This window comes from Cheilinus undulatus, linkage group 10, assembly GCF_018320785.1.
Source record: "Cheilinus undulatus linkage group 10, ASM1832078v1, whole genome shotgun sequence".
NCBI classification, from domain to species: Eukaryota; Metazoa; Chordata; class Actinopteri; order Labriformes; family Labridae; genus Cheilinus; species Cheilinus undulatus.
In genome coordinates, this window is record NC_054874.1 from 20,057,312 (window position 1) to 20,302,077 (window position 244,766).

A 244,766-nucleotide genomic window follows, 5' to 3' on the forward strand; every position below is an offset into this window, starting at 1 on the left:
CTATTGTTGGAGTAAAATGTAGTGAAATCAAAGAGGGAAAGACATTCAAAGTAACCCTCACAGGGCCTGTGACTGAGGGCTCAGCCTAAGCACATTTGCTTCGCTTTTCATCCGAGCAGCAGCACAATGACTTTGAGAAGCAGATAATTCCAAACTGGAATAGTTAGGCACATGCATCTTTTATGATTTCCACCCATTTTTTTTTTAAGATATTTGAGGTGGGCTTTTTCCAGGAGCTGCTTCGGGGTATTTACTTCATTTAATTAGATTTTAAATGACTTATAATTCTTCATTTGTGTAGGAAAAGGAGGTCAGCCATCCCTGAGGTAGAGGTCAAACCAAGACAAGTTGTCCTGACAATTAAAAACCATTCTGTCGTGACTGTTTTTCTGGCATCAAAAAGAGGAGGAATAATTCTTTTAACATCCCTGGGGCATCAGTGCAGCGTACATAAATGCTGTGCCACTCTATCCTCTCTGAGCTTATAACAAGATTTAGAGGCTTTCCCTGCCAGATGATGGAGTTTTGCACAGGCACTCTTCTATTTCACCATGGAGGAGCTGGGTGGTGGGCTGAGGCTCGTGACTTCAACGACGAGCTGTTGGATGAAGACGATGATGGCCGGTCTCCACTGAAGAGGTGCCATCTGCAAATTTCTCCTCCCTTCTGCTGGTAAAAAAAGGAGCACAAATTAAGATTGACTTTGAATAGCCATTAGGAAGAATCACATATGAGCTAAAGTGATTCATCGCTAATAGAGTAATAGCATTACACAAAATTGTTTCAGACCTCTCTAGCACATTACTTTCCCGGGAGTCATTGTTTCTGCACGTTGGATTGCGGAGGTGTAACCTTGGCTAATTGATATGCTGTGGCATTTGATTTCCTACCTATAAATCTTCTGTAAATTGGACCACATCTCTCATTTCCCTGAACAATGATTAATTCACTCTGGATGTGGGTGTCTGTCTTAAGAGTCCTTATCTTTTCTTTTCCCTGCTTTTCTTCTTATACTGTGCTGTTTGTTGCCCTTCAATGCTGTTTATGCCTCCATCTGTTTGCTGTGTGGAAATCTGTGGCTAAACTTAATTGATTTTCTTATTCCACAAAGAACTGGTGCAGTAAAGTGGCCTTTTTAGCATGCAAAGGGTGTTCCTTTTGTTTGTTTGTGCTGTCTCAAGGCAACCACGTTCAAGGAAATCGGTGAACAATGCCATTTTTAGACCTTCATCATTGACTGTTTTTGTTTCTACCTAATTTGACAGCATAGGGGCAGAGTGGATAAAGGAAGGAAACAGGGAGAAACAGGAACAAGCAAAATTAACCTCTGAGAGGAATTCAAACTCCTGCAAGGTGCTTTGACAAGGTTATGAAACTCTGTAAAATTAATTTTGAAGCCTCTTTGTGACCTGCAGAGCAAATAAAACCATCAGTATGGAGATGAATTATCCTTATTGAGTAATGATTTAGTTCTGGAACTGCTGCAGAGGGTTAAGTTGGAGATAACGAGTTGTTTTTCATGGCAAAGCTTTTCAATTAGTGACCATCTAAAGGAGGCAGGATGAGTTTTTCTTGTTTAACATACACCCTAGGGTGCTGGATATATTGGTTTGCCCAGGTACAGAGGATGTAGAGGGCCTGGGTTAAAATCTGGCCAGTGGCTTCTTTCCAGCATGCTGTTCACCTCCCCCAGATTAAAACAAAAGGCCTAAAAGCCCCTAAATCTACGGGACAAAGTCAGCAAAGAGATTTGTTTCACTACTTTGTCCACAGGGGGCATCAAAATCACCAAAAGCTGACAGGAGCTCTTCATAGGAGATTTTAACAGAAAATTGCACTAAGCATTTGCACAAAGAGGCAATCCAAGAATGTTTAGAGCAGTGGTTCTCAACAAGTGGGTGGGGACCCAAAAGTGGGTCACCCTTTTCAGTGGGGCGTTAATGTGTGCCTTGAAAAAAACTGTGCCAAAAACTCAATGAAACTTTTTCAAAAGATGCATTTAGAAAAAAAAAATATTTCTCACATCTTTTGTACTATCTTAGGCCCAAACTGTGCTACAGGCATTTTAAGAATTATCTTTGATTATTGGTATTTGTTAGCAAAGAACTACAGACACAATTGGCTTTAATTGTTGCTGTAAAAAATGCATTGTTTCCATTTGATGGACATGATGTGACATCCATGGAAATCAATGCACAGCCTTGCAGTTTAGCTACATAGCTAACAGAGTTAGGGCTAAGTTCACAAAGAAGCTACTTAAGCTACAAAGCCATGCAGCCAAATTCTAGAAATTAAAATAAAATATGGCCCATATGAGATGATGAAGCTTTTGCTCAACTGTATTATATTTTCTTAGTTTCAGTGCTACCATGTTGATTCTGTAAACAAACATTTTGACAAGAAGATATCTTGATAAATAATGTCTTGATAGAATATTTCAGCAAATAGCAGCACCACAGCATTTCAGAGCCAGTGGTAGACAGAGCTTAACAGGGCCCCCTGAAATCTGATTGGCTCCCCCAAATCCTGAAAATGACTGTCTATTTGCCTTGTAAGCCATTAACATGCCATTTAGGTGTATTCAATCGCTAAGCGTTGGTTTGGTTATACCCTCAAGGCGAGAAACATGAAAGTGGCCCCACCATTCTTTTATATTTCTGTATGCGGCCCTCGGTGGAAAAAGTTTGGACACCCCTGGCTTATGTAGTAACATTAATTATGTAGCAAGCATAGCTTTGTTAGCTTAAGCTTAAGCTAACAAAGCTAAGTGAGCCACCATTTCCTAACTTCTGAAACAGGTCTGTACATGATTTCATCCTGGATTAGACCTTTGACCTTTCTCTCTGGTTTATCTCTGAGACCACACTTCATGTAAAAAGCCATGCCAGTGTCATATTACAACATAATGTTGTATGCAGTAGAGGCACCATGCTCAAGGCCTGGTTTGGTCTGGTGATCCTAGGTGACCTCATATGAATGCACCCTTAACTTTATTTTCTGTTTTGTGCTTTTGCAACTCCTGAGAATGAGATAAGTATGTCGAGGTCTCAAGAAAAAATAGGAAATTGCTGGTTATCAAGGGTTACTAGGGTATATAAATTTTAAGACTGATGGTATTCTTTAGGCTCCTAGGGTTTTGGTTGAACTGATGAATATTAACGTAAGTTATATGTTTCTTCCAGTTTTATTTTTGCTATTGCTTACTTCTTTTTTTTTACTCTCCAAACTGACACTTTGTATATTGCTGCGAGCTAGGTTAGGTAAGGTTACCAAAGCTTTTAATCACTTAAAGACTCCAGATACCTGCTATAGCTAGAAGCTATGATAATGAGAGTGTTGAATGTGAGTCAAATTGGTAAAGCTGTGGGCCTCAAACCAAAACAATACGCTGACATGACCTGAAAGATGCTGAAGTAATTGGAAGGAAACTATATTTTCAAGAAGCTATTATCTGGTGTTAATCCTCTCCAGCTTTTCCTTTCACATCACACAGTCGCTCAAAGTATTTTTAATATAAAAATATTGATCAGTGCAGCTTTAAGAGCATTACTTCATTAAATGTGCTTTGGGTAGCCAAGAAATCTTCTATAGATAACCAGTGCAGTGTTTTAGAGTGAAACTCCATGCATTTAACACTTGAACTTTGTTTTGGAACTTGAAGTTTGAGTACACTTGAAGTTTTTTACCCTGAGAGCATTTTCCTGTGCCAAGCTTTCACTGTTTAAGGCACTTTGTTAAACAGGGATGTTTTGCTGTAATGGCTGTAATTTTTTTGCCTTGCCTCCAGCTCAGCAGCAGTCCTCTGTGAGTAAGCTCCGCTGTTACACTGCAGCACCATCAGCAAAGACAGGAGCAAGATTCTCTAATTGTAATTTATTAATTAAAAGCAAGGGACACCATATCCCAGAACACAGGAATACAACTGTGCCATCGATCAGCCGCATAGCAAAGCAGATATTGTTGATTAATTCTGAAAAGAAAGACATTGCATGAATTAACAACATTTTCTTATTAGAAACTGATTTTATGTGCCAAGCAAACATAGTTTTAATTATAATGTAAGAAAGAAGGAGGCAAAAAGTAAAAAATATTCATCAGCATTAGACTTATTTATTTGCATACGTTGTTTTACTAATGGTGTGCTGTACTTTAAGTTGACATCAATGTATCTTTAATACACAGATTTAATGACTAGTTGTTAAACATAATGGAGCATTAAACAAAGCATTTTAAACTTAAAACTGCTAGTTTCATCTGCAGACAGTGAAGACAAAACAGACTTAACTAGATAGAGAATAATGGAGTTTTTTTTAAATCTGGTTGCTGGGAACAAGACGGATGGATGGATGGATGGATGGATGGATGGATGAAGGGAGGGAGTATAAAGACACCTGTGTCTGGGAGGTCTGGTTAATCAGTATTCATAGCTACCATTACACATTGAAGACAAAAGAACACTCCAAGCAACTCAGAGAAAAGGTTATTGAGAAGTAAAAGTCAGGGGATGGATACAATTTCTTTTTTCCATGGCACTGAACATCCCCCAGAGTTCAGTTTAATCTTACTCAGTTTGCAAGAGAACTACCGCATGGGAGGAGATTACTTTTCCAGCAAGACAATAAGAAGCCTTCCATTTCCCAGTAAAGTTCCCCAAGTTCGCCTTGGGAATACCTAAAAATTTCAAAGCAAATTTCCCTCAAAAATTTTAATTAAAGTCTGAAAATTTACAAATATATTTACTACTTTATTCATAAATTTCACGGCGAAATTTTCAAATAAAACTAAAAAATACAAAAAAAAAAAAAAAAAAAAAAAAAAATTCAGTATCTCATTGAAAATACTTGAACATTTCCAAGATACTGTATATCCTCCCAAAAATCCATGAAAATTCCTGAAAATTTCATAGCAAATTCTCCCAGTATTTCAAGTGAACCACTTAAACTTTAGTGGACATTCCAGACAATTATCTCAAAAATTCTAATAGTAGAAATTGACTGACTTGCAGACCATGAGACCCGTTTCAAGGGTTGTGGCACGGCACACAACCCTCCCTGGCAACAGTTTAAAATTCTGAATATAGAAATACTATCCGAACAAATTAAGCCTACTTTTGTGTTGGTAATTAACAAAGTAGACAGGGATGTTTTCTTTTCTAAATTCTTAAGATTAACTTTAATTGTCTAAACATTTTTAATGTATACATCATATTTGAAGCACACCTATTCTGCCTATACCTTGAAGCCTTTTGCTGTACAAGGCCCCAGTCTACCTCTGCCTGACAATAAAACCGTCTATGAATGCAGATAGAAAAACGCTTCTTGTGAATGTGAACCTGGACATGGAGAGAGTTTATCTAGCTTTTTTATTATGTTTATTAAAAATGACGGTGGAAAGAATGTCACCGGAAATAATTCATAAGATATGAATCTGAAAACTTCGAGCCATTATCCCCCTGAGATTTTTCATGCTCTGCTGCCAGCTCCATCATTGCAGGAATGTTTATACTCTGAGATTTTAGGCATCAAATTGCTTGGTAACCCAGAGCAGGTACGGCGATAGAGAGATAAATTAGACTATCTTCTTGTAGACACTTGTAAACCTTGGATGCGCTGCGAGTCTCTGTCTAACAAGAGGGTGAAATGTGAGCAAGATTCATGTTTATGTGAGCCTTTATATGTGCCAGGATGATGCTTTACGGCTTTTCTGTTCCTCTGGATGTTTTCAATGCTCGATTCAGAGGCTCATGTGAGGCTGCCACCTCTGCCAGCTTCAATAAACAGTCACTACCTATATCAAAAGCTCTAAGGCAGACCAACAGCATGATCAAGAGGCACACCTCAGGTGAGCCTAGAGGTAATCTACTCTCCTTCCTCCCTCTCTTTGTTTATTTCCCTTTGCTTTTGTGATTTACTTGCTTATATTCCCTGCTGGTATGCAATAGGAACAATATCTTGCAGTGTCAGCTCCTTGATTTGACTTCACAGAATCCTCCACAACGTCGTGTCATGATAATCTAAGACTCTCATATACCAAGGATTTTTTCCATTTCCTACTCAGGACCCAGTGACCTGAGTCCATCTTCCATACAGCCAACCGTGCACTTTGCCACACATTCCTCTCCTCTGTCTCCCTCAATCTCACTCTTATTTTCAACTTAGCGCCCCACTTCCCAGAGCAGTCATAGCTGAGAAGACAAATATCCGTTTGCCCGGGTCAGTGTTCATATTTTCCACCTTATGGGCTGAATTCACCTGTACTCTACAAGATGAATGGTTGGAGTGCTCTCACTGGGAAATGGATGTAGTTAAACAATCTGACTGCCCCTCCTTCTTCCCTCCATACAGCTGAAATGACGGACTCGAGAAAAAAAAATTGTGAATGGGAGGTGTGAAAAGGCCAACCACTGAAAGTAATTGCTGTTGTGTTCACCAGAGAGAAAGAAAACAACTTACAAGGAAGTTGTTTGCAGCGCACCAGGAGAGCTGCATATCAAATTGCTCAGGCAGACGTGGCAAAGGTTCAGTCAAGCAAAATGAGCTAATTCATTTTAAAGCATGAATTCTCTGTGATTCTGATTCTTACCCTGACAGACAGGCTCAGCACAAACACCAGTATTAACGGTGCTGCACCAGCCACCTTCACACATTGGTGATTTTAATGGGAAGGAAGAGACAAGTGTTTGAAAAATGTGCACTCTGATTTACAGTATCATGTAATACGCTGTCAGTAAATTATACACAGCGCTTTCATATCTAAAAACTTGGGACGGTTTGCACTGAAAACTGAAGGAAAAAGATCCAAGAGCGCTTTGTCCAGCTATTTCCAGGCAAAGGCGCTTGTCAAGGGCTTTATTTATTTATTTTAAAATCTGATTTATTTCTAACAACAGGCTAACACACAATCACACAATAACCATATTATTATAAGACACATGTAGAAGAAAAAAATGATAATCACAGAATAAAAAAAAATATTACCCTTTTGTTGTTTTATAAATAGGCACTGGTTAATCAGTATTCCTCACTACCATTACACCATGAAGACAAAGGAACACTCCAAGCAACTCAGAGAACAGGTTATTGAAAAGTATAAGTCAGGGGAAGGAAAAAAAAATCTGAATATCCCCCCAAGATTTCAGTTAAATCCATCATCAAGAAATGAAAGGAATATGGCACATGTGCAAATCACCTATCAGGTTGTCCTCACAGACTGAGTGGCCGTGCAAGAAGGAGACTAGTGAGAGAGGCCACCAAGACACCTATGACTACTCTGAAGGAGTTCTCAGCTTCATCAGCTGAGATGGGAGAGATTTGCTTACAACCACAGTTGGCCTTATTCTTCACAGGTCAAAGCTTTATGGGAGAGTGGCAAAGAGAAAGTTATTGTTAAAGAAAACTCATGCAGTCTCGACTATAGTTCCACAAAAGTTACTGTATGTGGGAGACTCCATGGCCAAGTGGTAGAAAGTTCTTTTATCTGAGACCAAATGGTGCTTTCTGGCCATCAGACAAGAAGCTATGTTTGGCAGACACCAAACACTGCACATCACCACAGAGACACCAGCCACACTGTGAAGCATGGGGGTTGTAGCATCATGCTGTACAGACTCAGCAATAAAGATGAGCTTAATGCTGTCATCAGTAATTCCCAAGCAGTGCCACAGACTGATTGGCTCCATGCCACTTCACTTAGATGCAGTAATTTGTGCAAAAATAGCTCAAACCAGACACTAAGTACATAGGTGGTCATCATTTCTGTATTACAATCATAATATGCTAATATTTGGGGTTAGTGGATTTTTTGATTTGTTTGAGCTGCAGGTCGAACTCATCAACATTTAAAGAAAACAAAGTAGAGAAATATTTCCCCTTTATGAGATGAATCCAGAATATGCAGTTTGACTTGCTGAATTACATCATAACTTTTTCTTGATATTGATATTTTTGCGAAGCACCTTCTATTACTGCCACTTGCCCTACTACTACTACAATAAACAAATAAATTTAACTTTAAATTTGATTTAAAAATATTACATTTAAATTCATAAAAAATGTCTTTGCTTGTGATTTTGTGGTTAGTTTGCTCACTTTAGGTGTGTTTGCATTGCAGGATAACATCAACTTAATAAAATAAGACTTACAACTTCCAGTGTTTTTGTATGAGTTAGCTGAATGGTTAAAGCGTCCGAGCTGGTTAAAGGGGACGCATTTTACACTTTTAAGACAAGTTTATATTGTTCTCAGAAGTCCCCAAAACATGCCTGAGAAGTTGCTGAAAAAATACTCCAGTATTGGATTTTGGCACGTCTAAAAACCCCTCTGAGAAACCCCCCTTCTCAGTATGAGCTATTTCTGTGACTGTGGCTTTAAATAGTAATTAGCTGTCTGACTCCGCCCCTGAACACACCCCTCTCAGGAAATTGATGCAGCACTCATGATATTACAGACGCTGATTCTTGGGGGGACTGTGGACAGGCCAGGGGCACATATTTTTGTTAGGAAAGCCTGAAAAGGGATTTTTGCATAATATGTGACCTTTAACATCTTGGGAGATATGTTGGTGGAGTTCCCCATCATGCTCTTGAGCAGAGTGTTTAGATGTTTTTTACATGTGTTTAGTTGTGTTTGGGTGCTTGGGTGATCCCTGCCGAGATTCCTTTGGTCATACTTCTTGTTGATTGTTGTTTCTGATGTGAGACACATTTGCACCATGAGTGAAGTTATCCACTGAGTTAGGGTTCCTGTCTGTGACTTTAAGTGCTCCCTAAGGACGCATGTCGCACGTGTACATGTAACCATTTGAGTTTAATTAACACTGTCAATTTCACTGTGTATTAAACTTATAGAGGTGTGTCTTTACCTGAACAACCTGTATGGAGATCTATTCTCTTGTTTTCTTGCCAATAAAGAAAGATCATATTTCACTTTATAACTCCTCAGTAGCTACTCAGTACTCAAAATACTCAAAGTTAACTTTAAATAAAATACTTTATACTTTTTCATGAGTAGATTTATATACCAGTACTTTAACTTTTATTTAAATACATTTTAATCAGAGTAACTGTACCTTTTCTTGAGTTTCTTTTTCCACCTCTGGATGCTGATGACAGGTTGCTGACATTCTTACACTGACATTGCTTACATGTTAATGTTTTCACAAAGGAAATATTTGCCATGTTCACCAAACTAGTTTAGCCCAATTTGGCAGTTAACTGAACAAACTTTGAAATATTTAAACAAATAAATGAAAACTTCTTGATAGCAGTGCTGCAGACAAAGACATGAGATCACAGAAATTAGTAGGATTCATCCTCTAAGGATATTAAATGTCCACAAAAATGTACATTAGAGAATAGATGAAGATAGTTTTCACATCAAATATAAGCAAAAACCAAAATAATCATAGCCTCACAATGCAACAAGAGGATGCAATATCCCCTGCTCATACTTTTTTTAAAACTCAAAATTTAAGTGTCTGAGGAGAGATAGTGTCAAGAAATGCATGGAGTGTAGCGCTAAATCACTGCTTGGATGACTTACTGACAGTTCATCCTGTGAAGAAGTTGGGTCATGCTAGAATGACGAGATGGTTCTGTGAGCCAGTGTGAGGGCAAAGGCTTAAAAATAAGGGAGATTTAAATCAAGAGATAGACTATTATTCTTATTAACAGGTTTTATACACTGTGAAGTCATAACTTAGTAAGTTCCTAAAATACCTCTTTTGGGAAGGAAGGCATGTTCAAGCCTGGGTTATAACTGTTGTCGTTAAAAATGCAAAAATGTCCTATAATGATTTCAGACTTTATAAAATGTGAAATGCGTCAAGGCTTCCTCCAGAACTACATTTAAAACTACAGGCACCAGTTTCTAGCGCTGTTTCTGTTTTTAAAGCTTTTGCTTTTCAGCGCTGGCTATTTTTTTGGTTGGCAATCGAGCCAGGGGGCAATAACGACTCAAGTTCCTCAGTCCTGAGCCGAAGTGGACATGCTGCACAAAGGTGAGATCATGCTTCACAGGAAGTTAGCTTGAGTAGATGTGTGTCTTTTTAATTTTCACACCTTCGATTAGGAGCAGCACACAGACGCTTTCCTGAGCTTTTTTTGGGACTCGTGGGCCTGCAGGGCAGCACGACTTTTAGGCTGCAGCTACCCTGTGAAGTGTCAGACACTTTGTATGTTATCAGACCATTAGATGTCTGTTATCAGCTGTCAGAAGGAGCATAGCTGTGAGGTCCTGGCCTTATTCTACCTTCTTGGTTGAGCTGGCTGTTTTCCTGTTTAGGAAAGGGGAAATCCTCCTATGACAGTAAAGCAGCAGCTTTGTATTGCTGTATTAAGTATTTTCTTTGACTACATTTGTAAATCTAACTGAATACTTTAAAGAGGTTAAACCTGTCCTTAAAATAGCTGTTGAAGTAGTCAATCCTTGGTTTTAAATGTTTTTTCAACACCAAAGGGCACACAAATTGAGGAAAATGTGTTATTACAGCTGCTAAAATCCCCTTTTTTCTACATTGCATCATGTTACATCACAAGTGGAACTCATGTTCTCCAGCTCTGTGAAACTCAACATGCAGTACTAGCTGGTAGAGAGTCTGAGCAGTCAAGTCACATTCCTAAATATAAATGATACATTGGCTATAAACTCTGCCATTATCAGCTGTAAATATTAACTTATATTAACAAATAAGTTAGTGGAGTTTTAGGCTGGACTGACAGAATCATCTAAGGTCTTTTATTCTTTCATCATCATTCCTTACACTTTAAAGTGTGTTTTAAAGACTGAAATTTGTTAATTTTTTCATCCGTAAACTTAAAATCATGTTTTCAAGACTGAAGTCTTATGACTGAACTAAATTTAAATACCAGTGTCGATATCCCTATCAGCTAAAATTGATTTGTGAATATCGGCACATTGTATATCAGCAAAAATCCTTTATCATGCATCCCTAAATAAAAGGCTCATTCTAAATTAATAAAAATGAAACATTTTTATAAAATAAACACTTATTTAGATAGATATACTTATAAATAGTATGTTTATTTCGATATTGTTTGTTCTGCTGAATGCTACTAGACAAGATCTACACACTACACCTTTAAACTCCCTGTAGTCTCATTGATAAACTGGTAACTGTAGCTCTGCTAAAGCTTGGGTAGCATAACAAACACATTTCAGCTTTACTGCAGTGTTAATTTTGACTGCTGTTTTTATTTCTAGTCTTAGTTTTAGTCTTTCGATTACATGTCTTTTAGTTTAAGTCATATTTTAGTCATTTCTACCCTTTTTAGTTTTAGTCTAGTTTTAGTCGACGAAAACTCAAAATATTTTGGTCTAGTTTTAGTCCATAAAAAATCCTCACATTTTAGTCTTTACTTTTAATCCAAGCATTTATTATCTTGCCTAAATCTGGTACACAAGTCATGGTAGTGTTTTCTATGCTCCCTGCCAAACCTTGAGTCCCTGCTTTCTACTGCTAAGAGACATAAGAGATATAGATGCATTGTTTTTTTTGACAGATTTACCCACAGTGGAGAAATATCATGGATTCTGAATGTCCGACAAAAATGAATTTACATTTTAGTCTAGTTTCAGTCATCTTGACGAAAACTAAACTTACTTTTAGTCAGTTTTAGTCATCACAGATCTCTTTTGCTAGTCTTAGTCCAGTTTTTATTGTTGAAATAAAGACTGTTGACAAACAATCCTCCAAACGTTAATGTACAAACATTTTCTTTCTCTTTATTAACAAGACCAGCATTTAGGTCCTGATGTTTAATGACACCTAATTTTATGCCACATCCAATGATCTTTTTTTATGTGTTTAGGTCATTAAGTCATTACATTTGTTGCAAATTACTTTCATACAAATTTATTCAATTGGGTCTCCTAAGAGACCCTCAGCTCCTTAGTTTTATATAATTTACCACATGTCTGGGGAAGTTCTGCTGTATACACCATGGGAAACTTTCTGAGTCTATGGCTAGAGCCTCTACAGAAGATTATTTCACCATAAATCTCCTTAGAGAAATGTATGTGGTTAATCCATGAATAGATTAGTCACTAAAATTCCATTAAGTTATGAAAAATGCACATCAGAATTAAGAACCCAATATGGGCTTTTTTTGTAGATTAGCCAGATTAATCTTTGTAAAAACTACTACTGTTGTAGCTCAAGAACAAAAAATCAAAGTGAAATTTACTTAGATTTTCAAGTAGATTCAGCAAGACTTAATCTTTGTTTAACTCAATTTTTTCTTTGAAATACCTGTAATTTCAATGAAGCTCAGCAATAATATGAAAAGCATAATTTGTGATTCTCTCCCACTTTCTTGATTTTCCCTCATCAATGAAATTAACAAAGAATGGTTAAATTTTTGACTACAAAAGTAAGTCAGGCAGTCAAACTCATTTTCAGGAAGTACTCTTTACACTCCTGGTGCAAAAGTGTTCATCCATCCATTCATATTCTATACCGCTTATCCCATTCACTGTCAAGGGGGGTGGAAGCCTATCCCAGCTGTCATTGGGTGAGAGGCGGTCACCAGTCAATCACAGGGCTGACATATAGTTGGTCAAACGTGTTGACCATCAAAATCAACAATAATCCATCAGAAAGATGAACAAAGGAATCCCAGCAGTGATCTCTGTACAACATTCAACATCTAAACTCACCTGACCACATTCAAACATACCTAAACACATATAAACACTCTGCCCCAGGGCATCATGGGGAAATTCTGCCTACACATCCCCAGATTTGAACCCCACCAATCTGATCCATCATCACTGCCATGTCTTCAGTTAGCAGTTCATCTATTCCTGATTGTTAGAAAAGCCATTTATCACTAATTCGAAATACCCACAATCACAGGGGGCATTTATTCATGGATAATGTTGTATTTTGTAGTTTTGAAACACTGAATGAAACTGAGTTAAGGTAACAAAATCAGGCTTAGTTATGTGGATAAACTTTAGAAGATTGGCTCACATTACCTAAATTATTCTTGTTTAGGAAAAAAAATCAGTGTTTTGCATTTTTAACAACAGAAACTGACAACAAAATTACATTTACTTATGTCAAGGTAGAAACTTGGATTTTTATTGTTGATATTGAAAATTAAGTTAAATTTACGTTTGCCCAGATTCATTTTCCTCAGTGCACTGAGTAAGAGTGTGATCCCGTTACCTGCCCCTGCTGTATAATATGCAGTCATGCACCCTTTACAGATGAAACAAAATCAAAAGGTCAGGGCATAGGCCATATTCATGAATAGGATTTTAAACTTACATGAAGTTCTAATGACTAACATTCAACATGAATTAAACACACTCCCTCTGTAGATGAGACCACATCTACATTCTGCTTTAATACCATTGACTTGTTTGAAACAGGTGTTCTATTAAAGCTCACCTCGCAGAGACAGTGATTACTTATAGATGACTGCAGGCATCAAAGGATGTATTAGCAGCTAAATTATCAATCCAATAAAATGGAATAAAAGAAAGCCTTTGTTAGGGATTTATTACAGGAGCCATGATACATGAAGCCTAAGGCTATCAATATTGTAGTTTTCAAACTATGAAGATTTAATGCTGCCTAGCCCTGAAAGCCTGTTTGTGAACCGCAATGACCATAATTCATTGCACCTATATGGCACAGAGCATCTGTTCATCAGAGCATTGGTGCTTCTCTGATTTGCAGTTAGTCTGAGGCAACAAAGGCTGAAAGGAGAGTAGATTTTGTAAATGTGGCACATGCTGTAGAGGAAGAGAAACAATCAAATCATGCTTCAATACCATAAGATTGCACACATGACCTTTTGCAATGCCACTATGTATTGCCAAAAAAAATCTAATCTTTTCATTCTTAATTCTTTAAGGATCAGGTTTGGTACAAATCTGTTCAAATTAGATTAAGGGCTCATTTACACTCCATTAACGTAGAAAATTAGACCCATACATTTGACTTAATATGACTGTCGTACATTGTAAACGTGTCTGATACATTTGGGTGGATGTTAAAAATATCATCCTCTAGAAGTTGTTGTCTCACACATAGACAGACCCTTTTTCCTTCACTGCAAAACTTTGCACAGACATTCAACTGCTGTACATCCCTGTGCCCATGCGAGCTAAAATATGTTTATCATTTCTAACAATTCACACAGTATTTCCTCCAAAAATTCTTCCATTTTCTTTTTTATTCTTAAGTGTTTTACTTGTCTGGCTTGAACTGTTGGCTTTACTGGTCAACACTGTCTCCATGATTACAGGCGGCATTGCAGTGTTTGGTTCGTATTCAAAAGCTTTGACAGAATACGCAAAAACATGGACAAAATGAACGCAGGGGTCTGTATCTGTATGACCAATGTAGAGCATATGTGAGCTGTAAATCCCAGTTCAGACCAAAGTTTCGCGGCCAGGCAGTACTGGAGACAGTCGCAGCAGTCTGAACTGAACTGCTGCAGCTGAAATCAAGCTGTCTGATGCTGTTGCCTGTGATTGAGCTTGTCACATCACAGACAGGTGGTTGTAGGATGTTGAAAGCAGATAAATGTGATAAAGAGAAATTTAAATCTTGTTTTGAAAGGCTGTAAATGCTAATTTTGTTAGAAAAAGTGATGCTTTATTTATCTTTTTGAATTTTGTAAAGGATTACAGTTTTCACTCCGAAACTTCAGCCCATAAATAATCCTTTCCTCTCCACTGGCTGCACATCATGCTTCAATGGACAGATAATGCAGAGGACAGCAGTGTTTATGGGTGGAAATTTCCAAGTGAAAACTTAAAGAAAAATAGATGTAATCATTTCCAAGAAGCAGATAAATGTGGAAAAGGGGAACAGATATAGTTTTTGTAGGGGTCATGATTTTCCAGCTGTGCACATAAGCAGGCTGTGCGGCAGTATATGAGATATTAGATGAGATACTAAAGACTATAGGAGCCAAATTTGTCAATGGGAGATTGATCATTCTCAGCAGGTATCTACATTATAACAAGACTGAGCAAGCAAAGCATTTCTGTGTTTATATATTCTGTGAAACTGAGCTAGCACCCTACGATGGTGGTGACAAGACAGATGAATTACTCTTGTGCACTCAAATATGATATAAATCAGTGGTCCCCAGCATTTTTTTCTTGTTTCTTAGAAAAGTTGAGCCCCCCAGGACCAAAATGAATAAAAGCTGTGTGAACTGGTCAGCTTCAGAACCTTGCGGAGCGGCCAGTTGAAAGTAATTGAAAGTTTAGGTCTGCCTCGTAGTGAATCCTTGGCCTAAACAGGGCTTAAAAGGGTTAAAGAAATGTGGAAACAAGTCACTGAATCCTACAACCTTAATTCCAGGAATCTATTAAAATCTGAGGATGCCTATTTAACATAAAGTCCAGTCTTGATCCAGCGGGTTTGACTTAAATTTAAAAGTCAGAGTCCTTATTCTTTCAAATGTCAAATGATGCTTAAAGAGTGGAAGTTTTTAGCTCTGATTATCTCCATTTGACCTTGGAAAAGTGCCTCAAACCTCCAGCTGTCACTTTGTGTTAGGACTTTTTTGCTGATGAGCTCAGCTCCTTCTCGTCCTCTATCTCCTTCCTCTCTATCTCATTATCTCTCCAAATATCATAACTTATTCAGAAGCCCTTAAAAGGCAGACTATACCCTGACACAGCAATATGCACCAGGAGTCCGCCAGTTCATTAAAAACCCTCATCAAACATGCACAACGCAAACACACATAGACACACACTGACACACAAGGAAGCTAATTCAGCTCTCTGAGAAGGTGTATTAACAAGTTCCTCTTGTTTCTTGTTTGTAGTTGTTTAAGATCTGGATGCCGACCCCTCTCAAGCGACTGATTTTTTTTTTAGATATATTGCTCATAATATGAAATGTTAGATTTAATGAACAATAGAACATTTTTGCAGTCTCTATTCTGCGCTACAGCTAAGCACATTATCATTTTTAAAATTCTTTCTAGGTCCACATCTGTTAAATGTTGTGTCCAAAGCTTTGCTCATATTAGAAGTCTTAAAATCTTTGCAGATGTTGCAAATGTAAGTTACCCAACACATGATAAAAATTTACAATCATAAATTTTCTTTCTGAAGTTCTGTATAGCTAGTGTGTGGATAGTAATGATATGACCAAATCAGCACACCAAATACAAAAAGAAAATAGATCAAACTGTCTACAATGATTCTCTAAAAACTGAAAATCTCATCACCTTCAGCTGTAGAGTAACGCTGCTTGCTAGTGTTTATCTTTTTCATTCTGTTAAGATTGTCCTGTGACGACCACCATAAAGGCAGAAACGGTGTTGCCAGAGCTAATATATAATATAGTACATGCAGACTGTGCTGTCCTCTTATTGGTCAGCATCACTTCCTTGATGGAACACATTATAGAGGGCAGGAAAAAAAATCTCTTTATGTCCGGAGGAGGTGAGATGTCACTATGACACACTACATGAGATAAAATGATCAATTTTAGGGCCGATGAGTCCTGATGCCCTACATCTTTGTAATCAGGATATAATTTTGCTTAAAACATGTGTTCATACCTCAGCATTTACAAACATGAAGGACAACAGGCAAAAAGAACTTCTTCAGTCATTTAGCTTCTGCATTGGTCATTGTTAATTTCCCATTTCAACCTACAGAGCACATGCTCAGTTGTCCTTGGGGTTCCCCACACACAACAGGATTTTGAATTGTAAATGGTTAATTTAACATTTCCAATTTGACAAAGGTGTGACCCTGATGTTCATCCACTAAGACTGCATCACTCCTGTTATGCCTCACACTGCAGTGTGACCCAGCACTGTGGCATCTTGTAATATGGAGCAGTTATACTGTACATAGGCAACACCATGGTAACTGGCATATAACCACTTGACTGAAACAATGTGTAGCAGCACAGGAATGTGGACGCTAACTTACTTGTGGTGCTAGTAATGCTAAAAATAGCTACATTGGCCAGATTCCATGTTTGTCATCAGAAAAAGGTGAAAGCTGAAAGGCTTGTTCTTGGTCAGAGAAGACCAAACCAATCAGCATCATTTTTCATAATTGGTTAAATTGAGAGCTGAACTGCAGCTTTTCTGGTGAAAATATATTTTTGCTTCATTCCCAGCTGGCTTTGGCAAGAATCTAATTCACTCACATTTTCCACCAATAGTGCACAGTTGTAACAGCTGCCCGTCCACACAAGTTACACATTTTTCTCTGGGGTGGCACACGCTTACTGTCCTATGTTTTGATGCTACATGATGATTCGGCACAACATTTTTTTTTTTTTTTAAGATATACTTTTGGGCTTTTAATGTCTTTATTGACAGAGGAGGAAAGTGGACAGAATCGGAAACAGGGATGGGGAGAGACATACTGGAAAGCGCCACAGGCCGGACACGAACCCGGGCCTATTGCGCACATGGGGTACATCCTAAACCATTAGTCCATCTGCGCCCTACATGTTAGGTTTTTGTAGAAAATCTTTACATTTTCATGATTTTTTTCATGACACCAGTTTCGAACCAGTACTCCCTTCTTCTGAGAGGTTTCAAGGACAATTGGAGCAACAGAGTGTAGACACAGACAGACAGACACACTCCCAATTATAGTAGTATGATAGGCTAAAAAGCTAGTTCAATAACTCTCAGAGATTTTTTTAAGGTTCTGCCCCACCCAAAAACTGTGTAAGGGGTGTTGCCCAGACCAATGTAAACACATCACATTCCATGCATATGTGAAATGGGTTATCTGGCATGTCGGGCTAACACATTACAGCAACATTAAAAATAGCCATCTGTTATGTTATTATAGAATGGGATCAAAAAATTCAAATACTGTAGGCAACAAACAAAGTGTGGGTGGAAAATAGCCTTTTCAAGACTGCTTTCTTGAGCCAAGGTGTGTTTTAATCCATATTTCACTCGTCTTTAGTCTTGGATGATTAAAAGAAGTAGACTGTGGCTTTGTCTCTCTCAAAGCGGCAACAATTCAATCCATTATGTCTGTTAGCTTCGCAATGCTAAGGATCAGTAAAGTACCCAACATTAGACGCGTTCTGTTCCTGGCAAGTTTGTCACAGTAAAAGCCTCCAATCTAATCACCACTGAAGACTTTTATTTTGAAGCACAACATCGGGAAATTAACTGATTTTAACAGAAAGTTAACAACAGAGACATGCCATGAAGGAGAGAGAGCAACATAACTTCATATCACTCATAAATTTAGATTTTAGGAATAACTGAAGTGTTAGATGCAGGATGAGAAAATAAAACTTCCTTTTTATTTCTAATTTGCCTGCCTGTCATGACATGAATGTGATTGTTTTTTTCTGGTTGCTTAAAAAAAAGAGTTGCAACATAGTTTCATAAAAGTCAGATGATTCCTCTGTCTACACTGTGGGTGTGGCTTTTAACTGACACACCCTCAGCATCCTAGAGCAGATGTTACTGCCTCATTTTTGAATTTTTGATTTTGAAGTGGAATTTTTTTTACCTTAGAGATCTTTGTCATGACTGAAATTTGGCCTGCTGGTTCATAACACAGTGGCCTGTTATATGACAAACTCCAAATACAGATTTCTTCAAAGCACTTTTCAGGGACTTTAACTGACTCAAGCAGGTCAGTGGAAGGTGCAGTTAGCTGGTCTGGAGTCTTTCAATCTTGTTTCCAGGAAGGAAGGTCAGTTATAAAGTCAAGCTTTGCTACAATGGTGCTTAAATTTCAGCTGTAAATTGAAACATTTACTAAACACCGGGAGAAAAGATTGCTGTCCACAGCCTTTTACCCACATGTGAAGGCTTGGTCCATTACAAGCAGAGTGTCTAACCTGCAAACTTTAACATTATGTCATCAGCTGTCACATACTCTTGATAATTTCCCCCTCAGGCATCCATACTTTAAATTACCTGCACATGGCTGCCATGCTAGTTGCATGTTCTTGATGAAAATCACTCGCCAAGAAGGAATGCCTTTCACTAGTCTCTCGGTAGAATAGCTCGGGGCTTTATTAGCGACCATACGCTTGTCTGACAACAAACTCCTGATGTTGTGTTAAATCCCATATGCAGCTGTGTGTTTCACAGAGCGTCTTAAGGTATGTGTGTGTACGCTGTGAGGTAAACGGCCCTCTTCAGCTTTATTACCTGGCCATGAATCATGAACCTTCATTACAGCCAGCTCATTGTGCTCTGAAGGTTAAGCAAACCAATTAGAGTTCCCCACACGCCGTTGGGGTTCTCGGCAACAACTGCATCCCCGCGTCTTGCATTTTAAACAGACAGAGGAGAGCCGGGATTAAAGACGGAGAGGAAAAGAGGATGTTGAGGAATCTTGGAAGTGTTCAGGTTTGGCAATATACGAGAGAGGAGAAAGACACTGAAGAGAAGGAGAAAACAGAAGATGAGAGAATGAAAAAGAAAAAGACTGGAGCCCTATTAAAAGAAATGACACCGTCATGGTTCACTGGGTGCCTTCACTGGGCTGCAGTAGCCCTGTGCTTAATGCTCTCTGGCTGTCAGCGCCACAGTCAGCACCACTGCCTGGCTGTTCCCAGGGGGGAGCTGTGTTGGTCTATGCTCTCGATTAACTCTGCTGCTTATTAGAATAGATACTGGGCGGAAAAGGACTCAGCCAAGCAAAGAGCAGATCCGATAGAGTGCAGACGTGGCACACTGTAATCATAACGTGGATTTTTTTTGAGAGAGTTTCCCGGCAACTCCGATGTGCGGTTAAGATATCAGATTCTTTGATTACAACCCCGTTTGAACTCCACATGAATTCGTTTTGACTGAGGCCTTTATAATTGTCATCACGTTCATTTTCCCTGGATGAATGAGCACTTAGATGTGCCTGTCATGAGGATGTTGAAGCCTGTGTGTCTCTGCATCACGAAGAATTTAGCTCCATGTGTTCAGACTGTGAAAGCACCAGTCGCTCTCATATTCTGGTAAGCACCCCAGGGACTCAGGTACACTGAACTGTCAAAGGAAGTTTGGAGAAACAGCTGAAATTACAGCTTTCATCCACATGTAAAGCGGATAAAGGTTTCTGGAAATTGGTTTTCTTTTCAGCACAGAACAAAGAAAGGCCATTGCGTTAGTGAATTGTGACTAGGGAAGGTGTTTAATAGTATCTGCCTGTTTTTCTCCCCTCTGAGTCTTGCAGGATACAAAATTTTACATGACCGCTGACCTTCTCATAAGTTTGAATATAATTTAAATAAGCCCCAAACTCGCTTTTGTCAGGTAGAGGAGGACACAGAGGGACAGAACAAGAAAGGAGAGAGGGAGTGATCTCATCTAAGAGATACAAGCATGTGAGGCGAAGGCTGGGAAAGGCTGACGTTGGCGCACTAAGTTGCCATATTAGCATTTCAGAGGGAATAGTAGAGGAATCAGCTAGGAGACAAAAAGGCTGGATCAGCACTGACTGACAGAACCAAGGACTAATGTTCAGAGGGGGAAAAAAATCCCCCTCTCTTTCCTCTTCCTCCTGCTCCTCCTCCTCTTCCTTTTCCTCCTTTTGCCTTTTCTCCCAGCTCCACTCAGCCAAATGACTGTCACATTTTGAATGATCCTTTCTTTTTTTGTAGGGTTCTTGGTCTTGACTCTTGTTGGTTGGAGGGTAGTTTTATTATTCTAAGACATGGATGCCATGTTATGTTTTAGTAATTGTATGTTCTTATAGGAAAGAGGTTAGGAACAATCATCAGCGGTGTAAAGTGAAACCACTTCAATGCAGTGTTAAATCCAAGTTCTTTCATGGTTTAACAGCATGCAAGCATCAAACATCACGTTGCATTGCCCAGCATCATACGCTTGCTGTCCACACTTCATCTATGGGAATGTAATACAGCCTCCCTGTGTTAATAATATGTTATCTAGCGCTCTTATTTTGAATGCATGGGAGATGTGAAAGTCTAGTGCTTTGTACTTTGACAGCTGCGAACCAAAGGGTTTTGCCTCCTTGTTAGCTGAGGTCAGCATAACATGTCAAACATATATTCAGTTAATTTCAAATCAATTCCAAAAACTAAATTTGGTCATCAGGGCTACTCTCTGACTATTGAGTCATGATAGGGTAACTCCATGATTGTTGAGTGGTCACCAGGGTGACTCTGTGACTGTTGAGTGGTCATCAGAGTGAATCTGTGACTGATGAGTGGTCATCAGAGTGACTCTGTGACTGTTGGGTGGTCACCAGAGTGACTCTGTGACTGTTGAGTGGTCACCAGAGCGACTCTGTGATTGCTGAGTGGTCATCAGAGTGAATCTGTGACTGATGAGTGGTCATCAGAGTGACTCTGTGACTGTTGGGTGGTCACCAGAGTGACTCTGAGACTGTTGAGTGGTCATCAGAGTGAATCTGTGACTGTTGAGTGGTCATCAGAGTGACTCTGTGACTGTTGAGTGGTCATCAGAGTGAATCTGTGACTGTTGAGTGGTCATCAGAGTGACTCTGTGACTGTTGGGTGGTCACCAGAGTGACTCTGAGACTGTTGAGTGGTCATCAGAGTGAATCTGTGACTGCTGAGTGGTCATCAGGGTAAGAGGAGCAAGATGTCTTATCCTATGTGTTGATTGAAAATATACTGACATATTTTAAAAAGCCAGAATATTGGCAAGCACTACTCTAACTTCACTAGCCTGCTCAAATAATGAGTGGCTAGGATAATGCTGTAAAATGTTGTGTTCAACACAGTATAGGCAATATGTGATAAGTACGAGAGTTCTTTGACTTGGTATCTTCACTTCTATCAGTGCATCCATCACACCTGATCTTTTTGATGATCTCTTTCTGTACATGTGCAGGTCTTATTTTATGACATAAATCTCATCCCTCTTCATTTTAAATATCTAACATGCAACTACTAATGAATCTTTGATATGCACAAGCAAAAGTCTGTGTAGACAGCTTTCTATTAATGTTCACATTTGACATCTACTCCCAGCAGTCGTTTTAGGAACTCAAAATAGCCGCGGGAAAATTAATCAGTCCTTTTCTAATAGTCTGGTTTACTTTTGTAGTTCATGTAAATGCATTGCTTTTAATTTTGGCCTTATTCATAGCCTGCTAAAATCCATTCACAGGAGCTGTAAAGGATAAATCCTCAGTACGTTAAATTTGGATCTGATGATTCTGATCACTTTGCAGGAAATATTAAAGATTAATATTGATAATTATAGGATATAAAACCAGATAAAAAATCTTTGCAACATCAAATGCTGCTCAGTAGGGCACAGAGAAAGAGAAGGGTGGACAGGTAACAGGCTGTAAGTAATAGCCTAATGAAATTTTCATTGAATGTAGTTTTTGATGGGTGGTTAAAAATGTCTTCAGATGTCAGGGTGAGTGCAGCTAAAGATGGGGAAGAATTAAACTTGTTAGATTTTTTAATGACTTACACGAAAAAGAAGGTGACTGCTGGTATGCACCATCATTAAAGTCGCTGGTAAAACATGTATGAAATGCGCCTCTCTGATGTTCTCTTAACAGACATTCATAATGTCTCTCCTCTATCTGCCTGAATAGTGAAATCATTATGAGTCAAACTCTGACCAGACTCCACCCCCCCAGACCCCTGCCAATCATAACTCATGTTACTCTCATTTGCTCTAGTCCTATCTGGTAGCATGTGGCTGCCTGCGTGAGCATAATATTACTATGAGATATTGCACCATTATGCCCATTGTGTCGTAACTGACTCGGCCACCGTTTGTAGCTTGTTAAGCCACAGCTAAGCTAGGTTATCCAAACTTTAGCTTGCTAACATAAACATGATCGACACAAGGCACGTCATGACTCATGGATGAGCGAATTGAATCAAATCTAAATCAGGAAACTTATGGAGTTGTGTTTAATTCACAAACTAGTTATAAACTTACCATTTAGACAAACTTCTCTTCAACAAACCTGATGCTCAACCAAGCTCTGAGCTCCAGCTCACTCTGCTATAAGAAGCTAAATATGAAGTATATGACATGAGAAGAGTTGGAGCATCCTCTACTGGATAAATAGCAGAACACAGACAACATGTCTAAGTAATACCAAGTAATATTCCCTGCACTATATCGGTAAAAATACAAATGTTAACATTGTTGCTAACTTTTTACCGGTTAACAATCAATTAAAGCAGTGTTTCCCAACCCAGGGTCGAGGACCCCCTAGGGGGTCTCCAGGGATCTCAGGGAGGGTGTGAGGCTTTGTCTGCTCTAAGGTTGTCAAAATTAGAGGTGCACATATTTAGTAAAATCATGATGAAGCACTTAAGAAACGTTTTCTACACAGTGGTCTTTTGGTAAGGAAAAACCTGTGAAGAGCCACTTTATCAGTGAAACACTTAAATCTATATTTATTTTTGGCAACAATATGATGATATAATATTTTGTTCAGGTCTCGGGGAGGTTCAGCTTGTCTTCGAAACGAGTACGGGGGGGCTCTGATGAAAATGGTTGGGAACCACTGAATTAGAGTGTAGGTAAACCCCCAGCTCAGAGCTAACTCCGCCCATTTCAGAAATTTTAGGGAGGGGAAAAGGACGGGGTTTTCCAGATGAGGCAGGGGTGATAGCGGCACCTCCTTGCCAGAAAGTGACAGAGTCCTGCAGCACTGCTACCTCATCCCCTCCAGAGTCCCCTGAAGCAGGCTGTGGTGTGGTGGCAGACCGTGGTGGTCCTGAGCACTACTTGTTTGGGCCGTTGGCTCCAGCACCGGTGTAACTAAAGCCGGAGCTCTCAGAGCCGAGGCAGTGCAGGTGCAGGAGAGGATGGGAGTGGTCTCTGAACGGTAAAGTTGGTTAGAGGCGGTAACATTCTACCTTTTATGTACAGTGACATACTTTATACATCCCATAAGCCACGCCTTTTGGGAAGAGATTTTTCAAAGCAGATGTCTGTTTGAGCTAATTAAAAGCCATAAATGCAGATTTTTATCAGTGTGGTGCAAAACACTAGCATTGATGTGTTTTATCATCGTTCAGTCAGATACTTAAGAGTACAACTGAAACAAAATGTTCGAGTGTTCACTACCTCTTTAAATAGGTCGGCTGATTACTCCATTGGGCCCTATAACCAATATTTTAGCTATAAAAATCTGTCCATGTCAGCTGTCGACATTGGCTGTAAGAACAAATAACAGTGGAGTTTTGGCTGAACCATCAGACCTAGATCAGCTGAAGTCTTTTTCTTTTTCTATCATCATTCCTAAAACTTTTAAGTGTTTTTTAAGGACTGAAATTTGATCATTTGTTCATCCTCAAACTTAAAATTGTGTTTTAAGGACAGAAGGTTTAAGTCTGAAATACATTTAAAAATTGGTATTGGCTAGACTTAATTTGTAAATATCCACATATTGGCTGTTGGCAAAAATCCAATATTGTTCATCCCTACTGATGAGCATTTAAAAGCATTATATGAATCCATGTATTAGTAGACAAACCATCTGTTTTGTGCTCCCTGTACTAGGATGTTGGTTGGTATGGTAGGTTAGTATTTATTGATTTATTCCTCCCATCTAATGGAGTAAAGATTATTTGGGGTTTTCCTGCAAGATAAAACACTACTTGGATAGTTTTGTCCTACTGCCACTTACTATCTTTACTTCTTCTCATCTTTAATAGGCCAGTGATATTAATCAAATTTTATTAACATTAATAATCTACTCCTGTGCTGACTAATTCTGCATGATTATTATTATTATTTTAACTTTGGGGTCACTGAGTACAGATTGTTATAATTAATTCTGTAATTCTGTTTTCTGAGGTAGGAGTAATAACATTTTCTGTAAACATACTCAACATGGTGGCACTATTTCTACTTAAAGATATTTAAGAACATTTTCCCCACATCTCCAGTTATGAAATGTTACTGGACAGAGTGTTCCTGAAAGCTGTGTGCATGAAAACACCATTTTCATTTTATGCCATAATTGTGCTGCATATCAAACGTTTTGATGTGCATATCCTCTATTTCAGCCATAATTACTCTTTGCTCACCATAAATATGTGCCAGAAAGAGCCTGTCTCTGTTTGTCTGCACAGCTATTTACCGTAGGTGTTTACATCCCTGCACAGTTTACACTTGATGTACATGTTTGCATATCGCTGGCTGAACAGGCTGTTCTGTTTCTCGATGTGTGTGTAATGTTGCTCCAGGAACTGCCCTGCCGGGGTGAAACGGTCCAGCCTTGCCCTCCTTCAGTCAGATTTCCAAGGGTCCCGGCTGCTGCCCTGTCAGCTTGACCTGCTTTAAAATGCCGCCATCATCAGAGGGAAAAAAAAGCTCTGAAATGCCTGTTAGTGCTGAGCATCAGCTTCCCATTCACAGCCCTCTGAAAGCCTCGCTTACCGCAACCTGATAACAGCTCCAGGTGTCTGGATGGCGTCCAAATAGCCGTCTATAGTCTTCACTCTGTTTGAATGGCTCAGTCCTGGCACCCATGTTTTCACTCCCTCCTTCCTCTACTTTCTCCCCTCTCTGCTCTTTCATTCCCGCTTCCACACATTTACTGGTTTCCCTCTGCCTTTTCCCTGGTGCCTGGGAAATCTTTGTTAAAACCTTCTTTAAATGACGATTCTGTTGATAAATGCATCTACTGACTTCTTTGACAAAGTCTCTTCAGTCTGTATGGTCTTTTCACTACCTGTTAAACTGTATTCTAGGATGGTAATCATATTTACTGCAGTCAGCAGCTTTATTATAGCTTATATTGCGTTGGAAGCTGCTGTTTCCATATGATTTTTGTAATGTCACATCTCTTGGGATAGTTTGCATAAGACTAGGTAAAACCATAACAGTTCTTTTCCTGCAGTTTTACAGCCTCTGTACATTATTCATGTGCTACAGAGAGGGTCATTCTGGGTAAATTACTTTGGGGCATCCCTGTTCTCATATTAAACCTGCAGGATGTGTATAGCCCTCTTATTTTTGTGCTTTGTTGAGCACAGCACAAAGTTTCCCTTGCAATTGTGCGATTGTGGGTTTGATAACCTGTCCTTGAGGCAGTGTTTCTTGGTGCAGAAGTAATTTTTACTAGTTTCCCCCTTGCTTATATTCCCACAGCACAGTTGTGTAAGTGGTCAGACAAAAACTCTTTTTCGTGTCCTGCTAGAAAACAGCAGTCACCAAAGTTCATCTACTACTTAAAAAAACTTGCTCTCTCCTCTCCTGCTCTGCAAAGCACAATGCGAATGCTCAAAAGTTCTCTCTCCATTGAAGTTATGTGCCTGGAATGTGAGAGTGCTAGTTTGACCCACTTTCTCTTATTATCATGAAATGTTGAACATGCAAAAAATGGGAAGATGAGCCTTAAAATGAGAAGACCCAGAATATGTCCTGGAGGCAGAAGGCTGGAATGAAATCCACCCAACCTAGGCAATCTGTTTGCCAGGAAACGAGACATTCAAGCCCTTTTTTCTGATATTTTCACGTTGCACTCGTCCGTCGAGCACCTGCCTTCATAACGTCCCTGCCTTCACTTGCTTCTTGGCGTCTTGTGCGGATGGCTCCTGTCCCATGGGCCCTCTGGCAGTTCCAGGTAATAGAATCACGTGGCAGGTATCTGTTAGACAGAGAGGATGTAAGCGTCTCTTCTCTGTGTGACTAAAGAGTATGATGAGACGTGTCCTCAGCTTCCTGTCAAATTATAACCCCCACAGTGCCATCATCCCTGACCAGGACACCATCAGCTGCTGGATGAACTGATAAGCTAATGTCATTAGCCATGAATATGATCATTTTAGATAAAAGTAACCCATTTTACCAGTTTGAAAACAGCTGGCAGCTCTTTAATCCTGGAACTTTAGTTCACATTCCCTGCAGTACAATAAGGGCAGATTTAATGGTGCAATGAAAATGCTGTCAAAGGTTTTCACTTGCCTTTAAATTGTAATATTGGTTGCCTAAAAATCATTAGTAAATGAATTTTTGCAAAGCTGGAAGAAAATGACATTACATTGAAATGTTTGCACTTAACCATTGACTTAACCTCTCCCTGAACTGAGGTTGTCACTTTTGATGTCACATGTTACAATGGTGTGCAAAAATGCCCCCTTCCTGATTTCTTTTGTTCTTTCTTTCTTATTTGTTTTTTTTGGACATTTGCAATTTAAAAATGATTACCTCTTTAAAGGAAAATGCTATCCTAACCTACCTGGCCCTAACCTTGCAAGTAGATAGATACACCCGTTTCCGTGTTTCTCACTGGTGAATCCATCTTGCAAAGCTCCCATCTGAACTGTTTGGGCCCGGTTAGAAAATGACAGGACCAATCAGCATCGAGGGGCAGTACTTTAGGGCGCGGCAGAGTCGTGACGTAAGCAAGGAGCAACAAGAGGCTGGTGCAATAATGGCGGAACAGCATAGCGTGGATGCTGCTAAGCATATGTTTTATCAGAACATTTCTTTGTTAAATGAAGAATAAAGAGCGGCAGTAAGTTGTTTTCTTTTGATAAAAGTTGTGTACTGACATGTCTACAGTTGCCATGGTTGGCGTTATGTAGTTCTCTATGGAGTTGACTCCTTCCGTAGGGGCGCAGCTCGGTAACATGTTATGTTGCTCTTACTGGCTCGTAAAGATGTAACAGACATGACGCTCATCCAGTCACCATCCTAGTGTTTTTTTCAAAGGCTCTGCCCTTTCCCAAACGCTGTGTATGAGTGGTTTACCAGATGGATGTGTGAAACAAATCCATCTGGCATGCCAGGTTAACCTGGCCCTATGTGAAAAGTAATTTCCCACTAAACCTAATAACTGGTTGTGCAACCTTTTGCGGCAACAACTGCATGCGTTTGCAATGACTGTCTTTCACATCACTGTGGAGGAATTTTTGCCCACTCTTCTTTCAAGAATTGTTTCATTAAGCCACATTAGAGGTTTCCAAGACAAGACATTGTCCTGCTGCATCACCCAATTGCACTTGAGCTTGAGGTTGCAAACTGATGGCCAGATGTTCTCTTTCAGGATTGTCTATTAAGAGAGCAGAATTAATAAAGGGACAATTATCCTAATGTTTCGAGTAACACGAGGAGAACCTTGGGTCACTGGTTGTTGGCTGAGTAAGCAGCATTATTATTTCATTTTCTGAATCAATTAATCAAATCATAACATAAATTACACACAGAAATTCAGTGAGAACTGTGAAGACAGACATGCTCAAAATAGGTAATCAGAGTAACTCTTTGACCATTAAACATTCATCAGAGTGAACGTGGATGAGATGAAGGTAAATGAAATGTCACAATTACCTGCATGTATTTTGTTGGTAACAGAAAGCTCTGCAGGCATTGCAGTGTAACTGAGGGAGACAGGGCCAAGATTTTGTTAATTCATTCAATATACAAAAGCATGTCATGCAGCTTATTCAAAGTGACAAAGGGAAGACAAGTTCTGCTTGAGAAGTGAGTTTTACTTTGGTGAAATTTCTAGTTATTAGCTGGAAATCCAACATTTATGCTGAAGTAATGGACAGAGATTAAGTTGTCAGCGGTAGATGGAAAGTCAATGCAGGATAATAAAGATGTGCAAAAAACCTAGAAATAACAAAAATCTTCCTACACACACGTACAAATACCCTCACACTCACACTGTGTACTTCCTGCAGCTGTAAGTTTCAGTGTATGTCTCTGCTTCTGTTTAGTCCCTCATCCCTCTCACTTATCTCGCGCCTTTCACTGCAGATGGTGCAACAAACAAACTGCAACCATTTGAGTCATGTTCCGTAAAGGCGGGCTAATTATCGAAAACATATTCTTTCACCCATTTGCTTTGAATAACTTCAATGAAAGCGTTTTTGGAGCCTAATTCACTTTGCGTCATTTCTGGGTCCAATTTACAACAGGGAGTGCCGATGGAAGCTTTAGGCTTGCATGCCGCAGTAGGAGGGTGGTATCATGATTAATTTAGACTTGTTTTGTCAGCGCAGGAAGCTGCAAAAAAAAATTCTCATTACAATCAGCTGGGTTTTGTCACAGTCCGGGCTCCCTCTAATCTCCCATAGAGAAGCCGAGTGACACCGCCTCCCTGAATATGCATTAATGATAATTGCATGATTTATGCATGAGCGTCATGGCACCTCAAGACTTCCCCGCCCATTGAAAAGTCCTTGAATTTCTGAAATGTGAGCTTTTGTCGCTCTTCTGAAAATGTTTGTTTAATGCATTCATCTGGGCCATTCTGTGTCAGAACGTAAACGTGTTTAACATGGAAGTGTAAGATAATAGCAGCTTGTTTGTTATAATATTTACCAAATGCTTGTACAAAGCCATTAGGAAACATGTTGTAAGCTGTCATGTTGCTTTTAGTCTCGTTCAGTATGCAGTTTGTTGCGTGACTCTGTTTGACTTTGGGCTTTCACTGACATTACCTGCAATTAGGCGGGCGTAATTGCCCAACTTGCCAGCAACAGACTGGAATTAGGACGGTGATTGATGGTTATGTGAGAGTCACTGCTGTGATGTGTTCACTGACCTTCCAGTGAGCTCATCTGACGAGGGCGCTGACCCTTCTATAAACACAGACAAGGCCTCCCAGACAGACCCAGTGTGTGTGGCAGCTGTGATGTGCCCCAGAGTTTTCCTGTTAGCTCTGATAGATGACGATGCACTTTTCCACTCACTCCTCCCACAAAGTTGGGGTCTTTTACAAACAACAACCTAACTTTGGTTTTTGCAGTGTCTGCAGAACTTTGATTGTTTTAGATAATTAAAGCAGTGCTAACAGCAACATTATGTATGTATTAGAAGTAAAAGTACTTATATACAGGTGAGACAGAAGCTGGACCAGGACTAAGGTGATTCGGTTCAGAGGAGGAGACTGAGGTATGCAGGATGAGATGACCAGAAGACTTGTAAAGGATCTGGACTAGATGCTGATGAACTGAACGGAGGTGGCTGGGGTGGGAGAGGGTTGTAGCGTGCACACTGGAACAACAGGCTGACTGTGAAAGAGAGGACAACAGATCCAAAATATGACAGGTGCATGCATGATGATTGAACAAACGAGGTTGTGGCAGGATCTGATTAGCTTAGCGCTTTACAGAGTGAACACCATAATCAGCTGATCACCAGAACAGGAAGAGAGAATTGAAAGGAAAAAGGGAGAGATATGACGGAGTGGTAAGAAATAAATAAGTAAGAAACAGTCTTCCTTCTTGAACATTCACTGAGCTCCATGACTAGAAATGTTCATTGACTACTTTCAACGAGAAAGACAAAACTAAGGCTAGCTAAAAACCAGGGGAACTTGAAAAAAATCGATTCACGTCAGATATATTGTCTTTCTAAACTGATATTTTAAATTTACTTTACTACATCCTGAGTGTACTTTTAACCGCAGACCCGCTGCAAGTATTTTTGTCCGTGTGCTGTTTCAGACACTGATGCTGGTGTATGGCTCCTTAGCTGTTCTGTTAGCATTAGCAATGCTGTTAGCATTAGTATTACATTGGTAATGTTTACAGTGCTGTGTCTGTCTAACATATTTACCTATTGTCTGCACTGTTTTTGGAGCATTTTTTGAGCACATTTTATTAGGGCTTGAAACATCAAATAACAAAATTCCCCTTAATGCACAGTAGACTGGAGCATATGCTGAAATTATCACCTTTGTATAAGAAATGGGGAATTTTTTTGTGAAAAGGGAATTTGTTTGAATTAAATCGTGACCCCCAGAATCAGAAATGAATTGAATCATTAGATACTAAAAGATTCACTTCTCTACGAACGAGTCCAATCATGTGAATGAACACAGGGTAACAGGGAGATTGCAGAAAAAATAAGTGCTTACTCTGAGCAAACCTCTCTGATGGACTGAGGTTTTCCTGACACCTTTTTTGAATATTCTGCCTCTAAGGTAGTGTCCCCCCATAAGGAGGATCCTGTGTCACTCTGTAAGCAGCAAAAAGTACAAACCAATCTGTCGCCTTTGATGTCAGTTTGCATACCCACCCTCTATCTCTCTCTGGCTGTAGACTTGTATTTTCCCTGCTGCCTATTCATTCCTTCCTTCTCTCACTCTGCTCTCAAACTTTCTTCTCTCATCTCCCTCTGCTGAGCCAGATCTCTTCCATATTCCTCTTTCGCCCAAGTTTCGCCGGCTGAGACAGACTTATTTAACAAGTGCCTGGCAGGCTGGGCGCTGGGATGTGGCAGCTGTGGAGAAGAGGTTGATGCGGCCCCTCTCTGCCACAGGAGAGTGAATCCCTGGGAGGGAGTCTCCAGATGGGCTCGGTTTGAAGCCGTTCACCCCTGGTTCCCCTAGATGAGCTCCATACGGGATAACAGTGCATATCTGAATACTAAATGCAGATTGAGTGTAATTAATTACCTGACTGCATTTAGATCTTATTTACATACTGCACCTGATACTTTTTTTCAGAGTATCTTCTTCGGAATTTATACTGCACTTCTCAATTGCGCACAGATCCAATTAACCATGTTTTTTACAATAATACACACATGAAAATGCCCTCTGTCATCATGCATTCAGTGTGTGACATAAGCTTTGATCTGTTCCTGCTTCAGTGCTCTTCTCTCTCTCCTCTGACTTGTACAGGCTGCTGGTATTCTCCCTGCGTGCCTCTGTGCTGACACTGCCTTCCTCTGCATCCCATTGATTCAGGAGCCATGAGTGATAGATGGCTTTAATAAAGCAAGGTGCAGTCCCCCCAAATAAATGAGCAAACGCAGGATTTATTACCAACATCTGCATTTTAAGGGGCGTAAACAGGGCCTAAGCTGGGAAACACAGTTTCATGATACTCCCACAAGCTCGAGTCTGAGCCAGAAACTGTCGGGCATGCACGCACTCAAAGACACACAAACACCCTTCCAATCACTGCCTCTTCCTGTTCCTTGTCCTTCATTCTCTCTGTCATTTAATACTCTCATCTTATGCCATTCATCTTTCTCCTTCAATAAAAGAAGTCCTTGGTTTTCAGTGATTTTTTTGGCATCTCTCTACTTCTCAGTTACTTACATTCCTTGCTCTTTTCTTTTTTTTTCTTTCATCTCTCTGCTTCACTCTGACAGACATTCGCCCTTTCTGAAGCTGCAGAGCTGTTTCCTCTTTGAACCAAAGGGCTCATCACTAGTTTGTCATCACACATAATGGTCTTTTTTGTGAGGCACATTTTATTTGCCCTCTCCCTTCTCTTTTTTTCTTACCGTGGCAGTGCTACAGGCTGCTTAGCTGTGGTGATTTATCCGTGCATGGTGCCAGTGGAGCTAAATCTCTACTCCCCTTGGCACTGGAACAGTAGTGTGCATGGTTTAATTTCAGCTCTGAAAAGACTGTCGTGCTGCAGTGATAACGCAGGGCCTGTTTGCCAGCGATTGGGCTAATTAATAGGCTCGCAGATGATTCGCGGCTGTCTCACCCAGTCACAGTGGAGGAGGGCGAGGAAATTAGAGAGAAAAGGAGAGAGGGCAAAAAAATAAAGCGGCTTGACCCGTGAACTTCAGAGCGTCTTTAGAAAACAATGGGTTCACTCATTAACTTTCATGTGCATGAAAAGAAAAGAGACAGGAGCCATAAAATGCCAGAAAATGGCGCTCACAGGTGACTGCAATTTTTCCAAGCATGTTTGTTTATTAGTGACAGCCTTTTGACAAGTCAGTGGATAATTACAAACACATTTAGCCGCTCCTCCACACACTGTTTCATTTTGCTCTCTGTACTCCCCGCTGCTGCTGCGGATCTCATACCCTGAAAGCTTTATACAGTTAGACCCCGCCTCCCTCCCCTCCTCTGCCTTTTCTTTCTCACTGCAGATGACCCACTAATGCTTTATACGAGTGATGCTCTGATAGCCATCCCTCTGTGTAATTACAGACCAAGCTGTGATTAAATAAAAGAAATAGCTTGTTTACCACAAATGCATTAGTTAACTACACTGTATGTTGCACAAAGGGAGTGTGTGCAGACCTGACTGCTGACAGTGATGAATGAATATGGTGTACAACAGTTGGGCCATTTGTCTCTAAATCTCAAATCCTGAATTGGAGTATCAACCTTAAATCGTGTTTGTGCTCACACTTACACTTTGCAACCTTTGCCAAATTCGATAGACCCGTGCTTCTTCATCACACACACATGCTCCCTGCCTGCTCTTGAAGCACTAGTGCATAATAAAAAAGAAATGTATTCACTTCAAAGAATGTCTATTTAAACAAAGCCAGCAGCGGGGTGACACTGTGTAACAGAGGGCGCCATATAGCAGCAAGAGTTTATGCTTCACACACATTTCATTAGTTTATCCAGCGTGCAGACACAGCATGAAGTCAATGTGAAACACTGCGAGTGCAGATGTATTCAATTTAACGTTGCTTGTGACACCCATGTGTATCTCTGCAGCAGTAAGTGATGGTAGCGAGCTAATGTGTATGTTTGTAGATAGTTGTGGTTCTTCACTAGTGCAGGGCTTTGCCACATGGCACTAATTTAAAGAGGTCCTTGTTGATGTCTCCTCATGGAGAGCCACTGGACTATTAATGCAGTCGATCATAAATCATTCCTGACCCGGCTGCCTCAGATTCATGCTCTACTGTTATCTGTATTATAGAGAGCCATCAATGTTTTAAAACCTTGTCATTGCTGCCAGATCTTAAAATCCTCTCTATGTTCACAACCTCCATAAATATCTTAAATTGAACCACCACATTTTTTTAGTGGTGTGGAGGAGCCATTTTTTCCCCTCTGCAAATGGCCAAAAGTTAACTTTAGAAACAGAGGGCCTTATGTATGTTTAGTCTCTGTGAAGAAACAAAATTTAACAACTAGGGGTGTAATGATCCATTGATGTGGACTGATACATTGATTAGGAAATCAAAAAGCACATCAAAAATTAGAGAAGTGATCATCAACTGGAGGCCCGGGGACCATATCAGTCCCCCCAGTGCTCCTCACCTGGCCCCCAAAATTTGGTTACGTAATGGAACTGAGATGTTTATTTAAACTTCTACTGAAATTCAAAATTAGAAAAATTGCCATAAAATGTAAAAAATATTAGTTTTTGTATCACATTTGATATATGGGGCAGTTTTTGCAACTGATAATCCACTGCAGGGTATTATTATGATTTATCTGATTAAGTACAAAAGGTTTTTAAGGAAATCATTGATCGTGTTGATTAGACAGAGGTCTCACAATATTGCGTATCAAATATGACATAACTGTCTTAAAGGGTTAATCATTACAGCTATTAAATTAGCCCCAAAATGATTGTTTACTACCTTTTTATCAGGAATGGCTTAATGTTTAATCCATTTCTTTTACTTTACATTGTTAGTATTAGGATGTACGATAAAAACACTATTTCAGTCAGAAACACTCGTCATACCATTTTATTGTAAAAGGGATATACAGTTTAACTTGATGGATAAGGCTCTGCTAAAAAGATGCTCCTTGGGTTAGTTGAGCAGCATGCTTTGGCTCTCCAGGGGGCGCATAGCTAGAAACCCCCATATGGATACATACATTTATGACAATGCATATTGAATACTATAAAATTAGTTCAAAAGCAATCAATACATAGTAGCATGAATCTGATTATGAGGATGTAACAAAGCTTTATGCTATAAAGGAGGAGGCCAGGATGGAGGAGGTTAAGCTTTGCCAGCAGTAGCCAGGTGGTGCTTCAGTATTAGGGTCAATGACGTGACGCCTACTTTTTCTGTCCAACTACATTTTTTCCGTTGAAAAAAAGTTAAGATACATAAAAAGATAGCATGTATGTCTTATACCTTCCCCATATACAGACCCACTCTAACTTCTCCAAACATTTAAGTTATTGGTCATTTTTCTTTTATCTGAAGTGTCAAAACATCATGTGGGGCGACCGTCAAGCATTGACCTCTATTTGGACAACCGGTTTAAAATCACTTGAAATCAATTTAAATATATCCCTCGCCCTATTTGGCATCATTTCTAACATGTTTTGCATTCACTGACAAAACTATGAAGCATTTGCATCTATATTTCCATCATAATATACAAACAAGTGTCCGAATATGTTCATTTTATGAAATATCATCTGGACTGACCATCATGAAAACACAATTTTAGGACTTTTATTTTGAAACCACCTCAAGGACAGGATATTGCATCAGCCAGACACATCTGAGGGACCCAGCAAAATATCTGGGAGATTAGTAAGTCTCTCTCATAATTGCAAATAAATATCTTTTAACTGCTGCTTGGACATCATGTGGGGCAATCGCCCCAAAACTGTGAGTAGTTTAGTAGAATAGTAAATTTTATCTGCAAATCTATATTTTGATGATAAATTTGATAGTGACATGTCATAAGAAGTAGCTCGCTTGATTTCTGTAGCTAACCGTTAACCTGTTTATATGAACTTGAAAACATCATGTGGGGTGACCACTGCTGAGTGTTTACATGATAGATATATGTCCTGTATTTGTAGTTTCTGTATGTTTATATTTTATACATGATTTATATTCATAAACTTCATTGTTTAAGCATAACTCTTTGTGTACTTCAACATATATTTTTCTAAATTCAGTCATTTTCCATTCCTATTTAGGAATAAACATTTATTTTTGATTATTGTATTGTATCTTATGAGAGAAATGTAAAAACTCTATAGCATGACATTCCATTTAGGTAATTGTACATGTATTAGTCATGTTTAACTAGTTTAACCTATTTTCTAGACGGCACCATTAACAAGCAAAGAGAAGATGGCTCGCTATAGGCAGCGGGTCAACTCAGACCCTGCAGCAAAGGCAGAATATCTTGCCAGGAAGAGAAAGATAAAAAAAAAAAAAAAAAAACACAAACAAAACAAACAAACCAAAAAAACCTCTTGGTAACATGCGGTGTATCTTATATGGTTATACTTCAAACTGTCATGTTAGTAGGACTAAGAATGACCTTTTTAGTAATATTTTGAAATCAAAGGAGTAGTCCACTATTTAGCATGTTTAGCTGGACCTGCTTATCTCCAAGTGTCTGAACATATACAAGGCTGTTGTAAGTGATGTGGCACTGTCTGATCACTGCTGTGTTTTCTTTAAGAGCATGATCTCTGTGCACACAAGTAGTGAGAGAGAAGTCCTCATGAAACGATGCATTACTGGAAACACCAGTGAAATGTTTAACCAGCTTTTTTCTTCCACAGCCACCCTGCCCTGTAGTTCAGTCAGCGAGCTGGAAGATAACTTTTATTCTAAAATGTTAAATGTTATAGGCTCCCGTTAAATTGAAGGTTGTCTGTAGCATGGAAAGATCTCCATGGAGAAATGCCATGGTGGTGAAAAATGATAAAAGAGAGTGTTGGAAAGCTGAACTCAGGTGGCGAAAAAAAAAATATCTCCAGATTAATTTTGACATCTTTAAAGAGAAACTTCACACTTACAATCTACAGCTGAGGAATGCAAGGCAGTCTTTCTTTTCAGACATAATCACCAGAAACAAAAATAATTCTCGAGCATTGTTTTCTACTGTTGAGAGATTAACAAACCCCCTTGTGTCAATAGCACCTGAACGTCATTCTGCCAGGGCCTGCAATGAATTTGCTTCTTTCTTTAGAGAGAAAATTGAGAATGTAAGACAGGCAGGCAGTCAGTACCTCCACACCAGGTTCAGGATCTGTGTTATGTCCATTTAAAAACCGTATAAACACCATGACACAGTTTAATCCAATCAATGACAAAAATCTAGAGGACATTTTACACCAACTGAACTCTTCCTACTGCTGTTTGGATGTTATACCCACAGATTTTTTCTAAAAGGTTTCACATGTCATGGCATCTGATCTGTTACAGATCGTAAACATGTCTCTAATCTCAGGTGTTTTCCCACAGACCCTGAAAACAGCTGTTATTAAGCCGCTCTTAATAAAGAACGATCTAGAAAAGACCTTGATGAAAAATTACAGACCCATGTCAAATCCTCTTTTTTAAAGTAAAATTATTGAAAAGGCTGTGTGTCAACAGCTAAATTATTTTCCAACAGTGAACAGCTGCTTTAACATCTTCCAGTCAGGTTTTAGACCACATTACAGCACTGAGACCGCTCTGGTCAAAGTGTTTAATGACATTCGTTTAAACACAGATCATGGCAGAACTTCAGTTTTAGTGTTATTGGACCTCAGTGCTGCATTGGACACATCAGACCACGATATATAACTTGACCAACTGGAAAACTGGGTGGGACTGTCTGGCACAGTTCTTGATTGGTTTGCATCCTACTTAAAGGACAGGGATTATTTTGTGTCAATAGGTAACTTTAAATCTGAACAGACCAGAATTACATGTGGAGTCCCCCAAGGCTCCACCCTGGGGCCTCTTTTGTTTAACATCTACATGCTTCCACTTGCTTAGATCATAGAAAACAACAAAATAAATTACCATAACTATGCGGATGACACACAGCTACAAGCACTGGGTAAATGCATGGGACAAATTACCAAATGCATGTGCCATAATTTTCTTTAGTTAAACAGAGAAAAAACTGAGGTAGTTGTTTTTGGACCCAAGGAGGAATCTCTGAAGTCAGCATGCAGCTCCAGTCACTTCAGTTAAAAATCTCTGACCAGGCCAGAAATCTGGGTGTTGTCATGGATTCAGACCTGAATTTTAAAAACCACATAAAACAATTACAAAGTCAGCTTGTTATCACCTCAAAAATATTTCTAGGATTAAAGGACTAATGCCACAGCAGGACCTTGAAAAACTTGTCCATGTATTTCTCTTTAGTCGAGTAGACTATTGTAACAGTATCTTTACTGGTCTGCCTAAAAAGTCAATCAGACAGCTGCAGCTGATTTAGTCCTCACTAAGACCAAGAGAGTGGACCACATCACTCCTGTTCTGAGGTCTCTACACTGGCTTCCTGTGTCTCATAGAATAGACTTTAAGATACTCCTGTTAGCGTATAAAGCACTGAATGGTTTAGGCCCAAAATACATCAGAGACCTTCTAGTCCAGTCTGAACCATCCAGACCGCTCAGGTCATCTGGTGCAGTTCTTCTGTGTCCCTAGAGTCAGAACTAAACAGGGAGAATCAGCGTTCAGGTTCTATGCTCCATATATCTGGAACAAACTCCCGGAAAACATCAGGTCTGCTGAAAGTCTGAGCTCTTTTAAATCAAGGTTGAAGACACACCCGTTTACTGCTGCCTTTGACTAAAAAGCTTTATCACTTTTTAAATTTTCTATTTTCACTCCAACTCTGCACTGTGACTTTTACTTTAATATCTTTGTTTTTATCTTATGTGGGTTTTATTTTCTGTTTTTATCACCTTTTACATCTTTCTTTTAAAATGTTTCCATTGTGTTTCTTTTTCCCTATGTCATTCTTTATTTAATGTCCTGTGTGAAGCACTTTGAATTGCCTTGTTGCTGAAATGTGCAATACAAATAAACTTGCCTTGCCTTGCCAATATTTAGACGAGAGAACAGGATAGTCAGGTCTTGTCCCTGTGGCCTCTTCAGCTTACACATTTCTCCTTGGTTAGCCATTGTATCTTTCAGCTTTACACAAACCCCTTCTGTTATTTAGGCACAGTTACACTTCCTTCATCCCTGTTTCTCCATAGGTTTCTATTCATCATGTGCAAGTGTTTCTTAGATGTCCTTGAGAGTTGCTTTGCCAACTTTGAGACATATTCATATCAGAAAATGTCTTCAATAGTGAAAAATCCCTTCCAAGGACAGAAACTGTTGTGCCTTAGCTCTTACTAGAACAATCCTGTCACATTTGAAGATTGCTGGAAGAAAATACTTTGTAAGACCACCTATATCTGACAGGGAATTATATGTGAGAATGACTAGTCAAACAATATACGCTTTTCTTTTTAAATCAGGCTCTGGATCATCCAGCACATGTATGACACGACTGGCAGAGAGCTTTCTGCATGTCTGTCCTCTCCAGCTGGGCCTGAAGGTCCACAGCTCCATCAGGTGAAGAAGAGTGCAGTCAGCCCCTCCTGACGCTAAGCCATCCCAAAGGGGCTGAACAGTGTACAACGCTGCCTTAACTACATAACATCACTTCTCTGTGTGGACCTCTGGGGTCAAACTCATTGTGTATTCCTGAGCTGCTGGTACAGAGTTGCTTCAGGGAGTCCGAGAGCACAGCAGTGTGCTTGCAAGCTGTTAGAGCGCGGCTGTAAATGATTCATATTGTACAGGCAGGCACGTTCACGCTAGTACAGATTTTAAAGCAGCAGCTGAATGATGTCCTCTAACTCAAGGTCTGGGGTCCCTGAGCGGATATTACGCCTCAGGTTAGTCCCATTAATGAGGAGGAGGTGATTTTCCCGCTCTCTGTAACGTTGTTCACATATGTTTCAGGGGACATTTGATAAAATGCAGCATTGGGGGGCCGTTAGTCCAGGTGTGCTTAAGTCACAGCAGAGCTAATGGTAATCTGCTCAGGGACAATCTTTACTGGCATCATTCCCCAGGTGGGGATGTGTCAGTCTACCTGCAGTGAAATGAACGCCTCTTGTACTTTACTCTGCTTCCTCTGGGGGCTCATTCTCTCATCTTCCCTTAATCTCAATCCCTCCTTCTTCTTTTCTTTCTTAACTCCACCTCCATTCCCTTTGTGAGCTTTTATTTTACCTCAGTCAATCCCAGAGAAGATGAAGTGGCAGGATAAGGTCGCGGCATCTGTAAAGGCTCAAATTGGGGCTTAATGAATACCATTAATTCAATCGGGGACTTGTTTGGATGGCCATGGCCTTTGTCCAGGCATGATTAAGCGATGCTATCAGTTATCAATCGTAATGAGCTTTTGTGGCTGTGGGAGACGGGTGCCGGCTTGTGAAATAATAACATCTTGGTCGGATGATAGTGGGTAAGGCCCGACACCTATCTCATCCCAACACAATGATCTGAGAACATGGGGGAGGTAGTGTGGGTGTGCAGTATCTCATGGCTCAGTGATAGTCAGATGGAAACATCAGCAATACGAAGCCTTTTTATGGAGGAAGTGATTATAAGATTTAATTTGACTTTGTGCACAAGTTCATTTCCTTAAAGCAACTCTAATATTAACAACAAATCAAATTATGTGAAATGAGATAGGCATGGCCTAATTTTGCAGTTCCCCTCAGCCCCATATTGAGTATCAGTATCTCTCAGCTCAGTGTTTTGATTTACTTTCTCTGTTCTAAGTTTGAATTCATGTGCAGCATGCCTCAAGCTAACTTCCCAGTAAATGAAGAGTTGCTGCTTTGCGTACCTTGTAGGCTGTGCCAGAAAATATTGCAGCATTTTGAAAGTAATAGGCATCCTTCAACTCATGGTGGAGAGCAACACTAGAGAAAAGTGAACACTGATCAAAGATTCATCATTTTTACAGAAACAAAGCACAAATTATAAATATTTATTGCCATGCGAGCAAGTTGGGAAAGATTTAAATTATTATACACCTTTCCACAAACCCAGATACCTAAAAATCACTCACTGGATGCCCACAAATACACAAATACTACTACCCAGGGCCGTAATGTCAAGGTATTCTTTGTTAGTGATGATTCCTTCAATATATATCTTTTTCAAATTCCCTCTTTCAAGCACCATGGTTCTGTTTGGTTTTAATATGGCCTTTTCACACATCTTCCAAAATTCCGAAAAATATCCCGAGGTTTCTGTGGTCAACTTAATGAGTGAGTAATAAGTACATCTGAGTGAGTGGGCAGGGGTTTTTAGTCTTTACATGCCCGATTTGACCCTTGCACATGTAGTGGAGCAGCTTTTTAGGCTGAATCTCTACTTGAAATAAGCGTATAGCAATAGTTTAGGTGTCAAGCACTACCTTAGATCAGCTGATCTCACGCAAGCCCTCATCAGCTGACGCCCAGCTGAATTGCTCTAAGCATGCTATTGGCTAGTCAAGATCAGACTGCCTTACTTAAACTGCTCTAGCCTGGCTATGCTCTGCCGATTTCTCTGCAAGCTGCTTCATGCAACCCTCCTCCACCCCAGCTCCTCCTTCATCCTGCTTCTTTCTTAATCAGTGCCATTCTGTTGTCATTGATGCCTGCTCTGCTCTGGGATTTTTGCTGCTTCTCTCTCTGTCTTAAGCTTTCCTTATCTGCGCTGGACGAGCAGGAATGTGTAGTGTTCCTGCTCTTGTAATTAATATCTACTAATAAAGAAATATTTATAACCACAAATCATGTGTTTCTTGACAGAGTGGTCCTGACTGAAATGCTTTTCAATCAGCAGCTTTCAAGGTGGACTGTATGTATCTCTCCAGCCATACTCTGCTCAGCAGTATAGCATATATTTGTTGATACAATGAAGACCAATTACATGTAGGACTGACATACTGTAAAGGGGAAAAAATCTCAGTGTTGACACCATCTGTTTTATGTTCTTTGTTGCCTCCTGAGACCCTCTTCCCTGTCCAACAGGGAAAATTTTCTGCTGTGAATGACGTGCCAGCGAGATCTGAAGTTCTGAATTTCCTAAAAATGTTCAGGAATGCATACGTGAAAAGGAACAAAAGCAGGTAGCTTATTTTGGAAAACTAACATACATCCTAACATACTCTCCTTGCTTAGGATCCAGTGGCTGACAGAAAGAGGTAGCAGCTAAAACATGAATGTAAGGAAGTTTGCAGATTTAACAGCTAAAGGTCCAGATATATCCCTGAAGAGACAACAAGCCATAAAGAGAAAAGACTAGACAAGGTGGCCAGAAACACAACTTCAGCTTCACCTTGCAAGCAGATAACTGGGCCAGATTCCATGTCTATCTTGCAGATCTATCTTGCAAAACTCCTATCTAATGTTTGAGAAGAACAAGGTGCTGGCTACAGACAGGGTTTAATTGTACTGCAAGCTGGTAAACTATGGCAAACTGTGGAGTGATTAGCTGGGATGTTTATATAACATAACAGCCGCTTTATTTAATTAATATCTGATTTGGAGCACAATTTTTTATTACAAGGAGAGCAAAGAAACCTCACTCTGAGAGGCTCTGTTGCTGCACATGCTTACTGCATCATGTTTTGAAGCTCTGATTGGCCTGTTAGAGACGGATAACCTCCGTCCAGTCACCAACCAAGAGGTTTTCAAAGGTTCTACCCCTTCCAAACGCTGACTAGTGGCAATTGTCATGATGGATGTGAGATGTATACAATGCCATGGTGAAATCTGTCAGGTGTGTCAGGTTAGCTTCAGCCAGCAAGAAAAAAAATCTCAATGAAGAACTTTTAAGGTGTAGTAAGAGGATTTAACCATCTTTTCATTCTTCACATGACAGAAGAGCTACAGATTTAATCTCAAACCATTTTTTTCTTTATAAATAAGTGTAACCCACAGTCTGATAATGCTTTTTAGCATATATTCTGATACTCTTCAGAGCTCATTCACTGCCTCACTCTCAGGCTCTCATGAAAGACCTCTGGTCCCCTGTCACACACCAGCCTCCCCTGCTGTCTCCTCCTCCTCCTCATGATGCAGCTGTATATTCACCAGCGTCAGGCTGTCTTTTATAGGGACTGCAGAGTCTTTGACACTTTTGCAGCATCTTTATTGACATTTTTTTTAATTTGGCATTTTTTTACAGTTCCAGGCGATCGTTTTAGAGTGTAAGTTTCGTTTTCTCCGAATACTTTCACTTTCACGCAGGAGCTGAGTGGGGATGGGAAAGGGGCTAAACGAACCTTTAGGAGACGTGATCAGACCAGTCATCAGTCAGTTTAAACAGGCAGCGCAGCTGTAGAGCCGGTGCATAACAGAAATAAATAAACGAATAAATCATACTGGCCCAAAAGTGCGTCGACCCACCGGGAAATCACCAGTATGCCAGAAATGCCATCCTTGCTTGCAGAGTTGTCTGAGCTTCTCTGTTGTTAACAATCCAGCATGGCTAAGGGGGCGGCTCTCTGCATTAGCAGTGTGCTTGGCCAGCGAGAAAACTCAGTTCATGTCAGCAATGAGAGAAAATAACTTCAGTCTTATCTGGCATGATCTGAAAGCTGAACCTGCCATTCAAAAGTCTCTGTCCTGCATCAGTTTCTACTCGCTTGCACTGCATGACGATGGCGCCGCTTCCTGCTTTCGCAAACTACGAGATGGGGCAAGGGTCACACAGAACCGCATGCGTTAATCATATGACAAAAAAATTAGCGGCGTTAAAAGTAATTTGAGTTAGCATAATATTATACATTATACATTTTATACGCGTTAACTTTGATAGCATTACTAACTATATGAGTAAATATCCCCACGCTCACTAGTTGGCACTAAGTTATCCAATTACGTAATATTTTGATATGCCTGCATTTGCAGTTACTCTAATATACTGAGCACTGTATGTGAATATAGACTGGATGTAGCCCCAGTTTTTGACTGTTCTGTCCCTGCTCTACTGCTTGGATGTAAACAAACACAGGGATTGGTTGGGGTTTGGTACTGCAGCAGCTGAGTCAGTTTACATGACATATAGGCCCCTTGACTGGAGCAGTTTATAACTGCATGCATTGCAGGCATGTGAGGACTGAAGGCTAAGTGCTAACATTAGCCACACTGCATTGTTTGACATTGTATTTTCACTGATGCTGCCATCCCTGTTTAGACTTGATAAACAGACTGTTTTCTGGATACTTGCATTTAGATTTCCTACCATTGATTGTCTGATTTAAAATTTGTGTTTAATAATAGGCTTTAAAAGTAGTTAGCAAGAAACATCCCTAGTTACCTCTGTAATGACAATAGGCAGCATGAGTACGCATAATGTGGAGTTTTAGGCTGAGTTGCTGTTTGAATACTTTTTTTTACCATAAGTTTCTCCTTTATACCAAACAAGACAACTTTTAACAGGTTGTATAGTCTTTAAATCTGCAATCTGTTAAATCTCCAGGGTGTCTGATCACTTCTGTAACTGCGACTTTCTTGTCATATCAGCAGTGAGGTTCGTGCCTACTTAAAACTCATTCAGGATGCAGCATCTGTATGCTCTTTGCCCTCCAGATTTAAATAATTCACACAAAGCAGAATCTCCATTCAGTTTTTATGAGCCCCCAGTGGCAGTTCAAGGCACTTTCAGCCTGTTTATATCACATTCTCCCTCATGCCCCTTCATCCCAGCCTCCCTTAATTTAGCATTTGGTTGCAGCGTGTGAAGCCTGTAACCTTATGTTGTCTTCTGGTTTTTAATAACAAGCCCCAGCACCATTATAAAGATCCTGCAGCCTTAACAAAGAGCTACCATCTTTGTAAACACCACTATGATGCATTGTACAGGTTATATAAGTGCACATATGAGTTTTCAGATAAACCCAAGGGCGAAATCCTGGTCGGACAAACAAAAACAAACGACCCATCATGCAGCAGCACCAGCAGCTACAGGAAGAGCCTATAGTACAGGATGGCTGAGTACAGTCGCAGCAGGCCCAGAGTGATGCACTGTTCTCATCTCTCTCATAACGTTATTAAAAGTTTGAGCCCCGAGGCCATGAAGGTTTAGCAGAGGATTATTATTTCAAGCTCCCTGCAAAATAAATCAATCCTTTATCAAAGTCAGCAGTCCCCATGAACTGCGTAATCAAATTGAACAGTGTTCTAGGCTAGTATCCCGTTACTGTTCTATTAAATTGAGCTATTGCTGAGGGAGATGGCTCAAATACATCCTTCCACATAAGACATGGGTGTTAGATGCCAACAATTGAAAAAGCCCGTAAATTTGGCTCTGTAAATCATTTCTCTTTAAGGATTCCTTGTCTTTGAAGTTTGTCTTCTTTTGATGGCTGCAGTCTCAGTGTGCTTGGCGATGATGGCTCTGCTCAGAAGATGCTTCCTGAGTTAGTCAAGCTGCACACTTTGGCTTCAGGACAGATGCAGTGCTAAAACCTCCATTGGAGGGTGCACTACAAGCTTCAGGCTAGAAAGGAGGTGGCTGGGGTGGAGTTGGTTTGCTGGCAGCAGTGCAGTGTGAACAGTATTGGTGTAGCAGGAATCAGTGGATGGAAATTATAGAATTGGATGCTTTGTTGCGAGAGTGAGCTGTGTTTGGTTGAGAGTGGTAAGAGAATTATTCAATCAGCTGACTGCAGCTACTTGTGACTTTCATGTCATGCCTAAAAGTAATGTTGAGCTTTATTTGTTAAAACATAGTGAGAACATTTTATACAGTAAAATTAGGCTGTAATTTCTCAACTTTTGTGTTACCTGGCTGTTAAGGTGTGGCGCCTCATGGCTAAGAAGGTGAGGCGAAAGGTGCCAACACTTTTATCCCACAGTCTGATTAGACCAAATGCTTCTATGCCATGGCAGGGATTAGGGTTATATCATTATGTTTTGTTAATTATTGCCTATTTCCTTAAGCCCTGATAGGGCATAAATTTAAAAGGTATTCTACTAATAAATATTATCCATCTTTGTTTTTTACCTTTATTTTCTATTAAGGATAATGTAATCCAGCTCAGTTTTTTTTCTTTTTTAAAGACAAACTTAACAGGATCACACTGATCCAAGAACATATTTTTTAGCAATTTAGACCAATTCCAGATCGCTAGAGCCTGGCTGTTCAAATGCTTTATCCCGTTAAAAATGATATTTACTAATCCTAACATGGATCACGTGATGCAGCTCACTTTTATCTTCACTTTTTAAAGAAAAAACTTAAATGAGACATGCTGATCTAAGTACAGGGATCATGGATTAGTTTGAATACATCAAAACACTTGAAGAAGTCATGTTGCCTTATGCTGAAGAGGAAATACCCTTGAAATGGGTGTTTCAACAAGACAATTGACCCCAGACACACCAGTAAGCGAGCAGCGTCTTGCAGCATCAACATTAATGTTATAGAGTGGCCAGCCAAATCCCTGGACCTTAATCCAGTAGAGGACTTGTGGGGTGACATCAAGAAATGCAAAGGAGCTGTAGAATATAGTCCTGTCATCCTGGGCTAGAATACCTGCGTACAGGTGCCAGAAGTTGGTGACTCAGTGCAACACAGATGTGAAGCAGTTCTCAGAAAAAGTGGTTATACAAGTAAACATTAGCTCAGTGATTCACAGGAAAGCTAAATCTTCAAGCATGTTTCAGTTTATACAGTAAATGTTTGAGTCTGTAAAGAAAAAAATGCAGACACTGCTGTTTTGAATCCTAATATTCCATTTTCTTCACTTTCTGTCAAGTAATAACAAATTTGATCATTTTTTTTCATGTTTTGATATGGAGTAGAATGTTCAGTGTTCCCATTGCATTTGCTTGTTTGGAAATAAAAGCTATCAAGAATTTTAAGCTTTACTCTTTTTTTAAAAAACCCTGCTATTATTTTTGTTATTTTTTTAACAACTGTATCTCCTGATTGCAAAATGCATACTCCACACATGGGGCTCCAAAACCGCTCAGATCCAAACAGTTTTATTTGTAGATTTTGTCTTTTAGGGTTCTGCCTGGTTGACAAAACAGTGGATGGAGTCAGAAAACAGGGGAGAGAGAATGAGAAATGACAAATGGGAAATTGGCTGCCAGTCAGACTGAAACCCTCCTGCCCACGAGGAGCACAGTTTTAACCACAAGCCCAATAACATCCCCTAACAGTTACTTTGACTGCTTTTTATTTAGGCTGTTTTTTTCATTCATTGGATAGATAAACCCAGAGACTGGGCTCTGCCCAGCTGTGATTTATTGATGATTTCAAGTTATGTGTGACCCTTTGACCCATGTTTGTCTCTGTTAACCCTTTTTTTCCACATCTAACCATTTTTCTTGCCAATTTAAACCAATTTATGCCCCTTTTAATCATATTTCACCACATTTGCTTCCAATTTGCCACATAAAGCATTTCTTCCCATTTCTGAGCCTGCTGTTTCTGCATGTTTTTGCAATTTTAAGCCACGTTTACATCTCCTTACCTATTTTTTTGCTTCTGTTAACCCATTTTTGCCACTTAAAACACATTTTTTTCCCATTTTTTAAGAAAAGTTGTTTTGAAGAAGGCGATATATTATGACATTGAAAAAATGTATACACTTATTTGTTGCTTTGATAAGAGTGGTTGTTATTCAGGTTAAAAAAACAATAGAATTTCCCAGTTCTACAGCTTAAATTTACAATGTACCATGATTTACCTGGCCTCCATGGGCCTCCCATTTGGCTGGGCCCTGGAAAGCAGTCACCTTTATCCGCTCTTATTGGCAGCCTGGCCCTGTAGTTAATGTCCTATTTAGTGGAATATTATTCAGTTAAAAAACACCTCCTCTTGCCTCTTTTGCTTGGCTCCCACACACCCCTGGTCACATTCTGAGTGCAGGAAATGTTTAGTGTTAGAACTGGGAAAACTCAGTATGTCATCCACAGTGTGTTTAGGCCCCTGTAGTGGTTTCTATGCATTTTTAATATGCCTACCCTGAGCACGAGCTAAATCTTTATTTCACCTAAACTCTTTGCATGTGGTAACCAAGAAAGCCTGTGTGACGTTTAAAGAGAATAAGCAGCCTTGACCCATCCCTATTGTTAAATCACAAATTCCTGTAATGCAATTTTTCAACAAGAATATCTCTCCTGCTCTTGCTTCTCTTTTTTCCTCTCCTTTTTTCTCCGTCCATGGCCTGTGATTGGACGAGGCCTTCCTGCACGCTCTGCGCTTCTATTCAGACAGTCCCCGCTGAATAGCGCCCGTCAAGCGGCAAGGAGCTGAAGTGTTTTGCTGTTATGGTAAATGAAGGAAATGACAGTGAATTTTGAAAATATGCTGATGACTCCACTTGAAACAGCAATTCCTTTGAATGTAGCCGAGGTTGTGTTTCCATCCCCCCACGGCTCCCTAACGGGTTTCCCGTGATATTGGCATCACCTTGGAGATGATGTGATGTATTATTGCCCTGGGTGATGGATACAAAGTGTGTCTGAGACCACACAACAGCCATGTTTCTTTAAACAAAACCAGATTTTTAGGTTATGTATTTGTGCAACATGGGAATTCATAAACACTTAAATGTAAAAATCATATAGTGCTTAACAAATTTATTAGACCACCTGTCTCAGAGACCATCCAGCATCATGAAGTGCTTTAATGTGGTCTCTTTCATTTTCAGAGCTCTCCATGTTTTACCATTTTGAACAGGAATGAGGAATTTCAAACTGAACTCACCTTTTTATACCCAAATTTGAGCTGGCTCACTGGGCTTCTCTGAGAAGTCAGAAATTAATCAAGCATAACATTCAACCACTAAAACTCATTTTTCTGTTCAGGAATGCAAGTAAATAACTATAATTTGACATATTAATTGAGAAATAATAATGTCCTTACTATTTTTTCAGTTTTTTTGTAAATCAGTAAATTTGAAAATTCATGGATAACAACAATAATTATATTTTAGCATTAAAAATATAATTTCGGTTAAAGAGCTTCTGCATATTGGTGTATTAACCACTGCAGAAACATAAAAAATGGTCTTGGTTTTGCCAGTTTTAGGTGGTCATAAAAATTAATTTCCCAGTTGATTTGTGTCTGTGGTGGGACAACTCGTGTTTCCATATGGCACTCTTATTCTGAAGTGTTTCAGGGATAGTTCCATAGTGATTACAGTAACATGCAAAAGTGCTTTGGTGTTTAACTTTCCTTTTGTTTCTATTTGATATAAATGATTTTAAAACATTGGATTAGAGAGATATTTACTCAAATGCGATCTCCATCTCCTTCTAAATCTTGTTTTCTGCTAAAAAACGGTTTCTGTGAATTTCCACCAGATGCATGATGGGAAATAACCTCAAAAGAAATCGTATTCTAGTCTTGTAGTAAGTGACCCGCAGTCTTTGCAAAATCTTAGTCTGAGATTCAGAACTGGACGGCTTGCCGACAAATTGTCTTGAGATGTGAGAGGGTCTCAGATGTCAGTCTTTTTAGAGTCTTGTAAGAGTTTTAGCAAAGTCCTCTGGTGTAAGGCCGACATAAGGATCAAACCCTTCCTTGATTTAAAAAAAAAAAGTTTCAAAAGTTTTTTATTTTAATATACTTTCACTGTTCCTTGTTAAAAAAAATGTTTGGTTATAAACAAATAACCTTAAAAATTCAAAAACTGGTACTCATATTTTCAATGAAAGGCAGGCAAGCAGGGTGTTTGCAGTTCTTTAGTAAAAGGACTGAAACAAAGAGTCTTGTTTCATAAATTGTACAAATTGTTAAAAGTCACATGTCTTTACAAGTATAGGAAAAATGTAAAAAAAAAAGATATACAATTTTAAATAATAAATAAAATCATATTGTCATCAAGAATGCCTTTTGAATATTTAAATAGAAATCAAAAAATAAAAACAAACAAACAAAAGACTTCCCAGGACTTTTTCCCCATTTTTATTTTTTTCATTATTTTACTACCAGGTCATCATCTGACTACTGTCAGAGGACTTTAGTAGAGCTCACAGAAGTAAGCATTGGTGTGGGGTAAAACTACTGTAATAGACTGAAGAGATGTTAGGATACTAACGCAGTATCTCATAAACATAATGAACAATCTTATTTCATTTTGTTCAATAAAATACATTTTTCCTTAAGTTAACATTACCCCAGTGCCAGTGTGCTAGTGGCCTAATATTTTACCCAGTCTATGTACAGAGCCTGTTGGGCCTTAAAAGAGGGCAGCCAAAGTTCAAATCCACCCTTTCCTGCACATCATTCCCCCACACTCTCTCTTCAATATCTGACTCTATCAACTTTCTTGAAAAATAAGTTACTGGCACTAACATGAATGTACCTGGAGTAAGATTAGAATTATTGAGATTGACTACACATACATACGTACACATACGCATGAGTGTATCATTAAATCCCTATCAAAACACATATTTAATCACTCGACTGTGTGCTGTGCCATAGATGTATCATATGTGTGTCTGTAATGAGATTCATTAACATCTGTTGTGTATGCAAAGCATGCAGCAGAGATGGCATTCACGCTCTCATCTCACTCTCTCTAACCTGGTACGTGTGCCATTAAAAGAGAGCGTAGAAATGTGATTTAAAGTGAAGCTTTGATTGAACGTTTGAGGCAGCTCAAAGGTGTTTTGAGGTGCACCCACGCTACATACCTGGCCGACAAGGAAGAGCCGCTCTGCCTTCAAAGCTGTAATTGGTTTCTGGAGGAGCGACGGTGACAGGAACATCACTTCCTGTTCAAAGACATGGATGGTGTCGCTCATCCTCTACACACACATAAGCACACACACATGTTATTTTCCCGGCAGTAATGAGCTCGACACACCCTTTCTGTTTTCCTCGAGCAGGTTTGGTTTTTTACATCATCACCTCCACCGGGTATATCTTTATTTATTTGCTCAAGGGCTTGTCAAAATTTTAAAAGCCTTGCTATTATCTTGTAACTGCTGTCAATAATGAATAGAAACATCCAACAGCCCGAGTGTTACCACATCTCTTTTCTGCATCTCTCACACTCACAGATACACTTTGGTTTCCTCTTTTGATGCTTCAGTGAATGAATGAATGAAATTACTGCTCCGACTCCTCTCATCCTTGAGAGGCCCGTGCATGGTTTGACTTTGTCAAAAGAGCTGTAGAGGAGACAGTATTATAAAACAATGATGGGGTTTTATGCACTGTCAGCCGCTGACAGAAGTTTGTAATGACTACTCCAAGTTTTATACCCATGAGGACACTCTTTATTAACTAAGACTGAGAGGGTGAAAATGGCCTTGATCTGCCATCATCTCAATCTTTGTAAAGCTCTCATTTACTCATTAAAATAGTCAAGAAATACTTTCTCCAGCAGAACATTTTTAATTTTCCAGTGTTGGAGAATCTCATAAGGATATAATTAAACTAAGTAAAAGGCATGATTTTCTTATACTCAAATTTGCAGACGCATCCTGGACTTATGCCTTCGGAGCTGTAGTTTTTAGTTTTTTCTTTTTCATCTGATTCACTCATTTCTTAACCTTGCAAAGCAGATGGATATGCTCATTTCCTTGTTTTTCACTGGAAAATCCATCTTGCAAAGCTCTCATCTGAACCGTTTTGGCCCGGTTAGAAAGTGACAGGACCAATTAGCGATGAGGGGCAGTACTTTCAGGCATGGTAGAGACGTGACGTAAACAAGCAGCAGCAAGAGGACGTGCAATTATGATGGAAGAGATTAGCATGGATGCTGCTAAAGCGCCAGTTTTATCAGAACTTGACAACATTTCTTTGTTAAAAGAAGAACAAAGAACAGCAGTGAGCTGTTTTCTTTTCAAAAACGACAAAAGTCGAGTACTTACATGTCTATAGTCGCCATGTTTCGCGTTATTCCTCGATAGCTGCTGAGTCACGTGTTTTGTTGCTCTTATTGCCCTGTAGAGACGTGACAGACAGAACGTTCATCTAATCACACTCTGAGCTTTTTTCAAAGCCTCTGCCTTTTCTCAAATGTTTCCTATTGAAGCTTTCTCAGATGGATGTGTGAAACAAATCCATCTGGTGTGTCAGGTTACTCATTTCTGATATGATTGATGTGCAGAGACATTATATGGTATTTACGGTAGGTTACATTATATGGTGCAAAATTCTACTTTCAGGGTTATAGCAATTTAGAGGCTTCAAGCCAAGATTCTTCATTTACAAATGACCTCTTTGTATTCTTACGTTATTGAACATTCAAGGTGTGTGCACGTGCATGTGTTTGCGAGTAAGAGAGATGTGGTCTGTATAATCAACAGTTCTTTTTTTTTTAAGATTTATTTTTGGCTTTTTCTTGATAGGACAGTGGATAGAGTCGGAAACAGCGAAGAGAGCGGGGAGAGACATGCAGGAAATAGTGCCACGGGCTGGATTCAAACCCAGGTCACCTGCGTACATGGCGTGCGCCTTAACCACTCGACTACTGGAGCGCCATAATCAACAGTTCTAATGGCATTTTCTTTGATTTATGTCCTTGAAGTGAAAAGATAAAAGGTGATTAAAAATCCCCTTCTGTCAACATGACCTTTGCAACCAAGACTACATCATAAATGTTTTGAATACCAGAAGCAGCAAATCCCTGCAGAGCAGAGTGTAAACAGTACAGCCATGTGCGTCTACTTGTTAATACAGGTGCACCTGCTAAAAAGTGGCATTGCACAATTAAACGGGCATTTATAAGGTTAAAATTATGAAAATGAACTGACATTTGCTATACATGATGCGGACTGAAATTAAGGACCAAAAAAAAAATGCTTTTCTTTCATTTTTAATATTTTTACATATCCAATGTCCTAAGAGGGCGTGTAATTTTTTTTCATATTTTTTGCAATTGCACAAAATGTAATAGTCTGTCAAAGTCAGTGTTGCTGCTAATCCTCGACATATCCTAAAACCTCTTTAACAGGGAAAGTGCAATTTTTTTTAAAGGAGGGCATGAGGGTTAATGTCAGAAGACAGGATTGGAGCATTACAGACTATTCACATTACTGTATGTTCAGGAAAACACAGAGCTCGTACTTCCCAATCGTCTTTTGACTTCCGGTGGCTACCATGTCAACAGTCTGTACCTTTGTCAGGAGTGGAAAATAACTAATAACATTTATTTAAATTACTGTAATTAAGTTGTTTTATGGATACTTTTACCTTGTTTTGAATTCAGTACTTTTACTTAAAGAGGGGGTATTATTCTTTTCCGATTTTTAAAACAAAAATATAAAGTCACAATGTTGGGTGTCCATACTTCACATATGCAAGTTTTCAAACCGCAAGATAAACGTATATGGCCGTAATCTTGGAATTAGAGTGTAAACTGATGAAAACAGTTCGTTGGGAATCTCTCTGAGATTTTCAAAAGATATCCGAGAACTTCCCAAGACGAGATTTTGACAGAGCGAACTGATGAGGTCATCGCAATAGGATCTCCTGGTTCATCTGTGCTGCCGGCAAAGAGGAACAGACCACCCCCACAAGGCCTTTTAGCCATTTAGCCATTTAGTAACACAGTAATTAAACACTTACCAAACAGATACATCCTGCTCTATCCTTCGCTGCTGCTGGTTTTCTTCCCCTCTCTCTCCAAACTATCAGGGTCAGACTCCGGGTCTAACACGTACGGACGTTTATCAAAATTCGCCATATTTTACTCAGTCCGACCGGTTCCCTCTAAGTTTACAAGTACGTAAACATAGCCACATTGGAGGGGGTGGGCACAAAACATTGAGTCCTGCTGCTGGCCAGCCTCTGGAAAATTGGCCAATCAGAGGAAAGCAGGTCTGTGGATGGGGGGGTTTTAAAGAGACAGCAGTGAAAACGAAGCGTTTCAGATGGAGGTTGAAATAAAGGGTTTTCAGGACGCCAGTGTGAGAAACAGGGGGAGTTTTTTGAGCTGTAAACCATGTGAAGCTACTACGCAGGTATCAGAGGGATGGTGTAAAGTTTTGAAAAAAAGAGGCATAATACCCCCTCTTTAAGTATGTTTTAAAGCAGAGTTCCTGTACTTTTACTTGACTATATCTTGTACTTTTGCCACTTCTGTTGACAACGTAGCACATACTGAAAGAAGGCTTCCACACCACATCCCAAAGCAGCTGCTGCAACTGAGTGTTGATATCTTAACATTTCACAGTTGATTTCATCTCCCAGTATGAAATTTTTAACTAAATTCTGAGTGAAAGGGTCTTCAGTTTTGGAGTTATTCAACGGTGTTGTTCAACTCTGTAGAGAGATCTAAGCTCTGCCCCATGCAATTCCAAATGTGACGGGATGTGTGGACAGAATTCCCATCATGCCCTTGGGCAGAGTGTTTAGATGTGTTTGGTTGTGTTTGGATGTTGCTTGCTTGGGTTGTTTTCTGTATTTCTAGAGGATTTTATTTGTGTTGTTTGACACATTTGCACCATGATTGAAGTTATCCACTGAGTTGGGCATCCTGCCCTATGACTTTAGGTGCTCCTAAAGGACACATAGTGCATATTGTCATCAGCATGCATTCCCTTGCTTTGATCCACCTTGCCTCAGATTTTCAAGTTATTGCAGCTCTTTACCTAACCAACCTGCTCTATTATTTTGTTGTTCTTGCCAACAAGGAAGATCAGATTTTACCGTACAACTCTAATAGCTACCCAGTTCTTAAGGTACACTTCAAATTGAATACTTTTACTGTAATACATTAATAGACGATTACTTTTACTTGAGTACAGCAGTTGTGTACTATGGGGTTAATGTTGTAGTGGAAGTCGGTTTTGGCTGCTAATGGAGCAATTAGTTTGGATGTATCCACAGCAGCAGTTTTATCAGAACTATGCCACATTTATTTATTAAAATACAATCAAAGAGCCACACTGAGAGCTTTTCATGACATTACAATATGTTTTCTCTCTAGCAGCTGACCTGCTTAAGCATGAGTTTGCAATTATTATGAGGTTAAGTTGTATCGCAAGCCTGTGTTTGCATTTGCCTCTATCACTGTAGCAATTAGCTTGGATGATTAGCTTTAGAAAAGCAGCAGTTTAATTAGACTTTTACCATATTTCTTTATTAAAACAAGAAAAAAGCCACACTGAAAGCTTCCCGTGGCTGAGAAGATGGTTTTACACTTCTCCCGTAAGGTCAGGCTTTGGTATAAAATTTTAGCCAATGTAAAGCTGCCATTCACAAGCAACAGCACTGCTAGCCTATACAGCTAAGGTTATAACTGAAACTGTGCATGTCTACTTCTTCATTTTGTCTTTTTGCTCTGATTGGCCTGTCATGAATTAGGCCTGTTCTCAAAAAGTCAATATGGCAATATATCATCACATGTACCTTATTGATACATGTATGAATACAGGTTTTACAGAATTAATACAGCCGTAGATGCTGTGACGGCAGTTTTAAATATATCCCCCATGGTGCAGTAAATAAAAAAGCCAGCAGATGGCGTCAAGTGTAAAACTGCATGATGCAGCACATGCCTCTCTTATCTCAACCAAAATCTTTATAATATATCCATGCAAGTCATGGGGTACCTTGGATGCGTTTTTGATTATGTCACAGTAGAAGAGCGTTTGTCGTTCCTGACGCTTATAATCGGGCTCAGATTTTGACAGTGAGATGCAAAATATGTGGGTAGAGTAGGAAATCAAGACAGACTGGAGAAAGACATGCACAAAAGGAGCTACAGGTTGGACATGAACCGAGACAGCCAGCTGTGAGGCACATAGCCTCCCTATGAAGCACAGTTGCAAGGGCATTTACACCCCGTTTTGTCTACATTTTGCATTACACTCCATTTAAAGTTCAGAGTTGGTATACTTCTTAGATGTTGAGTGTTGCATTTGAAATGAGTCACTCCATATGAGCTGGCCATGCTAATGTAAGATGTTCTACTACAGAGAGAGTAGCCCTAATGCACTGTCAAGAGGCTTTTTTGTCTCCTCTAAGACTTAGGTGGTGTGAAGTGCACAAGAAATTAAGGGACCAATAAATCCACAGCTCTTCATGTTTGTGATCTTATAAAAATGAAACTACTTATGTACAGTATGGACTTCATATGCACTTGTGCCAGGAACTGTGCATCACTGTTGACTTAAAAGCATGTGCCTGTTTTCTGAGAGGGTTTGTATTAACTTCAACACAGAGGTCACCTTGCCATGTGGTAGCTGTTGCTTTGTGTTACATCACTTGTCACGATTGGCTGAAGCTGCCTTAATAAAGGTGAAAAACAAGAGCGAATCAGCCTCGGACTGAATAAAATGAATGCACTTGTTTCATCAGCCCTGCCTGTGTGTTACATTCAAATATGTTGTGATCCATTTTTTTTTTCTTCAAATTGTGCTCTACACACTGAGAAAGGGCCTTAACTCTAGGCAAGAAAGCTAAATAAGCGTATCTTCCAAAATGTCAAACAATCCCTTTGGGGCTGAGATCATCTCAGCGTGATAGTAAGTCTGTGTGCTACAATCATCTAAACTTGGAGAGGCTTCTGGGAAACATGACCCAGATAAGCCTCTGATATCACTGCATATGACTCAGAGATGAGTCAACAAATTATGTTGTGACCTTTCTATGGGCTGATCTGTTTATTTATGAAAATGTGAGAATGTTTTAATTCCCCGCAGTTTAGTAAAAATCCTTTTTTCCCAGGACAAATAGTCTGATTTAGAAAATGCTGCAGTGGAGGAAGGACATACAGCTGAACTCTCATCAAAAGCCAGTTAGTGGTGTGTTTTTTTTTTTTAAGCAAATGGACCACAGCTGACTCATATTCTCTTTTGTTAATATGTGGAGCAATTATAACATCATAGAAAAATGGGTGTGATGTTTGGATAACACATTTGACTGTACAAGCTAGAGCTAAAGACCTGCATTTAAATCAAAGCTGGATAGGAAATGCTTCTCAGTGTATGGAGGTGCTTGTGCTGTGTAGTGCTTTTGGCTCAACATGAATTCTGCTCAAATTTTACTTTTACAAGTCAGCTGTATGCCATCTCTTTGACTATTTAAAAGCCGTCTGCTCTGTGCGATAATGAAGAAGTGAAATGTCCAGATGTGAAGTCACACTGAGCTCCTTGTCACTTCTAATGGGCCGTATTAATGAAGCTCTATAGGAACCTCCACAACTGCTACTTTTTTCTGCATTTTTCTCTGATCTAACCCTGCAAGTCCCCTCAGTCGTGCCCCTCTGTCCTCCACATGTTCAGTGAAAGTACAAAACTACATACATGAGCAATCAAAGCTGCCATAAATCACTTGCACACACTCCTTGCCCCGCTTGAAACACATTGCCGCCTGACATCATTTTTAATTCCAAAGCAGTCGAATTCATGAAAGCATTGATTCAGCAAGATACTTGAAATGCCCCACAGGGATGCTGGTCCACGCTGACTCGCGGCTTGTCGTGCAGTAAATGCAGATTTTTCATCCATGTTGGGAACATCTTCTTTTATCTCTTCCCAAAGGTGCTCTGTTTGGTTAAGATCTGGGAACCAATGGAGCAGATTTAAAGTATGTGGTAAATGTAAGTAATATAAAGGAGTAGTTCTGGGGAAATGCACCCACTGATACTGCTCTCTGACAAAGTGGTAGTTTAAAGAAGTGGTTCCCAACCCTTTTTAGCCACCCCCCACCGCCCCCCTTCTATCTAAACTTAAAACAAAAAGTAAGGAAGTTTGTGTTTGGTACATTATTTCTCTGTGGTAACAATGCTTCTTGGTGATAAATCTTATACCGTTGGGAAGCCTGTTTATTACCCTTTTAAATGATGCCACATTTGTAAGGATCATGCATTTGTGGGATGAGCAGCAGAGCTGAGTATGTGGGTTGCGCCCATAAAAATGTGCCAAACCTTCTCTGCCAATGCCAAACAGCTTATTTTGCTGTTGCTATCAACTCGGTCCTCAGTCCAAGTTTGGAAATTGATCATGTAGCTGGTTCCCTGGATAGAGGTGTGACTAGGGATTTTGGGCCCCCAGAAAGAATATTACACAGGGTCCCCCTTAACCGGCTAGCCAAGCAACAAATGTAGCATAATTTTATAATTATTTCTGATTTTTTGAACCTTAATTTCTCCATTTATGAGCTATATTTTGAATATAGATGGATTAAATTTACTTGCATTGTTTCTCAGTGCTGGAATATAGAAGCTTATTTCCCTCAATTAAAAAGTAGAAATTTGTAATTTAGGGAATCTAAAAATAAAGAAAAGAATCCGAAGTCATAACTATGATAAAAAAAAGTCATAATCATGAGGTAGAAAGTTGAAATTATGTGATAAAAGTCAAAATTTTGATATAAGAATTCAAGATTATGGACAAAAGTCTAAATTATAATATGAAAAGTCATCTTTCTAATGTGAAAAGTCAAAATTATGGGATAAAAAGTTAAAATTTGGAGAAAAAAGTCAAAATTATATGAGGAAAAGTCAAAATCTGAAATAAAAAGTCATCTTATAATTTAAACTTTTGATCTTACGATAATGACTTAGGATTCTTCTTTTTTTTAATTTCCAAAATTTCACATTTTTCTTTTTTAAGTGGCTGAAATGGGCTTCCATACTGGACTACACCATTTGGACATTTTTAAAGGAGCAGGGCCTCGTCAGTATTTTATTTATTTTTTAAAAATTTCAGTCTGTTGACCGATTAATTAAGTCGCTTTGATTAATTAATGACACTAATTTCTAAGAAAAAATAAATAAAAACACACTTTGCAGGCTTCTCATGGGCCCTTTCCCTGAGGTTTGGAACTGGGAAATAGTAACACTGTACAACTAGAAAGTCTAAAATCAGGCCACAATTTTTAACCATCTGCTTTTTCTTTATTTTTGAATCAAAGAGAAAAGGCTTCTATCACTGCGCTCTCTGGCACCAGTTCTACTACTGAGAGGCGTTATTGTAGGGGAAGCAATACCAATTCCAAAACAAAGCCCTCAATAATCAATAATGTAATGCTGCCCTAAGATATTTTGTGTTTTGAGTAACAGCATTTCTAAAGCCTCCCTGAACATAACTCTCACCTTTTAACGGGTGGAAATGAGGAAAACCAGTAGGAAATCACAGCCAGGGGTGTCACTCAGGCAGAGGGAGACAAAAAACACAAGAAACACAAAAATAGAAGATGTCATGGAGCAAGAGAGTCTGAAACATCATCTTTAATCTATTGCATAACTTGTGATTTTTTTTTTATCTGCAAAACAAGTTTAATCAAAAATCCAGGTTTAAAATTCACATATTATCAGCATGAAGCAGCAGACACAGATGAATTGAAGGCTGCGTCTTGCATAAATGTACTCTGCTATCTTTGTTGACCCTTACTGTTTTTCTACTGACGGCCCTGTGAGCTCCCTAGTCCGGGCTGCAGTAAGCTCCTTGTTTTCCACCATTCGTTGTCTCAACTTTATAACTCCAGACTGAATCTGCGGTGCACATAACTCCCTGGAGGACAACCGTCTCTGCAGATCCTGGTCCTGGCATATGAACCTCCAGCGATTTGCGTGTGTTTACAGTTGAATCATGCCTCTTGCCCCTTCAGGTTTAGTCAAACAGTAACCGGCCCTACTCTTGCTGTCTGCATGCTTTCAGTGAGTCACACCTGTGTTACTCACTGTCTGGAGAAGTTGGCTTTTGCATAAACAAGAGACACAGCAAACATAAATCTTTTATGTAGCAGCATGGATGTTAAGGAGTGATTATGGGTAAGTGTGTGGAATACAATATATTACATTACATTGTTATGCTAAGTTTCGTTAAGTTACGGCACATTATAATATGATGTGATGCTATGCCAGGCAGTACAATACATACAATATGGCCTAGTGTAATTTACAAATCGCAGAAGGTGCAATATTTCTTGAACTTGAAATATGTCAATATATCAGTTTAATTCATTTATTTTTTGCAGGAGCAGAACTTTTGTGCACATTATGCAAACATTCAATGGTCAATTTTTTTTTAGAATAATGTAAAAAAAATCCTCCTTTTCAGTTCTTAATGCATGCTTTTCTTAATCAAAACGAGAGTGAAATAAAAATGATAATATCCATCAATAAAGCAATTGATATCAAATTTGCAATAAGAGCAAACTCAATTGCAATTAGATATATTTTTTTAAATCTTCATAAGATGAACTGAATAATAATCGCGTAATCATATTCATATTAATCAAGATTCTTTTGATGGCTTTGTTTGCTTTTAGAGAAAAAATAGTCACATCAACATTATATCAGTCTGTTTTGTTTTGTTTTTTTTTTTCATAAAAAGAGAAAAACTCATCTGTCTATGTTTGAGCTTTCAAAAAACCCACCTAAGTGGTTCCCCCCAGTTCAACAGATGAATTTCAGGCCCTGCTTGAAGCGAGTCATGCTGTTGGTTAAGTGTTTTTGAAAATTAAAAAAACAAACTAAAATCATGAGTTTCTTGTTTCCTTGCATAACTAATTAGAAAAGTCTGATATTACCATTAGCAGTCAGAGGACTGCGCCCTGTGTGTGCTGAGTGTAAAAACATCCAGGCAACAGGAGACAGTGTTTTCACAAATACACCAGCTTGACTCAAGGCAGACGTTAAATTCCGTGAGGTCGATCTTAGGTGCCCATAAATGCTGCGGCCTCATGCCTCATCAGTTGTCCTGCTGATGTTTATGTTACAGCTGCAAAATTGTTAATTTTCCCAGATATGTTTTATTTATTCTTAAGCTTAAGAATAAAATGTCAGTTTTAGTCACATTTTAGTCACCTTCACTCTTAAAGGTTTTCATACCTTCCTCAGTAAGGGTCTTTCCCTTTAGCCTGGAACACGCAGAAGGACCTTAAGCTGTCCAACTTGATCCCATCAGGTAAATTCAAACCTATTAACAGACACTGGAGAATGCATCTTTGAATACTGTATGTACTGCATTCATACATCTGTCTGAAACTGACTGTTGTTAAATATATGTCTAAATAGTTCTCTCTTGAGAATGAGTGATAACCTGTGTTAATAAATGTTAAATAAAAAGGGGGGGAAAATATTCTGATTCCCTGTATTAATCCATCTATCCATTTTCTTCTGCTTATCCAAGGTCAGGCCACGGCGGCAGCAGGCAAAGTAAGTCAACCCAGACGTCCCTCTGCCCAGCAATGTTTTCCAGTTTCCCCTGAAGGAGATTCCCATGCACTCTCAGGCCAGATGGGATATACAATCCCTCCAGCGAGTTTTGGGTCTGCCCAGGGGTCTCCTCCCAGTTGGATGTGCCCAGAAGACCTCCACAGGGAGGCGACCAGGAGGCATCCTGATCAGATGCCTAAACCCCCTCAACTGGCTCCTTTCGATGTGAAGGAGCAGCAGCTCTAGTTGGAGCTCCCTCTGGATGTCTGAGTCCTCACCCTATCTCTAAGACTGGGCCTGGACACCCTCCTGAGGAATCTCATTTCAGCAGCTTGACCCTGCAGTCTCATTCTTTCAGTCATTATCCAGAGTGTGATGAGCATTTGAAAAGGAACCAAGGGGCAGCAAAAGGATAAATGTTTGATAACACAGGGGGCAGTTGACCTTGTCCACTGAGCTGTCTGTGAGGTTTTTTTTTCTTTTTTAAGTGAAAATGAGATATTAAGGAGCAGAGGTAGACTTATTTCACATCACTGTGACTGCAGGGAGACTGATGTGGCTCAATCAAAGTGGGCAAAATAATTCATGCTATTAATCATGATTTAACAAAATTAAGTGCAGTAATTTTTTACCGAAATGCGATTGATGTGATAAATGATGACAGCCCTATTTTTTAATCTGTAACTTGTTGCATTCATCTCTAAACGGTAACACATAAATCTGGGTTATCTTGCTCCATGTGTGCCATTATTGTCCCTCTCTGGAGTCATTGAAATACAGTTTAAAGAACAGAATCAACACAAAACAGAACTTGAAAATTGGTGGCCTCAATTCTGTATGCTGCTTTTGTCCAAACTTAATCCAAAAAGGGCTCTCTTCATGACAGCGCTTTTGAACTGATTTCTTTTTTAACAAAATACACGTTTGGGAAGCTGATCAATGTCAAGCGAGCTTGAAAGTCAAGTGTGATTCTTTTCAGGTGCACTGGCAAGGAGCTTAAGTGGAGAAAAGAGGGAAATGGAACAACTGAGTGTGAATCTGATTTATTCATTGTGTCCTTGCAGGAAGAGGGAGAGGGTAAGGACTGCACTACACTGCGAAGTGAGAGAGCTAGTGAACCAGAAAGCTCTTTTTGTGGCTGTAATCAAAGTATCCTCCTCATGACACGTCCTCCTTCTGCCTTTTCTCTTTTCATTCTCATGCACACACTCTTTCTCTTCTTTTCCTCACACACACATATAAGCATGTTCCCCTCGGTGACAGAGCCCCTGTTAGATCAGATTAACTCTCACAGCCACACAGGCCCAAAGAGGCAGACCGGGCTATGGTCGACACATGCTGGAAGTGTGCATCTGCACAGTGGGGGATGATTAGTTGTCCTCTGGTGGAAGGAAATGTGCTCTCCTGCTCTTGTGATTACACCAATGGTTCCTCTCCTTTTATTACTTTCCGAATGAAAGGCTGCTCAGTAATTGCTTGCTGCCTCTTGTTTTTTCTCCCATTCTTGCAGGACAAACACGGTCACTGTGTCGCCCCCTTTGATAGGTAAGTAAACTCATACCACAGAATAGCCTCATGAGCATCATGTGCTGCAGTGCGGTGCCATCCTCGTGCAACACTCCCCCACGTTGCCTTGTTCCTGTTTGAAAGCAGTCCAGGCATAACAGAGGAAAAAAAAACACGAAAAACGGGAGAGGCAGCGAGGCAAAGGAAGAACAAAAAAGCAATATCCTTTCATGCTTTGTCAGAAATGGGTTGTTTGGATCATACAGTAGCATTTTATTTAGCCTGAGTCTGTTCCACAGGACTGGTGCAGTGAATAAATCCTGAATCACAGTGTCTGCATCCAAAAATGAAAGGGGAAAAAAAAGACACTGGTGTTTTGCCATGTTTGTTGGATTTGTTATTTGAGCTGCATGTGGCAGGCTGCATCTCTGGAAGAAGGAATTCATTTTAACCACACAATGAAGACCCAGAGAGCGGTGAAATGACACTGACTGTCTGGGCAATCTATTGGGCATTATATGTGAGAATTTACACAGCGAGAATGAGCAGGATTGAAATGATTAACTGTCCCTTTGCTGATTTTTATTCAAGCAAATCTTGATGAAAAGGCCTTGCCCAAAATGCACTTCTCTCAGCGCTGGAATCAGGAGCGACATGGCATACTTGTGCAGTGTGTTTTGTAAGCAGTTGGTGGTTATAATAATACATTATTGATTGTGTCACAAAGCATTTTATAAAGCGAGAGAGAGGGAGATCACATGGCAGATGAAGCTGTCAATGGAGCCTTCAATCAGGAAGGGGATGCAAGGCAGGAGCGCGAGAGTGAGGCAGATGGTGCTTACTATTGATCCAAAACACGAGCACACACTTCCACTGACTAACGGCTCAATATCACACCATTACAGGGGAAAAACTCCTCTCTTTGTCTGCTTGTCTGCAGAGAGGGCTGCTCAGGCTACTCATAGTGCACCAGCACCACATTGGAGCATTCAGCATGTTTAACCCAAGCAAAGAAAAACATCAGTCAGTGTGTAATTCAAGACGTTCATACGGGACGCGAAGTGACATAAAAACACACACAGAAGCCCTTTCTGTACATTTTATTTACAAAATGTATTAAAATTCTCTGTACAGCACCTCACTAATGAGGTTCAGCAAATTATGCATGCATCTCTTGCTCTTTTGTACCAACTACTAGGCCTGGCAACTTTTTTTTTTTTACAATTTTTTTTTGCAGAAGGTGAGGAGTACAAACAAAAAAAGAAAAAGGTGAAACTGATGAACAAAAGAATAAACCAGGGCTAAATTCCTAATATTATCCTGGGGTCAGTTTGTGAGTAGCAGAGCTGGTCAAGCATCACTGATTTCACATGCAGTTTCTTAGAAAAAATAAGAAGAAATAAAAGGAAAATTTTATCATGTTATATAAATAATCTCATTTATCTAAATGTACACATCTCAGCTCATTCTTTATTTTTCTTCACATTATCAGTTTCTTTTTTATATATATAAAACTATCGGCCCATAGCTTCAGGTGATTAGATATTTATCTTCCTAAATCCTATGGAATCACAGTCTTTTTGAAAGAAGAGAAATTATTACAGCAATATGGAAATGTGCTAAGCTTCAGGACTCTCCCTGGTATAACCTTGTATAAATCTATTTTTCCGATGTATTCATATATTTTTCATTTACTAAGTGAAGTCACCAAACACTTTAATGCTCTTTAAAGGAAATCAAATTAAAAGCGAAACCACAGCTCATTTGTAAAATGTGCAATTGTTAAAGAAAACGGTAAGGTAATCCAAAGTACTACAGTTTAAAAGCCATTACTGTTATCCTGTAATTGGATTGCAGTTAATCTACAATTGAATTACCCTTTTTTGTTTGGTTTCACTTTCATGTACAGAAGACTCGAATGACTCTTCAGGGAGAGACTGTCAGGAGCGGCATACCACGGTGAGTTGGTGCTCCCTTAATATTTTACAAACTGTGAATCACAAACTTTTTTTTTTTTTTCTAATCTCAAGACTGCTTTACACACTCTTTGTCATACAAAACACACTCTTGGCAGTATTAGAAGTGCGAATCATGACCTGGTTGTGGGGTGCTTCAGACCAAACCAGATCATCGTCTCATCTTCGTGAGTCCCGTCAAACGTTCAGAAGACAGTGGCAGCAGCACCAGAGTTTAGAGTACAAACAACACTCTCGTATTTGTTTTGGGCTGAATGGCATTCGCTCCAATAAGGTCAATCCGTCTTAAAACAAGTACAAGGTCACTATAAGTGACTTACAGCAGTATAAAAGCTATAGTCTAATATCCAGTGTCTTACAGTGCACTGAGTAGATCTAGTAAAAGTATTTGAACACTTAGAACCAGTGAAAATCTGGCAGCAGAACGATGAAGAAAACCGGATCATATTGATTACAAGAAGAAACCAATTAGACACTTGTTATATAAGATTCGTCCTCTTTGTGGCACTTCAAAGTGTGCTTAGGGTTGCAAATGATGGCTTTAGTTCTCTCATTCATTGTAATGTGTCACGTTTAATACATACATATATATCTATAAATTTATAGATATATACATATTAATCACTGCACCATTCTTCTGTTTTTGTATGAGTTTTCAAGCAAAAAGCAATATCATTGTGAATGAGTTGCATTGATTGGACTCAGAGTTCCATAAGGCACTGAGAGGGAGGAAACCGCTTCGGCTCTCCCTGTGACCAGTCCAGTCGTGTCGTCTTTGCAGATTATCGTGCTGTGTCCGCCCAGGAGGATTTGGCTTGGAGCTCAATCCCCCATGATCCTGACCGTTCGTAGATGTTTAGTCACAGTTGTATAGGGAAATGGAAGTGTTTCCTAAAACCTGTCGACATACAGAGCAGACACAAAAGTAGAAAAAGAGGACTTTAATAGATGTGATTGCCAGGGAAACCTCTTGTTGGGTAAATAATATGTGACTGTGGATTAAAATGTCCATTAAAAGCTCCTGTAGGAGGTTTTTAGCTGGTTTGGAAGCAGTGTGAAATTAACATTGATGCCTTTTTATGTCATTCAGAAGCAGAGAAGACCAAAATCATAAACATTAGATATTTTTGTTAGTCATTTTAATGTCAGCTGTAGTGGAGTAGGTGTTACAATGTGTCCTAAAAGCATGTGACACAAGCAAATGTCGGCAATGAAATCAACTCATTTTAGATGTTTCCTATTGCACTTAACCTTGTAAAGCTAGTTGATGAGTTTATGATCGATTATCAGAACTGGACATCAGTCCTTTGTCAAAAGAAGGGCAGTGAAACAAACTGAAAGCATTTCTTGGCGTAAAATATGCTAGTGCTCTTCATCCATCCAGCTTTGGAAAGAATTCGATTCACCAACTGACTGTGGCTTTCCTCGCCCTGCTGGACTCAAACAAGCGAGAACAGCACAGACAAAGAAACACAAACCCAGATGTGTCTTGTGTTAATAATCTATAGTCTGCATAAACTTTTCTACTTAAACAGACAATATTGTGGTGTGTTATTGTTGGATACCGTCAAGTTAATCGTTAAAATGTGTTTTCGTGGGGCCTTTAATTGATGTGGGTCTGTTGTGCAGCTGTGCTTCTGCAGACAGGCATGCTTGGTGTTTGATAAGACAACAGAACACACATGCTCTCAATCCAATCAAAAACCAATCACATGTAAGACTTATAGTTTATTTAAGAGTTCTCATCTGTGGGGCTGCTGTGTGTATTCTCCCTCTTACATTCAGTGAAGGAAACGTGAGCTATTATAAGGTCTCTTCAGTAGAAACAGTCTTCATGAAATCTGGTTGAAAGTTATTCAGAGAATAAATGATGCTGTTTTTAAAATAGAACACTGCCGTTGAAGTTTTTGAAGCTGCACGAATCATTATTCATGCACAAATAATAAGTCCATTGGTCTAATAATACGTGAAGAAGAAGAATTATTCCCTTTACTTTTACATCATCTCAACTTAAAGCAGCATTTTAACGTCATTTAGCTCACTGCTTTGGTTTCATATTTTACAACTTGACTGTTTAAACTCATTCTCTCTGGTATCATCAATGTTTTTAGATGAGGTCAACAGCTGTTCTTAGCTCTGCTTTCAAGCTCCAAAACCTGATAGTAAAAAAACAGCCCAGCACAAATTCATAGCTACATTAAGCATCTAAATGGTGAACACTGTTTTGTATGTAGCAGCCACAAAAACAACACATTTTGCTCAAGAGGAAAGTGAAACCAAAACTGAGGTAATATTGGACTTAGATGAATTAAGTCCAATATCAACCCTTTTACTTACTAATTTAATAATAAGTAGGGAGTGAATAATATATCAAAGTTAAGTTAAGATGCCACAAAATCATCCACTTACTTTTATAATTTGGCAACTATTTGCCTCTTACTGCATTATCATTATAAAAGATGTCAATATTTTGCTCACTGCTGCCCACAAGTGGCCACAAAAATCAACCAATTATATAAATTAGAGGTTCTCAAGCCTCAGGACCCACCACCACCACTACTTCAGGAGGAATTGTGATCCAAATTTCTGATATTTTTCAACCTATTTACTAAAAATGGGTGTAACTTGGATCTCAGGTAGTGAAAACCAAATGACAGAGCAAAGAGCAAATCAGACATGATTAAAAACACTTAATGGACTTCTTTTAGAAATTTATGACCCCCTAAAAATCGCTTTGTGATTGCTTTTAGGTCCCAACCCACCTGTTGGGAACAACTGCTTCATTTATTTGTTTATTTATTTGTTTACATTCAGCAAACAGAATTGTTTTCTAAGGCTACGACATATTTTTGTTTCATTAAAAGTTGGGACAATGTGAAAATGTGACTACAAACAGAGTTAGATGATTTTGAAAACACTGAAACCCAAAATTCTAGATTTATCTAAAATAGCACTGAGACTGTATAACAAATGTTGGAACTTGGACATTCTATTATTTTTTGGGAAAAAAAGATGCCTATTTTGAATTTATGCTTGCAACACATGTCAAAAAAGTGGTGACACTGATTAAACAACTGGAAAAGATGTGCAAAGCTGAAACAGACATCTGGTGGAACAGTTTATACGATTAGTAAAAAGAGCTTTCCAGAGAGGTTAACCCATAATTTTTTTTACATAGCCTGTCTATGAACCTTTTTATTCATGCTTAGAGCAGGGGATCTCAACCTTTTCAGACAACAACCACCAAAATAAAGGTGTGAAAGACCGGTGACCCCCACTGTACCTGATGGTAGTTGAACTCAGCCATGCTCAGTCAAGAACAGCTGTGTGCAGACTTACATATTAAGTTTCCTTTTTTTTAAAGATTACTTTGATTTCTGCAGAAATCTCACCAAAATATTTTTTTTATATTACATTCAACTAATTTCATGCATATAGATTTAGTAAAAATTGGTCAAATATGCAATTTGAAATAATTTAGAAATATTCTTTGCTTTTTAGAAGGCATCTAGCGACCCCCTTTCCGTGTCTCGTGACCCCCACGTCGAGAACTTGAGAATTTCCAAAGTCTGGGTCGGGACCCAGTCGGGTCGCAGGAGATTTTCTTTGGGTCTCCAGAAAAGAATCTCTTGCATTTTTTTAAATTTAAAATTGGCTTGAAAAAAACAATATCTGAAAAAAAAAAACACGCCTTAATTAATTAAACCGTCTCATTTTAACTTTGCCTTTTTAAAGAACAGTCAGGTAGCCATTTTTTTTACTTTCTTTTGGTATATATATATGTATATATATATATATATATATATATATATATATACATATATATATAGATCTTTTATTTGTATAGTTCAACTTAAATTTTGTTATTACCTCCAGTTCATTAATATATTGTTGTTTTTCATGTATTTTATTAGTTTGACTGAATTATAATACAGGTTAGATGAAATTTCACTTCAAGAAATTTAGTCAAACCAGACCTTAGAGAATTTTAATTGATGGTTCCTGGTCTACAGTATAAAAAAACAATCTTCTAAAATTAATTTTTAAAAATACTTTTTAACATTTTAAATGCATCCTTTTTATATAAATGCAAGGTTTCAGTGTTTTGAAAATCCACACATTGTGATTTTATTCAAATTTTACAGTTGCAAGAGAAAGTATGTAAGTACTTTCTCTTGCAACTGTATATAACATCCCAACTTTTTGAAAAAAGAGTTATAATAATTATGAGTTTACACAATAAATTCTCGATTACAATTGTGGAATAAAACATTTAAAAATGTCTTTTTCTAGTAATAAAGTAAAGATGAAGAGCAGTAGTCTTGCTGCCTACAGCAGCGTGTAACTTGGTGAGATCTGGTGTTGCAGCATCCATGCAGCCTGAGGCTCTATCCATGCAGCTATATGTTACATGGCATGAACAATATTTCACAGTTTTGTATTCAGGTTGGCACGTGTGTTCTGTTGTGCCCAACATGACAACCCTAAACAATTTCACAAGAAGCAGCCTCTTGGCAACACATACAGATGAATAATTTACTCTAAGTGATATGACGGGAAGCTAAATGATTCATCTCCCACAATGCTCGAGGGTGCTGTGTGGACAGTAAGGAGAGGCGACGTACCTCTAGATCTTAACGCTCTCGGTTCCGTATACGTTGTAGCCTTCTCTGTATGTGGCAAAGTTCTGGGTGTTGGTCGGGGGAGTCGGCTTAAAATTCTGGGCATTCTTGGCCAATTTCAGCCGTTTGGTTTCTTGCCGTGATTTATAACAGAACTCTATCAGAGCCACCATCATGGCCAGCCCCAGCCCTCCGACCAGAATATAGAAGACACCAGCCACATTGCTTAGGCTGAGAGCACTTGTCTTGTCCTGGGGGAAAGTGAAGAAGATAGTTAAGAGTTTTTGCAGTGGTGCAAGGACAGCAGAACAAAAAGAAATGCAGCCTGTATCCTTCAAACTGAGCCTCACATTGCCTTGACTGCTAACTGCTTCAATACATCATAGTATGCTATCCACTGGGGCTACATATGGCAGATTATGGATGCTTACTGCTACAAGCAACTAAAAAATTGAAGATGTAATGAGGTGCTGAGGCTAGAATTTCAAACTGAACTGACTTTCCTGTAGCTGTCACGGACTTGTAAGAAACTTCAAACTGCTATAATTGAACCACTGAGGAAAAGAAGCAAACTTTTATAGCTTAATCTGCTGGTGAATGTAGAGCTTGCCCTTTCTTACACTGGCATAAAAATGGCTTCTCTTCTTGACCATGTTAGGAAGCTGGTCAGTATCGCATAGGTCAATATCTCTGAAGATCCCTGTCTTTTTTTATCCTCATAGCGACTTGTACGTATAACTCTCATGGCAACATTGTCATACAGTACAGTCAAATTCATAGATGAATGATAGCTCCAATAAAAGTTAAAAAAAGATCAAACCATTTTGCTGCTGCTTACCTACCAAACATATTCATTAAAAATTTGTTCATTAGAGTTTTACTATTTGCAGTTTAACCCTATGAGCATGGGGATTTCATAACTCTATCTAGCCACCCTAGCCTAGAATCTAAAGGTTGTGTCTCAGAGGGTTAAATAGTGAGTTTATTACATTCCTCAGCTTCTTGTAATGTACAAACAGAGCCTCTAACCTCAACTCTGAGCGGCAGAAAAAGATCAAGAGGGCGCCCTATGGCGCTCTCGCCGCTTAGAGAAGTTGAATTTGAGTAAATCGTCATAATAAGAGGCTTTGCTTGTTCATCACACCACAGGAGGCCGAAGAATCTAATAGACACATCTCCATGCAAACTAGTAACAACACAAATAAATCAAATTTTCATTAACAGTTTGGTAAATAGAAACAGCAGCATAATGGTTAAAGTATCATGAATGTCAAGAGTGAAAATGAGCAAAAAATAGCATTTATCAACAACTGTTAACTGCAGTGATTCAATCCAAATAGTGTGTCTGAAAGGCACTTAAGGAAAGTCCCCACAGCATTACCATTACAGTTCTGACAAAAAAGAGAGCGTCTACATTTGAAATGGCATCAAAAAGAGTCTAATCTCTAAGGCATTAAAAGAAAAAAATGAGTTTGGGGAAGCAGTGCCATGTGTTTAAGCCACGTATAAACTGTGTTACAGTTTGTGGCGGAAAAACTGAAAGGCTAAAAAAGAAAAAAAAAGAAAAATATGTGTAGCAAATGAACAAAATGTACACTATAGATGTTAGAGAAGTCTTGTCTTGCATATGAACAGTACGTCAAAATGCAATTTGGAATCAGTACAAAAGACCTGCAGCGACTGACCTTACTTCCAGAGTCCTTGGTTCCACATTCACCCTTATCGTACCACCATTTGTTTTTCAGCTTGTCTAAGATGCCTTGTTCACTGAGTTTCAATACTGCAAGGTTTACAGGAGTTCTTCACGTGGGAAATAACATAAATAACATTATATTATGTTATTTTATGTTATTCAACTTTTAAACTACTACATACTTTACAAAGCGATAAAGCAGGGCTCCTGGCTGTCAACATCACAGAGAGCAGGCATTCTAACTATTACCTTTATAACCCCTAGTCTAAAGCCAGGACCTGCCCGTATCGCTTTGAGTAATCGGCAGACGCTGTTAACAGGGCGACTAGCAGGTACTGAGGTACGATCTGCAAGTCTTTGGAGCTTAAAAATTGTTGGGTGCGTTGGTGTGTGCTGGCAGATCACAGGGGCTTTTATGACAGAGTTCAACAAGTTCAGTCCAACAGGAGCTTTGCCAGGAAAATGTAAGATGCCTCCTTTCACTTTTTATATCAGCCAAGGTTTTCCAAAGAACCAGCTCTCAGCCTAACTGCCAAGTAGTCTCTTAATTACACCTGAACCTTTTCCTTGCAACTGTTGACTTAATCAAATACTTTGAGTCACAACTTGCTTTTGCTGAACATTTTAGATCAGTTTCAACTGACCCAACTTTAAAGTACTTTAAAAATTACTTATTTGAAAGATAAAAATACATGTCTTTATCGAGGTGAAATCACTTATTAAATACGTGGTGTTGGTTTTAGATTCTGAAAGTCTTAATTTTAAGTGCTGAAAGTAATAACGGGGTGTCTGCGGCATCTTATAAAGTATCAAAAGTTGATAATTAAATCTAACAAAAATAAGGCATTTAAAAGGTATTACAAAGTCTTAAATGCAAGACCATAAGATCTCAAATATTTCAGTTTTTGTATTTGTCAAAAGAGGCCCTATGCTATTTTTTCTGCTTTAGTTTTCATCACAATTGAGATTCTGATGGGACTCCACCAGATCCGACGTCAGTATGCACGCCTGCTAATGTTTTGGCCCGTAAAGCTACCAGTGCATCCTTAAAGCTCTGCAGCATCCCTAACTAGCAAGTTATCTGTATGTGATCCACTGATGTGTGCATGTAAATGATAGGGCAATGCTAGTTTTCTTAGAAGTGGCTGGAGGAGGTGTTGAAGCCAAGGCAAAAGCTGATATTTGTAAAAGTTTTAGAGGATTTTGCAAATAAAGAGCAGATTTGCAATGAAGCTTTTGCCTAGTGTAATACTGGCAGAGAGTCTGTTAATGTGACCCTACTATCTTCTAAAAGAAAGATTTATTTTCATACTGTAGTGACAGATACTATTTGTATTTTCTCGACTATGCTGTCACATGTTTATCTTACAATCTGATCAAAATCATGCGTATAACTGTGTTGCCATTGTAACTAGTTAGATATTGAGGACAATGGTGTACGCGAATATATGAAGAGGGTCTTAAAAGGTTTTTACAAGAATTACATTTAATGTCAGATTTTCTGTATATACCCTGAGTAAACGCAATTCTCTTGAGACTTTCTTTATTATTAAAACAGTCATTTTTTAAAATGACCATGTGAAAAATAATCTTGGAACAATGTGGGCAGTGCTGGGTTATACTGTATCATGATTAACCTTGGTTTAAAAAGTCATGGTTAATTTTTCCCAAAGGCTCTGCTGCATAACTTCTTAGGCAGTGTTACATTAGCTTTACTATGACAGTGGGAGCTAGCCAAAGTCATTAAAATAAACAAAAACTCTATAAAAACATAAAGCTAAAATGTAAAGGTCATTTTAGTTAAATGAAATTAAATAAAAAATAAAATTAAAAAGAATCAAAAGATCAAAAGCAACAGGTATATTGCACTTTGTATATGAGGTAGTACAGGCTGTCAACACTTGGTGGCAGTATGACAAAGCAAGATGCCAATAAGTTGAAGTGATCTGTGCAGGACTGATATTTTTATCATGTAAAATCAAAAGGAGAAGGGCATTGTATGTTAGATGTGTTACTGGCTTCTTACAATAGGTGGCGCTACAGTAAAACCATTAAATTAACCCTTAAATGCGCAGAGGGGCTGACCTTGATCATACATGTGACATTTTAAGTAAATCAGATGTTTCATATGAGATTTACACCAACTTCCTAAGTAACTGGCGCGATAATGAGGTGAAGCATCCTGTTGTGAAGCATGTCCATGTTGTGGACCGATATTGAGGACTTCAGTTCAAAATCTGAGCTTGATAGTTTCAGCACAGCAAGAAGAATAATCAAATGGCCCATTTGTGTCACTTCATGTTGACAGAAGGGGGAGCTATGGTGAGATGTTTGCATGTAGGCGTGTTCAGTGTTGTACTGTTAACTTGACAGAAAATTTTGAAGAACACATACTAGTCTACCCAAAAGTTATTACGAGTTAAAGTCATTCAGCACCATAAAAGAAGCTGTATTTTAAAACTGACATGATGCTGGTTGACTTCCTGTTTGGATTTTGGCATAAGCCCAGTAGGCTTTTTTGTTGGTCTCATGATGACCTATATGCAGACCAAAAATCATAAGCCTAGGTTGAATGGTGTGTGGGAGCTGATTGTTTTAAGCGATGTATGAAGAAAAAATTCTAATTCAAACATTGGGGCCAGACTGTGGCCCCACCCTATGGTGAGGGGCCCTGAAAAAAGGACATTTGGGGCACCTATGGGGCCATTTTTTACCAGACATGCACAAAAGCATTAGAATATATACATTGTCACCAGGACTGAACCATCTGTAAAATTTGGTGTGTTTGGGGGCATATTAAGGCCTCCAAATTCGCAATTTATTTGCAGGATAGCAAAAAAAGAATAATTCCATAAGTTTCAATGGGGTCCTCAGAGGTTGGTGCTTGGGCCCTAGAAGCACATTGTATTAGAGCGGATTTATGGATTAAAAAACGTTAAGCTGATTGGTAAAAAATTGTTACAGTTTGGCGTTTAATGTGATGTAGAAAATAGGGATGCAACAATTCTCAACACAACATTTAACTGTTCGGTCTGGCAAGTCACTACCTGCATGTGAATTGAATTTTTTGTTCCAGTTTTGCTTATAACTAGCTTCAATGTATTACACATTTCTTTGAATTGGTGCTGATATTGTGTGCCTGTGAGTCCACATGTTGGAGAAACTCATCAGCCCAGTGCCAAATGCAGGTAGTGTCTCTGTAATGTGAGTACATTTCTGTGCATCATGGTAGGTAGATATTTGTTACAGCTGTCAAAGGATTTAATTTTTAAAATCATGATTAATCCCAGAACTTCTGTAGTTTAATGCAGTTAATTTCCCATTTTGTTTTTTAAATTGAAATGAGAGGTTAAGGCAGTTTAAATTGCTGGTGCAGCTCTGTCTCCTGCTCTTCTGCTCTCTGCTGTCAGGTCTGAGAGAAACACCACCATGATGATGCACAACGCACACATCAGTGTAGAGCTTCCCAACCTTTTTGTCCTTAGGGACCCCCTACTCATATCTAAGAAAACTTGAGCCCTCCCTGGACCCTGTTGGAAAAATTAATCATCAATTTTGATTGTTTTCATTGACAAAATTCTATCTAAATAAGCCTACACACACTTGTTCTTGCCAAAACATCTGTGTATAAACTATCCTTTATTATGATGGCATATTGGAGCCACTCTTTAAAGGAAAAAATTCCAGAAGATCCATTAATTTTTAAAGAAAAAAATCAAAATTGTTATCAAATTAAAAAAGTGGTACATTTCTCGAAAAAATACTAAAACTTTTTACTCTGAAGTCAGGAATTTACGTAGGCTGAACCTTTGAAAAAAGCCGATTGGGTGGAAGAACATCATGCTATATGAAGCTATTTTCCTGGCCCAAGTCCTGAAGTTGAGAGCCTGATCGAATGAAAATTCTAAATAGAACTGAGCAGCAAGGAACTTCTGGTGCTTTAAGCCCAGAATCATCACATTATCATTATCACCTGGACTGACAAGAGACATGTCTGTAAACTGGGGTTATCCAACCACTGCTTTCAAGTTACAATGTCGTAAATGTATGACTTTGATAAAAATGTACATTTTTAAGTTTATAATGTCAACATTTACAACTTTTTAACCTTTTTATATAAATTTACACTTTTTTAACTGAAATGTTGAGTGTTCTTTCTTGTAAAATATACAGGATGGGAACAAACGAATAAGTGTGCGAGACCGGAGACTGTTCATGAGCTACTCTGCAGGTGAAACCAACCAAACCACACTCTTGTAATTCCTGGATCTATGAAAATTATCATTGACCAATAAACCTTTGTGCAGATGTTAATGGAGGCAGCAATAATGTGCACATGTGCCATGAAGATCTGCTAAAAACAGAAGCGTTTTCTGTGCTTCCTCCCCATGGTTGCACTTATTCTGCCAGTGACTGACTACAATTAGCAAGGTAATATTTTTATGTTTCCCACAACCTGGTGTAGACTGATCCCTACAGACCCTGTTAAACAGCACTTTAAAAAAACTGTAAATACAGTACTTAAACTGAAATTCATGCTTGTCTAACAAAGTAATGCAGGGCAGCCTGGCTAAAGTTAGTTGTATTAATAAATTGCTTAAATAAAAAAACAGTTATCTTTATGAACAGTGCTTCCAATTCAAAAGAAGAGATGGACTTTTTGTCATTTATTATTATTTTATACTGGATAATTGATTTCATTAACTGTTTAAAAAAGGAAGTAAAAAACATTTGGATTTCTATAAAATGCTCATTAGATTTCATATCTGAATTAATGCAAAATAATCCTGATAATTTTAAGACCAAATTATTTCTCAGACTATAGACATGCCATCAAAATCTGTAATTGTTGCATCCCTACATGTGAGCTTCATGCTTGGTGGCATTTTTGTAAACAATTACCCACTGTGAGAAATTATTGCTGTAAAATTCATGACATTCAGGGAATTCAGTATTGGATGCTCAAAATTTCCACAAGAAGGACCCCAGGATGCCCTCTTAATTGGTACCTCACATTTTTATTGTATGGAGGGCATGCTTTCAGACCTGTCTAGCTCCTTTTTTCCATACACTTACAATGTCATACATCTGTGGAAAGTCCTGATCAGCTAAATCCTATAACAAGTACTGTCACAAGCTTGACAAGGATCAATTCTGGAGGTATTACAACCAATTTCATATCCAGGCAGCTATGCCCAAAAGTGTCAGCTTAATTAATTCTTACGTGTTCTATCCGGACGTATCGCTATGAAAAACCTTATCTTCCAATTACCCCAGATTAGTGTCAGATGAAGTGTGTCCCTACCAAAATTGCACAGAGCTGCAGGATGTAGCTCAAAAGTATCAGTGAAGTAATTCCTCTCATATTCGCCTGTAGCTGCATAATCTAATGTTTGACGCATCTGATTTCTGTGGTTTGATATCATGATGTCAAAATACTGAATGTAATTTAATATTACATTGCACTTAATTACTTCAGGGTAAAAAGATGGAACTAAAGCTGGAAAAAGATCTAATTTTCAGGCCTTAATAGGAGAGTGTCTGGATCCCGATCAATCCTTTTGTGTTACTGAGAAAAAAAAAGAAAAGCAAAGAAAAATAGTGCATCGATTAATGAGTGACCTGACTACTCCCTGGGAACAATGTCCCCAGAGGCGATCCATGCAATGCATAATGCACTGAAAGAAGATTACACCACTGTATATCCCTCATAGCCAATCTGGAGAAGCGGACTGTGAAGAGCAGACCATTGTCTTGGCTCAGAAGAGACATTGATTAACAATGCAATTACCCTGTAACATGCTCTGTGTCTGAAACTCAATCAAGGCTGTGCTGTTATGCCTGAGGCCAGAGAAGAGTAGTGTTGACTGTGAGTGAGTGTGAATGCAGCGTTGTGCATGGTTATGTGCATCCTCTCATGTATGTTTTGAACATGGCGGTGCATGTATGCAGGATGGGGCATAAGCGATGCACTGTTTGGAGAAGGGCTCTGTGGGCTGCTTTAATCCAGCTAACCAGCCTTTCTGAACAGTCCTGGAGCCAAAACCAGCCAGGAAACAGAGAAACAGTACATACCTGTGCATGGTTACAGTGCGAAGACAGCACAAGAGAAAGATGCTTTCAAATGGTGCTCAGTGGCACAGGGAGGGCCGCTGAGCTCAGTGACTACAGGACATAGCAACGTTAGCAATGCAAACATCAAAAATGTGACTCTAAGGTCAAAAGTAAGACACAGGAAATTATTTGATCTATGTTAATGTGTAATTTAACCATTATCTAACCTTTATCGTCACATATGACGACATCATTTGTCCATAAATTGGCCTGCATTGTGAGGAATGGATCTCCTTTACAGCCTAATAGCTGGTCTAATAACAATAGCACAATGCTTCATGACACATAATCTAAGTAACATTACACTGAGCTGTCATGGTCGAGGAGGGAGTCACACATTACACCATTAGCCTCCATAATGGGAATAAAGTCATCCATCACTTAAACAAAGAAGAGGAGGGAGTAATCTGATGGTCAGAAGGTTCACAGCTGGGTTATTAATGGGTCAGGGAAAGAACTCAAAGCAAAAGTAGTTCATCAGATGAGTCATTCAAAAGAAATCATAAGTCTGTAGTTTAATTAGAATTCTCACGTTTGCCTGCAATGCTTAGTCCCCTCAAGACGCCGCTGTTCCCCTTGCTTTCCTGTCGGCCTCAGCTGAGCATGTATTCTGAATAATTTTTATTTATTTGTTTTCCGTTAAGTAGAATTTATCCTGTTGGCTTTAGAGCTCATCAGTTCTGGGCCAGTATCATGGGCACAGAGTCACCTCAGTGCGGTGAAGTGCTGAAAAGCTACGTATTAAACAGGATTAGCAAACTTCACCTTCAGGAGGGACGGCTTTTTTAATGTAAAACAGTTTATTGTCTGCAAACTTGAAAAGTTTCCCTCTAAATTAGACACAGTGATCCGCCCTACATATGTGTAAAGGTAAAGAAATAAAGCTCAGCCTTTCACAACTGCAGGGCAGCCACATCCACTGAGAGCCTTGCTATTTAGAAGAGCATTTCCTTTGACTTAAAGTCCCAGTAAAGTGAAATCCAAACTTTGTGTCTTTACAAACTAGATATTAGGTTGCTGTGAATATGTGAAAACAATGCTACTGCCTTCACTGAGAGTGAACAGCAAGTTACATGCTGTTTTTGTTTATTGTGAGGTAAATTTCTCAAATCTATCAGCCACGGTGGCCCACGGGTCATTAAAAGCATCATAATAGAGAGAATTGTGCCAGAAAACAGTAAATTTAATCCTGCTCTCTGGCACAGAGCCAGGCAGCTACACTCTGATCAGAAGCATCTTTTTTTTTTTTTTTTTTTTTTTTTATAAATCTGAGAGGATCGTATTTCTCATGAGTGGGCATGGCTTCAGCTCATTCAACCGACATGCCCACACCATCCGAGAGGAGGTTTTACTGCCTCTTTTTTCATGATTTTGAAGCTTAATTTAATAAACTTTTCATGACTTAAATTTGGTCTGGTGGTTCAGAGCGCAGTGGTCTGCGATAAAACCATCTTATGGGGACTTTAAGAAGTATTCATAACTGCAATAAGTCCTGGATTCATTCTTATGTGCTACCAGAGATTTAAAGATACACTGGGCTCATGGTATGAAACCTGTCATGCTACAATTTGGGGATAATGTTTTTTTTAATGCTAAGATGATTAAAATGCAAAATATCGTATTTGCTTTTTATATTTTAATTTTCAGGTTGTGGAGATGGTAATAAAATCTGCAAATTCTTTTAGTTTAAAAGTGTAGACAATTAATTTTTTGTAAAATTGATTTAAATTGCCCATATCTTCATTTTAACTGTGTTGTGAGAAATCATTACATCCTTATTTGCTAGATGTCCAAACATATCAGCCTCTACATCCCTGCTATTTAATTTTCTATAGGGTAAGCAAACAATCCTTGGTTGGATCTGAGCTGTTAATCTGTCTGATCACACCAGCAGTGTATTTGGTCGTCTGCCATGGGGCAGCAGCCAGGTTGTATGGGGCGGACATTTGGTTTGGTTATGGATGGGTTGATGTAACAGCCTTGCCGATTACTCTGAACTATGGTACCCGATTGTGGTGACATCGAGGCTGACCTTGGAGTCACCTCCCCCGCTGCCGCACTCTCCCTTGTCGTACCACCATTTGTTTTTCAATTTGTCCAAGAGGCCTTGCTCATTCAGTTTTAAAACTGCCAGGTTAACAGCATTTCTTGAAACGATAAAACATAACTTGTAAGAAAATGCACAGGTCCGTGAGAAATCTAATGCAAAGTTAAGAGTTGTTCTAAGCATCATAATAATAATGGTAGAGAGACTACCACTGTCAAAGCAGGGGGTCAGAGTACTGTTAATCAGAATGGTCTAGGAAAGGACAAATTGTTTAAGAATTTCAGGAATGTGGAGAGATAAGAAAGGCTTATACTATAAGGTAAAAAGACAGTGTTAAATCTTGGAAAAAGGTGGCATGAAGGGTTACGTAGTTTAGAACTGAAGTGTGCGGGATGGGGACACTTGTCATTGAGAAGAAAAGTAACAACAACAAACATCATGCAATTAACATTCGTCACAAGTGACAGCGCAGCTTTTAAAGGCTAAATTGAAAAACCATTGAACTGTTAAATTAAAAGTGACAACACAACAGTCAGGTAGGACAGCATACGGGACAGAAGGAGAGATCGAAGGAGAGAGAAAAGCAACAATAAGAGAGACAAATATGAAATGACTCTTAGCTTTAGCCTTATTATCTGGATTTGATTCCCTGTGGTAGAAACTAGCATTTCTTATCACATATATAAAAAGACTGACACACTTAAACCTTTTCATCCTTTTTCATAGAAAGACATAATACCATTACCTTGATGTTCATAAAACAAAACAAGAAGAAGAAGAGGAAGAAGAGAAGAAAATGACAACAGGGGGACATCAGGGTAGGTGGAATACTATAACAACATGGACAATATTGTTATATTATTCCACCCACCTTAATGCTGAGCCTTTGGGCGTCGCCACACCGTAGCCTTTCGAGTCGAGGTTCCCGCCCACTTTCATGGTGTCGCACGGCTTCCGCTGCTCGATGTACTCGTTCATGGTGGACTCGAGGAGAAAGGCGAACTTGCCCTTTGACTTTCGTACCCGGGCTACGCCATCAGGTGTGGTCTTAACAAACACTGAGGGTTCCGCGGATTTCATGTATGACCACATCTTCTCATACACTGCTATTTTGGATCGCTGTGCAGGGAGAAAAGAAGGAATAGTTTAGAATTCAGAAAATCACACTCCATGAATGGAATTTGCTGGATTTTTGTGCTTAATGATCACTCATTTAAACTTGCACGGTGAAGTATTTATAGACATCTCAGGAAAAAGGCGGTGTGATATCTTTAAATACTTCCAGGAAATAAAGATGGTGGACTTTTACAAGATCATGAAGTACAAGAATTTACAAAATCCATTTTTCCTTTGAGCATTTATCCTTAACATAGATTTTCTTGAGGGTCAAATTCACTTTTGTAGACTTTTGTAGACTTTTTTATCAGTGAATTTCAGGTGGTGACACTTGACTCAAAAATTTGAAAAATGTTTTGCATGTGTTAGTGAATTTGAGCCTTTGCTTCTTATCTAACTTGTAAACTTATTACAGTCATTCATTTCAACAACCCTCAATGTAACATCTCCACTTTGACTCGGAGGCAGTGTGCATACGAAGCAGGAGGAGAGCACAAAAAGCGGGTTACACAGACACAAGACAACCCATCACAAAGTGACACAGATGAGCATTTTTCAAGCGCCTGAGGTCAGGCTTAGTGAGCCTGTAAAATCTGTGGGAGTTGAGCGCTATCTATAATAAGCATCAATTAAATTATTCAATGCCGCTGGATTTATTTTGGCATCGACATTTCACACTCTGAACAGATCCCAGTCCAAGCAGTGATGAGCCAGTTCCCGAGTGGCACTGTGTGTAGGCTACCACAGACGGGAACCCACATGAAAAATTTTCTGTCTTTTAGTGAAGGCCAGAGAAAGACTGAGCAGTTGGATTGGCTCTCCAGAGACAACTGAATCAAAATATCTGCTGTGAGCATGGAGTATGAACAAGCGACTGATACACCAACATCTGTCAGAGATACTTCCCTGTGGTGTTTGTTTACCTCACAAGGCCATGTGTCCTCAGTTTAGCTACAGTAATATTTTAATTGAAGCTGATTAAAACACACACTTAAAAGGGAATGATCATACACTTTATTGTTTTTATTAAGGTTAATGTCACTCATGAAGCAACAAGACTAAGAGACTTCAGAAGCAGCCCTGTGGCATCAGCATCAGCTTGAAGCTAAACATGCTAACATGCTCATAAAGATGGTCCAAACACAAATTACATCCAATTTCCAGAATTCACGTTGACAAAGACAATGCTAGGATGCTAACATGCAGAAGTAAATAATTTAACACTTTTAGCAAAAAATAACCATAGCAAATTCTGCTTCGCTGAAGAGCTGGATGAGAAAGTATGGCTGATGAAGCTTTAAATTTGACATTTTTAGTCACGCTTATGTGGCCTCAAGAAAACCAGAGCTTAACAATAGTAGTAGTGCACAAACGTACTTATAAAGGCAATGCTAACAAATAAAAACTGTTCACCCATTGGATGTTTAACCCTTTAATTAATATTATGAATCTATCACAGTCAATATAATTTGCCTTTTATGACCAAAAAAGAGTCTTCAATGTCAAACTGAAAACAGATCTCTACAAAACAATGTCAATTAAATAGAAATGTGTCATGTAATATGAGTGAGGGCATAAATATTCACCCCCTTCAATCAATATTTAGTAGATGCACCTTTGGCTGAAATCACAGCACTGAGTCTGTGTGGATAGGTCTCAGCCAGGCTTACACATCTGGACTCTGCAATTTTGTTCTATTCTTATCTGCAAAACTGCTCAAGCTCTGTCAGGTTACACCGGGATTGGGCGAACAGCCCTTTAATGTCCAGTCAACAATTTCTGTGTAGCTTTTGCTCTATGCTCTGGGTGACTGTCTTGCTGGAAAAAAAAAAAAGTTCTCCCTAGCTGTAGTTCTCTTGCAGACTGAATAAGATTGTCCCCCAGGATTTTCCTATATTTTGCCGCATTGATTTTATTCTCTATCTAAACAAACCTTCCAGGGCCAGATGCTGAGAAGCATCCCCACAGCATGATGCTACCACCCCTGTTTTTGTGGTGATGTGCAGTAACAAAGCATCTTGCATGGTGGCCAAAAAGCACCAATTTGGTCTCATCAGACGAAAGAACTTTTTTCCACTTGACCATACAGTCTCCCAAATGCCTTTTGCCAAACTCTAGTATAGATTTAATATGATTTTTCTTTAACTGTGGCTTTGCCACTCTCTGAAAAGGCTTCTACTGGTGAAGAACGGGGGGCAACAGTTGATTTATGTAGAGTCTCTCCCATCTCAGCTACTAAAGCTTGTAACTCCTTTTGAGTAGTCAAAGATGTCTTGGTGGCCTCTCTAAATAGTCTCCTTCTTGCAGTCACTCAGTTTGTAAGGACAGCCTGATCTAGGCAGATTTACACATGGGCCATATTCCTTTCATTTCTTGATGATGGATTTAACTGAACTCAGGGGGATGTTCAGTGCCTTGGATTTGTTTATGTATCCATCCCCTGACTTATACTTTTCAGTAACAGTTTCTCTGAGTTGCTTAGGGTGTTCTTTTGTCTTCATGGTGTAATGGCAGCCAGGAATACTGATTAACCAGTAGCTAATGGACTTTCCAGACAAAGATATCTTTATACAATCACTTGAGACACATTCATCACACTCATGTGATCCCTGTTTCACAAATTATGAGACTACTAGCACCAATTGGCTGATCCTCTGTTGAATTAGGTCAGTCACTTCAAAGGGGGTGAAAATGTATGCAGTCACTAAATTTAAATTACTTATTTATATTCAGTTGACATTACTTTGTTGAAAACTATTTTCACTTTGACATTAAAGAGGGGTTTTCTTTTGTAAAAAAAGCCTAATTATATTGACCATGATGGATTTATAATATACAGTGCTTGACAAATTTATTAGACCACCCTGACCCTAACCAAAGTAAGGTTTATGCCAAAGCTGTCCTAAATTAACAGCATTGGTAATTACCAAAATCATTTTTTATGTTTCTGCAATGGTTAATACACCAATATGTCGAAGCTCTTTAACCCAAATGATATTTTTAATGCTAAAATAGAATTATTATTGTTATCCATGAATTTTCAAATTTACTGATTACAAAAAAAAAAAAAAGAAAAACTAGTAAAGCGCATTCATATTTCTTGATTAATACATCAATTTATAGTTATTTACTTGAATTCCTGAATGGAAAAATGAGTTTTTGTGGTTGAAATTTGAGCCGGCTCAAATTTGGGTGAATTCAGTTTGAAATCCCTCATTCCCGTTCAAAATGGTAAACTGTGGAGAGCTCACTGAAAATGAAAGAGTCCGCATTAAAGCACTTCATGATGCTGGATGGTCTCTGAGGCAAATATGACAGGTGGTCTAATAAATTTGTCAAGCACTGTAAATAAAAGGATAAAACATCCAGAGGGTTGAATAGTTTTCATAGGCACTATACATGATGTTCCACTTCACTCAAGAACAGTTGTAGCTTATTCTACTAAACCAAACCAGTGGACTAATCAAAGAATAGATAAATAAATAGAATCAGATTAAGCTTTTTTGGTACACTGATGATATGTTATCATCAGTGGACAGCTTGCTAAATTGGCTGGATATGCTCATTAAGATCCTTAAATCTTCTTTTTGTTTTTGAGTTTTACACATACGACTTTACAGGAATCAGCATAAAGAGCCGTTGTGGCTGACATCCAGGAAAACTACTAAAAGTAGAGATCTTATGCTATAAAGCTCTGTTGTTTAAAGTTTTATTTGAAGTGCACTTGGGTGACTGCTTATAAATTCAGAGCTGTGTGGAAAGACATGGCCAAACATACTAATAAGTACGCAGACTCATCACTGTCCTAAATGGTAAAAGGCCCCTTTATAAAAGCAAATCCATCCCTAATGCACTTCTATTAATAAACAAAAGCCTTAACCTTGACCCAGTGAAAGTGCTTTACTGGCGTCATGTAGGCATATACAATTTGTTTGTGGGCATCTGTCACAGAGCATCAGGCTGAGGGTGAGATGAGATGAGACAGCAACCTAGCACAAATTAAAAGTCTGCATGATGAATGTGCTGCACTCAGATAAAAAGCCTTGAGGTTGGGACAACAGCTATTTTATTTTAATGCTAATACAATGGATAGGAGAGATGGGGGAGGACAGTCAGACTTGGATGTGACATTTTTGTTGACTATCTTATTAAATGTATCCAATTTGCAAGTGTCAGACCTCATGGAAAGGACACTAGTTTAGAGGACAATTTCCCCCCAAGACTCGGGGGCTCATCTGCTCGGTGGTGGGAAAGCTCCAGACACCTACTCAAATGAAGAGAAAAGAATGGATCTGGTCATTGATTACTGACGACAGAGTGTGCTGCCTCAGTGCTTTATGAAGTCAATTCATCAATATCAGAGCGGAGACGGAGTGCAACCAAAACCTAAATAGGCCGATTCCTTCGTAACTAAAGTCAGCAGCCAGATGCTTAAGGGGGATTCTGATAGAGAGAAGAAAAAACAACAAGGCACAGTGAGAAAGCCCAGCAGTGGAGGAGACATATTTGATTATTGACTGCTGGCATACAAATATGCATACTCGAAGAAAACAAGCGCACACATGCACACACACACTCCACATTAACACACCAAAGTGCATTGGAGGTCTCTGATCTCCTTTAAAATATAATCATTCACGTTCCAGTCTATGATGGTCATTTAAAATTCAATTATGCAATAATGGCTGCACAAGTCCATCATCAATGAACAGACACTTTGTTGAGCAATTAAATACTGCCATAAATACAGCTTTATACATGTGGATCTCCTTCACACCATATAATGGCCTTATTAGAAGATTCTACTATATTCTGAATGACCTAACAGGGAGTGGCTCCATTTGATAGCAAATACAGAAAGCCTTTGGCCCTCAATACTCCTCTTAAATATCTTCATATTAGCTGACAGCATTTATGATGTAGCCCTGTTTATAATGAAGTACCTAAACAGTGGATCTCAGCCAGTCCTCCTACCTAAGCGACACAGTTACATCATCTGTGTAGGTGTTCCTCCTGTGAATCTGTCTGAAGCTGTTACTTTCCTTCTTTCTTATAACAGAGATTGAGAAAAACTCTGCTCTGTTTATCTAAACTGTTGACCTAAGATGAAGAATAAAGGGAACAGGACTTGCCTTCAGCAAAAGAGAGAAGCCAGGGGAAAACTGGTGGCAGAGAGGCCTTCATATCACCACGTCTGAATCACATAAACAAAGCAGCACTCGGCTGCGCTAATGCATGCACATAATAATGAGGTTACTTAAAGGCAGGGGATGGCAATAATAGCTATCTGACATCTATCTTATTGTTTAGAACAGGGAAGCCTTTGTGCATTAAATTCATAGGGGCAGAGGAGATGTAGAACTGTCATTTTTTGATGGGTGATTTTTTTTCTGGCCAATGGTGGGCAGCAGAAACAAACTGAAAACACAAATGTAACAAAATATCAACTGTCATGATAGCAGAATCTGACCCCTAAATACATTCATCCATCCATTTTCTTTACCGCTTATCCCATTGGGGGTCACGGAGGGGATGGAGCCTATCCCAGATGTCATTGGGCGAGAGGCGGGGTACACCCTGGACTGGTCGCCAGTCAATCGCAGGGCTGACGTAGAGAGACAGACAACCAGGCACGCTCACATACACACCAACGGCCAGTTTATCATTACCAATTGTTTTTGGTGGTGGGAGGAAGCTGGAGTAACCAGGGAGAAACCAAGCATGCACAAGGAGAACATGCAAACTTTGCACAGAAAGGCCCTGACCGGGAAGCGAACCAGGGACCTTCTTGCTGTGATGCAACAGTGCTAACTGCTGCACCGCCATGCAGCCCCCACCTTAACACAACTCTGGTAATAAAATAAAATAAAATTCTTATAAAAATTGTTCACATATGTGTATATATATATATATATCCTTTTTCTTACCATGGCAACAAAAATGACATCTCAAGACCTAAGAGCGGTTGATTGGGTTAACTTTGATTTCCTGCCTGAACAATAGAAAGGGCACTGATCATATAGCAAAATTATATGCACAGTTAATAGCTGTGAAAGGTAACATAAGCAAAAACGGACAATAATGAAGACCCTTTTTGCAAATTGCAGTCTCTCTCCTCTGCTCTCTGTCTGCAACAAGGACAAATTCCATGATGGGTTAGCCTAAAGCCAACAAAGTGAGTAGTACATTATGTAATGCACTGAAAAGGAGAATAGCTGGATGAACTTAAAAATGACTTAAAGTGGTACCACACAACTGAATTAAGTTTTTCCCAACTCAAATTAACAAGTTTTACCAACACAGTTCCTCTGAGTCAAATGTATTTGCTTTAAAGTTAAATCAATTCAATTTTACTTGAACATTTATGTTGGATTAACTTAACTTTTTTTCAGTTAAACTACACAGTTGAAACTTCTAACATGCAAATATTCTGTTTAAATCCAAGCCAAAACAACATGTTGAACTATTTTTCTTAAAGCTTTATATTCTTCATCCACTGCAATTTTCCCTTATTTCTATCACATATTTTAATCTTGGACATTTATAACACTCAGAGTCAGCCAACTTAAGTGACTGCAAGTGAAGATAACTGAAAGGTGCACACTGAACCAGTAAGCCCTCTTCCATCATATTTAGTATGACATCCATACCGTATTGTGATTGCTCCCCATAGACAGGACTTCCCTAACTGAGTCAGTAACTTCACTCATGGTGCAAATGTGTCTAATGCCCAAAGGCATTCTGGGGAACTCTAATTTTTAAATAATTCAAGTACAATTACAAAAGATATTTTAAGTGATTGAATACTGTTAATTTAAAACTAAAAAATCATTCTATTACCTTAGAAAAATAATGTTCTGGGAAAATATTTGGGATTTTTATGAGCATAGGGTTCTTGGTCACTTGAATTTTGAATATTAATGTCAATGTGATATTTCAGATTTTTACATTTGATAAATTTTCAAACATTTGTAAAATTCAGTTTTCAATTATCATGATGAGTGTAGACTAATAAGAGTAAATTTTTTTTTCGACTGTAGCATCAGGCTGCAACATCAGCTAAATGAAAAACTGAAGGGGGTCTGAATACTTTCTGAATGCACTGTAAATGCATTTTTTCCTTCACTAGGCTGAGATGTATAGTTTTTACCAAAAAAGTGAAAGCCTTTAGACTCCTCTGTGATGCACTGAATAATTAAAAATCAAGTACATCTGCATATTAAAAGATCTTGTTTTTCTAAAAGTCTTCAACAATGTTGTTAAAGTCAAAAGAAGTCAAAGTCAAAGAAACTGCCCTCTTCATTTTAGACAACCTCTTAATCTGTATTGATCCAGAGCCGTGCAGTATTTCCATGCCTCTGTCCACTAACCCCTCGGCCTGCAGCATGTTTCTTATTTTACTTGCTGTCACAGGCTGCTTTGGTTATCCTGTTGCTTTGCCACTTATATACCTAAAAACCATCTCCAAACACATAGGCACTGCATCCTCTTCTTCTTAACCCTCCCCTTACTTGGTGGACATCACCACTTTCCCTCCAATTCCCCATAAGTCAGGCCTACCTGTATCTTAACTATGCAGAAATGAAAGTTGAAGCTCTGGGGGAGTACTTTGTCATTGAAGTGGCACATGCTGCGCCCTGCATACCAAACACTCGTCTTTGATGCCTGTAGCTGGACTCCAATAGCTGCTCCCGTGCCTTCTGTTGCTGCTCATCTGAAGTTCGACAAGGCCCTCCGAGGACAGCACATTCCCTCTGAGGTTGCGACTATCTTGCTTTAGTCTATCATCGCTTTTGTCAGCTTTCTCTTTTATGCAAACAGCCTCTAATCTTTATAGGAGCCTCCCCTTCACTCAGCGCTGAACTGAACCACATAGTGACAAGAGCCGGGGGAATTGTGGAACAATGTGCTGCATATGATTGCAGGGCGACCTAAAGATTTCTTGCATAAATATCTTTATGTAACTCTGCTCTGCATAAAAAAGCTACATATTAATCACTGTGCTGGACCATGATGAAGCTATAGTGTCCATGCCACAATAGCTGAGACGTGAAATTGATTTTCATGCTTAGGAATATGCTTTGGTGAGTGAACTCAAGCTGTTGCTCCCGCCTTCCGCACACCTGCACATCAGCAAGATGCATGATGTTTTCCATGGGTAATGTATTATCTTTTGAGGAGAACCAAAAACAGTGCTGTGTCTCATTTCTCTGTGCAATTATCATTCTTTCATTGTTACGCTGTTTAATGAGGTGCATGATGGGACCGCAGTGTGGTTGTCTTTGATGGTCTCACCCTGGTCTTTACACATAATTAAACAGCCACATCAGTCCATTTTATCATCTCAGCCATTATCATCACCCGGCATCTCCTTCAACGTAAATTTCTAAACGTAAGTGAGCCAAGCCGTTTGATGGGATAAAATCCTCATCAAGAGGATAAACACGGCCCTGATGGCCCAACTCATCATTTTCACTCATCACCCCCAAATATAAATACTCAAACAGGTCTGTGAAGGAGTTGAAATAACAAAACAAACCACACTGGTGCTGCAGATCACGACAGCTGCCATGTTCAGGGAGAGCGGCACAAAGCTTGAAGCTACCCAGCGTTGTCTCAAGGTAAAACAGACAGACAGAGGAGCAGAATGCACCCAAACAGTCAGGGTAGTCTGAGGGAAGAGGAGCCAAGTGTCGGCTGAGTCGCCCTGCCAAGCGCCTAGAGCCACTCAGGCTCTCAGTGGGCACGTCGACACGCTCCCAGGCCAGCTGTCCTACTTGGTTGTGAGAAGCAGAAGGGAGACTTTCAGGGGGATCTACTCTGACTCTTCTTCTTTTTAAAAATGTTCTCTACAGCTTCTTCTCACTTCCACTGCAAATGAAGACACTTGGGGTAAAGTGAAAAGTGTTGCTGTCAGGTAATAAGTCCACACTGTCAGTTCACAAGTAGCTGCATAAAAAGTCAACCTTATACCACAGAGGAAGGTGAGATGACTTAAAAACATGAAAACGGGCAAAATAATTTCTTTAGCCAAACTCATTGCACGGTGTCTTTATTTCTGCTTGGAAAGTTAGCATGTCCATATTGTAAAACATACACTCTCCTCCAAAAGTGTGTCAGCTTTCAGCTCAACATTTCAGCTTTTATTTCCAGGTCTTTACTTCTGGATCTGATGCACAACTTAGAAAATAGCACCTTCTGTGTGAACCCACCCATTTTTCATGTGAGCAAAAGTATTGGAACATGCTACTGGCAGGTATGTTTTGTTGCCAGGTGTGTCCTATTACATTGATAATAAATAGAGCTGAATGTCTACGCTCAGTTTCAGATTTGGGGTTTGCCTGTGCAGACTGCATTTATAGTTGAGAGGTGTAAACAACATAAAAACCAGAAAGCTGTCTATGGATGAAAAACAAGCAATGAGAGAAGATGGAAAATCAATCAGAGCCATTGCACAAACACTGGCCATAGCCAGCACAACCATCTGGAATGTCCTAGAGAAGAAAGAAACCACTGGTGTAGTCAGTAATAGCTGCTGAGCAGGTAGACTGAGGAAAACATCATCATTAGTTGACGACAGATATATTGTGAGAGCTGTAAAGAAAGACCCTAAAACAACTGTTAGTGACATCAGCAACAACCTCCAGAGGGCAGGCGTGAAGGTATTACTATGTACTGTTGGCAGAAGACTTCATGAACAAAGTACAGAGGCTACACTAGAAGATGCAAACCAATCATTGGCAAGAAGAACAGGAAGGCCATGCTGGAATTTGCCAAAAAGTGCAGAGACCACCCTCAAAAATTCTGGGACAAAGTTTTATGGACAACGAGTCAAAGACGGACCTTTACCAAAGTGATGGAAAGGCTGAAATTTGGAGAAATGATCTGCTCATGATCCCAAACATACAGGCTCATCTGTGAAACACAGTGGAGGTAATGTCATGACTTGGGCTCGCATGGCTTCTACTGGAATGGGCTAATTAATCTTCATTGATGATGTAACACGATGGTCGTAGAAATGAACTCAGAAGTCCACTGAAACATTTTGTCTGACAATTTAAGGAAAGATGCAACCAAACTGATTGGGAGATCCTTCATCATGCAGCAAGATAATGACCCAAAACACACTGGCAAAACAACAAAGAAGTTCATCAGGGGCAAGAAGAGGAAGGTTTTAGACTGGCCAAGTCAATCTCCAGACTTGAACCCTATAGAGCATGCAATTTGATCGCTATTTGTTCCAATACTTTTGCTCACATAAAAAATGAGTGTGTACTTTACAAATAAAGCTATCTTTTAAGTTGTGTGTCAGATCCAAATGTCAGTACCTGGAAATAAAAGCCAAAATGTTGATCTCTTGTCCCATATACATTTTTGATGTTTTCAGTAAAGAGCAAAAATAAAGAATTGGCCTCACTGCTCCAATACTTTTGGAGGGAAGTGTAACTAAGTTTGCTCAGGCAGCTCTGTAAGATAAACCAGGTGAAATCATTAAATATTTAAAGTTTTCGAGGGGTGGCAGAGATGATGACATATGCCTCGTTTGAACCATCACACTTGATTTAAAATTTCCAGCTGGTTGATGCCGTATGCGTCTAATTAGGCCTGAATGTATTTCCACAGAAACAGATCTGAAATAGAACTTTAACTCCTATTAATCAGTGTGTTTTTGGGCTTGTCAGCCCAGTGCAGCTTTAATTAAAAATCTCTTGAAATGGCAGTTCACACATGTCATTTCCAATTTGAAGACTTAGGGGATGTAACTAGGACACTCATTATGCAGAGGACAGGAAAAGTGCGACCACCTCTTGGATTTTCTTACTGGAGGCAGTCCTGGAAACCTAATCTGTAATTGGCATCCATCGTATCAGCAGCACAAATACAGATACTGTATATACACCACATCCTCTTTCCTGATGAAAGGTGCAGTAATGACAGGCTGAATACAGAGAATAAAGTGTTGCTGTCGTGTATGACGGGCCGTGTTTCCTAGGATATACCTTCTTCAGAGTGTGCAGCTTTAAACAAAACCCTTTGAAGTCTAGAGACTCTATCTTGTCCTTTTGTCATTAAAAACATGGATTTGATTTAGCATTTGTTGTTCTGAACAATCCAACCCAGGGGTAATACAAATGAATAGCTCTTTCTGCCAACAGGCTGCAGCTGTGAAACATATGAATTGTTCCTCTCCTGCTGATGAGTAATGAGGGAGCGTAAGATAAAAGACTGTCATATTGCCTTCTCGTCATCACAGAGAGAGAGATAGAGTGCTATTTCATTAATTCCTTTTCTACTTATTGCTCTGCAAATGCAAAGGATTGGACTGCCAAAGCTGCTGCGCCACAAGCCAAGACATCTATGAATGTATCAGCAGAAGGTGGATCTCCTTTAAGATATACAGCGCTCTTTAACTCCAGCATAGAGAGCATGTGGCTGCCTTTCAGATACTAATACACTCTTGCTTCAGATTTTAGTTAATTTATAGCTTAATTGCCAGGCAAGTCCCTCACGCCGACAGACATATTGCTTATTCCATCTGAACTGTCTTTCAGACCGCGCTGTTTGACCTGCAGGGCTCTTCTTCATCAGGTCCAATTTGCCAGCCATGGCCGGCTGGCTAATTATATTTCATGAGCTGACCCTTCAAAGTTTCAGCCTGATGTGGCTGCTTTGATTAGCCTCCTGTTTTTATCACCTCTGAGTCTTCGATGTTGTTATCACACTTTCTGCTGACAGCCCCGGTGCCTCAAGGTTGCACGCCGCAGTACTGCCGCATAAATTTCACGTCGGTGTCATCAGAGTTCAAGAACTGCTTCTCTGTCAACATGCCTCATTTGGAGCAATCTTGCGCGGGTCAAGAGAGCCGCACTGAAGGTACAAAATGGAGAAGCTGCAAGGAGGAGTTTACCAAGGACATTTGCACAAAGTAGTATTTATGATGAAGTGAGCCTGAGTGCAAACATGGTCCTCGGCATGTTTTGCCATTTAAGCTAAGAGCAAAGTTAACCCAGACTGATTTGTAAGGTGCTCCTCTTCTACTCACCCTAAAAAACTCCTTTGTGGAGCCTGAGTCCAGAGTGCCGTATGCTATCTCTGTCTGCTTGGCTAAGTCTTCGGCACTTTCTATAGGAGAGACCATCCTCTCCACTGTGAGGAAGGCAGCCAGGTTGGCTGTGTAGGAGGAGATGATGATGAGGGTGAAGAACCACCACACGCCGCCAACGATGCGCCCTGATAGAGACCTGTGAGAGGGGGGTTGATGACAGGGAAACACGGAGTGTAATTACACAGTGGCATGTGGTGCCTATCAGCATGCTGAGATCTACCACTTGTGTTCAATGTACCTAATTTAATCAGTCATCAGAATTCTTGTGTAAATCAACCTGATACTGCGACACATTTTTTACAGCACATTTCCAGAGGAGAGTAGAACATGTTGTTTAAATGGGCTCCATTCTAAGTCTTTAATTGGCTCTCAAACACGGTCAAAGTTCAGTTCATAGCCTGGAGAAAGTATTGATTAAACCATTTTGGTGATGATAGTTTCAGTGCGGAAACTGACAAACTCAATTATACACATAATAGCTGCAATAAATACGAAATAGGCTTAGCGTTGATTAATGAGCACCTAAAGGAAAGGAAAATTGTACTTATTAAGAGTACATCCCATCACCTGCAGCTTAAAATTCATGCAGTTAATTTCTGTTCTTTGGTGTCCACTAGTAGTGCTACTGGAGCTGACCCACCTTGGGGAGATGTCACAGCCTTGCTGCATGAAAGCCCCCAGTGAGAACCAGAGGGAATTGAAGATGCCAAAGTCATTGGGCGGATCAGGAGGCGTCTGAGGGTCTTTGGTCTCGTCCTGTTCTTCCAGGTTCCACTCGTATGGACTGAAACGACTGACCAGGAACAGGACCACGCTCACCCCAATATAGGCAAACACTATACACATCCAGATCTCATAGGCCAGCGGATCCAGGAAGGAGAACACACCAGGCTTGGACTTTTGTGGCTTCTTTATCATAATGGAGATGCCCAAGCTCATAAAGGGCTTGGAAAAGTCTATCACCTCCTCTCGAACCAGAGTAATGGTGAGAGGTGCAACAGCTATATCTGCTCTCTGGAAACAGGGACATGCACAGCGAGCGTTAGTCATGACCTGGTCGCTTTAAATGTGTGAATGACTGGAGCTGGACAGGCAGATAAAAACATTGTTATCACATTTTATGCATAATTTAAGGAAATAAAGCAGGCTGAAAAGCATGCACAACAGGATCTGTTATAACCTGGGATCTCTGCAAAGTAATTTCAGGCTTCGTGAATCAGAAATTCAACCACACTGAGAGGTGAGGAAGGAGTAAAAGCTCCCGATGCTGCTGCAAGACTTAAAGAGAGACAGCTTGGAAAACATCCACATCCGGCAGATGGGTGTTTGAGTCATGTTCTACCAAATGCTTCCTTAATCAGGACCCAAGGAGACAACTGAGGCGGAAAACTTTTCAATTGTACAATCCCTTAAAAGAGGCAATTTTATACCCCATTTTGCTCCAAGACTCTGGCTGTTTCAATAATTGAGCTGTTTCATTAAAATTGCATAATGAAAGAAAGTAGAGACTTGTCTGACGTCTTTATAACAAGTGTGAATTTGTCATTAAAATGTCTGCAATTGAAACTGCAGAATCTACTGTGAAAAAGGTTGCTGTACACAAAAGAGCAGCCAACTTTTTCACGTGGCTTTCAGTTGGCTGGATTTCCCAAACCGAGTTTTTCTCTGGTGTTAGCTTTATTTGCCTGATTTTCCAAGCTGTTTCTCTTTATCTTCCTCCCTTTGCTCTGCAGCTTCAATCACATTATGCTATCAAAACACAGCCATGGAGGTGGTGCTGCCCTTTTTCGAAATCACAATGGGATTCTTTGTAAAGGCAGAAGAAAATAATTAATCACATTAGACAGTGTTACTGCAGCTCGCGTGTGTGATTAATTAAATAACTGCTCCTCTTCAAAGCAGGCGCTCCGTGAAGGACAATTCTTTGTATTGTCTCTTTTTTATGTCGAAATGGAGGAAAAAAAAGATTGGTTTGAAGCGGCACGAGGCTGAAAGTGTTTCTTACAAGGTCAAACTGGGTGTGACACAAATAGACCCAATAAACATGACTGTTTTCTTTAGCCTGTCAACACAACAATGTGGAGGGCTATAACCATTTAATCCTGGTGCACGCGTAAGCAGCACTCAATCAATGGCGAGGGAAACAAAGCAATAAAGCGCAGCCTCGGGCCTAACCTTTAAAAGACAACTAAAATCAAATTAATTTACTGGTCAAAAGGTCAAAATGTACAAAACTATTAGTCTCGGCCCACCTGCTGTAAAATTACAAGCTTGGAAAGACTTGACAAGCGATGCGATGGGGATATTTTTCCACCTTCCATCTGCTGGGAGTGGACTTTTCCCATTTGAAAGATAATTTGGTGGCGGTAACGCATCAAACTGAGCAATCTCTCAGGCTGATAGTTGGGAAATTGAACAGATGAGGAGACCTAACCCTCATGCATTTTGTATTTGCCCCCCCTGTTCAATGATTGTGGGAAGAAAGGTAAGGGGGGAAGAGAATAGGATGGCGGGCATCATTAAGGAGTGCTCGAGAGCCTGAGTTCTACGGTGGCCTGGAAGTGCAAAAGCCTACAGAATGACAAAGTCTGAAACATTTTTACAAAGCTTGACACAAATTTACATCAAGCAAAACATTTTTACAAAAAAAAAAATATATATATATACAAAACAAATATGCAAAAAATCCGATAGAAAATTACAACTTCGGAAAAATGAATTTAAAATAATAAATTTACAAATTTACAATTTTAACAACTGTTGGAAGAAATTAACAACCAATATCTAACAAAGAGGATATGCACTTAATGCCGGAAGTGAGCAACTTTCAAGATTTATTAAAGAGTTTCAGACTTTGTAAGTGTAAGTGTTTTCTCATTTGTAAAAGTGTGTTGTTTTAATATAAAATAGTTTGAAGAAATGTTAAAATGTTTTCTTAATGCAAATTTGTTTCAAGTTTTAAAAAGTGTTTCAGACGTTGTAATTTATATCAGAAATTCTTTACTTATTTCAAGTTCTGCAAGTTTTTTTAGACTTTGTAATTTTGTTATGGAATTTGTAATTTCTTAAAAGTTTTGTAAAAGTATTTCAGACTTCGAAGTTTTGTATCAGACTTTGCAGAATTTTTCAAAGTATTGTCAAATGTTTTAGACTTTTAGACTAGTAAATTTGTTTTGTACAATATAAATTTGTTTCATTATCTTCGTTTTGCTAATGTAAATTTGTTTTATGTAAAATAAAATGTTTTTGTTAATGTAATTTGTTTTAAGCTTTGGAAAAGTGTTTCAGGCTTTCTAAATTTTATATTAGACTTTTTAAATCTGTTTCAAGACAGTACATTTGCTTAATGAAATGTTAAAATATTTTTGTTGATGAAATTTATTTATAGCTTTGTTAAAGTGTTTAAGACTGTCATTTTGTCCAGACATTGTAAATTTGTTGCACGTTTTCTTCAATTTTCAGACTTTGTAAATTTGTATTGGACCAAGTCATTTCATTAAAGTTTTGTAATTGTGTTTCAGATGGGATTTTGTATCCAACTTTGTAAATTTGTTTCAAGTTTTGTGAAGGTGTTTCGGACTGATTTTGTATCAGACTTTGTAGAATTGTTTCAGGTTTTATAAAAAATGTTCCAGACTTTGTAATTTAGTCTTGGAGTTTCTGTCAGTTTATTTGTAAAATTTTAAATTTTTTCTTCATTTTAGTTTTGCTAATGTAAATTTGTTTTATGAAATGTAAAAGACATTTTTGTTAATAAACTTTATTTCAAGTTTTTTGTGCATGTATTTAGTAAAATGTACATTTGTTTATCATTTGTGTTTTACTGATGTAAATTTGTTTTATGAAATGAAAAAATGTTTTTGTTAATGTAACTTGTTTTAAGCTTTGTAAAAGTGTTTCAGACTTTGTCATTCAATATTGGACTTTGTAAATTTGTTAGAAGTTTCATAAAAGTATTTTAAACTTTGTAATTTTGTAAAGCACTTTCAGGCCACCACAGTAACTGCCATTACATTTAGCAGGATGCTTAACTTAGCACAAAGAATTAACAATAAATTCATTGATTTCCTGTATTTCATAAAATGTTTCATTCTTCCTCAATTCTTTGTATAGTTTCCAATTTTTTAAATGTTTATTTTTGCATTTTATTAAGTATTTTTTTGTTTCATTGAAATGTTATTATAGATGACCTTCAGGACCACCATAGAGCGCAGCACTCCATCAGATGTAAAACATGGCGTGACCCTTCCCTAATGTGAGCGCTTCAACATTCATAGAGCACCACACATATGGATCTTGTTGTTTCAAAACCGCAAGCCCCCACTGAGCTGTTGATTCTAAGGCCGATTTTCTCAGCTGTGAATTTACAACGTGGCATATTCATCATACACATCAAACATTGAACATAATTACACAATCACTTCAAAGGCGTACAATCTTTCATTCATCAAAGTGATTACAGTATGTTTGCCATATGGACTCATTGTTTTCATGTACCTACCTCTGTTTGGACTGTAAGAGAGAGAGAGTTTTCTAGGCTAAGCAAAGAAGGATTAATTGCAATGAACAGCACTGAGAAATGATTTCATTTTCTCCGTCTCAAGATGATCACCAACCCCCTCCCCCAAATGCTTGAGGCTGCATTCGACAGATTCACTCACAGCTGAGACAGACAGCTTTAGACTTTGAACTTGGGCAAAAGCTGATGAGCTCATATCGGGTTGGTGATAACCTTAAGACAGAAAAATGAGATCTCCTCTCATGTTGAAGTTCCTTGCAAACTGTCATGTAATCAGCGAAATCGAGGCTCCCAGTACTCACCCCATAGACCAGTTCACCCACCATCCCGTTCCACGTCTTGGTCTCGGGGTCTCGGGCTCCGTACTTCCCATCCATTACTATAGACAGTTTGTACTTAATTCCAACATGTTTGGCAATCTCAGATGCTAAATCGACGCAGTAGCCTTCATATCTTTCATTCCCCTCCAGATGCATATAATTTTTCTTGTACATCACATAAGGAGCTTCCTGTTGATTCAAACACACGCTGGTTTATTCACCCCCATGCCCTGGCACACACATTCAGCTACACATATGCTAACATGCTCTACATGTGCCCGTGCGCTCTTTCACACACACTCCCACATGAGCATACACCCGAAGAGATTAAAAACATTATAAGCTGCAGTGATCACATCCATGCAGTCATGCAGATGACGCCCTGTGAATGCACACAGAAACACTGATAACAGCAGCGAGATCATGAGGTCGCACTGCTTTCATCAAGCATGGCAGCCAGCAGACACCAAGCACCAATGCACCCAACCCATCAGAGCCAAAGGGTGCAACTTTGCAGCACGAAAAATGAAGGGTAAAGCCGAGGGAGAGCAAAGTTTTTAACGTTTGTAGGAGAAAGACAGGAGGCCGGAATGAGTTTTAACAGGGTTGGGAGTCATTGGTGAGCAAGGTGTGGGTCAGCTCAGAGGTGGGTGGGGATGGGAATGGGAGGATGGGTGTCATAAGTAAATGCCAGTGACAGGAGAGGGATCAGATAGTGCCCAGAGTTTCTCAAGCACCAATGCGCAATTAAAGGCTGCTTCATTCCAGGGTAGAAAAAAAAGAGTAGAGAGCTGTTATTCCCTACCAAACAAATGCAAAAGAAAGAAAAAAGATTCTCCATAAATAAAATAATTACATAAGGAGAGCAGGAGCGTGCTAGTTTCCCTCTCCTTTTTCCGGTGCAGCTCGTCTTTTCTCTTACTGAGCACATCATCATTAACAAACAATAGGACCGCTCAGGAGAGCAGGCATTGTCATTACAGCCACATACAATTAGAGTGCAAGTAGGAGAGCAATGGTTTGTTTGTTCTGTGCTGAACGTATCCCCTCACCTCCAATCCGCTGAGTGTTTTCCCTCCTGTTAACACGTGTTTACCTCCTGACTGTACTTCTCATCTCAACATGTTAAACGTTTCCTCTTGATATTGAGTGATGCTGGATCACGCCTTGGAATACAAATGAAAACTAACTGTGCAGAAAGATCCTCATTATGCTTCTCTTATTATATTCTTTGCAGAGTATACAGCTGCATCAGGTAATTATAATGCTATAATACATTTGCAATGGACGCTATCCAATTGCCTGAAACATTTAGATGTGTAAGTCTGTTTAAAAATCAATAAATGTGAGGTATGTTGTTGCCTCTCTTATGGTCTAGGAGTATTATGTTTCCTCAGTAACTGCCTGGAAGTTATACTTCAACACAGAACACATGTAGGAGCAATACAAAATAGATTGGAGAGGAGATAACCAGCCTTTTGTATCCCTCCTCCAACACTGCTTATTTTGCTTTGCCCAGCTTGTGCAACCATTGCAGTATGATCCTCTAGTCATTCTTCGGCCAGTCTATCCCGAGTGTCAGTGAACATTTACTTGATGAGGACAGACAGGTCTACTTACGTATGCGTTTTATAATTGATGGAGTTAACCATAATATCATTTATACCATTATTGTGATGTCACTGCTACGACAGGCCACTGAAGTATGGAAAATCAAAATGCTTTGACACCCACACGGATACAGTTGAAACACTCCCCCGTTAGGGATCGACTGTTTCAACATGTAGTGAGTGGATGGAAAGCAACACAAAAAAGATGTGGTTCTACCCGCCCAGGACAGAATGTATCACTCATTGGAATCAACACCATGACCTTGAGTGGCAGAATACGTGAAACATTTAAAACTGCATGGAAAGTGTACCATAATAGTAGTGACCACAATCGTTCGATTTTCCACTGAGGAGTCGTTGGAGACCTGCAGGTCCATAATATTTACAAATCGTGTGTATTCGTTCCAGTAACCAATCTGTAAAGACAAAGCAAGGGTTAAATGTTATCTTTTTCACATTTTTGATTTCAAAACAATAAGAAATGTACACATTTATATCCTTAAATTCCTCTTAGCTAAAAAATTAGACACTCAGGAATAAAAACAAAACAAAGGTTATAACAACAGATGTATCCATAAAGAAGACCTGCACAATATAGAAATATGCCACACATACTAAATCTCTAATATTTTCTTTTATTCCATAAGATAAAAATATGAAAACATCAAAAAATGCAAAGAAATCTGGCAATAGCAGCAGCTGTAGACCTGGAAACTACACTTTTGAAAAGATCAGAAAACACTGTTGACAAAGCTGACATTAGAAGTCCCGCCCCTTCTTGATTTTGATTAGTTTGTGAGAGAGAAGTGACACTGATGAGCATGACACTGTTCCAAAACTTCAACTATTTTCAGTTGAGAGCCCTGTGACAAAACTGACACTGAGGGCGTTTTAGCTAAGGATGCGTGTGGTTAAACAGTTAAATTCATGTATCAAATTAGCCGGCGCAAGATTTACAAGTTGGTCAAACTAGTTATGTATCATCTTTTATAAACACAGGCTTGAAATGCTTCTTTTAAACTGTAATTAAGCCTCCCGCCAATAGAGGCCACTGTTATTGGCCACTTCGCCGGACATAAACATGAGAAGCTTAGCAGTTAGCATAGTAGGAACAGCATAGTATGACGGTGTTTTTTAAAGTAGAAAATGAAATAAAGTGGTATGTACGCAGTCAATGGTTGTACTAAAACTACTTAACTGAATGAAAAGAGGCCACATATCAAAGCACGGTATTAATCTGCAAAGAGGAACGAAGGCTGGCAGAGCTAGCTGCTAATGTTAGCCATTCTCTACAGAGTACATCAGGCTCACATCATACTTGCAGGCACAATAACCCTGTGATGAATACGACTCTTTTCTATGTATGTTCTCCCTTTTAGACTAGTTGGTTGAATGCAATTTAAATGTGCGTTTAGCTGAATTTGGAAATAGAACACCCGGGAACATCCTTAGTTTTAGCACCCATGATGTATATTCCTGAATACCCTGGACTACATTGGTCTTGTATTGAAAATAAATACTGCCAGCAGAAAAAAATGGAGGTTGTGCACAGAGTCTTATACTGTCACTGTATGTAATTCTATGCTGTAAGGTAAATATTTTGCATAATTTTTATCATAAAGCTTGTTTGCAGTCATGTGACTCCAATGATACATTAGTCAGATGGAGGCAGGAAGTAAAAATGTTGGTTGTGATTGGAGGAAAGTCAGCTTGCTTAAGCTCCTGATGGACCTGGAAGCTAAATGATTGTAGCCTTATCTTTGACAAAGTGGACATAAGTGTTGTGTAACTGTGCTCCTCCAGACTTGCGATGCAGGTTTTTAGTCCATGAACGCCACCATTGCTCAATAAGCTTTTCAGTCTTTTTGCCTTTATGAGTCACTTCTCATGGGACTCAAAATGAGCTCTTGTTTTTTCCCCAGTGTGACCGGTCGACACAGCTGTAAACAGCCCAAAACACTGGAATTTAGATCTGCTCTATGCAGATATCCCTTCCTACCTTCCATCTGGAGTTTAAAGGGTGATGGGACATCATCAGCAAGCAATCTTTTGTCTCATAAATGTATTTTTCTGTTACCATTGTGTCTTAATTGGTGACTTTAAATTGACTGTAGGTGTGAGTGTAAGAGTGGTTGCTTGTTTGTCTCCATATGTCAGCCCTGTGATTGACCAGTGACAACTGAGATTGACTCCAGCCCCCTGTAACCCTGAATGGGATGTGGGAAGATGTATCTTCTCTCACAAACTTTCCACTTTAATATGTTGCTTTCAGATTTGGTTATGTTGTTTATTTTGTCAACCAAAAAGGCCATAAAAAAAATTATTTGTATGAGTAAATTACTGATTCTGATTTTTAGCTCTATCTGCGGATCTGATGTTTGACACAATAGCCATTTTGCAGCATGACCCTTCTGAGTCTAAATAAATCCAAAAAGCATATTCCCACCACCATAATGGCACCAAACAATGTAAGAATAGCTTTTAGCTAGCTCAAGCTTCATCTGACTGCATTAAAATGCTGCACAGCACAGCCATTATACCCAGGCTCCATCCAGTGTTTGAAATGTTCTTTTTTGAAAAAGGTTTCTTGTTTTCAGAACAGTTTTTGTCATTAATGCAATGTATTCAGATTAATTCTGCAGGTGGAAGAATGTGGTGCACCACAGTAGCGCTAAATAAACCAGACACTTTTTTTGATTACGCTTTCCAAACATTGACCATCATTTCCTGTGGCTAAGAGACTCAGTACCTCAGACAACCCCACTTAAAAATGGCGTAACTATCCCTTTAATTAATCTATACTTCCTAAGTGTGCATATAGCAGGGGAATGTATAAGTCTAAGGGCTTATTAAAGAGACACTTTATTTCCCAGAGGCATTCTACCTCTGCCCTAAAGTTCGACCAAAAAAAGCAGAGAATGAGCAGAATACTGCAGCAGCAGAAGGAGCCCTGTAAACTTAGCGTGTTTAAACAGAGTTGTGACTCTACTTTCAACATGCAGTTAGTGTCATGATGAAAGATATTGAGAAAATATACATGTTTTCATTGCCTCAAATAGCCAAATGTGCAGGAGCTTGAAATGCAAGAGCAGACAACTTCAATCCCTCCAACCTCCAGCTTCCCAGGTTTTATGGTAAATAATTGATACTCAGGCCTGTGAACTGCATACACGTTTAATAATTTATCATAATATTCCAGCAGCTCCACACTTTCTTCTGCACAGTCCTGCCATTGCAGCTACTCTGCATTCTGCTGTACAGATGCTTAAGTCAAACCAATGTCAAGTGTTTGTTTGCCCATCTGAAATAATGGCTTCTCTGGCTCATGATGAAACGTGTTGCATATGTTGCTGCCAATAGTCTAACTGTTGCTGGCTAAGGTTCCCCCGTCACATCTGGTCTGCATTTTTCCTCGTCTCAGATCTTTAAATGCTTGAGCCAGACAGGTGTACAGCAGTGCAGAGTTTTTAAACAGCCAAGTGGAGGCGCTAGAAAGCAGCACACTTGTCAAAGTAAGGCTCTAGAACTGAGCTTAAAAAGTGTGGATGGAGTTGCCAGACTGGAGAGAGCACTAAATGTTTATTCCTGGCTCATGTCCGAGAGTGATATTTGAGAAGAGCAGCCTGCAGGGAATGGGACTGTGGGGAAGCTGTGTCATGGAGTGCTGCTCCAGAGGCAAAGTCCTGATCTCACCCTGAGCAGCTGGGACGGATATCAGCCCATACATCACTCATGACAGTTGCAGCTAAGAACCTTCATCCTCTAACTGTCAGCGGGGTGAGCAGGGCTCCAGGTCCTGACTAACTGCAGCACGGCTTGTCTCATCTTCCCTCCATCCCTCACTCTCTCTCTCTCCCTTGCCCTGACCTCTTTTTATCCCTGCTTTCTTTGTCTCTGATTGGCTGTGTTGAGAATGGCTGTAAGGGAGGGCAGTGTGATGCTAACTGAAGTGTAGGGGGCTTCAGAGGCCCTGGGAGGCAGGCGGCATAATCACACGTCACATTGGACCGAGCCCACACTTATCCAGCTAACGAGGAATTCACAGCTGTCTCCTGGATCTAAGAGAGGTTATGAACAAAACCAGAGGTCATTATGAGGTACCGGTTAACGTGAACGCACCGCAGGGGAATTAGCATTTTGAAGAGGAGCCAGAGGAATTCTTGGATGCTCTTTATAGTAATTGGTTATTTGAATGGTAATTACTGTCGATTCAGATCTGTGCTCTCCTACAATGCAGAAATAGTCTCATATTATTCTTTTAATGGGTCAGTTTTTGCTACAGGATTGCAGGCTGGGTATGATTTGAGGGACTTGTGTTGCTCATCAGTGCTAGCACCAAACAGAAAAGTGAGGGAAAGATAATCAGGGTAACTCTGCACCATACTGTCAGCTCTGCTAGCCACACAAAGCTAAAGAAATACTTAAAGAAAAACTAAGCCCCAAATCCACTTTTTCAGCTGAAAATCTTTTTATGTGGGTATTTAGTAGCATTGGTTCATTAGAGAGGATCCCAATCTCTGATTTGTGTTAAAAATACTCATAGAGACTGCCCTCTACAGGTTGAAACATGGCTACTGCAACCAAATTTTTAATTGGCTTATCTGTTGACAGGAGACATATGAGGGGCCATTTTCCCACATTACCTACCAGTAGCAGGAGCCAAAGTCGAAATTCAAGAGTAATAGTGGGCTCCACCACTCAGAGACATCGCTGTTACACTCTAGGATTGTAGAAAGTGTTGTTTTTTCCCAGAAATTGCAAATAAACCATGTTGGTCTTAAAACAAAGTTGATAATTTACAAAATTTGTCTTCTTCCTAACCATATATGATTGTTTCACTCTAAGACAGCTTGTGGTTAGTCTACCTTGAATGGATATGACATAATGGCTAAAAATCAAGTCAACAAAGGCAGCTTCACTGTACAATGTTGTGCTTAATGGGGACAGGATTGAGTGTCATATCCCTCCCTCCTTCCAGTGCTGTCCAGTGGATGCACCCAGGGTTTAGTTACTCTTCAATAGAGTACTAAAATGCTTTCTATTTTCATTTAATTTAGCTTTATTTATATGAATATATTTGTATTGCAAAATTTTTTTGCATTCCTTACCGAGGCTGTGCATAATAAGATGGCTAAACGTCACCCCCACTTATCAGCGCCAGGAAAACTAGTTGTTTAAAAAGAAATATTCATATTTTGCATCAGTAAAGGCCCACATCTCTGGTTAAAGGTACTGACTAAGCTGTCATACAGCTAAGCTACGTTTCTAGTCAAAAATAATTAATTTCAACAAAAAACAGCTACATTTAGCTGTAGCACTAGTGTTGCTATTAATTTTAATTGTTGAGTATCTGAAGATAAGGTGTCTATTTGGAAATTTATAATATATATTCAATGTATGAAAAACAGATTTAAAAAATATGTCTATAGCGTTAGTTCAGGCAGGTCATGGAGTCAAGCGCTGCCATAATTGAGATCAGCTGATCTCATCAGCAGATGGCCAGCAGCTTTGCTTTAAGTGGCTAATCCCTCTCATGCTGTCTTATTTAAAGTGCTCTAGACTGACTGCACTCTGCCACTCTCTCTGCAAGCTGCTCTTGTAACCCTCCTCCACCCCAGCTTCTCCTTTATTCTGCTTCTGACTCAATCAGTATAATTCTATTGTAATCCTGGGGTTTTTGCTGCTTCTCTCTCTGCCTTAGGCTTTCCTTACTGGCACAGTACGAGCAGGAACATGGGCTTTAAATTTACAAATTTACAATTTTAACAACTGTTGGAAGAAATTAACAACCAATATCTAACAAAGAGGATATGCACTTAATGCCGGAAGTGAGCAACTTTCAAGATTTATTAAAGAGTTTCAGACTTTGTAAGTGTAAGTGTTTTCTCATTTGTAAAAGTGTGTTGTTTTAATATAAAATAGTTTGAAGAAATGTTAAAATGTTTTCTTAATGCAAATTTGTTTCAAGTTTTAAAAAGTGTTTCAGACGTTGTAATTTATATCAGAAATTCTTTACTTATTTCAAGTTCTGCAAGTTTTTTTAGACTTTGTAATTTTGTTATGGAATTTGTAATTTCTTAAAAGTTTTGTAAAAGTATTTCAGACTTCGAAGTTTTGTATCAGACTTTGCAGAATTTTTCAAAGTATTGTCAAATGTTTTAGACTTTTAGACTAGTAAATTTGTTTTGTACAATATAAATTTGTTTCATTATCTTCGTTTTGCTAATGTAAATTTGTTTTATGTAAAATAAAATGTTTTTGTTAATGTAATTTGTTTTAAGCTTTGGAAAAGTGTTTCAGGCTTTCTAAATTTTATATTAGACTTTTTAAATCTGTTTCAAGACAGTACATTTGCTTAATGAAATGTTAAAATATTTTTGTTGATGAAATTTATTTATAGCTTTGTTAAAGTGTTTAAGACTGTCATTTTGTCCAGACATTGTAAATTTGTTGCACGTTTTCTTCAATTTTCAGACTTTGTAAATTTGTATTGGACCAAGTCATTTCATTAAAGTTTTGTAATTGTGTTTCAGATGGGATTTTGTATCCAACTTTGTAAATTTGTTTCAAGTTTTGTGAAGGTGTTTCGGACTGATTTTGTATCAGACTTTGTAGAATTGTTTCAGGTTTTATAAAAAATGTTCCAGACTTTGTAATTTAGTCTTGGAGTTTCTGTCAGTTTATTTGTAAAATTTTAAATTTTTTCTTCATTTTAGTTTTGCTAATGTAAATTTGTTTTATGAAATGTAAAAGACATTTTTGTTAATAAACTTTGTTTCAAGTTTTTTGTGCATGTATTTAGTAATCCAGCTAAGCTACGTTTCTAGTCAAAAATAATTAATTTCAACAAAAAACAGCTACATTTAGCTGTAGCACTAGTGTTGCTATTAATTTTAATTGTTGAGTATCTGAAGATAAGGTGTCTATTTGGAAATTTATAATATATATTCAATGTATGAAAAACAGATTTAAAAAATATGTCTATAGCGTTAGTTCAGGCAGGTCATGGAGTCAAGCGCTGCCATAATTGAGATCAGCTGATCTCATCAGCAGATGGCCAGCAGCTTTGCTTTAAGTGGCTAATCCCTCTCATGCTGTCTTATTTAAAGTGCTCTAGACTGACTGCACTCTGCCACTCTCTCTGCAAGCTGCTCTTGTAACCCTCCTCCACCCCAGCTTCTCCTTTATTCTGCTTCTGACTCAATCAGTATAATTCTATTGTAATCCTGGGGTTTTTGCTGCTTCTCTCTCTGCCTTAGGCTTTCCTTACTGGCACAGTACGAGCAGGAACATGGGCTGTTCCTACATAATGCTTTCCACGTAGGCTCGAGGAAAGACAGGGGGATCCCAAAGCAGCCACACAGTAAAGTTTATTTCTAAGTGAGACAATGTCGAGACTTGTCTTACTTGTCACTTGTTAACTTTCATAACTTTTTGCAGTGAAGGAGGACTGAAGGCTCTGGTGCTAACATTGCTAATATTAGCTCCACTCTGCAAACTGATTCAACATCCGAATAGAGTAATCCACCTCACCATGTAAAATCATGAATATAAGTCGCACGGGTAAATAAGATTCAGACAGTTTTGGGTGGCTTCCAGAGGGGAAAAACATCTTTAACTTGTATCTTTTTGACACTTTGACTCTCTTTTTCACCTTTACTTACAAATATACTAAGCAAAGTCTACAACGTACAGTTCCTGTGCAGATGTAAAGTTCTTTGTGTACTATCTGTTTTTACCATGAAGAGTTTACTGCTATATGCCTGCATGGTGCTGTAGTAACATGTGGTGATAGTTGTGAAGTACAGACACACTGCCAGCAAGTCTCACTACTCATCATCACTGGTCACTTGTCTTTAAATGAAGAGTCTTTTCCATCAGACCAGCATTAATTAGCATAACAGCATATCACATTGTCTTTAAATGCAGGATTATGACTGAATGAGGGAGAAAAGCTGTGAAAAAGTGCCTCAGCCTAGTCTGGGATGGTCTGGGGGAAAATGTTCAATTGTGTCAGGCTCTGTGCAAAATCTGTGTGACGGTGGTGGCTGTAGTACCATTTATGTCCTTAAACAAAGATATAAAAAAGCCAGACATGCTGATGAAAAAAAGGAGATATTAAAAGTGTCTTACAAATCGGACTTGACTGTATGTGGTAAACTGCTTCAAAGAGCATCTGAATAGACAACATGCAGTATGTTTTTGGTGAGTGTTGGCTGTATTAACAAACTTTTACTTCATTTGGGCTGTTTTCTGAGTGTTTTTCCATGCCTTCCACTAGTTCACTAATCTAAATTAAATTTCCATTAAATTAACAGGGAAATTAGTTGCTGGCAGCATCCCTCGTTCTTTAACATGTGGCCCACATTCACTCAGCGTTTTGTTGAGCACACTTCATCAATGGCTTGTTTAAAATTACACCTTGGCCAAACTCCATGATGGTGACACATAATAAGCCAAGCCCTGATGTGTGCCAGCTGTGCTTCATTGAAAAGCTGGACTTTTGCTCAAATCTGGATCTGACAGTTGATGGATTGGAGTTGACGGCGGTCATCGCTCTGACTTACCTTCCTCGGCCCACCTGTTTTCATCTCATAAACATCGATGGTGTAGTTGGTCCTGCGGCCGTAGTTGTCAAACTGGATGTTGCCCGTCATACCCTGCACTTGGACCTGCCATGAGGGGCGGGACGACACAGAGACAGACAGACAGGGGATAGCCATCACTTTGCATACATCTGGTATTAAGGTGCTAGCGTCCGTGGGGCTGCTGGAGAGCTTGCAGTCTGTTAATCAATTGATGAACTGGATACGCTTTAATAAAAGATGTAGTTTTATGGTAATGAGGGGCCTGGATTTGAGTGAGCTCTGTGCACAGATATCTAGGGGCAGAGGGAGGAGAACAGCTCCTCGCTCTCTCCCCTTCTCTCTGTCACTTTCCATCTTTATCACACTCTGACTTTGCTATCTTTGCTTCACTTCTCCCAGTCTTTTCTGTGGTTATCAGTGTGTCACTCTCTCTCTTGCTCTCTCTCTCTCTCCCTCCCCTCCTACCGTTTTGAGAGCTCTCTCAATGTCGATGCCTTGGCTCCAAGGTACAGCGGGATTGGCTAGACAGTCGCCGGCGCTGCCTCGGCGAGAAACATCCACACGTTGCCGCCGCAGGTACCTGAAGGCCTCTGCTATCACCAAGATGGCATCATGGGTTAGAGCTGAAGTGTACTGTACAAAAAGAAAAAAAAAACAGCAATATCACCAGCAGCAAACAGGGTTATACAAGGATGCAAGATTAAAAGATACCAGTGTGCAGGGACAGGAATGTTTTTGCAGCATTTACAGGTTGTGCAGGATTTGGAATAAAACTAAACTGAATCACAATATATGAATTCATATATTTTAATGTTGGATAAATGTTATAATCTCTGTTATCTTAATAACAGAGAGTATTAAGCCATTGCTATCCTCTTCCATTACAAGTAAACCCCACCCATAGCTACCGTCTCATTCTCCTTAAATGACTGGTCAGATCTGTTTTCAAAGCTAGCATAAATGTTTCAGACTGCAGCTTTGCACGGTTAAGTTACAAGTGGTGAAATCTTCCCCTAAAAATGAAACATTCCTTAAAGCTCCTAGACTCCTAATTTAAAGCAGCCGTCAGCGGAACAAACTTGGTAAAAATGAAACATAATGTTGATAATAAGGCCTAATTAAATTAGTGTTTAATCACCTAAATACATACAGTTGTTTAATTTTTCATTCCTTTAGAATACGCCTTCTTTTCTTTCTTATTCTTCTTATCTTTTAAGTAAGGCTGTCAAGTGATTAGAACGTTAAATTGCAGTTAATCTCAGAATTTCTGTAGCTCTTTACAATTTATATATTTGTTTGCACTTCAATTTCACACTATTTTGCATTTTTTTTTTCAACCTTTATGCTCTGTTTTAACAAAAGGTAACTGACTTCCTGTTGGAATAAGGATCTTTTATTTTGAAAGAAAATAATAAAGAGCATGTTGATCAGCAATTATCGCATGGACTTAACCACGGGAAAGGGAAATTTTTATGGATTGGAAAGGAAACAACAGAACTTTATCAACCGGACTCGTGATCTGATCTGTCATTAACTTCGCTGATGAAATCGGCAGGGGGTTATGGAAAGGGTTCCGTATCTTTGTTTGTTTCTTTGTTTGTTTGTTTCTTTGTTTGTATGTGTACAAGATAACTCGAGAAAGTCGGATCTTCACCAAACTTTCAGGGAACATTGGGATAGTGACAGGGAAGAATCAGTTAGGTTTTGGTGATGATCCGCACACCTGTTCGGTTTTTCTCGTACTTCGAAATTTTCAACACCATAGTAATCAGTGGGAGCGTGAGTTCCTCTGTGGCGCTGCTTAGGTGTGGGTCTGCCGCCTCAGATGGCCATTCTAGTTGGTTATTTTTTTAGAGTGAAATGAGATATTAAAGAGCAGTGGTGGACTTATTCTACACCACTGTGGCTGCAGGGAGATGCTGCAGTGGCTTCACCAAAGTGTGCTGATAGCAATAAAGCATGTGATTAAAACACAAATTTACTGATATAGTGGACCTTCTTCACATTGCAGTTGCTATATTAATGTTGACAGTGCTACTTCAAAGCTCATTCAAGTGGCGGTGGAAGAATGAAGAGTTAAGACTGTCAAAGAAACAGTTAAATATCAGCTGCAATGCAGAGACACATTAGACTTCTAGATATGGCTTCAATCCCTTTTGGAAGCATGGTAAGATTTGCCATATGATAATGTTTTTTTTTCTGCCTCACCTTATATGACAACATCAGCTAAGTTAAGAGATCTGAAAGTGTAAAACTTCACTGCAGAAGCTGGAGCTGATATGTTTCTGCACAGTGCAGTGCTACAAGCTGCAGCCTAAAAACTTACTCTTGCCATCAAATAAATGCTTTACCATTTATTGAAATGGCTTGATATGTTCAGAGAATACACTAGTATCAGGAAAAAGCCAATGTAATGAATCAGCATCAGAACTTTCAAAAATAGATTGTGCATCCCTTACTGCGGCTTTTATTTTTGTTGTTGTGTTACGGAAATTTAAGTTTAAAATTATGTGACAATCCAAGTTCTGCGAGCATAAGCCGTCCAATGCTGTTGTTTCTTCTTGTCTAGATTTTTGCTTGTGTTATTCTTGCTCCCGAATGCACGTCGCTTCGGATAATAGCGTCTGCTAAATGACATTGTAACATAAGACTCTGATAGAAAAGCTGCCCTCAAATCATGTCTGTTTGGTGTGTTTAGTGCCAATGCCATCCCTTAGATTAAAAATATAATGTAGACTAGTTTGATTTGACAGATTTGATTAAATAAACCAAGACTTTTACAACTTTTTAATGCAGAGTTTGGGAGAAAACAAGGCATTAATGCAAGATTTTATCTCCCACGCACTTCCCTTCCAACTTTGCCTGACCTTTCTACCGCTGAGGGCTGAGCCACTTTGTTTGTTGACCACTGCACCATGACAAAATCTAATTAAATGCCATTCAAAATCCATTTCTTTCTTGATCATTGTTTAATTAGATGTAAATTGAAGCGGCGATATAACCTTGCCTTGCACTGCCTATCAATATATCGATTGCCGAGAGGGATGCAAGGCAAAGAGGAGGAAGCAAAGAGGTGGGGGGAAGAGGAGGTAATGACAAAGGCAAACAGGAGGATGAGAGGAGGAGAGGAAGGGATGGAGAGCACTTCAGACGGGATGATGCTGTGTTCTGCATGTGCAATGAAAGGGGTCTTTGTAAAACAGAGTACCTTCAGAGGAGCGTTCCGGGCTTCTGGGAATTCTCTTTCATCTAGCCGCTCCCAGCGCTGCATGAACTGCTGCACTATCGGGTTCTCAGGGTTGACGATCTGGAAGCCTGAGATGTTGGCTCCACCGGCAAAGACTTTGTCCAAGCTCACATTAGTGAATCCCTGAGATGGGGCAACAAAGATGGAGATGAAGACTTGTGTCACTTCATTTATTTTTTCCCTATTTAATAATTTAATGCAGGCAAAAATGACAGATAACAGTACAATTAAAATGGTTTCGCCCAAAAACCCCCAAACACATATGTCAATCGGAAAGAAACAACAAAATGAGTCATAGAAGTAGCTCATTTTATTTACATAAGTAGACTATATCTAGGGCTCTACATAACCCCAGTATTTACTTGAGCTTATGCCTTCATGCTGCTCCAAACTGTGATACTTAATGATCTCTGGTGGTTAATTTAAAAAAAAGAACAATGTATTTTAACAGAGCTCATATTAACGCTTTATATTTAAAGAACTAAAGTGTATTCCAAGTTTGTTACTCAACTAAAGACTGGGTTAGTAACCATCAGGTGTGTCTGCTGAATGTGACTAAACTCACCCCCTCAGCTATCAAAATCTAAAATTCAAATTAGAGGTTGACAGATACTATTCTTTCAGGGTCAATACTGATACAGATTATTGGAAACGTATGAAAAAGATAACCAATAACTGGAATCGATATGCATTTACAGGTAAAAGTGAGCTAAAAGTAAGTATCAGTAATGCATTTTGATGTGATAAGGCGGAAAGCTGTCATTCAAAAAAGCTACTTCAAGCTCAAACTTAAGATGAATATGCACAAAAGAAATATATGAGAGAACCTGCAAACATTTAACATTTCATAAACCAGAAGTAAATATTCTCAGATTTTTTTAGTTAAAGTAGCAATGACAAAAAGTAAATGCACTCTGATACAAGTCTTGAATTGAAAATCTTACTTATATAATAATTAAGAAAAAAAAAATTACTTAAGGCCCTGCCTACTTGTATCTGAGAAAAGCTAAGGCATCCCAGGACTCACTTGGAAGATTAAACCTCAATTTTAATTGTTTTCATTGAGAAGTATACCTACATAGCCTTGTTCTTAACAAAAGATCTACGTAGAAACTATCCAGCATTATGACGCTGTATTAGGGCCACTTTAGTAAAAAAATAAAAAATAAGGTTCTAGTGATTTTCTAGGAAAAAAACTCTCACTGTTTAAGTAATAAATTTACACACACACACAAAAATGCCTTTAAATGTCTTAAATGTATGTGAAACAAAATGTACTGTATTATACAGCTGAAAGTTGAAAGTCAAACCAGTGTTTTCGGTTTGGTTCTGGTAATTTTTTTGACTTTACACTGTTGTAAATTTATGATGTTAAAAACTTGAAATTTCTAGTATTTAAGTTTTTGTAAATATACAATTTTAGAATCTATTTCCCCCCCAAAATGCCTTTTCTTCTCATTGGATAAATGGATCCTGTTTAGTTTTTAAACTACTAGGGAGGCCATTATGCACCATCATTATGTGTCTTCACATGATTTTTAAAGAAACATGTACGTATTAATTTGGGCACCAGGGCTGACGCAGTACCTCAGATCTTTGGTGCCCTCTAGGTAAACATTTAATTTGAGAAATCATATCATTGTATAGATTGTTAAAAGGATATTCAATAAAATAAAGTTTCTTAAGTTAAGGGACGCTAAGTTTGTTTCCTAGCACCTGTGGGGTAATGCTTCAGTTATCTAAATCGACACTTGAGCTTTTTCTTCTATTATTTAGTAGCACTCTGTCTGGCACTAGCACTACATGACCAGGCATTGGTGAAGATAATGGAAAACATACATTTATGTTTTAAATTAGTAAATACATTAAAGATCATTTAAGATAAGAGATGTATGACTCGATATTTAAAATTCATGGCCCAGTAAAAAAAAAAAAGTGTTTCTAGACCAGTTGTACCTTACTCAACCTGAATATGAATACAGCTTTCCCTATTCAACAGAATCTACTGTCAATTGCAGAAGTGTACTGATTTTAAGCCACTCATTTTTGTTTTACATTTCATATAATCACGCAGTAAAAACTTGAATGTTGAAATCTCAGTGTCAACCATTTCAGTACTGATTTGAGCCTCCAAAGAGTAATTTTAACTCAGTTCTTCAGTGGTGGAGTTATCCGAAAGTGTTGATCCACTCAGTTTTAACCTATAGAAAGACAACTGATCTAAGATCTGCCCACTGCTATTTCAAATGTGGGGGGAAGAGTTGTCCCATCATGTCCTTGGGCCAAGTGTTGAGATCTGTTTTGGATGTTTTTAGGAGTATTCATAGGTGTTTAGATGTTGCCTGCTGTACAATGATCAGTGTTGGCATTTCATTGCTCATGTTTCTGGTGAAATGTGATGTTTTTAATGCCAAATACTTCAGCTTTATGAGGGAAGTTATCCACCAAGTTGGTAACTCCTTCTTGTGGCAGGGGATAGTCTGTAAGCAGTGTTGATGACTGGAACTGTCAAAACATAAGTTTAGTTTTCATCAAGATGACCAAAACTAGACTAAAATGTAATTTAGTTTTTCATCAGATTATAACAATCCATGATGATTCTCCACTCTGGGTAAATCCGTCAAAATACAATGCATCTGTATCTCTTCTGCCTCTCAGCTGTAGAAAGCACTAATCCCAGGCTTGGCAGAGAGAACACACTAGCATGATTTGGTACCAGATTTAGGCAAGGGAATAAATGCTTGGACTAAAAGTAAAGACTAAAATGTGAGGACTTTAATGGACTCAAACCTGACTAAAACTAAAAGGCATTTAATCTAAAGACTAAGACTGAAATCAAAACATGCTGTCGAAATAAATACTGTCTTTAAGAAGGGGTGGAGTGTAGACTTTCAGTTCAGGGCATACTTTAGCTCTGCATCTGTTTCCTTGCTTCATCATCGCCGTAAGGCCCCTGACTTTGCCACAGCTGTTTATTGCGAAATGGTCATCTTATTAAGTATGAATTGAATGCATTGAATTTTTACATAATTAAGATTATAAATACCTCAAATGTGTACCCAAAGTGGAAGGAAATCATGTAATATTGTGTTAAAAGTACACTTTAAAGTCCCTGTAAAGTGAAATCCAAACTTTGTGTGTGAACACAACAGATATGTTGGAATAAGGTTGCTGTAAACATGTGAAAACACTGAGATCTACTGTATGTGAACTGAATTTTGGATTTAGACTCTTAAAAAGTTGTTCACCTCCTTCCTAATGTGTTAAAAAACTGCATTGTGAGTGTTAAAAATAAACACTTAATAACACTTTCCAAAATGTTGATTTAACTCAGAACTCATGAGAATTATATAAACTCTTAAAGTGTTGGATTTAACACTATGGGAGTTGAATTTACACTGACGATTTTGCTGTCAAACTTAAATATTGACTTATATATGTGTATATTTGTTATGGACTCTCCTGTCTGAGAGAGCCACATGTGTTTACCATTACATTCAGACAAATGTTTCTCTTCCCACTTTGCAGTGTAGCCTGACTTCATTAACAGACAAACAACCTGTCACTAGATGCTTTAAACTCAGTGTCAGATCACGTACAAGACTAAATATTTCACTTGAACCAGCTGGCCTAATTTCATTCAGAATGGTTTCCATGTTAAAAAAATCTAATGCATTTCAAAATCCTCTCCTGCTCCAGCTGCCTTTAAAAATTTCCCTCTCCACCCTCAAGCCATGACATGAAGTTATTTCTTTTTATGGCCAAATTGCTGTTTTTTAAGTGCCGTATTGTGTCGTGGCGTGCAAGGACATGTGTCTGAGTGCTGCATAATCACATCTTCTAAAGTCGAGGAAGCAGCAGCGGGGGATTTTGCAGTGGGAAGCAGGGCTGGCCTCTGCTTTTAAACACTCGTGTTAATATCAAGGCTAAATGAAGGTTTCCCTCTGTGGACCGATAGGGAAAAAAAGATGGCTGCCTTCCAAAGATGTTTAAAAAGGTTAAATGGTGTTTATTTATTGCCTAGGACATTAATTTAACCCCCAACATGAATATATTCATTTAGTTGAATATGTAATGCAGCCTTGCTGCCAGATTATGATTGATAAAGCATGAGCAGCTAACATTAAAAGCCCTTACATGCAGTATGGGAAAAAATAATGTTTTTTTTTTTTCAGATTTGCTATAAAAGCCTATAATCCCCTTAATGCATGCACATTTCTACTCTTAGTCCCATCTCATGCAGCAAAAAGCAGCTTCCACTTTCTCCCAAGAGAGTGTCTTGGTTATTACTCACAAGATTGGCCAGAATGTAGTGGTAACCACGGCTGTTCTTCCCCAGGGTCACAACCTATGGGAGAAAAACATCGATACAGTAAACCACCCATGAGATGGGAGCCAAAAGCCATGGCTTGTGTAAGTGGCTACAACAGTCTCTGTGAAAGCAAGCAGGGAAAGTTAAAACAAAGCAAAGTGGTCAACAAGAGAGGAAGGAAGTGTTTGTTAAGCAGGAGCTGATGATGAGAAAGACACAAACATGAAATATTCTCCCCGCTTTGAAGTTGGAGTCCTCCGTATCTGTTGGACAGAAGGTAGAAAAAAAATGTTTCAAAGGAATTTACAGTGAGACAGTAAGATGTGGATCTCGCTTTGCTTTGAAAATATCACACCTTTGGAGCATAACAGCATGTTTCAACCCACGCAGCCCGACTGAAAATAGTAAGTGGTGTTCTAAGCTGTTCCATCACGGTGGTACACACCATATGCTGCTTTTTATTCCAGATTTCCTTCTTCCTTTTGTCGCGGGGCCTACTGATAAATCCATCTAAACTGTTCTGGCTCTTTTGGACAGGACAGGGGATTTTCAGCCGGGCCTCCATGGCAAGGTCTGTTATTTATGAGTTTTCAGTGTGGTGTGGTCAGACTTCTGAGCGGATGCCATGCACAAACCTGTCAACCATGTCTCGGGTTTTCATCTACAAACACAGCAACACAAGTTTACAGCAAAATCAGCATGTTTGCACATGTTCTGGCTCTGGCTCTGGCACAAAAACAAACAGTCAGTTTATCTTCTCTGCGTGCCGGGGTGATGGACGCTGGATATTTGTTACTGTGGATTGTTTCTGACATTCCCACTGAGGAGGAGAAAAGCAAACTTCTCTGTTGCAGCAAAAATGTCTTTGGCAGTGGTGAACTTAAACTGACCTGGGTGCACTAGTTTACAGTAGCATGAAACAATATCCTTGCTTGGACAGAGAGGAAGCACTACTACCAAGTACACTACTGCTTAGATTTAGGCAAACAGGTTCAAACTAATAGGGTAAAATAGACACAAAGAGGAAATGAGCAATCAGCTGATTAATGCAGAAATAGCAGGAGCTAGCTTTTGGAGTCAATCAGTCTAATAAGTAGGTGACAGAGAGCTTCATGAAAAGAAATCTCAGAGCTAGCTGAACCGCACTAACTCCCTCTCTTACTGTTCTAAGTCTGATGTGCAGACTTTGAGCCTTGCTGCATTTCTTGGACAAACCCCACAGCTCTGCTCTCCTTCACCATGAGCTAACCTTGACTCTGGCTGTAAGCCTCCTCACACCTGCCCTGGAGCTGGGCAGAGGAAGGCCTCATCTCACCTCCCCATACATGCACACACAGCCTGCAGCTCACAGCCAGCCTGGCAGCAGATACCAGCAGCAACCTCGGGGATGAAGCACAGTGAGACACACAAAGACGCAGGAATCCTTCAGCCAGATCAAACCAACCGCTCCTGTTCAGCCTTTCTAGACTAGTCAGAACATCCTCAAGCTTGTGCACAGCTTTGAATGCGTAGTTTTAGGAAACACTCTTATTTACACTCAGTTACCACTTAGGTACGCCTGCTCAACTGCAGGTTAATGCATATATCTAATCAGCAATCACATGGCTGCAAGATATCCTAGTAGACATGAAGGCATGGTCAAGGTAGTTTGCTGAAGAACAAACTAAGCATCAGAATAAGAAAGAAAAGTGCTTGTTTCTGCCAGACAGACTGGTCTGAGTATCTCAAAAACTGTTGCTCTACTGGGATTTTCACTCAGACCCATCTCTAGTGTTTAGAGAGAATGACAAGAGAAAGATAAAATATCAAATGGATGTGGAGTTCTCAGTGTGAAAATGCTTTGTTGATGGCAGAGGTCAGAGGAGAAGTGGTTTGAGTTGATAGAGAGGCAACAATTTACAACTTATATAACTATTGTTACAATAGAGGTATGCAGAAGAGCATCTCATAACACATCAGACCCTGTGGCTCCAGCAGCAGAAAACCACAGCAGGTTCCACTCCAGTCAGCTTAGAACAAGAAACTGAGGCTTCAAATCACACAGCTCACCAAGAGTGCACCATAGAAGATTGGAGAAACATGTCCTGGTCTGATGAGTCTCTATTTCTGCCGTGACATTCAGATGGTTGGGCCAGAATTTGGTGTCTTGCATCAACAGCTGTTGGCAGAGGTGTAACCGTGTGGGGGGGATTTTCTTGGCACACTTTTTACCCCTCGGTTCTCTAACAGCACGGTTTAAAAAAGACACCCTACTTCAGTTTTGTTGCTGACCATGACCATGCCTTTATGACCACAGTTTACCATCCACAGATTGCTATTCACCACGGTATTACGCAGGGCTCAGGACTAAAGGGTCATTTTAGCTCTCTTTATAGGTAATTGTAAATGATACAATTGTCTACATACTCGCACAAATCTGTCACATAATGCTGGGCGTTAAATACGAATCCCTGCTGCTGCGCCAGTTCACAAAGCACAAATTATCTCAAACAAGTTTCTTTAAAAAAAGCCAACGCATTAATGGTACTCAAATGGCCTCCACAATCACAAGATCTCAATCCAGTAGAGCACCTTATAACCTGACACGCCAGATGGATGTGTTTCACACATCCATCTGGAAAACCTTTCATATACAGCATTTGGGAAAGGGCAGAGGCTTTGAGATTCGCATCATGGATGTCCAGCTGACAGATCTCCAGCATTTGCATGACGTTATCATGTCAATATGCTAAAATCTCTGAGCAATGATTCCGGCACCTTTGATAAGAGCAATCGATCAGTCAACTTAACCCAGGGGATACAGACCTCAGCCCTTTCTGGGTGAAAATATTCCATCAAAATAGGGCAGTAAAAGGGGAAAAAACAGGGTCTCTAGAGATTAAAAGCTTCAAATATGAAAACCATACAGTCCAATCGTTATTAACAGCCTAGATCCAATAGCCAGTGAGTTAAACAGAAAAATTATGACTTTTCTGAACAAGGATCAGTCTCATAAAATTATAGAGTACTAAGTTTTAAGTGTTGGTGTGATCTGTGGTGTAAAAGCACAACTAGTGAAGTGCTATGCAAACTCAAGTCCGTTCACCATATTACATAAACCTAATTCAAATAAATACTATGGGCTATATTTACTTAAAGTCTCAGTCAATTCATCTCAGTTTTATTCAGTTGCATTACATAACAGGTACTGTGTGGTTTAAGTTACAATTACTTAACTCAATTGGATGGAAATTTGTCATGTTATTGAAACACATAAAACTGGCAAAAGTGACCGGATCATTTTTTGAGTGACTCATTCACATGGATGGAGAATCGAACATCAGTATAAGTTAATCCTATTAAGGATGTTACCAGGCGTCTATTTCCCTATTCAGCTAAACTCCCATTTAAATTGTGTTCAACCGACTAGAAGAGAAAATACTTAAACAGTCAAATTCATCATATGGTCATTGTGTCAGCGGGTATGATTTGAGCCTCATAGACTTTTTTGGTGTGTGGCTAACATTAGCGGCTAGCTCCACCGGCCTTCCTTCCTCTTTGCAGATTAATATTGTGCTTTGAAATAATTTCACTATAGTGTAGTTATACATAGTTCAACCCTCAACAGATAACATACAACTTTATTTTACCTCAGCCAAGGAGGTTATATGATAGGGTGGGTTTGTTTGTTCGTTTGTTAGTTAGTTAGTTTGTTTTTTAGCAACATAACTCAAAAAGTCATGGACGGATTTTGATGAAATTTTCAGGAAATGTCAGAAATGGCATAAGGAAGAAATGATTCGATTTTGAGAGTGATCCGGATCACCGTCTGGATCCAGGAATTTTTTAAAGGATTCTTTACTATTAGGACATAGGGCCGCGCTGTTACCACTTTACACCAGGAGATGGCAGACATGAGTTACTTATTCAAAGTTCTGGAGTTTATAGAGTTTGAAAGACACACACCCGGTCAAAGAGACAAGTCGGAGCGTAAAAGAGAGCGAATTGTAGCGACAATACTCCCAATTCTGGGAGGAATAGAGGAATATTCACCCTCTGCCATGACTTTCACATGTAGCGAAGCCAATGCTTTGCCTCACCGTGTCTCAACCCCACTGGGGAGGGAGTACTTGGCGAATTAGATTTTGGGAGTGATCTGGATCACCGTCTGGATCCAGGAATGTTTTTAAAGGATTCTTCACTTTTGGGAGATAGGGCTAATGGCGGAGGTCTGCGCTCTCTGAGTTCTTTTCTAGTTGTTTTCTACAGAAAAAAACTGTCATAACACGCTGTTCCTACAACATGCTAACTGCTACGTTTCGCATGTTAACGTCTGATGAAGTTCTTGGCAAAAGCTCTTACAGGAAGGCAGTGGCCATTAACTAAAGGTACAGTGGCTTCTAGTGGCTGGCAGCTTCATTACAGTTTAAAATAGCATTAGTCCCTGATTTTAAGCTTGCTTTTTTTTCATTTTTTAAAGATGGGTAATTAGCTTAACTGACTTCTAGCACCGGCTAATTTGGTACACAATTTTCACCATTTAGCCACGTGCACCCCTAAATCCTATACATACGGATCGACAGGTGGTGTTTCCTCCAAAGACACATCAACATGTACATTTTTTCTTTGCAACAATGTCTTTTCTGACTCAAGGGTGAGCTGATTCTGTTTTTTTGGTCAAAAGCCAAGGTCACTGGACTTGATGCTTATTTGGTTTCTTGACTCACACTCCGAAAGAAACCACCCTGCCCCTTCGTCTTTATCCAAAACTGTACTTTCTTTGTCAGGCAATTGTACACCTTGTTGAGGCATATAATCACAAAGTAGTAGCACTAAAAATGTAATCTCCCAAGTCCTCATTTTGCAGTTTCTAACACATGACTGTAAGCGTCCGAACCATTGGACACCCACGTTGTTATTGCTGAAAAACTTTACTGCCACAGCTTCACAATTTGAATGCACAGCATGGTCTCTAAAGGTAACGGTTTTAACTGCAAGGCAGGACAACTTGAGAAAAGAGAATTGCATGAACTCATTTCAACTTTGCTGTAAAGGATTTGCAAAAAATCTTCATATTAAAAAGAATCATTAACAGATGCACATCTTTATGCATTAACTCTCTTCACACACCTTTTGTTTTCTCCAACCTGGCATTCTCCTTGAACTGATTCTTCAAAGTGTATAAAAACAAACATCGGCCAACTGACTAATTATTCTGTTTTTTTTTTTTTTTTGTGGCATTATAAAAAAGAAATGTTTTAAATCCTCCTACCCTTTCAATAATAGGAGTCCCTCTTTCATATGCTGTACCCTTTTGCCCATTGATCCATGAGATGGCTCCTCCACCTTTTGTTCTACTGTTTAAAGAAAAAGCACTACTCTGCAGAGAGGAGTTTTCTTTTAAAGCTGATGGGGACAGACAACAGGAATGACCTTGACTTCACCCTCATCCAGACTTGCTGTGCCTCAGCCCTGCCAGATAGAGCCCTAAATGTAAAACTACAACTACACATTTTCAATAACCGCCAGGCCGTTTTCCTCAGAGTTTGACCTTTCCTCTGCAAAGTTTGCCTCAGCACAGGAAGAAGCAGACTGAAAATGACAGGCTCCTCTGAGTTTCTAAATAACAAACAGTTCACTGGGGGCATATAAAGGAGGAGAAAATAATGATGCAATTACCTCTAGCCTCTTCCTTACCTATGGAAACTCACACTCAGACCCCTGCATTAGGGTTGAAGTAAGGGAATATTTATAAAGAATACTATTTATTTATTTATTTATTTATTTATTTGAGAGGGGTCTGGCTGCAGACCGTACATCTCTGTTTGCCACTCCCACTGATTGTTTATCTGACATACGGCACTTCTTCTCTGCCAGTACAATGTATTTCCACTTCCAAATTCTGGCTATTACAGTCATGAAATTATCTCTTTGCAAGCATTACAGACGACACAAAATTTCATAAATGAAATAGAGACAAAGGTCAGAGGTCTGATCTGGGGTTAAATTATGTATAAACCCTTTTTGGAAGTAGTTCCATGAACGATTAACAATAAGAGCTTAAGCAAACCTAGCTAAAGCTAATGTAGCTACATAGATAATGTATAAACATAGCTAACATAGCTGCTTTGTGAGCTTAACTTTAGATATGTAGCCATGTTAGCTACATAGCTGTTATTTATAGTTTAGTTACTCAAAGCAATATGAGCTTTAGAAAACCTAGCTAAAACTAATGTAGCAACATCGATAATGTATACATAGCTAAAAGAGCTGCTTTGGGACCTTAGCTTTAGCTACATAGCTATTTTAGCTATGCAGCTATGTTATTTATAGTTTAGTTACTCATAGCAACAGAGACTTTAGCAATCATTGCTGAAGCTAATGCAGCTACTTAGATAATATATATATATATATTCATAGCTGACATAGCTGCTTTGTGAGCTTAACTTTAAATATGTAGCTAGGTAAGCTATGAAGATATGTTACTTATAGCTCAGTTACTCATAGTGACATGAGCTTTAGCAAACCTGGCAAAAATTAATGTAGCTATATAGATAATGAAGATATACATAGCTAACATAGCTGCTTTGTGAGCTTAGCTTTTAGCTACATAGCTATGTTAGCTACACAGCTGCTATTTATATTTAGTTACTCATAGCATCATGTGCTTAAGCAAACTTAGCTAAAGCTAATGTAGCTATGTAGATAATGTATACATATATATGGCTAACAAAGCTGCTTTATGAGCTTAGCTTTAGATATGTAATTTTGTTAGCTACGTATGTGTGCTACGGGTGTGTGTCTACGTACGTAGTATTGTAGATAACAGGTAATGTTAGCTACATTAGTACTGTTGCTACATATTTACTCAGCTAACAGAGTTACGTTAGCTGTGTTAGAATGTCTTCATGGACAAAGTAACCATTACCTTATCCCTTTACCTAACTCTAAAGGGAAGTTATACCCAATTCACCATGGCTTGTGATCTCGTCACACCCAGCATAAGGTGAATGCAACCTCACAATATGTTAGGTTATTGTGACCTTTGACCTCAAAAATGTAGTCCGTTCAACTTTAAGTCCAAGTGTAGAGTTGTACTAAATTAGAATAAACCTATCACTACATCCTTGAAATTTTGTGGTGTTGTGCTCAAAGATTTGAGGTCACAGTGCCCTTTGACGTCCAGAATGTATTTAGCCCGGACCTGAGTCAGAGTGGACACTTGTGTGAAGCTTGAAGAAAATCCCTTAAAGTTTTCTTGAGAACAAGAAAGACATGACACACAATGACCTATGATCTATCACCTCTAAAATGAATTCATTTCCAAGAGATGGACATATGGATGGACAGGCAACTCAAAGCAAAATGCCTCTGGCCCGGGCTATCATTAACCTTGAGGCATAAAAATCAATAACCTGTTACAATGTCTACAAAACCTCTTTAATGTCCAAGAGACAGTCCATATCCTGGCCATATTAAATTTATGCTGATGCTGCTAGAAAAGACAGCATCAAGCAATACAAGTCCTCACAGCAGATTAGCTGCAGACATCAATGTTGAGCATTTTCCTTGAAAAAAGAACCTAACCTAAGCTAACTAACTGGCCTAAACCTAAACCTCAAATATTATTATTGTCAATATTGCCAAAGCTGGGGAGCTGCTGACAAGTTTGCACACTCCATGCACAGACTGTTGTTCTCAAAGTGGGTGGCTTTGTGTTTGAGTCAGTTTCTTTTCATGCCATTGATGTCCAAATCTATCCACTGTCATGTGCAGAAGAATGGATAATGTACAAATAGTAAGCATGTATTTTATTTTATCTTTAAAATGTTAACAAATTAAACCTGGCCTAGACATGTTTTAAATATTTAGATTTTGCAAGTATGGGTCATGATGCTCGTCTAAGAAGTGACGAGCAAGCACCCTTAGGTATTTGGTATTTATATTTCAGCTTTATATGTACTGTAGTTCTCTAACTTTGCTACAATAAAGGATCTTTAAAAATATTTGTTTACTCACTATGATTTCTTTTAGCCAAATGGGCCTCATGTTGGTGTTTGCCTGAGGCCTTCAATTTACACCATTGCCCCTACATATTTGCATGGTGGTGAATTTTGCAATGCTTTTCTTGTGGTTAGGGTTGGCCCGCATTTATAATGCAGAAGGCCCCAGGCACAAAATCTTGGAGCCCCAACACCACCTCACAAACGCAAGGCTGCTTAAAATGGAGGAAAAGGGGAGAGCTTTCTGAGACCCCACTAAATGGGTGACTTGGAAAGTGAAGTGAGTCTTCATAGCTAAGGCATGATGTTTACAATAACAGGATGCCAGAAAATAGAATTATCAAATACTTGTGACAAAAGGAAAAAATAGGCAAATAGTAGCAAAAATGGGCCAAAAGTGGCAAAAAAGGAATGTTACTGGCACAAATGGGCATACAGAGTGGTGAAAAGGGGTTTAAATTGGTTAAAATTGGTTGAAAATGGTTAAAATAGAAATAAGAAGTTGTGAAAAGGGTTTTAAAAGTGCCAAAAATGGGTGGAAAAGTGGTGGCAAACAGGCATACAAAGTGATATCATTTGAAACGGGCAAAAAAATGGCTTGAAACTGGCCAAATTGAGCCAAAAAAGATTAGAAAGGCTTAAAAATTGATTAAAATTTCAATAATTGATTTGAAGTGGTAAAAAGGGGTTTAAAGTGGAAAAAAGTATTTGAAACGTAGCCAAAAAAATGGCTTAAAGGGACAAAAACGGGCAGAGAAGGTAAGAAATTTGCACATTTGCCATAGGAACAATTATCAAAAAAAAAGGGTGGGTAAAATGTGTGGCAGATGTTTCAGATGACGAATATGTGAGTGGGTTGTTTCTTTCGTGCTCCATTCAGTGAGAAAACCTTTATTAAAATATTGGGAAAATTTTATATGTTGAGGGCTGTGCTTAAATAAATGCACTATCATCATTTCCTTGATTGACCCAAATGATTTTTTTCAATTCTGAATGCTTTATGTGGATGGTAAGAATTCGTGAGGTATTGGATGCGTATGTTGCTGTTGCAGGGAGAATGGATAGACAGGGCATTAGCATTTCCATGCAAGGCTCTGTCCCAATGTCTGGTCCGTGCAGCGCTGTGAAAACAGGTTAGGGTTAGGGTTACAAATGTAATGAATCAAACTGATGTTATCATACCATTGCTAGTTGACTGATCAGCAACTGAAAAGAAGTGACAGTGAATTGTTTGAGGGCCAAATTAAGAAAAAAATAAATATTAACGACAGTCAGAGCTAACAGTACATATAGCAAATATTAGTATGGCTAAGTGCTTGATCTTACAGTATGGAAGAAAGTGGTGCAACACTAATATCAAATATAAAATGTGTTGTGTAACAGTGCACCTCATGAATGTACGACCAGCCATTACATGATCTTAACATGTGTCAGGCATTCAGAGAAATTTCCAAGTGCAAACTAAAATTCCTTATGAATGCTTTGACCCAACTATTGTATTGAATGTGCATAAAAGCAGTGATTTATGGTAGAACTCACACTTTCATTACTCATCAGGGAGTTAATAAAGATATGAATGATCTGTGATATAATGTGATGGCTACAGATATACTGAAGTGTTCCACTCCACAAAGATATAAGGGTGATTTTAGGCTTTGATAGAAAAGGATTTCTTCCTCATTCTCTATTTCTGCTTCAATGCTCTTTGCAGAAGTGCTGTTGGAGGAGCACTCCCCAATTAATGACCAGCAGCGGCTCTGTCAAAGATGCTTTTCTTGGCAGTCGTGATTCGTGCCCCTATAGAGAGCAGGGGCATCCAGAGTTGGCCTGCACACAAATGCGGAGCCTTTTAGAAGAACCTGACTCATACTGAGAGGGTTTTTTCTATGATTGCTTTAAGATATAAGAACAATGTGCGACTAACTTTTAGAGGAAAGAATCACTGACACTGCAGCTGATACTCCCTCCGATTTGGAACGGGCCACGTCCTACTCTGGTTTCTTTAACTGAAAGCAGGTAATGATGCTTGCTTAAAGCAAATGTTTCCCTAGTTTACAAACTGTGTTCCTACAAGCCTGTTTTCTTGATTTAGTGAAAACTACACGTACGAATTGTCAGTCGCAGCACACCGGTCTCAGCCTCTTATTCAGCGGTGGAGTCAGCAGGTCACATTCAGTTTAATGATAACACTCTAATCCTGTTTAATTCTATAATCTCAGTTAGTAAATGGCCCTCAACAGCCATGGTTGGTGCTGGGGATTTGAGAGCTCCATATGTATCCCTGGATTTACATTGAGAGGAAGGGTTTAGGTATATATCCATCAGCACTTCCTCTCAGTCACCCGGGACAATAATCTGATGTTGAGATAGGAAGCACCTTTCATATCAGAAGGGACATTAGCTCACTCTCCAGCCTCTTTTCCTCCTCTATCTTTTAGTTCTAAGTTCAAGACATGCAAGAGGGTGTTAGCAAGAATACAAAGTAGGGCTGAAAGAAATATCCTTTTACCATACGATAGTGAATTGTGAATGTGCAGTCGTCATCTCACAGACTGTGCAATGACAAGTAATTAAAATCTTGTAGTTACTTTATTGCTGACAGATACAAAAGTAAAACTTGTGTATTGCTACTAGAAATCATGTTTGACCAAAGGCAGGAGTGCAATGGATCCCAAAACTCATGGTTTGGCTCATATCACACCATAATTTTTAAGTGGTGTTATATGAAATATTTGTCATGTAGGAGATGTCAGTCAGTGTGGCCCTTTAAGGACAGGCCGGTCTGAGTTAAGTCATAGAACTTAGGCTTTACCCTCAGCCTGTTTGTCATGCTGTGTACAGAGGGATACGACGGCTGACCACGACCCAACAATGCCCAGACCAGCTGCTCCGACAGCTCCCACGGTGATAGCAGAACCACGAGCTAAATCCTCAACTTTGGGGCAATTTTATCTTTGTAAACTGTCAGACAACATCTTAAATCATCACAACAACTGCAAGAATGACTTTTTTAATGCCCCCCTTCCCCGCAAACATAAAGGAAATAAACAACATGAATGGCAATGCTTTTTCACAGTGGCCATGCCAATGAGAGAGGGAGCAAGGATATGACTGGATAAGGCTTCAACCTCATTATGTGAGACTTCGTCAAAGTCACCTCCATAGATTTCTTTCACAGTTGGTCACAACTTCGCTCGTACAGTGTGAGCACTCAAGTCATGAATTATAAGCAATTCAATCGCACAGTATAGGCTGGCATTCTGCCACAGCTGTCATAGAGTCAGCTTAAAATCGCCCAGTGTAAGCCTGGTTCAAAGGGATACTTCAACATTTTGGCAAATTCGTCCATTGCCATAATCCCTGTAGTCTTAGTAATAAGTTCGTTACCTTTAGTTGTCGGTGCAAGCTATTTTTAGATCGGCGGGGCTGAGATGGGAGCTGCTCTGCCAACACTTTGGAATTTTATGATTTTTACATAAATTCAAATTACACTTACCTTGTATAAAACAATTAATTAAAGTCAAGTGTGATCATTTGTGCTTTTTATTCCCCGAAACTCACATATGCCTTGTCTACATGTATTGCCTTACATAGCGGATCTGCCTCTGGCAATATGGCGGTGATGTCAACACACGGTTAGCCGGTCACTCAGTGATACGTCAATATGGATCATGAATCAATTCATTAAAGTCAATTTAATGGAACCATTGTGCTTTTTAGTCTGAAAACTCAAGTATTTTTTGATAGATTAGTTAGATTTAATCTCACAGTGTAATATCTCTGAATAAATCTGTGCTTGCCACTGTGTTTTAAACACAAACACTGGTGGTTAACCCCAGTTTCCACATGCACTATCTGCACATCAGAGCGTATATCACTCCCTTTATTGCAAGTTTTGAGTTTCTACAGCATGTGTTGTGATCTGTCTCTGGCACATGCCTGATGTACCACTCCACTCTGCTCTGCTAAAATAAGCACTGACTCATTGGAGCATGCATCAATCAGCACAGCGAGGATCAGCCCAAACAGGAAGGCCCATACAGAGAATCCAGTCCATTTCAAAATAAAACACTAGGCAGAGGCTGATGATTGCTTTCCCATCACTACATCAACATTACATTAGAAAGGGAGCAAATCAACAACAAATCAACCTCAGACAGCCAAGGTGACTTGCTGTTTTCTTTATTCCAGCATCAAAATTGGCAAGCGCTGTTGGTCAGAGCAAAACCACAGTGCTGACAGAATGCTTTGGGTTTCTGTGTCATCAACAAAATACAGCTTTAAAGACCTTTTAATTGATGGCAGTTTTCATCAGTTCCAGGCCAGGCTCATTTTTCCTCGATCTTTAATATGATAAAGAGTAATTAGTAAATGTGGATTTTTCTGAGTTCTCATTCAATTGCAGAAACATGGAAGATCTCCAATACTTCATGGAGAGGAAATATGGCCACCCTTCATGCCTCCACAGGCGGACGAATGTTGTTCTAACAAATCCCCAGACATACCTCTCTTTTTTTCCTCCTCTGTCTCTTTCTGTGAATCCTCACACTTCTTATTGTGTTCTTATTCTGGCCATGAAAATGCATCTTTCTGGTTGGCAGTGCGCTCATTGCCTGACTGTCTTTGAACAGCTTGCGTGCCCTGGGCCAGTCCCAGACGCCGTTCTTTCTTCTTCTTTCTCTACTCTGCCTCTCTTTACACTAGTGATGAGCAGGTTGTTGCCTCTGAGCAAACTCCAGCACTGAAATCCCAGGAGGGAAAAGGGCCAGGAAGGAACGTAAAGGCAGATATGATTCTATATGTGAAATCTCAGGGATGGATCAGATTAGACATGAGCATACAGGGTCTTGAAAAAAATGCAGCACACACACAGGGACACACACAGGCACAATGCTAACCCTGAAAAACCATCATCATGACGAGTAGTTGCAATACAAAAATGATTATCTCAAATGTAATCATTTTACTTGTTTATGCTGCTCTCCTTTAATGCCACAAACATTTCTCTCTACGTATAATATAATAAAGCTCATTGGATGAATGATCCACATTTGTTGGATGTGATTCAGGGAGCATGGCTGCAGCAGCTCTCCCCTCTTTTTGTCACAAGGGAAGGACTGCCATTGGGTTAATTTATCTGCAGTGCAGCGTATTGATGGAAAAGTCCTATGGGCGATAAATCCTGAGTGGTTGTTACAGCATGAAATGATAATAGCGCTGCGTAGCGTTCTCCTCGGCAACCCAAAACAAATTTGTGGGGAGACTCGCTGTCTCTTATACAAGCAAACAAAACGGCTCCTGATGCAGCAGTATGCAAATCCTTCTATAAGCGTGTTTCTGCATCATGTCAGGTGATAAATGAAGCCAATAAAAGGGAAATTCAGCTGAGTGCGCTTCAGCTGAAGACCCGGTTCATCCAGTATTTTCATGTTTGAATGATGAGCCATCGTCTGCTTGTCTTTTTAAAAGAAGCTCTTTACGAACAACTGGAGCTCAAGACCTTGAATTCAAACAATGAAGGGAATGTCTGATTAACCAATCAGTTACAAATACGTGTAACTTTGTCTCTATCATTGTTTTCACCGAACGCCAAATCATAAAACAGTTAAATTAAGTCTTGATTATATTTTTTTACTACAAAAAATCCCTGCTACTCTGCCATTTTCAAGATTTTGTGAGATCAGTTTGATCATTTGTATTGACAGACAACACACAAATATCACCAGGTTCATGCAAAATGTAAATCAGAAACAGACATCCAGTTATAGAAGTCTTATATGTACTTTTGATATAACTGTTTGGATTTACCTTGGACATTATGCCATTGTGTTACGATGTCATTTAGCAGATGGTTTTGTCCAAAGCAACGTATATCCGGGTGTCCCTGGTGTTACGGACCTCGCCCACGGGCCCACAACTGGATACTTATAGTGCCCTGAGTGGGGTTTAAACCCCTAGTCTGCTGTAGCACAGTCAGTGATGTAAAGCATTGAGCTATGCAGCCCTTAAAAGGAACCCTGCATGATCAGTGAAATTCATCTTGTTGGATAGATATTTGTATCTCTCACATGTATATTGAACTAAAAAACTAGATATCTGCATTTTGAGTAAATTTAACCTTATAAACTCACCAGGAGTCATCAGTTGCTGGTTGGCCCTCCTGTCCTCTCCACAGCTTAAAGCTTTAATGGATGACTAGATGCTAAATACTGTAGATGCATTCTGTGATGCACAACGCACTTCCTGCTGTTTACCATGATCAAGGGCTGTAGTGTTGCTCAAAGAACAGAAGACTCACTGGCAAAGACAAAAAGCCTGGATATAAGGTGGCAAAGTAAGCTCACAGATGGAGCAGAGACTCAGGGTGTCAGTGATTGGAGGGGCTGATTAATCTCTACATTTGGTGCTGACAAGGAAAACTAAGAGCATTTTTTAAATTTTTATGTATATAATTTTTTTTTTAATGTGGAAAACCACTCATACACAGCGTTTGGGAAGGGACAGAACCTTAAAAAAACAAGGAAAAAAAAGTAAGGGGGTGATTGGATGAACGTTCTGTCTGTCACATCTTTACGAGCCATTCAGAGCAACAAAACACGTGGCGTAGCCGCTACTGAGCTGTGCCCCTACCGAAAGAGTAAACTCCACAGAGAACTGTAAAACGTGAACCATGGCGACTGTAGACATGTCAGTACATGACTTCTTTATTTTTGAAAATAAAAAAACTCAATGCTGTTCTTTGTTCTTCTTAATGAAGAAATCACATCAAGTTCTGATAAAACTTACACTTTAACATAATTGCACCTCTTGTTGCTGCTTGCTTACATCACGACTCGGTCCTGTCACTGGTCCTGTCACTTTCTAACCAGGCCCAAACAGTTCAGATGGGAGCTTTGCAAGATGGATTTGCCAGTGAGAAATTCGGAAATGGGAGTATCCATCTGCTTTGCAAGGTTAATTTCATATTATGTTTTTTTAAAGATGTATTTTAGGGCTTGATGCCTTATTTGGAGAGGACAGGACAGTGCATAATGAAGGGAATCGTGAAGAGAAAGTAAGGAATACTAGGAGTAAGAATCACTAACAGTTATAGGCTTACTGGCCACAAAATAATCTAATTTGAAATGCTGAGTGTAGTGAAGAAATAGCATTATCTTTTTCTTTTATTTATTCAAGGAGCTTTATTATTTAATATTATTTTTCTCCCCCACAAAAATGTTGGTTATTTTTGCATTATTTTCCATGTTCATGTTGACAATGATCAGCTTGTTGTTAATAAAAGTGGCAGTGGGATATTTGGTTGTGGATTTGACGTAAAGATAACTGTTTTTTTTTATTTTTAGATTGAACATATCGAATATAAATCATGTATTGCAATTAAGCTAAATAACTGCTAAGATGTGATTTTTGTTCCTTATCGCCCAAATTAGTTCTGGGATTGTGTGACACACTGACAACAGGTGATTTAGGAGAGTACCGACACTTGTTTTTTCTAGTTGAAGCACTGTACACACATAGATACATACATACAGGCAGATGGACAGAAAGACATCAAAATAGTAAAAAAGTAAAATGCATAAAAGTTCACAAGGAGTAGATAAAACAATGTGGTACAGATGCAATCACACTCTATTTATCAGGGAAGTACATTAGAAATGGAATCATTTAGACCAGTGGTACTCAACCTTATTCTACCAAAGAGCCACATTGTCTAAAAAATACTTTAGCGAGAGCCACAATACAAACTGAGAATGTAAGGTAGATAATAGATCAGTTAAATAAAACAGTGGATTGGTGGATAATTATGAGGTTAAATGGGATACAAATGTCTGTATAGAGTCACAAGAACCAATTTGTCACTGATAATGAGCATATATTTATTTTACTTATCATTAACATCAGGCTAAAACCTTGTATCTCAAATTTTCATGATTTTAATTTGTTTCAATAAATCATATTTATATAATTTTTATATATTAAAAAATTTTCATTCCCTGAAAAGTGGTTATTTTGGAGATACCAGTCTTTGGCCCAACACCAGCGTTATGAAAGTTCCACCTGGCCTAAAGATTTTTTTAGATATTAGAATGTGCTGAGTTTGAGCTCTGAGATGCTTTTCAAAGAAAATGATGAATGATGGTTGGCTATTTGGGTATTTATATCTCACACTGGGGCATTTACTGTAGTTATATGGCTTTATTAACATAAAAGAGATGCTTTCTAATTTTTTTCCACTCATTATTAGTTCTTTAGCTAAAGTGGGAGGGGCCTCATTCTGGTCTTTGCCCTGGGCCTCCAAATGACTTAAACCTGCCTCACACCTGCAGCTCTCCAGACACATCATTTCACCCTGCCTCATTTTGGAGCTCTGGTTTTATATTTCTGCTCTTTTGACAATATTTATGATCATTAGTGCATTAAAGATCAAATAAAACACTCATGATTGGACAACTTTCACTAGATATGACGTTGTCTCCACGTGTGATCCATGTGAGTTATGCTCGTTGATGACTCACATCGGCATAATTGTCAAAAGATCTGGGTGTGAGAGAGCATCGGCAGGAAGTGGCTGGAGAAAATGTTAAAACGAGGAAATGGGAAGCTTCAGATTAAACACGACAGTACAGCTCAATGAATGAGCAAACTGAAGAGACACACCACCGGCGGACTTCCTCTGCGTATCTGACGGTAATAAAATCCGGATTTAAAATCATAAACGCTTAAATTTGGAAGTTAAAGCCTGTCATCTTTATGTGGGTAACAGATTTATTGATGTGACCTACCATGAATCTTTACTGATGACAGTGTTTACCTTCATAAAGGTTTTTAGTTAAAAGTTTGTGCAGCTGTCTGCACGTCAGCAGACACGCTCAGCCAATGGAGGCAGCGACACACTGCATCTGGCTACTCGGGGGCTCCGTAGCAACAGAAATGAAAGAGGAAAATAATAAAATTAATGAATGAGAAAAGCTCAGAGTTGTGCTTGCCTGATCGGGCAAGTCCTTACAAGTTTTGGTCGGCTTTTTGAAGTTGCCCCGGGCATTCGGGCAACAGTTAATATTTGACCCTGCACAGTAAACACAGTACGAGAACCGGAATGAATTGTGATTGGTTGGTTGATGCAGCTGAGGGTGGGAACGTAATGGATGGACATGACTTGCAGCAAATCATTTCTGCTGACTTTTTCCCCTTTTTTATTTAAATATTATATTTTTTTAAGAGGCAGTAGGACTTAAAAGAGCCGCAACGAGTCATTAAAGAGCCACATGTGGCTCGCGAGCCACGGGTTGAGTATCACTGATTTAGACAATTATTAAAGTGGATAAAACAAAATGAAGAACAGAATAAAAAGCTAAAATTTACCCTCCATTCCCAGGTAGTGTAACAGATCTTCTGTAGCTGGTCTTTATGTCTCTAATCCAGTTTGAAAGTAGTTTGTTTGAAACTTCAGGACAATGAACTGTTACACCCCTAGCTTCCAGTAACAGTTCATGCTTCCTCATGTAGCAGTCTTTGATGTACTAAACATATTGTGTCTGTCAAAGCAGCTGACAACTCTAAACATTAGGAACTTTTCTGGCATTAAAAGCTATTAGTAATGTTTGATTGAATCCAAGAACTCAGCAAAAATAAAGTAGTCCTTTTTAACCATTATGGACATATCAGTGCAAAAATTCTTCATACTGTTCCTTTAATCAAGTCAAACCACTGGAGGTCACTCTAATATCTAGGGACATTATAAATGCAGTGTGCTAGTTGAGGAACAAATGCACAGCAGGACCAAAGTGGACAGGGGACTTTTTTATTTGCACACTGATTTCTTTCTGTGCAACATGTGGACCCAACACTTGCCTACTGAAGAAGTCTCTCCCCCTCCCAGCCTGTTATAAAGACATTCACTCTGTGGTGGGATTACTCTGACTGAAATCATAAAACTAAGCCACTGAGCTGATTCCCATTTCCCCCAGCAATCAGCTGGCTGGATCTTTCCTGCCTCATGATCCTCTCTCAACAACACTGACCTTGACAGATTTTAGCGACACAACCACATTGCCACACACGCGGGCACTGGCCTCGACACACTAGGTCTGTTCAAACTCTCACCGCCACCCCCCCTGTGATGAAACTCAATCATTGGTAAATAGAACCACAGCAGCAGGTAGGAGCTGTGGTTTCCACATAGCCCACAGCTGGGAGCCATTTTTTGGATGTGATTGCCCTCATGGGAGACGGCCCATCCTTGTTTCAGTGCACAATGCTGAGGCCCGACAGGGGGCAGCTGCAGAGTGAAGTCCAGCAGCTCCTCTCAATGCCTGTGACTCATCCATATTGGCAGAGCCTGCCAGATTATTTCAATTAGCTCCAACAGAAAATGAAACAATCCACGCTGAGGTTGTCACTGAAACAAGGGAAAAACAAAGCACACTGCTACTTTGGAGGTTAGCTGTGATATTAGCCTTATTTTCCCCTTCTGTGTGTCATCAAAGTGAGACAAAAAAGGTGAAATGTTTGATTTTAGTTTGGTGTGCAGAGGGGAGAGAGCTCCCTGTAAAAGGAATACATACAATCATCAACAAAACCAGAGAACATTGCACAGATTATTGCACTGTATCCCTATTTTTGTTGGCAAAAGGCGGAAAAAGCAATTAAAGACCCAGACGTTAATAATCCTCACATGTGATTTGTAATGAATATTCAAAGATGATGCATATTCTTAACACAAAAAAGGAAATAAATTCTGGATCTGGATTGTGAAGGGAGAAAATTTGCAGCACAACAATTAAATTAGACACAGCAAATTAATACTAAAAGCCATTCTGCTTTAAACTATGACTCTGGGATCAAATTAAATTCATAAAAAACAAGTGAGACTAACAGTCATTGAGGGGATATTGTGAGGCAGAGAGAAGCCAATATCTGAATGAATGTTAACGAGTAGAATTCAATTCAGGAGCTGATTGCCTTCTAAGCAGGCTGTGGCGGCAGCAGCAGGTGGGCGGATGGATGCAGGGTGGAGCAAGGCAGACGAACAGAGAAGATGCACGGTGTATTAGCCACTCATCTATTCATGGTAATTGTGTTTCCCTACTACAAGGACTGGTGGACCTTTCATTTCCTCCTCAGGCAGTGGACGGGATGGAGGATTGGAGGGGTTTGGGGTTGTTAGCCGAGGATTAAAAAGGATGCATCATCCGTGGTCTCCCCGAATGGTTGCTCACGTCAGACCCTTTCGACCTCAGGCTTTCTGGTAGCCACATGTGCTGACTTTAAAACAGGGCTGGCTCAACAGCACTGACACACAGGACTGCAGTAAGAAAATACTACAAAGGGCTGCAGATTTGCTAGGAACTAAACACACAGTTGCACCTTGATGAGGCCAAGCTCAAAGATTTGTACGTATACATATGGTAAACAATAATGACTAAGGGTTTTATTCAAGTCTCAGGCTTGCTTTAAAAAATATTTTTGTATGGCATGGATAGCATCGTTAGAACAGTACAAAGCTGTAGTTCTCTTGCAGACAAACCCTAACCCTAACCCTGCCATCACTGTGCTTCACAGTGGGGATGGTGTGTTTTTGGTGATGCCATAGTCATAGGGGTCTTGCTGGTCTCTCTCACTAGTCTCTTTCTTGTGCGGTCACTCAGTTTGTGAAGACGGCCTGATCTAGACAGATTTTAACATGTGCCATATTCCTTCTATTTCTTCATGATGGATATAACTCCACTGTTCAGTTCATTTCAGTGCCTTGAAATTTCTTTTTGTCCATCCCCTGAATTATACTTTCAAGAAGTATTTCTCTGAGTCACTTGGAGTGTTCTTTTGACTTCATGGTCTAACGGTAGCCAGGAATACTGATTAACCAGTGCCTGGACCTTCCAGACACAGTTGTCTTTATACTACAATCCCTTGGGACACATTCACTGCACTCAGGTGATCCCCACTTCACTAATAGTGAGAGTCAGTTTAAAGGGGGTTAATATTTATGCAGTCACTTTTTAACATTACATTTTTTACTTTGTAGAAATCTATTTTCCCTATGACATTAAAGAGGGTTTTTTGGGCAATTTTTTAGTCAAAAAGCCCAAATTATACAGGCTATCACTGATTTATAAAATCAGTGAAAGAGTAAAACTTACAAGCGGTGAATACTTTTACAGGCACTGTATTTCAGGTCTTCATGATTTTACATTCCAACCTCGAGTGACAAAATTAAAATAATTCTTCCAGAAGATGTGGTGCAGCTGTTTTCACAAACTGATCAGCATTCAACATGATGACAAAATCAACGTTAGCATGCACAGTCAGCTGAGCGGCCCCTGAATCCTTGCAGTTTTGTGAATATGATCTGTTTGGCAATTATGTGACTAAAAATGAAAGCACCAGCAGTTCTTTATGGACCGTGGCATTTATTTACAAAGTATAACCTGTACGCTCGACTACACAGAGAACGTGAGGCTCACCTGCTCTAGTATGGTGTTGATCCTGTCCACCTCACAGTCAATCACATAGCGCTTCTCCTGCCTCCTGTCCATCTCCTCAATGATGCGCTTGAACTCTGCCGCGTCTGTTGTGCTGCTAACAGAGCGAGCGGTCACCTGCCAGTTGTTGGCTACTGCTGCCTCCATGATGGCTTGCAGGATGGAGAAACCTGAAGAGAGAGAGAGAGAGAGACCCAGAGGATTAGACACAAGGAGGAACTGTTACAGAAGACGCTAATTTATTCTAGAGAGGTTTCTCTTAAATCCTAGGGTTAAAGGCCATCTCATTACAATCTAAAGTAGCTTCCTAGAGTGCAGCCCCTCTACAATATCATCTAGAGTCTAGATTTTGTGTGCCACAGTGTATGAGTGTGTGAATTTACATCTGCATATTGATGAGGCAATATCATAATAAAGTGAGAGGACAAGAATCACATCTCCACATTATTAAAAGATCAGCAGGTGATTTTATTGTGCTTGGCATCAATTAAATTACAGCGTTTAGCTCAGCTACATGTTAACTCTGACAGCGTGGTGAAACACGGCGCGGTCAGCGTCTCCTCAGAGGATCCTTCCAACTCATTCAAATGTAAAGACAATGAAAGATTCATCCAGGCTAGTGGTGAAAGGCAAGATCATTACGCCACCAGAAGAAAGGAAAATGAGACCCTGTAATGATTCATTCACATGTGAAATATTTTCATTTAAGGGTGCGCTCGGAAACGCCATGGTCAAATCACAAAGCACAGTATGAATATAGACCTATTTCTAGAGCCATAGATTACATGTAGCACAGGCTGAAATAAGAATCCTCTCCAATGTATGGCAGGGGGGAGTGAACATAAAGGTTATTAATAAAAATCAAGCATGCTGCTGGTGTTTCATTAAGCCATGGACAGAACAATGTTTGCACAATAGGCTCCTTTTGCATATTCCTTTTCATTTGTCATCTTAAGTCATGTGGATACAAAAAATGAAGAAAAAAGTTGCAGCTGCAGCAAATTCTTGCACACATTCAGCAATATGCAAGCTTGATGTGATGATTCTTACAATGGCATTTGATTGGGTATTATGCAAACCGTCTATCACGATTGCAACAGCAGAATAAACACTCTTCATAAATTTATTTATTTTTTACTGCAAGCCATTTATCCTTCCAAGCTTATCTTTGTGAACCGGCTGCAGAGAGCCAACAAAGCACAACACAGAGAGCAAAAACACAACAACATTTCTAACAAGAAAACCACTTTGTGACTCTGCTTTCCATTCTATCTGAATGGTCAAGAAGCATTTTTTCTTGATTTGTAAATGCTCTGAGGCTGCTGCACTGTGTGGATGTCTGCGCTCCACAAACATCATGTTTTGGCGAGGCGCAGTGGAAAAAAACAAAACAAAAAAAACACACCAACGCAGTGTGTCATCTGTCCAGAGGAGCAGTGGCAAAAAGCCTGGCGATATCAGCCATCCGGACCTCAAGGTTATCTGGCAACTGGGTTATCAGGTCATGTCTCTGAGGAGTTCAACCTTAAGAATGTGAATTTAACCTGCAGCAGCTGAGTTCAGATGTTGTGTTGAGGGTACATAGAGGTAAACGTGTGGTTCGTTTTTGGCTTCGGGGTTGCAGCGCAGCTTAAAAGTAACAACACTTCAACACAGAGAGTTGAACACTACAGGCATTAAGAACAGAAAGATAGTCGAGTCTGAAAGATCCAGAAATACAGTTTGAATTTCATCTGGACAAAAGCCACAGTATTTCTGTGAGCACAGGCTTTCATGTATCATCATTTTAACATGAGCTCAGCAGCAGCAGAAGGTTTCTCTCATGTACCATACCTCCTCACATCTCCTTTACCTAAAGCAAAAGATACAGACTTAAGGTTGAAATAACATGGCTACATTATTAATTTTCCTCAGGCATATGCTCAGAACCTCAGCAAAAGCAAGCCAGCCGCATAGCATGGCAGTCTCCCTGGCAATAAAAGCTTCTCACATTAAGAGATGTCATGCAGATTAACTGGGTCAAAGTGGTCTCCGTTGGTTTGGATTCCAGTGGGAATTTGGTTGAAAAAGGTAGAAAAAAGGCCATTTAATCATTCAACAAACAGAGTAATCGCACTGGGTGTGAAACATAGAAGGAATACTTTTTTTAAAAATAGACTGGATATTTTTTAAAAGAGTGCAGTAATTCCTGCATGTGCTGCTTCAAAGTAAGGTTATACATTTTTTTATACTCTCTGAGAAAGCTGGTATAAATAAGTTAGTGAGGCTAAGCCCTTTACTTTGAATACAGTAAACAAGGCCGCCCACAAAGGGGGAAAAGGGCAGAGCTTTCTGGGGCCCAGCCAAATGGAGGGCCCATGGAGATAGCAAAATCATGGTCCATTAAGAAGTAAAGCTGTGATAACCATATTCTATTTTTTACCTAAATAATAACAACACTTGTCAAAGCAACAAATAGTTCTAAAAATGCTGATTATCAGCCTAAAACACAATAACCTTTCTTTGGTAGTGCTGTGTCTCAGTGGTATTAATGTGGTCAGTTTCAAATGTTTCTGAAGCAAGTTCCAGGTATTGGGTGCATAATAACTAAAAGCAGATCTTCCTAACTTTGTGTTTATTTTTGGAACCTTTAAGATAAGCCATGAATTTGAGCGAGTATGGTGGCTTCCCATGTTATATGAGAGCAGATTGGAGAGATAAGGGGGAAGAGTTTTTAAAAGTGCTTTGTAAATGAATAAATAAATATGCTGGTCTCTTCTTACTGTTAAAGCAGGCATGCCGGTTTTTGATATAGATGGCAATGATGAGCCTCATAGCTATCCCAGTAATAAATCTCAAAGCTGAATGGTACACTGCATCCAGAGATTTTAAAGTTGTACTTGGTGCATGACTATAAATAACATCCCCATAATTCAACACAGAGAGGAAAACTGGGAAGCAAGATTTATTTCTATAAAGAAAGCCTAGTTGTTGTCTTAGTTTGGATAAAAGCACATCAATATGAATTTTAAAAGTAAGTTTTTCATTAAGCCAGATACCAAGGTATTTATATGATTGTACTCTTTCTATTATAGTGTTGTCTATGAACCGAATTTGAACACTATTATAGTTGATATTTTTTCCATTTGAAAACAGAATACATTAGTTTTGGAACAGTTCAGAACCAGTTTTAACTTATGCAGATGGTTTTGTAAGATATTAAAAGAAAGCTGTAGATTTAGGGTAGCATCTTGAATGGTGTTGGCAAAGGAATATAAAATAGTGTCATCAGCATAAAGATGGACATGGCAATTATGCAATGAGGCGGTGATTTCATTAACAAAAATACTAAATAACATTGGTCCGAGTACTGAACCTTGGGGTACTCCCTTTGTAACCTGAAGTAAAGATGACTGAATGTTATTTATTTTTACACACTGCAGTCTGTTGGAGAGGTAATTTTGGAACCACTTCAAACTATTTGCTACAAAACCTAATTTGTGAAGTTGATATAGGAGAATGGAATAGTCGACTGTGTCAAATGCCTTAGACAAATCAACAAATAAGGCTGCACAATGTTTTTATTATCTAGAGCTGAGACAACTTCATTAATAACCAGGGAGGTGGCTGAAATAATACTGTGTTTTGATCTGAATCCAGACTGAAATGGGCTAAGTACGGAGTGTGTGCACAGAAATGATTTCAGCTGTTCATTTACCAGTGACTCAAGTATTTTTGCGAGGCAGGGAAGTTTAGAAATGGGGCGGTAGTTATTTAAATCAGAATTACAGCTGCCTTTATGGAGAGGACTAACACAGGCGGTCTTCCAGACTACAGGAATGATGCCAGAAGAGATGGTAAGGTTGAAAATATGGGTAATGCATACACTGATGAGTTGTGCTGAGAGTTTGAGAGCACCGGGGTCTAGCTTGTCATCACCAGTTTTTTTATGGACATCAATTTTTTGCAGAAAATCAGTAACTGATGTAGTAGATACTGGAGTAAGAATAAAAGACTGTCTAGTTCCAGAACTTGGCACAAGGGGAAATGTCCTGCAATCGTCTGATAAACCTGCTGCATCAACACCACCGCTCTTAAATATATGGCAAAATGATGCAAAATGGTCATTAAAAGCAGCACATATTTCATGCATATGAGTTATGTGAGCTGAACCATTTAAAACATAGGCGGGTACAGTTGTGCAAGTGTTTTTAGAAGTTGATATTGCTACTTTCCAGAATTTACCTGGGTTGTAAGAAGAACTGGTAAAGGACTGAAAGTAATAGTCTGACTTGGCTTTCCTGACAGCCATAGTGCATTCATTCCTTATTTTTCTAAAAGAAAGCCAGTCTCCAGGGTCTTTTGTGCATCTTGCCAGAGCCCAGACCTTATTTCTGGAATAAAATAAAGAAGAAAGCTCTGCTGAGAACCAAGGAGTGGAGTTTCTTCTTGTTCTTATCTTTTTAAACTAAACTTTACTAAAGTAACTTAAAGCCAACTCTGGATCAGGGATTTTACATGTGTCAGCTATTTGACTATTATAAAGGGCATATAAAAAAGCCTGATCATTAAAATTTTTTGATGTTTCTTCTCACAACAATGTGTGAATGTGATTTGGTCTTTTTGTATTTGTAATACATACAATAGGGCAATGGTCACTAATACCTAGGTCAAGAACACCAAAAGCAGGGTATTTTGCAGGTCTGTTTGTTAAAATTAAATCAGTTAAACTTGACTTACTAATGTCTTTTAGGTTGGGGCGAGTGGCATGTAAAATGAGCTGGGGCTGTTGAGGGTTAAGCTCATGTATGACTACTCATCCGAAGTGAAAAGAGGCCAAATATCAAAGCACGATATTAATCTGATGAACGAAGGCAGGCGGCACTAGCTTTCAATGCTAGCGCCGCCCGTTATCAGGCTAGCGTCACACCCATTCTTCTTTGTGTTCTCTCATCTTTAGACTAGTTTTGACTATTCTAAATATAGATTTACATTTAATCTACTATTATACTGCTAAGAACATCCTAACTATTACTAGCTCAGTTACACACAGACTGTCTCATGTTAGACTGCGGTGCATTCATGGTCTACCGCAAACTGTAGGATGGATTTAAATCGGTCACTTGGATAGGGGCCGTCAGTCAGATATCTGATCTATTAATTACGTCCATATTGGACCCGATAACGATATTGGATCCCTACCCCTAATTAAAATAAACAATTTGGGATGTGAAGTCAGACTTCATAGCCAAGCCATTGGCAGTTGGTGCACAAAATGCTGAAAAAGGGTTAAAGTTAGAAAAATGGATAAAAAGTTGCAAAAATGGGTGGCAAACTGTGTTAAAAATGGAAAAATGTTTGAAAAGTGACCAAAAACAGCTTAAAATAAATTACATGAAAATGGACAGAAAAGGAGGTGAAAATTGGTTAAAAGTGTCAAACTGGCACTTGGTAAAATGGGTTACAAGGGGTTTAAAAGTGGCACAAATAAACATTAGAACCCAAAAATGGCTTTACACAATTTTCACTTCCAAACTAAGGTAACTGTTAGCCAGGATGCTAACATAAATCTGATCCAACACACATACACTGATGTCCAACTGGGGAAGGCCCATCACTGGATTTGTCAGGGGCCCAGATAATTCTGTGGGCATGCCTGACAAAAAAGATAAGAGAATTAGTCTTCAAATCAGTAAAATTATGCCGAGCCAAAAGAACATCACTCATTACTGAGCTGAGCCAAATGATCCCGACCTCTAAAAAGCGACTGATTTCTCAATGCAGAGAGCAAGGACAAACATCAGCTGAGGAAACACAAGCAAGATACCATGACAAACTGAGCTGAACTTTCATGAGCTTTTGGAACTTTATGCTGGAATGTCCCGCTACTTTCAGTACACAGAAGTAGCTTAAGATAACAACAGCTGGTATAGTAAAAAAAAAAAACGTCCCTATCTGGAGTTCTCTTGTGTGATGTGATGTCATCTGCAAAAAAAACTGTAGTTTAAATGAAATTCACATCTTCAGTCATATTTTAATCAAAAGCTGACAGGAGCAAAAGAAAAAGCAAATATTTTGTGCAATTCTTCCATTTTTGTTTGTTATATGAAAGTGTTTTGATTTTAACAGAAGATTATCAAAGTTTAAAAATCTAGAATTGTCACTGGCCTATTTCCAAGACACAGAAGCCCTCATCAGAAGATTTTAAATAAAAAGTAAAAATACAAATGCATGCTTACTGAGAAATGCTCCTGGGACTTGGACAAAGTATCTGTATTGTTCTATCAAAAAGACATCTGTGCATTTCAATTTTCTATTTCTGAGGGTGGAGATGCAGGAAAACCACAAAGAAAGGAAACAATGCCCTGTCAATCAGATTAGAATCACACTGGGCCTTTATTTTAAAATTGCTGATTTGTGCGTCATTTCTCTGCTTGTGCTGCCTGCAGACCCTGAATTGCATTGGAACAATTGGATTCATTTAAGATCCACAGAAGATTCCATGCCTGCCTAGTTTTACATTTGTATGGAAATTAAGAGATGGAATCTGGTTGTGGTAAATAGTTTGTCCAGAAACAGATTACGCTTGCTCCTGGATTTTTTCCATGGTCAGCAAAAAAGTTTATGTTTAGTGATTTAGACTTCAGAATCCAATATGAACAAAATCCTTTGAGCGCGGCTTAATCTGACAGCAGCAACAAGACTGATAGCTCCTTTTCATATCTTCTAGCAAGCAAAAATAATACATGATTTTGTTTTTTTATGCTTTTCTACAGAGATTAACCTCAGACAGTTACCTCTCTTGGGCTAAAATCCATATCAGCTTCAGCCAATCATTAGATCCGACCCTCTAATCAGCTTTGGAGACACTCATAAATGCTTTTGTTAGTGATAGTTATTTCCAACACGGAGGAAAGATATAAATCCAGTTCACCCCTTTGCCTTCAGGAGCCCTGCAGCGCTGTTGCATCTAAAATTGAAACACAGTCACACACTACATAAATTATGGAAGACAACAACAACAACAAGATTTCCTTATCACCACCCATAAATCCCTGCTGTACAGATGCAGCAGCTTTTGCTGATCATGCTCCTCAGAGCTAATCATGCTACCCAGACAGGGAGAGGTTTAACATGCTGTAATGCTTCCTGCACAGTCACATCGTATACCTTAAACACTGACACAGAGTTGTGCATGTACAGAGGTATTCATGCAAAACTAGTGTTTATGTCTAATATACACATTATGACTGCAATTATACCTTATTCTTGCTTTAGTCACAGTGGCCCTCATTTGTCAAACTTGTGCAGAAAACAGTGCAGATTTGAGTGTAGAAATCATCTTATGATAAGGCCCACGTGCGAGTTATGAAACGCGCTGGCCAATCACAGCACACAAATGAGCAGGTGTCGATAAATGTGGCGGCTGAAAACAATCGCCATTTAAATAACACACTCCTATATATTTGCCAGCGTCTGGAGTAAAACTCACACATACCAGCCCTTATAAATTAAAGATAAGAAAAACAGTTCATTTTACTGTATGAATAGTCAGCATGGTTCTTGTACACGTACATATGTAAAGGTAACATACAGCATGAGCGTAGCTAGGGATTTAGGGCCCCAAGAAAGACAATTATGCAGGGCCCCCCTTATCCAGCTAGCCGAGCAACAAATGTTGCATCATTTTCACAAATATCTATGCATTTAAATGGATTTCTGGATTAATTTCCCAATGTGAAAGCAATACTTTTACTATGGTTTAATTAAATTTACTTACATTAGTATGTAGCGCTGGGCTATATCATTTAGACACTTGTAAGGGAGGAGCAGGGCCCCCCCTGTATTTTATTTTACTCTATTAATTTTGACCAATTCATTTAGTTGCTTTTGTTTGTATAATGACACTTATTACTAAGAAAAAATAAATAAAAACAAAACGTATTTATTAGAGGTATGAAGCTCCTCTTTTAAAGGGATATTTCGGAACTTTTTAGTCGGGCCGTATGAGATACATAGCAGTAGTAGTTGCACTAGCCTGCAGTGATTTCAGTGAGCACTGCTCCTTTAAGAAGGACTCGCTGGTTGTAAAGGCCACCATGGTGTGGTCTGTTGTATTTTTATAAATTCATGGCTCTGTAATTGTGACTTTGACAATCCTAACAGAAAAAAAGATTGTCTATTCTGATCTTGGCTTATGGGGTTAACACACAAGCATGAAGCAGCAGTTTCCCAAATGTTTATGGAGCAACTTTTCACTAAATACACTTTCTAAATTAGTTTCTTTGAAACAGTCCTTTATTATACTTTAGATTGGTTCACTTCCCCTCTCTTGTAATACTGCCCTGTAGACCAAAACCAATATTCTGTGAGTTGTGCTCCTTCCTCCACACAAATACAAGACAGCATCACAGTCACCACCTCTCTTCTGCACTGTATACACTGCATAAGAGCAGTGAGAGTTAGGAGTCAGGGTAGAGTAGGAAATCGAACACTCCTTTGTTAACAACAAAAGTATATTTGTGTTTCTATTGAGGACAGAGCCTAATGTTTAAAGCTGAGAGGTGATCTCAGACTGCTAAGGATTGTATAAAACAGAAATGCGTGAATTTTTAAGGCTGGAACATAGTTCTTACGGAGGCAAGCATGCACAGAGATTTATTGTACACCTTTTTAAAGCAGAGTTAATGCTTTTTAAGCCCTAAATGTGAAGAAGCATTATTCCGATCTTTGTTATACACCTCTGAACATATAGGAAATCATCGTTTGATGATGTTAGGCCTCTGCCAGATCCTCAATTATTCATTTGTTGCCGGTAACCATTAAATGACTATAAGGGCCTTTTCCTTTCATACTGGTCTACAAACCCCCTGGAGTAGAGTGTCTTTATCTGTTTATTGAGTCTCAGTTCAGCTGTATCTAAGTTACACAGCAGCTTCATTCTGGCTAACATTTCTCTTTTTTCAAAGATCATTCTTGGGGCATTTTTCACCTTTATTCAGAAATGACAGCTGAAAAAAAACAGGAACTGTGGGGAGAGAGAGAGGGAGCACCAACAACGCAGAGACCAGGAATCGAACCAGTACCAGTACAGTGAGGACTATGTATATATGGGCGTTTACTCTACCCACTGAGCTAAACCAGTGCACCATTCTGGATAGCTTAAGTTCAATCAGGAGAGACTTAATACGAGTTTTACAATAATTTATTTTACAAATTGAATGAAACAGAATTGTGCAAAGTACTTGGTGTTTAAACTCGACCATGACGATATCATGTATTTGAAGGGTAGTGAAGCAAACAGGAATAGGATACCCTCCCTGGAGTCTAGACACAGGTGGTGGTGTTGAGAGATGCAGGATCAGATGAGGAGTAGACTTCTAAAAAGCTGCCGGAATGCAGGATAATATGAGCAGGAGGCCTGTAAGGTTCTGGACTACATACTGAATAACTGAATGGAGGTGGCTGGGGTGGAGGAGGGTTGCTGCTTCTGCACAGAACGATTGCCTGACTGTGAAAGAGAGAATGACAGACTTAAAATCTGACAGGTGCATGATGATTGGACAAATGAGGTTGTGGCACAATCAGGTTAGCTGAGAACTTAGGGGAGTGAACACCCATAATCTGCTGATCGTCAGAGCAGGAAGAGAGAAAGAATGGAAAAGGGAGAGATGTGAATGAGAGGTGACTGAAGAATGAGCAGAAACAGTCTTCCTGCTTGAACTTTCCTGAGCTCCATTAGTATAAGGCTCAGGCCAGGTATGGGAGCATATTCCAGTTGGTCAACCTTGGTCCTGTACTGCCCTGACTTCCTGATGGCCATCCTTTAGGTCTGCGCCAGGCCTATGCCTTTTCTCCCCAGGTATTCTCCCAGCTGCCCCTTCTGTGACACATGAGGTTGCCCCAACATTTGGATCAGCCCCCTATGTCCTGGGAATCCAAATGTATCACCCAAACTCCCTTATTTAACATGGCGTGCAGGTTAAGTCCAGCACTGCTCAGCACCGTCCACCTCTGCGACCTCCTTCTCTATACTACTTCTTGTTTTGAAGAGATGAGTGTGCTCAATAAGAAGGAAACACTTACTAAACAGAAAATCAACGTTTTGTTTTCATTCACAAATGTCTTATGACCGAGTATTGTTTTTTTTTTTTTCTGTTAAACTTAAAAGGATATTCTGATATTTTTAAAGTTGGGTCATAGGTGCTCTGCAATAGTAATATAGTAGTAACACAAGCTTCCAAGCAAGTTCTGCCGGGAAGAACTTGCTAACAGGGAAGCCAGTCTGTACAGCATAACAGACAGGTACAGATTCTCTACATAATTTAGTGAGTTTTAGATAAAAATGGGCAAAGAAACAATGTTGGCTGGAACATGCACTCTAGGGATGGGTGTTTGGAAGAAACCTGCCAACTTGAGCATCTATAATATTAACGATCAATTAATTGATTAATCGTTGTGTATGTATAAAAACATACATACATGGGCATACAGTGAGTATATATACAGTGCTTAACAAATTTATTAGACCACCCTAACCCTAACCAAAGTAAGGTTTATGCCACAGCTGCCCTAAATTAACAGCATTGGTAATTACTAAAATCATTTTCTATGTTTCTGCAATGGTTAATACACCATTATGTAGAAGCTCTTTAACCCAAATGATATTTTTAATGCTAAAATAGAATTATTATTGTTATCCATGAATTTTCAAATTTACTGATTACAAAAAAAAAACTGAAAAAATAGTAAAGCACATTAAAATTTCTTGATTAATATGTCAAATTATAGTTATTTACTTGCATTCTTGAACAGAAAAATTAAGTTTTAGTGGTTGAATGTTATGCTTGATTCATTTCTGACTTCTCAGAGAAGCCCAGCGAGCCGGCACAAATTTAGGTGGATTCAGTTTGAAATCCCTCATTCCTGTTCAAAATGGTAAAACATGGAGAGCTCAGTGAAAATGAAAGAGTCCGCATTAAAGCACTTCATGATGCTGGATGGTCTTTGAGACAAATATGACGGTTGGTCTAATAAATTTGTTAAGCACTGTATATATGTCTAACATTTCCCTATATAACAAAATCAGGTAACTAATGAGTGTGTTCCTCAATGATTTATTTATTTTCACCCTTTGAAAGCCTAGGGCTCTTAAACATAAACAAGGCATGGTCTGTTGTATTATCTATTGCGGGGATGCGCAAAAAAATATGCAGGCATCTCAAAAAACTATTCAAACCCCAAAACAACCACAACAAACAATAGCCTTAGTTGGCTGCCGTTTTTTTCACAAAATAAAGTTAGAAGGAATCCAAAGTCAATAGTTCATCATATAACAGAAGAGTGGGCCTCCTAAAAAAAACAACAAACAAACAAAAACAAAATCCACTCACAATGTCATGATGGTAGATATTGTTGTGCAGTGCAGAGTAAGACTGTTTAGTCTCTTTATTAAACGCCAACATCGGATCGACTAAATTCCCCGTGATCGACCTAACTCTTAATGACCAATTAATCGATCATTGATTAAATTCCCATCCCTAATACACTCTATTTAAAGTTTCTGTTGAAGCCCTCATGTCCAAGCCGCACAGTTGATCAGGAAGTGACAGCCGATTGTTACATTGCAAAATAGCGCCAAACACTGAAGCTTTCTGGGTGAAAAACAAAAAGCTTCCAAAATTTGGATAGAGTATTAATTTGAGCCAACATTATTTCTTTGCCTCTTATTTTTACTTAAACTCTCTAAATACCACTTATCCCTTTAAGTTAGTTTGAGACAGCATTATCAGTATGGCCATGACTGCTTCAAAAGCCCCTTTCAGTGACCAATAGGCTGACATCACACAGGCTTTGTCCAGCATTTTCCACAGTCTGTGGTGTACACCAAAGCCTGCTGATGCTTAATTGGTCAGTAAAGCTCAGACTTCAGCTGTACTACGCATGGAAAATATTCCCACACTGTAAATCCAAGCCAAGGAGAAGAATCTACAATTTTTGTTCAAACCTTGAGTTTATCAGTTGAAGGAGGAAAAGTAAATATTTCTGTGTGATGGAGACACTATCGTAGAAAGATGAGCAGACAGATGGAGTCCCGTGTTTGTGGGGGTAAGAGCGAGGGCAGGGCTCCAGGGTGTGTGACAGAATCTTAATACATTTTTTTTGGCACTTTGCTCGAGTTTATACAGTCTGTTAAGTTTCTCTTTAATCTCAAACACAAACTGTGCAGTCCACAGAGCAGTGTATAAACAGCTGCGATGGTTAAAAACTCAATTATTTCTGCGTTTTCCTTTAAATCTATATCAGAACATTGCAGAGTGTGCTATCAAATCCCGGCGGAGCCTAATGATGCCCTGCGTGCTTATAAATCAGAGCTGTTGCGAATGAGATGTTGTGGCAGTGTGGTGTACAGCGGCGGAGCGAGGGGCTGCCAGTCCCCCCTCTTCTGCGTCTGTGAACCGGATCTTAACAGGATGAGTTTTGAAGCGTCACCCGTGGCGGCTCAGCTGTAATTGAATTGAGTTGCATCTAATCTCATTGCCCAGCTCCTTTGGTTCCATGCCTCTCATTAGGGTGCGGTGCAGTGTCATGGGCCTCTCTCTCTCGCTCTCCCTCTCTCTCTTATCTCACTGCTGATCCAGGCTAACAAGGCAAATCAGAGAAACCATATTGCAGATATCTCAAACTGTGCACCTCGATATTGGCCACAACTGCCTGTCAGCTGCAAAGCACAAACTGTACTTCTGTATCATAACACTGAATCATAGCCTGTATTACCTTAACCCAGATTAATCCAAAATTAAATCTGCAAATCTAATCAGAAAACAAAATGCAAGTAAATCAGTCAGCCTACATCACACTGCACTGCAGAACACTGTAAATGAGGGAAACACAAGCAACTGGCCACCAAAGAAAGCCACAAAACCACAATCCAAACTCATTTCTGAGGGATCAAAATCGAAAGCGCACTCATGAGAAAGAGATGACTGTCGAGCCAAAAGTAAATGTGGCTGCTCTGTTCTCTAACACACCAATCCTCTGCTAAATGAGGGTCTGTGGCTGGCTGAAACGCCCTGCTGAGCACTGTCCGTAGTCTCAGAGGGCATCAGAAGCAACTGGATCGAAAGCACAAAAAGATAATGGCTTCACTATTCCATAATTGTGGAATCAGTTTGACACCAAATTTAGGGATGAATAATGTAGAGAGAGATGAAAAAAAGACGTTTCAGATATCAGAACAATTTACACACTGTCGTTTGTTGCTATAGAAATATTGCCTTAAAGGGCCAGTTCATCCAGTCTGTAAAATTGCAGTTCTGTATTTAAATGAAAGTTATTATGGAAAAATGTCATTCAGTTACAGTATAATCCCTGCTGTGTCTCTGTTTGAATACTCCGGCGTTAAGTACACACATCCTGTAATGTTTCAATGACAGTCTTCCAACACAGTGCAGATGTCTGAATATGCTTTCTAGTCTGAGTCCCCACACACAGTAAACCTAGACCATCAATAACAACTAACAAGAGCAATATCCCATGCAGTCATTTTTGGGAACAATTTGGTTTCCAAGTGAAAAAACAATGTACAAAAATGAGTGGACAGGACAAAGATAAGTGTGTGGACATTTTTCATCAGGGATTTGATATGTTGCTGACAAACATCCAACTTACTGAAACATTTGAAAAAAACATGGTAGAGCAAACACAGCTCCCTCTGGCATTTATAGAGCCTTTTTCTGGCAACTTCAACAACATTTACAGGTAATTGAGCCACAATATAGGTCCTTCTATTCTGTATTTCAGTGACAAGCCCTTTATGAGCAAGCAAAAGCTGCTGTTGTGCACAACTTGTCTAAAGCGTCTGCTGTAGCACTAATGGTTGAACCATGGACATTTTGTCCTGGATGTTTTTTTTCCTGTTTAATTAAAAGTGGATTCAAAAGGTGTTAGTTCAATAAAGCCAAATGAATGTTGACTTCTTAACGTTAGAGTGCTGTGAAAAAGTATTTGCCCCCTTTCTGATTCCTGAGTTTTTTGCATATTTATCACACTTAAATGTTTCGGATCATCAAACCAATTTTTACATTTCCCAAAGACAACCCAAGTAAATAGAAAATGCAGTGTCTGAATGATTATTTAATTTTTTAAGGGGGAAAAAATCCAATCCTATCTGGCCCTGTGTGATAAAGTAGTTGCCCCCCTGAACATAATAACTGGTTGTGCCACCCTTGGCAGCAATAACTGAAATCAAGCAGTTGCGCTAACCGCCGATGAGTCTTTCGCATTGCTGTGGAGGAATTTTGCCCCACTCTTCTTCACAGAATTTTTTTTTTAACTCAGCCATATTAGAGGGTTTTCAAGCATGAACTGCCCATTTAAGGTTACACCACAGCATATCAATTGGATTTAAGCCTAGACTGACTTGGCCACTCCAAAACCTTAGTTTGTTTTTTTTGCACCATTCAGAGGTGGACTTGCTGGTATGTTTCAGGTCACTGTCCTGCTGCATAACCCAAGAGCGCTTGAGCTTGAGGGTACAAACTGATGGCAGGACATTGGCCTTCAGGATTTTCTGGTAGACAGCAGAATTCATTGTTCCATCAATCACAGCAAATGGTCCAGGTCCTGAAGCAGCAAAGCATCCCCAAACCATCACACTGACACCACAATGTTTGACGGTTGGCATGATGTTCTTTTTATCAAATGCTGTCTTATTTTTTACGCCAGAGGTAATGGGCTGCACACCTTTCATAAAGTTCAACTTTTCTTCTCGACAGTCCACAGAATATTTCTCCAAAAATCTTAGTGGTCATTAAGATGTTTCTTGGCAAATGTGAGACGAGCCCTTGTGCTCTTTTTTGTCAGCAGTGGTTTTGGCCTTGGACCTCTCCCATGTATGCCATTTTTGCCCAGTGTCTTTCCTATGGTTGAGTGATAAACTCTGACCTCAACTGAGGCCAGTGAGACCCCCTGGATGAGTTGTTGTTACTCTCTTGGAGTCACTCCTGGGAAGGTTCACCACTGTTCCCACTTTACTCCATTTGTGGATAATGGCTCTGACAGTGGTTTGCTGGTGTGTTACTTTTTCACACAGGGCCAGATAGGTTTAGATTTCTTTCCCCCCTTAAAAAATTAAATAATCATTCAGACACTGCATTTTGTATTTACTTGGGTTGTCTCTGGGAAATGTAAAAATGTAAAAATAGGCAACAAGCACTAGGAATAGCCCTGGCTGTGCCAAACTAGTTCCGTTCGAGAATTATGGAGGCCACTGTGCTCTTGGGACCTTTCAGTGCAGCTGATTTTTTTTGTAGCCTTCCCTAGATCTGTGCCTTGCAAAAATCCAGTCTCTGAGCTCTGCAGGCAGCTCCACTGATCCCATGGCTTGGTTTTTGCTTTGATATGCATTGTCAGCTTTGAGGCCTTTTAGAGAGAGGTGTGTGCTTTTACAAGTGTCCAATCAATTTGATATACCACAGGTGGACTCAAGTAAAGGTGTAGAAAAATCTCGGCTACGATCAAGTGAGGAACCTGAGGTAAATTTCAAGAGTTTTTACAAAGGGTCTGAATACTTATGTCAATGTAATAATTCAGTTTCATATTTGATAATTAAATTAAAACAGAGCATTGCTAGGAACAGCACTGTCTCCACACAGCAGGTGTCAGTGTTTGAAATTCACGAGCATCACAGCATTTAGGTAAACCTGCATTTCCTCTTCTCTAATTTTGATATCTGTAATAAAAGCAAAATTAAAGGGATATTTCAACTTTTTGCAGTTGGGTTGTCTGAGGTACTTGGCAGTACTAGTGGCATTACCCTCCAGTGATTTCAGAGAACATTGCCCCTTCAAACAGGACGCCCCAGAGCAGTGATTCTTAAGTGGTCCCGCCTCAGGACCCACCAGTCTTATGACAAATCGTGACCCAAGTTTCCAAAAAATAATCAACAATGCATGTTTAGTTAATTGAATGTGTTGCAGTTTGGAGCACGATTGGACCAAAACACTGGATATGAAAAAGAAAAGGGACAAAACAACAAATTTTATACTGTCTTTCCCCATTATTATGTCATTTTTTCCCCCAATTTTCCAGAGAACTCGTGAAATTTCTTCATTATAATGGGAAAGGTAGCCATTTTTGCAAGAAGAGAAGATAAATTATTTGAAATATTGATCAAACATTTAAATTTACCCAATTCCATGGTAAAACTGGGTAAAATAAAAGGTATCGATGCATGCCCAGTAGGGACTTCAGGATTTTTGACACCATTTTTTTTTATTGTCAGGTACCTTATACAAGCCAACTTCAAAAATACAGAAATATCCCTTTAAGTGAGTGTGCTCACTTTGCAGTGTCTCTGTCAGCCCAAGGCTTTATGAAGAGATGTGCTGGAGCAGATCTCCATTTGCACTGAGCCCAGTAATGCAGTAAACGACGAAGCAATACAGTAAACATAATTTCCAACAGAACGTGGAAAATTCAGATAAAGACATAATTTCTGACAAGTTCTTTGCAGTAGAAGTCTCCACTTTTTATGTTGTTGTTAATGTGCTTTTATTGTTCTTACACAGCCGGCCTGGGAAATCCTTCAGTAGCAGCTTCACACCACTCAGCAGGAAAGAAGTAAACTTTTTTCCATCGATTCATTTAAAATCTATAAGTATAAAAAAATTTAGCATTCAGAGACTCAGTTAGGCATCTTTTTCTACGCACAGACATTGGTTGAATATCTAAAATTGAAAGGAACTATCACAGTCTGAAAGATTCACACCCCTAACACAGAGGCAGTCCTGGAGCTGAGGAAATGTTGAAGAAAGTCCTGGTACTAGTCAAGATCTTTGGGGAGTCTGCAAGCATGGATAGAAAATAACTTTTCACAGATTCATGGAGCGAGTGACAAACATGGAATAGGACATCGAGGTAGAATGGAACAGTCTATGATGTAACATTTTAACCCCTGAATGAACATGAGACTTCACTCTAAAATCAAAAGGGACTTGAATTTCACCAAGTGTGAAATGTGTCAATACTTGATATCCCTTCAAAGCCTGGAAACTTCTGACATGACTACACTGCTACTGCAAGAACAGCGGTCATAAAACTACAGCTGTGGGCTTCCTTAGCATCATTAGCATTTCTAAGCTGTCTAAATCTCACTCTTCATTAAGTGCATCTCTATGTATGATCTAATTTACAAATAATCCCAGAGACGCTTGTCTCTATTGTCTTTTAAAGGAAGCCAAAGTAAATAGTTACAGTATTTAAGGCCTGGTGAGTGTTTGCCTGTGGGCTAAGTATGCTCACAGGGCTCTAAGGATCGCTTAGTGTTTGTGCAGTGGAGATCAAAGTCTTGGGCTGGGAGAGGAGGAAGGCTTTTCCACTCATTAGTCATCTGGCAGAGACCCACAATTTATATAAAATAGGCAGTGGTTAGCTGGGAATTTATGGTGTGTGCTCATGACTTTCACTGGCAAACTGAACAGAGAGCAGGAAAACAGAAGATTTTTTTTTTTTCTGTTTTTATAAATCATTCATGGTCAATATGATTCAGACAGAAAATTACAACAAAAATGTTAAATGTCAAAGTAAAAACAGATTTCTTTAATGTCAAATGCAAATATGTAATGTAAAATAAGAGACTGCATAAATAGTGACCCCTTTTAAAGTGACTGACCTATTCAACAGAGGTCGAGCCAGTTAGTGCCAGTAGTCTAAAGTCTCAGTAAAACGGAGATGACCTGAGTGCAGTGGATGTGTCTCAGGTGACTGTAGTATAAAAACATCTGTGTCTGGGAGGTCCAGTCACTGGTTAATCAGTATTCATGGCTACCAGTATGCCATGAAGACAAAAGAACACTCAAGCAACTCAGAGAAAGTATTATTGAAAAGTATAAGTCAAAGGATGGATACAAAAAAATCCAACACACTGAACATCCTTCGGAACTCAGTTAAATCCATCAAGACTGCATATCAGCACAAACAAACCACCCCCACTGTGAAGCACGCTGGTGGCAGCATCATGCTGGAGGGATGCTTCTCAGCAGCTGGACCTGGAAGGCTGCTAAAGGTAGAGGGTAAAATGAATAGGGCAAAATATAGGAAAATCCTGGAGGACGATATTATTCAGTCTGCAAGAGAACTACGGCTTGGGAGAAGATTTATTTTCTAGCAGGAGAATGACCTGAAGCATACAGTGTAGCTATACAGGTATCAGTACTGCTGATTTTTAACTGGTATCTAGATTTTTTTAAGTTCTGGTATTACTAGCTACATCATCTGCCAACCTACCACTACATCACATGTTCCAGTGCTTTAAAGCCAGGAGTGGAAGTGGAAACATTTCAGGAATTGGCTGTTGCTATTTGGTCCAAAAGGCTATTGCTTATTTGTGGTGCATTTGAGTATAATTAAATGAACACGGTCTAAAACAGCTACATGAATTCTCCAGATACATAACACTAAAAAGGTTTTTTTTTTTATTCTGAGGGGGGAAATCCATCCAAAATTTCTCTCCCAGTGAGTTTCCCCCCATTTACACCCTGGTTGTAGCATTCCAGAAGCGGTTTAGTCAGCACCTGTCAATAAAACCTCTTGGAAACTGATGATGAACTGAGAAGGTTCCAGGCTAACCGCTTTTGCTAATTGCTTTACGGAGGACACATGCAGGGAAAATGCAGAAAAAAGTCTGATGTTTGATGAAGAGTAAGATGAGAATTTCTCAGCAGCTGTGGTGATGAAGTGCTGAACTCCCACAATTAAACAAAGAAAAAAATAAAGAGTATAAAGCAGGTTTACGCTGAAGTCATTTAGAAGCAGAAGAAAATAAATGCTTTTGTTAAATCAGCCAGAGCTACAGTGTGAGCTCCTCCACTTGTCCCTGCCCGCGGGGAAATGAAGGCTTCAGTGGTTTACTTCTCTGGTTGAAGACGTAACATTCAACGGGAAAGCGAATGCCAGAGTAACCCAAAAGTGTGCAGCCAAGGCTTTGATGTGGCGTTGGAGGCCTGTAACCAAAACAGTTTCCCTGCCAAGTGTTGTCCTAATCAAAAAAACAGCGCATGTCAAATCAAACAGAAGCAGCATGCTGTCTGTATCTGCAGAAGTGCACACATGCAGGAGGGAGGAGAGTGGCGCTTTTCCACTGTGAAAATCCACCCACAGACATTTTAGAGCTTCTCTATCTCTCTCTGTGTGTCCTCGCTCGCTCTGCATACGGAGAGACATCAGCGCATATACACGGACGGCCATGTGCCATCACACGCTGAGTTATGTGTGCTTCTGAAGGGACTGATCAAGTCCTGCACAAAACTCTCTGGGCAGCTTTAGCTGATCAGCTGAAACTGAAAAAAGAAAAGTTGCCTTTCATGGAGAGAAAAAGCCCCCAAATATTATTTTACCCTTGTGGTTACTCATGAAAATGACATATACATTTTATTTGTTGTTTCTGCAAACAAATTTGCCCTGTGACATGCTGTAACATCAAAGCAATCAACCTCCACAATGGCCGCTTGAAGCAAAGGCCAGGACATTTTGTTATAACGAAAAAAGGAAAAAAAAAAGCTCCCAGCAGTAATTTCATGGCTGCTGACGCTCGCTGTAGGTAGGTGGTAAAATGGCTTTATTCCAGGTTCACTTAGAAGAGGACACTATGAGAGAGCACAGGGGTTTATTGTGTGCTTATTGTGACAGACGATGGCTCTCGTATCACTTTTTTTAAAGGCACAGGTGCTTGACTTGTGCTTACTAAATTACAAAGGTGCCTGTTCATGTTTGTGTATTGGGATGTCACTTTGGCAGTGATGCCGGTGCAAAATAAAAAAAAGGGAGAAAACGCCACTGATGCATGGCTTCATCCATATTTCTTTAAAATTATTTTTCTTGTGCATTTTACGGCCTCTCTGATGCGCCCTTTCTTGTCAGCGTGTCCAAGCTGATTTACTCGCCTGACGCATGCATAATTTAGTTGTTATGAAGCCTGCGTGAAGGAGAGGGCCACTAAAGCACAAGAGGGATATGCGTGTGTATAAAGTCTCAGCTGGGTTCAGCTGATGTGCCATTATATTGGCTGTGATGAGACCACAAAGCCGAGGAAACAAGGTGCAGTCTATGATATAGACACGGCTGCAGGAGGGATTCACACTTATTATCTCACATTGTGTGCAGAGAGAATAAATCAACAATCGTGGGTGACAATATTGCACTTGATGAGACATTATGTGTGTGAAATGTGTCAGAATGGCAGAAAATGACTCGTCTAACAAACTGAAAGGCAAAAAGGCTGCTGATGATAATAACTGTTGGAAGTTATGTTGCTTTGTCACTGAAGATAAGATGGTTGAAAGATGTCACCTTTTCCTGAGAAGTAATGTGAAAGAACAGCAGCCATTAAGGGCCATCTTCATGTGTTTAATCACAGGAGTTTGGACTCGCCTTACTGCACTGCTGGTGTATCACATTGCCTGATTTGCTATGTTGTTTACAACAGCAATGCCAAATGACTACAATCAAACCAAAGGATGGACTTGATTTGGTTTGCCATCAAAGGCATCCAGGAGAGCAGCGGGAGGCATTAATTATTTGACTCTTTTAGGGAACAAAGGCAACTGTCTCTAGATGGCCAATTAGAGGGATTGCTGAAGAATAGGGAGCAAGGTTCACTTTTATAACAGTGTATCTGACGCAGCCTGATTGCCCCCCTCCAAAGCCCCCTCTTCATATCTGCCTCGTCTATCTTTCTATCTAAAGTAGCTTGGCAGGATTTAGAAGAAACAAGCCTAACTATGCGGTCATCCAATCCTCCCGTTCACAGGCCTCCTGGCCCCTCTGGCACATCACGTTGCCAACTGTGCCAGGCTGGAGTTATCTTGTCTGCCTGTGTAACTGCTGATCAACAGAGTCTGTGGTGGGCTGATGGTGTTTAATGTGGAGCCAAGTGGTCTCTGATTGATGTAACCACAGCGTTATCAATCTGATAGTTTGTTATTTGCATCCAAGCTGGCTTTAAATAATTTTATCACACGTCAGCGGAAAATTAGTAGCAGCTGGAGACTTCATCCATTATTATTTATTAAAACAGTTTCACCACTTTAGGGAAGTCAAGAAAATAAGGAGTTATAAGTGGGTGACGTGATGTAAAATTTACATTTTGGTAGTTTTCCTGTTCTATTTATGTATTAGAAAATTGGAAGGGATAGTGCATCTGATTCTCCCTCAACTAAGGCTTTGATAAGATGCTCAACTCATGTGCATGAGAGCCGAGAAACATGATTTCAGGACTCAATGTATCCGAGCTATTGCTGTTAGATATTAAATATGTTCTCATTGACTGAATCTGTGCTTTTTTCAAGTTTATGTTTCTCTGCACAGTGGCAGATTTAGTGATTTTAAAGAAAGTCCTACTAGCAGCTTGATGTAAAACCAACCTACTGTTGCACAATGTTTTTTGTATAGAAATGTCCATTCAAATTTCAAAATGTCCACTGGAGACTCTAAATGGAGATCTAGTAACCAAATGACATCAGATTTGACAATGACAATTAAGTCAAAGAAAAAACAAAAAAAATTTTGAATTTTTTAGTCATGCTTTACCAACCAAACCTCTCAAAATGTGTCCAAATGTATTTCAGCCAATAACCTCACGTTGTAGTTATAATGGCAGCATAACATGTTTGGCGTTAGGCTCCGACTTTATCACTCTTCGCAGATTTTTACATACAGAATTTGGGGAGTGATAAGATAACAACTTAATCCCCCAGTCAGAGCCAACAGGTGGATGCTGGGGTGGGGGTGGGTTGGAATAAGAGCACAGTGCTAAACCAGGGCAGAGCAGGCAAACTGCAGAGCAGAGGAAGAGACCGGAAATTTTGCAGCTCAAATAGACCACTACTTTAGGAGGATGTGAGTCATGTGATTTTTCAGGCGTGAATCACTGCGCTCAAGATTATCGACAGAAATAATTTCCAGCTTGGTTTCATATATTTGATCATAAATTTGTACAATATTTATTCTAAAATATTTTTTATAAAAACACAGTTAAACCGAATTATCTTTTTTGGTGTTTTTCCAAGTCCAAGTCCAAATCCAAGTTTATGTAATATTTCAATTCCATGAATTCTGGCTGGTGCAAGAGAAAGGGTTGAGTTAATCGGGTTTTACAGGCTCCCTAGAAGTCGGAGGCTCCAGAGGCTCCCAGGCAATTGCCTACCTTTGCCTAATGGTGAGGTCCCCCTCTGTCTATGCAGCTGATTTGTTTTAAGATTCTACTGAAAACCCAATGGTTCTTATTTTTCAAAACACACCAGCAACATAAATTCTGTAGACTTAAATTTTGAAAAGTTAACTGAAATAAAACATGTATTAATAAGAACAGTCCAACGTCACTTCCCACATTCCAGGGAAACCACGCCCTGTATGGGTGAAAGCAAGCCCAGAGAGTGAATGGTGGTAAGAAAAAATGGTAGTAATGCAATTAAGTGCTATTGTATTAAACTTAGTGCTTCAGATGGTTTGAAAGGCTTAATTTACTATTTTTTTCATCCTCTGATGAAGGAGAGTAGAAGAAGAGTTTTGTGGCTTTGTGCTGAACCTGGATAGTAGAAAAGTTGTAAATGTGGGGCCAGTGTTGTGTTCCTATTTACTTTGAGCCAGCATTTACTCTGACAGCAGGTGTCATAGACTGCCAGCCTTTTTCACACCTTCACTAACATATAATGATGTCTTAAGTATTAAGATCAGTTGGGTTACATTAAACTGTACAGTTTTGGTACCCAAGCCTCTAATAACTTAAGACCCAGTCTTTCCCCTTTACTGCAATTCATTAAGTTTAGGAGTACCAAACCTACGGCTACATCCAGCCTGCTGGCAGGTCTTATCAGGCCTGTGACATGTGTTAGGAAAAGAAGGATCATTTTGACAAATGTTGATTTGCAATATTTACTATAATAGAAGATGTTTTCAATTCACACGCTGTCCATCTATTATTAACTATTTGTAATTAAAGTAGAGGAGGGGGTTAATGTGATGCAATAAATGATGCAATAAATGAGTCCTCATGGACTCTGTATAGTTAATGCATTAATCCCAGGTCAAGTGAAAAAAACAAGGTCTCACATCAGATACTGTATGAAATGGGTTGCTTTTTCATAGCCTTAAACATTAATGCTTGATTCACACATATAATCATTCATCAAATCTTATAAACTTATCATGGATGCTAAAAAACATTAAAATCTAATGATAAGGGCAGCATAATGCCTTTGTCTGAATTCTTCATATTTCTTGCTGCTAAACCCTCTGTCTAAAATAGATTAATAATATTTCTGTATGTAAACATGCAGCGCTCATTAAATGGCATATGCAGTGAATATTTTGAGTAATAAATAATCCAGCACCTGATATATCACCTGATATGACATATTGATGTTGCTACAAATAGTTCTGACTGAATTTGAGCCCCCTGCTTTCGAAGAACAATTAAATCCAGAAAGGGGCGGGGCCAGCATTGTTTGGGCAAAGTACCCAGATGGATTGTGCTCACTAATACAGAGTTACAGTATTTACAGCCGCTCCTTTAAACCACAAATAAAAGGCACAGTCAACTTCTTTGAATCTTCTTGGACTGAAGACATGCAAATTATCAGGTAAAACACACTTTCAAGCAGGTAGACACATTCTTATGTAGATGCCTATCCATTTTAGTAAAGCCCTCACAGACCAAAGGAGGTGCACCACAAGAGGGTACACTGGTATGTTATTTTCTGCATGTGTTTCAATCTGTAATGATAGTGTTGCAAATATCATTTAGTGGCAGAACGTGACACTGGTGATGGTAAACACCAGTCTAAAGCCCACCACCATAAGGAGTGTAAGTTAGGCCTTTGGTAACTTACAGAATAAAATAAATAAAATCAAAGTCTGCATATTAAAGTCATTTAATTTCAGTCTCACAAACAGGTTAATATCAGGTAGGTAATACTGTACCAAGTAAACCACTATGTTTGCCAATAACCCATTAAATATATGTGAAGATTCCTGTATCTATTGTTCTCTGTGAGCAAATCTGCTCAAATCAAAGCTACTGCTCTACACATAGACTACACTGTTAGTGAAAATGACTCAAATGCAGCACATCAAAAAACACACATTGCACAAGCAGCATGTCAGCAGTGTGTGCATGTCCACTGTCAGTGTCACACTGGTACTACTCAGTCATATTTGTCAGTTACTGTCAACATCCTCTGACAGAGCTTTCATGCCCCCAGTAGAGAGATAGAAATTGACTGTATTTTCAGTCAGTAGCATCCAATTTGCTTGAATTTGATACTACACATTGCTGTAGATTAGCTGACTGCAGGCTAAGGAACTGCACTTGTTTCGCTAAGAATGTAAAAACTCTTATTCACCTTTTTCCTGGCAGCAATACTATAGATGATAGGTAGAAATTCCAGTGATATAGTGGAAGTGGATAAAATATCCATTTTTTCTTTGGGTGTTTCATTCAGTTATTCCTCCCACACCTCCACAGGGATAAACGGTGACATCCAGCGTCCCAGAGCCAACCACCTCCATGCTAGCTATCGCTGCCCACCAAGGCCATCACCAAAGTAGACAATGGTGAGCTGTTAGTGTGCAGCACACAATACACTGTTAGCCTCCAGCCAAGTTTTCTTTATGAAGTATAGTCTTACAGCAACAGAAAACACCAGAAACCATGCCCACATTCAAGCAAGGTATCATGGCACTAGGAATAAGTTTGAAAAAGTTTAGTTTCTGTGTGCAAATAAAACAAAATGTAAGCATCCACACTAAAACTGGAATGTTAAGAAAAGCTGTGTTAACAATTCCTTGTGCTGTTTAAAAGCACTTGGGGAAAAAACTGTCACTTTCATAGGGGGGCTAATAACTTCATCCTCATCTGTATAACTGTGCACAGTCTGCACTCATTTGCATTACTGCACATTTTTCCTTTTTTTAAGCAGTTTATTTGTAAAAACAACAGCAGTTATCATGCTTATGCATCGTGTGAAACCCAAATATCTTGTTTGATTAAGGCTTAGTCTCCGACTGTTGTCAGAGCTTCAGCTGCCTCAGTGATAATAAAAGAGCCAAAAACTCTTTCTTTAGAAAGTTGAAATATTTCTCATGAGGACAGGTTTCAGCTTCTTCTTGTGTGGAGATTAACTGTGTGCCTGTGGGATTTATTATATCCTGTATTGTTTTTTTAATATTGTTTTAATGACTGATCACACATTGGGGGTCATAAGTAGCACCTATTTGCATGTTTCATCAAACACTCTTCCCTTTGTGGTTATGCATGCTGCAGCCATGTTTACTGATCAATACCATGCATGTATTTGTTCCAGATGAGACTGCTGAACTGGGGCTGTTGTTATCAGGGTCACTGTAAATGTTGACAGGGTGAATTAAAGAAAAGCCCTGGAGGATTTTAGGGATAGACTTCTGAAAAACAGCTTCCACCTGGACGATCTTTGCTCAAAGAGCATTTGACTTCTTGGTGTTATAATGAAACTTTGATACCTTTTTCTTTCAACATCAGTTTAAACTGTCATCAGTTAAATGATAAAAGTAAATGTGCTCTCTGTGCAGCAGCTGTGTTGGATCATTTCCCCCCAAACTAAATCCCATTCAGCATATTGATTGGTTGAGAAAATGATGAAAAGTGATGACAGGGTACCTGGCATGGCTCTTTTATTTGTCATCAGCACCTTTGTGTGGTGATGTGAGGCAAGCTGAAATCACCAGTTTTGCAACAGCATCATGGAAACAAAGAGATGGCTGCTTCAGGTCTGACCACAAAATGTCACGGACTTTGCTCACTATGACTGGTATTCACAAAATGTCAGTGTGTAATATAAGTGCTCTTAAATTGTCAGGGGACTCAGCCAGTCATAAATATGTCACCATTTATATACTTTTTGTTCTTATGTTGTTGCTATGTTCAAGGTGAAATGACGTTTTACAAAAAGAAAAGGCCTAAATAAAAATAATGTAGCACGTACAGGGGGGCAATCGAGGAAAGAGTGGCATGCAGTTGACCCTTTCCTAAAGATTTAGTGGTGCAGTCATAGCCTATGAAGAAAAGCAGGCTTGTCAAGCTTTGGATTTAAAGCTGTGTTTAAAGTGTTTCATAATGATCTCTAATTAAAAAACCAAAAGCAAAAATCAGAACCAATTTATTCTATTGCACAGTGGGGACAAATTAAAGAATAAAACAGCCACTATGTTATATTTATCCACATAGTGAAAATGAAGAGGTAACCTCCAGTGTTGTAAATTGAAGCCAGTGCTAAGTATGGAAAAGACGCAGTTCCTCAAGTGTCCACAAGAGTCTGGCTGCAAAAGCACCAGAAATTCCATTTACATCCATCAAAAATGTCATTTTTTTACAGCAGAAATGGACATTTTTGTAGCCAGGGGTTAAACCATCTGTTTCAGTTTCATTTGAATGAAGAATCAGGGTTAATAAGGGGCAAAGCTGATGGGACTGAAAAGCAGGCACATTACAGCTGTTTAGGAGCCGGGAGGTTTAAGGCCTCAGCCCTGCCTTGTTGTTGGTTTCTAGGTTGACGAAAAGGCAGGGGTCACAACATTAATGTATTAATCATGATAAATGAAAGTTCAAAATTAATGCATTTTTAACACATTCTTTATTGTCCCTTCCACAAACTTTGGTTAAACTACTGCAGTGTCTCCATGCAGCCACATTGATGTAAAGTCATGACAACACTACTCCTTAAAGTCTCATTTCAGTTTAAAGAAACTGCAGGCAATTGAGTGGGCAAGTCACATGACATCTACCAGTTGTGTTATCCAAGATTTACTTTTTAACTTGTGAACCTTGGTCCTGTACTCCTTTGGCCTCTCTCCAAGTATCCTCCCAGCTGCCCACCCATGATGCATGTGATTGCCACCAGCATCTGGACCAGCCCACCAAGTCCTGGGCACCCAGTATGTGGTGAGCTGGATCAGGCCCAGGTAAGCGCAAGGTGCCCGTAAAAGCCCAGATGCCATCCCCACTCTCCAAGGAGTCGAGACAGCGCCTCTGGCCATACAAGAGTATAGCAAAAGGACCAAGGACTATAACACTCCAACTTTCATCTGTATGTTCTGATCCCAGGAACACCACACTGTGTGCTCAGTGAACCCATCGCCCCATACACAAGTCCAAGTCTACAGTTGATCTCAGCCTCGCCTTAATTGGATTGATGCATTATGCTGCCAAGGTAGATGAATTGCTTTACAACTTTCTTGCTCTCACCAGATTTGATGGCAGCATCAAAAGCATCTAATAATGCCTGGATCTTTGTTCTGCTCCAGGAGACATGCACTCCCAATGCTTCAGCCTCCACACTCAGCAAGTTAAGAGGCCCTACATGGAAATCAACAGTCTCCTCAATCACAGCATCATCAGCAAAGTCCAGATCCGTGATCTGGACATAGTCAAATGACACTCCACAGTTCGTTTCTCTGTTACCCATTATCCAGGCCATACTGAAGAGCATTGGGACTAAGATGCAGCCCTGCCCCAATCCAGACTCATCTTGGAAGGAGTCAGAGATGGAACTAGCACACTTCACAGCACCCTCTGTACCAGGATATAGGGCAGACATCAGCTGGATGAGCAAATCCTGCAGAGTTCCACATTCCTCCAGAGGGCATCTCTACTCACTGAGTTGAACGCCTTCCAGAAGCCAACATAGGATGCAGGCAACCTTGTACTAACCCGAAAGCACACAATCCATTACAAATCCTTTTTCTGGGGTCAAGTTCATGTCATACTCTTCGATCCTTATTTCCTTCAAAATAAAAGCTGTATCCAACAGGAAGTCAATTACCCTTAGTTTAAGACAGTACAAAAATTCAAAATGAAACAAAAATATGTTAAATGCAAAAACGTGGGATTTCAAAACGCAACAAATTACGATTAACTGTCCAAACTCTGAGACTAATCAAAATTTTTAATTTTAACCATTTGACAGCCCTACTATGCAACCCAGGGCTCCTTTATTGCATGTGTCCCTAGCTCTTATTTTAGCCCCTCCCACCAGAAATGCATGGAGAGATGTGAGGAAAGAAGCAGAGGAGAGAGAGACCCTGGAAAGGAGTTTTAAGAGAGATGAGGGATCCTTTCCTGTGTAGTGTTATGTGACTCTACAGCCCTGTCTTTCTTCATCAGTTTTACCTCACTAAATCTCCCTATAGCGGCTTGGTTTATCGTACAGCCTAACTGAGACGGGAAAATTCCAGATTAAGAACATTTATTACAAAGGAGGAGTTTCTCCAAAGAAACAGGATTTTTTTTTTTGTCAAAAGTGTATTTGTTCTTTGTTTATCTTCACTGTGACAAGTTCTACCACTGTGGAGACAGAAAGCTCCATTAATAGTTGGAGTTTAGGGGACAACTTAGACCAAGAGTTTCCATTTTTTTTGCAACCATCAAGGTCATCAAAATACACAGTACAACCATATTTTACTCATGCGGACATGCATATCTTAAAAACAAGGTAAATATGGCTGTCTATCATTTTCCTGTCTGTTTTGGCTGACAGACAAAGCTTAGCTTCTGTTCTCTTCAATCTCATCATGTGCATGAGATGCAGCTCTTACAAAAGCAGTCTGAAAGCTCTGACCTGGTAATATACAAGTCAAAATGAAAATCAAGCATCCAGTCTAAAATGTCTGAAAAAAAATATAGCATCTGTGTTAAAATTCTTCTTTTCTCTGCTTCCAATCTCTGTGGATGCTTTGAAATTTCATTAATGTCTGCAACGTCCACACAGTGGGTAATATCCAATAAGGACATCTACATCATCTGGGAGTTAGTTTGAGACAGTCATATAGCAACTGGTATCTATGGGCTTCAGAGCTGTGCTTCCAAAATCAATGGGTGACATTTGAGTTTAACACATTAGTGTCTTAACGCTGGTATTCATCTAACATGGGAAGTTAAAACGAATAGACCCATTATGTGGCATTTTGCCAATTGTCCGTATCTGCATTTTTAATTTACTGATAAATGATAAAAAAAAAATGTGTCCTACCAACTGAAAGGTGTCTTCCCTTCTGTTTTTGTTTTCACTCTCTACGGTCTCACCTTATGTTCTGTCCACAAGTTGCATAAGTTGCTTTGTGCTGTGTCTCATGATGACAGAATTAGTGCTAAACTGTTCATTTTTCTTTTTTTAAATGCAGTTTCACTTTTGACACTTCAAGTTCGTTATATTTGTCATTCCAAATGCACATCGATTTGAAATACTGGCTATCGGTCTTATGCACTACTACGGTATTGTTAATTTCATAGTATTGCAGTGACAGTAGCATCTCAGTACAATCATGGACATTGGTCCATAGGTCTTCAGGGCACAAAGTGTAGTTTTTAGAAGAGCAAAGCAAAGGGAATTGGGAAATACAGGGAATGGAAAACGGAGTGAGATCGTGAAGGCTCCAGGGACTTTTAAATCTGATGTGCTGGAAACAAACAGACAATATGGCAACAGCGTTAGCTGCTGGCAGAAGGGACAATTAAAAAATAGATTACAAAATGAATTAGAAGACATTCAAATTCAAACTTACTGATGTGGATTTAATCTATTAAGACCCCAGAAAGTCAGCCACATTCTGGGCTCACTAGAAAACCATGCAAGTGACTACAGTTTATCATTCAGAAGTATTTAACTTTGAATAAGACGTGTCTGTTCTTGTTGTATATGACAGTGCTGGTTTCAGAAGGTTAAAGAAATAAATGTGTTAGATAAGCAAACAAATAAGGTTAAGATTGTAATATCCCTACCAGTTATCATTACACTGACTAAATTTATACTTCAATAAAAGCTGAAGGATGCAATTCATTATTGCCCTATAATTTTTACAAACCCGCTGCTCAGGATGCTAACTTTCTGCTGAGTACATCTTTGCAAAAATACCATGTATGTACCAGTACAATTTTTTTTCCTCCTACAGTTTGGATTTCTTTTAAATTCTAGCCAGGAAGACAAAAAAAGTGAGCCTAAAGCAACTCTTTAAGCTGTTAGTTTAATCAGCTAGCTAGCTACAACTGATGGACTCCAATGAGACATGTAACCTTGCAAAGCAGATGGATATGCCCGTTTCTGTTTTTCTCACTGGCAAATCCATTTTGCAAAGCTCCTGTCTGAACCATTTGGGCCCGGTTAGAAAGTGACAGGACCAATCAGCGATGGGGGGCAGTTCCTTTAGCTGCGGCGGAGCCGTGACGTAAGGAAGCAGCAACAAGAGGCTGGTGCAATTATGGCGGAAGAGCTTAGCGTGGATGCTGCTAAAGGAGCTTAGCGTGGATGCTGCTAAAGCGCCATTTTTATCAGAAGTAGGTGACATTTCTTTGTTAAAAGAAGAACAAAGAACAGCAGTGAGTTGTTCGCGTGCGCACCTCAGTCGCGTACGCAGCTACCGATGTGACAGACGGAACGTTCATCCAATCACACTCTGAGTTTTTTTCAAAGCCCCTGCCCTTTCCCATATACTTAGTACGGTAGGTTTTCCATACGGATGTGTGAAACAAATCCATCTGGCGTGTCAGGTTAACAAACATGAGAAGCCTACTTTTGACAACTGCTCATAGAAATTATTAAATTTGCCATCATTCTCATTTTAAACACGTACGGTAGGTGCTAGCGAAACAGTGTTAGCTAGTGCAAACTATCTCTGCTTGGTTGCTTCAGAGATAATGCAGGAAAGATTGCAGCTACTCTGCTAAAGTTACAGACAGCTTGAAGGCAGTCTCACAGAAAGAAGGGACATCTAAGCTTAAAGCATAAAGGGAAGGAGTATAGAGCAGGGAGAGAGAGAGAGAGAGAGAGAGAGAGAAAGCGACTCATAAATCAAGTAGAGGTGAGATTGCTGAATCAGGGTTGATTGTGCCTGGGAGAGACAATAAAGCCTGTAATCATCTGTCTCTGCTGCACAGACCTGGCAATTATCTGCCCATACCTGACCGCCTAACAGAAAGGGCAAGATCCATCTACCTTCACCCTGCACAGCTGGAGAGTTTTAAGGGGGAAATTCCTCAGCTGATGCAAACTGAAACAAACAAAAAAAATTGTGTGTTTAGAGAAAAATCCTATGAAGGAGTGTTGCATTATTGGTCAGTGATTCAAAGAGAAAGTGGTTCTTTCTTTCATCTCCCTCCACCCACACATGCATACCTCTCGATACATTAGACTACATTACATTCATTTGGAGGATCCATTTGTTTCCAGAGCAGTTCTCACATCATCTTTCAGATGTCTGATATTGGCATTTACCGTACAAATTTTACCTCCATTTCTCTCCAAAACATCTCCGCCAGAAGCATATGGACAGTCTCTCTTACTGAAAGCCCTGCACTGAGGCTTAAAAGCATTTTTTGCCAGCCAATAACAGAGCTAAATGAATAGTGTTGCTGTAATTAATCTATTCTATTGACTGAATAAAACCTCTCTGTGTAACTCAGGCAGTGAATATGCTGTGTTTGCTCTCCCTAATAGGAGAGTTTGGAGAATAATTGCAAAGTTGCTTCTAGTATTATGGCACAATAAATGCTTTTATCAAACACAAATCATGAGGCAGAAAAGGCACTCAAGAAAAACAGCAACAAAAATATCCTAGCAGGTGCTTTATTGTTCATTTACAGTTTATCAGAAGGTAACTTCTTTGTAAACCAGTTGCTAAGATTTAATTTTTCTTGCTTCTTTTACATGTGTTAAGATTTTGTGCATCAAAGCAGATTTTCTCCACATGTCAGCTCTCTTCCTCAAACAATGCTAGCTTAAGAAAACCATTATAGTGTAATAACACAATGGACTGCAGGCCAATAATCTTTCATTGACTCTCAATTGGATGACCCAATACAGCGTCGCCTAGAGTGAACAAAGAATTTAATAGATGAGTGATTCCCAAGGAGTGCTACTTGTACCCCTGGGTGTTCTTTGTTTGCCGCAGTGAGAAAAAAAGGCTTACACAGAGAGACTGTGGAGTAGCTCAGTTGATTAAAGATACATCTAAATCTTTTTAGTTTAGGAGAGAAATAAAAGAGTCAGTGTATCTAGGTTTGCTGATCTCTAGTAGATTTATTTCACAAAAACAAGCTAACAGCTTTGACCAACCACACAGCACTCCACGTATTCCTAACCAAAATGATTCATTAAAGCTACAAAAAAATGTGCAATGAATGCTCATGCAAATAGCTTTCAACTATCAGGAAATGCTATTAGCACAGTTAGCTTAAAGAAATAAAATGTATCAGATGTCTAAACACTAAAGTAATCAGCTCAATATCATGGTTGTAAAGCTAAATTTAATGGTAAACCATAGAAATGACTTGCTAAAAAAGGATCAGCATTCCCATAACCTAGCTTAAAGAATGAAAGGAAATGTTTGCTATAAATAATGAATAGTAAGTTTCAATAACCTTTAAGTACAGAATCAACAATTGAAACAGATTAATCAAATAAAATTGTGACAGCCAAAAATAGTGACAGAATAGTTTGAAAATCAAGCATATAGCATTAATTCAGGCAGGCTATGGAATCAAGCACCGCAATATTATTGAAGTCAGCTAAACTCATGCAAGCCCTCATCAACTGTTGGCCAGCTGATTCGCTCTAAGCGCTATTGGCTAATCACACTCATCCTGCTACATTTAAAACCGGCCTAGCCTGGCTACGCTTTGCTGCTCCCTCAGCAAGCCGCTTTTCGCAACCCTCCTCCACCCCAGCTCCTCCTTTATTCTGCATCTTACTTAATGAATGTCATTATGTTGTTAATGGCGCCTAATGTGCTCTGAGTTTTTGCTCCTTGCCTCCCTGCCTCAGGCTTTCCTTGTAGGCACAGGAAAGGCAGGAACGTGTGCTGTTCCTGCTTGATGCTCTCCACATAGGCTTGTGGAAGGACAGGGGGATACCATAACAGCCTTTACCCTTTTTATGTGTTATTACTTAAAGTTTTATCCTTTCTCATACTTAGCTTTTACTTTTCTTTTTTTCCTTTATTATTTTACCCATCTTATTGTTTTTTTAATACTTATTGCTTCACTTTGTTTTAATCTTTGGCCTACTTGGACTCAAGTTTGTAACTGTAGGTTCCTGTATTGGCCCGATATTCATGATATCAAGTGACATTTTAGTACTTATGATAACTTGAGATGTCTTACTCCTCCTAAAGTCTTGGAATGTTTTAGTACCAGTGACATCTCCTTAAGTCTGGGGAATAATGTTGTCTGGGTTCCATATAAAGGTTGGGTTTTTGTTTAGGTTCTTCTACTTTAAGGATTCTCTTCATGGTGTTTGGGCGCCTCATGTCGATTTGCAGTCTGCATCTCTTGTTTGGGTTCTGCTGCTTTTTTATTGCATGGCAAAGAACTTTGTAAACCCCTGTTTTCAAACGTGCTTTAATAATTAAATAATAGTATTGCATTAACTGCAGTAACCCAGTAAACTAAAGCTATGGGTAGAGTAAAGATGCTGAGAGTTGCTTTTCTAATGGGTAAAAAAATGAAAAAAATCTTAAGAGCTGGAACAGATTAATTAGCCAGAATAATATATATTTTTGATAATCATAATTCTAAAAACAAATGTCAGAAAATGGTGAAATACTTGTTTGAAAATGTTGAATGAATAAAAATGATACTCAACAGTTATGATAAATGTGGAGAAGCTGAGAGTCGCTGCTCTGATTGGTAAAAATGCAAGCAACTTAATTTCAATCAATCTTGATTTGTACAGTGCCAATTCATGACCAAAGTCACCTCAAGACACTTTACAAAGAGGGCGGGTCTAGGCAGTACTCTTTGTTTATTGTACCAATATTCACTTTTAGTGGCGTCATTAATATTAGACATTTTGAGTGTGAATGGATGTGGTCAATGCCAAAGTAGGAGATGGACTGTTGAATTATTTGCTATAAGTAATAGGTAGACCAGTGGTTCCCAAATGGTGTGTGGAGACACAGTGGTGTGCCTTGAGAGGTTGGCTTTATCTTAGGTATGCCCCGGGCAAAGAAAACAGTTAGAAAACCAGTGGGATAGACCACTGTAGCAGCTAACCAAAATGGTTGGTCAGATAGTTGTAAAAGTTAGCCCAGAGTAATGGGAAAAATGTATTATAATCACAGTTATCACAAGAAAACTGAGGTAGCTGTTGTATACTCGGTTAAAAGTACAGAATAAATGCTTGGTAGCATTTGGGAATGGGTAAAATGTTGACCAGTCAAGAATTGCTACTCTGATTGGTGGTATTATCAATGCAAACTTGAACGACACAAACCTAACTTTAACAACTTGCTTGTTACCACCGTTCACTATTTGAGTTTTCAATGCCAGTATATTCAGAGCAAAGTTAACCACAGCTATATTAATGTCTGCCCAAACCTACCTGACCAATAGAGCTAATTCTGATTCTGACTGTACTAGATAAGATCAGTGACAGGGGTCAGGAGCTTATCTGATAGGGTTGTAGTGGTATGTTTGACAAAAATAACCCTAAATAAGAGTATAACTCAACATAAATAAAACAGTTGTGTATCAGTTTTCTTTTTGCTTCGTAGCCTCCGGGTAAAAAAAAAAGCATGCACCCTTGAAGACTATTTTCCCTTGTCAGTCCTTCTGGTTTAGCCTGCAGTCAGTTTTCGTATTGCCAGGGGAGCTGCACTACCTGATAAGCAGAGGTAGAGGCTCTCTGACACATCTGTCTGCTTGATGAGCCAAGTGTCAAAGCCCCCCAAAGTGCTGGATGGAGTGCATCAATAAACGACTTTAATCCCCTCCTGGGGCCAATGTCCTCCCGCTAATAAGGGATCGTCTTACACCACTGGCAGTGAGGGAAGAGGTAAAAGTGGCTTGGCATGGGTTTCAGCACGGGGATGCACTGTACGCGGGGAATTGTCTGTACACAGGTATCAGAGTGTAAATCACACGCGCCTGCTGTTGCCTTAATTGCGGCACTGAATCGCTGTTTGGTTTCCTCCTCCTCCCTCACTCTTTCTGCCGCCCTCTGTCCCTCTCTTCTCTCAGTAAAGTCTGTTTGTCATCACTCTTTCTCTCTCAAACACCACCTCCTCTGTTTTTATGTTTAAGGCTTTTTTTTCCCCTCCTCCGCTCTGAGTCCGTCATTGCCCCAGACAGCCTCACTTGTAGGACAGAGGAGGAAAAGCACAGGGATGGGGACTGCTAGCTGGGCAGCACTGGCTATTCTGAAGGACGTGTGGGTTGCCAGCATCCGCAGGGAAGATCCAATGAGTGTTCCAGTCAGAGTGACCCTAATTAACCACGTATTATCTGCAGGCTGTGTAGAGGATTTAGGCCCTCAGCTCTGGACTCTTTTAAGGCCTGGAGACCCAAAGACAGAGGACTAAAGCACAGTACAAATTCTGCCTTAAAGGAACACAGAGGCGTGAGGCTGGACTAGAAAAAAGAGTCACACAGAGAGCAGAGGGCAGGCTGCAGAGATATGTTGCTTGAAGCATATCTGGAGGTCGAGACCTTTCTATAATGAGCAAATAAACAAAGCAAATCCAAGCTGCTGAGCTCGGTTCAGGAGGAAATTGCAGCCACAATTTTTTGGCACTAAGAAGAAGACATATTGCATCTTTGTCTGCCACTTCCTGAACATCTCCTTCCCTCCTGCACAGGTGCTGTTTGAACAAATTGAAGTTCCTGTAGGAGCAGGGGATCATTATTCTATCAGGAGATAATGAGCTCATTCTCTCATTTGACATTAGGACAAACAGAAATGAACACTTCACGGTTCTGACAGGTCGTCATACACACTACACTCTATTGTCAACAATGCAACACAATTGGGAGCTGAACAAAACCCCCTTATTGATGCAGCACAATAAGCAGCCCCCACAGGCAGGCAGGGGCTCTGATTCCTGTAGAAAACATTTCAGCTGCAGCAGCAGCAGCAGCAGTGACATACCTCGTTTCAGATGAAAGACGAGCCAATATCAACAACATGATTAAACAGAAGATTAACTGAGTCCAACCAGCCAGCTGATGAAGGAATCTAAAGGTTGTAGCTCATTTTCTAAAAGTCTAATGTGTTCTTACAAGTATTACGAGCTGCTGGAGAATGTATTTCACATTTACATAACACCAAACTACTGTATTAAATAGCCCCGCATTAACAGATCAAGCATTTACAAGGCTTTCACAAAGTATTACAGAGGAAATCTATCCCCTGCTGCCCCTGGTGTGCTGAGTTACTTTAACAGTTCCTCACTGTAACTCAAGCCCTGACTCAAGGACCTGGCTGTCACTTACCTCGGTCCGTGTCGTAGAGGTAGACAAACTTCTGCCACTTGTAGTGAGAGAGCAGGCTGAGGACAGCGCCGCGAAGGGCGGGCCGCATCTGGATGACAAACTGCACCTCGTTATCGGTGGGGTAACTGGGTGTGACAAAAGAGGTGTGCAGAGCACCACAGAACGAGGTCAAGGTGTTCATGGACTTTTTGTCGTAGAATCCGAAGATGGCGTAGACTCCACGGGAGAACTGGGAGCAAACTGCAAGGAGAACAAGAGGTCACTAGAGTTAGAGCATTACTCAGCAAAAAAAACTTGTATTTACATTCACTAATGTGAGCATCATCACTTCTTGGCAGATCAATTGGGTCACTGGGTCCTTGACTAATGACCTGCCAACTAAGGGTTTATATGACCCTGAATGACCCCCAGTGTGGTCAGCAAAGCACAAGTGCCACATAGCCAGAGGAAAATATGAATAATCATACAATTACTGTATGACAGTCAGTCCCTTCTGGATAAATATGACTAGTTCTGCGACTGTGGAGGCCCAAAATTCCTTGCTCTTTGAAAGGTTGCTTTGTTTTTAGGGGAGATGTTTGTTGTTACAAATCACGTATGACGCAAACTGTTTGTCCTTCTACATGACTCATGATCAATTTCCGGGTCAAGGTGTTGATAAAATTTGCAAAAATGCATGGAAGTAAGAAAGTATCCATGCAAAATCCAGTTCCCCACTGCATACCTAAATTTCACTGATGTTAAGCTCTGCAAATAAAAATATTCATACTATTTTTTTTGTTTGTTTGTTTTACATGGTTCTACTTGTTTCAAAAATTTTCATGATCCTCATGCAAACAAGAAAAATAATTATATATATATATATATATATATATATATATACATAAACATAATGAAAGTAATTGAATGAGGAAATGACAATTAAATAAGCAGATAAAACATTTTGGTTTCAGATATTACATAGATACTGTATGCATATGTAGTTACATGACTCTGTTTTTGTTTTTGGGTGCTGCACTTTTATCAAACTACTAATAGGAGACAGAGGTATTACCATCTCACAGAACTGATAATCCAAAAACACACCAAAAACTAGATTTATTGATATTTAATAGATGTGTTGAGGATTACAGCTTACAGCTCACAAAAATAAATAAATAAATAAATAAATAAAAAATCCACTATCTCAAAATATTACGCTATCACAAAACACCAGTCAAATATGTTGACCTCCCCTAAAATGATGCTCATTTATGCACTCAGTAACTGGTTGGGGCTATTTCTGCACAAATGACTGTATCTACTTGACGTGGCATGGAGCCAATCACTCTGTGGCACTGCTGGGGTGTTGTGAAGCCCAGGTAGCTCTGATAGCAGCCTTCAGCTCATCTGTGTAGTTGAGTCTAGTGTCTCTCATCTTCCTCTTGAAATTTCCCCAGAGATCCTCTATGAAGTTTGGGTCAGGCCAGTTGGCTGGTCAGTCAAGCACAGTTATACCATGGCCAGCAAAACCAGTTTCTAGTAGTTTTGGCTTCACTGTGGGGCGGTGCCAAGTCCTGCTGGATAAGGAAATCAGAATTTCCATACATTTCTCAGCAGGCGGAAGAATGATGTGCTCTAAAATCTCCTGGTAGATGGGTGACAGCATTGACACTGGACTTGATAAAGTACAGTGGACCAACAGAAGAAGATGACATGGCACCTCAAACCATCACTGACTGTGGAAACTGAAAACACTGGACTTCAAGCAACTTGGATTCTGTGCCTCTTCAATCTTCCTCCAGACTCTGTGAACTTAATTTCCTAATGAAATTCAAAATTTAGTTCACCTAAAATCAGGACTTGGGATTACTGAGCAGTGGTCCAGTTCTTTGTGCCCGTAGTCCAGGTGAGACGCAGATAACGTTGTCTGTGGTTCAGGATTGGCTTGACACTAGGAACATGACACTTGTAGTCAATTTCCTGGATCTGTCTGTGCGATGGCTCTTGATTGCTGACTAAGTTCTTGAATCTGCTTCATTTGACAGTCCTCTGTAGGCTGAGCTCATCCCTGTTGCTTTTGTAGCTTTTCTTACCACACCTCTTCCTCCCAGTCATCTTTCTACGAACATGCTTTGATACACCCTCTGAGACCAGCCTGCCTTTTCAGCAGTGACTTTCTGTGGCTTACCCTCCTCATGAAAAATGGTAAAGATTGTCTTTTAAACAATATAGCCAGGTCAGCAGTCTTCCCCATGACTGTGGTTGTGTGTACTGAACCAGGGTGAGAGAATGAAGGCTCAGGAAACCTTTGTGAATTTGACTTTTCCACTAAATTCTAATATTTTGAGATAAAGAGTAAAAAGATTAAAACAAAACAAATATTGAAATATTTAATTTAGTATAAGATGAATCTGGAATTTATAAAATTTAACTTTCTAAAGTAAATCAAAGGAAAAACATGAACTTTTAAATGATATCCTATTTTTTAGGTGCACATATATAAGGGACATTATGGCAAGGGAAGGAAACAGAGTCTTAAGGGTTCTGAGGACTTAAAGTCAGGATTTAGGCTGAATCCCAATTTTTCCCTTAACCCTCAATCTTACCCTCAGTCTTAACTCGCCCCTCAAAACCAACTGTAAGGGCCATGTCAGGACTTAGAAATGTGACACCCCTTAATAGCAGTTACGATTTCAGACTGTAGAGGGCAATAATGTGTCAAAACTGCATAGTCTGTCAATTCAAGGAGAAGAAGAAGAACAAGACCGCACGGTTACGGGCTTATGATCGAAAAATTAAAGTAAATGCTACGCTAAAAAAAGGCAAATAATCCATAAATAATATTAAACTAAGATATTGGAGTGGAGTAATTTTTAGATCTCTATTATAAAAGAAATACTTACATTTGTAGCTCAATTTCTACCCCGCATTCGCCGCCATCTTTCTTTGAGTGATAACCCTCAATACCAAGGGAGCTCCAGGAACATTTTAAATTTGAGGGAGATAAAGCCCTCAAACTCGCCCCTCAACTCAGCTCTCGGGAGAATTGGGACAGCCCTCACACTTTGTGGGAACATGCATTTTGAGACTGAGGGTTAAGATTGAAGGGGGAGAATTGGGATTCAGCCATAATGTCCTCTGAGGGTTGTATTTAAATAAAGATGAAACTATAAATGGTTGACCATCACATGGTGAAGTAACAAATCAAATTTCATTATTTGAATTTGGATCTGAAAATGGGAATGTGTCTTTATGCACAACCCACAAAATGACAGCATGCATTGCTTCTGGATGACAGCAGATCTGGTCATTTAAAGCCTGCGAAGTGGCAGGATGGCAAAAATCCCAACAACATCCATAAAAGCAGTTCTCTGTGAGCTGGTGTTGGCAGGAAAGTGGCAGCCATAGGATAGAAACGTCACAGCATTCACTGAAGGTCTCCAGCTCCCACCAGGAGCTCCCACCAGTTATCACTTGGCTCACTGGACTCAGTGCAGCATTCAGAGCCAGTGAACACCACCTCCGCCTGTCACTGCCTCTGTTACCTCCAACAAAAGAGTTGAGAAATATAACTCTTTTCCTCTAGAGAGGAGTGAGTTTAATTTCTAATGACCTTTCACTCAGAATAATTGGTTTTTTGAATGTGGGGATGTCTGTCAGATTTATATTCAGTTTTGTTGCAGAGCTTTGATTAAAAAATGAGATCTAATGAGGTCAAAATCTAATCAAAAAAAGCAAAAATTGTGTTACATAGAGATAAAAAGATAACATTTTTTCAAGGTTGGCCCAGAGGATAAAAAAACCCCTTTAACAAGCTGCACAAAACTGTTGAGTAAAATGTTTATCTGAAGTCAAAGGTAGGAAGAAATACAGCATTAAACAGCAGAATGAATGTTTTTACTGTAACAAATCTGCAACTGACACATTTGGGAATGAAGATCTCAGCGATACAAGTGGTTACTTTTTATCAGAGTGTGCATCAGATGACAAATAATAATAATAATAAAAAAAAACCTTCCATTTGTTTGTGTATTCATCATGCACTCTAGTGGGATGGCACAAATTGTCAGACAGGAGCCACTTCCCTTCAGTCACGAGCCATTAATGTGTAAACCAACATTGGGAGCTACAGATGTGTGTTTTGCCTTTCCTACCCTATCATGAATGGCTGATCACTTATTCTGATTGACTCTCAAGTGTTTCCACTGGGTAATCAAGCATTCTTAACGTCCGTAAATACTCTGAATATTACAACACAATGCTTGGATTACAGGAGAGACGGCTCCATACAGTTTTATGTAAAGGCCTCACTAACTAAGTGACCATGCAAGAGGGAGACTAGTTAGAAAGGCAACCAAGACACCTACGACTACTCTAAAGGAGTTACAAGCTTCAGCAGCTGAGATGGGCGAGACTCAGCATACAACAACCTGGGTGCTTCACCAGTCAAAGCTTCATGGGAGAGTGGCAAAGAGAAAGCCACTGTTAAAGAAAACTCATATTTAATCTCGACTAGAGTTCACTAAAAGGCATGTGGGAGACTCTATGGTGAAGTGAAAGACAGTTCTTTGGCCTGATGAGACCAAAGTGTTGCCCTTGGCCACTGGACAAGACGCTTTGATTGGCACTGCACATCACCATTAACGTATCATCCCCATTTTGAAGAATGGTGGTGGCAGCATCATGCTGTGGGGATGCTTTTCAGCAGCCGACCCTGGAAGACTTATAAAGGCAGAGGGTAAAACAAAACAAGCTCTGCTCTTGATGGGAGAGTGGATAAGAGAAAGCCATTGTTAAAGAAAAGTCATATTAAATCTCAACTAGAGTTCAATAAAAGGTATGTGGGAGACTCCACGGTCAGGTGGAAGAAAGTTCTTTGGTCTGATGAGTCCAAAATGGGGCTTGTTTGGCAGATGCAAACACTGCATATCATCTAAAACCACTACTACTGTGAAGCATGGTGGTGGCAGCATCATGCTGTGGGGATACTTCTCAGCAGCCGACCTGTTCTGGAGTGGCCGAGTCAAAGCCCATACCTTTGTCAGATAGGGAGTTTGTGGTTGGACTTGAAAAGGGCTGTTCACGCCTGATCCCCATGCAACCTGAGCATTGTGCTGTTGTAGATTGTAAATGATTGAGCCCTTCATGCGTCCTCCCTTTATACCTTATCTGGTTCTATCATCAGTTACCAGTAACCTAATGACTCCGGATTGTTTCAAGTAGTGCCTTGCTTCTGAATGTGTTCTATACATGGGGATATGCCCATCATCATATTAAACAATTCTACAGTGAATACAAACCTACACTGTGAAGAAAACATGGCAGGGCTCACATACTTGCCTCTTAAACACAATTGCCCCATAAATAAGAGATCTAGTCACTGTCTGGATTTTCTTCATCCTTTTTAATTCTATTCCCTCCCTATCAGTCTGGCCACAGACACCTCTCCCAAGGTGTAAGCATCCATTCTCAGCAACAAATACGCACACACAAACAGAGAAAGGAAGCAAGGCCACACATGCACGGATGCAGAAAATCAAGCGTGCACAAACGCACACACAAACACACAGCACTGCTTCCTGATAAGTGAATCAACAGATGGACAGCAGTATTGTGGCTAAGTGCTGCAGGGTGAGTGCTGCAATCTCCCACACTGAATAGGAGCCAGTAGGAGTTCCAGCCCTCATCGAGGCCCAGTTTTTTCGCTGCACTCTCTCTTAATTTGGGCCAGTACTGACACAGAACCTGTCCTGGGGGAGCAGATCTGGCAGCCTCTTTCTCTCCGCTCAGCTGTCCTCTGCTTATTAGGTTCAGCTATGAGCTTCAATAACAGCTATGTCCACACAAGCCTTCTATCTCTCCCTCTGCATTGAATGTTCGTTGTGCCCCCTTTGGTCATACAAGTTTCTGTGTTGCGACCTTTTCAGGGTCGCTAGCTTGTTGCAGGGGGACAGTTTGCATTCAGCAGGGATCCCATGAGCTTAAAACCGGCCTGGTTGTGTTTTTGGGGCATCAGATCTGCCAGACTCCTTAATCACTTATCCACACACACAAGTAAATAGCATCAGCTTTTTCAGATGCCCTTAGCAGACATACTGTTAATGCTGCTGTCCTGTAAGAACTAGTCAAGTTTTGCAAAATTGGAACATATGTCTTATCTCGGGTTCCTTTGCTTTGCATTTCTGGTGAATTGTTGTTTTTAATGGGAGACAAATATGCACCATGAGTGAAGTTATCCACTGAGTTAGAGGTCAGGCGTAGGTGCTCCCAAAAGACGCATATTGCCTTGCTCTGAGGCCGACTCTCTGCTTTGTTCTTTCCAGAACAGACCAGCCTTGGCACAGATTTTCAAGAGTTTCTCCACCCTTATTGGGTGAGACTTATTCTGACAGAGATTGAGGTGGCAAGACATGATGGAAAAATAACACAGCAGATGAAACAACAGACCCCGCTTTTCAGTGCTTTTGTATGAATGTTTAATTTGTACCAATCCTGCGTTTACAGCATCAAAAAAAGAGCTAGAAGGGCCTACTGGTGAGAAGAAAGCATAAAGGTGCTTGGTAAGTTGGGAATTTTTGCTTATGTGACATCAATTATTGTTACAATTTTAGGGTGGGACCAGAGGAGGCCAGTCAAATTTCTGGGGGGGAGGGTGATTGCACCCCTGGCCAACCTCCTGGACACACCCCTGCCACCACAAAAGCCACACTCTCTGTGCACAATTATCCATCCACCTGTACCCTGTGTGGCTTTTCAAGATTTATATTTCCAACCATTTGCATGCTTTTACCATAAATAGAGTGGACCACACTCAGTGTAACTCTACATACATTTAATAGAAGCAGTGTTATTGATTTTTATTGCAGTGCCATACACTGAGCTGTGCACAAACATCCTGTTTTCTCTCTCATAACCACTATCAACCCTCCTCCATGGTCATAGGCTAACAAGCTACAGTGCACAAGGAGGTTTTGTGGGATTCTGACAGTGTTTACTAGCAGTAGATTGAAGAGATTTCACCAGAGCTCTGGGAACTTTTAGGAGGAGCTAGCTGTGCTGTTCATCATGACTGATTAAGCAAATGCGTCATCTCGTTTGTAAAAATGTCTCCTCCATCAGGAGGCTAAAGAGCTACAGTGTAAAAAAAAGAAGTGCTTTGAGAGAAAAGCGAAGCAATTTGTTATTTCATCTTGGTGCAAATGGAGGAAACAAAGAAGTTTTGTCTCTTTTCACAAACAGCCAGCACCACCTGTGAGTTCATTTTTGAATCTATGACTTTCAATCCAACATTTCAATTTTAGATTGTTGTAACTTTCTTATTATTCCACCCTATTGTTACAGGCTTCACCAATTTGCTATCTTGCTAATTTGAGGTGCATGTAAATTAAAATTTTAATGAACTCTAATTCTATCAGTCAAGGCAAGACAGCAGAACAAATGAGCAGAGCAGATTCACCGGCATGTTTATTAATAGGAAATAGCAAACAAAAGAGTGATCAGGAGGAATATTTGAAACCAAGTGAAGGTGAGGAATATGAAAGTGACCGTCTATGGAAAGAACTGAGGCAAGATTTGAGCGCTGCGACTTGAACCAAAGGACTGTATCTGCAATTTTCAACCTTTGTGTCAAGTTTATTGTGAAAAAGCCAAACTCACATTATGGTTTCTTTCTAGACTGTTCTTCATACTTAATACACTAAAGACGTTTAATTTTATAGGTACAATATGTAGAATTTTTGCACTCGAATGTCTATGAGAGCATTTTTCCTTTTATTTCCCAGTCTCTGAGTTAAACATAGTAATCCAGTGAGCAAATATGTGTGCATTTGCTGCATGCCTCTGCATGAAATGACTTTCCATCTGAAAATTTTCTTTATTTTCTGTCTCACTCTGTCATTGTGGTGTTGTGATCTAAGTGCAAAGCCACTGATGTGCCTGTGGCAAAACACATGTGAGTGCATTTTAGTGCCTGCATATACAAATTATCAGTGGATTTGTTGCAAAAGAGGAGCAATTAGCAAGCACAAATCTCATGCTAAACTCAGCACTATCAGTGCTATGCGAAAAGTCTTAGAAGGTCTATCCCCCAGTTTTTATGAGACACTGGGGGCTCTTTCAGCCAACCTCTAGTGGACACTCAAGCGAAATCAAGCGTGTGGCGCTAGTTTGGCCAGGGTGCAGAATTGAGCGCTGCCATATATTGAGATCAGCTGATGTCATGCAAGCCCTCATCAGCTGTCAGCCAGCTGATATGGTCCAAGCTCGTATTGGCTAATTGCATTCATAGTGCCATAGGCTATTTAAAGTGGTCTAGCTTGGCTATACTTTGCTGCTCCCTCTGCAAGCTGCTTTCTGCAACCCTCCTCCACCCCAGCTCCTCTTCTCTGCTATATCTGACTTAATATCATTCTGATGTCACTGAAGCCTGCTCCACTCTGGGTTTTTTGCTGCTTCTCTCCCTGCCACAGGCTTTCCTTGCCGCCACAGGAGGAGCAGGAATGTGTGCTGTTCCTGCTTGATACATAGGCTTGAAGGAGGGCAGGGTGACCCCAGAACAGCCACAGCGCCAAAAAAAAAAACCCAGCAATAAGAGCAAAATACATAACTGTGAATAAAGAGAAAAAATTATTACTAAAAATCATGTGTTGGATTCGCCACAGCATACCCCTGTTGACTTTTGTATGGCTGCCCTTGTGAATTGATTTTCTACAAAGCATTGGGGAAATTTTTGTGACGGTCTTGATTTCTGAGGTGCTGAAATCCTCAGTGATTTAATAACTTTTATTTTGAGTGTTGATTTAACTCTGTTGAAGAGTTGGCACCTTAACACTAATTGTCATTACTGACTCTTTCAATTGTTAAAATGGATTTATTTACACAAAAAAATGTTACTTTAGCTCAACACTTTTTTGTGCAATTTTGGTGTATCATTTTACACTACTAAAGTGTAATCTTCATATTAACACTGTAAGGTGTAAATACTCACGTAATGAATTACTATATGAATCTGAAAATATTGTAGAAATAATGATTTTGACACAACACTTTATTCTGCCCTTAAACTTGGGGGTTAATTTGAAGATTTTACAACTTCAATTACATGATACATTCCAATTTTCTTTTCATGATTAGTAAAGATCACCATTAAATTGGACACCTGTGGCAAAGTCAGGTGTTTAACAGTAGGGATGGACCAAAGAGGCAAATGTTGAGTTGGGAAACACCCTCAATGAGAATCTGTACACCAGCCTTTCCTGTAGACCAGCCCTTGCCACAGGAACTCAGTAGATAACTTCACTCATGGTGCAGAAGTATCTAACATCAAAAACAACAATAAACCACCAAAAACATGTGCAAAGGGACCCCTGTGGTGCACAGCAGAGAGCATCTAAACACATTTTAACACATATAAATACATCTTAAACACATTTAAACACTCAGCCTAAGGGAATGATGGGAACAATCTGCCCCCAAGATTCTTAACGGAATCAGGTTAACACTGTGAACTTACTCCAATGTGGGAGGCCGTTTAACTCTGAATAGAGTTTCAAAGACACTATAAGAGTTCAAATGAACTCTGACATGTTTAAAACTGAGATTTCAACACTCTAATTTTTGCTGTGTGTGAGCTGAGTTACCCTTATGTCACACTCTTAAAAGGTTACAGTTGGATGTCTAAAGAGAAAGCCATAAACCAAGTCAAACTTTAGAACAGGGTCACTGACCAGTCATCATTTTACCAGTCAAGGGCTAAAACCTTTAACTACAGATATGAATATATTCACACACTTCTTCTCTCCTCTTCTCCATCCTCATCCCTATATTTGACCTCTTCTTTTGTTGTCTGTCTTTGTCCTCAGCCATCTGGTCATCCCCTTAAGCATACATCCTCCTCAAGCATGGCTGTATCTCTCTTCACCTGACTGCCTCTTCTTTACCCCTCTCAGATTGTTTCCCCATAATATCCCACCGCTTCATCAGTGGAGCATAGATTGATCTTTCAGTCTGGAAAAAAAAAAATCCAGAGGAGAGATGGCTTTGTTAGAGGTACGGCTCAACCGCATCTTTGCTAGTAATTAAATTTTAAAAATATTGTACTGAAGGTGGAAATAATGCGACTGAGTCTGTCGCTGGCTCGGCAGATATAACACATCAGTTACTATGATTCAATGATTCTGTGAGTGTCACCTTGAAGTTCAATAATGCTAATTTACTCACAAGTCCTGGGACAGCCATGTGCATATACACAGGGTCATTAAAGGAGGCTGCATGAGGCCTGAGTGGTAAACAACACAAAGATAATTCTGTCTTGTCTGCCCCTTTCTCTCTTTCCGTCCTCTCCAATCTCATTTCTTCCTGCTTTTTTTCCCCTCCTCTGCAGCTAACAGAGCCTCCGCCCCCCCCTCCTCCTCCTCCTCCTCCATCCTGCTGCAGGGAACCATGCATCCCATCTCCAGTTCACTGGTCAAACACACACACTGTGCCGCCCTCATTCCCTTCTATAATCAGGACACTTGGCTGTGCTATGGGGATGTTACATTTCTGATGCATCACTTGAGATGGCTGGCCTGGAATGCTCGTTCAGAGGGATATGTGCTATCCTGCAGGCATGCTGGGATAATTCATAACGAATAAAAAAAAACCTTTTTATGCCCTGCACTGTTTGGACTTCCATGTTGTTCTGTGGCCCATGAGCCAGAGCTTTGCACAGCCTTGGGAAGGGGGTCGTGAACATTAAATGTCAACGATGATTGTATCTCTTAAGCTGTTTTACTCGTCTTTTATCCTTCCACTAAACCCACACTCTCTTTCTCTCTGGCTCTGTTGTTTCTCCTCTCAGCCTCGTGACCACCATTTCCCCGCCTGCCTGGGTCTCCGTCTCCTTCTCCCTCTGGTCCTCATAGTAGCTCCTCGTCCCGGTGCTACCCCCTCCTCCTCCTCCTTCTTTTCCATCTCTTCCCCTTCCACCAGCCCACATCAGGACCAGCCTCCTCTCTGAATAAGGGAAGCTGTCACAGGGAGATAGCTGGTAAGTACCCTGGGGGAATGCATCAGCTCTTGTCATATAGAGATGTGAAGTGCTTCAAACTGTTAACTCAAACGGGAGACCCAGATTCAAAAAAGGCTCGGCTGAGACGCTGCCATGAAGCGTTCAAAAGAAGCTGTTACTAGTCTTTCCATGTAAACATCTATTTACACTTCAAATTAACTCCTGGGTTAAAAGTCAGCTTTATGCAGGAATCAGGCAAAAAAAGCACATTTACTACCCACAGCAGTTAGCATTACAGCACTGCTGCTGTTTTATTTTATTTGTTATTGTACCTGATATCACTAACTCTTTAACTGATATAAGTGTTAAAAATGATTTTAGTATTATAGTGACTTTATTTTCTTTTTTTGGGCAGGATTTTTATACCTTTGAACGATAGTAGAGTTGTGAACAAGTATACTGCCCTGTTTTTTTTTTGTTTTGTTTTGTTTTGTTTTTTTGCATATTTGTCACACTTAAATCTTTCAGCTCACCAAACAAATTTCAACATTAAACAACGATAAACCGAAGTATCTCAGACCTGTTGATTCAAGAAATCACTTAAATGGAACCTGTCTGACAAAAATCTCAAAAAGCAACCCATCATGCAACAACCTAAAGTAATTCAAGACATGTATCAGCCTGGAAAGGGTTTCAAAGCTATTTCTAAGGCTTTGGAACTCCAGGAAACCATGGGGAGAGCCATTATCCACAAATGGAGAACATCTAGAACGGTGGTGAACCTTCTCAGGAGTGGCCGGCCAACCGAAATTACTCCAAGAGTGAATCAATGACTGTGTTTACATGGACTGTAATATCCTGGTTATGAGTCATATCCCAGTTATGATCATATTTAGGATACTGTGTACTGTGTTATTCATATCCCTGTATACATGCAAAACACTAGCGTCCCTGTTTCTGATAATCTTATCTGCACAGGCATCTGTGATGTGTGAGTAAAAAAGATCACTGTAAATAATCATGGGCTTAACACTATTAAATGTCAACATCATGTTGAAGCTATGGTGGTCACCTCATTCCAACAGCACTCTAATCTGAAGGAATATGAGGTAATTATCATCATAATCAATAACTTAGAAAGTTTAGTCAAGACTCCAACAACAAGCTCAGCAATGCTGCAAGTAAATCATTCACAAAATAACTGACCTGGAAACAGCTTCAAAATAAAATCATTATTCGAAATGCGGGTACCGTAAGGTTTTACTTTGAAATCAAACCACAAGAGTTAATGTTTCTACATTTCAGGCCCTGGAGCACATCGACAGACCAAAGCTGAGGGCACACTACAGGATTTTTTCTGCCAGATTAGTTGGGCAAAGTCTGCACCAGATCGCACTAGTCGGGAGCAGTCGGCATGGCTAGATGGCCCAAAAATCTGTTAGAGTGTGAGAGGAACAGACCGGACCTGACTTCAGTCACAGTCAAACATGTTTGAATTTTTGAGCTGAATCTAGATGCAATCATGCAGTGTAAACTGATTATCGACCCAACTGCAAACATGTGTTATCAACAGCCAATTAAAAAGAGAGGTTGGGACACAGGAAACAGCGCCAGGAGACAATGGAAAGTAGCAGGAATATCAAAACAATGATGGCAAACAGTGAGAAAGGGAGAGTGGTGACACAGCAAACCTGGACCACCTGGAGTTCGCTGCGTTCAGTTGGCTCTAGTTGGTTCGATAGATTATGTCGTCTGTGATCCCTCATCAGGTGCAGTTGTTCAGTGTGAGATCGTCTTTCAGTCATCATTAACGATGTTCCAATACCACTTTTTCCTTCCTGATACCAATTCTAATACCAGAGCATTAACATCAGTCCAAACAGAGTACTGATCCCATACCAGTGCAAACTCCGATCCAAATCAATGTTCAAGCTACGCTTTTATTTTGAAGTCCCCCCTGCATGAAATCAGAACAACCCTAGTCATCAAACAAAAATGTCCTGAAATCAGTCTGTTAGTGTGTACTTCTAGCTTGTAAAGACTGTGAAAGTTGTGTAGTGTACCCCTGTGCCATTTATCCAGCTAACGCTGACAGACCTCTAACTCTCTGTAATTCATAGCGTGAGCGATTAATTTCCATCTGCACAGTAAGCTACGCTCACGGTTCAGTTCACTGTCCAGCTAAATATGAGCGCATTTAGACGCAACACTATAGTCAGCTCAGACTGATCTGCTGCAGCCTGAGTCACTGACTCTGACTGGACAGAAGCAGCCCACCTGTCCCTCTAGCACACATCCACAATGTACACAATATATACATTATATACTTGTATTCATATTTAATGTAAATATGGATGTAAGTGTAAAGTAATTCACAGCCCAGCCAGTACTCTCTTGGTGTTTCACTGACTAATGGAGGCTCTAAAGGGCTGAGAAAATGTCATATGCAGAGAGTCTAGTTTTCAGCTCTTTAGCATTGATCATCTATCACAATTCAGTCATTTGTAAAACAAAAAACATTCTGAAATGTTAGGCTTGATTATTATTTTGTTGTCATTCATGACTGTCAGTAAAGAGTCTTTTGTTTTTAGAGTATTTATACGACTAAAGAGGAAATATCTAGATGCTGTTTTGGGCTTCGAGTAATTGCTTTGAGTTGTTTTCACAATTTTGTTCATGCGTTCAACCGTAAGCTGTAAAAATAATTGGCAGACTAATCGATGATAAAATAAATAAATAAATAAATAAACATGAGTGTTTTCCTAAATTGGATGCAAAGAAAAGGTTCAGGAGTGTGTTTTGTAAGAATAAAAATGCATTAAAAATAAAACATCAAGGACATGCACGAGGAGTAAGGCTGGAATAAACAGGACTTTGTTTGTTTGAAGGAAAATGTCAATAATCTTCTTTGATAATCTCAAGCAAAGAAGCTGTTTAAGTGGCGATAACATTAAATGCCCCTTTTTGATGACCTCCAAATTTCTCTTCACTCTGCCAGTTTTGGGAATCCCCCACTGCTAAAAACCTCAGCTGCTGTTTGGACAGAAAATAGTGCAAGCAAATCCTCTGGGGAGTTCAGAGGTACATTGGTGTGTGGATGTGTGTGTCCCTGCATGTACTAGTGTGTTTGACTGTTAGAGTGCATGATGGATGAGAGGGGATAAAGAGCCTGGCCTGTAGATGCTGTGTCACTGGGACCTGTTAGCCCAGAGCTCGCCCACCAACAGATAGGCATCATCCGCTCCTGTTAGATGACCTTCAATCATGTTATGGTTCATCATTTTACACATAATATATATACTGGTGACCAAATAAACCTTTATATAAAGATTTAGATCTTGTTCCATAGTGCTAAAACAGAAAAAAAATAGATCTGATAACAGAAAATTGATGTTTTATTGTAGTTATCCAGTGTAAACAACCTCAGATAGTGAACAGCCAACACATTTCTTTCTTGGCCAGATACCCGAGTAAAAGTCACATCAAATAGGGTTACTTGCCAGTAACTTTTATGGCTCAAATTAATGTTTCTCAGGAGGGGGCAGTGGGCTTAACAGCTGCTGGTAATGCTGCCTCTACACAAGGGGGAAGCATATAAATTTCTGTTTTACCATTGCCGGAAAGGTTGGAGGAAAGCCTTTCTCACATAAAAATCACACATGTGAGTTGTTCAAATCCTGTTTCATCATGAGAAGCTGAAATTGCTTTTATTTTAATTTGATCAATTTGTTACCTAACACCTAAAGCCCACTTACTGGCATTAAGTGAACTTTAATTTTAGGAGTTTTTAGCTGGTTACAAAATGGATTTAATCAATACTGATGCCTCTGTATACCCAACAAAAGCAACAGAGACCATTAGAGACAGGATTGACTTTTCTAAAATGTTCTGTTTTATTGCCTGTTTGTATTGCCACTGGGTTGGTGTCACAATAAGCGGCTAACAGCACCCTGCAGATCAGCTTTTCTTCTTACTTCTCACACAGAAGATGGACATCAGAGTGATATGTTTGACAGCTAAAACACAATAGGAAGATTTTATGCACAACTGAATACTAGTGATATGTTCAAGCAAATTTAAAGGTCACATATGCAAAATATATTTCAGGAAATGTGTGCTAAAACAAGACATTCTCAGATTTTCGCCTCATGACCTCGTGTAGGGAGTTAGCACCGCCCCCAGGTTTGGTTGGCCCTCCCCACTTGGAAGAAAGTTCCTCCTCTCAGCCGACAGATGTGGGCAACCACATCCATTTCCTGAGAGGGATGTAATAAGGGGCGGAGTCAGACAGCTTATTAACATTTAAAACTACAGACACAGAAACAGCTCGTTCTAAGCAGGGCTGAAACAGAGGTTTTTTTAGTCGTTCAAAAATCCAATACTGGAGTGTTTTTTCAGCAACAAACTTCACAGGCATGTTTTGGGGACCTGTGAGACCAAAATAAACGTGTCTTAAAAGGTTAAAATATGTTCCCTTTAAATTACCTCTGCCTACATGCATGAAATAGCATTGTTAATATGACTCAGTTGTTGCTAACATAACGTCGTTTCCTTGCAGTCTGTTCACTCGTCTGCCATGTGTAATCAAGATGTTGAAAAATGAAGCAAATGTGAAAGCTCAGTTTCTCAAGCGTCCATTTAGGAATGGTTTAAACGTAGCTTCCTTAGAGCTCTCGGTTATTTTCTAACCATTGTGTCTTGTTGGGACTTTTTGTCTTAAAAAGCTTGTAAAAAATAAACCCTGTGTGGCATAGTTAAGCTCTAACCATCCTTTTTTTCCAGTACAACCTGGGCTTTAATAATATGCATGGTGCAGCAATGTCACTTTAATTCTTAAAAAGTTATGGGACTATAAAGACAAAAAATAAATAAATAAATAAAAAGGAATTAAAATCCAAAGATTTTAATGTATCAAACACTGTCAACATTAATTACTAAGGACTGATTGGAACAAACTTATTTACATTTTTTACAAAAAAAAAAAAAAAAAACTAACAGCCTTCTCATGTCTATTTCTCTCTTTTATGAGTCAATCAGACTTTTTCTTTAGTTTCCATATTGGCCAAATTAGTTCCATGATTGTGTGACACACTGACTACAGGTGATATAGGGGAGTACCGGCACTTCTGTCTGTATTAATCCTTGTATCGGCTAATATTAATTTGTAAATATTCACATTTGGGATATCAGCAAAAATCGCATGTCATGCATCCCTATAACCAAAGAAACAAACTACATGGACTATAGCTTTGAGAAAAGCTCCAGAGGTATACCATACCCATGTCAGCCCAGGATGAATTGAAGGGAAGGATCAGCAAAGTGGTGCAGTGACTGCAGCACACAGTGCAGACAACAGTCTGAACCTCTCTGGTTATGAATGGTTGTTCAGCAGCTTCAGATTGAACTATGCTCACATTTTTTCCATGTTTGAAAAATGAACTGATCTCTTCATTGTTCACCAAAAATATGAACTCACTCAATGAACACAATTATTTGGTGTGCTCATGCACTACAACAGGGCTATTCAACTACAAATTTAACTGGGCCAAATTTTAAATTCAAGAAATGTAGCTGGGCCAGACATGTTCAGCGCCCAGTAAGCATCTGGAAATGTCCCATTTCGAACCAATACAGATCAATTTGATGAAAAATATTCACTTTTCATTCAGTCTCCCTTTTAAATTTGGCAGCATGACAAAAGCACATCAAAAAGCGCATAACAGCACAACAACATAGATGTTTTTTGAACATAACCTGAGGTAGTAGAAATGTTGCTTTCACTTGAAATAAACAAAATAAATAGAATTAAAAAATAAAATTAAACTCTGCAAATAATAATTTTGGCAAATCTTACCTAAGCACATCTTCAAGTGCATAAAAACTAAATTTGCACAGTTGTAGCTACAGTTGAAAGGAAATGTTTATACTCTGTACCGTGGGGCTACTTCTGTCAACACTGCTAGCCAGGCTTCAAAACAGCACAGTGCTATGCTATGTGGAGCAAGCTATGCGGAGTGTTGCATTCACGGTCTGAAATACTGTAGGAATTTATAAAAAACTTGCAAAAGATGTTGCCCTCTGCATCTCTGGAATCACCATGGGCTGGGCCACTTGGGGGTTGGTTCTGGGCCACATGTGGACCCCGGGCCGCTAATTGAATAGGCCTGCACTACACTGTCCAATCAAACTGAGCATAAGGGGGAAATGCCCCTGTTGCTGGAACTTCTCCAGAACATCTAGGTGTGAATCACCTTAAAACAAAACATGCTCACAGGTCTGTAGAGTTGTCATTTATTAACAGAACGTGTGAAATTCCAGATAAAGTGTTTTTCCCTCCCTAAGCTCCACACAGACTAGAGGATTTAGTAGAGAAGAACATTATGGAAATCCATGTGAAAGCATAAAATCAAACTCCAGTTAACATGATTTTCATCCTCTTTGATGCTTCAAGAATTGGGCCTAAAAGGCTTCCATAGGGGAAAAAGACATTTAGATTGTACCATAGTGTGTCTGAGTATTCTGATAGAAGTTTCATATATGATCTTAAACATCAGTCAATCCTATTAAAATTTGAGCGGACCTCTGCTCTGTTACAAGGAGCGGCAGAATTAAAGGCACATCTGAAATACGTGATGTGATTTCTGTTTGTTAGATCTTTGCATGTTTGCCAAGTACTGTGCTGAGGGGGGATTACTTCTGCAAACTGGAGTTGTCTGCATTTCAAAATGGAACCAACAGTCCGAATACACATCGTGTTTGTGAATAGAATGAAGAAATTACTCAAATATAGCAATCATGCTTAAATAATGTAAATGTATACGTGCAAAATGTGTCTGCTTGAAAAGTATGGTTTATCAAACATATCATTCTTCCACATTTTTTGTTAAAATTTCATGGATTCAGAAACTGATGTGACATACAAGATGGTTCTATCATCAGTAATAATTCCTGACACATCAAAGGATTAATTCTGCGGATTACTACGTATGCAGCACCCCGAAGTAGCTGATCTCGATACTGGAGTTTCTGAGGTCAGATGAGGCCCACAAGCACGTACTTCCCTATCAGTGGAGCTCATTAAATATTCTCTTTCCTCTCTTGTTTTTCACTGGAGCCCTTCAAACCAGCAGCTCCTTCTCCTCTGCTTCTGTGATCTTGATGATATAGGCCTGTACTCGTACTTGTGAGAGTGGCTGCTAAGCTATTACTAGGAGAATCAATGACTCTTACCTCTATCTCCTTCTGACAGATATTTTCGACTTCAAGGTCTTAGCATTCTGCTTTTGTTTGAGTATAGAGCCACACAGGGCTGAAAGCACTACGACCTACACGTGTTGTAAATAGCCTTCTTTATCATAGCACTGTTTGACCAACAAGAATCTCTATGCAAGGAAAAAAAGCTGCAAGTTTGAGCAAGAATGCAGTTCAGATTTTCGATATGTCTGCCGTTTAATAGCTCAGATAACAGGAATGTGCTGCAGCTGAAAGATTGAAGAGTTTGCTGTATAACTCTGGGGAAAATCGACTTGATAGGACTCCAGCGATACATGCAGAAATCTGCCCTCTTCTCTTGTGTGTCATTTCCTTGGCACATGCAATCAAGGACTATCTATGCGTGCAGATAACAAGCCTAACCCCTTAGACCTCTAGAGTCTTGCTCTGAGATCCTGGTCCATCAAGTTGAGCAAATAACAATTCCTTCTTTTCCACAGTCCACCATTTGCTGCAATGCAGAGGTGAGAGGAGTGCCACTGGACTTGTCTTATCCTTTCAAAGATGATCACACCTCTCACGTTCAGGAAGATGTCACAGCACACAGCAGGGACTGAACACTGACCCTTCGAGTGCGGCTGTGCGCATTTTTAAGGGGGATTCAGCGGAGTATGAAACATGTAAGGCTTATGATAGTCTGTAATTGGATTTCCAAGAAAGCTGGTGACAAAGTCTCTCACACACCACTAATCCTCCCAATCAGCACTGCAGGCCTAAAGTGTGCGTCTTCGTGGATGAATATGGAGGAAGGAAAGGATAGTGAACATTGCACCAAGACTCACAAGAGAGGGATCGCAGAAGAATATGGGTGTGGATTGCAGGACTGTATAAAGATAGATGTCAACTGAAGAAGTGCCGATGCGTCTTCACACTCAATGTCCAGTCACTATCGCTGAATGTAAAGAATGGCACACTAAAAAATGTAAAAGGTATCAAATGCATTTTAAACATTGATAGTGTGCTTCGACTGGCCTCCCTTTTTGTGCTGGCAGAACTCATTTTCAACAGAAAACCAGTGTAGTCCATTGCATGCCCACCCCTCCCTATATGAAGATGCTGCACAGCGCATAGGGCCTCATCACCTGGGAGGGTCCCCCTTAATGGTAAAGAATGGTGCACTAATAAATCTTTTGGACAAGATGAGTTGATGTTGGTTTGCTTTATTTTGAAAATAAGATCCCAATAAAGCAGACAGATATGGAATCATACCTGAGATTGTAGAATCCACAGTGAGTCTTCTATCTTTCCTTTTGGGAAAACAGGAAGGGCTCCAAAGACAGTGCAGGCAGTAGTAATGTAGTCAAGACCACACTAATCAAGACCAAGATATGCCCCATACAAGAGTGCATTGAGACCAGGACCAAGACTTTTGGGGGCCAAGACCAAGTCAGGACTGAGACAAGCCAAGACCCTAACAAGACCCCCCCCCCCCACCGAAATATCTGAATATTAGATGTTTATCTAGATTTATCAGGTTAATGAGGCCTAAAATAAGTGTGAAGAAGTATTTCTGACTAGAAAGAAGATGGACTGGTTTGTTAAGATTTGAGTTGCTGTAGGTGTCTGACTCATAAGGCACTTGAATAGATTACAACATTTATTAATCAGGAGAAGTTCAACAAAAAATTACATCATATGCCCAGCCTGAACATAATTCGATAACAAAATACTCAAAAATCCGAGCTGACCACCATGAGTAAAGAAGAAGCTTTTTGTTGTTCTAGCAAGTGCTTCTCCTTACTATCACATTAATGACGTCAAAGAACAGCACATCAGTGGTGGTCTTGATGGAAAATTCAGGGTCCAGCTAGTCTGAGGCCGAGACAAGGCTGAGTAAAAATGCTCTTGATTCTGAGACAAAACCAAGACCTCCAAAATGTGGTCTCAAGACTGATCTTGTTGAGGACTACAACGCTAGCAGGTAGTATATAATGTATGTCAGACACAATGTAAACATTGCTGACACTAAGAGCTAGTACTGCTAATGCTAATGGCACAGCTAACGACCAGTACACCTCTTAGGAAAATACTTGCAGCAGGTTTGTGGTCGAAAATACACTCAGGATGTAGTAAAGTATGTGTAAAATATAAATTCATGGAAATCTTGAGTCGATTCAGAATCATAGACAACATATGCAACTCTGACATGAATCAATTTTTCTTGGCACCTATACTCCTAGTGTGCTCTCGCCTGTGAGTACATATGCCATGCCACTAGTAGTGCAAATGTTGCATAACTCTTGCCCTGGCTATAATCAAGGTGGGCTATAAAAAAGGCTATAAAAAGTTCATCCCTCGCACATTGCATACCAATAAAGAAATGAGCCATTAATACAAAATGTATTTTTTGTGCCACACTTTAGACATGATTATTTCTGCTGTTAGAATGAACATTTTAACAAAGTCTAGCATTATTTCATGCAGGACACAGTAGTTATATGCCTAGTCATGATAGGCTGACAGCCAGATGATCACAATTATTGTCTCCCAGCTCCTACAGCAAATCAAAGCTCTTTCTCACAACACAGTGGTCCGTTTTTATATCACATACTATCACTAGTCCCTGCTTGCATTTATGCTGCTGCATCATGCTGCTACTGATGGCAAAGCTTAACCTCCTCCACCCCAGCCTGCTCCTTTATAGCATAAAGTTATTTGCACTCTCATATTCACATTCATGCTACTATGGATTAATAGCTTTTGAACTAATTTTATCATAGTCAATTTTCAACACTGGAGGATGCCATTTGGGTTTTGCCCACACTACAAAATTTATATTCACAAATATTGAAAACATGTCACATTTGTGTTATAAATTGCTCCAATGTTTGCCTGAGCAGATGGATACCTTACACCACATGAGAATCTGTCAAAACAATCTTTAGAACAATAAGACAGCATGGACTTTGAATATTTTTGTCAAAAGGGTGAAATTAGGCACAAAATCTGCCTGATTTATCTCATCGTGCACACCCTTCTAAAGGGAATGAGAGGTAAGGAGACAGGGCACCTGGGACAGCTGCGAAAAGTAGCAAGTGAGACAGCAGGGTTCAACGTGTCAGACCACAACGGCAAACATTCAAAGTGTTGCTGTCAGAAGTGGTAAAGGGCTGTGCCTTCACAACAAACAGGAGGGATTAGCTCTGCAGCATCACAGGAAACAGTTCACTTTAGGTTTCGTGTCAGATGCCTTTAAGAAAAGGAGACACGATGAGAAAACTCAAAGAAATCCTTTTACAAGATACATCTAAATTATTTGACCTGACTGCAGCAGAACTAGACTCCTCTCCAGGTAAAGATTGGTGCTGGTATTTCAGGTATAGAGTGCTGCCTCCTGACTGACTTGTTTTGAATCCAATTGTACACAGCAGGGGACATACCTGGCAGCTGAAACCCCCTCTCTTGCGCCTGTTCTTATTTCAATGATTGAAAACAAAACAAGCACACAAACTTTATGGATGTCTGGCAGCCACATATATTTTTCCATCACTGTCAGAAACACTGGATTGTTTGTCCTGCCCTCTTGTATGTTTCAATTCTCGCCTTTTTCAGTCTTGCTTGCTAAAATAGCTTCCATTTGTCTTTTTCTGTTTTTCGTCTTAAGTCAGGGCAGACTGGGGTCTTACATTTCCATATTCCAGTTGGAGTGTGAGACCATGTGAGTTTAATGCTTCCTGACTGGCTGTTTCTGTCCTTCAGGGAATTTTCAGATCTTTTATGCACATGCTAGGCTAAGAATGTGCCGACTATCCGCCACTATTATGAGCTCCACTTCCTTGGCATGTAAGCTATGCCTATGCCCCCTGTGTCGCTAATCAAATTACATGTTACAATTTATATCCTATGGCAACAATCAGAGCCAAACTTTCCAGGGATTTGCATTGTGAAGCTCAATCACAGGGCTGAATTTTCAAGCTCCAGGACCAGCCTCTCTAAAGAATAACAGAATAAGCCAATGAGGACAGGAGATGGGACCAGTTGTTTAACCTTGAAGTCATCACTTAAAGATTTCCCTTCTCCTGCACGGCTTCAATCCACGCTTCCTTAAGAGACCAGCACCACTTTTCATCTTATTAGTGCCCTTTTCGAGATGTAGTCCGTCCCTGAATGATAATTCTGCATGTGTTGGAGAGAAATTAAAAACAAAAGGCTGTGACTTTGAGTGAGCATTAATTCGACATATGCTTTCGACAATAAAATGCCCCCATCTTTCTTTTTAAAGCAAATTTTACCATAAAAGCCAATAAAGATTTCCAGCAGTGGGCTTCACTTTAGAGCCATTTCAGACAGCCATTCAGAGAAATAAGGGAGAGAAGTTTCTTGCATTAGATGAAAAGAAGTGCTCCATTTTATTCTCTCTGGACCTTTCATTGTCTGGGTAAGTGCAGGGCACTGACGCCAATAAGAAACATTTCGGTCTAATTTGGTGCCAGTCTGATATCTTGTCTGATAGGGTCACTGTGCTGCAGAGGAGAGAAGTCACAGTAATTCCCAGATTTTAAGATATCACTCCCATAGCTGCATTATAAAGGTACGCTGAAATGGATTGGATGAGCTAGTAGACTGATTATCAAAAGAAAATACTGCAAGGTAAATTAACTTCACATTGTAAAGTAAGGATTTCTCATTGCATCACCCAAATTATAAACATACTTTCATACATAAGGCATACTTCCTTGCTTGGTGATATCTAGAGCAGCGGTTCTCGCCATGTTGCCATGTTCTGTGTTATTCCTCGGTAGCTGCACATGCGCAGCTCAATAGCTGCTACGTCACGTGTTTTGTTGCTCTGATTGGCCCGTAGAGATGTGACAGACAGAACGTTCACCCAATCACACTCCGAGTTTTTTTTCTCAAACGTTTCCTATTGAAGCTTTCCCAGATGGATGTGTGAAACACTTCCATCTGGCGTGTCAGGTTACTCAACTGGTGGGTCAGGACCCAAAAGTGGGCCACAGAACCCTTTTCAGTGGGTCACGAAATAAGATTGCGTCAAAAATGTCAACAAAACTCTGTCAAAACAAGCTTTTTTGCCTCTCATCTTTGATTTGTGGCACGTTTTATATTTTTGTGGTTCAAACTGGCATATTTTTCATTAGATAAACCTGATTGGTCAAAAAAGATCAGAAATTTGGGTCACAGTTTTTCAATGGGAAGTTGGCTTTAGTATTGTAAGCCCACATTATAAATTGTGAAATATTTAATTTGCAGGCAAAATTTTCTGCTGCTGCCAGCAATCAATGGGAGTGTAAGATGTTTTTTTAAAATATTATTAATGATATGTCTGTAGTATGTCTGTATTGTCAAACATAACTTATTAAGTTATTTCTTTTTAAAATGCCGTTATTAACTAGAAAAGAACTCGGAGAGCACAGACCTCCGCCATTAGCCCTATCTCCCAATAGTAAAGAATCATTTAAAAAATTTTCTGCATCCAGACGGTGTTCCAGATCACTCCCAAAATCTAATCAGTTCTTCCTTATGCCATTTCTGACATTTCCTGAAAATTTCATCGAAATCCATCCACAACTTTTTGAGTTATGTTGCTAAAGAACTAACAAACAAACTAACAAACTAACTAACAAACCCTGCCAATCACATAATCTCCTTGGCGGAGGTAACAAAAAAAAGTCTTTATAAAACTCGTTCACAAGATTGTCTACTGGAATTGACTTTAATATTTTAAGTCTAGATATTTAGTGTCACTGAAAAAGATAAGATAGCACACAACAAACAAATTGTTCAGACGAAAAGACCAAATCATGCCGAAAAAAAAAAAAAAAAAAAAAACTGGCACTGCAGCGCCTTGTCTTTCTGTCATCAACTGCATATTGCAATGCAATGCAAAAAAATAAAATGAAATAAAATAAAAAATACAGGAAGTTTCCCAAATAAATGCAGTGGGTTTAATCAGAATTAAGTACGAAAAAATTATTGAGTGATGCAATCATAATTTGATTATTTTATACATTTAAATCTTTTTCCAAGTTTTATTTTCTCAGGCCTACTTACATAATATGACAAAAATTGTCATTCAATAATATTTTTTCAAAATTATAAGGTATGAAGTCCTATAAATATACTGATCTTATGACTATATTTAGCAGCATGTCTGTCTGTGTTGAGTTGCATGCCATACGGTTGCTCCAACTGTCCTTGATACGTCTTAGAGGGCTTTCTTGTGGCTCAAAACTAATGCCATGAAAAAAATCATAAATATGTACAAACTTTCTATAAAATCCAAAATTGTTGCACCTTTCACTTCAGTTTTCCCCCTCATCATCCCCATCCCTCATCACGTCACTTCCCCCGTACAACACATACGCTCACTGCACCACAATGCCGTAGAGGAGACGGCCTTTGCTCTTAAACATACACAAAAGACAGAACCACAGCAAGCACGTGAATCTGGTGTTAAAGAATTATATTAGCTCACGTAGAGAAATCTGCAACTAATTACTCTTTAATAAAACAAACACACAAACAAACAAACAAAAAAAAAAACAGTTGTTTTCAACCACTTAACTGGCAACCCAGACCCCAGAAAATGTGGTCTGCTTTGTTAAGTTTGTAATAATGTTTATTCAGAAGGGGCTGCACATTTAATGAGCAATACTAGTGCAGGACTAGACAGTTTTAATATGCCAGATCATAGCCATTGGCTAATTTCCATCAATTTTTTTCCTGGTACATGTTGCTTAAAAATATAACAAAACATGCAAAAAAGAAAATTTAATTTTTCTAAGATTATTTTTTGGGGCTGTTTTGCCTTTATTTTGATAAGACAGCTGAAGAAAGACAAGAAATACAGGAAGAGAGAGTGGGGGATGACATGCATTAAACAGTGCTAGGATCAGGATTCAATCCTGTGACCACTGTATTGAGGACTGTAGCCTCTGCTCTACCAGCTGAGCTACAGAATTACAGCCCTGTGATAATAGCATAAATTAGGGGTTGTCTCATAATCAGCCTGGCCAATAATTGTGGCCAAAATCTTGATATTTGGTTCATTATCTGTATCAGATAGGAGTGTAACAGTGTTTTTTATGTGTTCTGAACTGTTCAGTGCATGTAGTATGAATGGAGAAAAAAGGCAATCACATGACTGTGTTTACCCATCGATCTAGGTGGCAGTAACACTCGTGTTTGCTAACACCGATAAAACAACCCCCAAAGAAGAGGAAGGAGCCGGCCAAACCAGACACATGAGGTTGAAAAGTAAATAGAAGGAGCAGCAGTGGAGCAGCAAGACTTCTCTTCTCTCTCCTAAGCATCTCTGTACTGTTTTCAAATGCCCTGGATGTAAAAGCGGAAGACATTATTGGATGTTGATAAATTTTAAAGACCATGCGTGAATATGTGGCAGTGGAGAACATCGTCTATAAGTGTGTACACTGGCGCTCTATTCAAGCTCCATTACAATGTTCCTGTGTTTACATTAGGGCTCGGCAGTTGATTGAAATTTAAATTAAATTACAATATCTTCTAATGCAATTCTCAAATCACAAAAATACAATATTTCTTTACCTGAAATGTGAGTCAAAATACCCATTCAATACAATTTTTTTGCAGCAGAGACATTATGAAATTGACATCATCTAAGTTTTGAAGTGTCAATTTTCAAAGAATACTCTGCAAGAAATCCTATTTTCCTTGTCTTTGAGTATTTTTATTAATCAAAATGAGAATGACATTAGATTGATCATTACTTCAATATAACAATTCGTATCAAATTTGCAGTATGAGTTTAAATAATTGCGATTGTATATTTTTTTCTAAATTGTTCATTCCTATTGAATCTACTTAATATTGTGTTGGTTAAAATGTAGAATGATTTAAAGAAAAGTAACTTAAAAATCACATATTAAATCACAATACTGGAAAAAATAATCACAATTAGATTAAATTTTAATACCATTCAGCCCTTGTTGACATAAACTAGTTTGTGGTCCTTACCAACGTACAGGAGCGGTGGTTTTACACGAGTAACCGCTACATCGCCAATTTACCAACAACTATGTGACAGTCTTCATAAATCCTAAACATTGTAAGCATTGGATTTAACAGTGGTTTATAGACGATGCCTGGAGCAGATGCAGTCATGTATGTATCCAAGTCGTGTGCTTTTAGCACAAATAAAAGTGGTTAAAGCCTATACGCCATGGACGCCACAAAAATAGATTGTTCTAAAATGCATATATTTATTTTAGCATTTTAAATAAGACATTAGGCTGTTCATTTCTTTGTTGCTTTATTTTACCTCCTGTTTTGTTCGTTTCCTCTTTCTGTATCATGTTTAATACACCATAGGCTGCACCAACTATTTAGAAATAAAACAAGACAAACTGTAAGCTGCTGTCTAGTTTTTCTGAATAGCAGGTTTACGTCCTATCACATATTTTTAAATCTAACATTTGAATTACTTACTAATGCAATGTTATAACTCCATAATGGCTCATTTTTAATGTAAATACATTTTGGTTCAATCTATTGGTTATCAGTCTCGTAACCTACTAAAAATCCGTAGTCATATCAGCCCTGAAAGACAAATATTGGTGGGCCCCTTTAAATACACATATATTGTCTTATAATGAGCATCAGTATTAGGTCCAGATCCAGGGTAATATTGGTTGTCAGCAATATTTGAATTTATTTGAGTGTGACAACTTTCATTGTATTGTTTCTCAAAATTTAAATAAAACATTTAACTTTCATTTACTTTTATTTTAACTCCAACAGACGTGTTCCTTATGTCTTAATAATTCTTGCATTGTGTGTCTGATGTATTTTTTGGTGGATAAAAAAAAAAAAAAACGTGACCTCTGCTCAACTTCAGATAACTCACTGTACAGTACAACTGCACCTTTATTTGACCCAGTTACACGGCATTCAGGGGGTAAAAAGGTTAACTCTGAAAGAACCTCTGAAATTGGGAGTGAACTGTTCACTGACTTTTCCAATCTTTGGCCACTTGAGAGCAAATTCCAAAACTTAAGCTTCTTTATGCATAAAAGAGCCAAAGTCTATCCCCCTTACAGCTTAGGGATGGGGCTACAGCAGCAGCAGCAAAGAGGCTACAGTGGGCAGAAGGAGAAAAATAGACTGCAGTGAAAAGAGACTGAAAGGGCTGGTGTCAACCGCTGTTTGTCCTTGAAAAATAAAATATGTATAGAAATGTTTGAAATCTCACAGTCCAGTTACAGTATACAGTGTCTATGAAAAGTATTCTACCCTTTGGATGTTTAACCCTTTAATTTACTATAAAAATCAATCATGGTCGATATACTTTGGCGTTGGTTTGTTGACAAAAAAAATTAAGTAAAAACATTTTAATGTCAAAGTGAACCCCAATATCTGCAGAGTAATGTTACATAAAAATACGTCTGATAAAATAAGTGATTACATCAATATTAACCCCCTTCAAGTCAGTATTTGATGCACCTTTGGCCGCAATCGCAGCTCTGAGTCTGTGTGGATAGATCTCAATCATTTACTCCATTCTTCTTTGCAAAACTGCTCGAGCTCCGTCAGGTTGCATAGGGATCAGCTTTTTTCCAAGTCCAGCTACAAATTCTCTGATGGATTGAGGTCTGGGCTTTGACTCGGCCACTTGTTGTCTTTAAACCATTTCTGTGTAGCTTCCTCTGTATGCTTTGGGTCATTGTCTTGCTGATAAATGAATATTCTCCTAAGCTGAGGCAGCATTTTTCTGCATTAATTTTACCCTCTACCTTAACAATCCTTCCAGGCAAACTGTTGAGAAGCAAACCCACAGTACGATGCTGCCACAAACATGCTTCACAGTGAAGATGGTTTGTTTGTGGTGTTACGCAGTGTTTGGTGTCTGCAACACAAAGCATCTCGTCTCATGGCCCAAAAGCACCTTTTGGTCTCATCAGACCCAAGAACTTTCTTCTGCTTGACCATGGAGTCTCCCACATGCCTTTTAGTTGAGATTTAAAACACTTTCTTAAACAATGGCTTTCTCTTTGCTATCACTTATTTAACCTTACATATTTTTGTTTAATTGACATTAATGTTTTTAATTTGACATTAATTTTTCTTTATTTTATTTTTTAGTCAAAAAAGCCACATTTTATTGGCCATAACTGATTTATAAATCAATAAAACAGTAAATCATCCAAGGGGGTCAATACTTTTATAGGCACTGTAGGAGAAAGCTGCTTCTTGGCTTCGGCCGTTTTGTACTTTCACTTAAATCATTTCCAGGTGGACACCAGGTAGAGATGGGCAGTAAAACATGATCAATACCATCACTTCTGACACAAAATGGATTGTGAAATTCTGTGATTACCAGTTTAAATACACACATTTGGTTGTAATGGATTCATGAGGCAACAGTGATGCCACCAATAGTTCCACCTATCAGCCATGGTGGCAGATATATGAGTCACGTAACAGGTAATACTGAGCCCAGATCTTCTGGCTGTTTTACTCTGATGCCCAAAGAGCAGAGCTAGGAAGATCTACAAGCTATCTGACCAGATGACACCGCCTCCTGGTGTCAGGACGGGTGTCAGGGTGAGGTAAACTGCAGCACAGCAATCTGGTAAGACCTTCTTGGTCGAAGGCTGCTATGTTTTTTTATTTATTTAAGTGTCAAAAGGATATTTTCTAGTTCCTAACGCTTACACCCCTATGTAAGAGTAATACAGCTAAGAGCAATAAAGAAGGAGAAAGAAAAAGGGTGATATAAACCTCAGGTCACATCACCCACCGCTAACATCAGGCTTCTTTAAGGCCGCTTTCTCCTTCACAGTCATTGTGGGTTTTTCTAGACTGTGTGCAGACACATAGAAACCTAACACATCTTCGGACAGCACACTATAGACCTTTGGCTGGCCTCAGTTCAGTTTTGAAGACATGTAGGTGGAAAGATGAGGAAACGGATACTGTGCTTTGTACTTCTAATCCAGTTGACATCGCACACACAGGCATACACAGACGCAGTGTGTGGTCACTTCATCTCTCCATCTTCAGCCTTGCAGCTCTCCCTCCCCGCCTATTCGCTCCTCTCATAAACATAGCTAAGCCAGTGAACTCTCCCAAGTGCTTTTTCATCATATTCTCGCACTGTCAGGGCTGCAAAAGGGCACCGGCATCTGAGAGAAGCTTCCCCATTGAGGGCTTTTTTTTTGGAATGGATTCCCTCCAAACGGCCCCTTTTCATTCTGCAGCTGCGATGGATTAGCTCTGTCATGGGTCCAGATGAGGTTTGCCTTCCTGATCTGCACGCCATGCCGAGGAGAAAAAAAAAAAATAAAGCCACCACGCAAGTGAGATAAAGAAGGGAAGGAAAAATAAAATTAAGGGACAGGAATCGTGCCAGCGGCGACCCAATGCTTGATGATAGAACACTTCAATATTTCATCACACAGTCATGCATGGACACACAAACACGGACAGTGGCCTGGGAGCAACCGCCCACAGGTTTTATGTAGCCATGTGTGAAATGGCGAGAGCCACACAACGGCACTCTCCGAATTAACCATTGGAGGGAGAAACAGAGGAGGGTCATGGTTGAACGGGCACATCATGTTCACTTAATTCTCACTCATGGGGATAGTGAGCACTATGGACAGGAGCGCTGTGGTAAGTGGCCTGTAACGTCAGACTGCACTGCTGCGTCACAGTCTTACTCTTTCACACCTTTTAGATCCTCTTCGTCATCCTGGTTCGGACAATTTGATCAACAGCAATTACATCCAATTCCTTTGGAGCATCATGGCTGCCTACAAGCGTTTGAACATCCTTCACAGATTTCGTGCAGATTTGATTAAACTTGCACCCTTTGTGAACCAGTGAGCAATCAGCAATATAGACGCTTGTTATTGTGACAGCACACTTAAAGTGGGCTGATTTGTTTTCTTCGCATACCCTCCCTCAGATATTTGTTTCATTAGCTTGTTCCAACACATCCATACATTGTGCAAGGTCCTCAATCTGCATGTACAATCTTAGTCCCCCATAATTGTCAATAAATCCACCCTGACTCCAGCCATGCTGGTGTGCATTATGTCTTTCATTACATAAGATGTGTTTAATATTAAAGTCAGGGGCTATTCATGGCACAGCTAGGCTTATTTGCATCTCTGTATCACTGCAAGGAATATGCTAATATCATCTTTTTTCCTTTCACTCTCCTCTCCTTCAGCTTGTATGCTAGAGTGCCCGTACACTAGTTTCGCAAGGTTATGATGCTTCAGTGGCCCCGGCGACTGTGAACTGTCACAAGTAATCAGTTATGATGGAGCCCTTGTTTCTGCACAGACATGCAGCTTTTGGCGGGGCTCTGCTATAGCAACCGCTTTCTTTTGAAACGGGCCAGAAACGTGCAGATCAATCTGCTCACTCGGCAGACGGGGCTGGAAGCTGGAAGCCCTGTCGCACTGTGATCCAATATTTACGAGTTTGGAGAAAGAATTGTGACACTCCCTGTTGATGTTTTGTATTCATCGCAACAACGTCCTGATGCCCTCTCTCATTTTTGACAGGAAATACGCTCAGAAGAGGAAGGCACAACAATAAACAGCTTTGCCAAGTGGACCCATAAGATTTGACACCACATAGGTGCCAATTAATGCTTTTCTCTGGCCTCTTCAGAGGCAATAAAAGGCTCAAAAGTATCTCTTTCATAAGCTGGCTGACCTTGGTTAGGACAATGTAGTCAGCAGCTCCTTTAAGACGGACTATAGACTTTTCTCTTTTTCCTTCTGGACCCAGTGAAGCCAGGCCAATGCAGCAACTTCCGATGAGGCACGATGCGGATGTGCTATTCCAGCTCAAGTAGGGGATTACTGATTCAGTGATTATGGGTACTGTAGGGGAGTCTAGTGAATGGCCAATAGCTAGCTGAGTGTGACTGCAACGGCTGCGGGAACATAGCTGTAATGGGCTTTGTGGGAGAGATTAAATATATATAAAAAGAGAGAGATAGAAATGAGAAAGACAGGGAGGGGGAGTGAAAGTAAAAATGCTGACTGCAGTGTCAGAGATCTTTACAAGTGATAAGTTTTAAAAATGCTCCTCTTTCTTCTTCCCTGACTGCTCACAACTGGTGCATAAAGGTAAATGACATTTTTGCAAATGAAAAATAATCTGTATTCCACTCTCCTTGAGAGGTTTTGCTTATTGAGAAAACAAAATGGAAAGCAGCCATCACATAGAGCTGGAAGCAGGCAGACGTATCCCAGATGCACCTGAGATGAATAGTTCACAATAGAAAGCTTTCCCCTCCTGTTCATTTGCCTTAAAATGCACCACATGCTCAGCCTTTTTTCTTCTTATCACATCCAGTTTTTCCTCACACAGAGCACAGCCACCGATGTGTCTAAATGCAGCACAAAGATTTCGTGTGTCTCCTCCTGTGCGGTCCCTCACAGGGTTTTATCGCTGCTTTTTATACGGTCAGCCGGCTCCTCTTGTTCATCAGAACGCAGCGCTGATATCATCTTCAATAACACAACACAGACTTAGCCTGTCATTGTTGACTTATAGTTCAGAAACCGCCCCATTATTTGAACAGTGGCGAGCAGATGTGCGGGGCCTGGATGGGCTGTCATGTTGCATCACATCTCCTGAGGAGGAAGAGGGCTCGATCTACGCCTTGCATTCATGGCTCTGCCGTAAAGCTCACATATGGGTCAGTGTTGCACAAATTATTCTGTAAGCTATTCTTGGTTGGCTGGTTAATGGTAGCATCAGGGTTTTTATTACTCAGTTGAGGCATACATCTTTTTATTGGTGGCTTTCCCAGAACTAAGACAGCATGTATAATAAAAAGCATCAGTTATTATTTTAATACAATCCTGCAGTATATATAGAGACTATATATCTGCTTCATGCTGCAAATTCACTGTATATAAATATGGATTACACATCTGTGCCTTCTTCTATTGTACAAAAGTGAAACTAAAATGACCCCAAAACAGAGGCTTTCACTGAAACAGCCACTATTTTGATTTCTTTCTTTTTTTTTTTTTTTAATTACAACCACTCTTGCTTTTCCTTTTCTACTCTGACAATATCAGTCCTGATGACACAAAAAACAAACAAACAAAATTGCTTGGAAAAAGTCTTGGCCAAATGTCAGCATGATAACAACGAACTCTAACAGCAAGTTAGATTTATAAAACTTTATATGACATGTATTCTGATTGTAAAGTGTGGCCCATGTCCCATCTGTTAACTTGGAGAAGATGGTGCTTCTGACCTATACTGCAGACAGCCAGCAGGGAGAGGCCCTTTTATACTTATGTTACGAATAAAAAAATTACGATGTTGTAAAAAGTAGTTTTTTTAGTGGAACACAGCTCATATAACCTGACATGCCAGATGAATTTGTTTCACACATCCATCTGGGAAGCTTCAATAGGAAATGTTTGGGAAAAGGCAGAGGCTTTGAAAAAAACTCAGAGTGTGATTGGAGGAACGTTCTGTCCATCACATCTCTACGGGTCAATCAGAGCAACAAAACACGTGACGTAGCAGCTACAAAGGAATAGCGTGGAACATGGTGACTTTAGACATGTAAGTACTCGACTTTTGTCGTTTTTGAAAGGAAAACAACTCACTGCTGTTCTTTGTTCTTCTTTTAACGAAGAAATGTCGTGAAGTTCTTATAAAACTGGCTCTTTAACAGCATCCGCGCTAAGCTCTTCCACCATAATTGCACCGGCCTCTTGTTGCTGCTTGTTTATGTCACGACTCTGCCGTGCCTAATAGTACTGCCCCTCGTCGCTGATTGGTCCTGTCACTTTCTAACTGGGCCCAAACGGTTCGGATGGGAGCTTTGCAAGATGGATTCACCAGTGAAAAACAAGGAAAGGGGCATATCCATCTGCTTTGCAAGGTTACAGCTCATAGATGTGGAAACTACAGTTCCCATCGGCCCTTGTGTACCCACCATGCTTTGCGCTCCACTTGGTTGCTTGATGCTACAGCGTTAAAATAGCAGCTGCACGGAGTAGCAAAGGAGAGATGGGTGACAAGTTTTTGAGACTGCGGAGGCTCCAATGACTTTTAAATCTGACGTGTGGAAACATTTTGGTTTCCTGGTGTCAAGAAACGAGGAAGGTGAAAAAGTGACGGACAAACAAAAGACATCCTGAAAAGATTCACAGAGATCTAAGGAGCAAAATCTGGCCAGGCCAAAAGACTCTTAACAATGCATTTGAAGTCCCAATTCCCCACCACAGCGCGAGGGCTCAGCAATCAGAAAAAAGTAACTAAGGATTCCTTTACACCAGGCCCAATTGTTCTGAACCGCACTGCAGCACGAATACTTCCACCCCCCCCCCCCCCCCCGGCTTAGCTTGCTTTCACTTTAGCAAAGTAAATCAGTGCCTGGGCCCACTTGCATATATACTCAGTCTGATACATCAGGTGGCAGCATGCACCTAAGCTGCTTAGCAAACCTGCCAAGAAGGAGAAAGAAGAAGAAGCTACTCAGGTCATGACCTGAGCAAAGATTTTTTAAGCTGATAAAGTAGTCCATCCTGCCACCACAGATGTTTTAAAAATAAATTCTAAAATGCCAGCACTGACCCACATAAAATGGGCACGTCAATGAAAGGGTTAAATGGGCTTGCGCTACGTAGATACAACAGCTTTTGAGGTGATGGGAGACGGTGCCTCTGCAACTCATCTTGTGACTACAACTTGTGGTCATTAGTAAGGTAAGTCATAACAGACCTTTTGTTGACTTGATTCTCATGATTTCTCCTGTTTATTGAGAAAAATGTGAACAAACTGTCATGCCAGGGAAAGAAGTTTCACTTTTACAGAGAAGTCATTTAACTGAAGCAACTCTCTGTCCTGTTTCAGAGCACAGTTGCATTCACATCTCATTTGAACCATGCCAGAGTCCACTTGAATCCAGACTCCCCAAGCAGGCCTGCACTGCATTCACACTGACCAATGAACCAGACTTTGGGCTCAAGTGTACTCAGATCTGGGACCGGGCCCCTGTTCTGAAAGCTCCCATAGAACTTAGCTCTGTATGTTTCAAGGCTACTTGTGTGAGTATGTTTTTTTGGCACTCACAGTGATCAAAGCAAGTATTTTTTTTAAGGAGGTGGAGGGACCACAGCACATATAATGTTTTTTTTTCAGGAGAGGCTTACTCTGTCAAACTTTAAAACCTCTGTTTAAAAGATACAACCACACTCTATGTTGGGGTGGCTGTTGAGAAATTCATCCACTTGTGGGCACTGTCTCACAAAGTATGTTCCTGTGCTGTCTGTGCCCAGCTGTTCTACTGAAGCTTAGCTAAGTCCAAGTCCAAGCAGGACGACTTTTTATTTCCTTTCATCTGTCGATTCATTAAAAATTGTTCGTTTTTTTGTTCCTGCTCTGGTAATCAGCTGGTATTGGGGTCGACTCACTCAAGCTCTGAGCCAACCCCATTCTGCCACGACCTTTTGATCCAATCATCCTGCTGCTGACATATTTTAAAATCTGTTCTCCTCATCTGTGTTGTTTCAGTGCAATCACTGCAACCCTCCTCCACCCCAGCTACACCTCATTAGTGTCCAGGTCTGACTTGTCTGTACCATCCTGCATCCCTTCATCCCCACCTCCAAGCCATCTCATCAGTGTTTGAGTCAAGCTCCTCATCTTAACCTACTCCATCCATCACCACCATCAGTGTCTAGACTCCATAGAGTGGTATCCTATCTTGCTGTTGGCCCCACTACCCCTTCAATTACATGAAGACATCACAATGGAATCTATCCACCAAAGACATTTCACGTTTCCAAATATTTCCAAACTTGTAAAATAAAGTCACTCTGTTGTTTCAGTGTGACTGCTGCAACCTTCCTCCACCCCAGCTACCTCCATTAAATCTCCACAGTGTCCAGCTTCTCTGTGCCATCAGAGGGCTTGGCCTGAATTCATGTGTATCAAACCTAGAGCGCAAAGGAGCCTAACCAGCACCGTGGGTTTACTCCGATCGAAGGAGAGCAACCTCGCCCACTGGAAGCGAGTTTAGAGCGCTGTGCTGCAGCACGCAGCCCTGCTCAGCGGGCAGAGATCACAGGAGAACTGTGGGTTCACGCAGAAACAGTGTGTCAACAGCGGTGTATTTTACCTTTAGAGGTTAATTTATCATCCTGTCCAGTATAAGTCCATGATATTATTGCTTTCACTATTGGGTGAGTATATTAGGAAGTTAAAAGGTTAATGTTTACTCAAAGTTCCTCCTCCTCGTTAATGACGCCTTTCTAGCTCTGTGACCCACTGACCTCTCGGTGACCCTTTGCTCTTGCTGCAGAATGAGACATAATGTTCATATAGTGATGATTTGCGACCGGGAGTCTGTGCATTGTGCTGTATTTTGAAAGAACCGGATATTCTACGCTTGTGGCTTCCTTTTCGGTGCTTTCTGATCAACGGGTATTGACGTGGATGGCAGTGACCGGTTCTGAAAATAAACCTGCAGTGTATCTCAAAAGAAGCACAGCGAAGTGGTGCTCCAGGTGCGCGCTGATGCCAGCTGTGGAAATGCTCTGCTAGATTAGAAAGGGAGCGATTTGCTCCGCAGTACGATTCGCCGGCGGATCGCAGCATGGTCGCTTTATGTGGAAATTGGAGGTTACAGTGGCTGTTTCTCCATCCATGTTAATATACAGTCCTTGGCTCTACTGTAGGCTGAGACCCTCAGGATAGGATGACAGTCCATCTATAATAATTCTGCTATAATCCCTCTTTTCACTTAAAATTTATCACATTTGCCCCAGAAAATTGAACTCACAGATAAAGGAAATCAATAAGAAATTCAAAGAACCCTAAAGTGTGAGCACGCTACACAAGATTGGTAATCGTCAGGGCTGGAGAAATCTTTAAAAGTACTGATGTTAATCGTTTATGTGATTTACTGATCCCCCAGATAAACAGTCATCCCCCTCCTTCCATATATGCACACTTTTTTATAATCCATAGCTGCTGCAAAAAGAGCCTGGTGTTTTTCAGAGATATATGGAGATTTGGAGCCACCACAGCAGCGAGGGAGGAAAAAGCTGTTGTTTTATCAAACAACATCTGCCAGCGCCATTGATTCCAAGACAAATAACACTCCGACAGCAACACTTCTCCTCAGGTTGGGTTTAAGAGGATCTTTTGATATACTGATTAAAAATTCATTGTGTTGAATCTGCCTTGGAGTGTGTTCTATGTTTTCTGCATCTCATTACAGCTTCAGCTCGACTTTAGAATAAATATATATTAATAAATAAATGAATAAAAGCACATCAGAGGGCATCTCATGGGCAGAAAATTAGGTCAAAATAATGCTCCCATTGGTAGTTTGGCCTTTAGAGTTCACCCCAGCCTTCATATGGGGTTTGCCTCATGAAAAAGATTTAACCCAACCAACAACCCAAACAAACTGCATCAGCGATGGTAATACTGCCAGTGAGGCAGGAAAAGTGCAGAAAAAGTTCTGGGTGTTTCATCAGAGCTCAACTTGGCAAAGTGTGCAGTGTTTTTTCTGTTTTGTAGGAGTAGTAATTGCAGCACTTGTGATAATCGGATGCATTAGTTTTATGGAAATTTTGACTTTAGCGGCAGTTTTCCAAAAATAACAAAAACTCTGCTCGACATTTTTAAGCTGCAGTCAGATCAAAACATGTATCTGACAGAAAGCTCCACCCTGTGTCTGCCTCGTCACAACTGAGCCGTCAATCATCTCTCTCCCTCAGAGGCCCTGCACGTCCCAGAGTGTGTGACCTCACTCAGGGCCGTTACTGTACCACTCATTTGACGAGAACCTTGTCCAAACACCTAACCAGGCCTCAGAGACCGCCCGGCATACTGGCTATGGGAGAGAAGAAGCAAAAACAACAAAAAAAAAACCTCTGTGTGGTGGTTCAGGTTTCTGTCACAGGCTTTTGCACTGTCATGATGCTAATCGAGTGCACTCACTGATGCTTATGTTTGCATTTGTCATAAATCCTCCCCTGCATGTATTTAAAAAAAAGGTATTTTCCAAAATTATGCCTGCCGTTTGCACAGTGAGCCTGCAATATTTTCAGCATGACCTTTACTTTGAAGGAATGATGAAGTGTGTCATGGGAGCTGTACAACAAAACAGCCAGATTGACTCAGTAACTAACGTGAAGAGGGAGACGGGATGTGTCTGTCGATGCATGTGTGAGGGAATACGCCTACAGTTTGTTTGTGTGTGGCTGAGTGCATATGTGCACTCACATGCATGCATATGCACATGCCATAAACAAACCTCCATCTGTGCCTCCAACACAGCTGGACTGTGGAGGCATGTCCCGGCACAACCCCCCCCCCCTCCCAATCGCCTGAAGTCTCTCACGCAGACACAAACAAACACTCTAAACAAGAAGCCTCTAAAACGTTCTTTAATCAAATTACTTCTCCTCTCGCTTTCTCTTCTGCAGTCCAAGTCCTCATCCTGCAACTGCTTATACTTCCTCCTCTTTCTCCCAGCATCCCCTGCCATGTTTCCCTGGTCACACCTTTCAAGCTGAGTTACAGCCTGCAAAGCGCACAAGTGTGGCACTACTACAATCACCTGAGGAGTTTCTCTCGCCCATAGCCTGTCTCTGTCAGGCCACGCGCCACAAAAACATGTCTCCCTGTCGCTTTGTTTACCGTCTTTTCACACAGCACCAACGACTACATCCCCAAAAGCTACACTCATGAATGCAAGGGAAGATTTTGTAAGGGCCCTTTGTCACTGCTTCACAACATATGCCATTTGCCACTTGTGCTCAGTCACAGCAACGGCCGCCGGTCACTGTTGGTGTTTCGGGGCAACAAAAACAAAGCTAACACTCCCTGGGTGGGCGTAAAGGTCACTGAAGATGATGCTCCAAAGGATGTGGTGTGTCTACACAACAATGAGAATGGTGTACTCTGTAGTGAGCTTTTAGGGCAATCCTATGCAATGAGTTTGATAACCCATATCTGTGTTGATTCAAGCATCCTGAGTGTTTGATACAATTATCTGCTTTCTCTTATTTTCTTATCCAAATACTGCCATGCAATACATACTGATGCCTTGTTCTCCAGGAAGAGTGCACAGAACATCTTATTTAGTTAGCCTGAAGCTAACACACAATGAGCATCACAATCACTATATTTTTTAATTGAATTTACTTAGTAATATTAAGTAAAATTGTCATTTTGTAAGAGATACCAGTAGCACAAATTGTTCTTATATGCTCTGCTATTTGCTCCTCCTTGAGGTCTGAATTACAAAGCAAACAATCTCATCATCTGCAAGCACCAACACTCTTATAAAGTTTGACCACTTCATGCAGTTTGCTCTAGTTTTGTGTCTGAATATTGAGATGAGCCGTCCTCCAGGGGCGAGTCAAGTGGAAGCCAGGGCTGACCAAGGTCCTCCTGAAATCTGATTGGCCACTGCAAAATCCTTAAAGTGATCAGTGATTTTTTTTTCCTGTCAGCCAGTTAAAGATGTGGTTGTATGGACCACTTATAGTAGGAATAAATGCCTGATGCAAGAAAAAAAAAAAAGTGTCATATGAACATTTTGTTCCAAATAAAATTCTCCAGGTGGTTTATGCCAGTTGTTGTTCGGATCATTATCCCTGAAAAAACTCAATATGATTGTCCCTCCCCATTTGGGAGTGTCAATCAGCAGGTCTGCACCACGTGACAATGAGTCTTTCAGCCTCATTATTTCCGAAACAGACAGGATATGGCGGGAACCAAGAAAAACATAAAAGGCCTGTTGCTAATACAACTTTTTTGCTAATAAAGTAAAAAATAAAGATAATATAAGGTAAAGACACAAGAGAGTAGATCAATCCAATATTTTTGTGCAGGAGGAGTTGAAAATAATTTGACAGTGTACCGTGACAGTGGTTTGTTTACAACAAAGGCATAGAGCAGAATTTCATCTTCTATAGAAAATTTTCAGTAGATTTGACAGATGGGATGATACTGTGCATGTCAGAGCAGTTTTATTCGCATCAAATGTATCATGCATGAGCACGATCAGGAAAATCCATCTGGCAAAGCTCCAATCCGAAATGATTGTACCCAGTCTGAGAATGGTGGTAGCTACAGACAGTTGCACTGGACACCGTTAGCAGCTATAGTGTAGCAGCAGTTTTACCAGAGCTGGACCACATTTCTTTTTTCAATAAAGAGAAAAGAACAGCACTGAAAGCTTTTCATAATTGAAAATATGTTTTTGCTCTTCTCCCCACCTGCTTTGGCATAAGGTTATGATAGTTATGGGCTAATAAGCTTATATACGTAATAGCTGCTACCAGTTAAGCAATTAGCTCGGATTTAGCCATAGCAAACCATAAATTTCATCAGAACTGGGTCACATTTCTCTATTAAAACAAAAGCAAAGAGCCACACTGAAAGCTTTTCTCGGCAGAGAATATCTTTTTGCACTGTCGTGCAAGTTGAGTTTTATCCAGCAGTAAGCTCCACAAACTACAGCAGCACCTTACTGTTGAGCTCAGGTTACTAATGGAGCTGGGCCCGCCTACAATCTCTATTTGGCGTACCAAGTTATATGCTGTGGCTGTTATGTTCCTCAAGCTATGGGTTGCTGCCTTAACTTTTTTTTACCTACAATATTTTACACACGAACTGTAAAACAATCTCTTTTAAAGTGGGGGTATTATGCCTTTTTTCAAGGCTTTACACCATCTCTCTGATACCCACATAGTACATGGTTTACAGCTCAGAAAACTCCTCATGTTTCTTACACTGGCGTCCTAAAAAACCCTTATTTTAACCTACGTCTGAAAAGCTTCATTTTCGCTGCTGTCTCTTTAACACCCCCCCCCCCCCCGCTCCACGGACCTGCTTTCCTCCGATTGGCCGATTTTCTGGAGGCTGGCCGGCAGCAGGACTCAATGTTTTGTGCCTGCCCCCTCCAATATTATTATGATAGTAGTTGAAAACTTCGAATGAACCAGTCTGACTGAATAAAATATGGTGAATTTTGACATACGTCCGTACGTGTTTGACCCGGACTCTGACCCTGATAGTTTGGAGAGAGAGGGGGAAGAAAACCAGCAGCAGCGAAGGATAGAGCAGGAAGTATCTGTTTGGTAAGTGTTTAATTACTGTGTTGCTAAATGGCTAAATGGCTACGAGGCCCTGTGGGGGCGGTCTGACGAACCACGAACCAGTCAGGAGATCCTATTGCAGTGACCTCATCAGTTTGCTCCATCCAAATCTCGTCACGGGAGAATCTCAGAGAGATGTTCAACAAACCTTTTTCATCAGTTTACACGCTAATTCCAAGATTACTGCCGCATATGTTTATCTTGCAGTTTGAAAATTTGCATACGTGGAGTATGGACACCCAACACTGGGACTTTATATTTATGTTTTAAAAATCAGAAAAGTATAATACCCCCTCTTTAATTGTGGATTTTAAATTTCTAGTTTTTCGACGAGGAACGGGAACTATATGAAAGACTTATTCTGTGCTTTACAGGTGCTATTATGCAGATTCTGATGACTATCTACCTGGAAGGCTAGCTGATCTCAATCTTTGTGCTTAGCTAGGCTAACAATGCAGTGGCTCCCCCTTCATATTCACAGCTGCTGCTGTTGCATCTATCTTGTCCCCCAATTTTAGGAGTAAATGTGAACATATTCTGCTCCCCTCTTATAATAACCCATACAACATGAACAGCTATTCTGCTCTCTTTTGTTTCTCTGTGGATAACCCTCACAGTGACTCTGCTTCATCCTACTTTTTTTCCATACTCTTCAAGCTAGGTTGGTTTCATCCACAGTAGCCAGCGGCAGTAGGAGACGGTGGCTGAGCAGTGCAGCCAAAGAAGCACCCGCTCCAGCCAGGTTTTAAAGACCTGGAGGATTCAATAAAAGAAGGGTAGGCACATGTAAAAAGGCTGGCCGAGGAGACACAGACCATTAGCTTAATGACAGAATGAGGAATAGGCAGATGAGATTCAAAAGCCAAGCTTCACAAGATTTGCCTTTAACAGGAATCAAGGCGAGTAATCTAATGAATAGCGTGGCGAGGAGAGAAGCACAAGGGGGGGCTTGATGTTTTTTTCCCCTCAGGTTAAGGAAAGAGAGGAAGGGTAAACAGCAGAAGAAAAAAACGATAGCAGTGTCATTAAGATGGCTAGCCGTGACCATCGGGAGCATTAATGCTGTCTGCTTTGCTTTCTTCAAACTGGTCCCCTCTTTCTTTGAACTGCTCCAGTCCTCTCTGTAAGCATACCTGACTCCAGCTTCCAGAGCCATTATGGAGCCCGCACCGGTAATTACACATTTCACAATTTCTGATGTCACTTCAAAGCAACAAAAGTCTTTTGCCACCAAAGGACTCACCATGCCTTAGCAGTACAAAGCCCTGCCTTAAGGATTACTGAAAACACACATTGTTTTGCTGCCGGTCACTAATTCAATTAACGGCTTGAGGATTTAAAGTGACTTGAAAGAAAGGGTTCGAACTTAAGACAGAGCCTTCATCATACATATGGAGCTGCATAATTTGTTTCTTTAAAGGAAAATAAAATCCTGGAAGTTTATGTAAAATATGCTGTCTTGTTCCTCTTCTTCTGTTTTATTAATTTGTAGAATATAAACAGTCATACCAAGGGCTGCTGTTGTTTATGACCCAACTAGAAAGAAAAATGCACACAAAAGCAGAAAGTCCAAACACAACAAAACAAGCTCTGTCATTTTGAAGAATCCTGCAAGGCCTCCAGCCACATCCCATCTTCACCAGCGTTGCTTGAAAATAGATTTACTCCCCAAACCCGCCACTTCACATTGCTGCATCATAAAAACGCTGTTATTGCTGACAAAGGAGTGACTCATCCACATGGGGCTATTGATGACAAAGTAAATTTGAATGTCCGCTAAATAATTGTGACAGCTTGCAGGACAAACAACAGCGCTGACGAATCTAAAAAGTCCGCACATAGGAGGTCTTCACTCACCGGAGGCAAGAACCTCAGCGGCCTGGAAGTCAGCAGATAAGTGATATTTAATAACCGTCATCTCTGTTCTCTTGGCTACATCAGGAGAGACAATCGGAGGTGCTTGTGGACTGTTGTGAGCTCAGCATGAGCTGTCTGCTGTTTGCGAGCTCAGCTTGACGAGAGTCCCAGGGCACTACCTTGAATAAAAAAATACTCAGATCGTACATTACACAAATCAGATTGGAGAGACAACCGCAGCTTGCTCTTTTAAAAGCTGCTTTTGCTTAATTTGTTTATTGTACGATTAAGTGGAGGCCTTTTGGTGATTTAGCTTCCTCTAAAACAAAAGAGAGATTCTCCCACCAAACATGGCAGCACCATTTAACTATCTCCCTCCTGTTTTGAAGCATTCTCTGCATTTTTTGAGTGCTCAGGTTTTCTTGAAGTTCAATCAAGTCCAGAGACAGCTCATGATGGAGACGGCAGTAAAAGAGAAGAAACGGGGCCACAGCTCCCTTAGGATCCCTACCTCTCACTGAGGCTCTGTCTGCCCCTGAATTTAATTAGATTCTGATATCAAGCCTTCCCTCCTATGCTTCCCTTCCTCTTCAACATGCGTGAAATTGCACCGCACTATCTATTATTTATTCACTCTCATTTGCTTATTGTTTCTTGTGGATGCCTCCTTCGTTAGGGTGCTTGCTGCTCTGCTGCCTGTGATATGACGCTACTCTTCATCCCCCTCACCAGCGCTCAGACCCACCTCCTCTGCAGGTCTGAGCCCCGGCTCATTTGCCAAGCTCGGTTCAGGGGAGCTATGGATTTCTTTTTTTTTTCTTCCCCTTTCACCCAGTGACGGCATGGTGAGGTGCTATGAGGGCTGGGTGCTAATGAGCTGACTCTGCAATGCTGGGGGAGACGCTCTGTAACACAGAGGGGGGTGAGGAGAGGACGGAGCAGGCTGGGATGCTCCTGCACAGGAAGAGTCAGAGGGGCCATTATGAGCGTGGCACACTGGGGTTAGCGGGGATTCGAGACGCACCGGGCAGACAGAGCTGTGGGTCTGCAAAGCCGGCCACTCGGCTCAGCTGGACTCGTCATTTAAAGTGACACTGCAGAATTGAATTCTGCGCCCTATTTGCTCCGCTTGTGTCCACTCTTTTTCTAAAGATTTCAAGAAACTGCAGCCAAGGAACAGACAGAATCAGTGAGTTATTTGTTGGATCAACAACTGCAACGCTTGCACAATAAAATAGTCACAAAATAAGACCTGCGGGACAATTCAGGTGTCTATATCGTTAACTTACATATCTTCTGTTTTCTAAAAATGAAACATAACCCTCATGTTTGACTACTCCAATTCAGCCTTGCTCCATAACATGACAGAGTTTGGAGAAGCAGGGTTTGTGCATTTCAGGAGAACTCATGTGGCATTCCAATTTTTGCCAAAAATGATCTCTGACAAACTCAGACAGGCAGAAATGCTGTAAATGTGGCACCAAACCTCTGATTTTCAGCTGTATCTACAGTCTGTGACGTATCATATCAGTTAAAAATGCATTTACAGTGAGAAAAAGTGGTAAAAACTTGTGAATTTTGCAGATTAAAAAGGAAGAAGAAGGGCTGCATTCCTTTTAAACATGTTCCTCTAATCCCTACTGAGACTTTCTGAGGCAGAGTGCAGCAGGATGAACTTGACTGCTCCCCAGGATTGAGATGTAGCCTCTATAAGCTCCACATACCGGATGAGTTGGACATAAATAATTCTGCTCATTCTGCGTGGACAGAAGTGGGCTGGGAGTGTGGACATGGACTGAAATAGAAGCAAACTTACACGCATGGGTGACCGAAAAGCTGTTGGACGACTCGAGGTTGTCGACGTTGTAGTTGAGGTGGAAAGGCTTCTCAGTGGTGTTTTGGTTGGTGTTGTAGAGTTGGACAGCGAACCTGAACGCGCTGTGCTCCTGAACCGTGGAACGCATGAACAGTCCCCCTAAAAGATACGGAAAAACAAGACCAGGCAAGGATTTTACAGGTGAATTCGCGCCTTTTATGCTCATGTCAGCTCTGATCCTCAGAAAGGAACAACTCCACACGTCCCGCTGTAACACAAAGGAGGCTGCCTGTTATTTGAAAGAACTACCGTGCATTTCTGACGGTGCGCCGGGCTGCAACTCTTCAGCTCGAGCCGAGGCACTGACCGTCTCCTTTTTACTTATTTTCCACTCCACTTACTCTCAGCTGATAATACACATGACACAGCTAACATTCTTTGTAGATTCAGTCTTCACAGTTTACCAGGATCAGCGGTTTTCGGCTTTCAGCACGCGGAAAATCAAGTTAGTCTCATTGCGCAGAGCTCCCACTCCGTTCGGATCTCTCCGGTACCAAACTGCAATCTTGCATTACATTTCTCAACACAAACCGAAGTCATGTATATTCTTTTGTCACTTACCGATATTGATTTGATTGGGAAATCCTGCGGATGATCTGTCAAAGAGCCACAGTAGGAACAAAACCACGCGTTGTGCCATTTTTCTCCGACCTATCTGTTCAACTCCTCAAAAGGGTCTGTCCGAGCAGATTCATATGTTCTGGATGGAAGCCGGGCGCGATGGAAATCCAGTGGAAAGATGATGGTCGCTCACAGTGCACCAATTAGGTTCATTGAGGTGCAGCCCAGCTGCAGAGCAACTAAGAGAGAGAAAGAGAGGGGGAGAGAGAGAGAGAGAGAGGGAGGAGGGAGAGCGAAGAGGAGGAGGGGTGGGCTGGTGAGGGGGGAAGAAGGAGCAGATCTGAACTCCGATTGGACCCCGTCGCCGCGTGCCAATGTTGGTCAAACTTGATGTGACGTGAAATTAAAAAAGCCTGAACACTGAGGTTGTCGGACGGTTTGGAATACACGCGTTCACTTGTCAATATTAGCCTTCTGTTGGCTGAATCAATAGCAACACTGCAATCTCAGGTGGCCAGTGACTGTGAATGAATGACCAGGGCCACCTCCGGCTGGTCTCCAGGACCACAGAAAGGCTGCGTGTCTGAAGCATGTACATGGAGAGAAGAGGAGTGGGGGGGGGGGGGGGTCCACAGTGCAGGAAAAGTTAGTGTATTTTCATTCACACTGTCCGGCTAAATCTCTAGTGTGGCAGACGAAAAGGAGATAGAGATGATCAATGCCTGATGAAAAGTTAACACAACATGCACGCGCGTGAAGAGGGCGAGGGAAATAAGCAGAGAGAAAGAGAGAGAGAGAGAGAGCGAGAGAGAGAGCTGTCTATGGTGCTGAAACAGCCTCAGCACACAGAAAATCCAAACATACACAAAAATGAATGTAAACCTTTCTCTGAAGGTTTGTCCATAATCAGCTATCCTTCAGAAAACATCTGCATCTCATTTTTATTTACTTCAATTTTGCCTGTGTCCCTAATGAAACATCTATCATTCCTGTGATTGTGCCTAACAGAGGACAATTAAGGGATTACTGGCCCATTTATCACCCTCAGCAAAGCGCTTTGAAAATTGAGTTTTTAATTGCATTGCAAACAGCTAAGGCTTCCGCTATTGATACTGCAGTGCACCGAGGTCCTTAAAACAGATGGCAGGCTGAGTGTCCATGCTTGAAGCTTTTAAAAGTGTGCAATAACAGCTTAAGGATACTAGAGCAGAAATTCATATTTAAGGAATAAGCATGATTAGCTCACATTCATTCTTCACACCTGAGATGGTCTGGACTGCTGCGCCTGAGGGCTGTGCTGTTAATCATTCATGTCAATCAAAGCCCTGCTGTGGTCTGACCCCATCAGAGGGGGAGATTTCCCCTTCCAGATGGGGTCAAAAGATGATCTTGATTCCCACAACTCAGCAGCTCTCTGGGGATGAATCTAGAGATGATTCACATTGATTCCCCTGCACTGCCTCCAAGTCAGAGAACTCATATATGACCTCAGCGGCTGATGTCATAATGACCAATGTCAAACTGTGACCTGCTGACTCCTCGGGTCTGTTATTCCCACAAAGTCTCATCGCCACACACCTTAATGTGACACACTGATAGTCATTTAAGCAGAAATTAGAGGCCACCTGTGATTTTAATTTGTGAAAATGTGCTATGAAACAATTAATTGAAAGCATAGCAAAGGAGTCATTTACTTTGTCATTTACAGAACATGCTGCTTCTCAGTGTGAACTCAGCTAATCATGCACCATTTCAAACAAAACCCATAAAGAAAAATCATTTCTCGCAACAAGGGGAGCTTGAGTGTTTGTGATAAGGCCTTGATATAATTGATATTAAATGGTGACGCTCCTGTCTCATTATTTCCAATTAGTATATTTTGTCCATGCTGCATTATCCTCCAGGCTCAAACCTTTGCAGGAATTCAATTTAGTCCCATGTGAAAAAACTCAAAGATATCATCAATATGGAAACAAATAATTATATGATATGCCTTTTTTGGATTTGAAAAGCGCTCACAGGAGTGTTAGCAGAGCAGGCGAAATGAAAAGAGTGAAAATAGATGAAAAGATGTTGCCTTTTATCTCATGATGATGATGATTCACAGCCTATAGCTCAGAGCAGTGCAGGCCTCACCAGCAAGAATTATTCATTTACTCCCTGCCTTCACTTCCTCACACAACAGGATGAAATCTTCAGCTTGGGCTCTTTGAGGAGACGAGAGCAAATAAGTTAGAAACTATAACATTTATTAAAAAGTATGTCTCTCTGGGAGCAGAGCGACTGCTCGTGCAATTATTTTTAGATTTGATTTGCTTGAGATCACTTGATGATTATTCTGTGATCTCCATCTAACAAGCATAAGCTTTCTAATTAGGACAGATAAACACATTTGAATAAAACTTGTTTCTTGTGATAAACGGAAATGTTAAATGGAGTGAAGGTGCAATAAAATAAACATTAAAAAATCCTTTATTTGATCAAAGTTCAGTTTTCTACATTGTCATTTCATTTCATACCATATAGGTGCACAGTGAAATGACATTTGGTTCCCCTAGAACCATGCTACATGACAGGTGGGGTTTAATCATTAAGGTGTGCAAACATGGAGTTAAATGTAGTGCAAGAGACAGGGTTAAGGTGCTAACAGGAGAAGCAGAGGTGTGGTAAAGCAGACTAACAATAGCTGATCTACTGGTATCTATAAAGGGCAGCGAGTAAAGACAATGTTCAAAGTATTGACCAATGCAGATAATATGACTACTATGACATCACTTATACACTGACCTGTTAATATTGGTGTTTATAATCGGCTATTATGTGTTTTAGCCTGCTTAAAAAGACATGAATGGCTCTGTTCAATAAGCTGAGTCACCTTGAGGGTTCTCACAAACAGAGAAATCAACGTTTCCCTGTGCACAGGCAGTGATCTTTAAGTATACTAAAGCGCTGATGGCTATGTAGCCGTCCTCCAAAACACCTCATTGTTAAATTTTTTGTTAAAATGTAATAATATGCTCATTAGACGTGAGCCCTATTTGCTGGAACACTTCAACATCTCATTTGGTTGAAAGTCCCCCGTAAACAGGGTCCCGTTTTAAACTGTAACACTGACATTTTCCAGTGTTATTGGTGACCCATGCAGTGTGCATCTATGGACAATGCTGTTTTATGCTTCGTAAAATGATTTGTAGGTGTCAAACACTGGCATTTCGTGCTTTTTAACTTTCCTCAAAGAAATTGTGCACTACAAAACCTACTGCAGGAGATTTGTAGACAGGAGTATTTACAGTGCCTAGAAAAAGTGGATGTTCACCCTTTAACTGATCTTTTCAATCAATCATAGTCAATATAATTTGGCTTTTTTTTTTTTTTTACAAAATCATAATAAAAAATAATGTAAAAGTAAAAACAGATATCTACAAAGTAATGTCAATTAAATAAAAATATATAATGTAAAATAAGTGATTGCATATTTATTTACCCCCTTTAAAGTGACTGACCTAATTCAGCAGAGGTCCAGCCAACTGGAGCTAGTAGTCTCACAATTAATGAAATTGGGATCATCCGAGTGCAGTGACTGTCTCAAATGATTGTAGCATAAAGACACCTGTGTCTGGAAGCTCTGGTCACTGGTTAATTAGTATTCCTGGCTACCATTACACCATGAAGACAAAAGAACACTCCAAGCAACTCAGAAAAAGCGTCTATTAAAGGCAGTAGATATCATCTGGAGGTCAGTTAAGTCCATCATCAGGAAATGGAAGGTTTATGGCATGTGTAAATCTGCCTAGATCAGGCCATCCTCACAAAATGAGTGACCATGCAAGAAGGAGACTAGTGAAGAGACGACTAAGACACCTATGACTACTCTGAAGGAGTTACAAGCTTGGGCAGATGGGATTCAAAAGACTCTGCACACAACTGTTTCCTAGGTTCTCCACTAGTCAAAGCTTTATGGGAGAGTGGCAAAGAGAAAGCCACTGTTGAAGAACTCAAATTAAATCTTGAGTTGAGTTCACCAAAAGGCATGTAGGAGACTCCATGGTCAAGTGGAAGAAAGTTCTTTGGTCTCATGAGACCAAAATGATGCTTTTTGGCCATCAGACGAGACTCTATGTTTGGCGTACACCAAACACTGCGCATCACCCCCACTGTGGAGCACGGTGGTGGCAGCATTATGCTGTGGGGATGCCTCTAGGCGGCTGGCCCTGGAAGGTTTGTAAAGGTAGAGGGTAAAATGAATGCAGCAAAATATAGGAAAATCCTGGAGGACAATCTTATTCAGTCTGCAAGAGAACCACAGCTTGGGAGAAGATTTATTTTCCAGCAAGACAATGACCTAAAGCATACAGTGAAAGCTGCACAGAAATGGTTCGAAGACAACAGTGGCTGAGTCAAAGCCCAGATGATCAGTGATACATGAAAAGGAAACCCAAATCCAATGTGCAAGATGTACTCCAGTCATTTAAGATATAGCCAAAAACTTGGGCATTTGGTTATTAAGAATTGCAAATGGTCAGACCATTTGACCAAAAATCCCATGAGCTGATCTGGGGTTGATTTTCGGTAAAGTGAGATCTTTATTTCATATGATCTGTGCAGGGTGTAAATACTGCCTCAGACACCTTTCTTGTCCATTTGGACAAGAAGTGTGGACATATAATCAACTGATAAGTTTTTAAATGGATTTTTACTCCTCAAAAGTAAGAGCACTAGAAATGCAGTACACAAAAATCAACATGTCTCCTGTTTGGAGAAATGGTATAAAGATATGCTGTGCACTGCAGCAGATGGAGACATGGGATCAATATACTCTGGGCACGTTAATAAATACTACCTTAAACAACAGCAACAAAACATTAAAGTCTGAGAGTCTGTGGTACATTTAGATGGTTTCACTGTTTATCTTTAATTTAAACATCCCTTTATGTAAATGAATAAAAAAAAATAATAACCCTACAGTACTTTTCCTATTGCTCTACAGAAAGAAGAAATCTATCATTTTGTCATGTTTTAATGAATATTGTGTTTAATATTGGCAACATTCATGATAGGATTACAAATCTCCTTGGATATCTGCTCTTTAAACATTCAGTACAGCCACTTAGCTTTGGTCGTAGAAATAGGCCACTTTCATTCAACATCAAGCCTGCAGTGTCAATCTCTCTGCCTACATCAATCAGTCATTAATGCCTGACTGAACCTGCTGCCTGACCCTATTTATAATTTAAGTATTTATGGACATTTCTGTGCACAATTACTCTAACATGCAGCAATTGAAACTGCTGCAAGCAGCACCTGTACAGTAATTTATAAAATACAGTCCCTAAAAGGGACTCTCTCTGCCCTGTCTAATTGCGTATTCTGCATACACAGAGATTAATTGCCAACCTGTAAAGATATTTGATCTAATAGTGTGCTATTCAAGCAAATTAAAATCAAAGCTCGTCTTGAGAGATGTCATAAAACAATTCAGTCTTGTGAGGCTAAAGGATGCAAGACACTAAGGGCTATTTTACATTTGTGAGTATGCAGAAGGATAATACACCCCACCACAGCAGCTTTTAGCTTTAATCCTGAGCTCCATTGTTTCAGGCTCCATAAAACCCAATTGGCAGTGTTCCTTGTCGCTGCACTGGTGACTCCTACTGGTTGGTCAGGATGTCTGTATGGAGATTCTTTGTACCTCTGGATGTGCAGTAAACCCTCCTAGGGAAGCTCCTTGCTGTCAGGTAAAAAACAATGGGGAAAAAAAAACAGCTGGTGACTTGCAGGCTGCTCGGGGCTGTCTAAACCCTCCCTCTGAGAGCAGTGGGTGTTACCGCAGCAGGATCTGCAATGGATGGAGAGCTGGCCTTTAGAATTGGAAGAAAAATGCCAATAGAGGACCGATAAGTGGAAGAAACACAGCAGAACTCACCATTAGGGATGACTTCAGTTACATCTGACTAAAAAGTTACTCAGATAAATCTTGAAATAAATCTTAGACACAGATAAAACACTTATTTACAGATCATTTAAGCAAAATTTGTAAAATCACATTGCCAAATTTTCCTGTGATCAAGAAAAAGGCCTTAATTAATTGGTCCATCCTGCTTCTGTCATAATATTATGAGACAAGAACAGAAACTGGCTGTGTATGTCACATCTGCTCAGGCTCCCCTCTTCAGAGGCTTGGCACCCAGTGACTCGCAGATACATAAGCAGGTGGCTGGATAAATTCTTAAATCTGCGGCAAATTACCTTGGAGCTTTAATCTAATGGGTTGCAATGCATTAAAGCCATACGTTTTAAATCCACAATAATGGCTTCAATTTAGCGAGACTCATTTTCCTGCAAATATTGTCTGCATATCAGAGCAAATTGCTTTTCATGTTAGAGATTTGAACACTTAGCAGCTTGAGAATTCAATCTTTTTCTGACTTGCACTGTATGGTCATGACTGGTCACACCGTATTTAATTTCCTCGCCTCACCTTTCAATCTCTCCTTTGTGTATCATTAAGTGCTCCACTTCATATCAATCCTATCCTGCTGAGAAACTAAATTCAGTCATCTTAGAGATGGGTTCATCTGATGAAAGAGACATAATGAGAGAGGGGGAATTAGTATTGTAGCAAAGATGCAGTTAAACAAGCATTATGCAGCTCAAACTCAATGACTTGGAGAGCTTCTCCAAGAGCCCATCAGTCTTGCCCAGATGTTGGAGGCTGATAAGAGACTCTGCTCTCAAGGAGCTCTTCTTTATTCTGTCAGTGCCTCTTCCCATGAAAGAGACTCAGGGAAGGCAATGGCCTGAGGAGATGGAGAAGCACTTGCCATTGTGGTAGAGTGTCACGCAGATGTAAAGAAACAACAAATCTAGCGGAATAAAACATTCTGTGCAAACAGTGTACAATGTGGAAATCAAATATGGTTTAAAGTGTAAAAAAAGAATCTCTGCTGGGATAAAACTCTAAGTGAAGTGGCAGAACATCCTGACGGAAAAAGATGTTTGGCTGTGAACTCCCCATGAGGAAAATGAAAACGCATCATGTGGCATAAGATAAATGACGTGACACAGTTCAAGAGATGAGGAAAAAAAAGCGCCTACCCCAATTTCAGTATTTGAATGTCACTGCGTGCTGCATCACAAACCCATCATGCGCTTTGGCTTCCCAGCAAACCCTCTTTGGCCTGAGTGTGACAGAGGCGGTGTTATCAGCTGCACAGGCTGACACACTTCACTCTCTCGCCTCGGGCTTTGCAGAGTTAGAACCATGCGACCACAGCAGTCAGCGCAGCGTTGCAGTGAGACATCTTCACCACATGAGGTTAGAGCTACGTGCAAAAGGCTGTCGACCCGCAGCACCCATAGCTTAGCACACAAGTTTGGACTGGACAGACATGATACCTCATACATGAGGTAAATCACCATATTATTCTGGTTAGTCATACTATTAGTGTATACATGATAGTACAGGACCCACTTGGAATAAAGTAAACATCAACCTGTTATGTTGTCATCGACAAAATCCAAACGTCAAGGTCTCTGTATAAGTTATCCACTATTATGACGGTATGTAATAAAAAGCTGGAAGTTGAAAATCCAACCACATTTTTCAATTTGGTGTCTTGTAAATGTGTGACTTTAAAATGTTGTCAATTTATGTTTTTAAAAACTTGAAATTTTTTAAGATTTCAATGTCAAAATGTAAGACTTTCTCTGGTATTTTATCATTTCATAAAATATATTTTTCCACTTTTAGCCCAAAAATTTGTAGATTCTCGTAATTTTTTTCTTTATCAGGGTTGCCCTAATACACCATCAGAATGATTTTAATTATGATTTTGAAAAAGATATACGTACAGTGCTTAACTAATTTATTGGACCACCTGTCTCAGGGACCATCCAGCATCATGAAGTGCTTTAATGTGGACTCTTTCATTTTCACTGAGCTCTCAACGTTTTACCATTTTGAACAGGAATGAGGAATTTCAAACTGAATTCACCTTTTTATACCCAAATTTGAGCCGGCTCACTGGGCTTCTCTGAGAAGTCAGAAATGAATCAAGCATAACATTCAACCACTAAAACTCATTTTTCTGTTCAGGAATGCAAGTAAATAACTATAATTTGACATATTAATCAAGAAATGATAATGTGCTTTAGTATTTTTTCAGGGGTTTTTTTGTAAATCAGTAGATTTGAAAATTCATGGATAATAATAATAATTATATTTAGCATTAAAATATTATTTGGGTTAAAAGGCTTCTACATATTGGTGTATTAACCATTGCAGAAACATAAAAAATAACTTTGGTTTTACCAGTTTTTACCAATGCGCTTAATTTAGGGCAGCTGTGGCATAAACCTTACTTTGGGTGGTGGTCTAAAAAATGTGTTAAGCACTGTAGATCTAATTTTGACAATATCAGAGCAGACAGGGCCCCACCCCTAGGGGCTAACCCTAACCACTGGTCTGAGGGATGTGGTGTGGTGCTTATAAATTGATTACATGGTGAGTTGGTCTACAGAAACAGTTTGGACCATAGTTTTCTTTTAATTAAAAAAGGCAATTTTTTTTAATCACTTGTAACAACAACACAAGTTTAGCTTTAAACAATACTAATATCAGCACAAAATTGCTGCTCCTGGCCTCTAAAAATTAAAATTGTTGCATCCTTTTTTTTGGGTAATTAGATGCTATCTTATGCTAAGCTTGGTGTTGAATGCCAGTGCAGCTTCCACCATTGCTTATTCTGCTTTGCTCAGTCTTTCTTGCTCTAATAAGCTAGCTTTGGCCTTTAAAAAATCTTGAACTGTGTATAAGTGGCTAAAATGACCAGTTTTTGGGTAGATAGGTACTGTAACTTTATTTAATATCTGTGGGTAGATTTAGTTTACAGTGAGCGAGTCATTCCACACACAGTCAGCAGGACAGTACCGGACAAAACATGATTATGTGACCTATTGCTCAAGTTTGAGCTTCTACAAATGATCCCCCTTTTGCTACTTTGCCTTTGTGTGCATTGGGTTAATGTTTAGGGCTAGGGTGAGGGTTGGGGATAGACTCTGCTGTCATTTAGCGCAGAAATAGTCAGAACACGGAAATGTTCCTGACTTTAACTGTGAATTACAGAAAACTACCACAAAGTGAAAGTATCACTTATTGCAGACAGGCTTACAGCTTTTTCTTTTTTTTTTTTACCACAGAATGAGTAAAACTTCTCCCTGGCATTTGTCAAACTAATCCGCTTTCAGAAAATCCAGAAGAGTTTTGCTGTTTTATTCCTATAAACAGCTGCATTTTTCCCACCATGGTCAAGTGGAAGAAAGTTCTTTGATCTGATGAAACTAAAATGTTGCTTTCTGGCCATTAGATGCTATGTTTGGCAGACACCAGACATTGCACATCACCAGAAACACACCATTCCCACTGTGGGGCATGGTGGTGGCAGCATCACACTGTGGGCATGCTTCTTGGCAGCCAGCCCTGGAAGGCTTATGAAGGGTAAAATCCAGGAGATTAATCTTATTCAGTCTGCAATAGAACTACGGCTTGGGATAAGATTTATTTTCCAGTAAGACAATGACCCAAAGCATACAGGAAAAGCTACACAGCATTGGTTTAAAGACAACAAGTTGAATGTTCTGAAGTGGCGGAATCAGAGCCCAGACCTCAATCCAGTAGAAGTGCATCTACTAAATACTGACTTGAAGGGGGTGAAAATGTATGCAGTTAATTATTTTGCATTACATGTTTTTAATTGATTGACATGACTTTGTAAAACTCTGTTTTCACTTTGGCATTAAAGAGCTTTTTTGTTTCTTTTTTTTTGTGTCAAAAAAGCCAAATTAAATTGATCATGGTTGATTCATGAAATCAATTGAATGGTTAATCATCCAAGGGGGTGAATACTTTTTATAGACACTGTATCTGAAAAACTGTGATTGTATGTTTACAATGAACAACTATAAGAACGATAAAGGATTGGTTTTATTACTTACAGCACTAATGCAGCTTGACTACTTGGGAGCTGAACATTACTAGCCAGCTTACAGAATATAAATTGAATTCCACAGATCATATGTGGTTATTATGGTAATGTCTGGCCATTTACTGTGCAGAGAAATGGAGCTACCTTTAACAGCTATGGTTAAAGCATTATGACACATCCCATTTTTCTACTACTGGCTGAAATTCAGATAGCTTCATTATATCCTTGGCTTGCTTGACATGCTCTGCACACACACACACCCCAAAAAGAAATAAATAAAAGCTTTGACTCAGTTTGGTCTCAGTGACCCTGTCATTCTCCCTCCAAAAGGGAGTGGCAGAGGTTTAATAGCAGAGGCAAGTTCTGGTAGAGCGAAGAAAACAAATGAAACGCAGCCAAGAAAATACTAAAACAATCCCTTAGCAGCGGCCGCAGCAGCATCAGCAGTGGTAACAACAACAGCAGCCTGCTATTTTCCCTTCCCCCATGGCCTCTGCTGCCATATCGCGGTAATAGGAGATGCTCACTGCCTGCGTGCCTAATTGAGAGGAAAACAAACTGGTTGCAGCGATTAATGGGAAAGGTGAGGCAAAATACCATTTATAGTCAGTGATCCTTTTAAATAATTACCAGTCTAAAGTGTTGCCAGAACTGCTCAAGTGATTGATGTCCCAGCTATTATTACTCTTAAGATAAACCTGCTAATGTAAAGAAAAATCAATCCTTTATATTGTTCTGTATGATTGATATTCTCAGTGAGAAAATATTACGCTTTAAGGTGATTTAACACGTTATATAAGGTTCCGTGTAGGTTGAACAGCAAGCATGATGAGCAGCACTAAGTGTACATGTTCATACAAATAATGATAACCACAGGCAAATTAGTGATGCAAGGACAACATTTATCTTTATGCAGGAGACGCCCAGGTTTTCAGGGACGTTTAGCCCATGATATGAAGCTAATGGTGCTCCCTTGTGCTTTGATTTCCAACAAACAGGGACACACAGATGCTGACTTCAAGGTCAGGCGTTTCATAGAAACAGCATGCTAAGCCAACAGCACATGATAAATGATAAACATTGAGTAGATAGTCTTTCCCATACTTCTTAATAATGCACTCCACATCTCTCTCTCTTATAATGAAACATTCAGTAGCTGCGGAGTATGAATATTGCATGTCATTAATGGATCAAAGAATCAAGAGGTCAGGAGGAGATGCATGCTTCTTCTAAGAGTGTCCATGTATGTCCATGGTGGTATGTTTGAGTCTGTGTGTGCTCCACTTTTGTTTGTCAGGAGGGAGGCTCCTGCTGTTTGTGAGTTCCTTGCAGACTGTAATGCTTCACTTATCCCATTGTTAGCCGCTTCTACTGTACCTGCAATTAAATTTCCAAAGTCAGAGGAGCTTAACTAATTACTCCCAGCAAATGCCCCCCTTTTTCCTCCAATGCAAATAACACTGCACTGTGCTCTAATAGTGCAGGAAAGCCGTAACATGGGCCTGGTGGATCTCGTGCTGTCAATCAATATAAAATTGGATTTGCAGCATTATGTTATGTCAGCTTTTTCTGCGCATTCATTTGACAGATAAAACTGTAATCAAGCTAATGCAGCGCTCTCAACAGAATAGTTTAACAGTGCAGGATGAAATGAAGCCACTTTTTCTTTTTCTTTTTGCCTGACTGAACAGAACCAAACAAGTCTCAACTGTAACATTTCTCATTCATCACTCTGACAAATTCTTGACAAGGCCAAAGACCAGGCTGCTTGTCTGCACGTGAATGAGAATGAAGCAAAACACAAATCACTCAGGAGGCATCGCTGCGAAGTGTGAAGTGTAATGGAAATATTCTCAGGTTTGATTCACATTTGCATATTCTCATGTAGGGTGCTGTCAATGGGAGCAGTGGGTGGCAGGGGAGCTCAAAGCATATTTACAGAGCCTATTAAAAGTATTCACCCCTTGGATGTTTTACCGTTTTATTGATTTTAGAAATCAAATACAATTTTTTTTTGTAGAAAAAACACCTCTTAAATGTCAATTTGAATTTCCACAAAGCACTGCCAGTTGAATGAAAATAAGTAGCGTAAAATAAGTGACTGAAATTATTTAAAACAAGTCCAGCCAGTTGGTGCTAGTCTCACATTTAGTGAAATGGGGATCACCAAAGTGCAGAGACTGTAGACAGACCCCTGTGTCTGGAAGGTCCAGTCACTGCTAATCAGTATTCCTAGCTACCATTACACCATGCAGACAAAAGAACATATAACCCAGGTCACAAAATGACCAGATTTATTTAAAAAAAAAGGAATTAAAAAGTGAAAAAGATAAAAATGATCAACATTATTAACACATATGGTGTTAAAAAAGAATATATTGTAAATTTGAGAACATGGTTTAAAATTTAATCTATTAATTGTGACTTTTTTTTATACAAAATACCATGATATTCAACTAAAATCTCTTAAAATCTCCCATTGTAGTGTGACAGCCTGCCCTAAAACCACGTCTTATCCTGTTTAAGGTCTTGTGCGATTCTACCAGCCAATGGCAGCACACATGCAGTCTTTTAAGCAGGAAGTTATCAGACAGACACGGATAGGCTGAGAGTCATCACCACTGCAAACGATTCTGCTCAAACTTTTATAAAACTCCAGAAACATTATCAGAGCTTTATGTATGAGTTGAACTCCTGTTAAAATTTCTCAACAACAGAAAGGACCAGCCGGAACTCATCAAAAGACCGTGTTTAAATGATTAGAACTACTACTAGCTAGTTTTTTATGGATCCAAAAGATGGCGAGCTAAACCTAGACTAATCATCATCATCTTCACCATTATCATCTTCCGTCACCCATCATGGCCTTACCAAGCTGGTAGGGCCCAAAAGAACCTTTCCCTTCCCCTTGTAGAATTAGAAAGGTAAACTTGTGCTACAAACACTCAAAGCAACAGAGAGACAAAAATTAGTGAAAAGTCTAAGTCAGAAGACGAATACTGAAAAATTCAAGGAACTGAACATCCCCTGGAGTTCAGTTAAATCCATCATCAAGAAATGGAAGACATATGGCACATGTGTAAATCTGTCTGATCAAAGTGTCCTGACAAACTGAGTGACTGTGCAAGAAGGAGACTGATCAAAGCTCTATGGAAAAGTGGCAAAGAGAGAGCCATGATTGAAGAGACTCCATAGTCAAGTGGTAGAAAGGTATTTGGTCTGATGAGACAAAAAATGGTGCTTTTTGGCCATCAGACAAGATGCTATGTTTGACACCAAACACTAAACATCACCACAAACACACCATCCCCACTGTGAAGTATGGCGGTGGCAGCATCATGTCGTGGGGATGCACCTTGGCAGCTGGCCATTGAAGGCTCTGTAGAGGATAAAATGAATGTGGCAAAATATAGGAAAATCCCAGTGGAAAATCTTATTGGAAGAGAACTACAGCTTTGGAGACAATTTATTTTTTAGCATGACCCAAAGCAAACAGCAAAAGGCTACACAGACATGATTCAAAGACCAAGAGGTGAATGTTCTGGAGTAGCCGAGTCAAAGCCCAGACCTCAATTCAGTTTGTGGCTGGACTTGAAAAGGGCTCATGCCTGATCCCCATGCAATCTGACAGAGGTTGAGCAGTTGTGCAAAAAAAAAAAAAAAAGTTTAAAATTGCAGTGTCCAGATGTGCAAGTCTGCTTAAGACATATCTACACAGACTTAGTCCTGTGATTGCATCCAAACACTTACATGAAGGGGTTAAATATTTATACACTTATTTTACATTGCATAGTTTATTTAATTGACATTACTTTGTAGAAATGTGCTATCACTTTGACATTAAAGGGTTTTTTTGTCAAAAAAAGTCAAATTATATAAACCATGATTCATTTGTAAAATCAATAAAAAGGGTAAAACATCCAAGAGGGTGAACACTTTTAATAGTCACTGTAGTAAATGTTCAGAATGGCAGAGAACTATTGCTTTAATTAAAAGCAAGGTCACTGTCCATATATTTGCATACTTGTATGATGGTGAAATAGTGTGCTGCAGAACAGGAAACATCTCAGAAAGGATTCAATTAGTGACTGAAAAGAGAGGAAATAATGTGTTAAAAGTCATGAGAATAGGCAATTTTAGCCAATTGCTGTCACTATAGTCTTTTAGGTAATTTATGTGAAGATTCTGTGTAAAGATAGAGCAGCAATGGGTCGTCTATGTGAATTTAAAAGCTGAAGATATTGTTTCTACTGACAGTCACACACAAAACAAACTAGCCACTGAGAGTTTAAGATGCTAATAATATTCAGTAGCATCATACTGTGTTTGTTGGAATGGCGCAAGGCTTGCCTCACTGCATTCGTTGTGTGAATTATATATTAAGTCGTGCTGCAGATGCACAGGAGTGCATTATTTACTGATGCCAGCAGAGGAAACGCAGATGCTCTTCTGTATGACTGAAACATGCAGTGCACCTGACAGCTGGAGGGGATATTCTATAAGCACTGCAGTCACTGCAAGTGCTCAGAAAGATTAAGCATGCAGCATGCAGTTTAACTAATAGAGCTGTCATTTTCAGTATGCATCATCTACTTGCAATACTGAGCTCTTATTAGCAACAAAAAATGAAAGTGAAAATAAATTCTGTGTTTAAAGGAAGTTTTTGCCACAATTTTCGTTCTATTTCCAAAATGCTGTCCTCGTGATATTTTTACAACATGCTGCAGTTTATCGCGTTCCCCATGTCACTTTTCCCGAACACCATATTCCTCTTAGAGTCATTAAATTTTCACATTTTCTCTCTTTTTCTTTTGGAGGTAAAGTGCACTTGATGTGTCATCCATGTGATCCAATTCCCTGTGGCAGAAGCCGTTATTGCTCATCCACGTTTTCTCCACATGTACGGTACGTCTTTGCGAAATAACCCTTATTCATTTCCATTTATTTTGACCAGTTGAGCGGCGGCAACACTGGCAATAAAACAGCTCATTGATTTGACATGAAAGCTGATGATTACTAAAGACAGCTCGAGTGGTGACAACAAAGGCAGAGGAAATCCAGAGAAGATAGAGTTGGATTGATCTGCCTCCAAGTGAACAAATGGCCCTGTCACCGAGGGGAATAGTTATACTTCATTCTCTAGTGCCCCTCTTATAAACCTACACTTTTGTTTAATGTTACATAGAAATAAAGCACAAACCTGTGAGCATACATTTCTAAAATGCTTGTGGGCAGGTGGTTGTAATTTAAGCCCACAGATGGGTCAGTTAATCTCAGTGGGAGTTCTGCTTAAAAAGGGCTTTCCGAGAGCACATCTGAACTCTGACAAATTGCTCTGAGCTGCAAGATTCATCACTGTCACCCTGCTTTTTGCTACTTTTCTATAGGTCATGATGAGCCTCCTAAAACAGAAATTTTTCAGAGAATATGGCACACTTGTTTCAGAACCTCTTCACCTGACATTTTAAAAGGTTAAGCTCCTTTGAAAGGCCAATCTAATTAAATATTTCATCTCAAAGTGAAAAATTATCTACTAATCACTGTGGAGACGTATCTCACAAATATTAGATCATCATGCAGAAGCAGTTTTTTGAAGAGTCAGTGTCAGCATGTCAGACTGAAGATTAAATGGCAGAGGAAGTAGCGCCATAGCTGTACAGTTACAGAACAGGTAACAGATATTTATGATTTATTTTCCAGTGGCTCTCAAGGATTCATTGTGATGATTTTTAATTGATGGTTTGTGAATTTTTCAGCTGAACAAAATCATTCTTAGCCTGGTTTAGCCAAGAAGGCTAAACAGCCTTCTAGAAAGCTAAACCTGGTTTAGCCAAGAAGGCTAAACCAGGGATGTCAGACTCAATCACAGCAAATTTGGGTCTAACCTGAGGGCCTACCTGAGTCAAGACTGAACATAAACTGTCAACCTTATCTTCACCGATAACGAATTATAGGGAATAAAAAATAACATTGATGAAAATTATTTTGAGATTAAAAAAAAAGATCAAAAATTCATGATCTTTAACAGTTAAAGTACAAAAAAAAAATCAAAATCATGACTTTTAAAGGTCAAAATACGAGATAAAATTCAAAATTATGAATTAAAAGGCCAAAAGATGATACAAAAAATCAAAATTTTGAATAGAAAAGGTCAATATTTGGGATTAAAAGTTATATTTAGGAGTTGAAAAAATGTCAAGATATGAAAAGAAAAAAAATCTGAATCAAGAGTTTAGAAGGTGAAAATATAAGATGAAATTCTTAATAAGGAGTTTTCAACGTCAAAATATGAGATGAAATTTAAAATACTGAGTTATAAAGGTCCAAAGATGAGTTAAAATTGTAAGATTTTGAATGGAAAAGGTTAAAATTTGGGATTAAAATTCAAAGTTAGAAGAAAGTAGAAAGAAAATTAAAATTATGAATCTAAATGGTTAAATATTAGATAAAAGTCAAAATTATTATTTGAAAATGTCAAAATACGATATAAAAAGTCAAAACCATAACATTAAGTCATAGTTGTGAAATGCAAATTAGAAAATACGAAATAAAAACACAAATTTCCTTTCCCACATTTCTGACTTTTTATCAAATTATTTTAACTACATTTTTTTTTACAATTTCTAATTCTTATGACTTAACAAGAATATTTTCAATCATCAAGGTTAAATTGTTTTACTGGAGGAAATCTGCAGACCTCATACTGGTGGGCCAGTTATAATAAAAATATGATGTGATCTGGTGGGCCGTGTATAACTGTCCAACGGGCCAGATTTGGCCCCCGGACCTTGAGTTTGACACCCTGGGCTAAACCAACAGTCTTTCTCTCCTGTCTTGTTTTATGTTGTGCAGCCCTGTATCCCAACACCCCGACACGGAGCAATATTTACATCAATAAACCTTGCACAAAAGGTGAGGAAATTTGTGTTCTGTAGATTCATTCTCTGTTGTAACAATGCATCTTGGCAATGAATCTTATACCACTGGAAAGCCTGTTTATTTCCCTTATAAATGGTGCCACATTTGTAAGGATCATGCATTTGTGGGATGAGCAGCAGAGCTGAGTATGTGGGGTGTGCCCATTAAAATATGTCAAGTCTTCTCTGCCAATGCAAAGCAGCTCATTCTGCTGTTTCTATTGGCACTTGTTTTAAGCTACCGCTACCCCCAGGTGCTGAAAATCAGGTGCCTGATTGGCATTCATGTTGGGGACCAGGCCTCAGATCGAGACTATTTGACCTGAATGTCTGGGTCATTTGATCATTGTGAACAGACCAGTGGGGTAGAGGGGAGCAATCATACTTAGACACAGTACAAACAGAATGTATAACCACTGACTAGGAATTAATTGCATTTTTGTCTGATATCAAGGATAATTGTTTTAAATAATTAACATGAATTCTTTATCACCTCTCAAAACAGCAGAACAGAGCAGTGTGAATATTTCATTATATGCAGACGTTGTTTGACATAATTTTACACAAGAGCATCTTTTTAAAAGCACTAAGGACTAGGGGTGTAAAAGTGCTTGTATCCGTACCCATCAGTTCGGTACGGGCCTCTCGTGTAGAACAAAGCTCACACACAGACGGAAAAACAGAGAACAACTCACTGTCACACTGCCCACACAACCACAGCAAACAGCCTGAATATTCCCAGATAAAAGAGTCCTGTTGAGGAACTCTTTGGTTCCCAGTGAAATACAACAGTGGAAAAAGACAACAACAGTAGCGCTGACATTTTTCAGCTGCTGTGTCGCCGACAGCACGTCGTCCAGCGGACCAATCAAAGCATTTGAAAAGGTACCACTCCAACAAGAATGCCACTGAAACGAGGAGGAACAACAAAAAGTCTCACCAGCTGGTTATGCATTTCCCAGGATTTAAGATCTTTTTATTACAACAATGGTGCTCTGGTTTTGTGAATTAATTCTAAATGCAGCACCTTCAACTGTCAGCCTCGGAGGAGGGGAAGAGAGGAGTCCTGCATGTCTGCAGCTGCATAATAGGAAAAGTTATCCTCAGATTCACACTGCTCTAACCTCTTTATCTGCCAAGATGGACTGTAAAAAGTTCTCCCAAACTTTGTAGTAGGTCCCGTTGGTTAAAAAAAATAATCCAGTGCTGAAGTCCGTCGGCAGGATAGATGTTTATTTGCGTACTTAACAAGCTAATGTATGGTTGTATAATGATGTGTTCAAGTTAGCTGGGAAATTTAAGCGTTTAAAGAATGGGTATATATGAATCAATTAAAACAAACTAGCAATTCAAAAATGTATTTATTCATATTTTTTATTCATTGAAGACCTTTTGGAAGGAGGTTTCAGCATTATTAATGATATAAATGTAATTTATTCATCCTATTATTTTAATACAATTTAAAAAAAATAAAAATAAATTCTGTCATTTATTCGCTTTAATTACCATACCGAAATGAAACGTACGTAACTGTGTCTTCAAAACCGAGGTACGTACCAGACCGAAATTTTTCCATACCGTTACACCCCTACTAACAACACTGACTTTCTGCCTTCAAGACACTAGCCATCATTCCTACAGCTGAAAGGAACCTCACTGAAGCAGTGAGATCTAACAAAATAATCACATCAGTGATAAAAACGCCCCCGCTATGCAGTGAAGTGACAGGTTCAAGAAGTGCATTCATCTGATTGCTCAGTTATTAGACATTAGATCCTGATGAAATGAGAAACTGAAGGAAATCTCATCACATGGAACAATGAGCCCTGTACACAAACACACCATGAACACACTTATCATAGACTCTTGGATGTACTTAACCCTTTATAGGGCACTTATTACAAGTGAAAATTCAAAATTTAAGCCCTGGAATATTATTGGTGGACATCCCAAGACTTTTTTTTTTACTATTGTCTTTTTTTGTCATCTTGTTAGTCAAAATCAAGCTCAACAAAGTGACCATATATGGTTCCTTGCCTGTTTATGTTTAAAAATAAAAAGTATATGCATATGAAAATATTGATAATGGAAAAAATAAAAAAATATGGAGTCTAATGAGTATTTACTTGCACATTAAAAATGTATTCAAACACAAAATATTTAATTTATATGCATAATTATTTTGAGGTACATCATGAAACTGTAGGGGAGGAATCAACATGCTACTTCTCAATCAAACTTGGATCATGGAGCATCAAACGGGGAGCAGTCTAACCTCACAGTCATCTGAGATGGCTGCAGTGTCTCCTGACAGGATCTGGGACATCAGAGTTGGTGAGGTTGACTTTAGACTTTGACCTCGTTTTGAGGCAAGACATGGCTAACTTCAGAATACTTTATAAAAATGGAAGTATCACCAGTTTTATTTTATAATTCCAACACCTAAAATAATCACAGATATCGATTACTTACTGAATTTTATCAGTAATGAGACACATAATAAAAATCAAAACTGATTTATACCATGTAAGTAGAATTAAACTGTAATTCTGTTGTAAAACTGACTAAAATCACCCATATTTCACCTTTTTTTTAATTCACCACTTTTATAAATGTATTATTTGTGATGTTTTTTCTTCATAATTCAACCACAAAATGTAAGAAAAAAAATCGGAAATAATAAATGCTTAAATCAATTTAGGCAGAAATAAGGCCCACAGTAACACAAACAAACAAAAAACAAAACAAACAAACAAACAAAAAACGATATAAACCACACTAGTAAACTAAAACTGTTATATCCAGGTCATAAAATTGATCAAAAAACACTCTTATCTTGATAATTCTTCCTCAAAAAATGACCATAAATTTGTACAGTTTACCACTGGATCACTCTGTATTTTTACACAAACTTGTGGCAACATCAAACTGCACTTTAGAGTTTTATTATCCTACATTATAATAAGTTTTAAATAAAATATCCCTCGGTATGTCTAGCTTGATGAGCTGGCCAAATGTCTTAGATAGACTCCATTAAATACCCCTTAGCAGGCATATTAAACACATTGAGTCCATTTTTCACGTTTAAATTGCAGTAATTGCTAGAAATTTCACACCAACAACCCCATTCATGACATTTAGTACTATTCACCATTATAATGTGTGAGTTTCATCATCTTATCATGGTAATCTATGATTTTAGGGCCATTTATTTGGGACCAAGAGACATTAAAACTGAATTTTTCAAGTTCTGGAGGAAACAGTAAGTCTGAGACCCTCTGGGCCACTGCTGATTGGTTGGATGGTGTGATGTCACTTTCTGTGACACTGACAGATCTCCTCTGATTGGCAAAGAAAATTCATTCTGGTTGTACTGTGTCACAGAGAGTTGGGGAGAGGCTATAAAGGAAGTTGACCAAAGTGACCATTTATCTATAAAGGGTTTACTATACCTTTGAAATACATTTAAAGCTCAGGTGCCGTTATCACATCACACTGTCATACTCCAGGATGTTAGTCATATAAACTGTTTTATTGATTCACCGATGAAAAGCCAGTACAATACATACTGAAAAGCCAAAGAGATCTGATCACATTTTATTTAAAAAAAGAAAAAATTGTCTTCATCATTTTCAGATAAGTCCTAGTTATAACAGACAAGACCAAAAATATCCAGTGGTTTTAAAATAAATATATAAAAACAGCTTAAATTATGTTGTAAGTGTACAAACCCTGATTCTAAAGAAGGCTGGATGTTATTTTGAATATAAATAAGAACAGAACACAGTGATTTTCAAATCCCTCCCCTATATTTAATTGAAGACAGCACAGAGACAAGATATTCAACGAAAATGATAAAACTTGATTGTTTTTGAAATATACACACATTCTGAATTCAATGCCTGCAACATGTTGCAAAAAAGTTGAGTCAGATTCACGTTTACAACTGTGTGACATCCCTTTTTCTTCTCATAACACTGTAAGCATTCTTGGACTAAAGACACTGATTGTTTCAGTGTTAAAAGTGGAATAATTTCCCATTCTTGCCTGATGTACGTCTCAAATTAGTCAACAATGCAGGGTTTCCTTTGTTGTTTGTGGTGCCTCATAATCCCTTTATATTTTCAATAGGGACAGGTCTGACTGGACAGAAGCATATTGTGCTCCAAAACCTGTACCTCCCAGTATTAATGATGTGCAAGTTACCAATGCCTTAGGCACTAATACACCACCACACCAACACAAATGCTGCTATTGAACTTTAACTACAGCACACTTTTCCACTTTAGGTCAGTCCATTTCAGATGAGCTCGGGCGCGGAGAAGTCAGTGGCACTTCTGTGTATCATGTGGTTTAACTGACTTTGTAAATGCAGCGACATACTGTGTTAGCTATGACAAGGTTTCTGAGGTGTTCCCAAGCCCACACTGTAATATTAATCTAAGGCTCACCAAAATTAGATTAGTGGTTTTCAACCTTTTGATGCCCACACCAGTGATGCCTGTTTTAATGCAGTGCTGTCTGAGGGACTAAAGGTCACAGGTATTGAGTGTTGTTATATTTGGCCTTGTTCTTTATGTGCTGAGTTTTCTCCTGATTCTTTGAGTCTCTTTAGAATAATATAGACTGCAGACTGTAAAATCTCAGATTTCTTCGTGATTGCAGGTTGATTGACGTTGTCCATAAACTGTTGGAGTATTTTAAAAAGAGGAGAATGTTGCACTTTCATTGACTGTGAGTAACAGAGCCTTTGAGGGGTGTTCCTTTAACACTCAGTCATGGTACAATCACCTGTTACCATGCAATTAAATGGCTTACCCACAAAATATTACAGGTGTTTTCTGGGGGTTCCACAAATGAAAAAAAAAAAAAAAAAAAACACTTTTTGGAACATGTTGCAGACATCAAATCCAAAACGTACATTTGTAAACAAAGAGTCTGAACTAGAGCCCGACCGAGATTTTTGGGGCTGATGCCGATGCCGATAGTGGGGGCTAAAAAAAGCCGATATCTGACATATCGGCGATATCAGATATATTGGCTGATAACCGATATATCGGCAGATGAAATAAGAACATTGAAATACGCAGGATATATACCGTACATGAACACAAATGTGGACACATGAATAACCAGTTTCATTTATCTTTGTTTATTTCACAAAGATGCAACTTAGACTACGTTAAAAAACTGAATAATAATATTATATTTTGGCTGTGGACCATATTAGACAGGAAAATGATAAATGGAGAGCCATAATTTACATCGTTGTGGCAAATATGCAGATAGAATATGTTTACAATGTGTGTCTTGATAACCCTGAGGAAGGCCACAAGCTTAAATGTGCCTGTTTTATAAAGTTTTTCTCTAAAGGTCTACTATTAGTGAAACTTTCTGTCTCCACACTGGTAGAATATGTCACAGGAAAGATAAACACCATATGAATGCTTTTCTGGTTTGTGCTTTTCAAAGTAAAAGTGCAGTTCAGCATTTCCATAGAGAAACTCTATTCACTTGTACAGAATGCTTTTATTTTGAAAAGTTCCCGACACACTTCCACTGTACACTGAATGAAGTCGCTTTTATAAGGGGGGTTTATTGAGGTAAAACTTATGAAGAAGGACAGGGCTTTGAGAGCAGGGAGATTCGGCTGACAGGCAGAAAACTCATGCCTTGTGTGAAAGCTGCACCGGCAGGAACCGGAGCTGACGTGTGGCCCACGCAAGCACCAAAACAAGCCGAGTGAGTCCGACTGCAGCAGGGATTGGGCTGCCTGTGAGTGCTAAGGGACGAGGATGGCAGCCCCCGCTGCTCAGTAAGAAGAACAACAATGATACGTGCTTTCACGTCAGAGTCTCCAAGACTCTCCAGTAACACCAGAAAAAGTCGCTAGATTGGTCCCTAGTCGCTTTTTTTGAAAAAAAGAGGGGTCTGAAAACACGCTAAATATAGCGACAAAGTCACTAAGTTGGCAACACTGAGTGAGGGAGAGCTGCTGCTGCACTCCGTGTCGAGGGGAGGGGCCAGGCACTCGGGCTGGTTCCGCACAGATACACACAGCGAGACAGGAGCAAAACCAGAGAGATAAAATCCCTGCGCAGAAAAAAAAAAAAATCTGATTAATCTGCTACATACTGGCCGATGTTGATTAATCTGTGGAACGCTACAATCAGCCCGATTAATCGGCCCACCAATAAATCGGTCGGGCTCCAGCCTGAACATTATAAATATTGTCTTTGTGTTCAATAAATGTTGAAATGAATTTTCAAATCTCTGTATTGTTTTTCATTTACATTTGTTATAATGTCCCAACTGTTTTGGAATCAAGATATGTAAATATATCCAGTCTCTTTGCTTAGGCCTCAAAATGAAATTATATCATTTTATCGAAACAAGCCTTTTTTTTTTTTTTATCAGAGATTAAGACACCTAAAAGTTAACCAGGAAGTAGCTGAATACTGAGGATACTATAGGGTCAATCATTTAGAATCATCAGATATAAACAGTATTCAGAACCTCAACATCTATGACAGACTCCCTTGAATATCACAGTACGACATGATAACATGTGAGCCTCCCATGAGAGCGACATCACATGAACATGGCTGCTGTGGGAATACAGTCCATTCCCAGAGTGAAGACATGTGCCACTGCCTGGATGTGAGCAGCTCTGACCAGCTGCAGATTTAGCAATCAACCAGGACATATTACATTAACGCCGTCCTTACATTCCTACCAACACAATCTGCCCTGCCTTTACATAGAAGAGCGTATTAGTGTGATTAGGATCAGTGCAGTGATGATAAGGCTGGTTTGCAGTCTCTGTGATTTCAGATTTGACACAGCAGGTCATGATATAAGACTGAATCCTATCAGACAGGACGGAGTGGACAAATGAAGCCAGTTGACTGATGCAGAGTGACACTCGCTCTCTCAGCGACTCCATTAATGGCTCTCATATAGACTGGTAAACCAGGAGGCGTGAAGGGCAGGGGGTTACACAGGTTTATTCAAGCGCTACTCTATCTAGTCAAATGTGTGTTATTATTGTAGCGCACACATTTAGATACAAGATCCTCCTCTTCCTTAAAATAAACCCATTATTCACGTAGCTGAGGGCAAAGTTTGTATTTTTATCTGCCTTGTTTGGCGTGTGAGGATTTGGGAAACACTGTTAGGGGCTTTTGTATGAGAAAGAAAAATGTCTGGGTGTTATTTTGGAGCATTTCACACACACATACTAAAAAATCCATAACAAAACAACACACTGAACTGCAGTACATAACTGTAATAAAAAAGCAAGTCGGTGTTTAGCCAAGTGACAGTACTCGTTTGTCACTGTGCAGACTGCTGCTAGTTGACTATTTGGAGTATACAGGGGGAGAGTTTGTGTGCTGCTGTGTTTGTGTGTTTTGTTTCCAGGGGAAAAGTGCTGATGGTAGAGATGTTGCAAACAAAAACACTCATCTTCTGCTGCTCAGTTATTAGGAATAAAGAATAGGATGTTAAATGCCCAGTTCGGCAACATCATAGGGACGACTGACAAAAGATGTTAATTAAAGGTCACTGAGTCATAAAACTCATATGAGCTTAAAATAATACAACCCAATATCACGGCAGTTCATGAAAAAAGTCAACAAATATAACATATACAGTGTCTTGCATAGACAAGGTCAAGTATGTATGATAAAGAACATTTTAACTTTATTTTATGCCTTTTTAGTTGTGTTAGCATAGTCAAGATGATCTGCTCAAGTTCAAACCAAGAATCAAAATATGGAGGAAAGATGATTTAAGTGACTTTGAACTTGCTTTGAATGTAGTTGTTGGTACCAGACAGGCTGACCTGAGTTTTTCACAGACTTCTGATCTATATACTGGGCTTTTCACACACAACCATCTTTAAAGAAAACTTCCAGTGAGTCACAGTACCCTGGGGCAAAATGCCCTGATGACAGCTGAGGTCAGAGGAGAATGACCAGAATGGTTTGAGCTGATACAAAGGCAACAATAACTCAAACAACCTCTCATTACAACCTAGAACCACAGGAGAGCACGACACTTTGAACCTTGACATAGATGGGCTACCGCAGCAGAAAAACCACACTGGGTGCTCCTCCTGTCAGCTTAGAACCGGAAACTGAAGCTGAAGTTCACCTAGGCTCACCAAAATTGGATTAGTGGTTTTTAACCTTTTGATGCCCAAGGCACATCTAAAACTGAGCCAAAATCTCAGGGCACACCATTTCCATTTTCTTTTAAAATAGCAGTATCTTCGGTTCTTAGCCAACACACATATATTGCAGTTATAGTATTTTAAAATCTATTAGCAACTTTTATGCATTTATTAGTTATTTAAATTTGTTAGTATGGCTGTTCTCAGATCTCCATGTCCTTCCACGAGTCTTTATGGAAAGCATCAACACAGCACATGTTCCTGCCCTTCCTGTAAAAGCCTGAGGCAGGGAGAGAAGCAGCAATAACCCAGAGCAGAGCAGGCATCAGTGACAACAGAATGACATTGACTGAATCAGATTAAGCATAATAATAGTTTATAATAGAGGAGCTGGAGTGGAGGACGGTTGCAAAAGCAGCTCACAGAGAGAGCAACAAAGAGTAGGCAGCTAGAGCAGCTTACATATGGCAACATGAGTGAATTTAGCCAATAGGAAGCTTAGCGTGAATCAGCTGGCAGTCAGCTGATTGGGGGTTTGTGTGAGATTGCATGAGGCCTGCCTGAACTAACCCTATGTGCTCAATTTGTTGTAGTTCAAGTAATAACACATGACTGTCCACATTTCCATGGCACACCTAGACTTGCCTAAAGGCCCAGCAGTGGGCCCTGCCACACTATTTGAGAACCACTGAATTAGACGTTAGATGACTGGGAAAATGTTGCTTGATTTGTTGAGTTTTGAGTTTAACTCCAACATACAAGAGGAGAGGTCAGGCTTTGGCATAAACTACATAAAAGCCTGGTAGACAACCAACAACCACAGCATGCTCAAAATCCCTTCAATCACCTTTCTCCCCCATTCTGATGCTCAGTTTGAACTTCAGCACATCATCTTGACCATGTCTACGATCCAAATGCATTGGTAGATGCCATGTGATTGGCTGAGCATGTAAACCTTGTAAAGTGATTGCTGAGTGTATTTTTGATGTTACCTTAATGCTATGTTAGTGCCTTTTTACTGGTGCTGAGTGTTTCTCACTTTAAAGTTTTATTGCTGGGATTTTGTGACTTCATTAAAAAAAACATTGGATAGAGAAGAAAATCATGGAGATAGAAAGGGGAAAGACATGTGAGAAAGGAGCCAGAGGCTGGAATTAATCTTGGGTGAAGAACTATAGACCTCAAACGAGGGGTGCTACCTAACTAGGCCACCAGTGCCCCTGTCTCCCTCTTTCTCTCTCTTCTCTGTTTCCAAATTTTCTCCTCTGGGGGAAAGGGAATTATTAGCTAGGGATATGTTATAAGACTAAGAAAAGACTCCAGTCTCTGTGGTCTAACCCATTTCTCCCACAGAATTTTAAGAGAGACATGAAGAAACTAAAATGAACCTGAAATGGGAATCAACTTTTAGTACATTAAGCTGTAGAGCAAACTCTGATCAGTAGTCCAATTTTCTATTGGCTCTATCTTCCAGAAAAAAAAAAAAATCTCTTTGTCCTACAAGAGTTTTCTTTACTAACTTTGTCACATCATCAGTCATGTTTTAGAAATGTTACTGAGGCTGTTCACTGATTTTGACACCAAAACGACTTAGTTAGGTAGAGCAAAAGAGTAATTTTGTCAATAATATAACTGGCCAGTACTGATTTATGTTCTGCTCATTAAACAGAGGCTTTTGTCCTTGAAGAAAGCGGTCGGGGTTCAAATCCAGCCTGTGGCTTCTTTCCTGATGTCACCACCAAACTTGTTGGCTTTTGGGCCCTGTAAGGGCACAGTGTTGGCAGGTCTATTTTTAAATTATTCCTTATTAATCTTAAGGTTCTTCTCTCACCCCAAAATTGGATATATTTAGTGACTGTCTCAAGACATGCCTTGAATATGTTTTAATAATAAGTAATAAGGAATTGAATGACTTTTAAGTGTAGTTTGAAGCTATAGAAATGATCATTCTTTACATGAGTAAACAGATGTATTTACTGAGAAGCTCCTTCTGCCTGGCTTTTCTTATTAAGTCGTTATATAACCTGCCCATGCGGTGGCCCTGAGCAGCATCCAGGCTGCTGTAACATCTTCAGAGTGGGCACCTGCCTGCAGAAAATGTCCTGAAACTGACAGCAGACACTTTTTACTCAGCATGTCTTCTGATGTTGTCAAGAGACTCTGGGAGGGCTGCAGGCTGAGCGAAAAGGTAGCTGAGCTCACTGAAGATATTCATGATAGCTTGTTTTTTGTAACTTTTCTAAAGAAATAAATAGGAACTTTCTCCAAGTGTGCACTCTTTAGTCAATCTATTTCATTAATCCTACTATATACAATAAGCTTTGCACCCCATCACTTAATGGTTTTTCTGTGTTTTCCCACTCAGCAGGGAAATGCATCAGCAGATCTCTGCAGCATTAACAGAATACAGACGCTACTGAGAGATGACAGCACGACATCACATCACAGACGAAGTAATGTGACATGCCAAACAGTTGCATAATAAATTTGAAAATAACAATGCTGGTTACTTCAGATTAAACTATAAATTCAGGGTAAACCACTGATGACAGCCTTTCCCTCTCTGTTAACAACAGACATTGTGACATGACATGGCAGGAAAACACAGGAGGCTGTATTCTACTTATCTGCCTACATTTTAATATTAATAACAGCTAGCCGATTTAGAAGAGATTGTGGTGAACAGGTGGAGTTTTTTGTACAAAGATGGAGCCTCTGTCTCCATAGGTATGGAGTCTTGTATTGGGAGGGAGAGCAGGCTGGTGCCTGAGGATCTGGGATGGGTTGTATGATTGAAGGAGGGTAGAGAGGCACTAAGGGGAAAAGGACATGTCAGGATTTGTAGATGAGAAGGAGGATTGTGTAATTGATGCTGAATTTTATTGGGGGGTTTTAATTGGTGTAACAGGTGATCATTAGGCTGATACGCTGGATGAGAACCCTGGTAGCAGAGATATGGACTTACTGGAACCCATCCAGGGCTGGTGGGCACCCGGGACATGCGTCCATCGCTCTTCTTTGGTGTCCATTTTTGATTTCTCAGAAGTATAAAAACTGAACATTGTATTCTATCAATTCATTTTTGAAAGAAATAATGTCCTCATATGAGGACAGTATATTTATTTAACTGTTTAGGACAGTAAAGACTCCATTTTGTAACAGAATAAGGGCCATTCTACCTAACTGGTGCAAAACATTTATACTCACTTTTATATTTGAAAACTGTTGGTTTTATTCCTAAATCTTCCCAAACTTTGTTAAACTGTGGCCACTGTGGCTCAGAGGGTAGAGTCGGTTGTTCCACAATCAGAAGGTTGTAGGATCCCCAGCTCCTGCAGTCAAATATTCGATGTCTCTTTAACTCTAATTAGCTCCCACTGCTTCTCCAGATGTGTAAATAGGTAAGGATGAGTTTGAATGGGATTAGCTTAAACTGGTGGTCAATGTTCCATCAGTGTGTGAATGTGAAGTGAAGGGTGTGAATGGGTTGGTGTTACCTGTGGTGGAAAAGTGCTTTGAGAGTTTTTGACCAGTTTGTGTCAAGACTGGCTGTAGAACATTTAAGTAGGAATGGAGGCTACATTTAATGTACACTGATAATTGAAATAGGCTTTTGTGACCACAAGATGGTAGATAAAGTGTCCATGAATGAGACTAGCAGGTCTATTCTAACTAAAATTGAGCTTAATGTTGCAGGGAACCCAAAATGTAATGGTCCGTATGAGGACGCTGGGATGTAGGAGGTTATGTCAGGAAGTGATGAATGTGTGGATGAGGGTTTTGGCCACCCTGAGAGTGCTGGTCGCAGTCTGGAGATATTTTTAATGTGGAATCATGCAGATTAGGTTGCTGATTTGATATTAGACTGGAGAGAGAGTGTAGTCCAGGATGATGCCCTGGTTACAGACATCTGTTTCTTTGCACACTGTCTGAGTTTACATGGTTATTTAACTGCAATATTTTTCTACTATTTAAAAATGATGAGTCAGGATATCTAAATCCATAACGCCTGGAGTAATCCAGATAAAACAGACCAGTGTTGACAAAGAACAACACAACAATGTATAC

The 244,766-nt window shown here is 39.6% G+C and overlaps 1 protein-coding gene across 1 annotated transcript; it reads right to left on the minus strand.

Annotated features, from left to right (window-relative positions):
* Positions 1 to 63,049: 63,049 nt before the first annotated feature.
* Positions 63,050 to 215,808, minus strand: LOC121516351 (glutamate receptor 3). The gene is made up of 16 exons (XM_041797597.1): positions 215,623 to 215,808; positions 215,002 to 215,160; positions 170,970 to 171,209; positions 134,681 to 134,868; positions 114,217 to 114,270; positions 109,884 to 110,045; positions 107,141 to 107,308; positions 106,655 to 106,759; positions 98,399 to 98,503; positions 96,460 to 96,666; positions 92,279 to 92,652; positions 91,576 to 91,774; positions 79,288 to 79,535; positions 78,402 to 78,516; positions 68,566 to 68,813; positions 63,050 to 64,838 (listed from the first exon to the last, which is right to left on the minus strand). Exons 1-15 carry the CDS (start codon positions 215,699 to 215,701, stop codon positions 68,568 to 68,570), a joined length of 2,649 nt encoding a protein of 882 aa, XP_041653531.1. The 5' UTR covers positions 215,702 to 215,808; the 3' UTR covers positions 63,050 to 64,838; positions 68,566 to 68,567.
* Between the last annotated feature and the right edge of the window lie 28,958 nt (positions 215,809 to 244,766).

Coding starts and splice junctions, on each gene's coding strand:
- LOC121516351 (XM_041797597.1), bottom strand. CDS start 215,701: ATGGCACAACGCGTGGTTTTGTTCCTACTGTGGCTCTTTGACAGATCA. Junction 215,161..215,622: donor TCCCAATCAAATCAATATCG/GTAAGTGACAAA, acceptor CGTATCTTTTAG/GGGGACTGTTCATGCGTTCC. Junction 107,309..109,883: donor CCCGGAACGCTCCTCTGAAG/GTACTCTGTTTT, acceptor CTTTTTGTACAG/TACACTTCAGCTCTAACCCA.